Below are 236,393 nucleotides of genomic sequence, written 5' to 3'. Positions count from 1 at the left end.
AGGGAGGATGCAGGGGCCTGGCGGGGCTGTCCCACATGCAGTGGATGCAGCACTGCAGCACAAGGGCTACAGACAGGCTCCAGCACACAGATCCCAGCCAGTGCAGCAGCAGCAACAGCGCAAGGCAGGCTCTCTGCAGTTGGAAAAGCAAAGAGCAAGAGCTCACAGGTCAGCCCCAGCTGAGGCTTCAGCCTGTCCATGCCCGGAGCATGGCAGGGAGCAGGGCTGGCATCTGCCCGGTGTGGAATGCGCTGCCTGGCCCCGCTCCATCCTTCCCGAGTGGCGCCAGGGAGACAAACACGCTGCTGCCGTTGGACACGGTACTGGTGGTTTCTGCAGAGAGGCCAAATATGTCCCTAAAGCCGGTGTTCAGGAAGAGGCAAAGACATGGAGCAGCCGCAGGACTGCAGCTACCCACAGGAGCGCTCCGCAGAGGGCTGGGGATGAAGCTAGGAGGTTGCCCTGGCTCACAGCTCTCCTCTTCCCCAAGGAAAGGCTGTCAGGGTGCTTGGGAGGGCTCCAAAGAGCAGCCTCCGGAGGAAGCACCCCCAAGTGGGGGCCTGGCCCCAGGGCTTTGTCTTGAGGGCAGAGCAGGGCTGTTGTCTTTCCCATTGCAGCTAAACAGCTGGAAATGCTTCACCGGGGAGTGAACTATGGGGACCGTGTGCCAGGGAAGAGTTGCTGCCGTGCTCGCCAGCAGCTGGGATCCTCTTCATGCCAGTATCCCAATCCCACAGATGGGAGCTCTCCCAGCTGCTGCTCCAGGGTCCGCCAGCCCCCACCAGGCACTTGCCCTTGTGCCGCTGCAATCTCAGCCCCATCATTGAGGATGGGGAAACGTGTCCTGTCTCTTCCCCTGCAGAAAGGCATTTCGATCCATGTAGACCCCAGCACAGAGCTCTGGGAATGGGATTCAGCCCATCCCCTTGGCTGCCATGTGAAGAGCAGCCGGCAGCTCCAGGAGCAGGATGGGAGATGAAGCAAAGCCCCAGGAACAGCATCTGGTCTCGCGGTGGTTTTGCCTGCGCCGGATGCTGCAGAGTGAACGCAGCACGTGTGGGACACTCTGCAGCCTACCTGGCATGTCCTCAGGGCATTAGCTGGGCTGAACCATCACACCGAGGCTCAAGGGATCGGCTGCCGGTGCGACGTGGCAGCTCCTACCTCCAAAGCGGGAAGAGGACCGGGATACAGGAGCATCCTGCAGCCGCGACACCAGCAGAGCCAGGACATCGACGCCGTCAGCCTGCCTGCAAAAGCAAGCAGCACGTACAGATTTACACACCCACACAACATTCCCAGCAAGCAGGGAAAGAGGGAAAACAGTGTTTTGATCAGAGTGTTTAACAACATCAATACACGCGGCCAAAAGCTGATGCAGAGGACGGACCTTAACCAGTGCTGGGACACTTTAACCAGTGCTCCTCATCCCTTCCCTCGCTGCGGGGCGGATAGCAGAGGAAAACAATGCACCCCCAAACAAGAAACTGCTGTGTTTGCACAGCACTTGTGGGTCACAGAGAGGGATCAATACCCAAAAACACAGCCCTGCCATCAGGGATGCAGCACCCACCGAATTCCCCATCCAGGGCTGCTCCACGTCCCCGCACAAGTGTTCATCGGATGCGGCACGAAGAACCCCATCCCCGCCAAACAGGCTCAGGAAGTTTCTGTCCTCGGCTGCAACCCCTTTGGTGTGGGAGAGCCTGGAACTCATTACAAATCGCTTAAGTAACTTTGGCTCGCTTGAGCTAATTAAATTGGTTTCCCCAGCTCTTCTAGAGCCTTGAAAGCACCACTCAGCTCCCAGGCTCGCTGTGCAAAATTCATTACAGCAAAGGAGAACTTGGCAAGGACAGAAACAGAAAGTCTCTGTAGTAAGGAGTAAACCCAGCACGGGGGGTGCTCGCTGAAGCACGTGTCTCTGTGTGTGCTCCGAGGTGTTAGAGACACCCTCGCACGGGGATGGAGCTGAGCTCACGCAGAACGCTGTGCTCAGGCTTCAATGCTTTGCCAAATCTGGGCATAAAAATAAACTTGGAAGTTCAGTGCAGAAGCGTGGAGTCAAGGCAGGGAGCTCTCGGTTTCCATAGGAAGCAGAATTAATAGCTTGGCAGAAGGGGGGTGTTTCCATTTTTACACAAGAATTTCCTCCTCCTCCTCCTCCAGGCTTGTAAGGAGGATGAATTGGGGCAGTTCTGCAGAACCTGGCAGCAGGACATCCCATGAGGCAGAACTTCCAGGTTTCCAACAAAAACCGAGTGGACCAGCACACCATTCCTCGAAAGCGCTGCGGATGCTCGGGGCCTTCCTGCTCCATGGGCACAACATCCTGGGCAGCACCTTCCTCCCGGACCAAAGCCACCGCGCTTTGTGGTGTCCCCACATCCTCACCTTGAACTCGCTGTAAGGGGATGGGAGGTTTCAGCACGTGCCTTGCATCAAGCTGCAAGTGGATGCCGCAATAGGACAGAGGCTGTACTGAGCTTTTCACCCCCATCCCCAGCTCTACCCGAAAGCAGAACCTCGACTGGCTGCAGTTTACATCCATCTGCAACAGCACATTAAGGAGGGAGAGAAAGGTTGGCAGCTGACCACAAACCTGCTCCCCGGAGAGGCCCTTACCTGACTCCAACCAGATGCTGTTTATCAACTAGAGCATATACTACATGCCCGATGTGACGGAGACAGAAAAAATACAAGAAATGCTTGTTATGCTCAGGGCTTCGGGGGGTTTTCATCCTCAGGCCGGATATACAAGTTCCAGGAGAGGAATATGCATCCCTGGAGTCCCGGCTTGGATCTGGAATTCATATACTCTGTAAATGCACTCTATTTAATACAGGAATCAAGAAAGGGGTTGGAATTATTGCACTGGAGAGCTTGATTGCGCAGTTACAGCGTGGAATTACGGAATCACTGCAGGTCTGTAACACAACACGTCAGCCCCATGGAAAGGGCAGGACGGCGCATTTTGGCTGCAGTTCTGTCTCTCTTCTCCAACTGCTGCCCTGAAGCACATTGAAGCCCAAGGCAAGACTCCAGCAAGCCTGGCCCAGCCCTGCCTGTATCCCAGCAGATCCAGATCACCCTTTGGATTAAGCCACTAACATCCTCATTAAGCTGGAAAACCAGGAACTGGCTTTGCACCCATGTGAAGATGAAGGAGGAGCTGCCCATCCAGGGATGTGTTTCCATGCCCCTGGCACATCGTGGCACAGGGAGGCAGGTCCAAGCCCTCACAAAGCCAGAGGAAGCTGCGCTAGAGCCAGGGCTGGGATGAGAGAGGACGTGCTGCTAACATCAGGGCAGGAGCAGCGTGGAACATGGTAGTGATCCAGCCCAAGCAGAGACAGATGTCTTTGCTGTGAAAGCAATGGTAGGGCTCTACCAGATACACACACAGGCACATCTCTGTATGTTTATATGAAGATATATAAAGGTTCATGTGCCTTTTACATATTCCCACTTGGTTTTTAAGTGCCTATCCCACAGGCTGGCAACACAGGGCCTCCGGGCACGGCGTGGGGCTCTGCTGCAGACAGCTTGGCTGCTTTGGAAAGCATCCCAGCTCCTCTGGCTGGAGATATTTAGGCAGAGGCCGCTGGAAAAAGTGATGTGCTCTGCACACATACGTGCCACCAGCAGCATTCATCACCGTGTCAGGGTGCCAACAGTTACACAGAGCCAAGGGAACATCGTGCTGTAGCTCCTGGGTGTGCAGGGGAGCATCAAACCAGCTCCTGAAGGGTTCCTGCCACTGTGTACAGCAAAAACACATCCAGTTTTGTTCACTACCTGCTGGGAAACCATCGCCAACAACCTGCAGGTTGCCCTTTGCTGGCATAAGGCACAGAGGAAGCCACAAGCTGCTTCTGCTGCCACCACCATGGAGGATGCATGAGCATACACACACCTTAGTGTGCCTTATAGAGGTGGTCACACCTAACACACACCTTACACCCATGTTTCAGAGCACCAACAGCACTCACAGCCCCCCAGTTCCTCCATTCCCACATTGTCACATCCACACTCCAGGACATGCAGCTCCTTCTGCTCCCGAGCATCCTACATGAAAGGGAGCAGAACCTTTCCCCGGCAGCTACCGGAGCCATCACCAATCACTCACATCTCTACGTCTCCTCCTGGGGCTGCTTCCTCCTAACTCCACCGTTGGGAGCTGGCTCTGCTCTCCAGGAAGAAATATCATGTCTTGCCTGCAGCCAGCATCCCTTAAATACACTATGGCAACATTCCTCCTTGCTACTCACTTGTCTGCTTGCAGCTGGGATCACATTAAGCCCTTATAGTCCCTCTTTGCCTTCCCATTTCCCCAACAGAGCAGAGAGAAAGGCAAAGAGGAGAAGGGAAACAGCCACACAAAGCACCATTTCCACCTCTCAAAGCCTTCTAGCTGGGTTTGTATGTTCACTGAGGGCTTTTATAGCCGGGAGGTACCTGATTGCTAATTAACTCTGAGCAATTAGCACCACTGCAGAAGCTAATGTTGTCACTCCTTAAACATGTGTTCCTACCTATGAGGTTGATTTTGCCCTGTGATGGGGCCTAAGGAGAACTGCTGACACCGTTCTGGGGTTGACATCTGGAGTATCCCAGCAGCATCCCAGCTCCTCTCCTCCTCTTGCCCTGCAAATCCTGGGTGTTAGACTTTCCCTGGGGAAGCATTGAGGGGATGGAGGCACCTCTGCTCCCCCTTCATCACTTCTCCCTATATATGTAATGCTACCTGTAATGGGTACATCACCTCAGCTTTAGGTCCTGCTGGCAGAAGGTGAAGTGCTCTCCACACTCCAGCCACCACAAGGGTATTAATCAGGCTGAAAGGATAAAAACAACATGAAAACCACCATCTATGGGGTGCAGAGCGTTGGCCACTCGCACTGGGAGCTGGGCCAAGTGCTCCTATCTTGACTCTCATAAATACACCACCAGGAAAATGCATTATCTCTGCAGTGCTTTAAGACCACTTAGATTTCAGAGCAAAGCAGTCCAAGGCACCTGCTGCATCTTAATGACTCTTCTGCATCACCTATAGGGAGGCTGAGCTTTAAATAGCTGCCCTGCAGTCGCCCTGACCTTCCCACCACGGCTCTGGGGACAGAAGGGCTTTTAACTGGAGACCATCATCACTGATGGGTTGTGCAGAGGGTGAAATCCTGCTCCCCAGGACCCTCTGCTCCATCCTGCCCGGCTGGGGCTGTGCACCAGGGCAGCACCATTCCCTGGGATCTGCCATAGAGGACAAGGGAGCAGGGGCTGACCTGGGGTGAATGGATGCTCCCTGGTAAAAGGTACGAAGACATAGTCATGCTGGAGCCCAAAGAGCAGGCTTGATGAAGAAAACATGCCCTTTGCATTGCTATTCCCTCCCCATAAAGCTATAAACTCCTTTCAAATGCTTCATCTCCCTTAACTTTTGGATGTCATTAAACTCTCTATTAATTTACTCCAAATGTCTCTGCTCATATTCCAACACAGCTAACCCCATCAAAAGGATAAGAGCACAGTGCTTAGACAGCACTTCTTCTCTTCAAAGCCTGTTACTGAGATTAATTGCTTCTCTCAAGTCCTCTGTGAAGGAGGTACATGGGGTAATTGGTATTAGTGCTGGGTGTGAGGTAAGAAGCAGGGTCCAAGGTAAAAGCAGGGACCTGAGCTGCTGCAGCACCGGTGGGAGAGGGTGGGCTTGTGTGGATGTGGGTGCAGGAGGACAAGGAGCTGCAGGGACCACGCTGGGCTCCATCTCCAATGGGTATTCCACAGGGAGAGGCAAAGCCCCTGGCACCCTCCACCTCCGAGCATCCTCCCTTGGATGAGAACTGAGCTTGTCTCCTCACTGCTCTTCCCTAATCTCCACTGCCTGCCAAAAGCCTCGTGTGCAGGCAGAAGTCCCTCCTCCTTCCCCATTTATCCCATGATGTCACCAATCCCGGTCCTTCCTGACATCATCCGTGACATCACGAGTCCTTCCCTGTGTCCCCAGTGGGGCTGGGCAGGGGGGGACACCGTGGGACACTGCTCTATCCCACTGCTCTATCCCACCATCCTTCTCTCCATGGCATTAAGGAGTGGTTGGCAAACAGGGAGCACCAGTCCCCCAGAACCCTCCCGGCGCTCCTGCTGGTGCCCATGGGATGTAGGATCCCATGGGAAGCGCCACGAGCCCGGCTGGGCTGCGCTGAAGGAATACCAGCCCTTAGCTGCGGCGGTGCCAAGCGCCTTGGGGCCAGATGTGCGCGTTGCTGAGGCTGACACGGCACATCTGGTGCGGGTTTTGGTTTCCATTGCGGAGCTCACCACATCCCCCCGGCCGGCTGGAAGGAGGAGGAGCACATCTGGAAGCAATCACAGCTGTCACGCTTCAAGGAGATACGGCACCACAGAGAGAGGAGAACCCAAAACTCACCCCGCAGCCTCCGCCAGCCCCAGCACATGGAGCTCCAGCATCCCCCTGCCACCAGCCGCATCCGGATGGGTGCAGAGCCCATCCCAGGAAGGGCAGCATGTGATGCTGGCTCCTCTTTGGGAAGAGGGACGGGGCTGAGCGCTGTGGTGGGGGATTTGACTCAGCCTCTGACAACCAGCAGCTCGATGCTGGAGCAGGAGGGATGGGGCAACCCCAGAGGGACACATTGAATCACAGGATGGTTTGCGTTGGAAAGGACCTTAAGATCATACAGTTCCAACCCCCTGCCATGGGCAGGGACACCTCACACTAGACCATGTCGCCCAAGGCTCTGTCCAGCCTGGCCTTGAACACTGCCAGGGATGGGGCAGCCACAGCTTCTCTGGGCACCCTGTGCCAGCGCCTCAGCACCCTCACAGCGAACAACTTCTGCCTTATCTCCAACCTGAACTTCCCCTGTTTCAGTTTGAACCCATCCCCCCTTGTCCTATCACTCCAGTCCCTGATGAAGAGTCCCTCTCCAGCATCGTTGTAGCCCCCTTCAGACACTGGAAGCTGCTCTGAGGTCTCCACGCAGCTTCTCTTCTCCAGGCTGAACAGCCCCAATGTTCTCAGCCTGGCTCCATACGGGAGCTGCTCCAGCCCTGATCATCCTCGTGGCCTCCTCTGGACTTGCTCCAACAGCTCCATGTCCTTCTGATGTTGAGGACATCAGCACTGTGCTGCAAGTGGGGTCTTCTCCAAGAGGTTTCCAGGAGCTGAACCCGGCGCACACCCTCATGGGGTTGGTTTTTAAACACTCTGCCAACCCAAAGCCCCACACTCCCCAGAACCGTTCCCACTGGGAGTGGGATGCCTTTCCATTTAATTAACTGCCCTGTGTTTCCTATAGCTCGCCAGGTCTCGGGAGCGCAGTCACCACGGAGCGTTTCTGGCAGGGAAGGAACACTTGTTTCTTTATGCTATGGAATAGTTTCAGCATTAGTTATTTCTCCATCACTGCTTTACGAGCAACCTGACAATTTGGCAGAGGCAGCAGGCCTGGGGCTGCACCAGGCAATAATAAACCTTGAGAAGAGCTGGAAACCCAGTGCTGGCAGCAGGATGCGGTGGGAAAGGGGGGTTATCAGTGGGCACCTCCACTCCTGCTGCCTCTGGAGCAACAGCAGCCGCATTGGAAGCATCTCTGCAGAGGGGAAAAGCATCCCAGCCCATCCTCTTGCAGCAGCGAGCTCTATCTCCTCATTCCCTATCACCTCAAGCATCTCTGGGTACCACTTGAGGTCAAGCAGGGGCTGGCTCCTCACCTTGCAGGGAGCTGGGAAGCAGCAGAGAAGGGGAGATAAATGGACATGGTACCCAGAAATAACACGTGCTTTGTGGAAACCATGGAGAAATGATGGATTAAAATAGAATATCTATTTCTGGAAGGCCTGGCACAGGATCTGGCCCCAAAAGGCACCTGAAAACCCAACCAGCTCTGCTCCGAGGATTGAGGCATCCCAGCTCCACTGCAGGCAACGCACTTGGAGGGGCCAGGAATCTGCCTTGGATCCCAAGGCGCTCCCAGGGAGAGCAAAGGCAGCTTGGGAAGGCTGGAGGGGTACGAGGGCTGCAGGAACAGGCGCGTTTCTGTTTGCTGGATCCAGTTACAGGCCAGGTCAATAAAAGAACTGATTTTAGACTTTTATGGCTGAAATAATTGCCACTTGCATGCCAAGGGCTTGTTAGCAGGTGATGCTGGGGCTGGGGCTCCCGTCGCTTCCTGCTGCTTCACTCCCCCCTGTATTTCCAGTGCCACGGAGGGAGTCAATGGCACAAATATGGGTGACCTGTGCAAGCCATGGTCACCGGTCCCTCGCCCATGCAGCAGCCAGCCTTCCTTCTGCTTCTCCTCCCTGCTTTGCTCCTGAAAACCCATCTTTGCCATGGAGCTGGAAGGCTGGATCCAGGCAGGTCCCCTTGGCATGGACCCTTAGTGATGTGTTTGGGTACCAGGAGCTTGGTGTGGTGGGGAGCAGCTTGTGTCCTGCTCCTGCACGGCTGCCTGTGCCAGACCCATCACCGTGAGCCTGTTCAGCCGGTCACATATGGAACGGGTTATGTTTTTATAATCATCTTGATGCAAGCCTTGCCTTTTTTTCTCTGCTCGCTCCCAATATTCCATGTAATTCCTCCCCTCTCCCCCGCAAAGGTCTATGGGAGCCTGTGCAAAACCTCTCCAACACCGTCCTCTCCTAGAGGGGAGGCCCGTATCTGGCCCTTCCACCCCTTGCAAGGTCCCTCCCTTTTGCTGACTGCAGCAAATCGCTTCCACAAGGTCTATTTCCAGCAGGAAAGCAGGAGCCAGGAGCTGGAGCAGAGCCCTGAGCTCCCAGGAGCGGGCAGGGCAAAGGCAGAGAGCGTGTTCTCGCTGTATATATAAAATGAGATGATTAATTAAAGTGCGAGCCTGCTGCCAAAAGGAGGAATGGGGCTCAGGTGGCTGATTAAACTGGCTGCAAATCCAGCCAGAGCCTTTCTGCCTTATGGCCGTTCACACATCATCTGCTCCATTAAGATTGCAAGAGATAAAGGCAGGGAGAGGTGTAAGAATGTAGGAATTCCAGGAGAGTCCCCACAGCTGCAGGGACCCATCAGTCAAGGGATGCACAAGGCACAGCCTGAGCTCTTCGGGACATGGGCATCCCTGGATGGGAACACCGTGATGCACCCCCATAACCTCACCCAGGTTAAAGGGGGACTTTGCTCCCACCCTGCATTGAGGTCAGACTAAAACACCACCAGTGCTGGGCACAGCCCCTTCCACCTCTTGTATGGGATGGGAAGGGATGGAGTAGCACCAGCAAGGTCACTTCAGGGCTGGATTCCCCCTTCTCCTTCCCCAAAACGTCTGTGCAGATGTTAACAGGCATGGCAAGGCTCGGTTTTCGACACGAAAGGCGAAGGGTTAGAGTTGAGCTCTTGGGTAAGCGACACCAACAAAGGCAAAGTTTAATCGGCATTCCTGCCCGGATGAAAGCCCGGAGCTGGCGCAGGCTGAGCGGGGCCATTGGTCACGGGCCATAAAGGCCACACACAGGAGGCGTTGGGGCAGGTCTGGTGGGTGGCTTGGCTGTAGCGTTGCCTCCATGGCACCGGGAGCATCCCTGCATCCCTGCATCACCCCAGGGCCTTTCTGGTAGAGAAGATTGAGATGAGCTATTAGGCAGGGGGTTAGAACTGGGTGAGCTTTAAGGTCTCTTCCAACACCCTCACAGGTAGATGAGCTCAGGACCTGGCAGCAAACACTGCTATAACCAGCACCGGCTCCCCAGCACCGAGCAGGAGGGCAGGACAGGGAGCACACAGTGGGTCAGATCAGCGCTGCCTCCATCCTCGTCCTCACTTCCTCCATGGGGCTGGGTCCCTCTGCAAACTGGGCAGCCCATATCCACTGGACACCCTGAAGCCCCTTTCTGGGGCAATCCCAGCTTGCAAAGAGACCAGAGGGTTCAGGCATCACATCAGATACAGCCACAGGCACCTGCAGTGTTGGATGGAGGAGGTGATGCACGTGAGTTACAATGAGGGGCATTTGCCAGACATCCTAAACTGCCTCCCAACAGTTATTACATGAAATGCAAGGCCTGGCAGATGCAAGTCAATAACTTGACTTCTGATGTGACTTGTTCACAGCGCCGATGTGGCGGGGAGGGAGCTCTCTCGATGGTTCCCATTAGCACGGGAGCTCCTCGCCTTCCTGCAAGCCCTTCCCACTTTAAAAGCTCCACTGGGAGAATGGAGCCACTAGACCCAGCGATGGCCTCCATCCCTTTTAACTCCTGCCTTGCAGGGGAGCAGCAGGCCCCAGGGGAGCTGGTTTGGGCTCCTCAGAGAAATCCAAGCAAACAGAGAAATATCTTTCCTATTAAATCAGTAGAGAAGCGCAGGGGGAGCACCCAGATAAGACCCGGGGCAAATTCCACTTGTTTTTCCCACTCATCCAAGGCTGCTGCAGAGGTTGGGGCTCAGGGATGAGAAACGAGCCAGGATCGGGCATCACAGAGTAGAGGGATCATCCCACACCATTCCCAGGCCATGGAAACTCACCCACCCCGCTGAGAGGCTGCATCAACACCAGAATGAGAATGGGCACCTCAGTAACACCCCATAGCACACGGTGATGAACGGGCTGCACCCTCACCCCAGCTTTCCAGCAACACAAGCTGCAGGCACTGGCATAGCTTTGGGTGCTGCTCCGGCCCAAACACCCCATAGCACATGGGCTTGCCAGCGATCCCTAAGGAATCTCAGGGACTGGAGTCAATTGTGCTCGGATGGATGATATTATCAGTAGTTTTCATCGTAATTCAGAACGGCTGCAGTGAAACGCAGCTGAGCTTTGCTTGTCATAGGGTCATAGAATGGTTTGGGTTGGAAAGGAGCTTAAGATCACCCAGTTCCAACCCCCTGCCATGGGCAGGGACACCTCACACTAGAGCAGGTTGCTCCAAGCCCCTGTGTCCAACCTGGCCTTGAACACTGCCAGGGATGGGGCAGCCACAGCTTCTCTGGGCACCCTGTGCCAGCGCCTCAGCACCCTCACAGGGAAGAACTTCTTCCTTGTATCCAACCTGAACTTCCCCTGTTTCAGTTTGAACCCATCACCCCTTGTCCTGTCCCTATAGTCCCTGATGAAATGTCTCTCTCCAACATCTTCATCATATCTGCCATAATAATTGACCCTGATCCCCATTAGCCAGAGGCTGCTGTGTGCTGTGCACCAGGATGCTCCTCACTAGTTAGCTTTCCACAGGTCCTTGGGAAGCCCCTTGAGAATCCTGCTGGGAAGGGGGTGCTGGGTGGGGAAGGACAGGCTGGATGGGTGATGGGGACTGGCCCTGCAAGGAGATGCTGTGGTCCACACCGGTGGATGAGTTACACAACATGGGTTTTATCTCTGACAGCAATGCGCTAAAAATCGGTAAAACCTCCTAAAAAACTCCAGCTTTTTGTACAGTGGGTCCCCCCTTTCTCCCACATTCCCTCCTGCTCCATCCCATGCGTTCCCAAAGGATCACTCAGATCTCCATGGTGGATACAGCTCCATCGGCAGCCCTGCCAGGATGCAGCCCCCTGCCCGTGCTCCCTCTCCCTTCCTTCCCCTCTCCTTCCCTGCCCGAGACCATGGCAACGCCGTGACGTCTCCCACACCTCGACAGTGATTTGATTACGTGGGCAGCGCAGGAGAACATTCCTGATGGAGCAGAAATGGATCTAATTATTGACGCTAATGGTGGCGCAGGCTCGGCACAGGATGGTGGGTGCATGGGCAGGACTGTGCTTGGTGGTGTCCAACAGCTCTGCTCCGAGCACAAGGGCAAGGACAGAGCTGAGGCTGCTGGGCCTGAGCTCAAGAGAGGACCAGACACCAAATCTCTTCTCTTCCCACTCCCTGATGCTCTCCAGGAGGAGCCAGAGCCTTGTTCTAATTGAGAAACAGGGATGCTGCGAGCATTCTGACAGGGATGCTGTGCCCATTCTGACAGGGATGCAGTGCCCATCCCAGTGGATGCTGTACCCATTCTGACAGGGATGCTGTGCCCATTCTAACAGGGATGCAGTGCCCATCCCAGTGGGATGCTGCACCCACACTGAGCATGTCACTGCTCCCACTGCTGCAGGCTTGTGGGGAGGCCGGTGCCCTCAACCCATGGCTCTTTCTTTTCCAACCCAATGTAAGCAACGAGCTCCCCCCCCCAAAATTTGCCCTGCTAATGCGATTCCAGCGTGCGGCATGTTGCCTGATAGGATTCCTATTAAAATGCGATTTCCTCCAGCTTATAATTGCATTATGTGAGGGATTTGTGTAGAACATCGACCACAGGTAATATATGGCTGGGGAGCTAAATCAGGGAGCGTGCACATCTTATAATGGAGGGTTGCAAGCAGACATGAAATAATCAGGGCTGGATACAACTGCCATCATTTACTGGTGCCTGACGTGGTGCAATTCTTCAACGGGGGGTTATTGCCATTTAACACATCTTTCACTTCTTCCATCTTCCCTGAATAAAGTGCCCATCCATCCCATCCATCTCCAGGCGGGATCTGTCAGCGCTGGGATGCTGATGTGTGCTGCAGTCACCGTGCCTGCAGGAAGCATATTTCTCTGGTATTTATCAGCACTCGAGGTGTTCCCTATAAATCCAAAGACAGGGCGAGGAGGAAACAGCCTCGTTCATGCCATACCCTGCATCTCCTTGGGGCTGGGGGTGCCTGGTTGGGGGTAGAGGATGCTCAGCCCAGCGCTGCCATTAGCATTCCCTCCACGTCTGAGGAATAAACACCCCTTTGTTTTAAGCCCTCTCACTGCACAGGCCAGAAGCACTCAGAGGCTTTCATAAGCTCATCTGCATAATAATGCTGGAGAATTCTTACCTTGAGTGATCAGTGTCAAAACCCACAATCCAGCATTAAATGATGGGGAGGAAGCGCCGCAACGGCACTGCTGGAGAGAGCGGGGCTGATTTGGGAGCTGCTCGCCTGGCTTTAAGCAAATAGCTTAACATTTATTAATGTTAATTAGTATTAACAATATCTGTGGGGAGCAAGGAGGAAATCTGGGGTGCCTGGGGGGTGCATGCAGCTTCTGGAGCTTCATCCCCTGGATCAGGAGCAAATCCATGTGTGCTGGGGGATGCAAGAGATGCTCATGGATCCCTCTTGGGAAGCAGAGCTGGGATGGGACCACGGTGCTGTCTGTGCACTGACACTCACCAGGGCCGGGGGGCTCGGGACCACCATCCCATGGGAATCGGGGCCACAGAGCAGATGGGTGATCACCGGGGAGATTCTGATTTATGAGCAGCAAAACCTGGGAACGCCGTCACCCTCCGGTGTGGGAGACGTGTTTCCTCTGGCGTGCTGCAGGAATAGGGGCTCTTTGAGCTGGAAGACTTCCCGAGCTCCCAGCCCGCTGGGTGTGAGAGCAGGGAGGTGATAACTTATGCAAACACACACCATTTCGCTGCCAGCTGAGTTGAGCATGAACCAAGAACTCTGGCTTTGCAAGAAAAACAAAGGCGGTGGAATGAGGCCGGGCAAATGGAACAAAAGCCCTTTCCTAACTGAGATAATCACACAGACAGGGAGGCAGCAGCATGACACAGGCAGAAACACTGCGGAAGATGGGGCTGGCCACCCCACAGCCCATCCCCATCAGTGGGCTGCTGGGAAGAGGGAGATAGAATCAGCGGGGTTGGAACTGGGTGATCTGAAGGGTCTTTCCAACCCAAACCATTCTGTGGTTCTATAGATGGCTTTGCTCAGCCTCCTCCATCTCCTGCTGCACTGGGCAGCCTCTTGTGGGGAGAGTTTGGGAAGAAGCATGCTGCCAGCACCCTTAGAGGATGCTCCCTGAGCCTGCAGAGGGGAACTGCTGCCCAGACACTGTAAAACTCTCCCCAGAGCCACAGGAGGCTGAGAAGGGGCTTGTGTAAAAGAGGAATGAGCCTCAGCAAGGTGCATAATTCATCTGTGAGCTCAGAAGGTGCTTGTGTAAAAGAGGAACGAGCCTCAGCAAGGTGCATAATTCATCTGTGAGCTCAGAAGGTGCTGAGAGTGATGGATGCGGGTGGCAGCGAGCGTGTTGCTTTGCAGGTGAGTGATGGTTTTAGCAGGGGGAAAGAGTAGGAAGGAGGAGGGAATCACACACAGCTTCTGCTGCTGCCAAGGCGACAAAGCCAGAGTTCATCATATAGAATGGTTTGGGTTGGAAAGGACCTTAAGATCATCCAGTTCCAACCCCCTGCTATAGGCAGGGACCCGCAGACAGAGCTCACCCCTCCTGCAGTAACACCAGGGTGCCCTGGACCAAGCTGCTCACTTGGCCATGAATGCAGCCAGCATCGGTGATGCCCATAGTACAAACCCTCCCCCTGGGGCCCTGATCACAGGAGCTTTGCTGTGTGCATGGGGCTGTCATGGTGCTGGGGGTGAGCTGGGACATAGCATGGACTGAAATCACTGAGGGGCTGGGAGCTGAGCTGGCGCATTGCTTATCCTGCAAGCTGTCCCAAAGTTCCTGCTGCAAGGTCCTGCTGGAGCACATCAGGATGCTCCAGCCAGGGAGAGCCGACACCGCAGCACTGGGAAGTCCTTTGCTGCTCGGAGCTCCAAACGAAACCATGTGTATCCCATTCCCAGCTCCTGGAAACTTCCCATTCCTTCCATAATGCAAGGAAAACACAGACGGACATGAAAGGAAAAGGGATGCTGACACCAGCAGATCTGGGACTGCTGGTGTGAGCTGAGCAGAGGCTCTGGCTGCCCTAAATGGTCCCGTTCCAAGGAAGATGCTTGGGGTGTATAGCCCGATAAAACATGATCTTTTTTCCTGCCAAGTTACAAGGCATTTCCAAGATGGGGAAAAAAAATCAGGAATTATTGTGGATGTGCATTAATTTCAGCCCCATGCATGAAAAATATTGCTGGGGAGCAGGCTGGGGCCCTGCCTGGCTGTGCCGAAGGGCAGGAGGATGCAATTCCTTGCAGGATTCAAGGCCAGGTTACACAGGGCTTGGAGCAACCTGCTCTAGTGGAAGGTGTCCTTGCCTGTAGAAGGGAGTTGGAATTGGATGAGCTTTAAGGTCCCTTCCAACCCAAACTATTCCATGATTCTCTATGCCAGTGTGGCACTCGCAGCCCTCCCAGCAGAGCAACAGGCACCTTTTGTCGCCTTCCCACCCTACTACATATTTATCAGGCTGATTTGCATGGCCCTTTGCATAAGCTGCTGGCCGGGTGCTGTGAAGTGTCTCTCTTGAAGCCAATCTGAGGTTTCCATCTCAATCATTCTGCCGGCATTTGGACTTCCCAGGACACAGCCTTTGTTTTATGCTATTGCCAGCAAATTCCTGGTCAGCCGGGCTCAGGTTTCCAGCACCATCAGCACACAGCCGTTCCCATTGAGAGCTCGGGAGAATTTCCCCCTTTCCTTCCCACTCCAAACAGCAGCAGCCAGGATTGTGTCGGGAAACCTGCTTCTTATTTAGATGTCCAAACATAAGTGAGATGAAAACCTTGTTGAAAAACAAGGTTCCGAAGGCTCCGCAGCAGCGTTCCTGCCCACATTCCTCACCCAGGCAGTTTAACCAGGAAGCTCCTTTCCTACTTCTTGCAGCTCCACTGAGTGAGAGGAAATAGGGTCGTTCTGCTTTTGATTTCAGACCCTAATTAGGCCTCAGGAAGGGAAATAGTGCTACTGAGGTAATGTGCTCCGTGCTCACCGAAGGGTCCCAGCTCTGCTCTGAGCAGGGTTCAGCCCTGTACAGGGAACAGGGATGCAGGAAAGAACCACATCAATGCAGCTTGGGACATGGGTAGAATAGACACCAGCTCAGCTATTCTATCCTATTCTATTCTCTATTCTATTCTCTATTCTATTCTCTATTTTATTTTATTCTCTATTCCATTTTCTATTCTCTAATCTATTCTATTGCAGCTTATTTAACATCCACATGAAGACTTGGGGGTTTAAATAAAAAGCACATTTAAAGATGTCCACATTGAAAGGTATATGAGAATGTGCCCACGTAAATATGCATGGGGGTGATGTGGAGCATCTCTATGGGGGGCTCTGGAGCATCTCCGCAGGGTGCTGCACGCAGCCTGATGAGCCCCAGCATCCCTGGTCCCCACTGACTTGCAGAGAGCAGCTAATCAAAAGGAGACGAAGCAGCAACTTGATTGCAGTGACTAAGTACCTCTGTGGGCAGAAAATGCCAAGTGCTGGAGAGCTCTTCAATCAAAGCAGGCAGGAGATGATGGCACAGCGAGAGGCAGCAGCAGCCAGGAGCACTCAGGTTTGCCTGGGGACCAATGCGTGCTTGTCAGCGTGAGGATGATGAGGGAATGATAATGGGAAGCAGTCCCATGTCCAGCCCATGGTGCTGGGGTGCACAGGAGACGCATCAGCCAGGCTCAGGCACACCGTACTCATGTCTTCAGATCTGTGAATCCATGGACTTTAAGTCATTCCAATGAATTTCCTGTATTTAAAGAGAGATGTTCTTAAGTGCTTCCCTGGATGAGGGCCAGAGCGCTGAGTGCCTGCAGGATGGGGACTGCACGGCCACACGCCTGCTCCTGGGAGGGGAATACGCCCATGGATGCTCCTTTTCCCAAGGACGAGTTCCCAGCTCCTGCCTGCAAAGCCCTCAGCGCTGGTGTGTGTGATTCCTGATGCAGAGGAGAGCTTCTTGCATCTACTGCATCCTCTGGATGGTTTCCCAGTGCAAGGTAGCTCCCATCCAGGGTGATGCTGGCTGCTTGGGACTTTTACCCCCACTTTCCCTTGCTGTTTCCTTTGGGCTTTCCAAGAAATAGGCTCTTCTTGATCCCACAGCCTGAACCCCCCCAGCGCAATGATGGGAAGGGAGCAGAGGTGTGAGCAACAGCTTCCCTTGTGTCTTGTAAATAATGCATTACTTGGCTCGATGCATCCCATCCTATCGAGGCTCCACAGGGCTGTGGGGTACCATGGGACACCCCAGGCAGCTCCATGGGATGGAAGCTCTCCTGGGTGCCCATGTCAGCCCTTCCACAGGAGCAAGATGCTGTGCAAAGCAAGGGAAACGCAGCATTTGGGTCGTGCTTGGGGAAAACAAGAGTGTTTTCAGCTGTCTGCTGACAAGGGAGAAAGAAGAGAAGGGAAAACAGGTTCTGCTGTTGGAAACGGCGACCTTCCAGCACAGGGATCAGCACAGGGCAGCTCATCAGCACCCACCTGACAGACTCTGCCTGTACTGGAGCTGTCAGGGAGCGGAACTGCTAAATAATTCATCAGAAAAGGCCAAACAAAGTAAGAGCAGCCCAATGGAGTCAATACGCAGAGCCCAGAGAGACGGGGCTGCAGCATCGTGTCCACTTTGAGGTCTCCGTGGGCACGAGCTGCTTGGAAACCTCTGGGTGGCTTCGCTTCCAATAACACGCCTGTTGATTCTCCCTCCAGCAACTTTTGTGACATCATTTTCCCTTTTTATCCCTCTTTCATGGTCCTATTTTGGACCGGGATGAGGAAGGAGAGCAGCAGGACCTCCCCCTGGAGCATCCCGCGAGAGGCTGAGCCAGCCCTGCCTGCAGCCCCACTGCCATGGGGCTCCTCCAGAGCCAGATGGGTTGTCCTTGGTACCCACTTCGTACCCATTTGGTACCCATTTGGTACCCCATGCTTGCTCAGCATTTGGTAGAGCCAGACACCCCAATGTCCAGGGCTGCATCCCAAGGCAGCGGCTCCTCTCCGCAGCCAAGTGAAGCTGTGTCCAGACATTGCTGGCAGGTTCCTGGCACCCATCCTGCAGGTTAAATCTGTCCCTGGCCACAAATTAGATGTGTGTGTTGAGTTCATCTTAAATTACAGCGCAGAGCAGGGCTTGTAATGAGGAGCTTTGCCCTGAAAGCACATCCCTGCAATGAGCACCCTGAGCACGCTTCTTCCTCCAGTGTAAATCAAGGCAGAGGGGCCCCATCCTGGCCATGGAACCACACGGAGGAGGGCACCAGCCCTGGGCACCTTGTGCTGGATTTCTGCCCAGTGCAGCCCCATTTCCAGCTCTACAAGGCTGGGACACAGGAGCGGCCAAACTGGGTTTTATATCCCAAAACCCAGGCCTAAACCCTCAGCTCCTCGCTCCATGACAGGATTCCCTGGTGGAGCTACGGCAGGGATACCCTTGCCATGCAGCACAGCCCATTAGCAGCCATGCAGCACATGCAGCACATGCAGGACATGCAGCACATATAGCCATGCCAAAGATGGGTTTGCTGCCGGCTTCCCATTCCCAGAGCAGTCAGGATCCAGAGCCAAGTGGCTGCTTCCAGGCTTGTCATGCCAGATGTGAGCTCATGTCGTTGTCCCTTTAGGATATTTGTCACCTAAAAATACCACCCGTGTTTTCCTGCACATGGGTGTAGTGTGTAATTGGTGCATATAAATATATACACATATACCCACAGGAGCAGGTTGCTATTTAAAGCCCCGGGAAGAAGGAGGACCAGTGCCAAGCCCAGTTTTAGGAATGGGGCTGAGGTGCCGGCTGAGGACACGGACCCAGGGCCAGGGATCCATCGCCTGGCAAAAGCAGGAGCCTGCATTGGAATTGGAAGAGGTTTAAACCAACACTGGAGGTGGGATAAGGGCAGAGCTGCCCAGGCTCCATCTCTGCTCCCCGCTGCATCCTTTGGGATCAGCAAACAACAGCAACAGCAGCCCCGGCGCTGCCAAAGCCAACAGCCTCTGTGGGAAGAGCCTCCGCTCGAGCCGCAGCACAAACCACCTCCTGCCAGCGCGGATGCCGTGGCTTTGGGGTTTCTGCTTCCTCCCAGCACCGCCTGAGTCAGCCCTTTCAGCAAAGCCTCCGCAAGCCACCGCGTTCCCCTTCGGTCCCACCCCGAGTGACCCTCGGCGCTGCAGCTGCTGTGCCTGCCCCAGGCGCTCGTGGAGTCATGGAATCGGGGAATCAGACAGGTTGGAAAAGAGCTTTAAGGTCATTGAGTCCAATTGTTAACCCAGCGCTGCCAAGGCCACCACTAACCCATGGCACTGAGGGTGTTGTCTACAAGGTTTGGGAACACTCGCAGGGATGGTGGCTCCAGCACTGCCCTGGGCAGCCTGTTCCAATGCCTGAGCACCCTTTGGGGGAGGAATTGTTCCTCAGCTCCATCTAAACCTCCCCTGGGGCAGCTTGAGGCCGTTTCCTTTTGTCCCATCCCTTCGGAGCAGAGACCAGCCCCCTCCTGGCTCCATCCTCCTGTCAGGCAGTTGCAGAGAGCGATAAGGTCCCCCCTGAGCCTTCTCTTCTCCAGACTAAACCCCTCCAGGTCCCCCAGCCACCAGCAGGACCCATCTCAAACGGGGCCCCAAGGCAGCAACAGGGAGACAGGAACCCACATCTCAAACGAGGAGTGATGCTAGCAAGTGTCCCAGGCTGGGTCCTGTGTGTTGGAGCTGCAGGAGAGGGCAGGATGGGACCAGTGCTGGGCTGCAGGGATGGACTCATGCTCCTTCTGGGGCCTGGAAACCGAGGAGCATTGTGTTCACTGCCTGCTCTGAGCTTCACACCATCACTGACTGCACAAGGGAGGAGCCAGCCTCATCCTTGCAGCCAGGGAATCAACCACATGGGGTGTGGATGCAACAGGCGGACCAGACCTCAGGCTCCGGACACCCCTGTCCCCCCGAGCTCACCAGTTGCAGTGTGGATATATATATATATGTTTATATGCACCAAATCCACACTACAACAATGCTGCAGCTGATATTCCCCAACCAGTGCTCCCAGTGCCTGTGTGGATGTACCTGCCGTGGGCTCAGCCCCTCTCCATCCCATCAGGGCCAGCTGGGAGGTGACGGCGCTGGGGCTTTGTCTCTGCCCTATGATGTTGCCCGTGATTTATAGGTCATTTTACAGCAGCTGTAAAGAGGCTGTAAATTATAGGAGGGGCATAAATTAGCCACGGACCCCTTTACTGGCCATAAAGATCTAAGGCCCACCACAGCTGCCTTCGGCGCTGGCACCCCGGGAGCATTCCCGAGGACAGGCAAGGGTGTCTTCAGCCTCAAATAAATGGGCCCTTTTATTCCAGTGGGGCCAGCGGGTGACAGGTGGGGAAGGGACGGGGTAATGTGGGGCTGGCAGCTCCCTGCGAGTCCAGACCCTTCCCCTTGGTGTATTGAGGGGGAACAAGGCACTCGGTCCCCCCCAAGGAGCCCCCAGCACAGCCCCAGGAGGGGTTGGTGGTCCAGCCCAGCAGCATCACAGCATCCCAGACTGGTTTGTGTTGGAAAGGACCTTAAAGCTCCTCCAGTTCCAACCCCTGCCATGGGCAGGGACACCTTCCACTAGAGCAGGTTGCTCCAAGCCCCTGTGTCCAACCTGGCCTTGAACACTGCCAGGGATGGGGCAGCCACAGCTTCTCTGGGCACCCTGTGCCAGCGCCTCAGCACCCTCACAGGGAAGAACTGCCTTATATCCAACCTGAACTTCCCCTGTTTAAGTTTAAAGCCATCATCCCTTGTCCTGTCACACAGAGGGGCTCTATGGGGCAGCCCACATCCTCTCTTACTGCTCATGGGGTCAGCTTCTCATTTAGCTCCTGCTGCCATGGCCATGTGCCCTCCACATGGAAGCTCCATGGGCACTGAGTCTCCTAGATCCTTGTTGGTGCCCTGTTGCTCCCCGACGTGACCCTGGAGCACCAGCAGCTCCACAGCTCCTCACCATCCCGTTAACTACATTATGTCTAATGAGAGGGATCAGGCGGAAGGGATTAAACTTGGAATCTCTTCTGTGGTCCCGGCAGAGAAAAGCAGCTTTATCCATTCAAACCTGGAGTCCTTCCTCATGGGAGCTCCTATCCAAGCACTGACGTCCTCAGTTTCCCCAGCCCATGCCCAGCTCCGCACACAGGCAGGCCCCAGCCTGTCCTTATCCAGCTTTGTAGCTGATGGACAGTGATGGAGGGGATGAGCTGTGATGGGGCAGGGGACTTCGCAAGCCCTCTCAGAGGGGCTTTGGACAAGGGCCTGTAGGGACAGGACAAGGGGAATGGCTTTAACCTGCCAGAGGGGAGACTGAGATGAGCTCTGAGGCAGAAGCTCTTCCCTGTGAGGGTGCTGAGGCGCTGGCACAGGGTGCCCAGAGAAGCTGTGGCTGCCCCATCCCTGGCAGTGTTCAAGGCCAGGTTGGACACAGGGGCTTGGAGCAACCTGCTCTAGTGGAAGGTGTCCCTGCCCGTGGCAGGGGGTTGGAGCTGGATGGGCTTTAAGGTCCCTTCCAACACAAACCAGGCTGGGATTCTATGAAAGCTTGGGCAGAGGAGAAAACACCAGCTCTGTGCTGGGCTGTCTGTGGGAGAAGCAGGAGATGCTGCAGCCTCTCAGCATGCAAACACCCTCATCGCAGCAGCCTGAGTGACGTGAGGGGCAGCCCCGTTGCTGACCCGCTGTGGCCTTGTCTCCACAGCTCTGTGGCTCAGCAGAACCAGTGACCCCAGCTCTGTCCTGCTCAGTGACAAAGCAAATCCATGCAAATCACTACCAGGAGCACGGAAGGATGCCCCTGCTCTGCTTGGCACAACAATCCCTACCCTCTATCTGTGCCAGTGCCTCGCCACCCTCACAGGGAAGAATTGGGACAGGTATTTCCCTGCACCACGACTGCTCCATCCTCACAGTGTGCTGGGGAATGGGGTGCTTCAGGCTGGGCAGAGCCACAGTGGAGGGAGGGTTTGCTGGGGGTAAGGGCATCTTGTAAATCTCAGTTTCACACTCCAGCTGAGCTTTCCCAGCGTGGAGCCCTGCACTAATCCCCTGGTGAATAAGGGAAAGCGCATCTCGAGCTCTCAGTGCTGTTTGTGTTCTATCTGACGGGAGCAGACAGACACCCCCAGGCAAAGGGCCCCCCTCATCCAACCCTGCAACTGCCTGACCTTGGGGTCTCTAAGGAACAACAGGGAAAAACCTCTGCCCCCGGCACGGGGCTCGGCTCACACAGAGGCACCCTTGTGCTCCATGGCCATGCCTGGATGCAGTGGCTGCTGTGGCCACACTCCCAGTGCGGTGGGGACACGGCTGTCAAGGGGACAGAAGGGTCCATGGAGCCATCCCCAGCACTGGGAGCACTGGGCGCAGCCGCATCCAGCGCTCGCTGCGAGGCAGCAGCAGTAAATCTGGGCTCGTTGCTGCAGCCCCCAAGGAGAGCATCTGCAGCTGGTTTCCAGCATGAACTCCTGTAAAAAGGGCACCGTGCCTATAAATCCATCACGGGAAAGCTTCCTGGAAACCCGGTTCGGCTTCTGTTCCTCTAATTCCCCATGGACTGAGCCCCTGCCGCTGCCAGCACAGAGGCAGGGCAGACCGAAGGGGATTTGCACATCACTTGGCTGCATCCCCTCTGTTCCCTTCCTCAGGGCTCGGTAGCAGTGACAGGAGCACCCACCCTTTGGGCACCAGCCCCTCTGCAACATCTCCCTGGGATCCAGCCAGGAACCTCGTCAGAGCCAGGCTGTGCTCCGTGTCCTTTAGTACCACTTCACACAGGCTTTGAAGCCTTCTTGGAAATCACAGCCTGTCAGCAAGGAGAAGGTAAATGCTTTAAAGCCAAATATTGATGGGTGGCGTGCCAGAGGATGCCTCCTACCCCTGCAGGGTAAGGAACTAATCAATAAGAATCTAATTTAAGATGCTTTTATGCACCTGTGTGGCTCCTGCTCTCTCTATATATACCCCTTACTTCCTCTTGGTTGTAAGATGCTGGTTGGGGTGGGGAGAATGGATGCCTACCCCTCCTCTGCCTGCAGGTACTGTACTAAGCAGGTCCATCCCTGAGGTGAGTCCCTTTCCCTGCCCACCCAGGGATGCTGCAGGCAGCGGCAGGGATGCAGGAGCAGGCTGCATCTTCATCTGCTCCTCCCAGAGGGTTAACCCTGAGCTCTGAGTTTACATTCCTACGTGATGGGAAATGTGATCCAGCAGCCCTGGCCTTGCTGCTGCCAGCAGGAATCCAGCCAGGGCTGCAGCCATGGATGGAGCAGTGGGTCCAGGGGTAGCCAGGGCTCATCCCTCACTGCAGGAGAGGTGGCAGGGTCTGAGTGACCCCTCTCAGGGCTTCCTTCCCCTCGGCTGGGAGCAAACCTTGGTCCATGGACCTGTGCTGCAGCTCTGCCCCACGGCTCTGGGGCTGGACAGGTCTCTGAGGACCTGCAGAAGGTGGTGATGAGGATGGGGATGCTCAGGGCAGGGTGAGGAAGGGTGTTGAAAGCAATAAGCTGGAAAAACATCAGCATAATCAGACGAGGCTTCTTCCAGCTTAAAGCTCTTCAGTGAGCAGCGACAGGGTGAAGACACCCTTGGGAACACTGGCTCTTCTTTGGGAGTGGTGCTTCCCAAAGGGAAGGATGGAGCAACTTGGCTGTTTGCAGGAGCAGGGAAAGGGCAGGAGGAGCCGTTTGCGCTCTGGAGGGAGTTAAAGAGTTCAGGGTCTGCCTGTGGTTTGCTTTGCCTTCCTCCTCCTCCTCCTCCTGTTTCCAGCATGTGGGAGGCATCTTCGTCCGGCCTCAGCATCGGGCTCATGTGGGTTTGGCAGCGCAGGCGGGCACGGCTCTGCCCTGCTCTATAAATACAGCAGCTTCTCCAGGCCTGTCTAGACAGGAAGCAGGCTGTGAACTGGGAGAAAACTCCCTGTTAAAGGGCACCAGCAGCTCTAGGGAGTGGATCCACTGGATCCACCACTCATCAGAGCCTGGGGAATGACACAGGGACCCAACTGCTTGGCTCCATCCTTCTTCCCAGGCTCTGAACCTGTTAGAGTTCGCTTTGCATCGCTTTCATGTTATACCCTCTGCAGGGGAAAGTTCTCACCCGGGTTGTTTTGTTCTGTGGCTTTTTCTCACTATAAATATCCAAGTATTGCTTGAAAGAAGAAAACAGCTCTAGGTAATGGGGGGGGGAATCCGAGCCCGTGGGTAATGACACATAATTACAGCCTTTGTCCTGATGAAAGGAGCTGCCACTGGGATCCTCAATGACAGTGTGTGGAAAACGCTATTAGCAGCTTATCCAAGTGGCAGAACCTTTGCAGCAACGAGAAGCAAGATGCTTCCAGCCCCGGGGGGGGGAAGAACAGCCAGCACCATCCTTGGCCCTAGTCCACATGGAGCTGCCCTGATCCCACCAGTGCCAGGGACCTGTCCCCGTGTCCCCAAGTCCCAGCAAGGAGAGGGTCCCATGGGTGCTGCTGCAGGGGGTGATAAGTGAACGTGTCCTCCAGGGCTGGGAGATCTGCCCAAGTGATCTGACCTGTGTTACTATCAATACTGTAAATTACAGGCAGTCGTTATCTGGAGCTTCCTCCTCCTCCTAAGGCAAGATAACAGCCAGAGGAGGATGCTCTGATCGACTTCAGCATCTTTATCTACACGTGGGGATCTTTTTGGCTTGACACAAAGATAGGAGGAGATGTTCTCAGGGTGGAGAACCAACAGTGCCTTGTCCCTGCCCTGCTCTTGAGATAGCAGCAGCCAGCAGGACATCCTGATTTCATGTCGCCAGGGCAGCTTAGCAGCCACTGCCCACTGGAAAGCCTTCTCCCCATCGCAGGGAGTGAATGTGGGGATGGATTCTGCTTCATCCCTGGGTGTGCAGGCGCTTCCCTCGAGCTGGAGCAGCCTCGGGATGAGTGGAGCATCAGTGCAGCTAGTGGGAAGCGCTGGATGTCCCCTGGGACAGCTTATTAAACATCCCAGCCCTGCTCGAGCCCTGGAGCAGTGTGACATTCATCCACCAGCTTCAGTGTGAGAGGGGCAATGTCAAACAAACATCATCAATTTCCCTCTGCAAATCACTCGGGGGCAGAAGCCAAGCCCAGAGATACAGCAGATAGACTCAGTGAATGATCTTCCCTGAGGATGGGTGATCCATGCCCTGCTTCTGAGGGCAAATTAGAGAGCATCCCCTTGGGATGAAGGCTGCGGGTCCTCTGCTGTGGGTTATATCTGCTGCAGTGAGTGATGGTGGTGACAGAGCCCAGGCTCTGGGGACCAACCCCAGCAGGTCTTTCTGCAGCAACAGATTTATCACATGGATGGGTTGGTTCTGCTCTGGCCGAGCTTGCTGGATACAGCTCCTGAATGGGTGCCCTGAGCACTTCCTTGGGGAAGCTGGTGCTTTGGGAGCTCCCTGCAGGGTCCTGCCCTTGAGAGAGGCTCCACTTGGGAGCTGATGGAGGCAAACAGCATCCGCGCATCGCACCACTGGCCTTGGGACAGGGACTGAGCCGTGACTCAGATGTTCCAGCTGCCGGGAAGCGCTTTGCCAAGGTCGGACAAAGCACCTGGAAGTGTCTCCTGAGCGCTGAGCAAACCCGATGGGGAAAGGACACGGTGGTGCTGTGAGGGTGGGCATGGGAACAGCCTCGGCGCTGGCTCCCAAATGGGGATGGACATTCCCATTCACTAGTGCACACTTGTGCAAGCCCAGTGCTACTGCACACGTGTGCTCTCGCACGGGCTCCGAGCCACAATCCCAGCAGCTGCCTGCAAGGAGCCTGCACCCTGATGGGCCCTTTCAGGGAGAGATGGAGCTGACACAGTCTTTGTCAGTGGGATCTGTCAGGGAAAGCTCTTTGTTCTTCAGCATTTGCTCCTGCCTCCCCCTCTCCAAACCTCAACGAGATGCATCTGCTTTTGTTTTCTAAATGCAGAATTAAGGGACTGAAAAGAGCCGCTTTGTAGTGGGGAGGAGGGGAGAGCTGCGGATCTTTAACTGGGAAGGCAAGGTCAGGGGGGAGCCGCTCTATTGTGCTGGGACCCTCCTCCTCCAGCTCAGCCCTTTCTGTGCCCTCTCTTTACACTCTGGTTCCCGTTCCAACCACTCTGAAGATGGGGGGGAAAACCTGCCCGGATGGGCCGTGCTGGTGCCATCAGTGTCACCAATGCTGCTCCCATGCCAGACCATGGGGATGGGGCAGATTGGCCCCATGGTGGCTCTTGCTGGGAGCTGGTGGGCAGCACAACATCACCAAGCAAGCTACAGACGTGTGCACATGTACATGTGGGCCTGTGCAGGGCTGCAGATGGGACAGTGCGTGTCCCTGTGGCATCCCTCCACCCTGCCCCATGTTCAGGACACAGACGGGAGAAGCTGCCCCAACCCTGCTGCCCACAGGGTTTGAGATAGGATTTGCTGCAGTTATCTTGGTCCTGTTGTTGATTAACTGCAGCTAAACTGAAACGAGCCCAGACTGATGTGAAATCAGCATCTGCATCACCTCAAAACGGCCCCACCAGTACAAATGTGTGTGTGGGAGAGCCCAGCACACCACCTCCTGGTCCAGAGGAAGGGCCATAGCTGCTGCCTGTACATCCCCCAGCCCTCTGCCCATCCCTGCAGGTACAGGCAGGCAGCTCCAGCTCCATCCACAGCCCTGGGCAGTCCCCCATCTGCTCTTGGGGAGCACGGGGCTCCCATTCCACCCTGGAGGACCTGCTCATGCTCCGCTTTATGCCACCAGATGGTGACAGCTTGTGGTCACTCCTGCACTGAGCCCCGACGCGATGCTGAGGGCAGGGATGCAGCCGAATCCTTGAACCTCCCAGGATGGTTTTCCCCATTTTCAGCCATTTACAACCACTTTGACTTATAAAGGCCTCAGAACTTGTGTTCTGCTGATGCAGCCAAGCAGAAAACCATCCGCAAGGAGCAGCAGCAGCGGTGCGACCCGTCCCCTTTCCATCACAAAGGGTTATGGTTGGTTTTGCTGTCATGGAAGCACTCCCTGCACTTGGCTTGCTGGAAGAGCAGCATCCCAGCAGGTGTGTTACCTTCCCCCCTTCTCCCTATCCATACATCTGTCATCCAGGGAATAAAATACCCCGTGGGTCTTGGCATGGGGAGCTGAACAGTTGCCTGAACCAGCAAGAGGCTGCTCCTGAAGATGGATGCCCAGCATTTGCTTCAAATATAGCTCTGGTGATTGACAAGGCTAATTCAAGCTGTCCTCTTCCCTCTTATAACTTAATCACTTGCACATTGCCTCGCGCAGGTCTCTCGCTGCCAGCTGGAGATGTCTTCATCCCGGGATGCCCTGACTTGGAGCCTGATTCCCGAGTGCTTGAGCTCCCTGCATGGAGGCTGAGCCCTGGAGGTGATCCAGAGCCAGCCTGGCTTTGGGGGAGCTCCTGGGGGAGCCCATGGGCTGGGGCTCCCATCTTGGAATACAGAAGCACCGCTGGGGCAATACCCCACTTTGCCCTCTGGCTTGGGGATCCAGTGTGGTCCTGGCTGAGCCTGAGGTTCATGCGCACATAGGGAGCTTTTGGGGTGCTCTGTGTTAGAGCTGCCGTGTTCCTGCTCCAAGCCCCGGTGAATATTGCCTGATGTGCATGGCTGGGAAGGGGCTGGTGATTCCCAAGCGGCTCCTGGGGAGGATTTGGGTCTGGCAACCCACAGAAAGTGGGTGCCCTGAGGCCTTGCATTGCAGAAGGGCCAGACTGGGGGCTCCGGGCTGCCTCTGTGCCGGGTGGGGGGCACAGTGGGGTGCAGGCGATGCCTTCATCCCTGCCTGTGCCCGAGGCATCCCCGCTGCCACCGACCGAGATCAACAGGGCGGGAGGATGCAGGCGAGCATCCTCTGCGGCAGGGCGAGCGCCCGGGGCTGCTTTCGGGGAGACAATAGCCCTCAACGTCCGACGAGGACGCCCGGAACCCCGTTACCGAGAGGCTCAGCCCCGGGGCTCGGCGGGGAGGGCGGCGCAGCGGCGACTACAAGCCCCATCAGGCCGCTGAGGAAGAGGAGGAGGAGGGTGCGAGGCAGCGGGGGAGGAGCCGGGGGCAGGCGGCGGGGCGGTGCGGGAGCGGCTCAGTGCGGCGGCGGCGGGCGCTCGGCGGGGACGCGGCGGCGCGGGCAGCGGCAACGGGGGCTCGTCGGGGCGGCCGCGGCTCCGGGAGCGCCTCCGGCCGCCACCTCGGGGCTCGGCCCCATCATGGGGCGGCCGCTGTGAGCGCGGCGGCGGCGGGGCTGAGCCGATCGCCCCGGACGGGGCTCCCCTCCATTGTTCCCGGGAGCGGCGGGACCGCGCCGCCGCGGGGCTCCGGTGAGTACGGCCAAAACGCTCCGGACGGGGCTGGTCCGCACCGGGACCGGCACCATGGGGCTGGCGGCGGGGTCCGGATCCGGGGGCTGCTCCCGGACCCCCCCCCCCTTCTTGGCCCCCGGGTGCTCCCATCGGCCGTGGCGGGGCGGCTCGACGGCGGGCGCGCACCGAGGGGGTGGGCTCCGGTTTGCGGGCGGCTGCGGTTCGCGCAGCCCCGGGCGGTCGGTGTGAGTGTGTCGGGGCCCCGGTTGCAGCCTCGCCGCGGCCGGAGCCGCTCGGTGGGCGGCCGGTTTGAACGGAGCGGGTCCGAGCTCGTCCTTCGTTCGAGCCGGGGCTGGAAACCGAGCCCCGAGCCCCGGCCCCCGAGCCCGCAGGGCCCCGAGAGCCCCCCGGGCCGCGGGGGAGCCCGGCCGGTGGCTGGGATCTGCTCGCCAATTGCTGCCTGGTCCCTTATTCCCCAAAAGTTCCTGAGCGGGAAGCTCGCGGCTTCCAGAAAAAGATGGAAAAGGAGCTGGGTTTGGTTTTGCTCCAGATTTCGGATCCTGGAGCGTTCCGGTGGAGGAGCTCGGGATAACGCGGTCCTGGAGTTAGTGTTTCCCTTTGTGTTTGCAGACTGCCTGCGGGAGGTGGGGGCTGCCAGAGCCGCCCTTATCCCGAATCTTTTCGTTGTTATCCCGACTCCGTGCGGGTCTCTGGGAATGGCTCTGATTTGTGCCTGCGGAGCGCGGTGTGGCTGCCGGGAATGCGTGTGCCATTCCTGGTCATTGCTGGGTCGAGGCGCAGCCCTTGGCACCGGGATGGGCTTCGTGGGGTGATTTGGGTTGTGGTGGTGGTTGGTTTTTCCATGGGAGCCGTGAGCTTGGGGCGAGGACGGAGCGGGTCTGTGTTGGGGATACACCGGGAGCAGTGGGGCTGAGGGGTCGCTGCCCCATGGCTCCGGTGTCACGGGTGGCTGGTGCAGCTTCCTCCCCATCAATGTTTAAACCTTAACGGCCCGCGGTAATAAAGGCGGGCTCGGCGGCTGCCAGGGTCCCACCAGAGCAAAGGGGGGTCTGTGAGCAGGCAGAGGAGGGGCAGTAGTGATGGTGGTGTTGGGGTGCTCAGGATGGGGGTCTCGGGCACAGAGGCCGAGCCCGGGGGGACGCTGCAGCCCCTGCTCTGGCCAGCAGCCATTTTCCCCACACAGGAGCACTTCCTCCCCTAATCCCGGCGGTGCCCGGCATGCACGGTTGCCTTTGCCTTGTGTTGCTCGGAGGGGATTAGGATAAATAGTCCCAGCCCTGGCGGGGTGACGGCAGGAGCAGAGGCAGCCCGTGAGCGCATCCAGCAGCTCCGGGCACGGGGAGCCTGCCCCCGTCCTGCTGGGAAGGAGCTTGGGCTGTTTCGGATGTGAACTACAGCTCCGTATGGATTTATCCACCTACAAACTCAACCAGGAGCTGTGTTGCCCCCAGTCCCAGCTGGTTTTGGATGCTCTGGCCCCCAAGCCCTGGCTGCTGGAAGGGGCTGGATCACGGATGCTCGTCCCATCCCAGTGATGCAGCTTTGTCCCCTCTTTGGGACCTTCTGCTTCTGGGCATGAAGGTGAACCATTTGGGGATGTGTTTGTTGTTTTGCCCGTCCCCTCCCAGCAGCTTTCCCTGGAGGAGCTGAATGGAGTGAAACCCCCATCCAGTCCTTCCCAGGCTGGAAAACAGCCTCTGCATCTGTGCCCCAGTGCTTGTGTCCCAGTGTCCCTGTCCTCAACCCAGAGCACCACCCCAGCGGAGATTTTCGGGTACCGATGGATGCTCTAAGTCTGAAAATGAAGCCCTCGGGTAGAGATCCCTGAATTTTAGGATGCTTCTGGAAACAAACTGGTTTTACTGGGATCCAGGGAGAGGCTGGACCTTTCCCCATCCTTCCTGCCCCATGTGCCAGGCTCCCACCGCAGTGAGCTGGGTGCAGGCTGCAGCCCGGCCGGGAAGGGTTAAGGCAGGATGTATGCTGCACAGTTGGATATTTATTTTTCCAAGCATGCGTCTGCTTTAAGCATTATAGTTTCTCCCTATAGTTACATTTGCAGTTGTGTTTGCTTTTGATTTCAGCAAATACTTGGTTCCTGACCTGAGCTCGTGGCTGGGGCAGGGGCACAGCTTTTCTCCCTGTCACCGACCAGCTTTGCCTTTGGAATGCCCTCCTTGGAATGCCTGGAGACTGCTGGTGTGGAGCCTCAGAGAGAAACTGAGTCTCCTGCTGTACCAGAGGGCATCAGTGCCAGGCAGGTCTGGACCATGGGCTCCTCCAGACCAGGGTCTGAGCTTGTGCTCTTCTCCCTGTTGAATTTGGCCTTGCCCTGGTGTTTTTCTGCCTCCTGTGTTACTGGTGCCTTTGGGTTGCTCTGATGTGGTGGGTGCTGCCAGCAGAGCCCCCCAGCCCCATCAATCTGACCACCAGCACCTCCCCTATCACAGACACAGCATCAGGGGAAGCCCCATCCTGAGCCTGGGCTCTGACCCTGGGGTGCCCCAACTCAACACCCTGCTCCAGCACCGGCTTTTGGCACCGGGGATGCATTCCCAGGGATGAGCCATGGGATGGGAAGGGGCTTCCCCACTACACTCAGCTCCGAAACCTTCAGCCCAAGCTCCTGCCGAGTGTGGAAGGTCCTGGAAAGGTCCCGTTTTGTGCCACATCCCTGGGACAGCTCAGCCCCATGACTCACAGCACGGGAGATGCCAAAGTGCAGCCTCGGGTCCCCAAGGATACAGGACACAGGTTGCATGGGGCTGCTCCCCAATGCATAGGAGAGCATCTTCCCCAACAGGAGGCTGTGAGGGTGCAGGTGAGCTCAGGGGTGTCCGTCACCGCTCCGGAATAGCTCTGTGGGTGTAATTGCTGCCTGGGATGCAGGGCATCTTTTAGCTCCTGGCTCCTCTCTTGCTGCTTCCATTTTTAGTTGTTTGAATCCACCCCGGAGCAGTAAATTGCAGTGTGCCGGGGCCACGGGCAGCGGGGATGGAGCTGGAGATCCACCCTGAGCCAGCTGCCATCCGTCCTCCCGAGGACATGGTTTCCTGTCGGGGTCTATATAAAGGTTGTACGAGCATGGAGCAGAGCCGTGCTGTTGTTGGCGCAGGTAGGAGCGCTCTCCCTGCTTGCCATGGGAAAAGGAGGCTCCCTTGTCCCCCCGGGAAAGAGGGAAAGGTCTGTGCTGCCCCTTCCCTTCAGCATCTGGGATGTCGCTCTGAATGTGGGATGTTCAGATGTTGGGATGTCCAGGCCAGGTTGGATGGAGTCTTGGGTGACATGGTCTAGTGTGAGGTGTCCCTGCCCATCCAGGAACTGGATGATCTTAAGGTCCTTTCCAACCCAAACTATGATTCTATGTCCCAGGGTGCTTGGTGTGCAGGATGCGTCCCTGTCTGCCTGCTAGCAAAGCCATAGCCGCCTCCTTTCTGTCCTGGGAAGCTGAGCACCGGTCAAGCGCTGGCTCTTGGCTCGCATCCTTCCCTCCCTCCCAGTGACTCTCCCAGACATGGGGCAGCTCGTTGCTGCCAGCGATCCATACGCCATGGAAATATGCTGCTGTCGAGCCCCTGAATCAGCTGGAAGGCACCCGCTCCGAGGTGGATCTGGAGAAGGGCTTTGCTGTGCGCCGAGCCAGCACTGACTCATTGGTCAGGAACTGCTGCTTCTGGAGGCGCTGGGCTCCTTCCCTCCATCCCTCCATCCCTCCCTCCCTCCATCCCTCCATCCCTCCCCTCGGAGGCCCACGCAGACGCTCCGCATTAGGGCATGTTCCGGGGAGCATGTGCTGTCGATAAACACAACCACTTAGAGACAGAACATAATTGCCACAAATACCAAAGCCTGGTTCTTTTTCTTTTTATATCCACCCCCCCCCCCCGCCCCTTGAAGAATTCCACCTCCCTCTTCCAAACCCTGATAAACTGGTCACATTCAATAACTCCTCCAGTGCGCTGGCACTTGGAGATAACGCTGGGGTTTGCTGGGTGCTGCTTTCCCTGTCTCATTGCTTGTGTCATTATTTCCCAGCCAGAGTGTTTGGGGCAGGGAAGAGGTGGCCAGAGCCCCCAAACCTGCCCCCCGAATGGGTTTTCTGCGGCTGAAGGGAGTCCTGAGCTCCCTGGGCAGCATCTGATCTTAAATGGGAGCCCAAGAGAAGGCTCCAGCGAGACCATAGAGCAGCTCCAGTGCCTAAAGGGGCTGCAGAAAACCTGGAGAGGGGCTTTGGACAAGGGCCTGTAGGGGCAGGCCAAGGGGAATGGCTTTAACCTGCCAGAGGGGAGACTGAGATGAGCTCTGAGGCAGAAGCTCTTCCCTGTGAGGGTGCTGAGGCGCTGGCACAGGGTGCCCAGAGAAGCTGTGGCTGCCCCATCCCTGGCAGTGTTCAAGGCCAGGTTGGACACAGGGGCTTGGAGCAACCTGCTCTAGTGGAAGGTGTCCCTGCCCATGGCAGGGGTTGGAACTGGACGAGCTTTAAGGTCCCTTCCAATGTCCCTGTGATCCCCAGGGAAAAGCCAGTGCTCTGAGCAAGGGGAGCGCAGGGTCTCGCTGGAGCAGGAGAGGCGGTTGCCGCAGCTCTGTGCGTGGGGAGGATGAGTAGCGGCTTATTACTCACTACCATTGTTACTCACTGTTTGAACAGTCCGTGCTTGCGACGGCCAGAGGAAGCGCTTGTTCCCACGGCAGGTTGGGAACAGCTCTGGGAGCACGAGGGACAGGGACCGGGTGAGCTTGGGATGCTCGGATCGGGCTGCGGGGGTACGGCTGCACCCCAGGGATGCGCTCTGGTCACTGGAGAGGGGTTTTGGGATAGTATCATCCCATCCACACCCTGGATGTTGTGTTCTCCTGGAGCATCCACCACCAGCAGCACCCCAGCTTTGGGTTGTGCAATGAGCTGGGCAGGGATCTCGCCGGCAAAGCCCAGCGGGAGCAGGAGCACCGGGATCTCCATCCCAGGCTCCTGCAGCCGCAGATGTGTTGGGGGTGGAACACGGCTCCGCGCTGCTGGGAGCAGTTGGCCGGGGCCGGCTGGGCTCCGGCATCAGCTTTGGCTCCCCCTCGAACGTGTTCTGGCAGAGCTCCATGCTCCTGGCGTGGTGGGAAGGAGGGATAAAGGCTATGGAGGGCATGTTCCTATAGCCAGGATTGGGCTCCGCTGGGGCTCCCTGTGCCTGATCCTGGCTCTGATGCCTCCATGCCCGGAGCAGGGGACGGGGTCCGAGGGGATGGGTGGGTTGGAGAGCCCGGCATGAGAGCTGGCAGGGATGAGAGCGAGTTGCAGCGCTGGCCCTGGAAGCCGGGATTTCTCCCCAAACACTGGGAACACAGCTGTCGGTGGAAGGAGATCTGCGTGCGGAGGCGAGCGCTGGTAACCCCTTCAGCTCCGGGAAGTGCTTCCATAGGGAATGCCCTAGAGATCCTATGGGGGTTGGCAGCGGGATCTGTGTCCATCTGTGGCATGGACACGGTCAGGTTTTGGTGTGGATATGCAGGATTTGCTGCAGTGAAGCCTTGGGTTGGAGCGTGGTGCTGCTGGTCCTGGGTCATTTGGGGCAGAAGATGCTGTGGAAGCAAGGGGCAGAGGCCAGAGGTCTGCTTGCGCAGGGGAGAAGCGGCCTTTCAGAGCCCCATAGGAACGTTTCTCCTGTCCAAAACCTGTTGAGATTTGAAGCTCATTTTCCATCTGAGCATGATTAGAGAAAACTAAAGACGTTTCTGGGAGCTGCCACGATGAGCTGGCTTGGGTCAAAGACTTGGAGTCATTTTGATCAATGTGGGAATTCCTTTTCTTGGCACGAACAAGTGCAGGAATTGGGGAGCAGAAATCTCCTTTTCTTCAACAGGAAAATGTCTCCCACTATTCTGGGAAGTTCCCCTGCACCCAATTGTGCTTCACCAGCGCTTTTATTCTCAATGTATATCAGTGCTTTTATGCAGGAGAACATGACCCTGCCAGGCAGCACCGCAGGGTCTGGGATGCTCCGTGGCACATCCCGCTGGCTGGGATGGATGCTCCAGGAGCATCACCGGCAATGGGGAGCACGGAGGGGCTGGGCGGTGGGATGCGGGGCTGTGTCTCACCCTGCCCTCACTCTGCTCTCCTCATTCACAGCTCGGAGGGGCTGACGGCCCGGCGGAGACCCCCCCGCGCCCGCCCGGGGCCAGCCCGGGGTCCCCATGGAGTGGGAGTTGCGGAGCCCAGTCGCCGAGCAGTAGCCGCAGCAGTGGGATGTTTACCTGGAGGTGCCTCATCCTTTGGGCTGTGCTGGTCACAGCCGCGCTCTCAGCTGCCAGGCCGGCCCCGACCCTGCCCGACCAAGGTAAGATGGGCAAACCAACCCACCATGGGCATCCAACACACCTCATCCAACTAGCCCACCATGGGCATCCAACCCACCTCATCCAACCAACCCACCACAGGCATCCAACCCACCTCATCCAACCAACCCACCTCATTCAACCAACCCACCATGGGCATCCAACCCATCGCGTCCAACCAACCCACCTCATCCAACCAACCCACCTCATCCAATCAACCCACCATGGGCATCCAACCCACCTCATCCAACCAACCCACCTCATCCGAGCAACCCACCATGGGCATCCCACCCACTGTGGGCATCCAACCCACCTCATCCAACCAACCCACCTCATCCAACCAACCCCCTGTGGGCATCCAACCCACCATGGGCATCTAACCCATCGCGTCCAACCAACCCACCATGGGCAACCGTGGGCAACCATGTCCAACCAACCCGCGCTTCCAACCAACCCATCATGTCCAACCAACCCACCTCATCCAACCAACCCACCTCATCCAACCACCCCACCATGGCCATGCCAGCCGGGAGCATCCAACTTTCTTGTCCCTTGCGTTTCTCCCTTGGCAATAAGACAGCCAGTGTCCCATGTGGAAGAGGCAGAGGCTGGTGTGAGGTGCCACCACGGGGCTACAGCAGGGCCATGGGCACAGCACGGTGCCACGTGGCTGCCCAGGAGCTGCCAGCGGGGACATGGTGCATGTTGTCCAATTTGCTTGGGCACAAGGAGTGTGTGCACGGTTCCAGTGTTCCCTGTGGATGTTCTAAACCTGGAGAGAAATAGTGGCAAAACCTGGTGGTGTTGGTTTGGAGAAGGATGTGAAGCCCTGGGGGCTGTGTCACAACGCTGCGACCTGTGTGAAACCTTGTACTTGATGATCCTGAGCTCAGGAGGTGGGGATGAGGATTTGGGAGCAGGGTACCGGCGCTGGCAGCGCATGGGATGAACGCATCCCATGGAGACCCTCGGGATTGCTCCCACCTTTCTCCTGGCTGGAGAATGAATTCCCATGGGGCTGCGTTTAAAGCTGGGGCTGGTGCAGGTGGTTCCTGCAGCCTCTGTGCTGCAGCAGAGCATCACTGGGCTGGAGATGAAGAGCACATCCCCAGGCGAGGGCATCCCTCTCGCTTCTCATCGAGGGGCAGTGGATGGGCTCAGGGGGTCTCCTGCCCTCTCCAAAAACACAGCTCCAGCAGTTAAAAGCCTTTGGTTCTTCCCCTTGGTGAGGCAGAGAATAAGCAGAGCCGGCAGCGCCGCGCAGGGCTTCTGACTCGCTGCCTTTTGGTTTTAATTACCCAAGAATGTCTGGTCTGTGGGCACTGCTTTGCTTCCTAAGGCTCACTCCCTCTTGTCCCCCACCAAACCCCAGGAGGCTGGTTGCTGGTGAACAGTTCCTTCACGGATCACGGCTTGGAATGGGGCAGGAGCCGGCGTGGGTGAGCAAAACCCTCACGGCATCAGTGGTGTGATCCCGGCTGGAACGGGGCCACGATGCTGTGGCTGGGTCGGTGGCTCTGGGCTGAGCAGCAGGTCCTTTGGTCACGGATCCATCCGGAGCCGTGCTCCCTGGGGAGCTGCGGAGCAGAGGCTGGGCAGCGCATCCCTGCTCCCGGGGACCATCTCCAAGACTTTTCCATTGGCATGCTCGCTCCCCGCTTGTGTCAACAACGCGGTTGACAGCGGTAAACATGTTTTTCTCGGGAGATTGCTCTTCCTGGAAGAGGTTTCCTGGTGGTGTTTGTGGTGAGGCACTGGCAGCCTCGACCGTGGCATTGGGAATGCTGGCGGGGTGGTCGAACCCAGGGCTAACTTGAGCAGAGGTGGGTTTTGGGGTGCTCCCGGAGGGCTTTGGAAGCAGCGTGAGGAGGTTGGAGAGGAGGGAGCTGGTTCCTCGCCAGCCTCATGCCAGGGCTAACAATAACCTCTGGAAACGATTCCCGACACGGTTCCCAGCAGGGCGGCCCAATTAGTGCCACAGCAGGAGCCCGGCTGGGGCAGAGTCCGTCCCTTGGCTCTGGGGCCGGCTGCTGGGAACACAATGTTCCCAGCAGGACATGCGGGATGGGAAGAGCTGCTCTGGAGCCAGGATCCACAGCCAACGCTGCCGGCACCTTGCAGCTCACCTGCCGGGGGGCTCCAGATCCTGTCCCACAGGAGATTGGGGTCCCATGGGGTGTGTGTGGGGCATCGTGTCCATCATCACTGGTCCATGAGCATCCGCGCTCTGGTGGCAGCAGCTTTCCCGGACTTTGTCCTGGATGTTTATGGGTTCTGATGCCACTAAACTTCCATCTCCTGGAGCCAGGAATCCCGGATTCTCCGTCCTGGCCCCCCTCTCCTCTCCTGATGGAATTTGGGGGTTTGGGGAGCTGTGCGAAACCTTGCAGCAAATAACCCATTAACGGGCACTCGCTGCGTTTTACAGTCACCTAAATTTGGAGGTGGTAAAAAACCCCGGATAAGGGGAAAAGCCAAGAAATTTCCATGAGCAGCCTCCCGCGCCCTCCTCACAAAGCCCGTCTTTGTCTCCAGGTTAAATAGAAACCTGCACAAAATTGCCGAGGGGATTTTTTTCCTCTCTCCCTGTCTGCTATTGTCCTCACTGCTGCTGCTGCTCAGGCATTTCCATGCTCAGGGGCTGCCTCATCCCTGCCTGCGGGTGCAAAGCAGGTTTCTATGGGGAGCTGCAGGGGGGACACTGTAACCTGCACTCCAGCCTCAAAGACGTTTGAGGCTCTTTGGTCCAAAGCCTGGGACACGTTATCCCCAGCCACAGCATCCCTGGAGGTGACACAGCGAGCGGCTTGTCTTGTCCCTGGGTGGGTTTTGTTCTCCTGCTCCCTGTTTCCTTGCTGTCCATCCCCCTTCCCTTGTCTTGCAGCTCTTGGTGTCTCCCCATGGATTCCCAAGGGATCAGGTTTGGAGCCCATCACACAGCCCGGAGATGGCCAAGCCATGAAGCCACTTGATGGCAGCAGCCCAGGGTTGTTATTGGAGCTTGGGGGGACCCCACCAGCGCCTCCAAGCCCCCCCCATGCCCCAGACCCCAATGGCAGGGGCATCGCTGCGTCCTCTGGGCCATGGCGCTGCTGCCCTTCCCCTCCCAGCCTGTCGAGCGGGCATTGTTCCCACCTCCCGCCTTTCCACTCGGATGCTGCTGCTCCGGCCCTTAATTGAGGAGGAAAAAAGGGAAATATGAGTCTTTGGGATAAGCGGCAGCGCTCCGGAGCCTGGGCTATGGAGCTGCCCCAAGAGCAGGACATCCCCATTGCAGGAGGGGTGTCTGTGGGGCTGGGGGCTGCCTGTTGAGCCCCCCATGTGTGGGGCACCGCAATGAGGCAGAAAGCCATTGGCATGTGTATGAATGGGGGTGTTCACTGTGCCCCCTGGGATGGGCAGGACCCCCTTGGGGTATCCGAGGCCTGAGGGGAGCCGATGGGTGAGTGCTTGTGCCCCGAGGTGCTGCCCCGGGTGCTTTGGGTGATGCAGAGCATTGAACGTGGCTGCCCCAGGGGGAAAGGGGTGGGTTTGTTCTGACAGCTTTGCAAATGACCAACACGGCTGTTAATTAAGTGCTGCTTCGTTTGACACAGCCTGGGAAGAGCGGGATGCTTGGAGCACTGCATCAATCCCCATCTCCCGGCATCCGGGGACCAGAGGGTGGGAGAAGCTGCTTGAACACCCCAACATAGCTTCATTAGGAAGAGCTGGTGGTGCTTCAACCGCCCTCAAGGGTGCTTTGGGTCCCCTGGAAAGAGCTGTGGGTGCTTTGAGCCCCTTATGGGGCTCCCCCATCCTATGGAAGGGAAGCCAGGAGAGTGCATCACCCCGGGATGCAGGGATGCTGCTGGGGGCATAGCCCCTGATGCTTGCATCTGCGTCTCCCCCATCCTAGGGAAGGGGAGCCAGGGATGCGCATCACCCCGGGATGCAGGGATGCTGCTGGGGGCATCCCCCTCTGTTGCAGCCTGGGCTGGGGGGGGGGGGTGAAGACCTTTTTAAATAAGAAAGAAGCCAATCCCCACATCCCGGTAAAGCGCTTCCTGTTGGGATTAGCGGGGCTGCCGGGCATGTGTGTGCTTTCTCCTCAGGAAATACCTTCGGAAAGCCCCGCTGGGGTCTCCAGGGCAACCGGCGGCCCCTCGCCCCCCGCCCGCATTGTCCCCGCGCCGCTTTGTTGGCCGCTTTATTGCCATCCCCATCGGCATTGGCATCGCCGGCTGCGGCTGGGCTGTGTGTGCACAGGGATGGGGGGCACCGGGAATAGGGGGGGAAGGTGAATCAGCGCCCTGCTTTCCCCAGGGCTGTCCCTATGTGCTGTTATCCCCACCGGGGACCAGGCGGTGACAGTTATACGTGCTCGGTGACACTCTCCATCTGGCCGGTGCTCGCCAGGCTCGGCTCCGCTCTCGGTTCCATTTCAAAGCTGGGATAAGGTCGTAAAACCACCACGGGCTGCTCTGACCGGTGCTTTTTTGGGCTGTAAACTGCACTGGAATGGGATGGGATCCTGTGAGATCCAGACTAAGAAGCTGGTGCTATCCCCCATCCCAAAGAGTTAAACAAACAGCAGATAGTTCAGTTCTAACGTGTGTTTTGCTGCTTCCTTTGGGGCAGGCACTGTGGGTATGTTGTTTGCTCTCCTCCCTGTTGCCCTGGTTGCTCTCGGGAGGCTGTGGCTGGGCCGTGGTTTGGGTTACAGAGCAGCAGAACATGAGGAAGAGATAACAATAGAATCATGGTTTGGGTTGGAAAAGACCTTAAGATCATCCAGTTCTAACCCCCTGCCATGGGCAGGGACACCTCACACCAGACCATGTCACCCAAGGCTCTGTCCAAGCTGGCCTCGATGTTTCAAGCTGATGGAGCCCAGTGATCCCATGGGCTCACCCTAACGAAAGTGCCTGGAGCAGCCCGGGACCACGCTGCTCCGGGTGCTGCGATCCTTGGACTGCGATTCCAATGGGATGTGTGTGCCAGCCCAGCCGCCCCAGTGCCAGGGCCACGTCCAAGCCTGTGCTGGCCGGGTGAGTTAACCTGGACACGCTCATTAGCCTGTGAATTCCTTCTGGGGCCGTTCCCACCATGCCGCGTTTTCCGCCTCATCCCGCAGTGCCAGAGATGTGCCGTGGGTTACCAAAGGGCAGGATCCTGCCCTGCCCTCTGCCTCCCCTCTCCCGTCCATCACGCTCCACACAGCCCCGGTCATGCTGTTAATGCAAAACAGCCCCTGATGCGGCTGGGGGAAGGGGCTGCTGCCTTTGAAAGGGGATCTGGCCACACGCCGGCAGGGTTTGGTGGCATGAAGCAGTGGTGGCACTTGCACGGGGTCCTGTGTGATGCTGTGCCCATGGGAAGGGACCTGTCCGAGCTGGGGCGCTGCCTCCCTGGCATTGAGCTGGGGTGGGTTGAAGTTTTCCCTCCCTCCAAAGACCTTTCTACCCGCAGGCCACCTCCAGGACACCAGTTTAAAGGTGTTTCTGGAGCATGGGCAGGTTTTCCTGCAGACCTTTTGGTAGGAGCCCATGGTGGTCCTGAAGGCAGCTCGGTCAGGATCCCAGCTCTTGGATCCCAGCAGTGTTTTGGGATCAAACTGATCTTGGCGTGGTGTGAGTTCAGTTGGTGGTGGTGGGACCGTGCAGCTCCAGCAGCACGCACCATGGTGATGGGACCCTGGATCTGTGCATGGCTCCTCGTGTGCTGGTGGCGGGGGACAAGCAACAGGAGTATTTGTGCCTAGGGATGGTCCTCAGCAGCTCCAGTTGCCTTCTGCAGGTTATTCTGTTCCATAAGGAATGTGCCGGTGTGTGGGAAGGGCAGCGCTGAGCGCAGAGGGAATGGAGGGAGCGCGATAAGGGCAGATAAGGCTGTGTCTGCGGCTCCACGTTTCGTGTTGGTTTGGGTTCTCGTGGCTGTTTATCACTCAGTGACCTTGCTCTGGTGGAGAAGGGGATGGGGACGGGCAGGAGGACGTCGTGTTACCGGGTCCCGTGGTGCTCAGACCGGCGGCGACGGGACATTGTGTGTGCTGGAGGAAGCCTGTGACTAATCACTTGAAACACAAATCAGAGCTACTACAAGTGCCCGGCCCGCGAGAGACAACAGGGGAAAACAGCATCGCAAAGCCAGACCCTTCCCCCTCCACCTAAGGGACTCCCACCAGGCTTCATCTTCCATGTTGAAACGCTTCCTGATGGATCTGGAGCCCTGTTTTGGTCTCGTAGCAGCGGAGCAAAGCGAATCCTTCCTTGAAGTGCTAAACAAGAGAAAAAGGAGAAACTCTGGAGCCGCTTGTGGATGTTTTCCCCATGAAGCTTCTCATCAGTACAAGGAAGCAAGAAGTGGCCAGAAAGCGAAGTGCAGGTCACGATGGAGAGCTCAGCTTTTGGGTTTGGCAGCAGGGAGCTGCTGGTGGGTCCTGGGGGGAGCAGAGCACTCCCTGCCTGCACTCCCTGCCTGCACTCCCTGCCTGCGCTGCTTCAGCTCCGGGGATGTTGGACCAGGATGTTTAGTGCAGGATGAGCTGCCCCATGGCTGATCAGGGGTGCATCAGAGAGGAGAAGAGGTTGTGCTTGTCTGGCTCGGTGGGCACCGAGGGGTGAGGGTGATGCCATGTGTTAGTTCTGCATCCAGACGGTATGCACCGGGATGCTGGTTCCCAAGGGAAAGCTGTGGCTTTGCCCTTTCCCCCGTGGCTGCAGCATGGTTCCTGCAGGCTGTGGGCCCACTGAACACCTTGGTCCTTGGTGGGGACACCCCTCGAGCTGAAGTTTGAACCTTTCCAAGCTGTTTCCAAGGATTAGTTGGAATTTTCCAGCCCCTACTCTGGACCGGTTGAGATGTGGAGAGCTTCAGCTATGTCCCTGCGTTCCGACTGGCCAGCTATTCCCAAGCCACCATCCCGGAGGTGCAGCATTTGGGACCTGGAGCCACGCACTTCATCCCGGGATGATGCTCACACTGCATCCACACCATCACATGGAGCCACTGCGCCTGCGGAGCTGCAACAGCCTGAACCCTTCCTCAGGCCGTGGAATTGGAGGAGATGGTTGGAAACCTGGACCAAGGCCAGGATGGGGAGAGCTCCTTAGGCACCACCATGGAGGGTGGAAGGGCAGCGCTTGAGGACGGAGCCAACGTCTGCACAACCAGGGTCAGGAGACAAGATGAGGCAGCAGCGGGATGGAGAGAAAGGACCTTTGTGCTGCTCACACGTGTCACGTCGGGAGCAGCTGCAGCTCTCCCTGCCTTGGGAACGCCGTGGCCGGCATCTGTTTCACCGCAGCTCCCTGGGCTGACCCTTCCCATGCCGCTGCTCTCGCAGCCCCGCTCCCTGCCCGCTGTCCTGCCGCAGCCCCTCGGCATTCCCTGCCCTTCCTGCCCCAATGCGCTCTAATAACCACAGCGAGGGTCCCGGTGGTGACATGGGGACCCTGGCCCGCTTCGCTGCTGCCCCACTCATGGTGCTGGGGGTCCCGGGGTCTCTGCACTGTGGCAGAGCCAAGCAGGGATTTGGGATGCTCCTGGGAGAGGCTGGTCCTGCCCAAGCAGCTGGCGCTGCCTGAGGTGTCTCCGGCTGCCCCCATCTCAGCCCCTTGCCATGGCGCGCTCAGCTTATGTGCTTATAAGAGACCCAGGGGTGTGTGGGTGCTTTAGAACTGCCCAGCACCCAAGTGGGTCCTATGTGGGGTGAAGCACTCGGTGCTCACAGCCGCTGCCTTCCCATCCCCTCCGCTCTGCAGCCGCTGCCATCAGCTCCCGTCCTCGGGGGCAGCACAGGAGCATCCCAGCAGCGCATGTTGCCTCATTAACAGCAGCATGTTTTCCTTTGGTCTCTATTTCTTTTCTCCTTTTCTCTTCTCTCCTTTCTCTCTCCTAACGCCTCCAGTTCTGCCCAAAGCCAAAATCGAAGTGGAATCCTACTCTGCTCACCCCGGCGACCTCCTCCAGCTGCGCTGCCGGCTGAGGGATGACGTTCAGAGCATCAACTGGGTGCGCGACGGCATCCAGCTCACCGAGAACAACCGGACCCGCATCACCGGGGAGGAGGTAGAGGTCAGGGATGCGGTGCCCGAGGACTCGGGGCTCTATGCCTGCATGACCAACAGCCCCTCGGGGAGCGAGACCACCTACTTCTCCGTCAACGTCTCAGGTTCGTAGCGGCCCCGGGTGCGCAGGGAAGGGGCAGCCCCGGGGCCGGAGCAAGGAGCGGGCTGCATCCGCACGTCCTTTGCATGCACCGGCCACCGTGGATCTGCGCAGTGAGTTGGGGCGGATTTGGGGTGCCAAAGGAGACACTGGTGACCCCCCCCCATCTGCTGCAGCACAGGGAGAAGCACTGGAGGTTGTGGAGCGTTGTTCTGCATGGGGCTGAGGTCTGTGTTGGTGTTGATGGAGCACGGGAGGTGTGCGCCGAGGCTTGGGGTGTTCTGTGCACTGCTGCTGTCCCCAAGGGGATGGTGGCACGGGGCGAGGAGCTGTGCTTGGGCACACTGTGGAGCTCTGAAATCACCTCCGGGGGCAAACAGCTTGTGGGGCTGTGAGCATGGGACAGCAGCACTGTGGGTGCTGGTGACATGCACAGTGTGATCCCTGCACTCCCTGCTGAGCACCACCAACCCACCATGCTGTGGCCACGCTCAGAAGGGGTCCATGCACGGGAGCTCAACCGGGCATCTCTCCTCTTGCAGACGCGCTCCCCTCGGCAGAGGATGATGATGATGAAGATGATTCCTCTTCGGAGGAGAAGGAGGCGGATAACACCAAGCCGAACCGTACGTATGAGATGGGTTTGTCCCTGGAGCTGTGCTGGCCGTTGGTGGGGGGCAAGGGGAAGCTGGGCACGCTTGAAAGCATCACCTAGGGATGGAGGATGCAGTGGGGAGGGCAGCGGCTGCTGCTGCAGCCCAGGGCACCCAGCGGTGGTGAGGTCCTGGTGTGGGGAAAGCAGCCTGGTCAGAGCAAGGGGATGCGCAGACAGGGCTATGGCATTGCTGCTGCTGCAGCCATGCATGCTGAGCATGCACCTCACAGAGAAAGAGCCCTGTGATAACACCCCATGTTGGGGAGCTCCCCTTGCTGCACCTCTCCAGGTCCTCAGCTCAGCGCTGCCCTGGGCAGCATTAAACCAGGAGCAAAACCCCGGAGCTCCCTATGGGTGTCAATGGGTGCTGAGCCCCCCGCTCTGCTCCCCAGAGGCCATCGCTCCCTACTGGACCTATCCCGAGAAGATGGAGAAGAAGCTCCACGCCGTCCCCGCTGCCAAGACAGTGAAGTTCAAGTGTCCATCGAGCGGGACGCCCAACCCCACACTGCGCTGGCTGAAGAACGGCAAAGAGTTCAAACCCGACCACCGCATCGGCGGGTACAAGGTACCAGGGAGGGCAGCAGCACCCTATGGATGGGGCTTGGAGCAAGTGTGAGGCGTCCCTGCCCATGGCAGGGGGTTGGAACTGGGTGATATTAAGGTCCTTTTCAACTTAAACCATTCTATGATCCTATGGCTCCAGTCCTGCAGTGGGGCTGCTGCGGAAGGGAGCAGCGTGCAGACCCCCAAGCATATCCCCTGCCCAAAGCAGTGCATGGACCACGCTCCTCCAGCACCCAGGGTTGCAGCTCCAGCCCAGACACCCCCCTGGTGACCCCGCAAAGGGAGCACCGTCCCCTTTCTCCCTCTCAGTTTCCTGCCCAGGGCTCCCATGCCAGGGACACGCAGCAGGAATGTGGCCACGTCACAGCTCCCGGCTCCGTGCAGCACAGCCTGGGGAGGGCCATGGGCTCGCAGCGGGGCTGCTGGCAGCACCACGGCTCCCTGTATGGTGACAGCGCCGTGCCCTGGATAGCTAATGGGGCTGAAATGCAGGACTGTGGAAACAACCAGATTCCAGCGGGGAGCGAAGAATGCAGCCAAAGGGAGAGGGAAAACTGCCCCTGTGCCCATGGCCAGAGGGACCTTGGGGCACCCACAGCCCAACAGAGCCGCCGGGATCCATCCCAAAGGGAATGTGCCTGGTCACGGTGGCCATCCCGGGGCTGGCGATGGGGAGTGGCGCGGATCCCAGCCCGCAGCCAGCCGGGAAGCGCAGTGGGAACAAACAATGCTGGTCTGTTCCAAAGGGATGTCCCTGTGCCCATCGCGCTCCGATCCCAACATCTGCTCCCTGTGCAGTTGGCTCCATGGCCAGGCTGTCCCGGGACAGCTGGGAGCGATTACGGTCCCTCTGTAGGAAAAGGGAAAGGTGACCTCAAAGGGAGATTTATGTCCTGCCCATGCGGAGGGGCTGAGGCAGCTCTGCCATGGATGGGGATGAGGATTCATGTGCTGCAGTTTTGGATGTGACCTGTGGCCATCCCCGTGTCCCCAGGTCCGCTACGCGACCTGGAGCATCATCATGGACTCGGTGGTGCCGTCCGATAAGGGCAACTACACGTGCATCGTGGAGAACAAATACGGGAGCATCAACCACACGTACCAGCTGGATGTCGTGGGTGAGGAGCGTGGGTCCCCTCTATCCCACCGTTCCCAGCGGATGCGGGTGCTGCAGGGATGGGGATGGGGATGGAGAGGTTCGATCTGGGGGTTTTTAATTGTGGTGGAAATAATTTCATAGACCAGACAGAAACTTGTTCTAATCGCCTTATTAGCCATAATTCCCAGCTGGGAAGGCTGGTCTGAGCAGTTCCACATGTGGAGCTGCTCTAAATGCCAGTAAATGAACCATTAAAAATGTGATTTAATTTGATTACACTGAGCAAACTGAAGGGAACAGCCAGCGAGGTGAACAAAGGGGTTTGTTAATGCTGACTCACCACAGTGGCAGCCGCTTTGTTAACAGCCGGGGCCCTCCTTAGGTTTGTTTCACCTCTCACCCCCCTAAAATAGGTACAAACGTCTTGTCCCCGCACCAGGATTTCACCTATCCCATAGCTGGGGTTCCTCATTGCATGGTGGGGTGGCCGAGCATCCCGAGCCCCATCATGAGGTGCCCCGCGCTCCTGCATCCCGCAGAGCGGTCCCCGCACCGGCCCATCCTGCAGGCAGGGCTGCCTGCCAACAAGACAGTGGCCCTGGGCAGCAACGTGGAGTTTGTCTGCAAGGTCTACAGCGACCCCCAGCCCCACATCCAGTGGCTGAAGCACATCGAGGTCAACGGCAGCAAGATCGGCCCCGACAACCTGCCCTATGTCCAGATCCTGAAGGTAAAGCCGCACGCCGGGATGCTCCATCCCGCATCCCTGCAGGCTCGATGCTTGGGGACCACCGTTGGGCATCTGGGTGGCCTCGGGGCAGCAGGAGCCCCAGAGCCACCACCAGGCTCCGTGCCGGGGTCCCACAGAAGCACACGCCATGGGGCTGGGTGGGCGACCCTGGGCAACGCATGGGGCTGGATGCAGGGAGCTGAGCCCCTGCTCCATCCCAATGAGAGCAGCTCCCTCTGCACCGCAGCAGCGCTGCTCACAGCGTGCGCACCGGCCCCTGCAGCATCCCCAGATGTGGAGCAGGATGGTCACAGCCCCATGTCTACTCCTGCATCCCGTGTTCATCCCCATCCCTTCCCGCCCGGCAGTGGGTGCGGGCGCTGCCGGTGCTCACGGCCTCAATGTGATTCCATGTTGTTGGTCTGTTCCAGCACTCGGGGATTAATAGCTCTGATGCGGAGGTGCTGACCCTGTATAATGTGACAGAGGCGGAGAGCGGGGAGTATGTTTGTAAGGTTTCCAATTATATTGGCGAGGCCAACCAGTCTGCGTGGCTCACGGTCACCAGGCCTCGGGCACAAGGTAATCGGGAGAACACCCGCCGGGGTGTTTCCTCGGACCATCAGTCCCCGGCGGTGGAGAACAGACCTCTGGGCTCTCTTGTTTCTGCTGTTCCTGGTGCCACAAGCCATGGAAAAATCCTCAGCGGGGCCGGCTGGGGTTGTGCTCTCTGTGTGTGTCCTCATGTCTCTCCTGTTTGCTTCCCATCCCCGGTGTGTTGTGGATCCGGCACCACTGAACAGTGGTCCTTGTGGGTGCTGCTATGGGGCCAGCCTGCACCCAGCCCTGGCACCCGTCTGCATGTGGATGGGGACAACGTGGTGCTGTGTGCTCCATCTGTGGTGTTCTCTTGTCTCCATCTTCCTGTCTCCATCCTCCTTGTCTCCATCCTCCTGTCTCCATCTCCATCCTCCTGTCTCCATCCTCCTTGTCTCCATCTTCCTGTCTCCATCCTCCTTGTCTCCATCTTCCTGTCTCCATCCTTCTTGTCTCCATCCTCCTGTCTCCATCTCCATCCTCCTGTCTCCATCCTCCTGTCTCCATCTCCATCCTCCTGTCTCCATCCTCCTTATCTCCATCCTCCTGTCTCCATCCTCCTGTCTCCATCTCCATCCTCCTGCCTCTGTCTCCATCCTACTTATCTCCATCTCCATCCCCGTCTCCATCCTCCTTATCTCCATCCTCCTTGTCTCCATCCTCCTGTCTCCATCTCCATCCTCCTGCCTCTGTCTCCATCCTCCTGTCTCCATCCTTCCATCTCTGTTCTTCCATCTCCATCCTCCTGTCTTCACCCTTGTTGTCTCCACCCTTGTTATCTCCATCCTCCTTGTCTCCATCCTCCTGTCTCCATCTCCATCCTTCTGTCTCCATCCTCCTATCTCTGTACTCCTTCTCTCCATCCTCCTGTTTCCACCCTCGTTGCCTCCACCCTTGTTGTCTCCATCCTTCTGTCTCCATCCTCTTGTCTCCATCCTCCTTCTCTCCATCTCCATCCTCCCGTCTCCATCCTCGTGCCTCCCCGTGTCGTGCAAGTCACCCGGCCGGCTCTGCCTGGGGTTCATTTCTCCATGCAGCCCATTGCCAGCATGTTCAGATGGGCAGGACACTCAGTTTGGTGAAGGGTTTTTAACCAGCATCTCCTTAGGTCCGCCTGGATGAGTGGTCATCCTGAGGGTCTCTCTAGCAGGTCTGCAGTTGGTCTCTGTCTGCTCCCCGGGGGTCTGGCAAATGAGACTGGGCTCTCCCTCCTCTCTGGCCTCCTTCCCACAGGATCTCATGTCGTTTGCTTCTCCGTTTTTTGCTTCCATTTTTCCCTCTAGACGGCTGGCGTTAACACGACAGACAAAGAAATGGAAGTCCTTCACTTAAGGAATGTCTCATTTGAGGATGCTGGGGAGTATACATGTTTGGCGGGTAATTCTATTGGGATCTCCCATCACTCTGCATGGTTGACAGTTCTCGAAGGTATATACTCCTCTTCCTTTCCTCCCTCCTTTCCAATGTATGCATCGCGGTCCGGGAGAGACGCACATCCCGGCATCCCCCTGTGCACTGAGCTGCGGGAATGCTGCGGGAATGCTGCGTGCAGCCGGAGCGGGATGGGATGCGCATCCCCCCACTGTGTGTCCCCACTTGGGGTCTGCCCCCTGCTCTCTCCCTGGCCCAGTTGATGCATACCCGGGAGCTTAACCAGGGGCTGCTCCACTGGAGCAGGAGGGTCCCATGCCCAGGGCAAGGCCAGTGCTGCCCATGCAGGGATTTGGGGTGCTGCCTGCCTTGCCCTGCAGCACAGGACCCATGCTGGGCTGTGTGTGTCGCTTCTGCTGGGGACAGGCTGCCCCTGTGTCCCCATTGATGCTGCTCCTCAGGCATCAATGCACGGACCAAAGCCTGATAACAGCAGCCGGGAAAGTTTTTGGGGTGCCGCGTGGTTGGTGCTTCCCAGCCAAAAACTTTCCCCGTTATCAGGCGCTGCTTTGCCAGCCGGGTGTGTGTGCTGGAGGTGGGACAGGAATCTTCACTCCCTCTTACACCTCTCTCTGAGTCTCTGTTCTTGGGGGGGGTCAGGCTGGGGGATGCAGATTCATCACTGTTTATGGCCATGCTGGACCGTGCCATGTGGCTGCAGCCCTTTGGAGGCTGTGCATGGCTCTGATGTGTCCCAGCAAAGCAGGGTCTGCCCCATGGATGGGTCCCACCACAGGTCGCTGCCACTTGGAGGTGCTTCTGGCTGCTTTGCCCCGAGTCATTCCCCATCACACCGTGCTCAGGGTAACCCCAGGACTTGAGCTCTGAGTGGATGCTGAGCGTAGCACTGGGAAAGGGGCCCATTCCCGGGATGCTGCGTTGCCCCATCCCTCCGGGATGCACACACCGGGGTGGGTGGCACCCCCTGGTCCCTGCGACACGCTGCACCGAGGCTTCCAGCAATGCAGAGCGTGCCCCCAGCGAGCTCAGCCCTGGGGGGCTCACGGGTGCTAACACCCTGTTCACACCGACCCAGCTATTGAAGACACCCCGGCCATGATGACGTCCCCCCTTTACCTGGAGATCATCATTTACTGCACCGGGGCCTTCCTCATCTCCTGCATGGTGGTGACCATCATCATCTACAAGATGAAGAGCACCACCAAGAAGACGGACTTTAACAGCCAGCTGGCCGTGCACAAGCTGGCCAAGAGCATCCCTCTGCGCAGACAGGTAACAGAAAGTAGAGAGGGGGTTTGTTTGCACCTACTGCCCCTCCTGGGGACACCCAGCACTGTGTGACCTATGCCACCCTCTCAGCTTTGTGCCCATCGTGGGGCAGGATGGGGGGGACATCCATGGGCTGTGCCCCAGCACAGCGAGCAGGGGGGATGCACGGGTGACCCATTGGCACGGCTCAGCGAGGGTGAGGAGAGGAGCAGAAGGATTTACAGCAGCTTAATGTTATAGAATCATGGAATGGTTTGGGTTGGAAAGGAGCTTAAGATCATCCAGTTCCAACCCCCTGCCACGGGCAGGGACACCTTCCACTGGAGCACGTTGCTCCAAGCCCCTGTGTCCAACCTGGCCTTGAACACTGCCAGGGATGGGGCAGCCACAGCTTCTCTGGGCACCCTGTGCCAGCGCCTCAGCACCCTCACAGGGAACAACTTCTGCCTTAGATCTAACCTGAACTTCCCCTGTTTCAGTTTGAACCCATCACCCCTTGTCCCATCACTCTAGTCCCTGATGAAGGTCCCTCTCCAGCATCCTTGTAGCCCCCTTCAGACACTGGAGGTGCTCTGAGGTCTCCACGCAGCTTCTCTTCTCCAGGCTGAGCATCCCCAATGGTCTCAGCCTGTCCCATACGAGAGCTGCTCCAGCCCCTGAGCATCCTTGTTTTACACCCTGGGGACACAGGAGGACTCCCAGCCTGTGTGTTTTGTGGTATCAGTAGCTGGAAATGAATTACAACCAACTTAGTGTGGATCCAGCTTGGCAGCAGCACGTGCCTGCGGGCAGGGGGCTGCGGGCAGGGTTTGGGGTGTGAAGGCTCCTGGTTCAGCATCCCCCTGGCATGGGGGCAGCAGGCGCAGCGTGAAGGTAACCCACGGTCCCACCGCAGGTCTCGGCCGACTCCAGCTCCTCCATGAACTCGGGCGTGATGCTGGTCCGGCCTTCGCGCCTCTCCTCCAGCGGCACCCCCATGCTGGCCGGCGTCTCCGAGTACGAGCTCCCCGAGGACCCGCGCTGGGAGCTGCCAAGGGATAGGTGAGGTCCCATCCGTGCCCTGGGATGAGCCGCCGGAGCAGCCGGGCTGCGAGCTGGGTGCTGGTGGCACCGGGGATGCGCTTTGCCATGTGCCCACGTTGGGGTCTCTCCTCCTGCCAGGCTGATCCTGGGCAAGCCGCTGGGAGAAGGATGCTTCGGGCAGGTCGTGCTGGCAGAAGCCATTGGCCTTGACAAGGACAAACCAAACCGTGTGACCAAGGTGGCCGTGAAGATGCTCAAGTGTAAGTGGTGGTGAGAAAGGGGGAGTCCAGGCACGATGGTGCAATGTGGGGGAACCCAGCCTGATCCCCCCCCAACAACCAACCTCTGCCTTCTCCATCGCTTTAGCCGATGCCACGGAGAAGGACTTGTCTGACCTCATCTCCGAGATGGAGATGATGAAGATGATCGGCAAGCACAAGAACATCATCAACCTGCTGGGAGCCTGCACGCAGGACGGTGAGGCTGGGAAAGGGCTCACCCTGCACCCGCGGGGCCCGGAGCTCCTGCTCCATGGTCCAACCTCTCATCCCCCCATAGGACCCCTCTATGTGATCGTGGAGTACGCCAGCAAGGGCAACCTGCGGGAGTACCTGCAAGCACGGCGGCCCCCGGGCATGGAGTACTGCTACAACCCCACACGTGTCCCCGAGGAGCAGCTCTCCTTCAAGGACCTGGTCTCCTGTGCCTACCAAGTGGCCCGGGGCATGGAGTACCTGGCCTCCAAGAAGGTGAGGAGCATCCCAATGGGATGGGGGGCTCGGAGCGGGGAGATGCAGCGTTCCCTCCGAGCCTATTTCATGGTGGGGACCATCCTTGGGGACCTGCTGATGTCCCCGCGCTCGGTCAGTGCATCCACAGGGACCTGGCGGCCAGGAACGTCCTGGTGACCGAGGACAACGTGATGAAGATCGCTGACTTCGGCCTGGCCCGTGACATCCACCACATCGATTACTATAAGAAGACCACGAATGTGAGTGTTGGGCGAGGGGCTGCGCCAGGGTGGGTGAATCCAAAGGTGCTCTGTATGCCAGGGATGCCCCATCCCATAATGGTGATGCCATGGGCAGGCAGGGCTGCATCCCTGTCACAATCCCTGGCAGCACAGAGCTGATGTGGAGCTTTCCTTTGCCCCAGGGTCGCCTGCCAGTGAAGTGGATGGCCCCAGAGGCTCTGTTTGACCGAATATACACTCACCAGAGTGATGTGTGAGTAGCAACATGGGACATGGGATGGGGTGGGGGGTCCCAAAGCCAGTGGTGCAGGGGGAAGCCCCTTCAAGCAGATGAACTTGTAACCATACCCAAAGTGGGGATGCCAGCCCCATGGATGCATCTCTTGTGCTTGCCCTGGGTAGGTGGTCCTTCGGTGTGCTCCTGTGGGAGATCTTCACATTGGGTGGCTCACCCTACCCCGGTGTGCCCGTCGAGGAGCTCTTCAAGCTGCTGAAGGAAGGGCACAGGATGGACAAGCCCAGCAACTGCACCAACGAGCTGTGAGTGCGGAGTGGGGCAGGGAATGGGGCTGCAGCGGCCCCGGGGCACGGGCACGGGGGGACAGGGTGATGTTCAGATGCTTTCCCAACAGTTCCCAGCCCTGCAGAACATAAGTTCAATCTGTTTGTGATAATCATAGAATAGGTTTGGGATAAAGGGAGCTTAAAGCTCGTCCAGTTCCAACCCCCTGCCACGGGCAGGGACACCTTCCACTAGAGCAGGTTGCTCCAAGCCCCTGTGTCCAACCTGGCCTTGAACACTGTCAGGGATGGGGCAGCCACAGCTTCTCTGGGCACCCTGTGCCAGCGCCTCAGCACCCTCACAGGGAAGAGCTTCTGCCTCAGAGCTCATCTCAATCTCCCCTCGGGCAGGTTAAAGCCATTCCCCTTGTCCTGTCCCTCCATCCCTTGTCCAAAGCCCCTCTTCAGGGTTTCTGCAGCCCCTTTAGGCACTGGAGCTGCTCCAAGGTCTCCCCTTCAGGAGCTTTCTCTTCAACCAACAACTCCCTCTGTTGCTTCTCACAGGAGTGGATCTCAGGATTACCCCGGAGCAGGGACTAGCCCAGCTCCCTGAGCATCCTCCTCCCAAAGCATCCCTGCAGCCGGGAGGTCCGTTCCTTCCATGCAGGGTATTAGCCCTGTATCCCTGGAATAACCCCTTTCCTGGCCATGGGCTCCCAGCCTGAGTGCCGGTAGCCATTCCTGGGTGCTGTCCTGCTCCCATAGCGGGGTCCCCAGGCTCAGCCCTCGCCTCCCCTCTGCCCGCAGGTACATGATGATGCGGGATTGCTGGCACGCCATCCCATCCCAGAGACCCACCTTCAAGCAGTTGGTGGAAGACCTGGACAGGATCGTGGCCATGACCTCCAACCAGGTAGGAGAGAAGCACCATGGTGCCGGGGCTGGGTGCTCCGCATGGGATGCTCTATCCCATCCTGAGCCCATCCTCGGGGTTCGTCCCTCTCAGGAGTACCTGGACCTCTCCATGCCGCTGGATCAGTATTCTCCCGGCTTCCCGGACACCCGCAGCTCCACATGCTCCTCGGGAGAGGACTCGGTGTTCTCCCACGACCCTCTTCCAGACGAGCCGTGCCTTCCCAAGCTCCCCCCTCAGCACACCAACGGCGGACTGAAGCGACACTGAGGGGTGGCACTGCCACCAGGGACTGCCACACCGTGCCACGGGCTGCCCGCTCCTGCTTGAGCTATTGCAGAAGGGGTTCAGAGACACAACCGGAGCATCTCACATAACCAAAACCATCCACGTCTTGTGCCGGGAGCTCCCTGCAGCCCAAAGGTTTCCTTCTGCTGTTCCTTTTCTCTTTCCAAACCTCTGCCATCCAGCCTGTGCTTGGATATTTCCACTTGGTTAAGCCGGAATCCTCTCCTGTGGGCAGTGCCCGGCCAGGGAGCCAACCACCCATCCCGGGATGGGCTCGGAAAGCCGGGATTATCCATGACTTGGAGCTAAGCCGGGCCCAGCGCCGGCTTCCTGTGGCTGTGCAAGGGGCTGATCCTGCAGCTCAGCAGCGTGAGCACCGATGGGATTTGCTCTCCAAACCCCCGGCACGTCGGGATCGGGAGCTGCAGCGGGTGCATTGCTCAGAGGCAGCCGAAACCCCCCCCCCCAGTGCTAAAGACGAAACTCCTGTGTACATAACGACAAATATGTATAAATATGAATATATATTTACATGTCTTTTTAAAAGGGTTGTTACCAGAGATATACCAGGCGGGTAGGAAGGTACTAGTGGCTGGTAGGGATCAGTTGCTATAAAAACAACATAAAAGAAAAAAAAAGTCCATATATTTTGCTACTTTTGCTGTTTTTATTTTTTTAAATTATGTTCTAAACCTATTTCAGTTTAGGTCCCTCGGTATGAATTGCTGCTGCTGCTTCAGTTTTATATGGGGTTGTATTAAACAGTAATAATAACGTCGATGCCTTTTGGGAATACGTTGTCATGATGTGCCTGCCCCTTCCCTGGCCCTCCTGCACCCCGTGGCACCGGCGCCCATGGCACCATATTGGTGCGTGGTGTGGTTGTGCCGCAGGGGTTTGGCAGTGCCAGCGAGGGGTTGGGATGGTGCCGGGGATGGGGCTGCACCCCCTGCCCCAGCCATTGGCTCCCATGGGAAGGAGCAGGGGGCTGGGATCATGCCGGACCCCAAGGCATTGGTCCAGCCCGCCCCGGGCGATGCCCACCAGTGCCTTACCGGGAGCATCCGCATCCTGCCCGAGCTCTGCTCCATGGAGCTGGTGCTGGGGAGGACACGCTGGGGTGTTTCCCTGGTCAGGGAAGGGGACTCGTCTCTCCCCTTCCCTCCCTCCCTGTCACCGGCGTTGAGACTCCGGAGCCAGGCCGCTATTACTTGAAAAGTTTATTTTGCCTTTGTATGGAGAAATATTATTTGTTGTAAACTCTTCTGTAATGAATCTGGAATTCTTGTAATTATTAAAGACTTTAACCCAGACCCCATCAGCCGCTGCCCTGTCCCTGTGCAATCCAGGTGCTTAAAGCTCATCCAAGCGACTGCTTTGGGAAAGGACATTGAGGGAGTAGCGAGGAATGGTGCCTGGTCTTGTGGGAGCTGTTTGTAACAGCTCAAACATCCTCCCATTCAACAACTACCCCTTTGCTACCAAAACCAAGTGGGGTGATGGTGACAGCGCCAGAAAGTGTCACTTGGTGGGTCCCTTCCTTGGGGACAACCAAGCACCGAGCACTGAAATGGCTGAGATGAACCAGCTGCAGCATCATCGGCCTCACTGGTCCTTTTAAAAGCATCTGCTTGTTGTTGCTGTTTCCCTGCACAGATTAAATCGATCAGCGGCGTCTGCCTCCCCCCCTTCCCCTCCTCCTAAATTAAGTAGAGCTTTTAATCAAGTGATTTATGTTGAATTCACAGCCTGGGATGAAACCAGGCGCAGGGAGCGGGGCTGGGGGTCTCCATCAATCACCGCTCCCCTGGGACACACTTGGCAGGGCAGGGAGAGATGGAGCTCGTGTTCACAGCACCAGAAACTGCCGCAGCCACCATCTCCTGCTCGTTTCCTGGGGTTACCAGGAGGGCGGTTAAATAGGATCACAAGCAGAGCAACTGCAGCGATGCTGCTCATGGGGATGGGGTGGGCAGTGGGTGCATCCCTGCATCCCTCCAGGACCTCCTGCAGCACCCTGGGGATGCTGTGCTGCTCTCAGCCAGCACAAGCCCTGCAGGGATGGATTCAGGGATGGATGCAGGGAGATGGGGATCCTCGCTGCTCTCCCAGGTACAGCGTCATCATGATGGGGGCAACTCCACAAGATGGAGATACCCCAAAGTTGGAGTCAGCACCCATCGCATGGGTGGCCCCACATGGAGCTGGACCCCGAGCATCAGCCTTAAGAGTGGCAGCAACCCCAGGACAAGGCTGCAGGAGCAAAACCCGCTCAGGACCTGCAGGACCAAAGCCATCCCCATCGCCCAGCACTGCTGGGTCCTTGCCCAGAGGGGTCCTGCGGCTACAAGTGAACTTAGGTGAGTGAGATGGGGTCCCTTGGGAAATGACCCCAAAACAAGGAGGGATTGGAGTGGCTGCCTGCAGGACCCCCCCTTAGCGTTGGCAGGGCATTGGTGACCGCTGAGCGCTCGGCCCCTGATGGCATGTTTGGCTCTCGCAGCATCCTTTGTCTCTTCCACTCCTCGCCTTCCTCTTTCTCTCCTTTTAAAGCCCTCTGGCTCCGCAGGACCGAGACAATCTCTTGGCCACGGCCCAGGCTCTGAGCTGGGCTTTGTCCTTTTGCCAGCCATGGAACTGTCTCTGCATCTCCACCTTGATACAGGGTCCCACAGCCCCCGGGGTACATGGGGAGCGAACCCCTTGCTCCACACATCCCACCCAGCAGTGGGGTGCCCAGCAGGACCCAGGGGTCCGGCTCCATCCCCAAAGTAGAGCCACATCCAGATGTGCGCAGCTGCAGTGGGGAGCCTGAGAGGGGCACGTGGCTCAGGTTGGATATAAGGAAGAAGCTCTTCCCTGTGAGGGTGCTGAGGCGCTGGCACAGGGTGCCCAGAGAAGCTGTGGCTGCCCCATCCCTGGCAGTGTTCAAGGCCAGGTTGGACACAGGGGCTTGGAGCAACCTGCTCTAGTGGAAGGTGTCCAACATTCCCTTGGGGCTCCATCTAGAGCAGAGATGGACCCATCCCTGGATGCTGCTGCCTGTGCCCCCCAACACCCCAAGCAAGGTCTGGGTGTCGAGCCTTTGCTCCCTGTTACTTTAGGCTGGTTTTAGGCTCTGTCTCCTTTGTTCCAGATTTATACCAGAGACAGCAAGCCTGCTCGGAATGCAGCTCGGATACAGGAGGCTGTAAATCTCAGCCTTTGTTGTGCTTGGGCCTCACTAAATCAGTGCTTTTCCCCCTGAATATTAATCTCCTATAAAGTGCTGAGCGGTGCATCTTTGTAGGGAAGAGGCTGACGCAAGGGCCGGGGCTCGCTGTGCCACAGGAGACATTTCCAACCAGCATCCAGCAGAAATCCCACCGTGTCCAGGGCAAAGCCTCTGCCCTGGCACAGCCTCCCCCAGCGGGACGGCAGCAGGAATGGGTGCCACAAAGCCCGGGAGCAGGGATAACACCGGGATGCCCCAAGGGAAGGATAAAGCAGCAAGGAGCTGGCTCTGGAAGCCGAGGGGAGGGCTGGAAGGTGTTTGGCACCGGCGCGGCTGGAAAAGGTCTCCCCACGCCAAAGCACACACACGGCCTTGGATCTGTGCAGCGGTTCGTGTGCCCGGTGCTGCAGAGCAGAATCCAGTCACTTATGGGCCACCAGTCACCGGGGTCATGCAGCAAAACCCTCCCTTCCATAGGGTTGGGGGTCCCAGGAAGTCCCTGGGGTCTCCGAGAAGAGCCAGGGCTGGGGCTGCAGCACCCACAGGTGCCCAGTGATGGGCTGGTGGGACCAGGGGTGCCCTCTGCAGCCTTATAGCACAAATCCATGCGGGAAGGACGTGTCTTTCCCAGCCCAGGGCTGGCTGTGTGCTGGGGGGAGCAGGTTGAGCCCCATCCCTATAGAAAGCCAACAACCCACCAGGGCTTGCAGGGGGTTTTGGTCTGGAAATGGGCTTGTTCAGGGATGTGGAAGTGGCTGCTGTGGGTTCATGCAGTGCCCGGTTCCCCACTGGTGCTTGCTTGCAGGCTCAGCACCGAAGCTGGCAACTGAGCCGTGCGGCGCAGGACAACCAGGGAACGGCATTCCCTGGCTTCCAGATCCTTCTAAATGGGAAACACAGGAGGAAAACAGACACGAAGCGACTCCTTGCGCACGCGCCAGCATGGATGGGGCTCATGGAGCACCATAGCTCACCCTGAGATCACCCCTTCATCCCACCGGGACACCCGCCAGCATCCTCCTCCTTTGAGCCTGTCACAGCCCTGGGAGGGGGCTTTTGGTGCTGACACAGCTTGTTCTTCCCTGGCTTTGATGAATCCCTATGGATTTAAGCCAGGATCCTGCCTCTGGATGTAAATCCTGACTCCCACCCATATGGGACACCCCCAGAAAGGAGCATCCCTGCTCCCCTGCAAGGGGTTTTCTCTTGTGCTCCTGTTGGCAGCAAAAGGGCTTCTCTGGAGCTGCTGCTGTTCACTCGTGTTCCTGCTGTGGAGGAACTCAGTGCATGGCCCTTGCAAACAGGCCAGTGTTGGTTCTGCAGCTCCAGGAGCAATCCCTGTGCCCCTGTCCTGTGCTCCTGTCCCCCCATATGGGCTGACGCTGCCTGGGTGCTGCTGCAGTGATTGTTCCCTGCTGTACCCAATGGGCTCAAACCTCCCCTGGTTTGCAGAGAGGGTTTGTCCCATTCAAAACCAGCTTTCCCAAGCCTGTCCCTGATTGTTTACCCTGGGAAGCTGATGGTCTGATCCTGCTCAGCTGCTGCCACAACCAGCCTGTGGTATTAAAGCAGAGGAAGATGAGCCCATTGATGCTGTCCAGCGGGTCCCCGTCATCACTCAATGCATCAGGTAGGCTCATCCTGCTGCAAGCACAGTGGTGATGGGCTTGGTGAGCTGCTGGAGCAGAGGAAATGGGTCTGTGTGCTGGTGGTGCCTGCACAGGGGCTTGTGTGGGGGGCTTGGGGCAGGACAGGGCTCTGATGCTTCCCTTGGGCAGGCTGCAGGAGCAGCAATGGGGCAGCAATGGTGCTCATGGATGTGTGGGCACCTTGGGAATGTTTCTGTGCCCCACTGACCACTCATTAGGGGCTGGGGCAGGAGCAGCATCTCCTGCTGCAGAGCACGGGGCCGGTGGGTTGGTTTTGCTGCTGTTTGTAGCAGGTCTGGATGCAAGACCAGTGTCTGAGCTTTGAAGCTCGGCCGCTGCAGGCACGGAGAGAAGCTTTGAAGTGTGGTTGGTGCTGAGAACACTTCATTACACAGCACTAATGAATGGCTGATTCCGGGAACTCGGAATTCCTCAGCTGTGATGGGTGCCGGGAGCTGGGAGGGAACAGGGAACGCTCCCTCCTGCGGCTCCCAACTGCCCCTGGAAATCAAAACAAGCTCTCAGCCCCGCTTGAGGCAGATGCTGGGGTGTTGCGTGTGAGGACCAGGCTCTCCATATGCTGCTCTGTTGTTCCAGGGCTTGCAGCCAGCTCTTTAACTGAGTGAGGGTTCCCAACACACCTCCTACATGTGTTGCTGGAGGGATGCTGCGCATGGGCACCGGGAGCAGTGAGACCTGGGTGCAATTAGGAGAACGACTCATCTTTACAAGCTCTGGGTGGGTTTAATGCTGGCCTTTGGGTGTCACTTGGACCTGGAAGCAGGGTCCTGGCTTAAATCTCAAGGGCTACATGGACACGTGGGATGTGCAAGGTTTTGCAGGTATTTATAGGGGCTTTTGCAGGTGTTTGGTCGGCCCCGGCTGCCCCTTGTTGGGAGCTCCCCAACGAGGTGGATTCACTCCATTTTGGGGCTTGTCAGTGCAAGAACTGGATGATGCTGCGATCTACTGGTGAGAAGCGGCACTGGCGTAACTGCGGTTACTCCGAGCTTGCTCACCCGATGGACAGGACTGACATCCCTCCCGTCTTGCTCGGACACGGTGCCAGCCCGGTTAGTGCTTTACAACAGGCAGACCTTCCCCTGGCTTTTGAGCTCAGCAGTTCCATCTCCCCCTTCACACGCTTTAGCCATGATATGGCTGTTACCCACATCCTTCTGCACACCCATCTCAGTGCTCAACCCCAGGGGGACCTTGTACCGAGCAAGGGTTGTACTTGGCTCTTTAGGGGGTGAAATGCTTTCCCAGATGAAGCAGGCTCTGTAGATGGCAGGTCACAGCTCTGTTCTGACAGCAACCATCAGTTATGGAGGAGATAAGACTTGGGTTAACCATGAGTAGCCACCAGCATCGCCTCACCCACACCACGCAGAGGCAGGAGTGACACTTGAGGAATGGGGTTAGTTTATTGAAGTAACATTAGTTCTTATTTACTATCCCCCAGTTACACACCAATACTCCGTGCTGCATCCCTGAGCTGTGCCAAGGCAGGGTGTGCAGGGACAGAACGGAGAACACGGCATTCCTATGAGTAGGAACCTGGAGGAGGAGCCTGGAGTCGTGTGTTTGAAGTGCTGATAGCACTTCATCAACCTTGAGATGCCAGGCTTTTGTTGAGTTGGATTGTTCTAAGGGCTGTCTGACCTCTACAAGAGACATTTCATTCTGCTTAGCACCAGTTTTACGTTGACAATGAGTATAAATACACGTTTCAAACCCATCATGTGAGTCATTTTGGAAGATTGACATAGGACAAAGTAAAAAATACTTAACAAATGCTAAACCCAGCTTCTCAGCATCCTCCTACAGAGGCTTCCAGAATCAGTCAACATCAGAGTGTGTGAAGCATCACTTTGTGCAGCACAGGAAGTCTGAGCACACTGATGTGCAGTGCTGAGCCTGATAGGGTTTAATTGGCTTGATGAAGGTTACATCAGGCTTGCTCCTGCAATGGAAGTTGTCCTCTTCACAGCCCTGCTCTTGTCCAGCAAGTCCTTAGGTCTTCCTGAAGAGTTAAATTCAGCACTGAGGAGCGTGCTGGCCTCCCTCTGCTGCAGTTATTCACCTTGGTACACGTGGGACAGTGAAACACAACAGTTACACGGGCCACTCTGTGCACTAGTTACTGGTTAATCCATGCTAACTAGGATCAAGAGCTTGGAAAGCTGCAGCAGCAGGACAAGCTGCAGGCCCTGGGGATGGGGGGATGCTCCTGCAGAGGGTCTCAAACTGTACAACAGGCTTTAGTGGAGCTCCAGAACAGCTCATTTTGGGCTTTAATGCAATGAAGAGTTGCCTTTCCTGAGGTTTAAGAGCACAAACACCCCCCCCTGCAGTAATAGCACGGACAGTGCACCACTATTAACATTTATACCATAAGTTAAACTGGGAGAAGGGGAGTGGGATCCATCACAACAGAGGAGCCAGTGCCATCCAGGTAGCGTTAACATGGCCAAGTGCTAGTAAGCTTGGAGCAGACAGGGAGGCTCCCGAGGGCTGCTGCCACCTTTTTGGGTGTGTATCCTCTGGGAAAATCCCTCTTTCCTTCTGAAGAAGGGCTGAGGTGACAGTTCTTCTCTCCCAGTGTCACACAGTCCTCACTGGCTCCAGGTTATGCTCCATTGGCGCCGGCTTTGCTGCTCCGAGATGCTTCCATTTTAGTCTGGATGCAAGAGAAAGATGCAGAGTTGAGGCAGTATCAGTACAAATGCTTCTTGAAATGCAAGGACTTTTTTGGAAAAGGGTATTTTCCCTATGGGAAGCTGCTCTGGAGAGTAACTGCTGACTAAGAACCAAGTTACTGCAGGAAAGGAGCATACTCCTGTTCATAAATGCCAGTCTGGACTCAAACCTGCCTTCAGTGGGCAGCCTAGATGTCTGCATAATAAACTGACAGCAGGTATTTACAGCAAGAAAATGGGCAAAAGTCACTGTAGAAATAACTTTACAGATACAAAATGACATGTAACCCTGTGGTGGTTTTATCCTGGTGGTCCACAGCAGGATATTAAGGAAGAGCACAAGGAAAGACACACTGCTAATTCCCCACAGTGCTCTGCTCCCTTCTGCAGTCTGCCACGTGTGGTGTTTCTGGATTTAGCAGCCCTCAATGCAGTTCTCATCCCCAGTTTCTCCAGTTGCTCCTTGAACTCAACATTCACAACACCTTGTAGCATCCGTTTCCAGTTTGGGAGTTGCAGAAAGAACAGTCTCCTTTGGGAAGTCTAAGGTTGGAAAAGCTTACCTCTCGTGGGGGAGGCTTCACTGGCACTTCTGAGCCTGGCAATTCCTCCGTTGGCTGGGATACAAACTCTTCATTCTTTAAGGAAAAAGCAGCTTTAAGTCACAGAAGCCTCAGAAAACAAAGCTCTACCTCATACAGCCCCTTCTCCTTTCCCAGTAAGGCTGTTCCCTGCAGTGCATGTTTGTGAGGGCTCTATGTCAGCATTTCCAATTGTTAGTGCTATTTGGAAACACTTCGAGCAGTTGACACAAGATTTTCCTTTAATTCTGTTGCTGCTTTTATCAGCTTGGACTAATCCAAGGAATTCTCTTCAGCCTTATGCTGAGAACCATCTGCTCTGGCTTTCTTACTCTAGGTATTTTGCCTCTCAAACTCCCAAGTTCACAAGGAGAGCTGAAACCAAATCACAAGTCACCTTTAACTGGCTGCTTTTGGCTTCTCTGAGCTAATTGTACCTGGATTGAGGTCTCTGTATGTGAATAAAGCAACTTAGCAGCTTGCGAGGGCTCCTCTGCTGGAAGCCAGTAACGTGGTACTGAACAACCAGCTGCTTCCAGCACCAGGGTAAGATGTGCCACAGGTCTCTGTACCCTTTCTCTGTCTAAAGTCAGAGTATGCAACCATGAGGCTCTCTAGAACAAACACAATGCAAGAACATGCACTGTTTGTGTGCTCTGGACAATGGTGTTGAACACGGGGTGTTGTCCAGTTCTGGAAAGGTTTGTCCACATGCTCTTCCCAAAGACTGCAGCAGGACACGCTCATTTTCCTACTCATAGATGGCTATTTTCTAACCTTTCTTCCCTGTACAACAGGGGCAGGATCCACCAGGGTCTCTTGGCCTTCAAGAGTGGGTGTCATGATTTGAGCAGTTTCACCTCTCTGCAGAAGAACATTGAGTTCAGCACAGTTATAACTTCAGTACACTTGGAGGATCAAAGAACAAGATTCATGTCGCAGGGCTTCATTTTTATAACGGGTAATGGTTGAACTATTAACCTGAAATTTCTATTCAAGCAACTCACCTGATTTTGTGGAACTGGAACAGGTTGTGGCTTTGTATCTATCAAGTACAAGGCACGGGAAAGTAGGAGCAGGGAAGGTGGAACGTTCTCTTTCAAATGCAGATCCAGCCACTATTAGAGGAAAACAGAAGGAAAAGTTATTGCATATTAGCTTTTTACACAGCATCCTTTGTCCTTAAGGATCTTAAAGGTATCTGGAGTTTGACTAACACAGATTTAAGTCACTGCAATGAGAAGGAATAGTTTGGAAGAGTTAATACCGAATGGAATACACACTAGAAATGACGTTTCCAGCTGCTCATGAGGTGCAAACATCACTACTCAGAAACAGCCACCAGTGAAAGCAAAGTACTTTGAGTTTCCTGCATCTTACACAAACACTACACAAGCACCTACAGCACTATCCATAACCTGTTTCAATGCTTACAGAAGACTGGTGTTGGCTCTGCTACAAGTCTTGGCTACTTTAGAAGCTTAAATCATATACCACACATCCCCCCTTCACCTTGCTTCTAGCTGGCCCTGATGCTACTTGGTTTTCTCTTTAGTCCAAGCCATAATCTGGGTACTTCATGCCTTTAATCTCAGTTTTGTCAGGTGAGGATCCATCCGGAATGGATGAATTCCTAGTGAAACTGTGCCTGCTCTGCCTGAACACTGCTCCTCACTGTGTCCTGGGTAGGCAGGACCACACCAGAGTGTACTTGCCTGTCTGAGCTGTTCCTTTAGTTGCTCCTCTGAGAGACCCAATGACCGCATCCCTCTGGCTCTGCACGCGCTCTGCAGCTCAGACACACTCAGGCCATTGACTCCTTCCTTGGCAATCAGCTGAAATGAAAAGGGATGTTCCCATCTAGGCACAGAGTAAGCCAAACCCCTGAGGTACTTGATGGGCTTGAGCCCAAAGAAAGGTCTGTTTAGGTAAACGTGCATGAAGTCATACCAACACAAAGATGAGACAGAACCTTTGTGGATTATTCCTTCTGTCCTTGGAAGCTGACAGCTTCCAGCTACAGAGGATGAAAAACTTGCATCCTAATTATTTTGGGTTTCCCCCAGGCACTGGGAATTTCACTGTTACGTGTGATGCTACAGGTCTGAAGAGTTCGTTCACACACTCAATTGCAGGATTTAAAGCTGGACCTGGGGTTAGTCGCATGTGCCTTTCAGAACTTCTCACCTCTTACTAGCAGTAAGTTTCCTGGTCTTTTCTTCTGTGTCCTAACAGGATTCTTAACACCATTTCAAATCACACTTCCTACACAAGCCTAAAATGTAGGCTGGATGGGACTTCTGGAGGTCCCCAGTCCAACCTCCTGTTCCATAGAGGGTTAACTTATAGGTTTCTTTACATTGCTCAGCCTTTTCCATTTATCCCTAGGGATGGGGATTTCACAGCCTCTGGACAACCTGTTCCACTGTTTACCCACTCACTGAGTTTGATTTTGGTTTCTTATCAAGATGGAATTTCCCTTGCTGCAACGTATGACCTTTAGCTGTTCTTCTCCTGGGCACCTCCAAGTCTGGTTCCATTTTCTAAACAACCCCATTAGGCAGATTCTCCCTTGGCTTTCTCCAGGCTAAAGAAATGCAGCCACTTTATGAACTAATATAAACTCAGCCTGAATTCACTTGCTTAAAATCTGGTGTTTCCATGCAATATCCATTCCAGAATTGGAACCTTCCTTTTGCACAAGTTAATCTGACTCCAAGGGTGTTTGAGCAGTGACAGTACCTGCAGTGCCGCACTCAGGAGGGTTCACCAAAGGCAGTAAAGATGCAGGAAGATGAACTCTTGTTCTGCTCTTTCTGGCATCTCTCATGAGGAGAACCTGACTCCCATCAATACTAATCCTTGCAGCTGAGGATGGAGTGTGGACAGTGCCACGTGCCTTATGCAAAGCAGCAGCGACTCAGAGGGCAGAGCCTCACATTGTGTTCCACCAAAGCAGGGACATCTGAGCTACTTCAAACTTACCTCATCGTCTGCTTTGATGGTTCTGAGCCTGAGCAGCAGCTGAAAGCGGAGCAGGTTGTTGGTGCCAATGGGCTGCAGCTCAAGCAATTTGCAAAGAGCCACCAACTGAGGCCGTTCCAAGTGCTCCAGGGTCAGCTCGTCCTCAAAGAGCTTGGAGAAGCGCACGATGTCCTGGGTGCTGGGCTGGTGGCCGCTGCGACGGATCTGGACAAAGCAAGAGGCATCAGGGCCCAGAGCCAAACCCAAATAGAACCACGGCTTGTGAAGGATCCTCTTCCCTCTCTAAGGAGGAAGCCTTTCCTGTTTCTCACACTGGGTTTTAAGTCTCTGGGTGGAAACCAAACGCTATAGTTAAAAGACCAAAGTGAAACAGCATTGAGCGGCCGCTTAAAGGCTTTCACCCCTTTGCTCCAGGATTGGAATGCTTATCCATGCAGATAGCTCTGACTGGTGGGGTCAAGAGCTAGTGCCAACAGGGCATCAGCTGCAAGAGGGTACCCAGCTAATGGTAACCCCTGACAGCCAGCTCTGTGCTGTCCAACCTCTCTGCAATCTTTGTACAAATCCCACATTCTCTGCCCAAAACAGCAGCACTAAAGCTGGGGCAAGGACTGTTGCTGCCACACACACCCCTCTCCCCAGCCGATTTTACCTGGTGCACATAAGAGGAGAATTGTTTTCCTTGCTCTGATTCCACTTTGTTCCTTTTGGCCATTTCTGCAATGGTCTCCTGCAGGAACTTGGCTAACTCCAGCTTGGCGTTTAACTTCTTTTTCTGCTTCTCTTCCTCCATTTAGGAAATAAAACAGAAATTAGAAATTCCACTTGAAAATCAGGAGGGGATTCTGGGAAAGAGCTGGAATATGACTTCAGGGCTGAAAGCAAACAGGCTTTTGGTTAATGTAGATAACTAACTTGCTGTGTGCTTTCCTGCTGATCACTATTTACAGTACAACCACCAAATTCTGGTGCCCTGTATAGGAACAAGCTGGGACCTCGACTTGTGCCCGAGCCTGATCCTCACCTACAGCAACTGCAGGAAAGAAGAGCTCTTTTGTGCAGCCGTACAGATGCTCTAATGAGCTGGAGAACACCCTCAGAATGGACACAAACCTTCTTTGACTCCGTCTCAAACGTCGAGGGCAGCATTTCAGGAAAGAGCTTCAAGAATACAGGTAACAGGAACTCCATGAAGGGGACAATGACAAACACCAGGAAGGGAACGAGCCGGAAGAGATCTGCACAAGTTCTCATCAACTGTAGAGAAGACACAGTAGAAATTATTACTCAACCGGATGCAAAAATATGTTTCAAAGAAGTGTGGAAACTGAGCAGTTCAGCTTCTTTCATAGAATCATAGAGATTGGGTTGGAAAGGACCTTAAGATCATCCAGTTCCAACCCCCTGCCATGGGCAGGGACACCTCACACTAGACCATGTCGCCCAACTTGGCCTCGAACACTGCGAGGGATGGAGCATTTACCACTTCTCTGGGCACCCTGTGCCAGCGCCTCAGCACCCTCACAGAGAAGAACTTCTTCCTTATATCTAACCTGAACTTCCCTGTTTCAGTTTAAACCCGTCACCCCTTGTCCTATCACTCCAGTCCCTGATGAAGAGTCTTTCTCCGTGACAGCAAGCCTCTTACTGCATCATTTCAGCAGGGTGGCACTTACCCTTCTTCTCTCCCTCCTAGTGAGGACCTGGCCGTGTAACAGCCTCCACACCATCCTGGCAGCCACCTTCGTGTCGATCCAGAGCAAGTGGAATCCATCGTAATAGTGTTTCAGTTCCTCCACAACTCTTTGGCGTAAAGACCTTGTCCCCTTGGGCCTCTCTGTGGCTGGTGCTGCTGGAGCCTTGTCGGGCTGAGCCTCGTGGGTCACGTCGCTGCGGGATGTGGGTTCCTCCTGGCATGAGCGGGTGGAGGTGTGGAGTGTCCGCAGGGATGCAGCCAGTGGATGAGGCAGGATGGTGCCCACGGGAGCACGGCACAGATGGTTCTCAGAGTCTCTTTCACAGGTCCAGCTTAAACCAGGATCCACTGCTTGGGCAAAAGCAACTGCTGGGGAGTGCGGAGAACCGGAGTGTGTGAGGAGATGGGAGCCTCTGAAACTGGAAACGTGTTTAAGCAAGTCATAGAAACATGGAATGGTTTGGGTTGGGAAGGGCCTTAAGATCATCTAGTTCCAACCCCCAGTGTGGCCATGGTACCCAGGGTTTACACACACATTAATGGCCTTAGTGTCAAATTCATAGAACCACAGACTGGTTTGGGTTGAAGGGAGCTTAAAGCTCATCCAGTGCCATGGGCAAGGACACCTTCCACTAGAGCACGTTGTTCCAAGCCCCTGTGTCCAACCTGGCCTTTTGTGAAGCTGATCCTGTGGGTGCCCCTATAGCTGAGATTCTGATCCTTCACTGATGGATAAAATATTGAGAACTGTGAAATACTGACAGCAAAGTATCGAGAATCACAGCAGTGTTCTACAATTCATCCCATGCTGACACCTTTTCTCTTGGGGGAGGTTGTTTTCAGGACTTCAGAGTAAAGGAAAGCCCTTCTACCAACCGCACTGCTCCAAATTTGACAGTTTTAAACCCAAAGCCCCTTCTCCCTTCACCATGCATCCAGAACAGAGTTTTCCACATCTCCTGCCCCAGCAGCATCACCTGGACAACATGGGCCAGCAGTTAGACAGCTCCATCTCTTTTATCAACGAGAGGAGACCTCACCCGCTGCTGTGGGATTGATACCCGCTGGAATCCCTGTGTTTTAGGTAAATCAAACCCCACACTTCCCATCTTTAGCCCAGGAACGGTTTGTAACGCACCTCTGCAGCGTATTAACGCACTGATGTTACGCACAGCGCCACTCACCGCGAGTAAATGGCTAAAGCAAAGCGGTGCGGTGCCCGGGACACCCCGAGGTGCGGTTACCCGCAGCCAGCCCCATCCCCGGAGCACCGAGCGCTTGGAACCCCCCCAACCGGTGCCTTACCTGTGCCTGGCGGCGGCGCGGACCACGCTCCATCCACCCGCGGCCATAGCGAACGGGCTCAGTGGCCGGGCGCGGGCACCGGAGGGACCCTCACCCCCCGCGGGGCGGGGGCTCCCGGTGCGGGGGGCTCCCAGTGCGGGTCGTCCCGCAGCGCCCCATCGCGCCCTGCCCGCACGGCGAGAGCCGCTCTATGGCTGTATCGCCATCACGCCACGGCGCGGCGGCACTGCGCGTTCGGAGGGAGCCAATCAGAAGGCAGGATTGAGGCCCTGCATCCAATAGGAGCGGGGGGTGGGCGGGGCTTGAGCCGAGGTGCCGCCACAGCCCGGTCCAGCCTGGGCTTGGGTGCCAGGGATGGGGCACCCTGTGCCAGCGCCTCAGCACCCTCACAGGGAAGAGCTTCTGCCTCAGAGCTCATCTCAGTCTCCCCTCTGGCAGGGTAAAGCCATTCCCCTTGTCCTGTTCCTACAGGCCCTTGTCCAAAGCCCCTCTCCAGGTTTCCTGGAGCCCCTTTAGGCCCTGGAGCTGCTCTAAGGTCTCCCCTTCAGGAGCCTTCTCTTCTCCAGGCTGACCCAGCCCAGCTCTCTCAGCCTGGCTCCAGAGCAGAGCTGCTCCAGCCCCCTCATCCTCATGCACTCCTGGGGACTCGCTCCCGCAGCTCCCCATCCTTATGTTGGGGACACCAGTGATATTAACATTTAATTTTATGCATTTAGTATTGACAGAAGGGAGAGGGAAGGCCTTTCCTAGGCCACCTCCATTTTTGGTGCCTTATTGCGTCGAAAGAGGAGGAGAATTGCTTTTATCCCCCTTTCACGCAGCAATTCCCCCCTCCCAGGGCCATGTCGGGGGCCATGAGGCTCCGTGTTTGGACAGCATCACTCAGTTCTTGCTCAGCAGCTCGTGTCTCCTCAGCTTCCTCTTCCGTGTTAGGTCTCGTCTCTCCTTCTACCTCATTCTTCTGGGTTTATTGCGCACGGGTGTTTTCCCTCTGGTAACGGATGTCAGCTCCACATCTTGTTTACTTCCCGCCCTCTTTTCTTGCTTCCCTTTCCTCGTCTCGCACCGTAATGTTTTTGCCGCAGGGCACATTCACTCTGCGCTCTTCGCTTGTGTTTTCCGAGGCTAAATAAAGACCCGTGGAGGAGGGGAATTAACTACGAGCATCCCGATGCCTCGTTTTCCACCTAGAACAGGGTCAGAAACTACAGCGAGCGGCGGCGCTTCCCTCCCCGCTCCTAACCCAGAGCCCCTTCGTCGGGGGGGGTCGGTGTTTCCCAGGCCTCACCGGAGCTTTGCGGGGCGGGAACGCCTCGACATGCCCGTTGGGATGCGGGACGCGAACGCTCGGTCCCGCAGGCTCCTTGATGTAGTCCCCGCCGGACTACAACCGGACTACAACCCCCATAGTGCCTTGCGGCCGGCGCCGCGCGGGGAGCCAATTGGATGCGAGGGGCGGTGGCGTCGCCTACGTACGCCTGCGCAGTGCGCAGCGGCGGCGGGGGGGGCGGAGGCGGAGGGCGCGCAAGCGGGGCCGGGACCGGGGCCGAGCGCACCGAGCGCCGCCTTCCCCCGCCGCCAGCGGTCGCCCGCGCCCGCCCGCGCCCCGCCGAGCGCCTCCCCTTGGCCGCAGCGGCCGGGAGCGGGCGGTGGGTGGGGGGGGGGCGGGCGGCCTCCCCGGGGCGGAGCTCGGCGCCAGCGGCGGGGGCGCGGAAATCGAGGCCGGGGCTCCAGCGCGGCCTAGCTGCAGCGGGAGGAGGCGGGAGGCCCGCCCGCCCGGCCGCCGCCGCTGCTCCCGCCGCCGGCCTTTGTCTCCGCTGGGCTGGGCGGACGCGGCGGGGGCAGTTAGAATGGAACACACTGAAGGTGAGGGCAGCGGGCGGCGGCGCCGGCACAACCGGGCTTAAAGGGGCCGCGGCCGCCATGTTTGCTGCCGGCGCTGCGGCGGCACCGGGGCGGGAGAGAGGGAGGGAGGGAGGGAGGGAGGGAGGGAGGCGGCGGTGATGAGCCGGGGCTGTCCCGAAGCGACCCCGCGGGGAGGGCCGGGCAGCAGCGGAACGCAGGCTCCGTGAGGCGCGGGGCCGGGGTTGCGCAGGCGGCGGCTCCTCGCCGCAGGTAACCGGGGTCCCGGGGGGGGGGAACGTCGGGCTCCCCGTCCGCGCTTCTCGGCACCGCTTCGGTTATAAGGGTTTTCTCTGTGTGCGCTTGATGGTTTTGGGGCTGTTGTATTGTGTGTGTCCCCCCTTCCCCGGCTTGCTTTGGAGTGTCAGTTTTAACGCAGGCTCAAGGTTTTCGATTTGGTGTTGAAAAGAAATGGTGCTGGTGATAGTTCAGCGCGTACAAACCAACCCGAAACCCGGTGTAAGGTGATGGTAGCTGAGGTAGAAGTTGCAGCCTGTTTTGGTGCTTGTTTCTGTGGCTTTAGGGTCGAGATGCACAGAGAAAGTTTTGCCAGTTGGAGTTAAAACCATAATCGTGAACTGCTTGGAAAGATTTGGCTCCCAAAAGCGAGTTTCGTGAAGTCGCAGAGGAGGGGATGGTGATCTAAGGCTCTGTTTTGGGTTAATGCAGCAGTGTTCTGAGGCTTTCAGTGTGGCAACTTTGCCTGAACTTAAAGGGCTTGCTGTGAGATACGTTGCAGTTATTGCACTGGTTTGAGATGTGAAAGCACATCATGGCTCTTAAAAGATTTGCTGTTATTAAAGATCTGGCTTCCGAGGCTCTAAATCCCAATGATTTAGAGCCCCCAAACAACCCCCTTTTTAATCCATAGCGTTTCCTTTGGTGTTTCTTTCCGTGTCACCACGGGAAGCTTCCTACAAGTGCCTTTATCAAACCCAGGTTTCAGCCGTGCCTGTTCCTTCTGGCATGAAACAAAAGCAAACCACCTTTAGGAAGGTGCACAGGGAAGGAGTCAGCCTCACCACACGCTTTCAGGTTTGTCAAGAGGCCTCTGATTCACCGTCAGTGGCTGCCAGAAGAGGCTGCTCAGTCCAGCTGAAGCCAGGAGAGAGCCACAGTTTCTCTGCTGAGGAAGCTTTGTGCTGTTGAAAACCATCCCAAACCCTTCTGTGAGTCCGTGAAAAGCTTGACTTAACGTGTGTAAAGCAAACTTTCCATGAATGGTTCCTTAAGGCCATCCAGGACAAAGTGGGACAGAGCAGGCTGCAAACGCTGATTGCAGGAATCAGTAAGAATCGTTGTTATTTCTGCTGTTAGGGTTGGTAAAGCAGCTCTGCAGGTGATTTTGGCCGTGACCATAGGCAAGACGAGGCTGTGCTCAGTTGTGGTTTAGGAGCCTGCAGCAGGAGCCCTCAGTGTTTCACCTGGTGCTTGGCAAGCACCAGGTTTTGAGAGCAGGAATGGAAACACGACAGGAGCTGATTGCATCACTTAAGAACCTGAGTAAGCCAGCTTTGTTCCAGCCCAGCAGCTGTCCTTGGTGAAACACCTACAGCAGTGCTGTTCAGCTCAGCTCCTCACAGTAGCTGCGTGGAGAAGATGCTTGGGGTGACCAGTACCAGCCTGGGTGAGAAACAGGGGTACAGGGGATGAAACAGCGTGGAAAGAGGCAGCGAATGGGTGCGTGGTGACTTGGGAAATGGAGGGGTGATAGGCTCAGAGCTGGGCTGGTTCAGCTGGAGAAGAGAAGGCTCCTTAAGGGGAGACCTTGGAGCAGCTCCAGTGCCTAAAGGGGCTACAGGAAACCTGGAGAGGGGATTTGGACGAGGGCCTGGAGGGACAGGACAAGGGGAATGGCTTGAACCTGCCAGAGGGGAGATTGAGATGAGCTCTGAGGCAGAAGCTCTTCCCTGTGAGGGTGCTGAGGCGCTGGCACAGACTTTTCCCAGAGAAGCTGTGGCTGCCCCATCCCTGGCAGTGTTCAAGGCCAGGTTGGACACAGGGGCTTGGAGCAACCTGCTCTAGTGGAAGGTGTCCCTGCCCGTGGCAGGGGGTTGGAGCTGGACGAGCTTTAAGGTCCTTTCCAACCCAAATTCTATGATATGCACAGATCTTTGACTCTCTCTGCTTTAGGTCTGCGTGGACAGGAGCTGGGTGGTTCTTTTTGTGTAAAGATGTCCTCGGAACTCCTGCTTTCGAGCCTGTTGATAGAAAGTCTGTTTGAGGGTGACGAGGCAGTGCCACCGTTCACTCACCACATAAGGCTGACTCAAATTCTTGCTATTTCAGCTCAGTGAGCCAGTAGGACAGTTTCTGTTCTCACAGCAGATGCGTTTTCACTGAGAGTCTTGGCTCTCACAAGTGCTAACCAACTGCTGCAGGCAGGGCTCCCCACGTGGGGGTGTCACCCGAAAAGGGTGACTTGAATTCAGAAAGGCTTTGTGGAAACTAGGCTGGAAATCCTTGCGTGCCTCACTTGACGTTGTGTCAGCTCCGGGGATCTTCTCTCCTTGTTTTGAGCTCTTCCTGACTGAGCAAGAACACGGTGGTTAGATACATGGGTGTGTATTTAGTAGGGAAGTCCTCCCCTTGTTGCTGTGGGAGCACGAAACTCCTTTTTTGGGAGGAAGAGCAGCTTCCATCAGATGGGAACTGAACTCTTTGACAGTCTGAGAGCTCCGTTGTTATTCAATGCACTGCAGCAATACTGGAGAATTGGGGGGGTTTGTTTCCTGGGAGGGAAGTTGCAAAATGCTCCTGCTAAAAAGGGCTTTAGAGAAGTTGATGGTGACAAAGGTGAGCCCAGAGGGTTCCAAACCTCTTTCCCCGTGACGACAGCTCATTGTCCTGAGCGTAACCGAGCGCTTTGAGTCACGCTCAAGTGGAGAAGCTGGGATGGGAAGTGAAGCAAACTCAGTGTGAGTTTAAGAGCGAGCTCTACCAGGTTGAACCTCCCTTTACCTGGTACTGCTTGTCTGGTGGAGTTCATTTACTTTTCCCTCGGGTACTTGGAATTGTGACTCTCCCATGGACAACCTGAATATATTTGCTCAAGCAGTGTCTGTAAACAGGCTCATTCGCTGCTCAGGCAGAAGATCCTACAGGGAAAGGACATGTGCAGGATGCGTTTTCTCTCCCTACTTTTGGAGAACAAGCTCTTTTCCCTCCTTAGGACATTCAGTTGTGGTTTGGAAGGTATTGTCCTTCCCAAATTGTTTCCCAGCTGCTCTAAAGTGTCCATTTCCCATAACCCTGAAATAGTTGGTTTCTTTAGCTGTTGCTTGACTTCCAGTGTCGTATCGGTGCCATACCTGTTGTGGATCATGTTTGGAACCTACATCCTACAGCTTGCAGGAGGCTGATCCTGTGATTTAACAGAGTAATGGCTGTTGTAATGGAAAGAATTTAGTCTGAACTATTTCCTTGCAAGATCAACATGTATTAGCTGAAAATCACGTTCAGTCGTGGGTTTAGGTGGTGTTCCCCTGCTGAGGAGGGACAGGCACGACTCTCTTGAGCCCCTTGTTGATATTCCAACAGCAGTGGGGTATTCCCTGCATGGAAGTGACTTACACAAAGTGATCCTTGCTGAGGTTTGGCTGTTGAGCTGCCTGGATGTTCAGGGATGATGGTTCTGTTCCCTTGGTAGCTCCAGGGGCTGTCCTTTCACTGGGCAGCGACTGGGGAATGACCGAGGCGATGCAGAGTTTTGGGAAGGAGCGAGGGTGGGGAGCTCTGGGTGTGAGATCCGTGCTGACAGCGGGGAAGGAAGAAGCTCCAGATGATGTAACCTCTGTGGGAGGAGAACAACACGACTGAGGTTTGAGACTCTTGAGAGTGGCAGTGAAGCAATAGCCCGGATGGGAAGGTACTGAGGTAGGTGTGAAGCACAGGCTGTGTTACTCCACAAAAGGAGTTAGTTCAATCATCCAAACTCTTTTCTTGTACCAATAACTCCTAAATCCAATGGAAAAAGAGAGTTTTGAAGGTCATTAACCCCCAACCTTTGCCAGGTAACACAAAATGAAGCGCGCTGACAACCCACTCGCTGCAGATAGACCTTGTGGGGGTGAGTGTGTTGGCAGCTTTAGGAACAGCCTCACCTGGGGACTGGCTGCCATCAGCAGAGGTGTAGCGTGGGCAGACTTTGACCCAAGGACTCTGTGGGGAGGAGATAAGAGCCACCAGGCACTGCCGTGCAGCTTTTGAGTTCTGTTAATGCCATGCCTGGAGCTCCTTAATTCCATCCAGGGATAGTTGTATCGGCAGAGAACTGCTTCTCAACACCAGCAAAACTGCTGGTTTTGCTGCTGTTCCTTATTTCAGCCCTTCTGAGGAAAAATATAGCATGAGCATTCCTTGAAGGAATAGGCATGAGCATTCCTTGAAGGAATAGGCAAGAACTGCTGCTGCTGTGTTGATTTGAATGCTGCATCTCACTGTAGACCCTTGGACGTGACTGTGACAAGGAGCCTGTGGTGTTGTCCCAGCTTAGTGCTCTAGCCTGGTGAAAGGGAGTTCTTCCCATAGGAACACAGCTGTGGCTCAGAAACGCTGTGAAATCACTCAGCAGTCTGTAGATCATCAACTTCGGAATGATGTTTATAGATGGGATTAGAATGGGGGAAGGCAAACACAGAGCACTGCAACGGGCCAGAGAAGAACTCAACCTTGGTGGCCCAGTGAGATGCGGCACAAAGGGGTTTGGTTCATATCCCCAAGTGGGGAAGCTCTTTTAAGGCAAGCGTGGAAGTGGCCAGCGTGACAGGGAAGGGTCTGCTCTTCCCTTTCGGGGGAGGAATGAGAAGTGTTCCAAGTTCTTGTCCCACATCACATGAGCATCCTCCAGCAGGACCCAAAGGCTTACGGCGTTTCCACCCTCATGCAGGAGAACATAAAGCAGCGTTATCCAAACACCGTGTGGCAGTAGCAGAGTTACTCTTAACTCTCTCTAGTTTTCTTGGCTTAGAGTTTCTCTTCCTGCAAGTTGATTTTTGCTTTTTACACAGTTCTGGTGTGGCCTCACCGAAGTTTGGGGCCTGCTGTGATGTTCTTGTTGAACATCCTGGTGCTTAATGCTGCTCGACTAAAGGGATGGTCTTACTTTCATTGTATTCGGGTAAAAGAATGTGATTTACTTACTATTAAAAGCAAACAGCAGCATCCCGAAACTGGGAAGTTGAAAGTAATTCTAAGAGCTGTTAAACTCTTCCTGCTTTGGCTCTGTCCATCAGTGGTGGATGTGTCGGGGTGACCAAAGCAGCTTCTCAAGATAAAGTTGTTGGGGGGGGTTTAAGTATTCAGAAGAGAAAGAAGATTGAACCTGGTTTCAGTGACAACAGGAGCAGCCTCGGGTGCAGTTTGTTACTCGTGTGAGAGATCTATTGTTTGCTCTTCAGATGTAAAGTACGAGTAGTTGGTGAGGAGGACGAAGAGTCCCACTTCCTCTTCCTCGAGCTGGAGGTGGTGGTTTTGTGTTTTGGCCTGGGTACACAACCCTGCTCCGTGTGCTGCTCCTCAGTGCACCCTTCCCTCGGCACCAACGCTTCTGTGGTGGGTTTGTGGTTACTACATTAGTGACTTTTGCTGTCGTGCTCTTAAGTTATTCCCTTGGTCACTTAATTCCAGCGCCAACCGTGCCTCTGTGATTGTAAAGATGAGCACAAACACCAGTGTAACCCCAGCGTGAAGCCCACAAAACACACAGCAAAAGTGTGGGGAAGTTCTTGTTATTGCCGTAACTTCAGTTTCCTTTTGCAGCCTCAGAGGAGGGAAGTGCTCTTAGTGTTTTGAAAACCATTAGGTAAGGCATTGAGACGAGGTGAGAATTGAATGTGGGCAGGGTTAGATGTAGCTTCTTATAATGAGAAGTGCCTGTGGGATGTGTTAATGTCACTTCAAACCCCGACCAGAAGGGCACAGTAACCCTCCTTCGTGCCCACACAAGGACAGAATAAATATCAGAGAGGTGTGTTTGCTTTGGAAGGGATAAACTGACCTTGTCTGGAAGCAAACCATTGGTTCTTACCTGAAGTTTAGGTCACTTGTTATTGAACAGTGGGATTATTTAGGTGACTGCAAACGCCTTTGCTGAGCCAGTAATTGAGGTTTGGAAATCTACCTTGGATTTCAGCTGATTGTCATGTTTTAATAGGCAGTGGAAAATGGCAAGTGTGTGTGTGACAGCTTTCTCAGCTGTAATCTAAATCAGTGAGTAACCTCAGGATTCGGAGATGTTTTGATGCTGAGGCTGTTTCTCTCCTTCAGAACCACGTAGTGTTCAAGCCCTGAGTGGTTAATGTGTGGTCTCCAGCCACTCTAAGGGCTGCTCATCTGGCTGCAGCTTTGGCAAGGAGATGGAGAGGAAGGGGAGAGGTTTCTCTCTTGTTTGAGTGGCCTTTCTGTGGGTTTTCTGCCTTGTCCACTTTGCAGTGACTGTGGTGGCAAGAGAACTTGGGATCTTTGGTGTGCTTGAGGGGTGAAGTCTGCTTTGTGCTTCCCTGCCCCAAACTGGAAGGGCTACAGAGAGTCTATAGCTGGAATTCTAGCGTTACTCTGGCTTTGTACCCCTTGAGCTCAGAGATTTTTAAGCACTTGGAGGTGCTTAGAACATATTTTCAGATGTCTTGGGAAAGAAGGAAGTGGTCATGTAAAAAAGCTGCTCTGCAGAAATGTGTGAAGGGGGCTACAAGGATGCTGGAGAGGGGCTCTGCATCAGGGACTGGAGCGATAGGACAAGGGGTGATAGGTTCAAACTGAAACAGGGGAAGTTCAGGTTGGATATAAGGAAGAAGTTCCTTAGTGTGAGGGTGCTGAGGTGCTGGCACAGGGTGCCCAGAGCAGTGGTGAATGCCCCATCCCTGGCAGTGTTCAAGGCCAGATAGGACAGAGCCTTGGGCGACACGGTCTAGTATGAGGCAGGAGGTTGGATCCGGATGATCTTAGATCCTTTCCACCCCAAACCATTCTGTGATTCAGTAGTACCAGTCCTCTGTGAATGCATGACAGGGTGCTGCTGAATGAAAGGGTTGGGAATTCACCTTAAATCCCAGCAATTTGCTTAATTATTATCTTTCAATTCACGCTGCCTTTCTCCTTTCCCTTTTCCCACCTGTAGGCCCTATGAGAAGAAGGGAAAGCTAAGGATGCTGGAGCAGAACAATGGATTTCTCTTTCTCTTTCATGCAAGGGATCATGGGAAACACAATTCAGCAACCACCTCAACTCATTGACTCAGCCAACATCCGCCAAGAGGACGCCTTCGATGGCAGCAGCGACATTGCTGAAGATGGGGGGCAGACGCCCTACGAGGCAGCGCTGCAGCAGGGCTTCCCCTACCCAGCCCCGGCGGCAGAGGAGCTGCCCCCCCTCACCAACGGCTACCCCCCAACCATCACCATGTATGAGCCTCAAGCCAAATACCAGCCGTACGCTCAGTACCCCAATGGTTCGGCCAACGGGTTTGGTACAGTCAGGAACTTCAGCCCCCCCGAGTATTACCAACTGGAACACTCGAGCGCACGGCCGCACGAAGCTGGGGAGAAAGCTTCTCCTCCGCAGCCACCACCTCCACCACCACCTTCAGTTCCACAAGCGGTGATTCCAAAGAAGACTGGCTCACCAGAGATCAAATTAAAAATAACCAAAACTATCCAGAACGGCAGGGAATTGTTTGAGTCCTCTCTCTGTGGGGACCTTTTAAATGAAGTACAAGCGAGTGAGTATGCTAAGGCGAAACATGAAGGGAGGAAAGAGAAAAGGAAAAAGAGTAGCAAGCATGACTCTTCCCGCTCGGAAGAGCGCAAGTCACACAAAATTCCCAAATTAGAACCAGAGGAGCAAAATGTAAGTGGAATAATAGTTTCAGCCATCTGTATACCTGGTACTGTTGATGGAGTATGCGTCTTGGGCAGTGGTTTTTCTTCTTTACTCTTGGTTGTATTACATATGTAAAGGCACGAGGCTTTATTTACTTGTCACATACTCAGCTTGCCAGAACCTGTATTTCTGGGACAACAGTTTCGGTTAAAAGGCTGTATGTGAAACGAAATCAATGTTAGAAAAGGTTATATCATGGGTTTGAAATCCTGTTTAGTGTTTTAGCATGTTTGCTGTGCTTTGGAGAGTGGGGAAGATGGAGCTTTTGGCCCAAAGCACACAGGCATGGACGTTCCTTTTGGTCATGCTGGGTTGCTCAGTGGAAGGAGCATTCAGCATTGCAGCTTTGCATGAGTTTCTGAACGATGTTCTAAATACCATGGTTATGTATGAAAGCCAAGGGCTGTGGAGCATATGTAGGAGCCAGTATAAACCAGTATAAAACAGAAATACCAGTCGACTTGGAGAGAATTCACTCTTGATGTCTGTTACGTTGTGCAGTGTGGTTGTACGGGGGGTGTTGTCTGTAAGTGGTGGTTTAACTGGTTCCAGGAAGCAAAGTCCTGGTAGTTTGGGCCATTCTTTCCCTTTCAGTTTTCTAAGCCACTTCATTACTTCTGTTTCCTTTTCTCTTGCTTCTTCCTGCCAATCTGGGGTGCTGGATTCTGTGTTTCCCAGTGGAGGGGGGTGTCAGGAATGGGGAAGTTCCATATCAGGCCAGGGCAGACATTGCCCAGCTCACAGAACTTGTAAGTTGTAGTGAAAGCCTGTAGTAGCTGCTGCTTCTGGTCGGTGTGGGAGCGCATCCTGGCCTATGGGGATCAGGGCTGTGATCTCCTACAGCAGGTTCATCCACTTGATGTGGTGGTGTTCTTTTTAATGGAATACACTCTGATTTCACACACACCCCATCATTTGCAGCCTCTTCTCCCAAGTAACAAGAGACGGGACAAGAGGAAACAGCCTCAAGCTGCTCTAGGGAAGGTTCAGACTGGATATGAGGAGAAATTCCTTCCCCAAAAGGGTTGTCAAGCACCAGAACAGGCTGCCCAGGGCAGTGGTGGAGTCACCATCCCTGGAAGGACTTAACAGACGTGTAGACGTGGCACTTGGGGACATGGTTTAGTGGTGGGTTAATGGTTGGACTTGGTGATCTTAAGGGTCTTTTCCAACCTAAATGATTCTGTGATTCTGAACTAAACCCTTGTCTCTCAAATTCCAAGTTCCTTCTCTAATGTGCCATCCAGGATTCACCAGAAGCCTTAGCCTTACTTTTGTCCCCCTTGTAGCTTCCATTTCCCTTTCAGAAGGTGATGTTGCAGTAAGATCTTTCGTGTTACTCAGCCTGGTTTCAGGCAGCAGATCACTGCCACGAGCAGGAGTTTGTGCTGGTGGTTTTCGGTGTGAGTTACCCAGCACAGCCTCACTTTCATCCTCCCACCATTTGCCTTTCCACTGCATAATTTCACCTTCATGTACGTTCATCGTGCACATTTTGGTCATGTTTAGTATTAATGAGATGAGACTTGTAACTTGTGATCATCTGAATAGGAACAAACACAGCTTCTGGGACAGCTTTGGTTGTTTTAGCCTTCTCTACTCAGCAGGGCTGTTTCCAAGTAAGGTGATCCACTGTTGTCTCCTCCTCCTGACACTAATCTCTCTGGAAACCCACTGTGTGGGGATGTTCACGCTTGAAAGGCTGATTTGAAATGAAAATGTTATGAAAACATCATTGAACTTTCAGCTCTGAATAGATGGTTTAAGAACAAGGTAACTGAGTGTGTTCTGGGGGGAGCTGAAGGTTGCAACCTGCCTGGTCAGCTTGGCTCTCCTGCAGGGGTGAAGCTTCCCCTATAGCAAGAAAGGCAGGGATCATGGCTGTGCTTCCTGCTGGACCAGGGAGGAAGGAATTCTGCCCAGGACATACTCATATGATTGCTTTTAACTGATCTCCAGACAGCTCTGAACGAGGTGCTGACCTGTGCCGGAGCTGAGCATCGTTGCTCTAGATAATGCTTATGTGTTTCCTAGTTTCTGTGAGCTGAAGCATGCTTTGACTAACCCGGGGGCTCTGTTTTGAATGGACTAGTTCTGATTTGGGTTCACAGCATTAGTAGTACCTCACTGCATGTGTCTGACTCCTCTTTTGGCTGCTCTTTGAGTCCTTTGACTATTGACAGAGCAAAAGTGTGCTCCCTGTCGCAGCAGATAGTTCACGTCCCACCTCTTATCTGCTCAGCTGTGGGTCACCACGTTCCCTATCGCTCGTGGTGATCCCTCTTTCATCCCAACCTTTTCCTGTGCGTGCTTCCAGCCCGGTTATAACACACCGGAGGGTTTATGTTGTTCACTTTGGATCCCACAAATAACGTTTAACGTGGATTTTACAAGTTTCATGCTGTATATTTCATGTGATTTGGCTACTGTGGCTTTTGCAAAGAGCTGCTGTGCTGAGAGACTCCTCACAGTGCTGGGGGTATCCTCCATCTGTTCTTCTCTGTTTCTTTGGCATTGAGTATTAATTTAGGGGGGTTTGCTGGCCCTGAGTCTGTTCTTCCATCACCTGTTACAGAGGAGCGTTGGTCTATGTAGGTGTAATGCAAATAGTGTAGGGAGAAAGGTCATTTTTGGTGGTGATGCTGCTCTGGTTTGGATTGGCCATAAGGAGCCATCACATTGCTGTTTGCTGGGTTCGTGGCTGCCTTTCTCTCTGTGAATTACTTTTTCTGCCTGGTTTCATGCTGAGCTTTATTTCGGTTTCCTGGCCCCTTACCTTGTCTGTGTTTGTTTCCCTTTTTCTCTTCATTGTTACCCATTTCCTAGAGACCAAATGAGAGGCTTAGCATGCTGGCAGAAAGACCAAGAGAAGATGCAGTGTTGGAGGAAACCCCGGTTAGTACCTCCTCTGATCACCACTTCATCACCACTTCTTCCACTTCTATTCTGGGACTAATGACATGCCTTTAATTTGTCAGATAAATCAGTTGCCATCTCTTTGAACCTCCTATTAATCATTCCTGCATCCAAACATCTCTCCTCCTGCATTTATTGCTTTATTTTATCCCCCAAAACAACTTTCTTAATCAACTTAGGAAGCTTTTGTGGGGTGGTTGCTGTGGGTGTCTTGGTTTGGCAGTGACTATCTCCTGTCAATCCTGGCTGTGTGTAACTCCTGCTTCAAAGAAATGGTTCTCTGCTGTTAGGTTATCAAACCTCAGGGATACCTGAGAGGAAAGTAAATGTTCCTGTGCTTCTTTGTGCACTAAGTTGTCTCCTGTGGCTTTAAGCTTGCATTTTCTTTGTAGGTCCAGCAGTTCTTACCTTCTCTTCCAACACAAGTCACCCATGACATCAAGTTTCAGGTTGGCGATCTGGTTTGGTCCAAGGTGGGAACATACCCGTGGTGGCCTTGCATGGTTTCATGTGATCCACAGCTTGATGTTCATACCAAAATCAATACAAGAGGTAAGGAAGGAGGGTCTTTGCCAGAGCGTAGCAGGTGTCTCTAGTTCCTTTATTAAAAACATCTTATCCTTGAGCTCCTGTGTGGGATGAATTCTGCTGTGTACATGCTAAGCAGAATATCCTTGAGATGTCTAAAGCTGGTACCTGTTGAATTACCTCTGCAGATGAGCCTGTGCAAACTAGGCTTGTGCACAGACGTTCTCATTTTTCACCAGGCAATGTATTTATGAGGAGACACTGATAAGTGTGAGAGTGTTCAGTGTGGGCAAGATACCCTTATCTTCACATCTTAAACTGTTCTAAATCTAGGCTTATCTTGCTTCTAAACTTCAGCTAGGTGCTTCCACCTGCAGGAATGAGTGATGTGGAGGAGAAAGGTGTAAGCCAACAGTTCTGGGCCCCTCACTGCAAGAGAGACATTGAGGTGCTGGAGCGGGGCCAGAGAAGGGCAATGGAGCTGGTGCAGGGCCTGGAGCACAAGTGTGATGAGGAACGGCTGAGGGACCTGGGGGGTTTAGTCTGGAGAAGAGAAGGCTCAGGGGGGACCTTCTCGCTCTCTGCAACTGCCTGACAGGAGGATGGAGCCAGGAGGGGGCTGGGCTCTGCTCCCAAGGAACAAGGGATGGGACAAGAGGAAACGGCCTCAAGCTGCACCAGGGGAGGTTTAGATGGAGCTGAGGAACAATTCCTTCCCCAGAGGGTGCTCAGGCATTGGAACAGGCTGCCCAGGGCAGGGCTGGAGTCACCGTCCCTGCAAGTGTTCACACACCGTGTAGCCGAGGCCTCAGTGCCATGGGTTAGTGGTGGCCTTGGCAGTGCTGGGGAACAGTTGGACTCAATGATCTTAAAGGTCTTTTCCAACCTGGTTGATTCTGTGATGGTGCTAAAAGTGCTGACACTCATTTCTCATTCCCAGGTGCCCGGGAATACCACGTCCAGTTCTTCAGCAACCAGCCGGAGCGGGCGTGGGTGCACGAGAAGCGGGTTCGGGAGTACAAAGGCCACAAGCAGTACGAGCAGTTACTGGCTGAGGCTGCTAAACAGGCCAGCAACCACTCCGAGAAACAGAAGGTACGGTGAGCAACCCTTGAGTAGAGGGTTACAAACAGTGTGTCTGTAAGTGAAACTCCTGTGGGGCCAGTTCTGGAGCTCTGCAGTACTTTACCCTGTGAAGGGTTGGCAGAGTTTCACTGACAGAAGTGATTTTCCCAGAGAGAACAAAAGTGTTTCCCTACTTTTATGACTTCCATGTGGAAGAGTTGAGAGCTGAGCCTCCTTTGTTGGCTCCTCACGATGGTGGTCACCCAGGGCATTGCAGATAACTTTACATCTCTATTAGAGCAGTAAATAAAAGCAGTGCCTGTGTGTTTCCTATTAACTTGTTCTTCGGGAAGGACGTTCTGCCAGCCCCTGCTGCTGGTGGAAATGTTCTTTCCCACTGTTTTATTGGAAAGGAAGTGTTAGCTGCAGGAATTACTGTGTAGATGGACTCCTTCAGTCAATATTTATGCTAAGCAGAATATTGACGTGGAAGGAAAAGGGTGTTTGTAGAAAAATACGGAGGATTTAGGAAGTAGATGAATAAGGATTGATTCTGTCTCTCATCACAGGCTTGAATACTGCCTGTTCTTGTCTTTAGTGAAGCTGTAACTTGGGGCAAGCACTTTCAATTGCGATGATCATAACGATCCAGCTCGAGTGCCTGCTTGTACTCGGAGCAGGGGATTCACTGTCTACCTTTATACCCTCTAAACGGAGAGCGAGCTTACGTCTGCTGCCTGAGAGGTGTGAAGAACCTCAGGATTGCATTTGAAGTGCTGTCTGTGGCCAAGCGTGCAGTGTAATTAGCTGCTTGTCTTTGTTCCTTAAGATTCGCAAACCAAGGCCGCAAAGGGAGCGCGCTCAGTGGGATATTGGTATTGCCCATGCTGAGAAAGCCTTGAAAATGACTCGGGAAGAAAGGATAGAACAATACACCTTCATTTATATAGACAAAGAGCCAGAGGAGGCTTTGTCCAAAGCCAAAAAGACTGCTGCTGCTAAATCAGAGACCAAGAAGAACCGGCGGCCCAAGCCAGCGCTGAGCACCCAGCCTGAACATGCCACCGGGGCAGCAGCATCGCCTTCGAGCGCTGAGGTGCGGAGGCAAAGCCAGCGGAGGCAGTCGAGTGTGGAGGAAGAGGAGGCTCCTCCAGTGAAAATCGCCTGGAAAACGGCTGCAGCCAGGAAATCCTTACCAGCTTCCATCACCATGCACAACCTGGACCTCCAAAAGTGTAACATGTCTCCAGTTGTTAAAATTGAACAGGTTTTTGCCCTTCAGAATGCTGCTGGGGATGGAAAACTCATCGATCAGTTTGTTTATTCCACTAAGGTATGTACGTCGGGTAGCGGCTCCTCTTCTGTTCGTGAATGACCCCAAGTCTGTCTCATTGTGGGGAGCTTAAACCTGTGTGTCCCCCCCCAAAGCTTTCACTATATGTGTTCCTTTCTTTGGAGGGGTTACATCTGCCACCAGATGTGACAACAGAATCTTGTAGTGCATGAACTCTTCATTCCAGTGCATCCAAACATTGCTGCCAGTAACTCTTCTGGCCACTGGCAGCTCCCTACAGGTGGTCACATCTTTGCTCGTAACACATTCAAAATATTTAAAGCTGTGGAATTCCAGCTTCCTAGTTGAAATAATCCAGAAATTCTCTGTAAACCTTCAAAACCAATGGGTTTGTGGGAACCAAATGACACAACTGTTAATAATGTACTAAAAAGCAATAACTACATCTTGTATAACTGACTTCTAAATGAGTTCTGCCTCCTGGCTTCCTTCAGGTGCACAGCAGCTTCTCACAGTCAGTGTAAGGAAAAGGTTTAGGACTATTTCTCTGCCTCCTTCTTCTGCCTCTCTCCCTGGAGGGTATTTATTTCATCCTAAGCATTATAGAGAAGGTAATGTTTAGAAAAGTCACTGGATTTCTTTGTTTTGTTCTCTTGTGTGTAAGGGGAGATTGAGGGATGGAAGTTCCGCAGGGAAGCAGCTCAGTGGTAGATACCATCACGTGTATGGGTTGAATGTTCTGAGACGTAGGAGCGGGTCAGTAATGCCTGTGAGCAACAGCGAGGCTAGAAACAGGCTAAGACAATCTTTTCTCTTCTTCTTCTTTTCAAGGGAGTTGGTAACAAACCAGAAATAAGTGTCAAGGGACAAGAGAAACTGAATTCTTCCTCGAATCAGAGAAACGAGAAGGCAGCGGTGCAGAACGCGTCCTCTCCTGAAACAACTTCTGGGTGCACAGGTAGGACTTGTCTGCACTTGAGCACTCCAAGCATGTCAAGTCAAAACGGTGACCCTGGCAAGTTCTCAGTAGTTACAAATGATTATTAACATCTTTCTGTTTCATAGTTGTGACAGGCGTGGCTGCTGCAGCACACGGGGAGCCCAGCTGATCCCACAAACACGGGATGTCTCTGGGGTGGCACTCGCTGCTTTGGGCTTTGAGCTTCTAGTGTCTGCAACTCACAGAGTCAACCCCTTTAGGGGCATGGATGCCTTGCAGAGGTGGTTTAGAAGACAACATAGTGGATGTGTGTTAGCACAAGGTCCTGATGGCTTTTGGCACCAAATGTGACATACAACAGCTGGGATCAAAGGAGGAGAGTCTGGAAGTGGCGTAGTTTGAGTAAGGACGGCTCCGAAGCGGGATGGGGACTTTGCTAGGCTTTGAGTTCCTGCCTCTGTAAAGGAGAGTGTTTTAAACTGCTGCAGCTAACTCCATCAGCAAAATGAGATGATCTTTGCCTTCTGAAGGCAGTTAGGGCACAGTATAAAGCACTAAGTCATGTCTGAGGGTGAACCACCCCTGAAGCAAATAATGGAGCTTGAGACTGAAAAGGGACCGCCTGGAACAAGCTATTTGAAGTTTAATTTGTAGTACAGTGGTGGAGAAGAATGAGAAAGATAAATGGGATGAGTGCTTTCTGGACTTGGAACAGAAAAGCAGTGTTTTTAATGTTTGATCTTGAGCAATAGCTAGTGGGAACGCTTCCAAAGGGATTGAGCTTTTCCCTACCAGCAGACATTTGTCTGCAGTGTGTCCTCTCATCATCCCCAAGAGGAGTCGGATGCCCTTTGGTGAAGGGATGGGGGTTCCTCAAAAGAGAGTGTTTTGAATCATCTTAAACCAAGAGCTTTTCAAGTTCCTCCAGTCCTTACAGTGACTTCTGTTTTCCAACCACAGATTTTGTCCAGGCCATGTGAAATCCCCATTAACTACTGCACCTTTGTTACAGGGCTTGCAATCCCGTGCTTGCTATAGTCTCAAACACACTTGGTTTTACTTTGGGTATGGAAAAGTAAATTCGAGGTTGCAGCAGAACACTGGGATTTTCTCTCATCTCACAGGATGTACAAATGCTCATGGTGTGGAAGCAGAAAAAGATGGAAAACTTATTACAATCCACGAGCTTAAAAAAACCCACAACCTTTTCTTCTTGACCTTTCCCAAGTGTCAGCTCTGCTTTATCCATTTGTTTGGTTACTTCTTCCTTCCCAAACATAAAAGAAATGAGATTCCAAGTCGAAAACCTCAATGATCAACATATGTGAGATCCCTGTCCTCTGCAAACACGCTTCAGTGGCTGTGCTTGAACAGTGTTAGGCTGGAAAGTTTAGTTACAAAGATACTCCTGAGCCATGTGCCCTCGATAAAAATGCTCATCCCATGAAGCAAGATGAATTTTCATGGGGTTTTTCCTTCAGCCCTTTTGAAAGGCTTCTTGCAGTATCTGTTTAAAGCCTATCTCTCTAGATCGTGTATCTATCTCCTAACAAGAAGGTGCAGGTTTACAACCTCTGACAGGGTATCCATCAGCACAGTGAGCTGATTCCCACAGTGAGCTGATTCCCAGCCCCAGGAGTTTGCATTTTTGCTTGGAAGGACGCAGAGTATTGTACATTCATGTCTTCTTCAGGTGAAACCCCCAAACCTGAAAGCCCAGGTAATGCTCCACAGCAGGTCACTGTAGATCTTCACATCCCAGTTTTCCATCAGTGCAGCTCTGAGCGTGTGCTTCGTTTCAGGAGCTGCGTGTGGTGTCCGTGCTGTGTCCAGGTTTCTCTGTACACCCTTTGTGGAGGTACTGTAGCATAGAAAGGTCTTCTGGTTTCACCAAGCTTAGTAGCTCCTACTCCATCTCTTGAGCTGTCACAATCACCTTCATTAATCTGAGTTTGATTCCTGTAGCAATGTTTCCAAAGACTTGGTTTGCACTTTAATGATGATCACACACCATGATCACTGCTTGTGCTGAGCTTTCCCTCACCCCCCAGTCTTTAGCTGAGCGTTCAGCTCTCATATTGACAGCACGTGTCACAACGTGGTTCTTGCTTCATGTTCTTCTGCCAGCCAGTTCTAGAAGGTTCCCCAGCAGAGCAGGGGCCCAGAGCTGACGCTGGGTTTTGCATCTTCACTTTGGAGCTTGGTTCAGTTCAAGAAGTTGGGGGTGATACCTTCCCATCAGCACCAAAGATGGACTATTTGGTTACAGATAAGCCAAAGCGAAGACTGTGCTGGAGGTGCTGTTTGTGCCCAGCTGATTCCAGCTTTTTGTTTCGCTCCGTTACTGGTGTCTGTCCTTGGAAGTTCATCTCCCTGTCTCTGGAATCAGAACGTGTTGTCTGCAGCCACAGCACCAGCTGGCGAATAGCTCGGAACTGAATGTAAAAATAAACCATTCAAAAGAGGAACAAGTCTTGGTTTCGTTACTTTCTCTGTTGGGTTGGTGTTGAAGAGCTCGCTGTGCCTGGGGAATACAAGGAATTGTGTAATGGAGCCCTTTTTCCTTCTCCAGGTTCTGTAGAAAAGAAGCAACAGAGAAGATCGATTCGAACCCGCTCAGAGTCTGAGAAATCCACTGAAGTTGTGCCAAAGAAGAAGATCAAAAAGGAGCAGGTTGGCTTCCTCCATGTAGAGAGTTAAAATATATTGTATTCATAAATGTTGTGGCTTATATTGGTGCCTTTTTATTTTTCTCCATTTTTTCCCCCATCGGGTTTCGTTTTGGACTATCCTTCATGAAATCCCCTTGTCAATACCATTGCTGTGACTCTGCTACTGGCATCTTACAGTATCAGTCAGGCTATGGAAATGGGAACTCACTGATGCAAGACTCCTAAGAACCTGCCATGTTTCCTTTGAGATTTCTGTTATGAGCAAAATGATTTTGTTTCAGTCATTTCTCTTTGATGGAATTGCCACCAGGTTCCTTCCTTTTGCTCTTGATTCAGCTGCTGGTTTGTATTGAGGTTTTGTTTTTCCAATGAAGTTAGACTGATTAATCTGACCACTTTTGAAAATGGACTTTTTAAGAATGATTTCACTTAAAGATGACTAGTCAGACTTTCATTGTTGGCAGACATCAGCAAAACACATCTTCTGGGATATACGTTCTTTTCCTTAAGTAGATCTCACGTGTACAGGGCATTCCTTTAATCTGGATGTCAGACAGACAAATGTTGTTGCTTACAAAAAAATACCATACAATTCTGCCTGGAATGAGCAGGGAAGTTCAGTGGATGGACGTTGATCTTAAACCAGAACACACGTTTTAAACAAGTCGCTCAAAGTTGTTGGTTCTTTTCCTTACGTGGTTGATCCTCCTTCTCCAAGGGCCTCTCCGCTTGCAACCTGAGAATTTGATATCAAACTGTTGGATAGCAGAACTTTTACCAGTGAGACCTTTAAAAAAGGGACAGTCAGGCTAAAGATTTCTATGGGAAGGGGAAAAATGAGCTTTATCTCTTTAATTTATTCTTTGCCCTTTGCGCTTTGTTTTGCACTTCATTCACTTCCGAGATTGAAAGTGGACCCGGTTGCCTATTTTTTTTTTCCCTCTCTTTTTTATTTCCATATGTTCTTTCGGTGCCATAGCATTTCCATCTGTGTTCAGCAGAAGAATGCTCCAACTCGAGACAGTTTCTAGCTGAAACTTGGAAGCAACTTCAACGTTGGGCATGAGACACCCAACGTAGCCCCGTGAGCCTCATAGGGGGTGCCTCGGCCTCCCTCCCATCACATTGAGTTTTGATGCGTGTAAATGTTTCTTAAGTTAACAAAGGTAGAAGAACCAACAATATGAACTTCATGGATCCCAGTTAGCTTGGCGTGGTTCTGTTCCCCAGCTAACTAAGACTATGAACATTAAAGTGCTTTTCTCAGGAAAAGTATATGACTAAAAAAGTTAAACCCAGATGCACTGTAATGCGCATAACCTTGAATGTATTAAGTTATATTAAAAAAAAAAAAGAACTATCTTACTAACTTCTTACAATTATGCAACAATATTTGTTACCCAAAGTCAAGTTTTCTTGCAACTGATTCCCAAATTAGTCTGCAACAACTTGGTATTAAAATTATAACTGGAACGAGTACAATTAATGGGAAAAACAAAATGTTCATGCTACTGTTACAGTGACTAGTGGAGAAATAAAAGTGATTGTTTAGATTTTATATTTGTATTACGAAATGTATCCTCTACAAATCCTTCTATTGTATGTTTTTACCTTTATTGTACAACAAAATAAAATATTTTTTAAAAAAATTAGAGAATAATCCTTAAATATTTACTAAATGTGTTCCTACATGCCGATGTAACCGCATTGTAAAGAAGTAACCTGTAATTCTTAACCTTAAAACCAGCATTTTAGGCAACAGCTTGCTTCTGTAGTTACTATACAGTCGCCAAATTCTCTCGTGCTCCATGTTCATTGACAGAACAGTTTGGAAAGGGGCCCTTCTGCTCTAGGCTCAGAGCTCCAAGTGCTTTGTGAGGTTGTAAACTGCGGAGCGGGCGCTGGCATTGAGCTGTATAGAGCCCTGCACAGTGCCCCGTGCCTTGGCCGGGCCTTGCAGTGCTCTATACAGGGCAGGAGCCTGCTCCAGAGCGTGCAGGCTTGCTGGAAGCCCCCCAGGATGATGCATTTCAGTGTCTCCCTAACCCAGTGAATGCCTGTTGAGGGGAACTTGTGCTCACACAGGTCTGGGGTTCTACGGAGCGTCAGGGTTTGCTGCCAACACGAACCCCGTCCCGCCCGTGGACACGGATAAAGCTTTCCTGTCATCTTCATGCCCCCAAGGAAGTGATTGGAAAGGACCTTGCTAGTGACCGTGTGGCTGCCTTGTCTCCCAGCACTCAGCGTAGACAGCTAGGATTAAAGCCAACGGGACAAGAAGGCTCCCACTGAGAAGGGGATGGCAGCCTGCGTCTGAGTTCAGAGATGCTAACCGCTTAAACTGAAATGTTTTCTTTTGAATACTAGGGAGAAAAATTCCTCTGGTTTTAACTCTGGATTTTCCTATTCAAACAGGTTGAAATGGTTCCCCTGACAGCAGTGAAGACGGGATTGCAGAAAGGTGAGTGACAGACGAAAAGAAACTGTATTTAAACATCTGGCTCGTCACGCTTGGGCAGTGGGGTTCGCTCTGAGTGAGCTGCAGAGGTGGGAATGCTTTGGGGTGATGAACTGATGGATGCTGAACTTAATTCCCTCGTGAGGGTTTGCTGGCTTGGTTGTTGTTGTTTGCGTGTTGCTAGTTGGAAGGATGGTGTTTGTTAATGTGGCGTGAGCACAGAATTCAAGTACTTCAGGAAAAAGAAGTCTTTGCTTAGCTGTGTTTGAAAGATGACCAGTGAAGAGGCAACTTCTTAAGGGTTTATCCTCTGTCATAGACCGTTTAGTTGTTGCTCTGCTGTGTCAGCATGTTCAGAGGGCTATCAAAAGGTCTTCCTAAGGAGCTTTGCAGTTATTAGCTCATCAGGGAGAACTGAATTAGTATCAAAATTAAGGCTGCAAATCAAGTCCAATTCCAGGCTCTCCTCTTCCTTTTTCCTTTATGAGTTTTAAGCAGAAGGTTGAGAACGCAGATTAAAACTAATCTCAGTGTGTTGTGTTAAGGTGCCAGCGAGATTTCAGATTCTTGCAAGCCTTTGAAGAAGAGGAGTCGTGCCTCGACTGACGTGGAACTGACCAGCTCCGCTTACAGAGACACGTCTGACTCCGACTCCAGGGGACTCAATGACTTACAGGTAAAGGCACATTGCTGCTCACAGGGATTTGCTCATTTCATCTCTCTAACAGGCTTTTTGGTTGTGTATTGTTGAAGATGTGAACGCTATTTTCTACTAATTTCATGTCTTTTATTGTCTGAAAAATAAAGCCTGGTCTTTTTCTTTCTAATCCCCTCCATTGTGTTGCTATAAAGAAAGACAGAATCTTTCTTTACAAATGTTCCTATTTCTTTGTCTGGCAAAGCATAGGGTTAGATCATTGCTTTGGCTTGCTCTTGGGAAGGTTTGGGGATTCTTTGGGGGTGCTGCTGGTCTTTGGCATAAAACTGGGGTGTCTGGGAAGAGCAAGACCAATGTCTTTATGGTTGGTTGTGTGGGTAAAAGCTGTGCCAAGAAGGCAGCGCTTCGTGGGTCATTCCCATGAAGTTTAGCAACTTTCAGGGATCTTTTGCATCTCTTGATGTCTTGAATGATCTTTTTTTAATCTGTGGTGGCTTAAATGCTATTTCACAGTGGGGTTGTCCTTTGGAAGTGTCTTGTTTGAGTGCCTGGGATGTCTCCTCTCTGTAGGGTAGTTTTGGAAAGCGTTCGGACAGCCCCTCAGCTACTGCTGATGCTGATGCCTCTGATGTGCAGTCAGTGGACTCCAGCCTGTCCAGGAGAGGGACTGGGACAAGCAAAAAGGACACCGTTTGTCAGGTAAATGATGGAACTGTAAAGAATTGATGTGCCAAAGCTCTGTCATCTGTTTCTGTTGGTTTGGGCTGACAGACTCTTCAAATGACACCACTTCGTTTTAACCACGTCTCATAATTCAACATCTCAGATAAAATATCAAGGCTTTTAGGAGTTTTCGTGAGACCTCCTTCTTGCTAGAAAGCTCAAAAGCTAGAAAGTGCTCTTGAGCCCATTCCTGCTAGCATAAGTAGAAAAAGTAGATGCTGTTTTCTGCTCTATTGGAAAATTCCAGATGGGCTTTCAGGCTGGGACAGAGTGAGACTTTTCCAGTATTTTGGAAGAAAATCCTGGAATCTCCTGGCCAGTTTCCTGGTCACTAGTAAGGGAAGAAGCTGCTCTTGCTGTTCAGGTGCTTGAGAACATGAGGAGCCCGGAGGGCTCCTGCTCTGTCCCTCCTGGCTGTGTCCATGCTCGTGCTGCTACGAGAGCAGGATGCAGCCAGTGCTGGCGTTGAGCTCAGCCCAAGACTGGCCAGGTCTGTGTGAGGTGCAATTCTCCCACCTCACCTTAGCTCAGAGGGACTTCAGCCTGTTCCTAGTCTTTGTTAAGCTCTGGTAGTCTTACATGGTACAACAGGGAGCTGCTGTTCTCTGTTGAGCTGCTTGTCTGCTTGTTCCAGATCTGTGAGAGCTCCGGCGAGGCTCTGGTGTCCTGCGAGGGCGAGTGTTGCAGCGTGTTCCACATGGAGTGTCTCGGCCTGAAGTCCATGCCTGAGGAGAAGTTCATCTGCACCGAGTGTAAAAACGGTGAGTGTGTTCCCATGTCTGGGAAGTGGGGAGGGATTTCCCTCTGCTAAGGAGCTGTTCTCAGGTCAGAGATACCAGAGGTGGTGAGTTCCAGGGGTTTGGAGGGGGTTTGGTTGGGTTATTCTGTTGGGTTCTTTACTGTGAGGGTGCTGAGGCGCTGGCACAGGTTGCCCAAAGGAGTGAATGCCCCATCCCTGGCAGTGTTCAAGGCCAGGTTGGACAGAGCCTTGGGCAACATGGTCTAGTGTGAGGTGTCCCTGCCCATGGCAGGGGGTTGGAACTGGATGATCTTAAGGTCCTTTCCAACCCAAACCATTCTATGATCCTACTTTTTCAACCTCTGAAGCCAGATTCTCATTTCCCGCTTGGCAACTACTTGGTAAGAAGAAAAGGCAGGTACCTGGTAAGAAAAAAGAACTGCTGAGAGTTTTACTCAGAATAAGGGACTTTTCTGTTAACAGCAATTGCATATTTACTGTGGGTTAGAGCAACTCCAGAGTTTGAAGGGAAGGAGCCCGTGTTGCTCAAACCACTGTAACTCTGTTCACTTCACAACGGTTTTAACATCATCTGCATCACAAAGAATTGCCCGTTAACGTTGGGATTCCTTATTCCTTCTTTTTCCCAGGAGAACACACGTGCTTTTCCTGCAAGCTCCCTGGCAAGGATGTGAAACGCTGCTCGGTCAACACGTGTGGTAAATTCTACCACGAGGCCTGTGTTCGGAAGTTCGCCACGGCTCTCTTTGAGTCCCGGGGGTTCCGCTGCCCGCAGCACTGCTGCACTGCCTGCTCCATGGATAAGGATATTCATAAAGCAAGCAAAGGTGAGAGCAGAGCTGGCTTTGAGCAGCGGGAGGAAGCTCAGACACGTCATAGTAAACATGGATATAACTTTACTCTTACTAATGCAGCGAGGAATGAGGGTTTCCTTCTTAACGTGGTCATTAACTTCACGCTGGCTGGGTGGGAAATGAGCTGCTCGAGTGGACCTGGATCTACAACCCAAGGCATCTGCTGTTGCTGGGCTTAATGGAAGTGGAGGGTCAGTAGTGCAAGGCCAAGGAATGTTGTTTGTTAGAAGATACTTGGGAGTGGCTTTTAGAACAACTGTTTGTCAAGAGAGAAAGAATCCTTGTGGAAATTAACCAAAATGCTTCGACAAAACAGGCTCTAGAATGCTTAAAACCATGTATTTTTTCTTTCCTTAACAGAGTTTTCGAGTTGAGTTAACTTTGTGAAACTTGTAAAGATGTAAATGTTTCCTTTTAATCCAGTACTCTGGGTGGAATCAAATCAGCCTTGCATCTGTCTGGTGTCTTCTGCCCTAGCCTGGCTCCAGGGTGACACGGTGCATTTCTCTATATTAAACAGGTCGCATGGTGAGATGTTTCAGATGTCCCATTGCCTATCACTCAGGAGATGGCTGTATTGCTGCAGGAAGCTTGTTTGTGTCATCCCACATTCTCATCTGTAGTAACCATTCCAAAAGGAATCACTCCTCATCAGCTGTAAATGTAGGCTTTTGTTTCGTTTGTGCAAGAGGTGAGCACACTTGTTTTTTCCCCCCTGTTTTATAGTTCTGTGGTCACTTTGTGCAGTTTAGTGATGAAAAGAATGTGTTTCCTAAAGCCCCCTTCCCATAGGATGCTCTGGGGTTCCAATGCTGCCTGTGATTGTATCTTTTTTTGGTCAACACTTCTCATGAGCCTTCACTTGCTGATATTTGCTGGTCAGAAGCAGTGGGAGGTCCTCAGGAACCTGCTTGTTTTGCCGATAGGAAAGAGTGGATGGGAAGCCCCCAGTTCCAGCCATTGCATGCTGAGGATGGATGCTGTGTGGTTACTCACTGTTTGTTGGGCAGAAGGGGATCCTTTTAGCACTCCCAAACTTAAAACTGTTGAAACTGTTAAGGTTAAAAGGTAGGGTTTCCTCATACTAGAACAAAAATCATTTCGGTTTATAACTTACCATCACATTTGAGCACTTTGAAAGGAAGACATTTGCAGCGCTGCATGAGCAGGTTTCATGCTAGAGTTTTCCATATGCCAAAGTTTCTCTTTTGTTTGCCTTTTGTTTTTTCCCTTTTTTTTTTTCCCTCTTTATTTTTTACCCACTTGTTACTTCCATGGCTCTGAAGTCACCACTTTTCTGCAGGGAGCAGGTTGAGAGCTTTTGGTGCATCAGTTGCTTTAGTCTCATCATGCAAAAGAGACAATTCTTCTCAGATGAACCAAAGTGACACCCTCAGGTGTCTGAATAACAACATGTCTCCTGTACAGTCCTGCAGGAGTTTGTTGGCTGGATTCTTCTCAGCAGCTTTGAAAGTCACTGATAAGGAAGTGAAAAGGAGCTGGATCCTGAAGATCCTGGTTATCACTTGTGTTCAGTCAGTTGGAGAGTTAGGATGGGAAAGAGTGCCTTGAATTTGCAAGATTAGGTAGTAATTGAAGATCTTTGGATAGGAAGGGAAAGCTGGTGCCAGAATAATTTCCTTTCTCCCTCTCTCCTTTCTTCCCCTTTCCTCATTTCCAAGTAATTTAGGAGCCATTATTTTAAATATATCTAAATAATCCAGAAACTAAGAGAGAAACAGGGAGTTTTAGAATGAGCTTCAGAAAAGCTCCTCTGAATGTATAAAAAAGCTGGTGACAACACAGTTCGGTGTTCCTCCTTTGTGGGCTTCTTGAAACATCTGGGGCTCAGCCCAAAGCAGGATGTGTGGGATGGGAATCACCCCAGCACTGCATAAATGTGCAGATTTGATGGTGTGTGTGTCTTTATGCCCTTTGATTTTTAGGTTTGAGGTAGCTTTCTACCTGGTGTGTGGTTAATTTTGATTGATGGTATTAGTACACCTACAAAAGCACAGGCTGAACCTCTGCCCGGAGTCAGTCTGGTGCCAGGATCAGAGAGAGGTTTATGACACAAGAGTTTCTGTGCCTGCTTTGAATATCAGCTTAGAAATGTCTCTTGGCAAGGTCCAGCAGTGCCTTTAGTTTGCCTCTGGAAGTATTAAGAGGGGGATGATGTCTTGTCCTGCTGCTCTGCTCCTACACCAGGTAGGTCGTGGGGTCTCGGCTCACGCGGGTGTCGCTGGTCTCAGTTACGAAGCTGTGTCAGTGCCAAGGTGTGAATGCAGAGCTGCTGCCACTGGGCTTAGCCTAAATAGGATGTTTTCTACCCATTTCAAAGCACTGTGAAGCTGTAATACCAAAATACATTGCATGATACTAACCAGCTAAATACATTCCTTTGAGGTTATACTTTATTACACCTGAGGCCAGCTACTGGAGACGTCAGGAGCCAACTTGAGATCCAAACACCAAAGAGGAACCCACTTAGATTATACATCTGCAGTAGTTTGTTACAGATGCATGTAAAGGGGAATCTTCTGGGGCATTTTGACTCCAAGTTTTGGCTACTTACTCTGCGACACAAAGGTGTAAAATAGATGCCTCCTGCTTCTCTTGGATAGAACCTATTGAAAAGCTTGATGGAGTACCTGCTATTTGGCCACCTTATATATGACTCAGGAATCAGACTTTAGGAGTAGAATTCCAAAGCTCAGTTACAGTGAAGGAGTCTTACACTTGCTGAAGATGCAGACCTGCATTTACTCAAAAAACTAACTCGAGTGCAGAAGAATGTTCATGCTTTTTTCTTTATTTTCTCTTTCATTTGCCATTGCTTCAGTGATTCTGTTCATATCCGAGCGTGGCTTCATCAGAGTTGAAATTACACAAGTCTCTCTTTTCTCCTGGCAATATAAGTCACCTCTGATCCGCAGCAGGTGGAATTTCCTGCCCTTTATATTCACCCAGTCTTAGTTACTAGAGCTTGAACAGTTACAAACAGCTGCTGCTGGCTGCATCCTCTGTATTTTATAGCACTATCTACTTCTTCTAGAACATTCTATGAGGTTTCTTACTACTAGGTGTAGCTGGGCTCGGGAGCCAGTGTGCTTCACCCAGGAAAGATTGTGGGAGGTTTACATTTAGCAAACCCCCTTTGTGGGTTGAGTTGAATCCTGTCTAGTCAGATGTGGTCAGCTTGAGGGACAGAAGGTGAGGGCAGGAGCTCAGAAAGACGTGGGGAATGGAATGCTTTAGAAGTACTTGGGCATCCATATGGAAGAATGGATTAGTTGAGATCTGAAGGAGATTTAAGTGTTACTGAAGTGAGAGAATGTACATGTGAGACGATCTATACAATACACAAACTTGCTTATCATGAGGTATTTAAAACATGCTGTATTTTAAGACTGCTTGATCACCTTCCTGAAATAGCCTTCGTTAAGCACATTCTAGTTCACCTGATGGCATGTGTAGGTCAGGCTTGTTTGTGACTCCTCCTATGGACATGTTCCAGGTAGGCTGATGCCATCCTCCCCTCCAGCAGTTTTTAGGCACCCCATTTCCAAAGCTTCTCTACAGCACCCAGCTCTGTGCGCGTCCCACAAGGGGAAGAACTGGTGGCTGGCTCGGTAGCTCGTCTTTCCTGCTTCTTTGGCTCTCAGTGGCTCTTCCCACAAATTACTGACCAAGTGCTTCTGGTCTGTAGCTGGGGGTTGCCCCCGGCTCTGCAGAGGGATGAGGAGAAGCTCTTCTTGGTGGAGGAAGACACAGAAATGCATCATTTGAAACCCAGGCACAGAGGAGAGGGCAGGGTCGGTGGAGCTTCACTTACAAACAGCCAGTGCAGGGCAGAACTTCATCCCTTCTTTCCCCTCTGGTGCCTTCCAGAATCACTGATTCTCCTTGTTATTTTTCTCCAACAACTGTCATAGCTAATAAGAGGTAGATTTGTCGTAGGTGAGACAGTGAGTTCTGGGATTCTTGCTTTCCCAGCTTGTAGCCCCAGGTAACAGCCTGCCCATCACCCTCAGCTCTCTCAATTAGCTTGGTTCTGTCACTTGGGAGGGAGGGTGGATCACACACCTTTACAATCAGTGCTTTTCTTGTGCTTTTCTCTGAGTGCACAAGTGAAGGGTTGACATTCCACTTAGCAGCAGCTTATTCATCCTGAGTTTGGCCAGGTCAGTCGAATTCAGTCTCTGGAACACACAAACCTCTTCCTTAGCAAGGCAACTTGCCGTCAGCCTTTTCTTTTTCTCCATTACCTCTTTTGTTCATTCCCCCATTATATGCATTAGAGGTGTTCATTTGCTTGGTTTTATTTTCTCCTTTATGGAATCATGGGTAGTTTCATTGCAACTCATCTCTTTCTGTTTGTTTCGTATAGGGCTGGTAGTGCAGGATCATTCAGACCCCCTGTTCAGTTCATATGCCTATAAGTCCCACTACCTACTGAATGAGTCAAATCGTGCTGAGTTGATGAAATTACCTATGATTCCTCCTCCTTCGTCAGCTTCCAAAAAGAAATGTGAGAAAGGTAACCAAAATAGTTTCTTTCTCTTTAATTTTCTTTTGCTTTTTCCTATTATTTCTCTCCAACTCAACCGAGGAATGTCTGCTTGTCAAGCACCACTTATTGCTTTCCAGTGACCTTCACTCATTGATTATTGTGAGCCTGTGTTCATGTCGTTGGCAATTTTTGATTTCTTTTCTTTTTATTACAAAAGGGCTTAAAATAATTGCTGTCACTAAATTCCCCTCGAAAGAGGTTCAATCCCTTTCTATCTGGCCTAGGCTGCTCCAGCTTGCAGGAAGCTATTGGCACCAAATGTGAACAGGAGGCAAATAGAGCTTGATGTTGTGGCGGTTCAGTGCTCACCAGGATGATGTGAAACAGCTTCTTAAATTGGTTTTAGGTGTGGAAGAAGAGGGGGGGATGTTCTGTTTCAGCTTGTGCAGAGCCTGAGGGAAGAAAGGGGTTTGCAGGTGGAATAAGGGTGGGAATCGTGTCTGGAGGGTGGCCCAAGGAGGAAATAGGGAGGTTTTGCCTGTGCATGTGTCCATTCACCCCTGGGCCTCACATCCCACCTCTGTTAGGCTGGGACCACCGGTGCTCCTTCCCCTCCCTCGGGATGGGTGCTTGATCCCTGAAGTGCATCATAGAATCCTGGAATGGTTTGGGTTGGAAAGGACCTTGTCCTGTCCCTACATCCCTTGTCCAAAGCCCCTCTCCAGGTTTCCTGGAGCCCCTTTAGGCCCTGGAGCTGCTCTAAGGTCTCCCCTTCAGGAGCCTTCTCTTCTCCAGGCTGCCCCAGCCCAGCTCTCTCAGCCTGGCTCCGGAGCAGAGCTGCTCCAGCCCTCGCAGCAGCTCCGGGGCCTCGCTCCAACAGCTCCACATCCCTCTTGGATGCCTCATGGAGATGCTGGGGCATCCTGGAGCACCTCTGCGGGCAGAACTCTTGTCTGGATGAAACACTCAGATGTGCTATTTTATTCCCCATAGAGGTTTGGCTCCCTGAGGGTGTTCAGAGTCCCATTACCCACGCTGCAGTTAGGTTATTTTGGACACCGCTAGATCCCTGCCTGTCTGTAGTTCCTGGAATTCCTGAAAACACAAATTATTTTGAGCCCTCTGCTTAGCTTGAGCTAATGCATCCCGAGAGCAACGTGTTGGGTTTTACTCTTGCTTAGCACCGGAAGTTTTGTGTTTGGTTTTGTTTTGGTTTTTGCATCTCTTTGGCATTTTCCCATCTCGGATATAACGTTGCAGTGGTTTCCACCAGGTCTGTATTTCCTCTGAAATAACCATGTGCAAAAGACTCTTTTAAAAGTGACAATTCTTTCCGATGGGTTTGGGAAGCTCTGGAAAAATCCCTAGGGTTGGATTTGCCTGTTCTTAGCAGAGGAAATACAGGATTGTTCATGCAACAGGTTTGTTTAAGGAATGCTTTTTGTGACATGCACCAATCGATGCGATGATACTGCTGAAAGTCTATAGGTGGCCAAGATTTTCTGCTAAACATTTGGAAGTTGCTCTTCCCACTTCTTTGGAGACTGTGATTGAAGATCCCTTGAAATCCTCTCAAGTCTCTCCCAGGTTTTCCCATCTGGAACGCAAAAACTTGTTACTTAAAATGATAATCCCTATAAAAATGTGTAGGTATATTTAATATACTTCCATATAGAAAATATCACTATATGGGTCATGTATCAAGTCTTCTTGTCTGAGCTGCTCTGTTAGTTTAGAGATGAGCTGTGGCTCTCCACATTGAATCCAGCTGCCAAAATAGAACCCAGCCAAGTCAGGGCAAACCTGGGAAGTGAATGTGAAGCGCTGCGCCTTTGTGCACCACAGGAACTTTGGGCTGGGGACCAGCTCGTGGGGTGTCTCATCCTGGCTTACGTGCTCTGCTCCTAGTGGAAAACTTCCCTTTTTGGAGGGAAATTGCCACTACAATTCTTTTGGAACATCCTTGGTACAGAAAAGCATTGATCAACCTATAGGCTGCGGGGTTTGATGCGCGCTGACCGGTCACTGGGCTTCAGTCCTAACAATGTTGATTGGAAAAGGGTTTCTCTTAACAAATTTGGGGGGGTTTCTCATTGGTTTGGCCATCGCCAAAGAAACAAAGCAAAGGTTTGGCCATCACCAAAGAAGCCAGCGGCGCTGCTCTCGGATGCAGTGCTTCCCTTGGGAATGTTGGCTTCAGAAATAGCCGCCTTTTTAGTGTATCTGTGCTGCAGGTGAGAGCCCCAACTCGCCCATCAGGCAGTCCCTGCACAGTCCTTTTTAACCAACATTGTTACTCTGGACTTGATCCCTTTCTTTTGCCATGTTTTCCTGTGGGGCACACGAGAACGTGGAGTGGATGATGCCGAATGAGTGTCGGGAGGGGGGAGCGAATCCTCACTTCTATAAACCAAGCAGGGTTTCTTTGTTTAAAGGTGGAAAGCTGTTGTGCTGTGAGTCCTGCCCAGCTTCCTTTCACCCCGAGTGTCTCAACATAGAAATGCCTGAGGGATGCTGGAATTGCAATGACTGTAAAGCTGGCAAGAAGCTACGGTACAAGCAGATCGTTTGGGTCAAGCTTGGAAATTACAGGCAAGTCATTTCTGGGGGTTTAATGCTTTGGATGGCTTTAATGTACTATAGAATTCCAGGAAAGTGACTCACATCAGCTCAATCTTTGTAAACAAGAACGAGAGTACTTCATCTACTTGGTGTTGGATATTCATGTCAGCTTGACATTAAATTCTCCCTCTTATTCCAGGCACTGATGATGGACGCTTGGTTGTGCTTATGTTTGCTCTGTAGAGTGTAATAGTGATGTGGAGAACCAGGGGCTGTCTTTAGAAGGAGGATGTCGTGGCTTGTGTTGGCTGTTAGTCACCCACAGGAACACAAGCACTTTATGGGTGATCTTAGAAATCCACCCTGATGCCAGCTTTCCCAAAGTTTGGAGTAAGAACTTGTCTCGTGTTGTGCATGGTGCTCGGAGCCTCGATTGCATGTGGCAGGAATTCCTTCCTTTAGGAAAACTGGACTTCTGTTTCTCAGCCCAGCCTCTCCGAAGCGCTTCAGAGAACTGAGGTGGTTCTTTCTCTTTGTGCTTTGCAGGTGGTGGCCAGCAGAGATCTGCAATCCCAGGTCTGTGCCTCTCAACATACAGGGCCTCAAACATGATATCGGGGACTTCCCAGTATTTTTCTTTGGTTCACATGACTACTATTGGGTACACCAGGGCAGAGTTTTCCCTTATGTTGAAGGAGATAAAAGCTTTGCTGAGGGGCAAACTAGTATTAACAAGACCTTCAAGAAAGGTAAAATCAAACAAAGTTTCTAGTGGTTTATGACAAAAATTCCACGTGTTTGTGTCTCCATCACCACTTAACCTGCATGGGAATATTCTGTGGCTAGTGTTCTGTGTTCACCTACAATGCAAGCATTCTGTAGCTCCCTTGACTGCAGATAAAACTGTTTCTTTCAGTGCCTACCCATTGTGTGTCATTGTGGGCAAGTGCAATTCTTCCCCAGGCTGGGAAATGTGTAGATGGAGCTGGGGCTCTGCTGCATGGGATCATTGTTCCGTATCTCTACTGCAAAGTACCTGATGATAGATTCATGATATACTGCAATAACTCATTCTTAGCTTGTTGTTTTTGTTTCTGGAGTTCTGTTCCTTAGCTTTTAAAGAGAGACATGAAAATACATACATGTATTGATGTGATTAACAGCTACTGGTGCTAATGGCTTTCTATTTTGAACTCCCTTGCACAGCACTTGAAGAAGCAGCAAAGCGCTTCCAGGAACTGAAAGCACAAAGAGAAAGCAAAGAGGCATTAGAAATTGAAAGGAATTCAAGGAAACCTCCACCATATAAACACATTAAAGTGAGTTGGCTTCTTTCTTTTCCTCTTTTTATTGTGTGCCTGGGTAAGCTGGGTATTTAAATCGATCTTTGTAGGTATTCAAGGCATTGAGTGCAACAATTCCAGCTTAAGGAAATTCCAAGAAATCGTTTTGCTGTTCCTTTCAAGAATCTTTTGTCCTGTCTTATAATGCCAGTGTTTGTGAAAGAGCATTTATAGCTGAAGAACAGTGTCACCTGAGGTAGGATATTGCTGGTTGTTAGCTTGTCTTGTGTACCTCCTGCCTACTGCAGTGTGCTAACCTCTGTTAACACGGACCTCAGCGCTAGCAGGAGTGCCAACTGCTCACCCTGCACCTTTGCCAGCAACTTTGGACACACAGGACTTGATGTCATTCCTTTAATGGTTTTAGTTGGAAGGAATCCCAGCGATGTACTTGATAAACTTGGCGTGCTTGGAGTTCCTCAACCAGCAGTTTCACTGGGGAGAGGCTCAGGTTGTACTGTCTGGAGTCAGGAGTTCTTCACTTAAATCGCTTACTCCTGGCTTCTCCGAACAGTGTGTGTCCCTGGTTAAGTTCATGCTTGAATGGCAGCTACTGGACAACCAGCCATTGGAGTCATCTCCCCAGGGAAGTGGTGGATTCCCCAACACTGGAGACTGTTAAGATTCAACTGAGCAGGGTGCTGGGACATCTAGTCTAGGTCATGCTTTGCCTGGAAAGCTTGGACCAGATGATCCGTCAGGTCCTTTCCAATGGAGCTGTTACATCCGTGTTCTTTGTGCGTTGCCTTCATCATTGATTCCTTTTTCCCTTTGTTCCACAGTCCAACAAGGTGATAGGGAAGGTTCAGATCCAGGTGGCTGACCTGTCGGAGATCCCTCGCTGTAACTGCAAGCCCTCAGATGAGAACCCCTGTGGCCTGGAGTCGGAGTGTCTGAACAGGATGCTGCAGTACGAGTGCCACCCCCAAGTGTGCCCTGCTGGAGAGCGGTGCCAGAACCAGTGTTTCACCAAAAGACTCTACCCTGATGCTGAAATCATCAAAACTGATCGACGTGGATGGGGCCTCAGGACAAAAAGGAGCATTAAAAAGGTAGAATTACAAAGGATAAAGGTTGGGGCAGCCGCTGGTATGGTTTTTTGTGAGAATACAGCATACCTCAGCGAATGCACACAAAGATTCAGCACTGCAAGTAGATGCTTTGTGTTACAAAGACATGAAACTTCTGTAGGGGAGGCAGTAATGGGGAGATGTGCTTTGCTGTTTGGACAGAAGCATCTTAACCTTGGCTCTCACAGGAGAAAAGCTCATTCTGGGTGGCTGAGTGTGAATTCTCTTGGCGGAGGGAAGAGCATGTGTGTGTGTTCTTGCTGCCTACTGGGCAGAGAGGGAGAGAGTGGTCTGTGAACCGGTCTGAGTGATGGCTTCCTTCCCTAAATTGAAGATGATGAAGTCCAAGAGAGCTGGAAAGTGTAGAAAAGGCAAAGAGATCCTGAACTGGTTCTTTTCCCATTAGTACCTACGTGGTACTGAGCTGTAAGCACAGGGGGCGTGTAGGATAACCCACAACACGATGTCAGGATGAAAGCTTTGTGTACAGTCATTTAAACTGTGAATTTGCTGCTTTTGTCCATTTTTACGAGGCTTTATCTCCTTGGCTTTTTAAAGTGTAGTTTACAGTCTCTAGAAATCTGAGATAGAAGAAGTATGACGCTGCTGGTTTTGTTTTAAGCAGGATTATTGCTTAGACCTGGTGCACACACTCACGTCTGTGTACTAGAGGGTGAAAGTTCAATGCTTCTTGGGATGATTGGAACATGTTTTTATAGGAAACCCTTTTGTCCTGTGCTGTTTCCCTTTAGGATGCTAGAAGGGAGATGCCAAACCCATGCTTACCTTGTTTTCCTTCCCTTCCAGGGTGAATTTGTGAACGAATACGTTGGCGAGCTGATTGACGAGGAGGAGTGCAGACTGCGCATCAAGCGCGCGCATGAGAACAGCGTGACCAACTTCTACATGTTAACTGTAACAAAGGTACACGTTACACCTTGTTCAGTATAAGCTGTTGATGGTTGAAACTAAGGGCAAAATGCTGGCAGAAGCATGATTCCATGTTTGTTGTTACCCTCCTGTCCACATCTCAGTGTTGGTAGGAGGGTAACGTCTGCGTTTCTCTTTAGTGCAGTGGGTGAGGAGGTGAAACAGAGAACCTGTATCTCAAGTTGTGCCTATTTCACCTTGTAGCACAAATATTCAGGCTCTTTCACATAAAACTAACTCTTCAGGGGAAACTTAGCACTTGGAACCAATATAAAATAAGTGTATTTTTGCTGCCTTGGCCATTAGTAATCACTTGTTGTTTCACCTTTTTGTCTGTAAGTACTTGACCATGTCTTTTGTCTTTTGATCTGAAGGACCGGATCATAGATGCTGGCCCAAAGGGGAACTACTCTCGTTTTATGAACCATAGTTGTAATCCAAACTGTGAAACACAGAAGTGGACGGTGAATGGGGACATTAGAGTTGGACTGTTTGCTCTTTGTGACATTCCTGCAGGTAAGAAGATGCACTGTTTGGCACCTAGACTTCTGTCTCGGTGGCTATAACTGGCTGTGGGGCTTTTTTCCCTCTGAAATTCCTTAACACCAGCAACGTTTATAGGAATTTGTCATTCGTTGGAGCAGAGACAAATGTTTGAGTTCTGGGGATCTTTAGTGGGAGATTTTGAAGCTAAAAGCTGCTGTTAAAGCTAACTACAGGGTTTGCTGCCAAGTACAGTGTTAACTCAGTCCTGTAAACGCTTAGCACAGTGCTGAGCTTCCATCAGGATTTGGCTGGGGTGATGTTACCTTCCCCTGTTCAGTGTTTCACCTGATCTCCCGTTGTACCTGGCTCTGTGTGATAGTGGAGTCGATGAAATCAGTGCGTTGTTTCCTTCCAAACATATTGCTGCTGGATCTCCAGGCTAAACCTGATGAAGTGCCTCCTCCCAAGCCTGTCTTTCCTCAGCAGCTGTGTGGGTGAATTGTTTTCTCTTCTTATTTTAGGAATGGAGTTAACCTTTAATTACAACTTGGATTGCCTGGGCAATGGGAGGACCGAATGTCATTGTGGAGCAGAAAACTGCAGTGGTTTCCTCGGGGTACGTCCAAAGGTACGTGGATGAAAACTGAAGCTTCTCCTCCCAAATCCAGAGATCCAGTGAGAGCAGAGCAGGGAGGTTCTTGTTTGATTGAACTCTTTGGTTCAGGTTGACAAAGAGAAGTGGTAAATGCTCCATCCCTGGCAGTGTCCAGGTGACAGAGCCTTGGGAGACATGGTCTAGTGTGAGGTGTCCCTGCCCATGGCAGGGGGTTAGAACTGGATGATCTTAAGGTCTTTTCCAACCCAAACCAGTCTGTGGTTCTAGGATTCTAATACTTTCCACCCTTCTCAGTCTCTAAAGGTTTGCAGTTAGGCACAGTAGTGCTGTTGTTCATGTACCAAACCATGTTAATTCACATACACGTGGATGAGCATATCTGGCTTTTGGAGCTTAAACTCTTATTTGGGGTGGATTTAATTTAAGCAGAGTTCATGCAAATAATAACCCCAAGTGATTAATGGTAATGCAAGGGGTTTATAAAGTGACTGTATGCTCTGATCTTTGTAATTGCCAGACAGCATTTGCAACAGCAAACGAAGAGAAGGTGAAGAATGCCAAATTAAAGCAGAAGAAGAGGAAAATAAAAACAGAGCAGAAGCAGATGCATGAAGACAACTGCTTCCAGTGTGGAGACGGGGGAGAGCTAGTCATGTGTGACAAAAAGGACTGTCCCAAAGCATACCACCTCCTATGCCTTAACCTGACTCAACCCCCTTTTGGTAAGAGCAATCCTGTGCTTTCCTGTTCAGCTTTCCTTCCTGCAGCTGAAATGCAGCGTTCATTTAGGTTAAAAGCAGCCTGTTTGCTTTTGCAGCACTGCTCGTTTTTAGACGTACATCAGGTGGCAGTGTTCTGACATGATGGGCAGAGAGGTGGTGTAATGCTTAATGTTCTCTAATGTGTTTCATTTAGCTGCTGCTAAAGGATGGCACGTACCTTCTGTTTGATTTCTCCATGTTAAGGCAGAGCTTTTTGTAGCTAGGGCTCAGGTTATTCAACAATACAACGTCTTAATCCGCTGGCAGGATTTGGTAGAAGCCTTTATCTCTTTAATCTTCCTGGTTCCAAAGACTTTGATGAAAATAATTGGAAGTCCAGATTAGTCTAGGATTAAATTATCCAAGCGGCTGCCACGAGTGAAGCTGAAGAAGCAGCAAGAAGCTTTTGATTTCCCTTTTTCCTCTGTTCAGTGCACCTCTGCAGTCTGAGAGGTGAGCATATGGTCAGAGAAAGACACATCTGAATGGTTTGAGGACCTGGGACTTTTATGCTCCAACATATTTCTACACAATTTATTCTTCTTTTAGCCATTTCTCACTTGTTTTCCAAAACGAATGCATTCAGGCTTCCACATTAGAGTGAATTACAACTTAATTTGGAGATATCTATCTGAGCATCTCAGATAGATGCTCAAAAATCAAGAGATGCTCACAAATCAAACCAGACTCCCTTTGCAAGGACGTTTGGTGTTTTGATGCCAGAGGAGGTTGAGCTCTCTTTATTTTGAGCTCGGGTTGTGCACGCAGTGATGGTTTGAGCCCAGTGAGGCCTGAAGAATGCACAATGTCTCAGAAGTGTTTCCAGTCAGGTCCTTGGAAATGAGAAGCAGAAGTGGCAACTACAGTAAGAGCTGCTTTTGCTGAACTTCCTTTGCATTCATCCGAACAGTCAGGATTAAAGGTGCTGTCCCCAAACCGCACTAATTCCAGCTTCCTGTCTGTCTCTCTTCCCTTCCCTTCCCATCCTCAGGAAAGTGGGAATGTCCGTGGCATCAGTGCGACGTCTGTAGCAACCCTGCAGTTTCCTTCTGCGAGTTCTGCCCTCACTCCTTCTGCAAAGACCACGAGAAGGGAGCGCTGGTGCCGTCGGCGCTGGATGGCCGCCCCTGCTGCTCCGCGCACGACCCCAAGTCTCCCGTGGCCCCCGAGTACTGGAGCAAGATCAAGTGCAAATTGGAAGCACAGAACCCCGTCGAAGAAGCGAAGGAGTGAATTTGGTTACAAACAGCCAAGGGAAGGGGTGAAGAGAGGGGCAGGCAGGCGATGAACTCGAAGAGACTGCTGGACACATTCAGCCTTTGTCATCGTCGTGTGTGGACTTGGGATCGGGACCATTTCCTCTGGGCGAGCAGAAGCAGGCGGTGGTGGTCGGGTTTTGTCGTTTGGTCTTTCTTTTACCCTTGAATGTGCTACAGCAGCTCTTAACTGTGGGAAACCAGAGACGTCTTGGCCTTCAAAGAAAAAACCTTTTGACAGTGAAAGGAATATTCCGTTTAAAATACGTTCTCTTGAGTGTAGAAAGCAAAACATAGCAACATATTTATTTATTTAATTTCTAAAGGGTTTTCGGAGATCTGGCTTTGCTCGGTCATCATGTCTTTAGAAACAAAACAGCAAAGCCAAGGTCACTTCTATGTCTAGTTTATGGAAAGGACAAAGCCTCCCCACTCTGTAACGCTGAGGTGCCACGCAGGCAGATGTGGGGTTCAGACCGGGTGACCCTGAAATGCCTCTATTCCAGTGCTTGCTTTTATAAAGGCATTTTGAGAAGGTAGGTTACATTCATCTTAACTTAATGAATATTGTTGTCAAGCTTTTCCAATGAGAAAGGAGGCGTGTGGCTTCTTGGAAGTGCTCATAATGCCGGATCTGGCGTTGGTTGAGGAGGGCAGGAATTGCAATTCCCTGCTGGAGCTGCAGTGGGTGTTTGCAGACAGATGGAAATGCAGAAAGAGCTTAATGACACAATGGTCATTCCTTTATCCTGCCTAATGTTGGAAAACCTAGTCAGGAGAGCCTCATCCTGCAGCACACTGGGAACTGAAGGCTTAATCCTGCTTGTGGGAGCGCTGCCATTGACTTCTGTAGGGGGAGGAGGAGAAATACCTGCTCTGTGCGTGGGTATTTGTCACCTGCCAAGTCCGTGCTTGTTTCACTGCAGTTACATTGGTGTGATTCCTTCCTGCTGCCTTCTCAGACTCCCATTAGCTTCAAATCAGAGATTTGAGCACTGAAGGAATCAGACCCACGTGCTCGTTTTGATTGAATGCTTAGGTATTATTTTTGCTGAGAGAGCTTTTGGCTTTAATCTTCATTGTTAATGGAGCTAAGAAAAATCTCAGCCCTTCTTTAATGAACAGGGTATTTTCTGCCTGGGTCACGGGCTGTGTTCACAGCAGCCAACTTTAGCCTCCTGAAACAGTTCTCTCTTGGATTTCCTCTGTTAGAGAGGCTTTTGAAGGGGCTGCTCCAGGAGGAGTAGGTTCTTTTGAGAACCTATTCTCTTCTCTTTCTTGTGCAAGGAGCCTGGAGAACTGCTTTCCCCAGGCTCAGCTTAGTCTTTGGTGAACCCTCCTCCCCTTCACCCAAGCACTGTGTGTCTCCCCTGCCCTGGTACAGTGAGAGGGCACTTCTGACGTGTGTACTGCTGCTTGAAAATAAGGTATTGAAGATCAGCCTGAACAAGAGGAATTCAGACCAAGTGTCGCTGGCATCTGGCTGAATGAAGCCTTTGGATTAAGAACTGTGTCTTTAGGAAACTTCCAGCAACGTGGTGACTTCTCAGTTAGGAAAATCAAAGGCTGAAAAAGTACATGTGAGGTGGTAGAAGGTGTCTTGCCCCTGGCTGGTGTCTTAGTCCTCACATTAGGGGCAAGGGGGGGGAATGTGTTTGTGTGCAATTGTAAATGACAGAATACACTACAGCCTCGCCAGTGCCATTAACTGACCCAGCAGTTCATCCCCTCAGCACCCATGGGTGCTTGGGGTGTCCCTGGGGGGTCAGGTATGGTACAGAGGCAACTGGGCTCTGCAAAGCACTTCATCTTGTGGTCCATACTTCAGCGAATGTCCGAAACACTAATCGTGCTTGAAAGCAGTGCTCTATTTTGGTATTTTTTACAAAACAAAAAAACCCTTTGCAAGAAGGTTTTTATTTTTTCTTCACATTTTTGGTGTGAGAAATGTCTCTTTTTAAGCTCTTACTGGGCGTGTTTGACCTGTTCAGCAATTCCAAACTGAGCTCTTGCTGCAGGAAGGCCCAATGTGTTTACTTCAGCTTATTTATTAGGCTTGGGAATGTTCGGATGAGGTTCTCTTGGGAAGCCAGAGCGGGGCTGTGGGGTGAGTGCAGTTTTCACTGTGTCCATGGTGGGGATGGTGTGAGGGCACCAGGACCCCCCTTGTGAGCACTGCATGTGGTGGGGAGCAGGGAGATGAGAGCCACGGACCGTCCTTCACCTCGCAGGACACACGAAGGTTCACAGAAGGCTTAAAACCATGTAAAATGCTGTGAATTGAGGGTTGCTGCTGCTCCTGTGCCATGCACTCGAGGTCTTGGTTCATTTTGTTCTCAAACTTCTTACAGGTGCTTCTTTTTGCCACCAAAAATAATAAGATTAAGAATAGCCAAAACCCTGGGAAAACAGGAGATTGATTTATAAAGCTGGGGAGGAAAAAGTCTGAACTGGATTTCACGCTGGTGGAGAGAAGGTGAATCTTTCACGTTCTGAGAGAAGAAAATGCCTCGTTGAAGTATCTTGTTAACTGTAGGGTTGTTCTATTTGCCAAACACAATGTTCATGCACGCTTTTTAACCACATCTCTGCAAACTGAATGGTGATAACGGCATTCCTTCGTAAGGAAGAGGTTTAAAGGATGCTCTAATTGGCATCAGCAGAGGGGGAGCTGCTGTATCCTCAAATGGGATAAGTAATGCTGGGTGATAGTTTGGCTGTTTCCTGCCGAGGTCTGGAAGAAATCCACAGGACTGCTGATGATTTTGGTTGAGAACTTGAACCCGCTGTTGAAGACTCAGTCGTTCCTTCACCGGAACGCGCCGTCACGCTTTTCCCTTGCTTTGCCTCCCATTCCCGAGGGAACACCACGCTCCATCGCCTGCGTGCTCTCCCTTGGTGCAGCCTTGGAGCTGCAGCGTGAAGTGAACAGGATTTTGTTGTTTACTGGAGCTTTTACTCACCAGTTTGCACCCTTAGCCCAGCGCAGACGTTGTGCAGACCGTGGCCAAACGCTGGTTGACTCCCTACATCCATGGTGCAAGCGTTTAGTTGTAGCTTTCAGGTCGTTCGTGTAGACTTGTCCTCTCAATAGACTCTGGAAGGCATTTGCAGCTCAGGAAAGGATCATGCTAAAGGCAATGTTGTGGGCAAATTACCTTCTCTGGTCACCACCCTGGTCTTGGAGATACCTGTTGAAACGGAGTAGTAGGGCTGGAATGTTGGATTTTGGCCTTTCTTCTGAAGAAAACCCCTTGTTGTATCTTTAATTTCAGGATAGAATGGGAAAGACACCATTCCTACACGTGATGAACAGCATACAATCTGTATATATTGAAACTTTACAGAACTCTGTGGGTTGGGTGGGGAGGAGGGCGGGAGGGGGGTGTCCAGCGCTGGTACGAAGTAGTCACTTTAACATTGAAACCTCTGCCTCATTGAATTCAGGGTTTAATGTACTTGAAGCTCTGCGGTTCCTTATACAGCTTCTTTTATTTTTTGTTGTTGTTCCTTTTATTTATACATCCTTCTTTTTGTATGCTCCATTGAAAATGTCTTTTGACTTCCCTCAAGTTCCTTCCTGCTCCCGCTGGACAGCGAATCTGTGGCACACGGAAGGGGGAGTTTGCAGGCTCGAGAGGCGGCAACGTGGGGTGATGCCGTTCAGCTTTCGGGTTTCCCTCGGCTTTCCCCTGCCATTTACCTTTGTGTAGCAAAACCCATTTGCACTTACGATGCACTCCTCCACGTTGGATGTATTCACAATGGTCTGAGTATAAAAAAGGTAAAAAAACCCTAAAAAAAGGTGTTTTCTGTTACGTTCTATTCCTGAGTGTCGAGCTCAGGTTTTATTACCCCGTGAGGGGCTGTCTCGCTGCGCTGTGGGGAGAGGGACGCGGAACCTCTGTGCTTTGCACAGCAGACTTGGTGTGGTTCATGTGAACTCCAAAAGGGAAATCATGTTGGAATTTGCCAAAGCCATCCTCTCCTTCACCGGCTCTGCTGTGGTTCTGGCTCCCGGTTACCAACCGGCGATAGGGAACCATTCCCGATCCACCACCCCGTGTATCATTCCCGCTGTCGCTTTTCCTTCTCCATCCAAGGGTCTGTCGGGCGCGGGGCTGCTGTCGGGATCCGACCCCGTTTGCACAACACAGGTACGTGCAGATCCCGTTTCCATGCCCGTGCGCTCTCGAGCGGACCGGTGAGGATGCCCCTTTGTAGAGTCGTTCTTTCTGTAGACCTCGTTTAATCTGTCCCAATCTTTGTAGATCCTGTGAAATGTTCTTTTAACGAAATCACTCGAGTCTTTAATAGCAAAAGCATCAATATTCACTGAAGTCGGTATCTTAAAAAGAGTTCTTGGGAGTCGACTAGAAGCTCTTGACACTAACGGAGTAGTGTTAACTTTCCCTGGCGATGTTCCACTGGGGCATTAACTGTATTATGACTTGATGTTGCCGCATAGACTTTGAGATATACGATATTTTGGGGGTTTTGTTGTTCGGCCTATGTTCTCCTGCATAGTGTGAAACCTGTAAAGCTTGGTTAACCCTGTACATAGGTAGCTGACTGTCAACTAGTTATAGCGTACCTAGAATTGCCTGTAATATTTTAGCTTCTTACTGAATGTGTGTGATGGTAGGAACCATATAATTTTTGTACATTATATTTACGGAGATGTTGCCTTTTTTTATTTTACAAATACTTTGGAATTCAGATGTGGTTTTTGCTTCCGTGAGGATTCATTTGGAAAGGTTTTTAAATGACATTCCACTGATCTGAACTTTTGCTTGAGGTTGACTTCAATAAATCGTTCTGAATGTTCCAACGACCAAAAAGGCTTTTCCCTCCCTCTTGTCTTTGGGTGGGGGGGAGGAACAACATGGGTTCACCCTGCTCCTGAGGGAGCCTGGCTCCCTGCTTGCTTCCTATGGGAGCCGATCCCCTCGTGGCTCCCTACTTAGTTCCTATAGGAGCCGATCCCCTCGGGGCTCCCTGCTGCATTCCTATAGGAGCTGATCCCCTTAGGGCTCTGCTTGCTTCCTATCGGAGCCAGTCCTTTCGGGGCTCCCTGCTTGCTTCCTATGGGAGCCAGTCCTTTCGGGGCTCCCTGCTTAGTTCCTATGGGAGCCGGTCCCCTCGGGGCTCCCTGCTTATTTCCTATAGGACCAGATCCCCTCGGGGCTCCCTGCTCGCTTCCTATAGGAGCTGGTCCCTTCAGGGCTCCCTGCTTGGTTCTTATGGGAACCAGTCCCCTCGGGGCTCCCTGCTCGCTTCCTATGGGAGTCGGTGCCATCGGGGCTCATCGGGGCTCCTTACTTAGTTCCTATGGGAGCCTGCCCCCTCGGGTCTCCCTGCTCGGTTCCTGTAGGAGCCGATCCCCTCGGGTCTCCCTGCTCGCTTCCTATAGGAGCCGATCCCCTCGGGTCTCCCTGCTTGGTTCCCATAGGAGCAGATCCCCTCGAGGCCCTGCTCGGTTCCTACGGGAGCCGCCCTCCCAAGGGGCACACGCGGTCTCCCCGCCTCCGCGGTGGGCAGGCCCGTGCCCGGCTCCGCCCCGGGCAGGGCGGTGCGAGGCGGGCGGTGCGGCCATGCGGCGGGCGGGCGGCGGCGCGGAGCTGGCGGCCGAGGCGGCGGTGCGGGCCGTGCTGCTGGCCGCCTTCGTGTGAGTGCGGCCGGGACACGGCTCCGGGCCCTGCCCCAGCCCCGGCCCCGCAGCCTGAGCTGTGTTTGTTCTCTTCCCTCCGCAGCATCATGGAGTTCCTGCCGCCGTTCCAGCGTGTGGTGCAGCCCGAGGAGATGTGGCTCTATAGGAACCCCTACACGGAGGCGGATCGAGTGCCCACCCTGCCCATGTTTGTGAGTTCCGCCTCTTCCTGCCTTCGCTGCGGGTTTGCTTTGGGCATCGTTATAGAACCCCAGCCTGGTTTGGGATGAAGGGAGCTTAAACTCATCCAGCTCCAACCCCCTGCCACGGGCAGGGACACCTTCCACTAGAGCAGGTTGCTCCAAGCCCCTGTGTCCAACCTGGCCTTGAACACTGCCAGGGATGGGGCAGCCACAGCTTCTCTGGGAAAAGTCTGTGCCAGCGCCTCAGCACCCTCACAGGGAAGAGCTTCTGCCTCAGAGCTCATCTCAGTCTCCCCTCTGGCAGGTTAAACTCCCCTTCTAAAGCAAAGCTACTGGCTAAAGACTTGTACTGTCAGTACCTGCAGTTCTTAATGTGTGTTTTTCAGCTATTTTCTGCAAGGTTCTGTTAGAATTTTACTGTAAAATGCTTTCCCTGGGCTGTGCTCAAAGGGTTTAATATAAAACTCTTAAGTGTTGGATTTCAGATAGGCAGAATCCCCTTAAAGGGGTTGTTGTCTCCTCTGGAGCAGGGTGTTTCAGTGGGTGCTGTGGTTCCAGGGTTGGGCGAGCAGCCACTCTCTTGGCATTGACGGGCTCCATCCCTGGCAGTGTTCAAGGCCAGGTTGTTCAGAGCCTTGGGTGACATGGTCTAGTGTGAGGTGTCCCTGCCCGTGGCAGGGGGTTGGAACTGGATGATCCTAAGGTCCTTTCCAACCAAAACCATTCTATGAGTTTCTGCAAGAGCTGGGCACTAAACATTAAAGAACAAAAGCATTTGGATTTGGCATTGTAAAGCGTGACAGAGCCAGAATTGGGGTGGTCACAGGCTCCTCGGGAGCCTGTCAGACACTATGGGCATCCCTGGGGTGAAATCCTGCAGTCACCAGGGAGATGCTGAGTGATAACTGGGTTTCTCTGCATCAGCACCTCCTGTGTTTTCCGCTGACAAGCAGCGTGGGTGCTGCTGACAAAGAGCTGGCGCTGGGTTTGTGCTCTGATAGAAGTGCAGTGTTTGGAGAGGGCAGGAGGCTGCTTGGCTTCGGGGAAGGAAAGGGTCTCCTTAGGGATTCGCTGTTGTGTTCTAGCGGGAGTGCTTCAGTCTGCTTTGCTAACAGACACTAACAACCACCTCTTTCTGTGGCAGTTCATCGCCTTTCTGTCCCCCTTGCTGCTCATCATCCTGGCAAGGCTGTTCCTGAATGCCGACCAGGAAGACACGCGGGAAGCCTGCCTTGGTGAGCTGCTCCTTATCCCAGAGAGCTGCAGTGATGGCAGCTGAGCCACGGCTCTCATACATGACTCTTGTGGGGCACAAGCACTGTGCCAGGGGTATCAAAGCCGAGCTGTGTGGCTCTGGTTTAAGTTTGAGCACTGGCTGTGCCTCAACATAGAATGGTTTGGGTTGGAAAGGAGCTTAAGATCAGCCAGTTCCAACCCCTGCCACGGGCAGGGACACCTCACACTAGAGCAGGTTGCTCCAAGCCCCTGTGTCCAACCTGGCCTTGAACACTGCCAGGGATGGAGCAGCCACAGCTTCTCTGGGCACCCTGTGCCAGCGCCTCAGCACCCTCACAGGGAAGAGCTTCTTCCTTATCTCCAACCTGAACTTGCCCTGTTTCACTTTGAACCCATCACCCCTTGTCCTATCACTTCAGTCCCTGATGAAGGTCCTCTCCAGCATCCTTGTAGCCCCCTTCAGACACTGGAAGCTGCTCTGAGGTCGTGCCTCACACTGCGGTGGATGGGGAGGGTGCTGACGTGACCTCTCTGCTCTCTCCTAGCTGCCAGTCTTGCTCTTGCCCTGAACGGGGTTTTTACAAACGCCCTGAAGCTTGTTGTGGGGAGGTGAGAAACTGGCTCATTCCTCATTGCACCCTGCGGGGAGGGAGGCAGGTCTGTGCCGTGGCAGAGAGGACGAGCAAGGGCCAGAAGCTGAAGTTGGACATACTCAGCCTGTGGAGAACGTGCTCTTTCTAGCTGGAAAGACCATTAAACATTAGAGCAAACGCTGCTGGGGATCTGCTGTTTCTGGGCATCATGTAGATGGGTTTATGCTGGGGAGGAGCACTTTGGCACACAGGGAGCGGGTGGGATGGTTTCACCTCCCCAGCACACGTGCTCAGGGTGGCTAAAAAGCGAGCCACAGCCTGAGCATCCCTGTTTGGATGTGGGTGCTTGTTGGAGGGCTCGGGGGTCTCCTCAGCACCGTGCACCCATGAGCGATGTGCTTTGCTTCTCTACCCAAGGCCACGGCCGGACTTCTTCTATCGATGCTTCCCGGATGGACAAGCAAACGTGGAGCTGGTGTGCACGGGGGACTCCAGCGTAGTGACAGAGGGACGCAAAAGCTTCCCCAGCGGACATGCTTCCTGTAAGTTTTCCATGTTCCCTACCTGCTGCAGCCCCTGACAGTGAGCCACACTGGGGAGAGCAGCTTGGGTTTGCTTTTATGCACCCTGTGGCTTTGGGTGCATTCATCGGGCTGTTTGGGGGCCTCAGCTTTGCCTCTGCAAAGCAATGGGGTGAAAAACTTCATGTGAAGCTGTCTGTAACCGCTGGGATGAGGGATGCTCACCAGTGCATCACTCCAGGCCAGTGCTTCCCATGGGCAGGATGAACACCCTCATGGCAGCAGGGCAGAGGGTGAAGGTCCAGGGCAGAGCCCTGAAGCAACACGTTTCTCTTTCAGTCGCCTTCGCTGGTCTCGCCTTCTCTGCCTTCTACATAGGGGGGAAGCTGCGCTGCTTCACGCCGGGCCGGGGAGGCAGAGCCCTGCGGCTCTGCGCCTTCCTCCTCCCGCTCTTCCTCGCCACCCTCATCGCCGTGTCCCGCACCTGCGACTACAAACACCACTGGCAAGGTGGGTCAGAGAGCCACGGAATGGGTTGGGTTGGAAAGGACCTTAAAGCTCATCCAGTTCCAGCTCCCTTCCACTGGAGCAGGTTGCTCCAAGCCCCTGTGTCCAACCTGGCCTTGAACACTGCCAGGGATGGGGCAGCCACAGCTTCTCTGGGCACCCTGTGCCAGCGCCTCAGCACCCTCACAGGGAACAACTTCTGCCTTATCTCCAGTCTGAACTTCCCCTGTTTCAGTTTGAACCCATCACCCCTTGTCCCATCACTCCAGTCCCTGATGAAGGTCCCTCTCCAGCATCCCTGTAGCCCCCTTCAGACACTGGAAGCTGCTCTGAGGTCTCCACGCAGCTTCTCTTCTCCAGGCTGAGCATCCCCAATGTTCTCAGCCTGTCTCCATACGGGAGCTGCTCCATCCCCTGCTCATCCTCGTGGCCTCCTCTGGACTTGCTCCAACAGCTCCGTGTCCTTCTTATGCTGAGGACACCAGCCCTGCACACAGTGCTGCAAGTGGGGTCTCATGAGTGTGTCAGTGTCTGCGGGCCTGCACAGGGGCACAACTGGGTACCCTCAGTGCAAGGGGAGTCCGTGGTGGGCTCTAAATCTGAGGGGTAACCAAAAAACCTTGGGTTTTGGGGGTTTGGCAGCTCTGAGCAGGCTGGAAAGCTGCCTGCTGGCGAGCTCAGGAGGCTTGTGGGGGTAAAGGGATGTTAACTCTCCTCCGGTCTTGCCCACAGACGTGTTGGTTGGCTCAGCGATCGGCTTCATGCTTGCCTACCTCTGCTACAGGCAGTATTACCCTCCCCTGATGGACTCTATGTGCCACAAACCCTTCCTGTACAAACCCACACAGCTGCCAGCACACCCAGAGAAGCCTGCAGCTTCCAGCTTCCACCTGGATATATAGTGATGGGCTCTGTCCTGCTGGTCCCTGAATGCCGGGGCAGGGGAAGGTTGGTGTTGAGAAGTGGCTCGATCAGATGAGGATGAACCTGATGCTGGTGTAGATGCTCCCTGCAGTGCTGGTGAGTTGTCCTGCCTGTGCTGCTTCATTGAACCACATTCTGTAGGCAGCCCTCTCTTCAGGAGGCCCTCGGTGCACGCCTGCAGGACAGCCTAGCTACAAAGGGTCCTGAAGCAAGAACCAGGAGAACGTGACGACCTGGTGTGCCCCATTCCATGGGTGTTCTTGTGCCCAGTCCAGAAAGCACCATCAGTCACGTCCCTTCGGTCCCATCCCTCCCCATGGGAAGTGTATCCCTAAGGGCAGTGCGGGACCTGCTGCTGGTGGCTTTTCAATCCCAGCTGAGCCCATAGGCAGGGATGAGCATGAGGTTCCAGTCTCTTTAACCATGGGTTGAGTGGAGGAAGGTGAATCTAGCATGTGTTACGTGTGTTATTGTGCTAGCCCTGACCTTTTCTAATGTGCCAAATAAAGGAGGTTTAATTTTTCACAGGAGCTGTGGTACTAAAAACTTCAAGGACTGGGTTTATTGCTGCGTCCCCAGGGGGGGTTCTAAGTGTTTGTTTTCTATCTCTTCCCTTGCAGCTTTACTATGGTTATAAAGAGGTGAGAGGCAGCAGAGAATGCAGAGGTGTCTGAAAGCAGCCCCTGCACGGGTGTCCCTGCTCCGTGGGTTGTTTGCTCAGGCAGTGGAAGGGTAGAGAGTGCTGCAGAGACCCCACAGCACAGGACTGGTGTAAGCAATGATTTCTCACTGGTCTCCATAGATACATGTGGCTTTGATCAAAAGCAAAGATGGGGCTGCAGCACATGAGGCTCAGGATGTGAGTGATGGAAATGCCACCCCATAATCTTCAGTCTGTGGCCCTGCAATTTCAACAGAGCTTACAGAAACAGCTTGACTTCCCCCTAAATCCTGCACATATGAATTCTCCAACCCCTTCCTTCTCCCCCCGGACATGCGCACACCACAGTCAGCTACTTATTTATTTTGGCTTTTACTGGAAAAAAGACATTAAATAACATTTAAAATGTATTTAACTTTTCTTTTAACAAAGTGCATAACTTAAAAAGCTGATCGTTAGTGTCCCATGTAAGACTCTTCCTCCTCTCGTAGGAGACTGCTTTAGCAACCAGTAGTTCAGGCGCCGACTGAGCAGCTTGTCTGCCTCTGCAGTCAGGTAAAGAACAGCTTCTGTTCCTTTGGGAGGGGAGGAGGGCTGGAGGCTGCAAACAAAACCTTTCAGATAGTGCAAATAACGTGGTACAGCGGAGGACGAACAACAAACAGGCGGCAGATAAAGGCTCCGTAGCCCATGCAGGGCAAACACCAGCGGGAAGGGAAGTGGTTTGGTTCTTCCAAAGGCTGCCACAGCAACGTCCTGACATGTCACTGCAGCGGCTTCAGGCTCAGCCCAGGGATCCAGAGGTGATGTGGTCACGGGGGGGATCACCAGAGGCTCCCTGTCCCCCTCGGAGCAGAGCCAGCGCCCCATAGACTGCGCTGGCACACAGACCCTGCGGGTGCACAGACCATGCAGCAGCAGTTCAAGGCGATGCCCGTGGCTGGGGAACACGTTCCTGGCAGCTTCCTGAACCTGGGCTTCACCTCCCAAAGACCACCCCGGTCCTCACGCCTGCTGCTGTGTGTCGGGGCAGGGAGAAGTCAGCGATCGGCGCTCGACAAGGCTGCTGTAGTGCTCTCCACGCTGCGCAGTGTTAAGGCTTTTAATCCTCGAGGTCATAAGCTATGAGTTTCCTCACTAAGCCAGAGCAGAGTCAGGCCCTCGATGTTAGTTCCTAGCCCTGACAGCAACTCTGCTTTGGTGCTGGGGGAGCTAGTGTGGTAACTTAGGAGGTGGAGGGGTAAAAGTACATGTTGCCACAGGGAGCCACAGTTCAAGTGCTGCGTGTGTGAGAGCAGAAGTGTTTTCCCTTGATGGTTCTTCCCCCTCTGCCCTTACCCTACGTGGAGGAAAATCATCCTTATCTCCAGGTAGCAGCAAGTACTTGGGAAGCAGCATGCGGGACACAGCAGCAGAGGAGAGAGGAAGGCAGAGAAGAAATCTGGACTTTCCTGGTGAGTGCTCGGTTGAATGGGATCTAAGAAGGCAAAAGGAGAACAGAGGAATAGCTGCACTAAGGCAGGCCAAAATGCACCCAGCAACCACCAGCTGGAGGGGAAGAGAACATAGAAAAGCCCTGCAAGAGCTTCAGGCTCCGCGCTCTGGTCACTGCCCATCTATAAGACACAGCACGGGAGGTGTGGAGCACAGGCCACTGTGTTCAATCCACAGGTCGTTCCCTCATGGATTGAACCCATGGGATCTGTGTGCAGTCGCTGCTGCCCTTATCTTCAGCAGCAGCAGGTTTATTGGGTCTCCTTATGTCTGATAGTGCTTGTGTGCAGGGGAGGAGGAGCCAAACATGCTGACAGGCCAAAGGGAAAACCTGACACAAACCCCGGCCTGTAAATAAGGAACATCATTCCCTCGAACACCAATGTCCTCTGAGGTTTTCCTACGAAATTCCAGAGTGCAGGTGAGGTGACTTACATCAAGTGGCCACAACAGCACAGGGTGGTCACTGGCTCCCTGGCAAAGGTTGATCCAGTGTAATGCCTTGTGTCTGGTAGATCTCCTTCAGGACCAGCAGAACGGTGTCTTCTGACTCCCTGAAGGAAGAGGAGGACATGGGAATTAGAAGGGGGATGCTTCCCTTCACTGTCAGGGTGGCTGTGGTGGTTATGGGGTAGTTGCAGCCCTCAGCACATGCAAGGACTGGGCAAGGAGAACTGCACTGATCTTCCTCTGCCCCTACCACCCTCTATGTCTGCATTAGAGGCAGGAGTGTATCTGGATGACTCAGTTAAAGCTCTTCTTACAATGTTGGCTTTAAAATCTTCCATCAGGCAGGAATTCAAAGCTTTGACCGTTACTCAGAGTCTTACCAATAGCAGAGGTGCCCTTGTAGTGCAAACAGATACTCATTGAAGCTCTCTATTGGCTTCTCCTGCAGCACGTAATCGATGCGATTCCCCCCGTTCAGCCTCCCCACGTTAATGGGGGAGGCCTCTTCCTTCACTGCTGGGGGGGGCTCCTCTGCCTTCGTGTCTGAAGGAAACGAAGAGCAACGTGGTTCAACCAGCAGCCTGTTGGAGCTGCTCCATGGGCAGGTCACAACGGGCATCCCCAGCACCCACCTGGCTGCTTGTCCGCGCTGGTCTCTGCCTCTCCTTCCCCCTCGGTACTCGCTGCCTCCAAGGCTGGCAGTGGGGCACGGGTGAAGGACTGCCAGGCCACCCGCAGGGACCCCAGCAAGTTGTTCTTGAGGTCCACGCTCATACGAGTCAGCCCTTCCTTCAGCTCTGAAAGGCAGGAGGGGATGGGGTCGGGCTGTGGCTGCTGCCAGGGCAGGGGGAGAGGGGCTGCCCTTCATCATACCTAGGTGCATCCTCTTCCTGCCCTTGTGGTGAGGCAGCAGCATGGGCTCAAACTCCACATCTGGGACGATCATGGGCTCAATCCTGTACGCCACCGGGTCGAACTGTGCGAGGAGGAGGGGGACAGTGAGTTGTGCTCCACGTGGCTCACACAGGGAAGCTCTGCTTCTTATACCTACAGGGTGGAAGATGTTGAAGAAGCCTTTGCAGGTGGGCAGGCTGTAGTTTGGGTTGATCCGCTTCACTCCTCGCACCGTGAGAAACATCCCGATGGGTGACCCAAAAGCAAAGAAGATGGTGGGTTTGTAGTTCAGCTGAGGGTAGTTTGCTGACACCTAAGGAAAGATGGAGATTTCGGGGGTGTTTCACGAGACAAACTCCGTGGTGGTGTTATAAGCACCTCGTTGCAGTTAGAACACGGTGCTGAGTTACCTGTCCTAAGCCAATGTCCCGGTATTGGCAATTCCTGCCATCATCTGTGTTGTCTGGGTTGTGCTGTGATGGGGACCCGCACTCCTTGTGCTGGGGAGCTGCTGTGCTCTGGTCCTGCAGCAAGACAAATGAGAAACCCACTAGTGCAGCTCCTGCAGTGAGCCCATGGGCAGGAACACGAGGCAGTGAACCAGCCAGCATCCCAGGGCAGTCCTGGCAGCATCCTGCTCCTGCTTCATCCTCTCCCACCGTTAACAAGTCCCCCTGCTCTGTTATCACCCTTACAGGCCACGGGATAAAGTGATCCTGCAGCAGGGTAACACCAGTGTAACCCACGGGAGCAGCAAGCAGCAATGTCACCACAGCCAAACATGAGCCCATGAGAGCAAGGGTGGCCAGGGATGGGGAAGTTGGGGTGCTTGGACCTGGATGAACACAAGCCATGCAGAAAACAAACCTGCATCTCCCTCTTGGAGCTGATGTAATGAAGTATCTTCATTCTTGGTCCTAAGGGAATTCCCATTTCTTTCAGGTTTGCCTCTGTGCACAAGAACTGGAAAACAAGGAACCCAGAGATGAGTACAGGAGCAGGGTGGTGTGTGCTGTGGGGAATGTCTGTTCCTCCTGCGCTCTATGTGTGAGGGACTTGGTACCAGGAAGATGTGCAATGGGGGAGAGGAGTGGAAAGAAAAGCAAAGAAGAAACACAAGAGACATCAGAAGAGGAAAGCTCCTTACCAGTGCTTGCCTGTCCATCTTCTCCCTCTCAAAAACCTCACAATATTCAGACAGCTCCAGCTCCTTCAGGATTTCTTTTACCTCCTCCACACGCCTGTTGCTTGCTGTTGTCCTGGCCCCCTGTGAACAGAGCCAGCAGAGATCATGCTTGTTGCTCATTTACCTTCTCCTCTGTGTTTTGGATTGTCTCCTCTTCCCCAAGCAGCAGCAGGAGGTTGGTTGGGTGATGCTGCACTGCGGACCTCGTACCTCTTCACTGTGCTCATCCTCCTCAGGAGCAGCCTTCTGGTTCGTCAGGAGATCAAACAGAATGAGGGACCCTGGAAACCAGGCACGGGCAGGCAGAGCATCAGCATCTGGGCAGGGAAAAGCTCCCATCCACCTCCTTTCTGCCAGGGAAGAGCAGTTCCCCCGGGTGAACCCCCTTACCCAAGCTGTGCCCCGCAATGGAGACCCCCCCTTTGAAGAGCGGGTTCCTCTGCAGGAAGAGCTGGTACAGACGGTTCATTTCTGATGCCACCGTGTCCACGATGGTCTGGCAATAGGTGGAGCTGTTGTAGAAGAAAACGTCCAGGATGGTGTCGTTGATGAAGTGACGCAGGCGATTGATGCTCGGCAGAGTGATTCGCTCCAGGTCGCTGTGGGGAGGAAGAGGGAGTCGCAGTCAGAGGTGCCAGTGAGGCCCATCATGCTCCTAAAGCAAAGTGTAAGCTCAGGAAAGGATTGTCACCATCTCAAAGGGCATGGTCTGGAGCACAAGTGTGATGAGGAACAGCTGAGGGACCTGGGGGGGTTTAGTCTGGAGAAGAGAAGGCTCAGGGGGGACCTTATTGCTCTCTGCAACTGCCTGACAGGAGGATGGAGCCAGGAGGGGGCTGGTCTCTGCTCCCAAGGAACAAGGGATGGGACAAGAGGAAACGGCCTCAAGCTGCACCAGGGGAGGTTTAGATGGAGCTGAGGAACAATTCCTTCCCCAGAGGGTGCTCAGGCATTGGAACAGGCTGCCGAGGGCAGTGCTGGAGTCACCATCCCTGCGAGTGTTCCCAAACCTTGTAGACAAAACCCTTAGTACCATGGGTTAGTGGTGGCCTTGGCACTGCTGGGTTAACAATTGGACTCAATGATCTTAAAGCTCTTTTCCAACCTGGTTGATTCCATGATTCTATGTGTTGTAATCCAGTCCTTTGGCTCATGCTGAGATTTAAGACAGAGCACGGTCTGTGCTCTTCCTCCCCAGGCAGGGGTAAGCAGCCTGGCCGTCCTTCCCCAGGAACCAACCATGCTCCTCTCCCCTTCCCAGGGCAGTGCAGAGCAGTGCTTGTGGGCAGAAACTGGGTGCTCAGTTCCCAGTGGCCTTTAGCAAGCTGTGGATGCTCACGGTCCCTCCTGACACAGCCAGGGAAAGGCAGGAAACCCTCCTCTCCGGCTGGATGCAGATCCGAGCATCCTGCTGAACGCAGCCCTGAACACTCACAGCTTCCCCTTCACCTGCAGTGACCACTGCAATAAGCCAAGGAGGAGGCTTTGCCATTCCCAGGATGCTGGAGGAGGCGCTGGGGACACTTACACGTCCACCCCTGTGGAGTGGAGGGAGCTGTGCCAGTTGACAGGCAGGAACTCCACGCGGCCGATCTGCTGCTGCTCCTGGGCTTTCTTGAAGTGCGCCTGCAGCATGCTCAGGGAAACGTTCCTGAAGTCATTCACTGGAAAAGAGCAGCAACTCTTACCAAGGGAGGCTCCGGGACAAGCCACATCCACAGGGCTTAATAAGATAGAAGAAAAGATCATTACCAAGGGAAATCCCACCAGGGTCTTTAATCTGCTACCCTAAGACCTTCAGTCTTTACCTACAAGATCAAGGGAAGGCTCCATGTCCTTCCATGTGTGTGCACCGGATTTCGCTGTCCCGTCTGTAACAAGCCTCCTTTCCACGTGGGCAAGGCTTTAGCACAGCAGCAGGATAAGGAAGGTACTTTTAGGAGTTTAAAACCAATAAATCTGTTGTGAGGATGCTTGTGTTAGAAAGGGAATCCTAAGGAGGGGGGAAATGAACTTGAAATGACTCAGCGCTGAGGGAGAAACGCTGATTTCCTTCCTTTCACCTGGTCAGGAGCCTTGCAAATGGTTTCAGGGATGAACACCCAGAAGAACAGACGGTGTTAGAGCAGAGATGTGTTTTATAGGAACTAAAGACTGAAAATCCCAGCTCCTTTGATCCTTACAAGCTAAATCACGTCAGGCTTCCAGGCAGTTTCAGTGATCACCTCTCCTGCAGGACTGAAGCACTCTAACAATGAACAGGTCAGACCAGAGTTACTTGGTTTAGCACCCAACTCCAGAGCTGAACAGCAGAGGATGCTCGGAGCAGCATGCAATCCTGGTGCTCTCCTAACCTCCAGGCATTGCCAGCTCAGGGATTCCCTGAGCCAGAAGCAGTGTCCCTGGTTTGGTCCAAACTCCAGAGGCTGCTGGGGGGGGTGTTGCCCGTTAAACTTCACCCAGCAATAAACCAAGCAGGCTACTTGGGAAACCTCATCCAATTTGGGAAACTCGCTGTTTAGAGCAGCAGCAGAACCCAGGGGTGAGAAGTGGTTGCCCAAACCTTTCCAGCGGGGAGGATTTCATGGCTCAGCGAGCTGCATTCACGCTCCCCGCTGCACTCAGCACATTCAGCTGAGTGTCAGGGTGCTGTGAATGCACCCCGAGAGCGTTCTGCTTTGTCCGCACAGATGAGGGCTCAGTGGCTGCACCCAGAGCAGCGGGATGGGACAGGCACCCGGCCAGCTCTGCACCTACCGCACTGGACGATGCTCCTGAAGCGGATGTCGCAGGCTGGCCCGATCCCGTGCACCACAAACACCAAGTGATCGATCTGCAGCGGCTCCCCTGAGGAGGAGAGAAGAGTTCAGAGCAGGAGACAGCATCTGATGGGGACTGAAACCACCAGTGCCACGAGCAGAGCTGCCCGTCACACCTCAGCCCAGGTAAAGAAGTAGTTAGTGCCTGCATTTTATGCCTAAAGGGTGGTGGGATTTCATAGAACCACAGCCTGCTTTGGGTTGGAAGGGAGCTTAAAGCTCATCCAGCTCATCTCAATCTCCCCTCTGGCAGGTTAAAGCCATTCCCCTTGTCCTGTCCCTACAGGCCCTTGTCCAAAGCCCCTCTCCATGTTTCCTGTAGCCTCTTTAGGTATTAGAACACAGTTATAAGGTCTCCCTGGAGCACGTTTTCTCACATTCCTTAACTATTTGTCCTGCTCCGTTCAGCTGCCCACCTTGGATCTGGATCAAGAGGACAGCAAGAGGAAGGCGAGGTGGCTCATCCCTTCTGTCACCATCCTCACCTCAACAGGGTCCTCGCAGCTCATTCCCACCCAGTGCAGGGCATGTCCAGCACAGGAGAGGACTGGGACCAGCCACCCTGTGCCACCCAGCCTGGCTCAGCAGCGACTCGGGTAGGCACCAGGAGGAGTTATGTCTAGTTTTCTATCTCCCACACGCTTTAGTTTGCATACATACTTCCCTGCTGGCATGCATGCATGGAAAATGAAGGGGTTAGACAGGAATAACTGCTTGTCCTCCCCTTGGGAACACATCCTGGTGCCTGAATGGGAGCTCAGGGGCAGCTGGGAGGGGACAGAGCTGACACAGCTTCCCAAGACAGGGAGAGCACGTGCTCCAGAAAGTAGGAGATAACCGCTGTGTCCCTGCCATGGAAAGAAACTCTCCTCCTTTACAAACACATTCCAAGACCTGAGGCAATTCCAGGCACTGCACTGCTTTCCAGAGCCCTGTCTCTGTGCCAGAGCTGGAAGCACATCACCTTCTCCTTGTGTGTCTGCTGCCTCTGCACATCCAGTTACGCTGCAGGCTCTAGGTGCTAGGAAGCTTCCTGAAAACCATTCCTTTCCTTTCAGCGCACAGCATCTCATTTAAAGGATGCCGGGAGCTTGTGCCAGGCTTTTTGAGTAACCAGGTTGGAAAAGAGACTCTCTAGCTTTTGGATGGGCGGGAGGGAGAAGCGAGCTCACCATTGGGGATCTCAGCAGCGATGTTTTCTACTCCTCTCTTCACAGTCCGAGGTCGACCTTGTTCTGTAGGAGTCGAGCCCCAGTCGTCGGAGGTGGCAACGGGGTGGTAGTGCACCATCAGCTTGTAAACAAGAAGAGCCTGTCATTAAGCTGCCCACGGTTGAGCAGAGGAGAAGCTCTGCCACCACAGCTGGTAGGTGACACGGGGTGGTACCAGCCTGCGCTGCTGTGACAGTGCTTTGCACACAGAGAGTGAAAGCTGTGCTGAAAAGAGACGTGATGGTGTGAAGCAGAGTCTCTACTCTGACACAGGCAGCAGAGGGGAATGATTGCACAAAACTGGTGGCTCAGCAGATGTGGTGAAAAGAAACAGCGTAAAACCAGAGCAAAAGGCCAGGTCCCCAGGAGAACCGCAGGGATGTCCTTGCTGGTCCACACCAAGATCACGATTCAAGGCCAAACTGGGGCAACCTGGTCTAGTGGAAGGTGTCCCTGCCCCTGGCAAGGTTTGGAACTGGATGAGCTTTAAGGTCCCTTCCAACCCAAACCATTCTAGGATTCTATGATCACCAGGCACCTCCTCACCTTTGGGTTGTGCAGGATAATGATTTCTCTGCTAGGGGACTCCAGTTTCTTCTTCCACTCATCCTGGGTGACGGCAGTCATGTAAGCTTCCTAAGGAAAAGAACACCCTCTGTGAGTCAGCTGAAGGTATTCCCATGAATATTCCACCACTCGGGATATTCCCCACCCATTTGGTGGTATTTCTTATCAATGCACTTTATGAAAGAGACAGAGGAATCAGCCAGGTCAGGCTGGAGGAGAAACAGGGTCACCTGAGAATCACCTGCTAGAGAGCTTCCAAGGAGCCCCCGCTTCAATGGCAGCAGCAGACTTCACCATCCACTTAGATTTGCATTTTTTGGTCCATCAGAATAGACATTATTGCAAAGATGTATGTTTTTATACCTATACATATGCAGACATATATAGCTGTATCTTTCCAAAGTCTCCAGCCATTCGCAGCCCAGGCCACTGAGATCTCCAAATCCACATTGTGATCAGTGGGTTTCTCTTTCCTGCACCCCCAACTCCCTTGGCTTGGCTGAAACTGTGAGTGCAGCGAGGATGGTTCTCCCAAGGAGGGTCAAACTGGAGTCAGGGCAGGACAACGCAGAGCAAAGCTGCTGCAGGGAGGCTGCAAGCAGGAACTGAATAGCAGGAGGATGTCTCCTGGCTGGGGAGGGCAGGGGGAAGGGGAGCAGCAGCCTGGGAGGGAGCTGGTGGCAGCATTCACAGTTCCACTAATCGGCTGCGGAAAGGCAGTGCCAAAGCCTCTTTCAAGTTCATGTCCTCAGGCGTGACTGTGGTGCCAGTCACCCCCTGTGGAGTTTGGGACATCAGGGCCAGCGCTGGGACAGCCTTCCAGTGTCTGAAGGGGGCTGCAAGGATGCTGGAGAGGGGCTCTGCATCAGGGACTGGAGCGATAGGACAAGGGGTGATGGGTTCAAACTGAAACAGGGGAAGTTCAGGTTGGATATAAGGAAGAAGTTCTTCCCTGTGAGGGTGCTGAGGCGCTGGCACAGGGTGCCCAGAGAAGCTGTGGCTGCCCCATCCCTGGCAGTGTTCAAGGCCAGGTTGGACACAGGGGCTTGGAGCAACCTGCTCTAGTGTGAGGCATCCCTGCCCATGGCAGGGGAGGTTGGAACTGGATGATCTTAAGGTCCTTCCAACCCAAACCATTCTACGATTCAATGACAGCGAGAAGCCGAGATGCTTCTCAGCAAGATGGATGCTATGAGGAAAGGCTTATTTACCTCCAGTTCTTCACTGAAGGTCTCCGAGTAGGGAATATACTTATTGTCCTTGTCTCCCTTGTAAAACCACGTGCAGCGGCGCACCTCGGACGCCTCCTCCTCCCAGTACACTGCGACGCGCTGCCGCGTCTTGAGGTGCACATCATACCTCCCGCCTGACGTTGGGACAACCACGTCTTCCTTGTCTTTCCCTGCAGGAACCAAGGCCTCACATTACTCACGGCAGGACCAGAAAGGCAGCAATCAGAAGGCTGTGTGCCTTCTGTGGCACAAAGAAGGACGAGACGGGACATCTTCTGTGGGCAGCACACACGAGCATGCATGAGCAATGGCTGTAGACACCGAGGTTCTCTGTACCCAAGCACAGAGAACACCATCAGTGTCAGACTGAGGCAGAAGGTAAGATGAAGGCATTAAGCTACAACTGTCTTCCTCTCCAGCTCAGGCACAGGCTTAGATGGTAAAACATGCAATTGTGCATGTTTTACCATCTGGGAAGTGTGTTGCTTTGCAGTGGAGATGCAGGGCTCCAGCCTCAAGCCATTCCCCTCTAAAACTCCGCCCAGATCCCAGCACAGACTCCCAATTCCATTAGTTCTGCTGCCTTTGGGACTGCCCGCGGGCCGGCTGCCGGCACAGTGCCCCGTGCCAGGCTGTGCCCGGCTCAGCCTCTAATCCAGAGCATCCCCGGGGAGGGAGGACGGGAGCAGTGGATGCAGCGCGGCGCTTCGAGCGCAGCAGTTGTGCAGGTGGGTGATGTTTGGTGGCACAAAAGGCCTCATGGCAAGTGCTGCTGCTTGGAGCAAAGCCCAGCGCCTGGGTAGAACCATCCAGGAGCGGGCAGAGCACCCATCACACAAGGGAAATCCCTATGGGAACCATCCCCCAGTGCTCTCCCATCACAGCTTGGCAGTGAGATGATATATAATTTAGAGCATATATCGAGTGAATGAGGTCAGACCATTCAGCGCAGCTACAGCGTTGTTATTCACACGTTTTCAGCAATAGGAGTAAGGCACGTTGCCAAGAAAAAAGTCCCAATTTAAAATTCCCCAAGGGAACAACGTTGCATCCCGGTTGGAAGGCATGGATGTGTGCTGGGAATATCCCTCTGCTGCTGGACACCGAGCACCCCCCCACCATTACCCCTGGGCAGGCCAGGTCCATATAATGGTTTTTAAGAGCAAGCACTCGCTGTGTAGAATCAAAGGGCAATATAAGAATAGCAGCGGTGGGAGAGCTGGAGGGGAGCCCCCGGCCGCGGATGGAGCCGTGTCCGCGGGTGTCCCCCCCCCACTTCCCGGGGCTGTCACCCCCGTACCTGCACTATGAGCCTCCTCCAGGCGCCCCGAGTCCTGGGCGCTGAACGGGATCCACCGCTCCCGCGCGTCCGTGACCTTGCAGTAGAACCAGTGCGGAGCCACCGCCTCGTACCCGCCGGCGGCGTCCGGCTCCGCGCTGCCCGACGGGGGCTGCGCCTGTTGCGGCTCCCGAGCGGACATGGCGCGGGGATGGAGGAGCGGGCTCCGTTCGCAACCCCGGCCCCCCCCACCCGGGGCTGGCCGCGGCCCCGCCGCTCCTCACCGCCCCCTGCGCACACGCGTGTCCGTGCGGCGCTGCCCGCCCCGCTCCTGCCGTTACCGAGGCGGCGGCTCCGGCGGCGCGGCCCGGCCCCGGCGCCCGCGCAGGCCCCGCTCTGGACGCGGCGACCGCCCAGCCCGGGGCGGTGCTCCCGGCTCGGCTCGGACCGCCCCGCGCGGCGCCGTCACGAGTGGGGCGGGCGGGGCAACCGGCGGGACCGTGCCCGCAACCCTGCCCGCACCCCCTGCCCGCAGCCCCTGCCCGCTGCCCGCAACCGCTGCCTGCAACCCCTGCCTGCAGTTCCCACCAGCAACCCCTGCCCTCTGCCTGCAGCCCCTGCCCGCACCCTCTTCCCGCACCCCTGCCCGCAACCGCTGCCTGCAACCCCTTCCTGCAATTTCCAATCCTGCCCGCTGCCCGCAACCTCTGCCCCCTGCCTGCAGCCTCTGCCTGCAACCCCTGCCTGCAATTCTCACCCACCACTCCTGCCCGCTGCCTGCAGCCCCTGCCCACAATCCCTGCCTGCAATTCCCACCCGCGACCCCTGCCTGCGGCCTGCAGCCCCTGCCTGCAACCCTGCCTGCAATTCCCACCCATGACCCTGCCCACAACCCTGCCTGCAATTCCCACCCATGACCCTGCCCGCAACCCTGCCTGCAATTCCCACTCACCACCCCTGCCTGCTGTCTGCAACCCCTCCCTGCAGCCCTGCCCACTGCCTGCAACCCCTGCCTGCAATTCCCACCCGCAACCCCTCCCTGCAACCCCTCCCTGCAACCCTGCCCACTGCCTGCAACCCCTGCCTGCAACCCCTGCCTGCAATTCCCACCCACAACCCCTGCCCTCTGCCCGCAACCCCTGCCTGCAGCCCCTGCCTGCAATTCCCACCCGGAACCCCTGCCCACTGCCTGCAACCCCTGCCTGGTGCCCGCAACCCCTGCCCACAACCCTGCCTGCAATTCCCACCCACAACCCCTGCCCGCAGCCCCTGCCTGCAGTCCTTTTCGCACCCCCTCCCCACGGCCCCTGCCTGCACCCCTGCCCACAGCCGCAGCTCTCGGGAGGGTTGCGCAGCCCTGGCAGCAGCCCGAGTAGGTCCATGCCCAATCACTGTCCCAGGCAGGCGATGCCAACGCTAATTAGGACTCCCTGGTCTAATTAGGACTCCCTGGCCTAAGCCTTGACTTGGTGCTGATGGTTCCACCCCTGAGCCGGATGCGGGTGGGCAGAGGAGTGCAGTGTCAGCACAGCACACGCCTGTGTGCCCATTGCCTCCTGTGCATGGTGCAGGCAAACACCGGTGCACGGGGTGCTCTGCGGCAGAAAACCATGAGACACTGATGTAACATTTGCTTTTCAATCCTTCCGTGCCCTTTTGGCCTTCCTGGGGATTGAGAAACCCTCTCCTGTGACGTTGTGCTGCTCGTAGAAGCGAGAGGCAACCCCGGAGTATGAGTTTGGTTTCTGTAGAGACGAGCCTTGTGATAAATAGAGCCAGGCTCTGGGGGTTGGTGATGGGGGTGGATGCTGTGAGATAAACCAGTTGCCAGGAATTGCCATCCCAGCGCTCATCTCTGCCACAGCCATTACTGAAGCGCCCAAACCCTCAGTTCTGCAGCTGATCCTTGCTCTCGGCTCAGCTTGGGGGGAACACACAGTCCCAACATCTACCTGCTCGAGGACCAGACCCAGCCCCGTCTCCTCATAGAGCTCTGTTGGTTGTAAAGATGTTAACTGCTATTTCAGGTTCTAGAGATGGTAACTGCTATTTCAGGTCCTAGAGATGGTAACTGCTATTTCAGGTCCTAGAGATGGTAATTGCCATTTTGGGTTATAGAGATGGTAACTGCTATTTCAGGTTCTAGAGATGGTAACTGCTATTTCAGGTTCTAGAGATGGTAACTGCTATTTCAGGTTCTAGAGATGGTAACTGCCATTTCAGCCCACTCTTCAACGTGCTTTTAACTTGAGGTTTACATAACCCTCTGCCAAATCCTTCCCACACGCAGGAACTTCAGCTCCGGAAGAGGAAATCTCTAAAGGAATATGTTACCTCGATAGGTTCAGCGCTGGAACACCAGGGAAGAAACCCACCTCCCTCCTTCCTCCTGGGTTCTGCCTTGCTGGAATGCCACGCACGTACTTCCAGCTCTCCCTGTGATAAAGGTATCGCTCTTACAACGTCTCCCCAGCAGGAAACCTTTGTCCCAGTCCACAGAGCACTGGTGATGCAGCAGCTGAGCACAGGGTTTGAAATCTCTCCTAGCTGACTGCATTGCAGGTACCACACTCCTCCTCCTGCAGCTGAACCTACCTCCTTTCCCTGGCAGCTGACAGGGGAGGGAAAGGAATATCGGAGCAAAGAGGATGCAATAAGCAATGCAGGTTTGTTCCTGATGCGATTCTTGCTCCTGAAACACACACAGGAAGGGAAGTTGCAGCCAGCTCCATGGATTCCAGGCTGGCTGAAGCTGGCTGCAGGCAATGACTTGCTGCAGCACTTCTGCACATCCTCTACAAAGCTGCAGGACTCTCCTGGATTTTGCTTTCCCTGCTGAAATAGGACTTACACCACCTCTTGCGACAACACATTCCAGACTTTGGCTGATCCTGCCCAAAGGGAATCCAAAACCTTGATTTCAACAGCTATGCCAACCAAATAAAAACCCACATGTGGTAACGGGGAGGGGGAAAGAGCTCTTTGGTAATTCCCCAGAGCACGAATGCTCCATCCCTACCACACAAAACAAACCCAAAGCACAGATTAATTCCTGCTGACGCTGCTGACAGAGAAAGAACAGTGGCATTCCCTGGGGCTGGACCACTGCATTCCATGTGCTCTGCTCACCAGTACAGTGATTTGCATCTCCAGTATAGCCACCAACCCTCAGAAGTCCTATTCCAAGCGTGGGCAGCTCTCTGCCTGACGAGAGGATGGAATCAAACAGCACTTACACATCCCAGGACACTCTTCCTTGGCTCACCTCATCCCTGCAGGCTGACAACCACATGTGATCACAGACGCATCCAACGAGCTGCAAAGGTCAGTCCCGTGCACACAGCCCTGTCTGGGAATGACGTGGGATCTACCAGGGTGCCTTGAGGACACATTGGCCGTCAGCCTGCAGGGCACACAATCAGGATGCTCCCAGCCTCAGGCACGCCAAGACCCCTTCAAACCCCTTCCAAAACACAGCCACCAGCCCTAGAGCCATGGGTGATGGCTCCGGGAGCATCTGTGGTGCTTGGGAGGCAGCGGGGACCCCAAACCAGGCACTCTCAGAGGTAACCTGGCCACAGAGACAGCCTGGCTGGTGCTTGGTCTGAGTTACACAACCTTCCCACAGGTTCTTCGTAAAGGAAAGAGACTTTGGAGACATCTTAATTACAAAATAACATTCAAAAGTTGTCAGGGTTTATTATCTCGTCACACAGAGCAATGATTCACTTCACGTGTGGCGTCACCAGAAGGGGAACAGGAGGCTGAGCTGTCCCCTTCCCCTCTGCGCTGTACGGTGCCACAAGTGGGATACTTGCAGTAGGTGGGAGGACGGTACCATTAAAAAGTGACCTGGAAAACATTTCCAAGCATCCCACCGCTTCCGGATGCCCTTCTCCAACACCATTCCTCTGCTCACACCTTCCCAGTGGCAGAACTGTCCCCGGGGGACACCACGGACTGGCTCATCACGACAGAGGAGGCACAGCACGACGTGACATCTACTTGCAGCGATGAGCTGCCAGCCTGGTCCCTTTCTGCAGCACTTCAGCGCTGCTGCTTGAGTGCACTAAAGGCAAACGAAACCCCACGACGACACACAAGGTGAGGAAGCTGAAGCTGAAGGTACACACAGTGACTGACAAGCCTCGGGTTGTGGCTGCACGTTGCAGTGTGGTTGGTACCACATCTCACAAGCGTTTTGGCTCTCTGAGGAAGGGCTGTGGCTGCAGGAGGTACCTACAGTTGGGGAACTCTGTACAGTGATGTTCTTGCTGCTGATGAAGAGGATGCAGAGCCCTCTGGGTCTCCCCGTGGAGACCTTTACACCGTAAGGACCTCGGTGGTTCTGCTTTTCCAACTCAATCTGTGGCTCCAAACCTCTTTGTCTTTGTCCATTGCCAAGTTATCAGCTGGGGCTGAGCTTCTGGGGTTGAGTTTTGGTGGTTCTGTTTCGTTTTGAGCTCGGGGCTTATTGCTATTCCATTGTCAATAGTGCGTAGCAGAAAGAGCTGAGATTTAACAGAACTAGAACTCTTTGGAACCTCAACAACAGGCTGTGTGTTGTGGCTGATGTGCTTTCACAATCCCTTTCTTTCCAGTTTTTCCAGTATGGCCTGAATTCTGTGGACGGACTCTTTCCTGGCCTGTCGAACACTGTCCTGGCCACCAGTCTCCACGGAATCCAGTTCCAGCAGCAGCTTGGTCAACATCTCCTCCAGAAGCCGGTAGGATTTATCCGTCTTTTTCCCTACAAATTCATCCACCTCGTCCTCCAGCTGCTCGGCTTCCCCCATAACGTGCAGGATCCTCTGAATCTCTGGCTGGATGGCTGCAGAATTCATTGCAGGTTGGTGCTCACCAGGTTTAAAGCCAACCTCCCTGTTCCCAACCAAAGGCTTCCGAGGCGCGCTGTCGTAGAGCTGGGGCTGTGCACTGTACTGCACCTTGGGGTGCGGGGGGGCTGGTTTGTGGTCATTCACTGTCCCACAGTGCTGGTGATTGCCGTCAGGGTAGTAGTTGTGATGGTTTGTACCGTGCTCAGGTTTGTCGTAAGCAACGTCCTAAGTCAGGAGGAGAAAAACCCTTTTTAAGTGCATTTGCCTAAAAGCCAAGGGTTTATCTCTTATCTGGCAGGACTGAGGGGACACTTGCTTTGAGCTGTGCATGCCTGGCAGGACAGGGCAGTGATCTGCGCAGCATCTTCTAGACTGTCACACACCGTGATGCTGTAACACACTATGACTCAAGCCCTGCCAAGAGGTCCCAGAGAGGGACATGGGACCCACACCACACTAAAGAGCAGATCCCAGCAAGAGGAACGTGGCTGGAAACAGCGTGAGCTGCTGAACACTCATGAAGAGGGGAGATGCCAAACAGGTTTCAGCAGGGTCCTGTTTGGGTAACCCAGAGAAGACACTTCTCTGCGGGTAGCTGTTCCCAAGTGATAGCAGCTCCCACCCCCAAATCCCTGCTCAGGGCTGCTGCAGAGTCATTTACCTCCCGATCAAACCCAGAGATGAACAGATCACACCAAATGCATCATTTCCTCCTGGTTTTGGCTTAAAACATTCCTCAGTAAGGGACGAGTGTGCCCAAAACAAGCGCTTGCAGAGGAATACCAGAGGCTGCACTGGCCCTCAGGGAGTCCCATGCTCTATGCTGGAGGATTTCTGACTGTTCACTGCTTGAGAGAGGTGTTGGACAAGCGAGACAAGGTCTGACCCATTTCCCTGCACTGGGATGCTTGATGTCTCCAGTGCCTTTCTGGAGCTACAGCCCTGGCTTTTGGTCTCGTGTATGCAAAGAGGTGGTTTTGCTGCAGTACTCTGGCTACCCACTGCTTTGTTTCTACCTAAACTAACTGTGCTCGGAGAAAGGGGCATTCCCAGGAGACAGAGGCAGGTTTTGAGGAGCTTTGAGCGCAGCCAGGACCCAGCACGACCATGTGCTGCAGCAGCATCAACACTACCTTTGAGTCCCACGTGGTGGGGTGGGAAGTTGCTCCACTGCTGGTCCAGGATGAGTGTGAATCGGCCACGAACGGGTGCCCATGCACTGAAGTGGAGGTCCACGGGTAACGTGCCTGCACCCCATAGACAGTGTGAGGAGCCCACGTGTCCTCCGGGGCTCTGGGCTGCGGCGGAGGGGTGACCCCTGGGCTGCTGTCTCCATAGGGATACTGCGGGATGGGCATTCCCGGCGTCTGCAAGAAGAGGGGAGGAACAGGAGTTACCCCTGGGGTCACTGCAAGCATTGCTCCCTCCAGACAGCCCCACCAACAGCCGCAGCATCAGGCTTGCTGCCTGGTTCCTGCTTTCCTTGCCCTCAACCTTGGACTCTCTGGAGAACAAGGTGACCACTGGGTTTTGTAAGACTAAAACCAGGCAGGGCAAAGCATCCGAGGCACAAGAGCCAGGAGGACCTGCAGCTTCCCCTCTGCTGCAGCCCTGGAAAACAGCTTCTTTATAGAATCATAGAATAGGGTTGGAAAGGACCTTAAGATCATCCAGTTCCAAGCCCCTGCCAAGGGCAGGGACACCTCACACTAGAGCAGGTTGCCCAAGGCTCCGTCCAACCTGGCCTTGAACACTGCCAGGGATGGAGCATTCACCACTTTGGGCACCCTGTGCCAGCGCCTCAGCACCCTCACAGGGAAGAGCTTCTTCCTTATATCCAACCTGAACCTCCCCTGTTTCAGTTTAAACCCATCCCCCCTTGTCCTATCACTCCAGTCCCTTATGAAGGTCCCTCTCCAGCATCCTTGTAGCCTCCTTCAGACACTGGAAGCTGCTCTGAGGTCTCCACGCAGCTTCTCTTCTCCAGGCTGAGCATCCCCAATGTTCTCAGCCTGTCTCCATACAGGAGGTGCTCCAGCCCCTGATCATCCCATTGGGCTCCTCTGGACTTGCTCCAATGTCATTACGTTGAGGACAGTGCACACAGAGCTGCAAGTGGGGTCTCGGAGCAGAGGGGCAGGATCCCCTCCATGACCTCCTGCTCCCGCTCAAGCACAGGAGCTGCAGCAACACCCAGTGATGAGAATTGGGGCGCTTACCTGTGGCAGGGAGTAGCTGGGAACCTGCTGCCTCCGTAGAGAGGAGCCCTCGGTGGGACCATCCGTGTAGCTCCAGGAGGGAGCTGGTGATGGGCACCGGTACACGCCGGTGGGCTCGGTGGGGTAGGGGGCCCGCGGGGGCCCGGAGCAGTAGTACTCCCATGTCTGCGGCAGCCCCGTGTAATGCGGGACAGCCGCAGGAGGGTACGGGGGGCTGTAGGCTCCGTTGGTATAGGGAGAATCCATCGCCTGGGGAGGAGGGAAGAGCAGAGGAGAGGTGATGGGCTGTGGACACGGGGCAGAGGGGCCCTTCCTGCAGCGTTTAACTTTGTCCCCAAGCTGGTTTTCATGCTCTAACGTTGGCCACCGTCAATAAACACCCATTTGCCTCATGCTTTGGTCACAGCACCAGGAGACAGGAGTGTTGGGGACATTGCAGCAGGTAGATGTGCCCGGAGGGCAGGAAGAGAAGGGGTAGGCTACGCTTAATCGCTCAGCTAAGCCTTGCTCAGAAATGCACCTCCAGTTCCTCACAGCAAACAGCTCTGAGGAGCTTCAACCACGTCACTGGTGGATGAAACCTGCTCCAGGAAAGTTTGTTTCCCCTTTCAGTCTGCAAAGAGAAATGAGGCAAGAGGACGAGATCCACCAGTTCTGGGGCCTGAGGGCGTTCACATCCCCTGAGCTGCAGGAGCACGAGAACTTAGAACCATGGAATGGTTTGGGTTGGAGGGAGCTTAAAGCTCATCCAGCTCCAACCCCCTGCCATGGGCAGGGACACCTTCCACTAGAGCAGGTTGCTCCAAGCCCTGTCTAAATCTCAGTCTCCCTTCTATCAGGTTAAAGCCATTCCTCTTGTCCTGTCCCTCCAGGCCCGTGTCAAAGGGTGGAACTCTCGGTGCCTCCCCATAGCTTTGGGCACAGCAGTTTTTCCCCATGAGCTGTTTGATGGAGGAGAGATCGTATCATCCCCGTGCCGCGCGTAGGATCAAACCTACTCATCCCATGGGATTAGAACAAACCCCGCTTGTGTCCGGACAGCAGGAGCAAGACGAGCAAAGCCTTTCTCTTCACACAGTGTGCAACAGCCCGTAAAAACCGCTATTGCTGCAATAAACCCAGCGAACGACGGGCCTCCAAAGAGCACGGTGGCAGGACCGGAGCACAACGGGAATGGGGATGCTTTATCCCTGCTGTGCCATGAGCCGCAGCTCCATCCCACCGAGCCTCGGGTGTGGGAGCGCACCGCAGAGACCCGCGGGAAGAGCCGGTGCTGCCGGTCCCGGGCCGGTTGGATGCGCGGCTCTCACCGCTCATTACGGCTCCGACCACCCGCATCTCCCCCGTGCGCTCCCCGCGATGTCACCTTGGACGGGAGCGGGGACAAAGCTCCGCGGCGCCCGTTTAAACGCGTTTATCCCCGCTACCCTCCCGAGCCCCGCGGGACGGGGCGTTCTTAACGCAAACCGTTTGGGAACTAGCCTACGAGAGAGAAACCAACGCACCGGGCTCCGCCGCCGCCCGTTACCGGCGCGCCGGGACCTGCCCTGCCCCGCGGGATCCCTCCCGGCCAAGGCCCCAGCGCCCCGCGGCTGCCCCGGGGCACGGAGCCCGCGGCTGCCCCGCCGGGAGGGGCGGGATCGCGGCCGCCGCCTCCCTCCCCACCGCCGGTCCGGTCCCCGCAGCCCCGCCGTTACCTGCGCGGCCGGCGGCGGGCGGGAGGACCCGGGGGGCCACGTCGGGCCCGGCTCAGCGGCGCGATCGCAGCGCTCCATGGCCGCCGTGCCACCGCCCCGCCTAACAGCCAATCAGCGGCCGGGTCCATGGCCGCCGTGCCACCGCCCCGCCTAACAGCCAATCAGCGGCCGGGTCCCCGGTGGTGTTGACCAATCAGGGGCAGCTCTGCGTGCACCGCTGGCGAGGCTTAAAGGGGCAGCGCCGTACCGGGCTCCTCCCGGCTGCGGGGCGGGTTCCGGGGCGGCAGCGGCGGCACCGGCGCATGGCGGCGCTTCCGCTGGGGGCGGCGGCACCATGAACTACATGCCCGGCACGGCCAGCCTCATCCAGGACATCGACAGTGAGTGCACCGCGCACGGGCTTCCCCCACCCCGGGCCCCGACGGCACCATCCTCCGTGGGGCGCCGGGTCCCCTCCGCTGCCGTCGGTGCTGCACCGCGGACCCCCCGTTCTCTATGGGTGCTGTCCCCCTCGTCGTGGGGCTGCTGGACCCTCCTCTTCCCATAGGGAAGCCGCCCCCCGTGGGCCCCGCTCCGGTGTGGGGCTGCTGCGGGATGCTCCTCGCTCCCATCGCGGTGCTGGGGCACGTTGTTGGACATCGCTGGGTCCCCCGCGCTGTGTGTTGGGGGGTCGGGGGTGTTCATCCCCACGCGTGGTCCTTGTCTGATATCCCCCCCCCCCCGTTTCCTCTTCGTGTCCCGCAGAGAAGCACCTGGTCCTGCTGCGGGACGGGCGGACGCTCATCGGGTACCTGCGCAGCATCGACCAGTTCGGTACGTGCGCACCCGGGGGGGATGTGGGGGGCATAGGATGTGCTCCGGTGCCAGCCGTGTGCTGGGGCTGGCAGGGAGGAAGAGGAGGAGGAGGAAGAGGAGAGCCCCCGTGGTGCCCGTTTGTATGAGCTGGGTGATGCTCCCGCGCTCACTGCAGCAGCTTCCTTCCCAAACAGCGGCTTAACAATAAAGAGGGAGCTTGGATTTAAGGGGAGTTCCTCATTTCGGGGTCCCCGCTTAGTGCGGTGGCTGTGATAACTCCTCTATGTGCTGGTTCTGAGCAGGAACGTGCTTTTCCTTGGCTTAAAACCACATGAGTTTTAAAAGAAATCAGTTTAGTGGTGAGTGGAGTGATGTGATTGCAGGTTTAGATGTGTTTGTGCTGTGGGTTAAACACCCACCTGTGTTTAATCCCCCTGGACCTGGTGCTTTTCCCCTCCTCCCAATTGCATCCAGCACTGATGCTCCAGCATCCCTTTTTGGGCACAAATAGCTTGGGACACACGTGGGTCCTTGTCTGGACCATGGACCCATAATGCTCAAGCCCTGTGGTCTGTCCTGCCTGCATGGAGGTCCGTGCTGCATCCATGGGAGATGGTTGGTGCCTTCAATGATAGGACTCAGGGGACCTGCCACCACCGCTGCCTGGGGCAAGATGCTCTTTACAGCTACAAAACACGTTGAAATCTGGGTTCTTCTCCCTCTGCAGCAAACCTGGTGTTGCACCAAACCGTGGAGCGCATCCACGTGGGCAAGAAGTATGGGGACATCCCTCGAGGCATCTTTGTTGTGAGAGGAGAGAACGTTGTTCTGCTGGGGGAAATAGTAAGTAAGGGGCTCTGCTCCCTGCCTGCTCCCCACAGCAGCCTGGGGCCAAGCTGGGGGGGTTTGTGGTGACATGAGTGTGGTGTCTGTCTGTGGTCACTGTCCTGTTGTGGGGGCTGATGTTTGAGCCCCATCCTGAGGCTGGTTCAGGCTGAACCGCCATGAGGATGCTGCTGTGTTTGGGCTCAGCTCTCCCATGGACACTGTGCTGGGGGTCCCTGGCTGTGTCCCCCCACATCGGGGTGACTCCAGCACTGCTGTTTGCATCGCCTTCACCTTCTGATGGGCACAAACTGTGTGTCTTGCACTTGCAAACCTATGACCATGATCCAGGGTGAACCCAAGCGCTTACAGCACCAGGTCCCTGGGCTGCCTGTGAGCCAGCTCCTGCTCACCCGAGGAGCCATCCTGCCCCATTAACTTCGGGAAGAGCAACGGAGTGTGCTGTCCATGGCACCGCTCTCCCCAAGATGCTCTTGTCATGGGCAGCATCAGCCCAGCCCCGAGAGCCTGGAGCATCCCATGGGCAGAGCTGCCCATCCCGGGGTGCTGAACGGGCTGTTTCTTTGGCAGGACCTGGAGAAGGAGAGCGACACTCCTCTGCAGCAGGTCTCCATCGAGGAGATCCTGGAGGAGCAGCGCGTGGAGCAGCAGGCAAAGCAGGAATCAGAGAAGCTGAAGGTGCAGGCGCTGAAGGAGCGGGGCCTCTGCGTCCCGCGGGCAGACACCCTGGATGAGTACTAACCCCTCACAGCGAGGGGAGCCCCGGGAGCTGCAGCGCTCTTGGTGTTTCCATGTTGGGTTTGCTGTGGCACAGAGAACTGTACAGAGAAGGAAATGATGCTTTTGGCTCCCCTCCTTGCAGAGAAGGAGGAGGAGAAGGGAATGCAGCCGCCTGCCCCGTGCACTGGGGAGCACAAGTGTTTGTGTTCAGGAGGAAAATCACTCGGGTCCTTTTTTTGGGGTTGGTTTTGCTATATTTTTTTTTCCTCCTCACATGACTCTGGGTGAGAGTTTTTCCCTTGACCTGTAAATAAATCCTCAATCTCCACAGAAATGGGTCTGCTTGTGTTCCCCCCCCCACCCTCATCCCAGCTCTGTGGCTGCACAGTGGGGCTGCGGGACCCTCAGCCCTGCCGTGGGGTGGGCTCTCGCTTCAGGATGTGGCCAGATCCCTCCCTCTGGAGCAGGGTGTGGGATGTGGGTGCCCCAAGGAGGGCAGTGGCTCCCCCCACAGCTGAGCCCACTAATTACCTAATTACTGCTAATGAAGAGCTGCTGCCCCTGGGGCACCTGCAGCATCTCCTCCCCTCAGTGCTTTGGAGGGGCAGCAGCAGGTAGGAGAGTCCTTTGTGTTGAGCTTGTCCCCATCCCGTTTGGAGCCAGCAGGAATGGTTGGATTGGGATTGGTTTGGGGCAGGAAAGAGCAAATCTAGGTGGTGAGTGGAGGGTTCTCCCTGTGCAGCCCCAATCAGCTCATTCCCTGTGCTGGAGAGTCCCCATGAGGGGGTTTTCCTCTTCCCAAGCACCTTGGTTTTGGCAGGATGAGCCCAGCTCACACTGAGTAAATGGGTGAAGCCCCATAGCCAGGGCTGGGCTCCCCCCTGCCCCACAGCTCCCTTGTGGTGGTGGGGAAGCCCATCTTCCCCATGGGCTTTGCCTGGGTGGGACATGGTGAGTTCAGGGGGAGAAAAGGCAAAACAAGGAAATGCCATTTGTGCTTCAGCAATGATAGAGTAAAAGGGGGGTTGGAGCTGGTGGGGAACCCAAATCTCCCAGGAGGATGCAGCTGATTTTGGGGTGAGGAGGGTCCTGTCCCTGGGGTGAGGGTGGGATGGGGTTGCCATCCATTGGGGCTGCGGGAGGAGGATGATGGGGAGGAGGAGGAGGATGAAGGCTGCAGCGCCGGTGTCCTCGCCGGGAGAGAGAGGTTTGGCATTAACACCGATGCTTCTTGCTCCTATCCCATGGGATGCACAACCCATATGGGCTGGAGCCTTGTCCGAGCTGGATAAAGGGGTTTTGGCCTCGGGATGAGGTTAATGTCAGTGTATGATGCTACAAGAGATGCTGGAATCTGGGAAGCGGAGCAGGATGAGGGCTGGGTCCTGGCTGCTGCTTCCCTCCATGGCAGCATGGGCAGGATTGGAGCCACCTTCACTAAGGCCTGTACTGGGAGACCCAAGGATTGTGTATATTCCCTTATCCCCCTTTACTTTGAGGTCCCCACCCCAGGGCTCAGCCAGGGAGATGTGTTGGGATGCAGGAGACGAGCGTTAATGCATCGATATCACTACAACAAACAGGTTAAAATCCAAGAGGATCGTTGTGTCCCGGTGCCTACGGAGCCTGTTGGAGAGGCAGGGAGGGAATTGTGTAGGGAACGTGCCCCTGAGCCTGACCACGAAGCCTCTGAGCATCGCTGCGAGGGATGCCCATAGTTGATGGATGGAGGGTCCTTGCCTTGGTATTGCTGAGGTGGGTGGTAAGGCTGGTGGTAACCAGCTGAGGGTGCTGTTAACTGGCTCAGACGGGACATGAAAGGTGTTTGGTTCCATATCCTACGAAGAAAACACAACAAGAACGTTCACAAACCTCCTCGTAAGGACCTGAAATACTTGTTCCATCAGTTAAGGGACATTTAAGACGCTTCCAAACCAACCTGGAAGCGTCAGAGTTGCTCTTTCCTCTGAGGAACCCAGCGCGGAGCCTGTTGATGCTGCAGGGACCTGGTTTAGCTGCGTTTGAGCCCGTTTATCTCATCGCTGTGTGACCTCTGGTTTATCTGTGCTCTGCAAAGGCAGCCTTGGATGGGGTAAAACACATCCCTGCTCCCCCCCGGCCCTGCAGGAGGAATGGGGTCACCCCACAGAGCCCCCCCATTCGCTCTGCAATGGGAGATGTGCTCAGTATAGGGATGCACAAGGGGCAGCGCTGGGGGTGCCCAGGACCCCCTTGGTTCCGGGTCCTGGTGCTTCTCTGCCCTCAGCACCTTTGGATCCCATTCACCCCAGTTCTGTGTCTGTGTGTGGCAGTGGTTGGAGATGGAGCATCCGATGGGTGTTTTGAGGCTGAAAGCTGCAGATGGAGCCATGTGGTGGCTTCGGGGGGGATATGGGGGGTGTTTTGTGGGGCTGTTTCACCTCCTCGAGCATTTTCTCCCTCCTCCTGCCCCACAGACATGGGTTGGAGGGCGCTGCACCCATCCCGCAGTGGGGCTGTGCTGTATCCCCTTGCTGCCACACAGGATGTGGCTCCCTGTGTCACCAGCGGTGGGTCCAGGCAGGTCCAAGCTGTCACAGGGGCCTCATCCTGCCCGATGCAGGTGGGTGATGCTGGATGGGCTCCATCGGCTGGACCATCCTGCACAGGCGCCATCCCAGAGCCTGAGGTAGGTGCTGGGACCCGCATCCCATCCCTGATGCCTGTGGTACCCTGGGTGCTGCTGCTCCCTGGCACCCCAATGTGTGTTGCGCTGTTGTCCCTTCCCTTGCAGGCCCATTGGGTGCACAACAGCAGCGTGGGACCCCTGAGGGGTGTGTGAGGAGGTGCTGAGCTCCCATCAGGAGCTGGTGAGTGTCCTGGGGGTGTCCCAGTTAACCCAGTCCTTGCTATGGGGGTTCTGGGTGGCTTTGGGCACAGCTTCCTCCGGGCATTGGGGCTGTGGGGCCACGCACCATGTTGGGGGTCCCCCTGCTCTCCACAGCCCCATTGGGGTGTATTTGGAACTCCCTGCTCTCCACAGCCCCATTGGGGTATATTTGGAACCCCAGAATCACCCCTATGTGGGGCTGCAGCACTGTGGGATGTCCCTATAAACACTCGGGAAGGGGATGGTGCAGCTCATGTGGCTTCCCCTTGATCCCACCAGCACTTCCATGGAGTTGTGATGGGAACACAAGGTCCTGATGGAGAACAATGGAAAGGAGCTGTCAATGGAAGCAGTGGGATCATTCCCGGATGGCAGGTAGGACCCAAACCATCCCTTAGGGAACAGAGGGGAGCAGGGGGAGGCCATGGGGCTCCGGCGCTGCTGGTGCAGCCGATGGGTGACCTCCCCTTGGCCAGGTTGTGCAATAGCAGGAGGAAGGTCGGGTCCCGCAGGAGGGAGCCGGGGTTGACGTCAAGGGAAGCAGCTGGTGATGGGAGCGGGGCCATAACTCATCCCGGGAATGGCGTTTCATCCTTGACTCTTATCACTGCTCTGCCATTGCCCACCGCTCCCAGCCCCGGGGCAGATAAACCAGCCTCAGGGGGAGGTTCAGAGCTGCCCCTCGCTCCCAGCCCCATAACCTGCCTCATGTTCAGCTGTATATGGGCTGACAAAGGGGCTGTGTTGGTGTGGGGCTGTGTGGGGTGCAGGGGAGAGCTGCGTGTCCTCCAGCACACTCGTGTCCATGCAATGTGCATGAAGCATCCCAGTGTTCCTGCATCCCGGGTACCACTGATCCCAGTGGTGCTGGATGTCCTGTTCTGTTGGGTTTGGGGCTATGTGTTGGGGGTCTAACGTGCTGCCACAGCAGTGGGGTCTGCTCCCCAAGGAGGGGACAGGGAATCCTGGTCTGTTGTTAGCTGAGGATGGCTCTGGTTATTCCGGCCTGGCTGCGCTGTGAGATGATATTGTCCATCATTATCCGTTGTTATCATATTATCCATTGTTATCTGTTCTTAGCCGTTGTTACCTGTCAGGATCAATTGTTATCCATTGTTATCCACGGCTGATGATCCATGCAGCGCAGCCACGCACGGACCACAGGCCCACGTGCAGCAGGATGTCCCCCCCGGCACAGGCATCACCCTGTGCCTCCCTCTGCCCTCTCCTTGCTGCAGGAGCCGGACCCCAGGATCCGGATGGGCTCCGTTGTGCCATCACACGCATGAACACGCATCCACCCATGTGCAGCGAGGCAGATGCGCAAGGAGCCGGCTCTGGCCTTGGCCCCGCGGGTCCTGCCGTAAGTGATGGCTCTTATCTCCCTGCTGACAAGCCAACATCCTTCAGCGGCCGTACTTAAGGCCGAGCACCCGCAGGGCTGGGACAGAGCAGCTCCTACCACCGAGAGGGAGACAAGAGACCCCGACACAGGCAACGGCTCCATCCGCACGGGGAGATGCTGCCGGCGACGTTCAAGCTCTGCGCTGCCATCTCCTACCAGCACTTGCGCAACATGACGGGTGAGGGTCCCAATGGAGGGCAGGGGGAGGCTGGAGGCCACGGGGATGGTCTCCCCATCCCACCCTGGGTTTGTGTTTTACTGTCTCTAACACGTCTTTTTGCTGTTCTGGGGTCCAAGGGGGATGCTGATGATGATGCTGAATGTGGAGGGTAGCGACGGGCAACTGGGTGCAAGGATTTTGTGTTCTTTTAAACCGTTTTTACACCATCCCTGGGTACCCGTGGGATTCCCCCTCAATGTTTTCATGCTGGAATCTGCTCCCCATGGAGCAGAGCCTGGGTTTGCTCAGGACACCTCCTGTCCCAGAGCCTCTCCCTGTGCCTGTGGGGCCAAGGCAGAATCAGAGTTCAATGTCCTGTGTTTGAACTGGGGGGAAAGCCCCGCAGTGAGCGCCCCCCGGTGCTGTGGGTGACACTGCTCTGCTCCCAGGTCTCAGAAGACAAGCTGCTGTCACCATCGGCCAGGAGCTGAGCAAGCTCATCTGCCGCAGCCCCGGCCCCGGCCCCTGGATCAGCCACGTTCGCAGGAGGAGCTCCTTGCTCAGTAAGTGACCTGCAGCGGGGTCTGTCCCTTTCCAGCCCCCTTTCTTTCGTATCCCCCTTCTTTCGTATCCCCCTTCTTTCGTATCCCCCTTCTTTCGTATCCCCCTTCTTTCGTATCCCCCTTCTTTCGTATCCCCCTTCTTTCCTATCCCCCTTCTTTCCTATCCCCCTTCTTTCCTATCCCCCTTCTTTCCTATCCCCCTTCTTTCCTATCCCCCTTCTTTCCTATCCCCCTTCTTTCCTATCCCCCTTCTTTCCTATCCCCCTTCTTTCCTATCCCCCTTCTTTCCTATCCCCCTTCTTTCCTATCCCATCCCCCTTTCCTGGCAGGTGGTGACTGTCACCATTAGGGCTCCAGGGAGCTGTTGGGGAAAACCTGCTCGTGGACAGCCTGTGCTTGTGAAGTGCAGGGATTGAGCTGACATCTCCAGGTCTGGAGCAGCGGATTTGATGTAGATGAAGCTTATCTAGTGGTGTTAGTATGTGAGTGCTCTTACACTGCTGTTGTCTGTCTCGGTGCAGGCTCAAGGTTGGAGGAGAAGCCCTTCAGCGAGATGGAAATGTCTTACATCAAACAAGGTGAAGAAGCGCTCCAGAAATCCCTGAGCATCCTCGGGGACCAGGATGGCTGGAAGATGGAGACGGAGGTGGTAGGTGCCGTGCCCTGCTGCGGGCTGACCCGCTCCTGCTGTCGATGTGTGTGATGGGAATCCCGCCTTCCCTTCTCCAGGAGAATGGAGACAAAGTGCTGAGCAAGGTGCTCCCGGACGTGGGGAAGGTGTTCCGGCTGGAGGTGGTGGTGGATCAGCCCCTGGATGCGGTGTACAGTGAGCTGGTGGACAACATGGAGCAGATGGGAGACTGGAACCCCAACGTCAAAGAAGTCAAGGTGGGAATGTTGCCCGAGGCAGGGATTCACACACAATGTGCTGCTCTGAGTGGTGTTGGAAAGGCCAAAGTGTCCCTTTGCCCATCGCAAAGGATTTCTCCAGCCTTTCTTTGGGAATGGGGAGGGCGGAATTCATCCTGTCCACTTCCTACTTGTGGGCATGGAGCTTGTCCTGCTGCAATCACATCGCTGCAGCAGAAGTGAGCCTGTATCAGCCTGTCTGCTACTTACTCTGCATGAAATGCACTTGGGCTTCACTGCAGGGAAGCAGGACAGGGCTGGTGGTAGAGGAGAAACAGCAGCAGAGAGCCCCGAGGCGCAGGGAGCAGCACTTTGCTGCCCCAAACAGCTCTTTGCTATTGGAATAAGAGAAGCATTAAGAGAAACCCCTTCCCTTTGCAGTGCTTCGAGCACTGCAGAGTTAACCCTTGAATCCTGAACTTCCCAGATCCTGCAGAAGATCGGCAAGGACACGGTGATCACCCACGAGAAGGCGGCTGCTCCCCCCGGGAACATCGTTGGACCCCGGGACTTTGTGAGCGTGCGGTGCTCCAAGAGACGCGGCTCCACTTGTGTCCTGGCTGGAATGGCCACGCAGTACGGAGCCGTGCCGGAGCAGGAGGGCTTCGTAAGGTAACTCCGGTTTATGGTCACTTACAAAGGTGTGTAAGGAAAGTCAGAGCCACACGTGAGCTTTTAGTAGGGGCTCGGAGCAATTGGGTTTGTCTTGATAGTGGGAGCTGCTGAGGACATCCCAATTCACAGCATCATTCCGGTGGGAAGGGACCTCGGGAGATCATCCAGTCCAACCCAGAGCACGTTACACAGGAATTTGGAATTGGAATGTCTCTCTAGAGACATTCACCATGTTGAGGTTGAAACCATTTGTGGTTTAGTTTTATGGCCACTGCCCCTCATCCTGGTGCTGGGACCACTGAAAAGAGGCTGGCATCATCCTCCTGGCACCCACATCCTCCTGGCACCCACATCTCCCCAGGGATGCTTTCTGCCACTGCAAGGACACCAGGCAGAAGGACACCAAGGGGGACACTAGATGTGTGTCCCTGTGCACTGGGAGCATCAGTGAGGCTGAGGGGGGTCCCCAAGGGCTGCCCCTGCTCGGGGTGACAGAAGCCCCCAGCAGCAATTTGGGCTGTACCTCCCCTCTCCCCTGCACACAGTCTTATTCACACCATGCGGTGGCATAGCTGTAACCTTTGAGGCTGCAAGTTGGTCCCTAAGGTGCACCCTTGTCCATTGCAGAGCAGAGAATGGCCCCACGTGCATGCTGCTGCGCCCGCTGGCCGGCCAGCCCTCACAAACCAAGCTCACTTGGCTCCTCAGCATCGACCTCAAGGTGAGTTTTGCTTCGGAGCAGCAGCAGGAGCTGGGGTTTGGGGCAGGTTCCACTCACGGGCTTCTTGTTTGCTCCTCTCCAGGGTTGGCTGCCCAAGACCATCATCAACCAGGTCCTGGCTCAGACCCAGGTCGACTTCGCCAACCACCTCCGGCAGCGCCTGGCGCGGACGGTGGCTGCGCGGTGCTGACCATGTGGCCTCAGGCTTCGGCCGGGGGGGAAGGAGGGAAGCTTGTAGTGGCCAGACCATGTAATCAGAGCCTGTGCTCATTAACCGAGGCCTTTAATAGTAGACACTACTAATTAATAGGTAGTTGCAGTAAAGAAATGAATAAAAGCTTTATTTATTGAAACTAATGAGTTCGGAGGGGCCTGAGCGTAAACTTTTGCTAACTTTTAAGTTCTGCATTTGCTCCACTGGCCCCATCAACCTAATTAATGAATATTAATAAACAAATAAAGCCCTAATGAGGGGTATTTACTATTAAAGGCCTTGGTTACTTAGTTATTAGGGAGGTCCCAGTCACCTGAGTGGGAAGGTAGAAGGACCAGCACATGGACTTGCTTCCAACCCTCAACTTATCCTCCCCTCCTTCCCCAAAACCCCAGCCCTCTCCGAGTTCTATTCCCTTCTCCCTGAGTGAAGCAGCTCTAATTTATTGTTCCTGTACAGACACACACCAAGTGTCAAATTATTTATTCAGTTAAAGCTCTGTAATGATGATCACTGGCAGGAGGCCTTGTAACTTGGCAATGCAGGGAGGAGGAGGAGACCTTCAGCTTGAGAGATCTCCAGAATGCGGCTGCTTTGAGTTGAAATCTCATTTTTAACAAGACAGAAGGAAAAAAAAAAATCCTTTTATTTTTAAACTAGTTTCCAGTTTGTGGGAGGGGAAAAATATACAGGTTGGCCAGAAGCCCAGATTTCAGCCCTACATGCAGTAGTCTTGTGGCCAGGAGCTGGTGTTCACTGCTCTCACTGCACAAAGGACTGCTCCAACCTGGGCACAGCACAGGAGCCGTTACCTGGACATGATACTTGCTTCTTTAGCTACACTGTGAAGTTACTGAAGACTCCAAGAGATGCCCACAAACAGCACGATACCTACTAGAACTCACTGAGCCTCCAGCCCAGGGGCAGAGCACGAACCTCTTGCAGGTAACAAATATACACAACGCCTGCCCCCACCCCAGAGCTGTGTTGGCTTCAGCTTGTTTGCTCTGAGTGATGCACGAATAAAACCCACTTGCTGGAGCCCCACGGTGTGGTTGTTGTCAGCACTGTGCTGCCTGCTTGGGTTATGGCTCCCAGGGTGGGCTCCGTCTCCCATCCACTTCTGTCTCCACGTGATAGAGCACATCCGCCAGCGTGTGCTCCACAACGGCACCCCAGCCCATGTCACTCATCTGCAAAGGGAAGGAAAGAGAGGCTCAGGATAAGGAGGGACTAATCCTGTCACGCAGCAGCATTCCAGGGCTGTTTCCCTCCTGAAACAGTAGTGGGGGGGGGAAACATCCAAGTGTTGCCTCAACCAAGAATCCCCTTACTGATAAAAGCAGCTAACACAGGCATGAACAGGGGGCTTTATCATCTGTCAAGAGGAACAAAGACAGCTAAACCTTAACTAAATAGCCTAATAAATCACTCAGCATCTACTATCTATCTGGCCTTAAATATTTATAAACACAATCCTTTTGGCTCTCCTAGCCAAGTACAAAGACTGAAGAGGACAGATACGGGCTTGGTATAAATCAACTCCCACCACCCCAACACTCTCACCCACCTTGTGCTTAAATAGTGTGACAAAGGCTGTGACAGAGGGGGAGGTTAAAAAGCTTCACTTAGTACTTACTGGCCGGTACGTGATATCTCTGGGTGGATACTTGAAATATGGCCCAAAGTTTATAGAAACCTGGGGAAGACACATTTGGCATTAGAGCAACAGGCAAATTGCTTTAGTCTTCAGTCTTCATCCCCTCCTACTCCTGCAAGACCATGGGAACAAGCCCCCCTGGCGCAGAAAGTCAGCACTTTGATGAAGTCCCATCATACAACTGAACAGCAACGTTATTCCAGAGCTGCCTCACTAAAAGAATTCCCATATTTCCTCTTTACACGCTTGCCCTGCTCCCAGAGTGCCCACACTCCGTGCATTACTAAACCCATGCTGGGAATCACCTTTCGATGATATGCTACTTACTGTGCAGCCTTTGTACAAAGAAATAGCAGGAAAATAAACTCCTTCAAAGATGTCTTTAAAGGCAATTCCTTGGCTGGCACCATTCTTGAAGAAGATTATCTGAAGAGAAAGATTAAGAGGGTTATTCTTCCACTGACGCCAACTTCATGAGCTACAAAGCAAGCCTCAAGAGGCAGCTTAACCTACCCTCCCCTTTACCTGAAGCCAATCACCTCAGTGCCAGCAGTAGCATTACAAGCAAAGGGTGCAGTTGGTTTGCTAAATTCACCTTTCTTCTTGCTTTAATAAAAGCATTCTTGGTTTTGATGAAGACCCAATGCTCAGCCTCCCTTTGTGCTCATTAAATACAAGCAATTAACACACACACTAAGCCCCTCTTAGCAAGTTCTCCACTCTTCCTGAAGTTCTGCATCCTGTAACTGACCTGGCTTCCAGGTGCTTGCTTTAGGCTCTTCTCTGCTTTGTCCACAAAGTCCTTCTCTTCAAAGTACAAGTAGCTTTTGAATTTGATCAGGGCCTGAAAAGAGCAGAAAACAACCACTTCAGAAGTAAACCAGAACAACTCTTACCTTTAGTGACATATTAAAGACCTACAGGAGCCCTGCTCTGGGCCAGGCGTGCGGGTGGTGTCACACAGAGTGATTCACACATCCCAACTATCTGAGAGGCAGGAGGGGAAGAGAAGCTCAAACAAGATGTGGACAACCTCATGCAGCAGCCCACAGAGAGTCCTCCTTGACTTCTCTGCCACAAACCATGGTGGCACCCAGAGGTAGCATGGAAAGGACTCAGAGGGGACAAAAGCGAGGCCAGAGCAACCTGGTTTCCACTTGGCCACCCAGCCAACATGTAATCCCATCTTAAACTCCACACCTCACCTTGTCTTTGTAAGTGTCAGGCAGTGATTTGGCAGTCTCGGTATCTTCTGGAAGACTGATGTAAAATCCCAGTATATCCCCCTGTCCGTAGCCAGAGGAATAGTGTTTCCCTATGGACTGGTGAAACTTTGTTCCCTTTTTGCTGCGCCAGGAGTAACTGAACTTGTCATATCCCAGAGGTGCCTGGAGGTTCCCTGTGGAAACCAACATGAACATGCACTGTGTAGCAGGAGCACCTCTGCGGATCCCAATCCAAGTTTTGGGGCAGCAGTTACATCCAGTTAACAAATACAGCTCCCATTAGCACAAACACATTGACTACAGCAGACAGTGTAAATGATCCACCTGTACTGCAGCTCTGCACCATTTAGATCACCTGCAGAAGGAGTTTCCCCTTAAGAAAAGCAGTGAAGAAGCAGCCAAGCTGCTGCCTGACCCTCCTTAGGTCTAAATTACTGGGGAAAGACATACAGGAACCAGTTGACAAGAAATAGTTGGTAAAACTCTTTACCTAAGGGCTGTGACCAGCCTAATCGGGCAGCAGTGTCCGGAGGCATCTCATCCATGGATATTTCAAAGTACCAGGCTCCTTTCCTCACCCCATGTGAGGCTCGTACCATGGAATAGCCCTTCTCCCCGATGACAGTCAGTCTGTCATCAGAGATCTTTAACTGAGGAGCTGTGGTAGAGCAGAAAAGAGCTGATTTGTGATTTCTGATGTGCATATGAAGGCAAATGAACAGCAGAAGTGGATTTAATGTTCGCACGTCAAAGCAATGATGTCTCAAACATGAATAAGCACTAAAGTGAGGTTACAGAAGATGCCCCCCCCCCCAACAAGGACCAGCTATACAACCTGCACATGACCAGCAAGCCTTGTACCTCGGTCGTGCAGCGCCAGGAGCACCCGTTCATAGAGGCAGGCTCTGTAGAGGTCCCCAGGAATTGGCTTTCCTGCCCAACAGTCCAGCTCCAGCTTTTCCGGGTCAGGAGCATGGGGATCAGGCTCAGCCAGGATGTACCGATAGCCATCCTTATTGAAGGGGTGTTCCAAAGGGTAACCGTGGGGTGGCAGGCGCTGGGCGGAGAACAGCGGGTCACTGCGGAACACAAAGGCTCAGGTTGGCATCTCAGGGTGGCTCCAGTTCAGTCACAAGACAAATCCAACCATTACCCCAGCACTGCCAAGGCCACCACTAACCCATGGCACTGAGGGCCTGTTCCTGTGCCTGACCATCCTTTCAGGGAATAGACTTCTAATCTCCATCTAAACCTCCCCTGGCGCAGCTTGAGGCCGCTTCCTCTTGTCCCATCCCTTGTTCCTTGGGAGAAGAGACCCCATCTCACTCCATCCTCCTGTCAGGGAGGCGTAGAGAGCGATATGGTCCCCCCTGAGCCTTCCCTTCTCCAGACTAAACCCCCCTCCAGGTCCTTCAGCCACTCCTCATAATGCTTATTCTCCTTCACCAGCTTTGCTGCCCTTCTCTGGGCCCAAAACAGCAACTTAAGGCATCAAAAGCAAAGCTGTGCCTCCGACCAGCACCGAGAGGCCACTCAGTGTCGTGCCACAGCATCATCTTCCCTCTTACCTCCTGGTTTTCTTGGCTGTTCCCGTGGTCCCTCCATCCTGCTGCTTGCGCTTCGCTCCCCGTCCCTTCCCGCTGCCTCCCGCGGCGATTCCCCCTTGGCACAACAAAGGGCAGCAGGTCAGGGGAGATGTGCTGGGACAGAGCCCGCGAGCACGGAATCTCCACTAACACAAAGGGGCAGAAGCAGCCCAATTACAAGCAGTTCAGGAGCTCGAGAGCCTTCTTCCACAGTTACACGGGACACAGACTTTACTAAAAGTGAGCAAAATCCAGCACTTTTACGGAGCTTCCAGTCAACTTCTGAAATGGCCAAATGCAGAGTGGAAGCTGAGTGAGATTTGTCAAGAGCTCAAGCTTTTAAGGTGAGAATTAAGAACCTTTTCTGTGTGGGATCCACTTCCCAAGCATTATTATTTGCTTTCATGGAGATTCCAGTCACAGTTTGAATTTCATTGCTGTGAAAGCAGCAGAAACCCAACCTACAGCACACACTGTCTGATCCGAAACAAAGTCATCACCCCCCTGACACACTGTGCTGCAGAAACACTCTGACACCAATAAGCAAGAAGCACTTCACATTAAGATTCCCATCTATAAAACAAAATACACTTAAGTTGAGGGAAAATGAAAAGTAGGAGGTGTTTCTCTTCAGTAGGACCAAAGTCAGTGCTGTGACTGACATGCGAATTCTCTTCTACTCCAGTTGTGTTTATGAGGAAAGATTGAGTGCTGTAATTCACACTGATATATGTTCAAATTTCATCAAACTAGGGTCAGTTTAATGTATGAATAGGCTAAAGTGTGTATGCATTTTATCATCACACTACTTCAAAAGAGATCACTACTGATTTGCAACGGAACAGAATCATAGAATCGTAGTTAGGGTTGGAAAGGACCTTAAGATCTGTGTGTGTACTGCAGAAAAACACCTTTACAAACCACATACTGTGTTGGAACTACAAATACACTCAGCTCTTAGGTTATCATCAGCATTCCCTTTATGGTGGAAGGGATTCAAATCATTAAGGGAATACCATATTCTGCACAAACGTGACATGATCTCAGTGGCACCGGCTGGTTTGAATGCAGAGAAATATTGAGGCTCTGCAGTTCGTCATCATTTCTTTGCCTAAACAATCACAGAATCATCCCAGCTCCTGGATGCAGATCACTTATTGCGGCATTAGGATTTAAAACTACAATACCAGGTCAAATCATGCAAAGGAAAAAAAATAGATAAGTGAAAATAAAGCTTTAAATCAGCCAAGTGGGGCAGAATATGGTAATTCAAAGCTTCTAACTGCTAAAGACTACCAGGGGGAATTGTTGGGTTGTACTAAAGGATCACTGCAATCACATCAGGGCACGCTTTGGATTTGTAATTGACTTTAGCTTCTAAAAGAATTGAGCAAAAAAGCTTTGCAAACAATAATACTTAAGTTTTAGAAGCTGAAAGGTAAATATTCACCTCCCAAAGAGGCTCCACCTGCAAGAACAGAAGTGGCACCACACGTTTGTCAATCTTCCAGATATTAGACCAAAACCAACCAGAGACAAGGCAGCCTTAGATATCTATAACTCTGTTTTATATCTATAACTCTGTTTTAAAAAGCCCAGAACACCTCCTGTGAGGTAACACCTGAATATAGATGAACACAGGTTTAACACAGAACAGTGCAGTCTTGTGCATGAGGAAATCTCAGCAGCAGTTAACATCACTACAGTAAGACTACCCCAAGTAAGATGCAAGCAGTGGTTAAAAGGAATAACATGTACTTCCCCCAACTACTTTCAAATCTCAGGGTGAGGGAATCTGAACAACACAAGTAGGTGAATTAAAATCATTATGGAAGAAAACCGACAGGCTTGGCTTTCTCCACGTCTCTTGAGTTAGCTGGCCACCAGGAAGGAAGAAGTTGAGCCTTCTCAAGGAGGTAACATTAATCTATCTCTGTGGAAAGGCACAGTGAGACTGGCTCAATGCTTGGAATGCAATAAGCATAACCTCAGTTCACAGGACAGGTTTAACTGCAGCATCTCAAGCATCACCCAGCTAAAGGACTGGGCAAACACACCTTAGGCCCAAGGATTCAAAAGCCTGATTAAGCAACTTGCCATTTAAGCTTCCACTTGTGGATACAGCGTTGTTCTGTTTCTGGTTATCATATGCAGGACCAATATTGGCAAGATCCTGAAAGAGAGAAAAGAAATCCAAAGTATGGACTCAGTCAAACTTACCACTCAAAACCCACTTGCAGGTGCTGGAGTACCCCAACACAGGCTCACAGTGTGACTTGGGCAGGTTTTACTCATTAGATGAAAGCAAAAAGAGTCCCCACACCTTCCTCCCACCTCCCCCCTGCACACTTTCCTTCCATCACCAACCACATACTTGGTCTAGAAGGCCAAATTTGGGGTAATCTTCTTCTGGGTCTTTACTCCCTGGGTCTGGATGCTCTTTCACCAAGAATACATCTCTTTCTTTACACTATAAGAGACAAGAAGTTTAAGTTACACAGAGTAAGATCACACCAAGTTCATTAATAAGTGTTTAAATCATAGTATTTATTAGTTTGTGTATCAACTATTGATGAAGCATCAGGATCTTCACCCTTTAGCTCCAAGTGCAGACCTCAGCAAACACAAACATCAGACACCAGTCACGCAGATTCACCTCCAAACACTTACCATAGTTTTGACAATATTATTAGGCCAAGTCATCTTCCCAGGTCTCTGGCGTGTTGTCATACACTCCCAATATTTATCAATAAATGGGATAATATCCTGGAAAACATCCAACCAAATGGACTCTTTAACAGTGGGTGCGGAAGTCTCGCAGCATTTGAACTTCACTGAAACCAGAGCTCATGTCAATCTGTGCTGGTTTTTGGAACAGCCTCACCTTATCTTTCGAGAACATGGTTTTTGGGTGCTCATCCTGTGTCCTTGACTGCCACGTCAAGTTGGCCAGAGCACTAAGGCACATTTCCTTGAGATCTGCAAAACAAAAGCACACCAGAGCTAAAACTGGGCTTCAAAGAGAAGAGCAAACACCCACCCGTGTACCCAGTGACCACCACACAGCTACTGACTGACAGCAAAACCCTCCCAAGCTCTGTCCTAACACAGCAGCCCCCAATAACCAGATTTTCACCATCATTAGTTGGTAACAAAGCATTTTTAGAAGCAGCCACACATCCTTATGGGGTTTTTTTGGTCATTTTTGGACAGTCTCAGCAGAACCCTCCCCTGAGTTCAGCTCAAACAGAGCCTCCAGGGTTATCTTGCACTAAATTCACACTTACTTGCTTGTTTTCTTAAGAAGTAGGTGTTCCCACTGTGATGACAAACGTTGCAATGGAAGCTGTAGTTGGTCATGAAAGGCAGGCAGGAGCTGGAAAAGAGCAGAGGTAAGCGCTGGTGTGCACCCTCCTTACTACATCAGCTTCACATATTCCTTATTCTTTACTACATAGGTTTACAAAACCAATTATTCCACGTTAACAAATTAATTCTTCTCTCCAGGTCTAGAAACATCTCACAGCTTTAAGCAGAAAGCTTCTTAAGAGCATCAAGAAAAGCCACAAAGCTCTTGAGGATCACTCAAGCTGAGTCTCACCTTCTTGGTTTAGAGAAGGCCTGAAAGTCATTCACCAAAACAAGAGGCAACAGAGGCAGCTCTGCACAAACAGCATCATCTGAGCCCATTAACTGCAGTTGGAAGCCCAGAGAAGTTTTTAGGGGCAAAATGTGCTCCAAAAAGTGAAGTTTTTACTAAGTCTCAGGTCACCCCATGTGGGTTAAGGAAAGAAAGTTGAATTTACTGCTCACTTACAGGAAGATTTGGGGGGCTTTTTGCTCACACCCATTGAAAACAGTTGTCAAAGCCCTCCTTGATGTTAAAACAACATCCACAGGCCCCTAAAGCACCAAGTCCTGGGATCCCTGAGGTGTGAAGGGGTTTACAAAGCTGCACTGTACAAACGCTCCCTGCAGCGCTGTGTCCTCCTAAAACTGCTGGTATTTACAACAAACCACAGCCGTTTCCCTGCGTCCTTGGGACTGGAGCAAGGACCTTGGGAACTTACACTCGAAACCCTCCCCCTTGAGCTCAGCAGAGCCCAGCTTACGTACGTGGTGTCAATGCCAAACGTGTCCGCAGTGAACCACTTGGTGCAGATCCCACATTGCAGCTCGATCTCCCCCAGCTGCCGCCCATTCTCTTCATCCACGGAGCCTGCTTGAGCATCCAGCACCTCGGAGCTGTCGCCACCAGCCTCCTGCAAGCAAAGAGCAGCAAACCTGGTTTGGCTTAAACACTGCATCACACAGGAAAGGAGTTTTGGGCAGTAAGGCCAAGAATTGAGAGGAAATAAGCTTGTTTTCCATATACTCAGCCCTGCTGTGTATTAGTTTGGAGAGTCAATTTGAACCAGTGAGATGGGTGAGGGTTTTATTTGCGACGTAAAACTGGAAGCGGAGCTGGCAGGATGGAAAATACTTCTGGAACACGTTTAGGTTTTGGGTTTTGGTAACTTCCTACATCTTCACCTTACCCCTGGGTCAGTGATGTTAGGAAACTGAGGATGCTGATGAGCCCAAACACATCATTGATATATCTATTTAATCAATGCTTTCTCTTTTGATATTTTCTTGCTCTTTTTGTTCAACCCTCGGTTGTACAAAACCATTGGTTTTGTGGTGATTTGTGCCTTTATATCTTCCCCTTTCCTTTACACCTTCCCCCTTCTTTTATACCTTCCCCCTGGTCCCTGCAGCCACCAAATCGCTCCCAAACAAGGAAAACCACGCTGGTGCTAAAGGAGAAACAAACCCCAGAGCGGTAGAAGGCAGAGGAGCCGAGTAACCCCCAACCTCAGCCTACAAGGAGCCGCATAAGGGCTATTCCCAAGCCCTGGCTCCCCCACGGGCTCCAGCGGAGACGCAGGGACCCAGCAGCGCCCTCCCGTCCGCCGCCTCGGACCTACCAGCGGGTCCTTCCCGTTGGCGGACTCGGTCTCCAGCGCCGCGCTCACATCGACCAGGGCGGCTTCCGCGCTACGAGGGCACAAACAGGGGTTTAGGAAGGAGGGGACGGGGCAAGAGGGACCCCCGGGTCCGCACCGCGCCCCGAGGGAGGGATGGAGGGAAGGGGGGGGGGTGTCGCGCACCCGCTGTCGGCGCCGGCGCTGCCCGGCTCCGGCGGGGCCGGGGGCTCCGCGGAGGGAGGCGCCGGCTCCGGGCCCGGCTCCGCTGCCTCGGCCGCGGTGACCGCGGGCACAGCGCTGCCCGCCGGCGCTGCCGCCATCCTGGCCCGCCGACACGGCTCTCGCGAGAGGGAGCGGCGTTCTCGCGAGATCCGCCCCTTCAAAGGGCAATGCCTCCTTGACTCAGGAACGGTGGGGCCCACCGCAGGAGGAGGAGGAGGAGGAGGAGCAGCGCCACCTGCCAGGCACAGCGAGGCTTGGTTTTGGGGGGATCAGACCCGGGCAGCACATCCCCCCCCCTCCGGAGCAGGTCCCCTCGGTACCCAAATAGAGGGGGGGACCCAATAGTAGCGCCCGTGGGTTCCTCTGACAGGAGATGGGGGCCCCAGACCCCGTTCTTACTCCCCCCCCGCCCGATCCTGCCCCAGACGGCGCTGGGAGAGGGGGAGAGCAAGAGCGGGGCAGAGACCCCCCCTGGATCGGGCTGTGCGCACCGGTACCCCTCGTCCCGGTCCCTGCAGGGCGCTGGGGACAGCAGTGTCCCTGCACAGCGATGGAGTGGCCGCCCCCCCCCCCCCGGCAGGACAGGGCTGGGAATGCTGAGCTGGTGATGGGGACCAAAGGAAGGGATGGATGGATGGATGGATGGATGGATGGATGGATGGATGGATGGATGGATGGATGGAGGGAGGGATGGAGGGAGGGAGGGAGAGAGAGGGATAGGGAGAATAAGTGATGGGGATATGGAGGGATGAGGCAGCGCTGGAGGCAGGGAGGGAAGGATGGAGAGAAAGAAGAAGGGACAGGGAGGAACAGGGGAGATGGAAATGAGGAGGGACGGCATGGGACAGCTGGAGGGGTGGAGGGGCGGGAGGATGGAGATAGGGACGGAGGGATGGGGAAAGGAGGGGAGGGGGCTGCCGGGGCGGCGCTCGGGGCCGCGGTACATATAGTGCTGCTGCGGGTGTCCCCTGCAGCCATGCGGGTCCCGCTGCGCTCCGCACCCGCGCTGGTGCTCTGCGCCCTCGCCCTGCTCCGCCCGGGCTGCGCCCACACCCGCGCAGCGACCGGGTCACCCATCGGGGCACCGACCCGGGCATCCGCCCGCGTCCCGCCGCGCTGCCCCGCGCTGATGCTGCAGCTCCTCCGCGCCCCTCCCGCCCCGCTCCGCGCCGCCGCCGCCGCTGCCCTCAGCCTCTCCCCGCACGGTGAGTGGGGCCGCGGCCCCTCACATCCCTATCTCGGCAACGGCACCATCCCCGAGCATCCCTGTCCCGGGACCGGCACCGTCCCGAGCATCCCTGTCACGGGACGGGCACTGTCCCCGAGCATCCCTATCCCTGTCCCGGGATCCGCACCGTCCCTGAGCATCCCTGTTCCCAGGACCTGCACGGTCCCCGGGATCCGCACCACCCCTGTGCATCCCTGTCCCGGAATCCGCACCGGCCCTGAGCATCCCTGTTCCCAAGACCGGCACCGTCCCCAGCATCCCTGTCCTGGGACCGTGACTGTCCCCAGGACCGGCGTTATCCCCGAGCATCCCTGTTCCAAGGGCCGGCACCATTCCGGGTATCCTGGTCCATGCACTCACACGGTGCCAGGGCATCCCTGTCTCTCCCCGGCGCCGGCGCTTTCGGGGTGCATCCCGGGGTCCCCTCATCGTGCCTCTTGGCTTCCAGGCTCGGTGCAGAACGGCTCCCGCTGGGCGCTCTCCTTCGACATGTCCTCGCTGTCCAGCAGCCAGGAGGTGAGTCTCGCCGAGCTCCGCATCCGCCTGCCCCGGCATTCCCCAGCCCGCAACGTCTCCCTGGACATCTACCACAGCCGGCGGTGCCGGGGCGCCGGGTCCTGCGCACCCCAGCTCCTCCTGGGCTCCGTGGCTGGCAGCCCCTCTTCCATCCAGGCCCCTTGGAAAGTGTTTGAGGTCACCACACTGCTCCGCTCCTGGCTGCACCAAGGCACAGCCCCTGGGCACCACATGGAGCAGTGGGATGCGAGTGTTTCGGCCACCACCGCGATGCACTTGCCCACCTTGAGCGATGCCGGCCACAGGGATGCGATGGACAGAGTCCTGCTGCTCGTGTTCTCCAAGGACAAGTCACCAGGAGACCACAGCCTCATCAGGACAGCGGAGACCTCCAAGCACGTCATGCGTGAGAGCAGCTCCCAGGGGATGCGCCGACACCGCCGCAACAAGAAGGAGAAGCAAAGGATCAAAGCAAGTGATGCTGGTGCTGCCGGCCCGGCCGAGGAGGGCAGGTCCCTGTGCAGGAGGGTGGACATGGTGGTGGACTTCGAGCAGACCGGTTGGGGCAGCTGGATCGTCTACCCCAAGAAGTACAACGCGTACCGGTGCGAAGGGCAGTGCCCGTCGCCTGTGGATGAGACCTTCAAGCCCACCAACCACGCTTACATACAGGTAAGAGGGGTTGGATCCTGCTCCCGCCCTGCACCTCAGCCCCATTGCCCGGGGCAGGGGGTGATGCTTTGCCTTTGCCGTGTCTCCCCACAGAGTTTGCTGCAGCTCTACAAGCCCAACCATGTGCCCTGCCCAGTGTGCTCCCCGGTCAGGATGAGTCCCCTCTCCATGCTCTACTATGAGAAGGGGGAAATTGTTGTCCGCCACCATGAGGACATGATCATCGAGGAGTGTGGCTGCAACTGAGGCTCATCCCCTCTGCAAGGGGCACATCTCTGCCTGGGAAGCATCCCCAAGGACCAACACATGGACCAGGGTGTCTATGGAGTGGGTTGGGGAAGCTCTGGCTGTGCCAGAGGAGGAGCGGGGCATGCGGGTGGCCACGCTACATGGATGGACCCAGGCTCCCCATGGAAAGGGCCATCAGACACCTCCCTGCAGCACCAGGGTGCTGGGTGCCCTATGCTGTGTTATACATGTGCCAGGGCTGGTGCTGCTCCGCAGGCGCAGGGATGGACCCATGGAACGTTGTTCCCCATCACAGGAATGCTCCTTCTGCCACAACAGGAATCACGGTGGTGGGACACTGCACACACCATCATACACCCATCATACACAACCATATGCCAGCATACACCCATCATACACCATCATACACACATCATACACCATCATACACCATCATACACCCATCATACACCACCATACACCACCATACACCATCGTACACCCATCATACACCATCATACACAAATCATACACCATCGTACACCCATCATACACCATCATACACACATCATACACCATCATACACCCATCATACACCATCATACACCCATCATACACCACCATACACCACCATACACCATCGTACACCCATCAGACACCATCATACACACATCATACATCACCATACACCATCATACACCATTGTACACCCTCCTGGGACCATGCAGAGAGTGATGCTAAAGATGGACCTGGGGTTCCTGCATCCCTCTCCAGAGCATCATCCATTCACCAGGAGCCAGAGAGGGGTTTGCACAGGCAAAGGAGGTGGGTCTGAACCCCCCCCCCCCAGCATCACAGCTCACACACTGCTTTCCTCTCTCAATGTGTGCTTAACCCTGATCCACCACTCGCTGGAAGGGGCGGTACTGAAAGGGTTGGATAATTCATCAATAAATTATATCTATTAAAATCGCCTGCTGGTAAGTGATGTAAAACGGTGCGAAAGATGCTCGGCAGGAAACTTCACGTGAGATAACAAAGATGTTCTCACCCTGGTGTGGAGCTGCTCGAGATCAAGCGGGGAAGCACCTGCAGGGGCTGAAGAGGGGGGATAAAGGGATTTTCCACCTTTATTTACCCCTTGGAGATAAGGGAAGGGGCATATTCTCTGACAGCCATGCAGGCAGCTCTCCTTTGGGTGATGGGGCCGGGAGCTAGAGCAGGAGAGCTCCAGCCCCACATGATGCTCATTGCCCCTTGTATGCCAGCCCTGGGGGGCAGCGAGGGTCGGCCCCCAGATTTGGCCGAGCTCACCCCATTGCATCCCTGGCCGTGGGTCTGGGCTCCCCCAGGCTCCCCCAGCCATGGATGGGGACATGGCACACGCATGGGGTCCCAGTGCCATGGGGACCCAGTGCCCTGGCTGCAGCCAGCACAGCAGAGGGGACAGCGGGAGCACAAGGGCTGGGGCAGGACAGGGCCATCCCCATCCCTCCCCTCCCTGGCCCAGCAGCTCCATTCCACATCCCAACCCCAGCCTGATTATCCCCAATCCACATCCCAGCCGGCGGATAAACAAAGCGTGTCTGGTCCCTCCAGCCCCAGCAGACCCTCCCCTGGGCCGCTTACATATTCCAACAGCGCTTCACACTGGGACCATCCCGTCATTAGAGGGTCATTTGCAGGAGCTGTCAAGCGATGTGTGGGGCTAACCCCTGGCAGGAGGCAGATGCACCCAGAAACCTGGAAATCTGGGTTCCTGAGGGAATAAAATCGAGTTATTTTGCCTTTTCCTCTATGGGTTTGCTGCTTCCCCTTGAAAACTGGAGGTTTCACCCGCAGCCCTTCGCCCTCCCCAGTGCTCCAGCTCTATCTTTGCAATCTCTGCCCCTCCATCAAGCCTGTTTGAAACCCAGCAGCGGGTTCAAATGTTGTTGTAGGGCAGGGAGAGGCCGTTCCCAGTGGAAAAATAAAGGCTGAGATTCCAGGGCTGTAAGGAAAACATCAAAGCGCGGATGTTGGTGACAATAAAGCCGTGCACGCTGTGCTTAGGCAGGCTATCTGCTGGTGAGCCCGGCTTTGCAAGGCTGGCTGGGAGCATGGATCTAATCTCGGAGCAGAGAGATGCTGCCCAGCCCTTCTCCTGCCCCAATACACATTGAGAGCGTGGCTGGGAAAACAGGGGCTCAGCTCCAGCCTGGAGCTGGCTCCCAGTGCCTAAAGGGGCTACAAGAAACCTGGAGTGGGCTTTGGACAAGGGCCTGTAGGGACAGGGCAAGGGGAATGGCTTTAACCTGCCAGAGGGGAGATTGAGATGAGCTCTTGGGCAGAAGCTCTTCCCTGGGAGGGTGCTGAGACGCTGGCACAGGGTGCCCAGAGAAGCTGTGGCTGCCCCATCCCTGGCAGTGTTCAAGGCCAGGTTGGACACAGGGGCTTGGAGCAACCTGCTCTAGTGGAAGGTGTCCCTGCCCATGGCAGGGGTTGGAGCGGGGGGAGCTTTAAGCTCCCTTCCAATTCCATCCATTCCATGACTGTTTCTGGCACTCCAAGCTTGGCTAAACCACACCAGGAGCAGCTCAGTGTTTCCAGGGCAGGAACAAACCCCTGTTTGTTCCTCTCCCATCACTCTAAGAGCTGCTTTTGCCATGGGCTCAGCCCCAGGAGGGGATGCAGCCGTGTGTGGCTGCTGTGCACAGCTGGGATGCTCCGGGGAGGTCTGAGGGACAAGTGTTGGCTTTGTCATTGCATTTCCCATCCCTGCCCCTTTTTGTCTCGTGCAGGGCGCCCGCATCCTGCTCCGCATCCCGGTCATGGGATGAACAATACCTGACCCTGTACACCATTTGTACACATGTCACCACGGCCCTTTGGTAAGCCCTTGGGTCTGTTTGTTCATGCTCTTATGTGTCCAGAGCAAACTGTGCCTATGTTCCACCCTGACCATGTGCTGCTGCTCCTCCCGAGGTGCAGGATGCAGTGTGGCTACAGGCAAGGATCCATCCTTCCCATGCCAGCACATAGGGATGCTGAAGCCAAGCCAGCCTTTTCCCCAGCACCTCCAGGAGGGCAACGAGATGCTCCCCTACCCAAGGGCTTGCAGCAGCAAAACCCCATTGAGAAACTGGTGCAAAACCTAGAAACAGACTCATCATAGAACGGTTTGGGTCCAAACCCACCCAGGATGGAGGGTAACGAACCGGAGCAGGGGATGCTGAGACCACACGACCCCACACCATGAGAACTTCAAGGCACTGACTTGGGGACAAATTGCACCCAAGTGCCACATCACCGTGTCACACATTCACAGTCTCTCTGCCCCCATCATTGCAGCCCCAGGGCCCTGCTGGGCCCCCCCGGCCGGTGCTTCGCAGGGTGCTCGTCCTCCCTTGGAATTATCGGCTCTGAATTGCTGTCGGAGGCACCTGGTGCTTTGATGCTCCCCCAGATCTACATAAGCCGCAGATACCGATGCAAAGGCACGGGCAAAATACTTCACACTTCCAGCACTTGTTATCCCTAGCGCGGGGTGGGAGGGAATGGGATCTGAAAGCATTACTTGCAATAGCTGACGCTCCAAACAAGCCAGGCAGATGCTTTGGTACCCGATACAAGGCTCCCGACCATGCCCTGGCCATTGCGGGTCAGAAACTCATAGCAAAAAGCAGCAGCGAGGCTGAAACCAGCTTGTTTCAGCCCAGGATGTGCAGCCCTTCGCCAGGCTGGCACCACTGCGGTGGCACTGGGACACCCGTGGGTACCAGCACCGTATCCCCATCCAAACTTCACCACTGGGTACCACAGCAGGACCCTGCCCAGTAAAGGGAGCGGGTACCAGGTCTCAGGGCATCCCATGGTAAGGACAAGCAGCAAGCTGCACCTTAACCCTTCTCAGTACCATAGAAGTAGGTAAAGCGGGTGTTGCAGTTGTGGAAGGGTATTTCAGGAGAGTAAGAAGAGCAAAAGCCCATCCTTTCCCAATGCAACCCATTCACCCAGGATTACATCGGCACAACTCTCCCATGCTCGAGCAACCATCACATTTTGATTAGGACAGAGCAGGAAAACAAGCCCCATCACTGAAAACAGACTTAAATCATTGCAAACATTCCATAAGTCTGCCATATATGTCTTCCCAAAACTGACTGGCTTTGGATGAATTCGTATCAATACAGTTTAAACCCAAATCTGCTGCCTCTCAAGGAATGGAAGCTGGAGGTTGCAGTGATGGGCAGGACACACGGCTCTGCACAACATCAGCCCCACAGCAATCTATAGTGCCATTTCTATCCCCAAACATGAATGCAACAGGGAGGAGCAGCCCCAATAGTGATCACAGCTCCTCTCTCCTCATACCAAACCCCAGCTGCTGGGTTGGAGTTGCAAGACTGATAACACAGCACCTGAGGGCAACAGATTTGAATCGGTTCCCATTAAGGTTTCAGAGAAACACTTCATCTTATCTGCAAGAAAGGCAAGTTTATCTGCAGCAATTGCTTTGCCTCGGCTTCTTCTGTTACTCATTAGTAAAGGCTTGTGTGTCATAATGTCACAATTGAGCTTAATTAGCAGATATTTAAATGCTATCTGCCAAGAGGGAGCTGGACAGACACTCATTGTCCTTTAGGAAGCCTGAAGTTCAAGCCCTGGCTTAATATGCAATTCTCCTCCTCAGATGCCTCCGCCACCATCAGATACCACCAGCAGCACCACTCTAACACAGCCATGCAGCACTGTTAGAGACTGCTTCAAACACAGTTATTAAACCACGCAGAGACCAGAAGTACCTGCTCTGGACACCCAAATCGAACAGTCCCACAGTAAAATCACTGTCTCAGATGAGAATTCCCCTCTCCGAACCAAGTAGGTTTATTCCCAACCTCCCAGTTAAACCCTGTCTTCCCCCAAAGCCTTGACCCTGCTAAAAGGAGGAGAAACAAGTGCAAACGAGCATTAAAGATCCAACATGGATCAAAATCCCAGCAGAAAAACCATAGTGAAGCACATACCCATAAGCTGGAAGAGCTCCAGTGTTCTGGGAAGCAGGAATTGCAGCACAGGACCTAGAGGCCCAGTTTTTGCCCTGGGAGGGCAAGAGAAGGCAGTTCAGAGGCAGGGACCCTCTGTGCAGTGCTTAGCTCCAACTGAACTGATTTCGAGTGCTTCCACCTGCACCCTGAGCCCTGTCCCTCATCAGGAAGGGTGAGAAAAGCAGCATCTGGATGGGTTTTGCTGAGTATTTCTGGAGGCAGACTCAGGGCACACAAATCCCCTGCATTGACCATGTACTTATTACACGTGGGACACACACAGATGCTTTGCCAAGAGACTTTGAGGCATCTCAGCCTCTGACTTGCAGGGGAAAGCAATAGCACAGTGTTAGCTGAAGCTGTACTGATGGCTTTTCCCACAACAGGTTGGCAGTTTGGTGCTGGAAGGAATAAAGGACAAGGAAACCATGTTTATTGCATTCATCTCCATACCAGGAGACTCCAAGTGATTTTTATTTCTCCCTTGTATTGCATTTCTGTATCTTTTACAGTATTAAAATGATTAACAAAGGCATGAAACTGGAAACAAAAACAATCATTGAGAGTGTCTCCTCTGGCACTCTAAGGCCCATCATCAGCTGGGGCTGTGCTTGTGTATTCGCACCCATAGGGAGGCTGAGGCTCCGTCCTTGTAACACACATTCCAAGGGAATAAACTGCCTTTCCCGGGAAGCAGGAAGGCACTCAAGGCATGGGCTACTGTTAAGCCTGGCTGGTGGGAATCCTCAAGACAAGGTCCTGGTGCTTCACTGGATAAGCACTCTCAGGGCACGTGCTTTAGATGTCCATGTCAAACTGCTCTTCCTCACCTGCTGAGAGGAAGAAAAACCACCAATGAGTCCTCAAAGTTTCACATTAAATACCACAATACGATTGAAGAAACAGCTCTGTTTCAGGAATGGGGCAGTTTGGTCTTAAAATTACCATTCAGCCATCAAGTTTGATATGAAAACCACTGCGTACAAGCAAAATGGAAGCTCTGTCTGTAGAGGGGATCTTATATACAGAGGCAGCAAAGATGCCCTTAAAATAGTTCATTTCTACCCCTGGATCTCCTTGTAGAAAGTAAAGAATAACAATCACTGGTACAAACATCTGTGACCAAGACACAAAAGCACATTTCACACCTGCTATCCAGAAGCTGTTACCCAGGTTGGACAGGATGCCAACGTGAGCAGCAATGATCTATTCCCTACCCATGGCAGGGGGTTGGATCTGGATGAGCTTAAGGTCCTTTCCAACCCAATCCACTCTATGATTGTTCATGAGCAATACTCACCTCTGTTGCTACTATAGAGCCTTAAGTGCACAAAGTGGCCAACAAACTGTTCTCCTGCAGACTAACCTCCACCTTGCTCTCATCCACACCTGCAAGCTTCTGCTGAACCCACTAAAGCCAGCAATGGATACTGGATCAAACAGCTCCAAAGCAGGTATTAGAGCCTGGCTACATAAATGGAGCGACCTCATACACCTTGGTGTCAAAACCAGGCAGCAGCAATTAACAGCTCAGGCTGATATTAAAAGCCCCGAGCAAATCCTACTCGGAATTGTAATCTAATCTTACTCAAAACTGCAAAGCAGCTGCAAAACAGTCCAGGATAGAGAGAGGCAGCAGCAGCTGCACCCATTGTCCCACCACTGATCCAGCAGCAGTTCCCTAAATGCTACATGAATGGGAATTAAGTGATTACAGCAAATAACATCTGAAAGAAGACACAATCCTGGGACCACAGCAGAACCTAATCCTTGAGAACCCCATCACCTGGTAACACCAAGCACATGGATTTGACCAGAGGTTCTCAGGGTACCGACCACAACTCATAGGGATTCCTGGCTCCATTCCCTGTGTGAGCTCTGGAACCAGCACTGCACCTCAGCGGTGTTTTTGCACACACTGACCTGCATTTGCTTTCTCATCACAGTTTTGGACATGGTTGTTCTCGATCTTCAACTCCTCCACGTTTGGGCTTGTAACGCCTGGAATGTCGGGAAGGTCGGAGGGAGGCGTTTTGGCAACTGGGGAATTGCGGCATTCCATCAGGAACTTGCGGTCATAAATCATCCTGGTACCTGGGGGGAGACAAGAACACTGTCAGCTGCTGGTGTTCTGCACAGAGTACAGCTGGGGGTGTAAAGCAACAGCAGGAGGCACATTTAAAGTTATTTAGCACTTACTCTGTTCATTTTATGCTACCTTAGAGCAAGCCACATGCCATTAACACTGTGTTTGCTAAGAAAAAGTGTGAATCAGGTACCTGAGTAATAGCTCATGCTGCAGAGAGCACACAGCTCCAAACCCCAGGCTGCACACAATAAATCCAGCCCCTTCTATCTCAAGGTCACAGCACTCCCCAAAGGAAACGGGAGTAAAGTGAATTCAGCTTCTGCTCATCAACATAACAGGCATTTCTGAGTTGTCAGGGGCTGGGAATTGCAGGCAGAAGCACGCAGGATGTGGCAGTGCCTCCCCATGTCACTCTGATCACTGTCCAGGAGTTTGGTTTTGGGTACCAGGCATTGGCTGTCCCAGTGGTCATGGATCTCTTCCACAAGGCTCCAACACAGGCAGTTGTTACTGTCTGTTTTCATGGGTAACCAGCCCACTCTCCCTTCCCTGTGTAGAACAAGCCAGTGCATTACTTTGAGCCTCCACATGGATTTCTAGGAACACCGCTGGACTGAACAGCCTGTTCCTTATAAAGGAATTGCATTGGAAGACACTCAAAAGCCACACACAGAAAAGGGAGCCCTCCAAACCAACCACAGCCTTAACCCACGAAGTCCTGGAAAGCAATTTGTTCTTCCCCAGGAAGAAGCTTGCAAACCCATTCCCTGGATCAAGCCCGTACTGCTCTGCTCCTGTTCCAGCCAGAGGGAAAAGCAGCTTCTCCTTGGGCACTCCCTGAAAAGCATTAACTAAAAGTACACAAGCACAGGCAAACAACCTCCCCTTAACATCCGTCCTGGAACATTAAACTCACTGGATTTTGAAGCATGCCTATAAAATAACATAACTGGGTACCAGAAATGAGTTCCCAAAACGCTGAAACCCTTTTTCACTACATGAGTTTTGAGTTGCTTCCTTAGATCCAAAGGCAGGTCTAACCCAGCACGGACCTGTGCTGCAGCAATGAGGTGCATTGGAGAAGGCAGGCAGCCAGGCTGTGAGCTGTGTGACATTCCTGGGAGGCTCGTGGAAGAGAACAGGGCTTCCCAGAACTGCAGCTCATGTACAGAGGATCAGGAACACGGTTCAAGGGCTTCCACGCCTGGTTCATGTTCCTGACAGTCACATGCCAGAGTGAAGGAAGCAAACAGCCTGCAGACCGGAGCAGGATACAGGGCCATACATGGGCTCCTTCCATCCTAAAGCTGAGCTGATAGCAGCTCTCCTCCTGTTGTATGGGACCTCAGTGAGGATTTCCCAAGCTGATCTACACACGTGCTCCCCTGCTCTTCCCAAGTCAATGAACTTGGCTGATAGATGCACGTAACTCAGCATCCAGCCGCTGCAGAGTATCACCTTTTCAATAGCCTCCAGTCACCCAGCACTGGCCCCAAGCCCTTTTTCCATCACTCACATCCCCTAGTGCTGCCTACAGCCAAAGGGATGACTCCAGGGATCACAATCCTCAGTTCTCCTCTGAAAGCAGTCAGAGGGTTTGCACAACAAACTTGGTTTGCTTCTTTCTTCTGATTCTTCAGATTTAACCTTCTGCTTTGCACGAAGTTAGGACTTTCAGTGGGCTGCAGACATTGAATGTTTGGAAGAGGACCTAAACCGAGCACTTCTGAAACAGGAGATGATTTTTACATGCAAAGGAGTAACGCAAAGTATTCAGTGAGCAGAAAACAGATGAAGAGAGGAAATGAGAAGCTCTCAAGTCCAAGCTGGCTCCAGCACGCTTGAAAGTGACACTTTAGAGCCTTAATCTGGGGAGTTTGGTGTGAAATGTATTGGTAAGGTTTTCATGAGGGCTCTTCCAGACTACACAAGATAAGGAGGTTTAAACCATCCCTCCTCCTGGCACCCAAACCCGGCACCTGAAGGCAAACAGGCAGCACCAGCAGCACACGCTGTCCCCAAACAGCTTGAGCTGGGGCCAAGCTCAAGCACCACAGTCACGGGAGTGCTGGGGACGTGCCAGCTACGCACACCCGGACGACAAACAGGGCTTGTGCTTCTCCTCCTGCTCTAGACGTTCATTAACTCCCCAGAGACAGAGAGATGATATAACCCGGGAAGGCTCATTACGCTGCACACTGTTAATTGCTCATTTCTGCTCTGTTACTCAATGAATAGAGCTGAGGAAGTCATTCTCCATCTTCCACTGTAATTACTGCAAGCGCTATTGAAGTGCTTCAGCCACTTGCTGCTTGCAGAGAGAGAACACATGGCAAAACCAACACAAGGACTTCAGTTGCTTCTCTCCACGAACCCCAAGTGAGTCAGAAACACCACTTCCCCCTTCGCTCTGGATGTTAACCCCTGAAACACTGTTTGTTGGACACCAGAAGGTCTAAGGGGCGAAGAAAACATCCTTCACCACCTCCCATTCAGTTTGTTCTTCTGGCTGAGGTTCAAGCACAGTTTCATCATTCCTGCTGCTCACACTGATCACAGAGGGAAGGGGGGGAATTCTTAAAGGTATGGAAAAGATTAGCTCAAAGCAGCACTCAGTGGGAGCACGGGCAGCTGGAAACACACACAACTGACCCAGAGCCATCAGCTGGATGTGTCCTGGAAGCCAAACACTCAAAATCAACACTCGAGCAAAGGGGACACAAAAGCTTTTAGATGGAGGAGCCTGTCGGGCTCCACTGCAGCACGTGGAGACACATGAGGTGCAGCAAGATAACTGCTAATCATACACGCTGCACATTGCAGCCCCCCTTTGCTGCCTCCACTCCCACAGGAGGTTTGTTCTGCTTAGTTGAAGATCAAATCCCTACAAGATCGCACTCCTGGCAGTGACACACGCAGCTGCCGGGGCTGCAAAACACTTGTACCGAGGACAGAGGGAAGGGACACGATGTTTTCCTGCAGCAGCGCACTTCCAGAAGGGAGATAAAGGAATAAACCAAGGAATAAAAAGGCCCCAGGGTTTGCGTATCCCAGAGGAAACGGCAAATATTAGACATTAGAATTAATACATAACCTGGATAAGAGGATGGATTTGCTCCCAGGAGCAGCACCCGCAGCCTCGTTTCTCAGCACAGACACCCAGGGGATGCTGTCCCACCACAACAGAAGGTGGGAGCCACCCCGGGCTCCCTTGGTCCTATTCACAGCACAGACCCAGCACCCAGGGAAAAGCCAGACCCCGGCCCGGGGAGCAGCAAAATGAACACCCCCAGCACCAAGTGAGCCCTGCAAGGAGAGCACCCACAGTGCTGCTGCCTGGACAGGCTGCCCCCCATAGCATCCCCAACCTCTATACCCCCCCCCAAGGGCGAACCGCAGTCAAAGGGGGAGCCAACCCCATACCCCCTTTGAGGAAGAGCCCCCCAAACCTCACACAAAGCAAGGGACACCCTCCCCATGCAGGTCCCGCTAATGGAAGTGAGACCCCCCCAAAACACATAAGGGCTTCCCCGTCCCAAACAAGGGCCCGTCGGTTCCTTATGCCCCGTCCCACCGCTCACCGCCCGGCGTGGTCCCGAAGACGGTGCCCCCCGGCGTGGTGCTGTAGTCGCCGGGCGGCAGCGGGGCACCGTCGGGCAGGGCCAGACACTTGCCGGGGGCCGGGATATCGCGACTCGGCGTCTGGCCCTGGCAGCAGCGGCCCGACATGACGTCGGCACCAGGACCTAGACGTGCCGGTGCCGCTGGTGCCGCTACCGCCGCCCTGCCCTCCCCGCCGCCGCCGCCGCCGCCACCACCACTACCGCCCCTTCCGGCTCACGACATACCCCTTCCGCCATGGGGCGCGATGGGAAATCGCGATAAAGGCGTGACAGTGGGCGTCGTCTATTGGGGAGGAGCACGGCGGGTGTTAGTGCCCCCCTGGTCGCCCGTCGGTTCCTCCAGCGCTTGTGCCCCCCCAACCCGTTCCTTCAGGGGGTGCGTTGCCCCCCGACCCATATCGTGCACCCAGCGCCATGTAGTGACCCCGCAGGGGGATGCTGACAGCGCTGCCCCGGTCTCCTCCCGACGGAGGTCACTGTTTCCCCCCCCCCCACACACACCCGGTTAGCGACACCCCGCCTGCCCCATGCAGCTCGGGTGGCCGCTGTGGTGGGTCCCGGTGGTCCCCGTGGGAATCCTGCGGGACAGATGTCAGCCCGCCCGGGGGGCAGACCCCCATCCCAAATGGTTCTGCCACCTCCGGGAGGGCAGGCAGCAAACGGGGACCGGGGGACACACGGCGCCTGCACATGTGTCCCGCACCCCCCACATCGCCCCCCCGATGGGGCGGTGAGAAATAATGGTGTTTTTCTTTAAATTGTATTAAATAAAGCGTTTAAAGAGGCGCTGCCGTGCGGAGGGAGAGCGGCGAGGACGGGGGGGGGGGGTGCGCTCCCCAGGCTGGGCAAGGGGAGCACCGGGGTGCACAGGGGTGATGAGCCCTGACACAAAGCCTCTGAGAGCATCCTTGGGCAGCGCAGAGACCCCTCAGCACCACCACGCTGCTCACAAGTGTGATGAGTGCCAGCAGCTCAGCCCTGCCTGCGGATGGAGGGAGAAGGGGTCATTGTGGGATAGCCGGGAAGCGGGGAGCCAGCTCGGGTGCCAGCAGCGTTTCGGCACCGTTTGGGCTGTGCCGGTGAAGGCCGGGGCTGTGGCAACGGCTGTCACTGTCAAAGGGGTTTGGAGCTGCCAGGAGGTGGTGGGATGCAGGGTCCTTCCCAAACTTCACCATCATCCCGGCTCCAACAGATGGAGCTCGGCCGCCGCACGCTGCACCGGACCCTGAACCAGGAGCAGGACACGGTGTCCTCCATCCTCCCCTTCCTGCTTCGACCCACGAGTGACTGCCCCATCCCTGGGGATGAAACCTCATCCCTGTGGAGCCGTGCTGCAGCCCTGGGGTGCTGGGGCGGACCTGAGCCCGTTCTCCAGGATGGCATCTGTATGGAGAGGGACACTTGGAGGGCTCTGCTCCCCAAAGACCCCCGGGATTACGGGCAGGCTGCAGTGCCCACAAGATCTCCAGGGGCCCTGTGGTGCCAGGCGGGCAGCACTCACCCTGTGCCGGCTGCTGAATCGATCACCGGGAGCTGGGGCAGGAAAAGAACATATCCTGCCCTGTGGAATGACATCAGCCATGACCCCCAACCCAGCGAGGCGGCCACGGCCGTTTCCTCCTCCTCCTCCTTCCAGAGAATGGACCATTACGAGGCCAAGGAGCCATAGGGAGGTCAGGGATCAAGGGCACATCCTGGCTTCATCAGGGAATCTGCCCTCGGTGCCTTGGGGACCCCCGGGTGTTGGCAGGGACTGGCTGCAATAATGGGGGGAAACCCATTTGAAATCCCACACAATGCCCTTTCTGGAGGTGCCACTTCAGGGACCAGGCCCTTTCTGTCCCGCAGGGATGCTTCTCCATGCTGTGACCGGCAGGCATGTCCCCATTGGTGTGTGTGTGGGGTCCCATGCAGCGCTTGGGGTGCCCAGGAGACCCCAAAAGGCTGCAGCAGAGCTGGGCGGTGTGAGATGGACAGTCCCTAGCCTGGACCAGGGATACGGATGCTCAGTTCTCGCTGCCTTTGCCAAGCTCTGTAAAGGCAAATCTCCAGCTTATGGCGGAGAACTTGTTGGAAGCCACAATGTCCTTCCTGGACTCCACTGATACCATCTCCCTATGGAGATACCTCCCCAGAAAGCAGTTGGCACCGAGCAAGCGGATCCGGGATGCACATCCCAAAGCCCTAACAATGGCCTTTCCTCCTCCTCTGTCTCTGCCTCCCATTTCCCACATGCTCTGGTGATTAGAAATCAAGATGCCAAGAAGAAGGAAAGGGAAAACCTCCTGAATGCAGGGAAAACCAGCTCCGGGCAATGGATCAGTGATGTCCAAGGGAGGCAGGACCCCTGTGCCGCCTTTCCCTGGGCAGGAAAGCCCTTCATCATCGTCATGGGATACAAGGTTATCACCTTATTGCCTTCTAAAAGGGGAGCTTCTTGGAGATATCCATCTCTTCACTCTCTCACCAGCAATTGCAGCATCTTTGCTACTCTCCTGGTTTAAATCTCAGGTTAAATCCGGGTTTAGATCCCAGGGAGGGGAATCTGACTTTATAGGCCATGAAACACTGAGTTTTGCATTGGACTGTTGCAGTTGCTGATTGCAGAGGGGTTTGCTGCAGGCAGGAAGAAGCTAAACCAAGGGGAGGATAAACCTCTGCATGATGGGCAGCGGGATGGGTGCTTCCATCTCCCCCATCCATCATCTCCCTGTCTGCATGGGAAGGCTCCATCTCCAGCTCAACCCCATCTCTCCCATGGCTGGAAACCCCATTCCAGCCCCACAAAGGATGGGGTGATGGTGGGTCCCCCGGGTGCTGCTGCTGCCCATCGCAGTGACCCCGCTGTTGAGGATGTCCCTGTGCTGTGGCATTTCCACCCCATCCGTGTTTACATTCCCCACGGATTGCCTGCGGAGATAAGGACAATCCCACATCCACTTTGCCCGCCCAAGGGCTGTTTGTGCAGATAAAAGTTGCCCCATAAACAAGCCCATCCTGCCTGTGGGAAGTGCTCCTCTGCCCTGCCCTCACAGGAAAACCCTCTTCAGGGCTTATAGTGTCCCCAGTGTCCCATTCCCTGGGCTCAGGGGCACAGAAACAGAGCAAGGGGAGCAAATGGCACCGAGTCAGACCTCCAGGAGCTGGGATGAGTCTCTGGATCAGGAGGGAAGCCTTTGCTCATCAGCCACATCATGCCCTTCACATGGCACCCTGCATCCCTCTGCTGCATGGCATCCAGCTCCAGCCTGCTCCATAGATGGGGCTGGAGATGGGAAGTATTCCTGAGCAATCCATATGGATCCCCAGGGCAGAAGCAGGCAGGTTCCCTGCTGCCCTTCCTCCATGCTGTAGGAATATGGGCCCAAGGAGAGGTTTCCATCCACTGCCTGCACTGAGAGCATCCTGCCCTCAGCATCCTGCTGTGCTGGGTCCCTCTGAACTGAGATGCTCAGGCTGGGCTGGGGCTGAGCTGCTGGTTTGGAAACAGGCCTTGAGTTTCTGCCTCCTCCTCCTCCTGCTTCCATCACATCCCCCATCACATCCCTCCTCATCCATCCTCTGGTCTCTCCCCAAATAAAGCAGTTGGGAATCACCCAACAACAAGCTCCGGGTGGGATGTGAACTATGGCTCCATGGAAACACCCGCTTGTGCTCTATGCCAGGAGAAACGGATGGGCTGGAGGCACTGAGGGTGCCTGGAGCTGTGTGGAATCCTGCTCAGCTCCCACTCCAAGGGACCTGGAGCCATTCTCCATCCCGGTGGCCGCTTCTCCCATGAACTCCGGGATGCAGCCAGTGGGGAGGAACCTTTTCCCCATTTGCTTCCCTCAAGAAGGAGGTTTCTGGGAAACCTAGAGAGGGAAATCAAGAGGAATACACAGGTTAAAAATAGCCACCATGGCATGGGAGCCACCTCGGATCCAAGGGGAAGCGCTTGACCTCCTCCTCCTCTCCTTGTTGTTGTTTTCCACCCTGCAAACACCATGGGCTGGAAGCAAACACATCCTGAGGGCTGAGCCCTCACATAGAACCATAGAATGGTTTGGGTTGGAAAGGACCTTAAGCTCATCCTGTTCCAACCCCCTGCCATGGAACACCTCACATTAGACCATGTCACCCAAGGGCACATGGGCAATGGACCAGGAGGGGACCGGGATGCTGGGAAGCAGGGATGCTGCTAGGGATAACTGTGAGCTTGAGAGGATGGTGCTGGGGCAGAGGGGATGGGGATGCTCCATAGAGGCAGCACCGAGGTAGCTCCATGGAGCCATGGGTCCGCTTGGGATGCTGACACTGGAAGCCACATCCCTGCCTGGCTTCACCCAAAACAGCTCTTTTCACCCCAGATTAGGGCCAGACCCTCACCCTCCTGCATCGAGGAGGAAAACTACCCTTGGGATGCTCCTTGTTTCCTTGGGAAGCTCTGCCTCTCCGAGCTTTCCTCTCCGGTGTTGTTTTTGCTGCTGACGTGTTTTTCAGGGCAGTTTCCACACTCTTTATGAAATCCCTGCTGATGTTATTGCCAACCTCTCCCTCCTTCCCCCCCAACCCCATTCTGCTTTAGCAATCTCTGCAGGGCAAACAGAAACCATGGAGAAGGTTGTGGAAATGTCTCAAAGCTCCTCGCATCCCGGCACGAGGACTCGCGCTTCCCTGCGGCTGGAGGGAGATGGGAAAGGTTGGAAACAAACCCCTGTGTTCCGAATGCCAGAAATTGGGAATAACCTCCCTGCTGCCGCCGCTGGCTTTCCCCACAGCATCAAAACCAGCTTTGTTATGGGTTTGACTGGTTTATGATCTGAAAACAGAGTTGCACAGGGATCTGGGGGGCAGGAGAAGGACCTGAGGTTGCTTTAGCGTAGCCTTTGACACTGGCTGGATTTCAGCATCTCGATGCCCCTTTCCCTAATTCTCACAATTCTGCTGTAGCCTCGGGAAGAGCTGCAGCCCTGGGATAGCTGAATAGCACAGGATCAGCCCCAGAGATCCAATGCCTCCATCTCCAATCCGGTGGGAAGCGATGCTACCCACCACCAGAGAGTGAACAAGCTGCGTTCACTGTTTCCCACCCCTCCAGCCCTCCCAAAACCACTGCGGGGTGCTCCAGGAGACAGGATCCCACCATCCCTGCCCATTCCCATCCTTGGCACCCTGAAGCCATGTGTCCATAGGGTGAAACAGTGTGGGAACGGGCTAATAAACAAGGAATGGCGTGACCTCAGCCCTGCCTGCGCAGGCAGCCAGAGCGGGCTCTGACCTTCTCGGTACCCAGGGTACACGCTGCCTCTTTCATCATTATCCATGCATTTACTCCCAGGAGCTTCGCTTGGAAAACAGGATGTGAGCGTGTGAGATGGCCACTTGCCCTCTCAAGGAGCTCAGAGCCTGCCGGGATGCTCCCTTTGCCCTGAGCTGGGATGGACACTGGGATAACCCCTCTCAATGCCTCTGGGGCAGAGGAGCTGCTGGTGTGTGATGGGTTAGAAGCTGCCCCAGATGTAAAGCGCAAACCCGGCTTAAAGCCCTGGAAAAGCAGGATGAATGCTGTTGAAATGCATTGCTGGGATATATGGAACATGTTTCCCTTCGCAGTACAGTGGGATATGGAGCATGCTTTGACTAACCCACACCCTAAACCCATCAGCGTGCATGAAAGCCAGCGAAACAGCACAGTTTTAATGTGTTTTATTGTTCTGACACAGGATTTTTCCCTTCCTGCTGTTGTCCTGAGCCCCGGCTGATGCTCTCAGAGCTCTCCTTGCATTTACCAGGGAAAGAGTTTCTATAGAGTTGGGAGTTTATGCACAGCTTCCTCCAGCCTTCCCGGGACAGGCAGTACCCAGCGGGTTAAAGCTCCATCACAGCGTGTTTATGTGCTGACAAGGAAACATGATGACAGATCATCCCAAACAACTTCAAAGCGAGATTTGTGGACCTGATATGGAAACTATTCCTAAAGTCTCAGTGCTGAGAGCATTAAAGGCAGCCTCAAGCCCAGCCTGGCCCCATGAACATAGGGCTCCCTCCAAGGGGATTTGGGGCTAAACGATGCTCCTTGAGCATCTCTTGCTTAGGCAGAGGGTAGAGCATCACCTCACTCACATCCTGCGCTGTCCCCATGGCTCTGGGTGGGTTCCCTGCACCCAGGGCAGCCCCATCTCACCATGGGGCTATTCCAGCCCCAATAGCAAGAGGGGCTGGGATGCGGCTCCATCCACCTGGGAAGCATTTAGGGATCAGGGAGGGATGGGGAGGTGCTGGGACCCTGGTGGCAGCCAACACTATGCGGGCAGCCCTTGTTCTGGTGCAGGTAGTGGTGTGGCGAGGGCCCTGAGCCCATGTGGGTTTGCTGCAGAGGGGGTGTCTCACCAGCCCTGTGTAGCGTTTTAGGGTGATGTGGGTCCATGGGGTCTCTGTGCAGGGCTTGGCGCCCTTGTGCTGGTGAGGCTGTTGGGGTGCAGTGCCCATCCCAGCGGTGCTGGTGCTCGCTGTGCTGGTGAACCTCCTCTGCTGCCCTTTGCTCTGGGCTGGGACTTGCTCCAGTGCAGCTCCGGCTCTGGATTCCATGGATGGGCAGCGCTTTGCGACACCAGCCTGGTCCCAAAGGGGCTCTGGCCCTGAGTGTTACTGGTGCAAAGTAACTGCATCTCTCCAGCCTCTCCCCTGCTCCGCTCCCTGCACCCATGGGTGGACAGAACCCCCTCCAGTGCTCTGTTGGCAGGTTCAGTGCAGTCGCTTGTCCTGTGTTTGCTTCCTGACCCTCTCCTGCAATGGGGAAGCTGAGAAGTGCTTCCCTGAAGGTGAAAAGGGAGATCCCATGTCCCTGCCATTGCTGTGATGCTGCGGTGATTCCTGCTGTGTGCTGGGTTTTATCACTTGCTCTGGAACGGCGGCTCTGCAGCCGGAATGCCAGGGCACAGAGCAAGATTCCCAGCTATAAAAAGCTTTTCTTTCATCCTAGTGTGGCATCAGCCTTGGCAGAGGCTGAATGTGCTGCATTTAATGCTGCCGGGAGGCAAAGCTGGTGCCTGCCTGCCCTCCAGCCAGCTTTGGTGAGCTCAGAGATGCAATTATGCATTGAACATGAGGGATGGAGGATTAAACCGTCCTTAATACCTGAGGTGGCAGGGCATGGGAGCTTGGGCAGGGGCTCTGATAGCAGCAAAGCCCCTTGCCCAGGCTCCCCTCTATCTGCTGAGTGCCAGGCACTGATTTATCTGCTTTACCTGTCTGGGATCAGCCCTTGGTGTGGGGGATTAGAGTTAGAACTGTATGTGTGAACCTGAAACGCTCCATGAGTGTGGCTGTGTGCTTGCAGCCTGCCTGGGGTGGATAAGGCTATGGGACAGGGATTAAACAGTGCAGGGACTTTACATCCACTTAGGCAGGAGTGGCAGCGTGTGAAAGCTTTGTGTGGGATCAGGAAGGTGATTTACACCTCACACAGGCTCACCCTTTAGCTGCTATTCAAAGCCACGTTGGATGGGGCTTGGAGCTACCTGATCTACTGGAAAGTGTCTCTGCCCGTGGCTTAAGGATGAGCTTTAAGGCCCCTTCTAACCCAAACCAGGCTGGGATTCTGTGATGCTTGAGCTGTCTCACCCCTCTACCATGTCCAGGCAGACCTTGTGTCCCCTCTGATGTGCCTGGGACCACCTCAGGAACCCATTCCCTTTCTCCAAACGGCACGAGGATCTCCATGTGCTTCCCTGCACCGCGTGTTCCCTGCATCCTCTCTCTTCCTAAGAAGCAGGGATCTTCCCTAATCCATCCTGACTCTCTCTCTACATATAAAGAAGTATTTTTAAATACCCATTGTTTATCCTGCAGCAACAGCCAAAGGAGCTGCTCTGATCTGGGGTATAAGCATAGTTTCCCAGCGATTTCTAAACAACCACTTGACCTGTTGGCCAGCACTTCCCCACGAGGGCTCTCTGGCCTGGATCTGCCTCCCCATTCCATGGCAGGTATCAGGAATCAGCAGTTCTGGCCCATGGCAGGGTTGGGCAAGGGATGAGGATGCTCTCCCTGGTGACAGCCCTGGGCTGGAGGGTGCAGATGGGGTCTCCAGCACCATGGGGGCTTGGGTCAAGCCTCTGTAGCAGCAGGGATGGGGCTCAGGGCTGTGCTTCAGCTTTTCCAGCTGTAAAAGTGGGACAAAGATACCGACCATGTTATTTCCCCTGCCCTGATGGAAGGCCTGGGACTCTCCCTTCCTTTCCTTGGGAAGGGGGAGGGCGCCGGGCTCTGCTGTCTGGGAGCAGGAGGAAAAGTCTCATGTAAGAGCCAGGAGAAGGCAGCAGAAGTGGTGCTTGGATGCCTGCTTCGGCTGTGTCTGCTCCTCGCTTTGACTGCAGCGGGATATCCCTTCCCTCCAGTGCACGGTGGGGTGGGAATGGGCTGAGAGCACCGTGAATACACTGTGGGAGAGTACACTGGGTCCTGCAGCCCCTTCAGTGCCCAGGAGCCATGAACAGCCTGGCTCTGCCTGGTGGGCATGCATCGGGTGGCCAGGGAAGTGGAGGTGAGGATGGGAAGCAGAGATGAGGATGGGAAGCAGAGGTGAGGATGGGAAGCAGAGATGAGGATGGGAAGTGGAGATGAGGATGGGAAGTGGAGATGAGGATGGGAAGCAGAGGTGAGGATGGGAAGCAGAGGTGAGGATGGGAAGCAGAGGTGAGGAATGGAAGTGAAGATGAGGATGGGAAGCGGAGATGAGGATGGGAAGCAGAGGTGAGGATGGGAAGCAGAGGTGAGGATGGGAAGCAGAGGTGAGGAATGGAAGTGAAGATGAGGATGGGAAGCAGAGGTGAGGATGGGAAGCAGAGGTGAGGATGGGAAGCAGAGGTGAGGAATGGAAGTGAAGATGAGGATGGGAAGCAGAGGTGAGGATGGGAAGCAGAGGTGAGGATGGGAAGCAGAGGTGAGGAATGGAAGTGAAGATGAGGATGGGAAGCGGACATGAGGATGGGAAGTGAAGGTGAGGATGGGAAGTGAAGATGAGGATGGGAAGCGGAGATGAGGATGGGAAGCGGAGTTGAGGATGGGAAGCAAAGGTGAGGAGGGGCAGCCACCAGCAGGGTGATGGCAGAGCTGGGCATCCTGCCCTGGTGCCTGGCCTGTGCCTGCTCCACAGATCCCGGCCCAACGCCCTCATTATCCCTGGACATTCCCAGCGATGCTCTTTACACCTCGGACACAGAACCCAGCCGTGCCCCCGTGTGATGCTGGTGCTGGGGTTACATGTGCGGCCACACCGAAACGACGCCAGTTTTCCTGCTCACATCTTCTTTGTGCTGTTCCACTTGAGGGACAAATAGCCCCTAAATAGCAAGGCCAGGGCTTGACCCAAGCCAGCAGTTGATGCCAGGGCTGGGAGCTAAACCGGGTTGCATCAAACCCTCGTCTGAGTGCTTTGATGAACCAAAACAGTCTTGTAAAGCTCCAGCTTGTAAACCCGGGGCTCTGTTCTGCTCACTCATGAATGGGAAGAAATGCCAAGTGGATAATTTTTTACACATCCTTTTTTTTTTTCCCCTCTTTGTCAACATTCCCCCATTTGGCTGAAGCTTCAAACTCCCATATTTGGAGAGCGCCTGTCTTAGAACTTCCAGTATTTGTATAAATAGCTGATAGTGAAAATATGACCCGCTCCTGCCCAGGGGCCCGCAGGAGGAGCGGAGCTGGGCACCGCAATGGGGCTGGAGCAGCCCAGTGCCTCCCAGTTTGAGGTGGCTTCCCAGTGGGAGAAAGGAAGAAGTGTGGGGGTCCCCAGAACACTCGCACCCACCCAAAGGTCTGCCCATTCCCCTCCATCAGCCAGGAGGAGGTTTGGGCAGTGGGGAAGTGAAATAGTGACTGAGATGTGCTGCATGGTGTGTGTTGGAGTGGGGCTGGCATCTCACCATCCCTTTGCTGATGTCGGGGGGACCGAGGTGTCATTGTCCCCTCCAGTGACAGCCTGCGGAGAGCCTGAGCATGGCGAGGAGTGCATGGGTTTGCTCCAGTAAAGTCCTGGGCACAGTGAGGGGCTGGAGCTCATGGTGAGGGGCTGGAGCACACAGTGAGGGGCTGCAGCTCACAGTGAGGGTTGGAGCTCATGGTGAGGGACTGGAATGCACAGTGAGGGGTTGGAGCTCATGGTGAGGGGTTGGAGCTCATGGTGATGGGCTGGAGCACACGGTGAGGGGCTGGAGCTCATGGTCAGGGACTGGAATGCACAGTGGGGGGTTGGACCTCATGGAGAGGGGTTGGAGCTCATGGAGAGGGGTTGGAGCTCATGGTGAGGGGTTGGAGCTCCTGGTGATGGGCTGGAGCCCACGGTGAGGGTCTGGAGCACACAGTGAGGGGTTGGAGCTCATGGTGAGGGGCTGGAGCACACGGTGAGGGGCTGGAGCTCATGGTGAGGGGCTGGAGCTCATGGTGATGGGCTGGAGCTGATGGTGAGGGGTTGGAGCCCATGGAGAGGGGTTGGAGCTCATGGAGAGGGGTTGGAGCACACAGTGAGGGGCTGGAGCGCACGGTGGCGGGCGCACGTCGGGGCTGCCGGAGCGGAGCGGGGCGGGCCGGGGGTTGCCAGTGGCGGGGGGAGGCGGTGCCGCAGCCCGCTCCTCTTTCATTGATCTCCGGAGCGGGGCCGCCCGGAGCCTTTAAAGGCTCCTCCTCCAGCAGCGTCCCGGGGAGCGGCGTGGAGGGGAGCCCGGCCCCGCCGGTCCGCCCCGAGGGCTGCTGCGGGCTGCGGCGGCCGCGGGGTGCGCACGTCGGGGCGCAGCGGCCGAGCCCCCCGCCTCGGTCCGGCGGAGATGAGCCCCCTGCCCGCGGGCAACGGCAGCGCCTGGGGGACGGCGGCGCTGGGCAGCGGCGGCAACTGCAGCGGGGCCGCCAGCCTGAGCCGGCAGTGGGTGCTGGGGGCTGCCCTGAGCCTCACCGTGCTCGTCATCGTGGCCGGTAACTTGCTGGTGATTGTGGCCATCGCCAAGACGCCGCGGCTGCAGACCATGACCAACGTGTTCGTCACGTCGCTGGCTTGCGCCGACCTCATCATGGGCTTGCTGGTGGTGCCACCGGGGGCCACCATCCTGCTGAGCGGGCACTGGCCCTACGGCACGGTGGTGTGTGAGCTGTGGACCTCGCTGGACGTGCTGTGTGTCACGGCCAGCATCGAGACGCTGTGCGCCATCGCCGTGGATCGCTACCTCGCCATCATGTCCCCGCTGCAGTACGAGGCGCTGGTGACCAAAGGCAGGGCATGGGCTGTGGTGTGCCTGGTGTGGGCCATCTCTGCCTTCATCTCCTTCCTGCCCATCATGAACCACTGGTGGCGGGACGGGGCGGACGAGCAGGCGATGCGCTGCTACGATGACCCGCGCTGCTGTGACTTTGTCACCAACATGACCTACGCCATCATCTCCTCCACCATCTCCTTCTACGTGCCCCTGCTCGTCATGATCTTTGTCTATGTCCGCGTCTTCGCCGTGGCTACGCGCCACATCCAGCTCATTGGCAAGGACAAGGTGAGGTTCCTGCAGGAGCCCCCCAACCCCAAATCCAGGAGCAGCCGGCGCAGGCGTCCCTCCCGTCTGCTGGCCATCAAGGAGCACAAGGCGCTCAAGACCCTGGGCATCATCATGGGCACCTTCACGCTGTGCTGGCTGCCCTTCTTCGTGGCCAACATCATCAAGGTGTTCTGCCGGCCAATGGTGCCCGATCAGCTCTTCCTCTTCCTCAACTGGCTGGGCTACATCAACTCGGGCTTCAACCCCATCATCTACTGCCGCAGCCCTGACTTCAGGAGCGCCTTCCGCAAGCTGCTGTGCTGCCCGCGCCGCGCCGACCGCCGGCTCCACGCCGTGTCCCAGGACCTGCAGCGCTGCCCCTGTGCCTTCAGCCCCCGGGGGGGCCCTTTGGGGGTCAGCAAAGCGGCAGCCCCCGGGGAGGATGGCAGCGGGACGGAGGAGACCAGCCTGTCCCAGGGCAGTGGCCATCGGCTGCAGGGCGCCCAGACCACGCTGTGCTCACAGCTTGATGAGTAGGTACCGGTGGGTACTCGACTGGGAGGCTTCAGGGGAGCAGCCTTTTGGGGTGCAACAGAAGGGCTGTTGATGGCAGGGGCACGGTCTGATGGTGCAATGAGGAGCTGGAGGGCAGGCAGACCGTGGGGTGCATGGGAATCGTTGCCCTCTGCCTTTAGGTTGCCCCAAAGCCCCAGTCCTTTCTCTGGGCTGCAAAACTGGGGTTCTGCTCCTGCCTTGTCTCTTCCCAAGGCTGCCAGGATGGGGTCTGCTGATCCAGGGTAAAGAAAACACGCTGGTGGTGAATAGGGAAGCAAACCAGCTGAATGAGTCCCAAAGCTTGACATTCCTCCCCTCCCTTCTCCCTCTTTTTGCTGTTAAAGAAGGAAAACATGGGAAATCCCTTTGCAGTGACGCAGCTGGGGCTGCTATTCCTGTTGTCATGGGTTGCTTTGCCCTCTGACAGAGTGAAAATCTGGGAAGGGAATCTATTTTATCACTCTCTGTCGGCCCCGCGGGTGGGAGATGGGCTTCCCATAGCCGCAGTCAGGGCAGAGCAGGCAGGGATGCGCCTGTGCTGTGGCTCTGCACCCTCACATGGACTTCCACACCCTCTGCAAACTACAGGGAGGGTTTCCCCCTCCTCTGGGTTTTGAATTGTTCTGATTCCTGTGGGTTTAAAGCAGCTTTCTCTGGTCTAAAGCCCTTCCTGATGCCCGAGGGCAGGAGAGGTTCCTGCCAGCACGCACGGGCAGAGCTGCTGCTGGCAGAGAAGTGCAGGTATTCCAAGGAAGGATTCGCCCGCACTGGGAACATGGGGTGCTCAATCATGGGAAGGGGCTGGGCTCCTCACACACTATGCTCTCCTGTTCAAGGTTTGCTGGCAGAGAGACACCAGAGGGTCCTTCCATCTGACTGGGAGCAGCCGAAAGCCAGGAAGAGCGTGAGTGCAGTGTGTGCTCCCAGTGCAGTGTGTGCTCCCAGTGCATGTGTGCTTCCAGAGGGATGCAGGGAGCACTTCTCCATCCCTGTTGCTGTGTTCAGCTCACGCCATCGTCCCTCGCAGCATCTCCTCTGCCCGCTTTGGCTGCTGCCCTCCCTGGGGAGCAGCCCTTGGCCAGCCTCAGGCCGCTGCCTGCCCTGGGCACATGAGCCTGGCGTCAGCATTGCTGACACCTCCTGCTTTAACCCCGGGTGCTTTAACCCTCCTCAGCTTCCTTGGCTTGTGTACATCCCCATCCATACCCGCTGCTCCCCTTCCTCCCGGGGCTTTGTGTCGCTGTCCGCAGGGTGATGCAGCCTCATTGAGCCCCATGGGTGATGCTCCATCACCTCCCACCCTCTTCCTGCAGGGCCGGGCGTTGCGGAGGGGATGGAGGAGCAGCGCTGGGGGTGACGGCGCTGGAAGGATCCTCCGGTGCATGGGGAGCAGAGGGATTCTCCCCCGGGAGCGCTCGCGGTCACAGCAGCGACCAGGGAGCTGGCTCCTCTGTGCTGTTGGTGCTGGAGAGCTGGAGCCAGTTGGGAAAAGGCTCCTGAGCTGCTCTCCAAGGGGCAGCGCAGCCTTGGGGACGTGCCTGTGCTCGCTGTGAGGACAGGGACTGGCTCCCATCTGAGGTGTTTCCAGGCTGGAAGCAGGACGTGGTGGATCTGCTCTCTGGAAGGACAAAGAACCCCGATCATCCCAGGCTCAGGAAGCCCATCAGGAAGAGGAGAAGAGCCTCTTGCAGGCACAAGCCCATTCCAGGGTCTCCATCGCTGCATTCCCAGGGCTGGGTGCCTTTAGCAAAGGAGAAGCACCGGAGAGCAAGGGGAGCTCCGAGCATGGGGAACTGGGCAAAACCTGTGGTTATGCTCCTGTCACATCTCCTCCTGTTTCCACCTCTCTGTTGGGGGCAGATATCCCTGGTTTTGTGCTGTTCAGGGATGGGTGGATGAAGCTGGAGGAGCAGCGTTGGAGGAGGATGGTTTCCTTCCCAAAGCCTGGATCTGGGTACAAGGGGCAGCAGGACAAGGGCTTTTACACGGAGGTTGAGCTTCAAACCTCCTTGTGCTGCCAGGGCAATGGGGGACCACAGCAGGGCCAGCGCATCCCTGGGATGCTGCGGTGGGAGCAGAGCTCAGGTCCATGCACAGACGGGCTGTGCCCACACCGGTGGCTTTGGGGATAATGTTCATTGTAAATATGTCACAGTGACTGTCAAGTTTCCCTCCTGTTTTGTCTCCCCCCACCCTCTGTGTGAAATAAACCTTTGGAATTCTGCGATGCCTTCGGATCCATGCCAAGCACAGGGATGCTTTTTGCCATATGCCGTTCCCAAGGTTCTGGGGTGCATCCCGGGGCTGTAGCAGGGAAAAGCCATGCTCCAGCCATGCCCCAGCTCTGCCACATCTCCCTGCACCCCAATAGGACATGCACAGCACCTGCCAGCCTGGGAATGCACCAGGACATCGGCACCAGCATCCCACCATGATTCCAGAGGGTTTTGTCCTCTTGACTGGGAGAGGCAGAGAGCCCCGTGCTGGTGATGCCTGGAGCAATGGGACACCCCATGCACCCGCAGCACCCTGAGCTATGTGCCCTGTGCCATCACCCGGCACCAGGGAAGCCCCAGCTCCCACATGGAGCCTGTGGGATCCAGCTGCATCCCCAAGGACTACAGTGTGTCCCCGCTGGGATCCCCCCTTGGCATGTTTTGCTTTTCATACCCAGCAAGGATGAAATCACCAAATAAAGAGAAAAACGAAGCTTTTGGTGACTGTTTCCATTTCAGAGCCACCAGTTTGGTGGCTCTGATGGTTCTTGTGGGCTGGTCCCTTATCCTTGAGCACAAGTAGGTCCTGTGTGTCCCCATCCTCCCTGAGGTCCTCTCAGTGACCTGCTGAGGGGACACAGCCCAACACCAACCCAGGACCTGCTCATTAGCCACTGTGTTAATGAGAAACCCCCCAAACCACAGGCAATACCCAGGGCAGGGGGTGAAGGGGGGGTTATCCCAAGGAATGGAGGTCCCCAGGTCTCTCTGCATGTCCTGGCAGGGCTCATGTCCTCTCCATCAAGCCCAGATTGCTCAGGTGGGTTTACTTGTTTGCTGCAGGTGCTTCTGGGTGCAGTGATGGGGAGGTGAGTCCATTGGTCCCCAAAAGCACCTGAGCTGCATTCCCAAACCACACCTCCATTGGCACCCCCCCAGATCTATATTAGCAGCAGGAACTGGGTTCAGGTACTTGGTGCTGCTCTTTTTGGCTAGGTATGTGCAAGGATGGGCGCTGTGGTCTATATGGGGCTCCCTCCAGCACCCCATCCCTGTGCTGGGTTGTGCTGCTGGATGAACCACCCATGCAGGCTTGATGCTTATGTGGCATTTAGGGCCTTTCAAGAGCTCTCTCAATGCTAAATGCTTCCCTGAGGCTTTAGCTGCTCTGTTTAGTGCTGGGAGGGTGCATGGAGCGTCCTGAGCTACCTCTGCTTATGGTGCTCCGCTGCTGCAGGGAGGCTGCTCATCCTCTTAGAGCTCATTCTGTGTGTAAATGCATTTACCTGGCTTTTCTTTTCCCCAGGGGATGCATTAGTGGCTGGGAGGTTTTATTCTTCACTTAGCAATGTTATCCTGCCTGCGTGCTGCTGCCCTGGCTCCGGGCTTTTGGGAGTGCTGCAGAGTGCTCCAAAGTCATGTTTCTTCCTTGTGTTTCTGCTCCAGAGCAGCCCAGCACCGTTTCCTCTGCTGTTTGTTCCTCTGGAGCTGGTTCCTGCTGATCCTGGTGCTGGATCCACTGTGGAAGATGGGCAAATCTTCTTACTTATCCATGTCGCTGTCAGACGACAGACAAGTTGTTGCCTTGTGGGGTACGGAGCCGCATGTTCCAGGCTGCTTTGATGGGACCTGGAGGCAGGAGTGACCACGGGGATGGTGTCTGTGCTCTTCAGGCAGCAGGGCTGGGTGTGCACAGTGGGATTCCCTCTTTCCCATTGAGTGTGAACCTGGGAAAGCCTCTCTGGAAGCTTGCACATAAATGATGCTGTGTCCCTGCAGGCTGCCATCGGGGCCCGGACATCAAGACCTGCGTGTTGGAGGACGATGACTTCTTGGAGCACTTGATCCTACTGTGAATGGTGAGATCTGAGGCTTGCCAAGGAGCCCATGGCCCACGATGGGGCTGGCTGATGGCTGGGTCTCTACTTGGCTCTGCAGATCTGCCTGGAGGCTGATGCCAAGGATAAGATGCACATGGTGGCCGCTGAGTCTGAAAACACCTATAGAGACCTGATGCCGGTGCCTATAGCGGCGCTGCAGCCCTCGGTGCTCCCCATGGTAAGGGCAGCCCCTGCCCCATAATTGCGCTGGGGTTGGGGGGTCTCTGAGCTCTGGCTCTTTGCAGATCAACCTCCAAGGCCTGGAGCTGGTCCCTCCCATCATCTTCATGCTCCAGCATGGATCTGGGCCTGTTTATCTCTGCGGGGAGCGCATCACCCGTGAGTGCTGTGGGGCTGCAGTGGGGATGCTCCTGGGTACCATGATGGCTTCAGTGGCAGCTCCTACCCTCAAAAGGGCTGCTTTGCCCTGGGATGGAGGGATTGCTGGTCTGTGGGGTGGGTTAAGGGCTTGTTTGTGTTCATTGCCTCAACACAGTGGTCTGTGCTGGCTCCCTGCTCCATCTCTGCAGCTGTGGGGTCTCTATGGGTTGTTTCAGGTCTCCATGGGGCACTTGTGGGTCCCTATGGGACAGTTGGACATCTCTATGGGGCACTCACGTGTCTTTATGGCTGATTTCAGGTCCCTATGGGACATTCAGGGGCCCCTTATGGGCACTTGGGGGCTCTTGTGGGCCACTTGGGTGTTTGTATGGGTGATTTGGGGTCCCTATAGGTCAATCTGGGGTCTTCATGGGACACTAGGTGATTTCTATGGGCTATTTGGGGTTCCTATGGGGAACTTGCCCTTCCCTATGGTGTGGGGTAGGATTGCTGGCTGTGTTTGAGCCCAGGAGGTTTCACCTCTGCTCCTGCTCTATCTCCTCTCCCCAATGGAAGATGATGCTGGCTCCGAAGCCCATGAGGAAGACGCAGGCAATGAGGATGATGATGGAGCATCACAGAAGAGCTGCATCTTGGAGAAGGCCGGGAGTGGATGGTGGGACTGTGGGGACACCCTGTGCCAGGAGCTGCAAGTGCCTCATTCCGAATGGGACAGATCCTTGCAGAGGGTCACAACCTGCCTGAACTTTGAGTGTCACCTCTTGTCTCCTCTCCTTGCCCCCTCCATTCCCACCATATTCCCAGAAATGCTCTTTTTTACCCGCTTTTATTGCACTAACAATTGGAAAGCGCAAGCACCTTGGGGTTGGTCTGAATTCCTGCCCCAGCTCTGTCCCTCTCTGCATCCTCTTGGGAAAACCTATTCCATATATGCAATCCCTGCAGTGCTGTGGGTCATGCTGCTGACCCATGGGTCTGGGGGGCCAGAGGTCCCAGTGGGGAGCTGCAGCTGATGCCTGATGCCAGCACAAGGGGGTTCAGAGGGTCTCCCATCCCCAATGTATATAGATGAGGTTTGTTTCCCCGCCACCTCCTCAGGGGGAGGACACGATGCTCTGCACAGCCCCGGCACCAATTATCCTGCGAGTTCCCATCTAATGGTCCTTTTGTTCCCATCTGGCCATCGCCTGTTGGGATCAACAGGGCAAAGTTGTGTTGCTGCTTTGGTGGCATCCAGGGAAACGCAGGCAATAGCTGCCCCTGATGAGCAGCCACTGCAGTAATGTGATTAAAACTCCTAATGGAGAAAATTGCCCCAATCCATTATAATTCCGCTGTTAGCTGGCAGCGGGGTTGGCTTGTAAGGAGATTGACTTCACATCGGTGGGCTGGGAAGAGGGAGCACACGGGGCTGTCTTTATTCTCCCCACTTATACCAGAGAAAGCTGCGGGGCTGAGCTGAGTGCTGCGGGGGGAAGGATGCTCTCGTCATGTAATGGCTTGGGAGAGGCTGGAGATGGGCCTGGGTGACACCAGCTCCAGCACGCATGGGCTGCAGCACATCAGCCGCTGTGCCTGGGCACACAAGGGGGCAGGATCATAGAGCCATCGGATACAGGCTTCGCCTCCTGCAAGGCAAGTGTGTGCCCTGAGCCCCTTTCCCTGTGTGCGGGTTTGGGATGTGCCCTGGGATAGGGAGTGGGAAGCGGCTGCTGTGCACAGCGCTGAGCTCTAGAATGGGAGAGGGAGGGGAGGGAAACTATATGGGAGAGCAAAGCAATGGCTTAAAGCTGCCAGAGGGGAGGTTGAGATGAGCTCTTAGGCAGAAGCTCTTCCCTGGCACAGGGTGCCCAGAGAAGCTGTGGCTGCCCCATCCCTGGCAGTGTTCAAGGCCAGGTTGGACACAGGGGCTTGGAGCAACCTGCTCTAGTGGAAGGTGTCCCTGCCCGTGGCAGGGGGTTGGAGCTGGATGAGCTTTAAGGTTCCTTCAACCCAAACCATTTGATGATTCTGTATTGAGCAGCTTTTCCCTGCCCTCGCCTCACTCCCAGCACTCAAGACTGAGTGTGCTCCTTGTAGAGGGAGGATCAGAGCCAAAACCATCACCTATTTCTCTGGAACAAGTGATTCCTGCTTATTTTCCCCACCAGCATCACCTCTGGGACCTGTCATTGCTCAGACCCCATCACTGTGACAGCCCAGGGGGTGAGGGCTCTCCCTTGCACCCTGCTGCTTGTGTTGAATGTGTCTTGGGGGGGCTGGAGCATCCAGCCCAGGGGTGTTCTGCAGATCCTGGTAATGGGAGAGCAGGGATAAAGGCTGATGAATTCATTACTCCTAATGCAACACGCTGTTAAGTGGAAAGCTGCCAAATTCATTAAGACATCTCACCCTTGGGAGCCTTGTAAACGCATGGGGTGAGGCAGGCAGGGTGCATGGGAATTCATCTAGGACCTCAGTTAATGCCAATGTGGGCTGTGGAGCTTTTTGGGGGCTGCTGAGACACATTACAGACTGGGTGCAGCTCCCCAGTGGGTTTTGGTCTCACTAGATGAGGTACGTGAGGGTTTAAGGGTGAAATAGCATCTGGCACAGAGATAAATAAACAGGGCAGCAAGCCCTGTGCCGGGAAAAAGCAGGAGATAACACATGGAAATAGCCCAGGAAATGAAAGCTGGTCTGGGGTGGGTGATGAGGATTCAGTGGCAGGAGGGATGCGGGAGCAGGGATGGGATCCGGAGTGAGCGCTGTGTATAGGGATGGGAATGGTGCTGCCTGCACTCCTGAGAAGCATCCTGGGAAAACAGGGACCTGCCTTCCAGGAATGATCTAAGTTTTGCCCCCAAGTTTCCTCCTTACCCCCCATCCCCTTCCCTTCACAGCTGATTATGTGCATACCTGGTGTTGCATTTGGCAGGACGGTGCTGGGGTCTGTGACAGCGCCTCGCTGAGCCCCTGGGCTGCTGCTTGAGGAGAGCCTGGATAACGTGGTTATGGGGATGGATGAGCGGGATGCGGGCGCTTTGGGGCGGTGCAGATGTGGCCGAGCCTCTTCATTTCCTCATCCGTGAATGTCCTTTTGCATTTCCAGAAGCATCAGGAGCTATTTTCCTGCTCAGCTGCCGCTTCCCTTTCCCTGCTGCCGGAGCTGCTTCTCGCACTGGCTGCGTTGGGCAGAGCTGCAAGCGCTTCCTTGAAAGAGCTGTTGATGAGACCACATCTCGGTAAGTGCCATCCCATGGTCAGCCCTGATGCTTTTCTCCTTCTCTTCTTCCTCCCTGCTAAGCCATAGCTGCTGTTGAGCCACGGTCTATCCCTCCCTCCCCATCAGCATCACCCCTTTCCTGAGCCTGATTTTCTTTCCCCTCCATAGGAGCCTGCAGGACAAAGCCGTCATCCCAAGGAGCCTTTCCGGGTGTGGGGAAGCGGGGGGCAGCCCTACAAAGCCACGATGAGGAGCAAGATGTGCCCCATGGATACCTGAAACCCCTCACTGGTGTATTTTGGGGTGCTGAGGCTGGTCGAGACGGGGTTTTCTCACTTGCCTGCACATCCACAGCCATGGAGGGGGACGGGGCCAACACCACCATCTATGAGCTCGCCCTGCAGAACTGCTCCAACACCAGTGCCCAGTTCACCGGGGTGCAGCTCATCCAGGCCTTCAAGCCCCTCATCATCCCTTGCTATGCCCTGGTCGTCCTCATCGGCATCTTCGGGAACTACCTGCTGCTCTACGTCATCTGCAGGACCAAGAAGATGCACAACATCACCAACTTCTTCATTGGGAACCTGGCGTTCTCCGACATGCTGATGTGCGCCACGTGTGTGCCCTTCACCCTGGCCTATGCCTTCAACCCCCAGGGATGGGTTTTTGGGAGGTTCCTGTGCTACTTCGTCTTCCTGATGCAGCCCATGACTGTCTATGTCTCTGTCTTTACGCTCACAGCCATCGCGGTGGATAGGTAAGTGTTGGTGGGGTTGGTTTTGGGGGTCCAGGAACCTGCTGCTCGCTCAGGTTGGGGTTTAAAGTGCCAAAAGGGAGAAGAAAACAACCCAGGGGATCTTTGCAGTGTCTCTGCAGCCTTTTCTTTAGCATCTGGACTTGGCCTCGGGTGGAGGAAGCACGGTGGGGATGCTTGGCTGGTTGCTGCTGTGCCCTGGGCAATGATGTGCAGTTTGATGCCTGCATGAAGCTGTTTCTCTATCAAAATCCCATCGCCCGCAGCTGGGTCTGTGCTCCCGGCTCTCACACAAGGTTTTGTTGGAGTTTGTGCCTGGTTCTTCACTCTTCGCTGGGTAAATCTGCACTGAAATCCTGCTGTGTCCTGGCCCCTGGGTGGAGGAGAGCACTTGTGCCTCCCTGAGCGGGTCTGACGGCGGCTGATTTAGAACACCACGTTTCCATAGAGACCTCCTCTTGGAAGAGATGCTCCAACCCTGCATTGGGCAGCGCTGAGATGGCTTCTTGTGCCTCTCGTCTTCCTTTGCGCATGGGGGAGAGTGGGGCAGGACCACAATTGGAAGGGCAAAAGAGAAAAGAGATGTGAGTGGAATAGCTGGGAATGCCTGGATTGGTGCTGGAGCCATGCAGCCCTCACCGGGGGCTTGGAATGTCCCCCAGTGTGGTGGCGTGCTGCTTTTGCTCCTCAACAAAGCTCTTTTTTTGGGGAGGTGAAAGCAATTTGCTCAGTTCTCCTGCCAAAGAGGCAGCCCCCGAGTCACACCATAAAGCATCATTGGGGCTTATTGCAAATGGATCATCTTAGTCCAAATCCTCCAGCTCTGATGTGGCTGCACCGGGGCTCTGCTGGTCTCCAGCCTGCGGGAGGGATGCTCCATGCCCGGCCCCGCTTCCCAAACCAGCAGAAGTGCCCTGGTGGCAATGGGATGCTGCTGTCCCCATCTGCTCCCGGGATGCTGTAGGGCTCAGGCTCCCCATTTCTCTCCCCATAGGTACTATGCTACCGTGCACCCCCTGAAGAAGCGCATCTCGGTCACCGGCTGCATCTCAGTGGTGGGGGGCATCTGGCTGCTGTCCTGCGGGCTGGTGGCCCCCGCCATTGCCCACACGTACCACGTGGAGTTCCGGCAGGAGGGCTTTGTCATCTGCGAGGAGTTCTGGATGGAGGAGGAGACGCAGCGCCTGGCCTATGCCTACGGCACCCTCATCGTCACCTACATCCTGCCCCTCTCCGCCGTGTCCCTCTCCTACATCTGCATCTCGGTGAAGCTGAGGAACCGGGTGGTACCCGGCCACCCCACGCAGAGCCAGGCCCAGTTCGACCGCCTGAGGAAGAGGAAGATCTTCCGCCTCATCGTGCTGGTGGTGGTGGCTTTTGGGCTCTGCTGGCTCCCCATCCACGTCTTCAACATCATCCGCGACATCGACATCAACCTCATCAACAAGCACTACTTCCTCCTCATCCAGCTGCTCTGCCACTGGTTTGCCATGAGCTCCTCCTGCTGCAACCCCTTCCTCTATGCTTGGCTCCACGACCGCTTCTGTGGGGAGCTCCGGAAGATGTTCACCTGCAAGAGGAAGATCATCCCTGCCAAGAGCTGTGGGACTGCTGATGGTGTGCTCTGAGGCCGGGCTCCCATTCCCAGACTCTCCATGTGCTTTGTCCCACATATGGCACAGCTTTCCTTGCTGCCGAGGGGTTGGGGATGCTCATCCTGCCCATGGGACTGAAACCAAACAGAGTCCTTCATCCTGTCCAGGGGTTTGCAGCACTCACTACAGCATCCTTCCCTACACTTGCCCTGACTTTGGGTGCTCAGCTCCGCTCCCACATTCCCCAAGCTCCCTTTGCCTCCAGACCACAAAAATGCATTTCCTGCAGCTTCCCCCCGCAAAATCACCCCAGCCACCCATGGCTGCACCCCCATGGTCCCATCTCTCCTATGAGGGTCCCAAAGGTGCACCCACTGGGGCTCCCAGCACCCAAGATGCTGCAGTCCAAAGGGCTGGTGGACACTTGTGCTGATGCTGATGGGCTTCAGAGGAGGCGAGGGGGGGACCAGAGCATCGCTGCATCCCTGGGAGCAGGGCATGGGATGGGATGGGATGGGATGAGGGAGTGATGATTTGCTTTGCTCAAAACTGTGTGGGGAAGGGGTGGGTGGGTTTCCTTGGAGTCCAGCTGGAAGTAGCTGCTCCTTTGATGGCAAAGAGCCCATTTCCCATTAAATCAATGTCAGGGTTTGGGAAATGGCATCTTCCCTGGAGATTGGTGCTGGAGAAGCGCTGGTGCCTCAGAGCTCCCGAATGTGCTGCCCCGTGTGGACACAAACCACACACATCCCTGTGAACCATGCCCATTGCCTCACCTCTGTCACATACATACACCCTATATGCACACCTGCACATGTACATGCCTGTGCATCCATCTGCACACACCTGTACATGCACACCCCATACATAGTCCTGTGCATACACCTGTACACACCTATACATGCCACATGCGCATGCATACACCTGTACATGTACATACCTGTGCATACATCTGTACATATACCTATACATGCACATACCTGTGCACACACCTGTACATGCCCATACCTGTACATGCACCTGTACATGCACATACCTGTGCATGTACCTGTACATGCACATACCTGTACGTGCACATACCTGTACAGGCACACACCTGCACACACACCTGTACATGCACATACCTGTACACATACCTGTATGTACACCTGCATGCACACCTGTACATGCACGCACACCTGTACATACACCTGTACATGCACACACACCTGTACATGCACATACCTGTACATACACCTGTACATGCACATACCTGTGCATACACCTGTACATACACCTGTACATGCACACACACCTGTACATGCACACACCTGCACACACACCGGTACCACCCACCCCTCCAGGCCCCGCCCACCCCTTCCAGGCCCCGCCCCTTGCTCTCGCGAGAGGGGCGGAGCGAGGGGGCGGGAGCGCGGCGTTCCCTGCTGTTCCCATTCCCGTTCCTGCTCCCATTCCCGCTCCGCTCCCGCCTCGCTCCCGCCACCATGTCGGGCGCGGGCCTGGCGCCGGGCTGGGTGCCCACCCATGTGCAGGTGACGGTGCTGCGGGCGCGGGGGCTGCGGTCCAAGGCGGCGGCGGGCGGCAGCGACGCGTACACGGTGATGGCGCTGGGACGGGACAAGTTCTCCACGTCGGTGGCGGAGCGGTGCCAGGGGCAGCCGCTGTGGCGGGAGGAGGCCACGTTCGAGCTGCCGCCGCGGCCCGCCGCGCTGCGCCTCACCGTGCTGCACCGCGCCCTCGTCGGCATCGACAAGTTCCTCGGGCGAGCCGAAGTCGACCTGGTCGCGTTGAGGAACGACGGAGGACGCCGGCACACACGGTGGGAACGGGGCTGCGGAGGGGGCCTCCGGGCACGTCGGGGCTCCGTGGGGGTGAGGGGGGAGCTCTGAGCCCCGTGGGGAACGGGACAGGGATGGGGGGGCTCTGGGTGCCATAGGGACTTGGGAGAGGGATGAGGAAGGAGCTCGGAGCTCCATGGGGAATTGGGAGAGGGATGGGGGGCTCTGGGTGCCATAGGGATTTGGGAGAGGGATGAGGAAGGAGCTCGGAGCTCCATGGGGAATTGGGAGAGGGATGGGGGGGCTCTGGGTGCCATAGGGACTTGGGAGAGGGATTGGAGGGGAGCTCTGAGCCCCGTGGGGAAGGGGAGAAGGATGGGGGGGCTCCAGATGCCATAGGGATTTGGGAGAGGGATGAGGAAGGAGCTTGGAGCTCCATGGGGAATTGGGAGAGGGATGGGGGGATCTCCAGGTGCCATAGGGGCTTGGGAGAGGGAGGAAGGAGCTCGGAGCTCCATGGGGAATTGGGAGAGGGATGGGGGGGCTCTGGGTGCCATAGGGACTTGGGAGAGGGATTGGAGGGGAGCTCTGAGCCCCGTGGGGAAGGGGAGAGGGATGGGGGGGCTCCAGATGCCATAGGGATTTGGGAGAGGGATGAGGAAGGAGCTTGGAGCTCCATGGGGAATTGGGAGAGGGATGGGGGGATCTCCAGGTGCCATAGGGGCTTGGGAGAGGGAGGAAGGAGCTCGGAGCTCCATGGGGAATTGGGAGAGGGATGGGGGGCTCTGGGTGCCATAGGGATTTGGGAGAGGGATGAGGAAGGAGCTCGGAGCTCCATGGGGAACAGGAGAGGGATGGGGGGGCTCCAGATGCCATAGGGATTTGGGGAGAGGGATGGGGGGGGGGGAGCTCTGAGCCCCATGGGGAATGGGAGAGGGATGGGAAGGCTCCAGATGCCATAGGGACTTGGGGAGAGGGATGCCGGGGCTCTAGGTGCCATAGCGACTTGGGAAGAGGGATTGGGGGGGAGCTCTGAGCCCCATGGGGAAGGGGAGAGGGATGGGAGGGTTCCAGGCACCATAAGGACTTAGGGAAAAGGATGAGGGGGGGATTCTGAGCCCCACAGGGGCCAGGAAGAGGGACTGGGGGGCCTCTGGGTCCTGTGGGGCACTGGAATAGGGATGGAGGGGCCTCTGGGGCCCACAGGAGTCAGAGAGAAGGATGGAGGGGATTGTCTGGGCACCACGAGGGTTGGGGGCAGAGATGGGAGGGCCTCTGGCTCTGTTGTGAGACCCTAGTTCCCCATGGAATGTCCCTGTGCCCCATGGGGACCCCTGTGCCCCACAGGTACGTGGGGCTCTGGTGAGCCGCCCCCTGTGCCCCACGGGGGTGAGGGATCTGGTGTGGGGCAGCCCCCTATAGCTCCGAGGTGCCTGCTCCATGGAAGAGGCCGGAGCCCTGGCACATGCAGTTGGGGCTGTTTCAGCCCATCCTGCCTCCTGCTTGGTTTGGGTTTTAAGCATCTCTGTGTGATCGCTGACAGGGAACACTGGGAACAGCCAGAGTGACCCAGGAAACCGGGAATGAGCACAGGCTACAGCCAGCTGTTGATCCCTGTCTCTTAATAAACCCTCAGCAGAGCCTACGTGCATGGAAGAGCAGCTAATGCAGTGTTAGATGGGCTGCCTTCGCTGGTGTCAGCAGGACACTGGAGCTGGGAAGACTTTTCCTTTACCACAAGCGCCAGCTCTTTGTCATACTTGCTCCTTTGAACATAAAAACACTGCCCTGGAATCCCAGGGGTGGTTCCAGGGAGGGTTTAACTGGGAGTCAGCAGCCTTGTAATGTGGCTTGAGGTGGCCCCTGAGTCACCTTCCTCTTCTCACTCACCTGAGCAGAGCCAGGTATTAACACCGGGGCTGGTGTTTCTCGACAAAGCCATCGGTGCTGGTGAAGCCTTCATTAGGACGTGGCTGTCCTAATGAAGGTTGTACCTAATTAAGATTGTACCAAGCACTAATGTGTTTACACTGCGGAGCTCAGCAGAGTTCAGGGAGTTGTTTCCTTGTGTCTGAGCCAGAGGAAAACTGAGGGGGGGGGAAAAGGGAAAACAGAGCTTTGGAACTCCTGATGTTTCCATCAGTTGTTCGAGGGGTCCCCCCCAGCGCTCCGGTTTCTCTTTGAAGCCTGTTTCTTTTGTCATTGTTTGGCTGCTGTGGTGATATAAAGCCATAAAGGGCTGAGGTTTAGTTTAACGCAATAAATCATGAAGAATTCATATTTGATAGTTTTGAGGGGCAGATTTGTCCCTACATTCTATCCTTTCAGCCCCTCAATTGAAGCAGACGTAGCGGCGTTCCTGTTCTGGTCAGTGCTAACTAAGCTGTTCATTGAACCCATAGTTTGTTTTGGATGTGTTTGGAACAGGACCTGCTCTTCCCCCCAGGGCACAGAGCCTGCAGAATGGATTGTGGCACCGAAACCAGCAGGATGCTCCTAGAAATCACGGGGTTTAGAACAAAAGTGCCCAGTGCTGGCTTGTGTTAAAGGCAAAGCTTGTGCTGCCCTCGCTGCTGCGGGACCGCAGCGTTAGGGACCTGACAAAGCCCAGCATCTCCTTGTAAAATCCTTTCCCTGGTGCTGGTGTCTTGTAACTTCAGGTCTGGACATCTATCTAACTGTAGTGTGGTGCTTGAACATTCATTTCCCTCCAGAGTGTTTCTCTGGAGCACGTTTCTACATTCATCTCCTGCAGTTAATGCTCATTAATTTTGATGTTCTCTCAAGCAAATTGCCTTTTCCTCTTCTCCTTCACTGCTTCCAGTGCACCTTCAAAGGACTGCAGTGCAAATCTGATGCCTGCTCTGTTTGCTTCCTTTATTTTCCCTGTACCAGCCGGGGAGGAGTTTTCCAGCTTTCCCTATCAGTTCTGTGGAGTCGGGAAGGCTGCAGCTCCAGCAATCGGCAAGAATTGGTGTGAGCTGCTGCTAACTTTCTTTGCCAGCCCTAGTGTGGTTTGAAAGTCTTTGAGTGGTAACTGAGGACGTGCGATAGCAGCATGCAGATGGTGTTTCTGCAGTTTAGGATACCTTGAGCACTTAATATGCAGTGCTCAACGTACCCGGAGTTGCGTTGCACAAAGGGATAAGGTTCTGTCTGTAAGGAATGTCCTTCCTGGTGTGCTCCAGTCACGAGCAGGAGGCGAGTGGAAATCTCCAGACAGTCTGCAAGGCTCTCCTTTGTGTTGATTAGGGGTTTCTGAGCTTGACGGGCATTAAGATAGCAACTGGAAAGGAGCTGGAATGAAAGGTATGAGGGTGTGGGACGCTCTCTGGTACCAGTGTCAGGCTCTCGGAGGCTGCTTCTTCCCGCACCCACTTCAAAGTACATTTGGGGAAGCCAGATTGAAGGGCAGAAGAGAGTGGCTGAGCTGAAATGCAGGAATTCCATGTTGTCTGTCTCTTTAACCCTTCCTGATCTGGGTTTTGAAACAGTTTTTACTGATAACTTTATGCCAAGACATGTTTTCCTTAGTCACCATGTGACTGTGACATTGTTGTAGGATTAAAGGCTTTTCTTCTTTTGCCCTTGCACTGTAGGCTTACTTGATTTTTAAACCACAAACACCCTCTGTTGTTCTGAATCAGCTGTGCCTCCAGAACTGGGTTGTAAAAGAAATCTCCTCCTTGCTGCAGGTGGTACAAGCTTCGCTCCAAACCAGGGAAAAAGGAGAAGGAGAGAGGGGAGATCGAAGTGGATATCCAGTTCATGAGGAGCAACATGACAGCCAGCATGTTTGATCTGTCCATGAAAGACAAGCCTCGCTCTCCCTTTGGCAAGCTCAAAGACAAGCTCAAGGGGAAGAGGAGCAGTGGTCTCTCCGACACATCCTCGGCCATCATTCCCAGTACATCTCACTCCCCTGCTGACAGTGAGGATGAGGCGGTTGAGAAGGAAAAGAAGAAATCCAAGTTCAAAACGCTGTTTTCCAAGCCTGGCCTGCAGAAGACCTCCCTCTCCCAGTCCATGTCAGTCCTACCAACACAGCAGCCCGTCACCCAGAGGGTTCGGCTTCGGCCCAGTGACTTCCAGTCGCAATGGGATGATGAGGAGCCTGAGACCTCTCCAACCTCAGAAAGTGAGTACAGCACTGATGAAGCACAAAGCCTTTCTCCCGAGGTTTTATTGCATTTTCACACTTTTTAGGGTACTAGTGAAGCTCTTCTCACTGAATGAATCCATAGAACGTCACTTCTGGCCATGGTGGCGGGTTTGTTTGCACATAGGACGTTGACACAGCTAAGCTTGCCTTGGGCTAGCATAGAAACTGTGGGGCTGCACAAGCAATACCTGCATGTGTTGGTGGAGCAGCTTCACAGTAAGTGATCACTTCAGTGATCAGGTTTTAGGTCATTGAACGGTGTGATCCGGGCTGCTGAAGGGACCCAGGAGGTTTGGAAGTGGCTGGTGTAGTCACACCTGTGATGTTTCTGTTGTTGCAAGTGTGACTAGACCTCATAGTTGATGACTGTGAAGCACTGAGGTTGTCAGTAGTGAGTGTCAGAGCAAGGGGGGTTCTTGCATCTTGAATTTCTCCCTGTTCCTGCTTTTTTCCAGAGTCCTTTGGAAATGCCCTGGAAGAGAAGTCCTCTCCTTCTCCTGTATTTAAGTCTCGTAAAACAGCAATTCTGGACAGCAGGCAACTAACCCAAGGTACCACGGCCCACCCCAAGAAAGAAGGGCTCTCTTTATTCAGTGGCCTTAAATCCAAAAGCGATCCCGTTTCCAAGTCTAGTCTGTGTATCAATGGCAGTCATGTTTATATGGAAGAGAGCAGCATGAAGGACAACACTCCAGCCTCTTCCCCCTCTCCTCACAACTTCAGGAGGAAGCAGCTCTTTGCTTCAGAAGAGAACCTGTCTTCCAGACCTACTAAAGGACCTGAAGAGATGGGAAGAACATCTCCTAATCATGCTTTCTCTGGGTCGACGTCCTTGGAGACCTTTAAGTCTATGACTTTGCCATCATACAAACTGCTTAGCAGTGAAGAACACCTGGAAACCAGCATTCCCCCGAGTGTTGAGGTTATTAAAGAGACCAAAAAACCAGAGCACAAAAAGTCTGCCTTGCTCTCTCTGGTCACTGGGAAGAAGGAAGCGGTGAAGACTGGGGATGCTGAGAATATTCCTGACAGGACCCTGCAGGATGAGGAAAACACAATTCCAGAAGAGAAGAGTGAACAAGAGGCCAAATGTCTTGAACCTCCAGCAGATTCGGGCAGAGGGAATCCTGCACAAGACTGTCACCATGCAGAAGACATGTCTGCCAACAAGCAGCCTCTCAACCCTTTTGAGGAAGAACAGAAACCTGAGAAAGCTGCTGCCCCATCCAAGACCAAAGCTGTGAAGCCCAGGTCAGTCCTTTCTGCTTCAGAGACCACAGGAATAGCAGTGGGTCGTGGTGGCAGCAGGCTTTAGCTGGGCTGCTTCCTGCCCCAGAGCAGTGCCTCTTGGCCTGGCACCCTGCATGCAGCAGAAGTGTGTTGCTCTGCAGGGTCCCTGATGGTTTGAAGGTGGCCATGGGGTGCTTTGATAACAACTAGTAACTCTGGAGTTCTTCCTTGGTATGAAAAAGAGATGGATATAAGGATGTTCCTTATAACTGATGCTGAAATAGTGGTTCTCTGAGTGCAGGCATCTTTGTAGGGGTGATTTTTCCTGCTGGATCTCTTGCCAAACCTAACTTCTATCTGAGCTGTGCCACTTGGAACGGACCCAGGGTCTGGAACACCAGTTCTAACATCCCCACTTTCCTGGTTTTGGCTGTGGTCTTCCAAAGTGTTAACCTTGGAGCCCTGCTGCTTCTGGCATTGCTGACAGCAACGTGAAGGACGTTTGTGTGTAGTAGTACACAAGGCTTTTTCGGAAATTCTGCTCCTTTATCCTTCATATATATATAAAAATTGGGTGTGTTGGTGTTTTTATATATATATAGGTGTCCCCTACTAACAAGGCTGTGGTTTGTGCCTGTCTCTCCTTCTTTTCAGTGCTTCTCCTGTTTAAACATCTTGCATATGAAGTGCCTTACTAAGAAAACAGCTTGGGGTGCAGTAGATAGTGCTTAAAACCTGTGCAAGCTCTACAGCAGAAGTGCTCTGCCATAAACTGAGGGCTTTGTAAAGACATATTTAAGGATGTAAAGTCGATCAGATTGGCTCTGAGGTCTCTTGCAAGTGTAATTCATCTCCAGGGTCAGGAGTTGATGGAGTCTGGTGCTAAAGCTTGTCTGTTCCAGCCTCGTGTTGCATCCGCAAGTGACATGCGAGTGTTTTGTCCCTTTTTGCAGAGTGCCTTCAGAGGAGGAAACCAAAGCCACGCTTCCCACTCTTGCACCTCATTCCCTTCCTGCTTTTCTCTCTGTACACTGTGCCAGGAGTGACAATAATCCTTTTATTTCCAAAAAGGGACAAAAAGGCCAAGTGCCAGACTCTGAAGACGTTACTAGTTCTCCTGCATCTCTTACTGCTCCTCCTTTTGCTGCAGAGCTTTTGAATGGCAAGAACCCCTTTACTCCTGAGTGGGGCAGAGCACCCTCAGCCCTGGATCCCGAAGGCATTGCCCGTTTCCCTTCATCCCATCATCTTGCAGCCTCTGTTCCCAAAGCGCCTCCTCCTGGGCAGGTCTCTGGTAGTGGTAATAATCCTTTTGCTTCTGACTGGAGGCAGAGCTCATGGGGTCAGGGTGCTGAGGGCTCTGATATGTGGCCTTCCCGGGGTCTGTCTCAGCCGCCTGCATCTTCTCTCCCCTCTGATTGTCATTTCAATGGCAATAACCCCTTTGTGTCCAAGCTGGGGTGGGAAGCAGATGCACCAAGTTCTGAAGCTGTTGCTAGTTCTTCCCCTCTCTGCCTTCCTTGTGATGAAGGCTGCTCCTCAGCACAGCACCCTGCTGAGCTGAAACACTCTGCTCTTGGTGCTGCAGGGAGCTCTTCAGCTGAGGCTTTAACTGGTCATGTCAAAGCTGGATCAAACCCTCTCAGCACTGACAAGCCTGGTCTGGCTCCAGAGGAGCAGTGCAGTCCTTCTCAGCTTCAGGCTGAGACTTCTTTGCAAAGAAGTAAGCTAGGCAATGGGAAATCAGTGTCCTTTCTCCTTGGTGTTACATCAGGAGGTGAGGATTTGGGTGGGCAGGAATGTGGAAAGCAGCGCTCTGATTTCAGTGGGATGATACTTATGGGTTCAGGTGCAACAGGGGAGGGAGCAGGGTGCTGCCCATCCTCAACACTCTCTAGTGACAACCCAGGTCCCATCCCAAACAGGGAGACCACTGTTCGGGGTGGTGTGGGAGCAGGCAGTGTCAGTACTGAACCCTGCACAAAGGACAGCAAAGGCTTTGCATCTCTCTCCAAGTATAGTAATAAGCTCTTGCCAGAGATTGGTGCTGAGCAGCCAGTTTCCCCCATGAGTGAGCTGAAAGAGAAGCAGGAGATCTTAGGTGAAAAGGGATGGGAAGAGCCCCAAGTGACTCCACTTGATAAAAGTGGCTCATTTTCTCAAGCCAAACCAGCCTCAGGAGCTTGCCCCCTGTCCCCTCAGGTAGGGAGGGCTGGCAGTGAGGTGCTCATCACACCAAAACCAGCACCACGGCTGTCTTTAGGGCTGAAGAAGTGGCCCCTGGTTTCTCATGAGGAGCTCAGTGGGGATGTGCCACGTTTGGGTGATGGTGCAAAATCCGTGCTGGGGCTCCCACTCCCTAATGAGAAAGCCTCAGATGCTCGTGGGTGCCTCCCCCAGAGTGGTTCATTAGAGCCTGTCCCTCCCCCAGGCACACTCAGAGGTGAAAGCAGTAACAGGCATTTAAAAAATGAAGCTGACCACGATTTATTTGACTCTCTTGCAAATCTCAAGTGTGTCCTTCCAGCTCCTGCAGACCGTGGCTTGAAACTGGCCAGTCTTCCAGTTATTCCAGAGGGAGGCTCCGATGATGAGCTGCTGGGTGACTGTCAGGAGGACCTGGGTGTTGCTGCAGGGGGTAAAAACAGTTCAGAGAGTGGAAAGCAGTGCCTAGGCTTAATGCCTCTGCATGAGGAACTGAAAGAGCACTCTGATAGTTCTGCTGCTCCTGGTGCTTGTGAGCCGAGCAACCAACCCGTGCTGCCTGCGAGGATGGATGTGCACAGTGTAGCTGCTTCAGGCTTAGGTGTGACATCTCATTCCAGGGAGGATAACACTCATTTTGAGACACAAGAGCTGAAAATCAGTGTAGGTGTTGCAGAGTGGGACTTCTCTGAGCCTTCTGTTTCCTCTTCCTCTCTGTCCAGTCCTTCCCAGCCTTCCTCTTCCTCTCATTCCCTTCTCTCTGACACCCCAAATCATAGAGCAGAGTCTCCGAAAAAGCCAACAGCCGAGGGCTCCGCAGCTAAAGCAGGAAATTGTGGCAAGAAGAAGCTTCTTCAGGCCTGGGTTTCCCCCTCTGAGCCATCCCCTAACCAAACCCAGCAGGGTGGTGAAACCGTGTCTGCTAAGCACAGGTGAGAGAACATGGGAAATACACCAAATGTGCTGATCTGAGCCTTGCTTTTCCTTCCTGTGAGCACACATCAGCAGGAATTGGCTGCTCTCTGCAGTGGTGTGGCATCATACAGCCTGAACTTCCTCCAGCCCGTGGATATGTCAGGGTCTTGGTCCTGTGTAGGATCATTTCTGGCACCAGATGAATCCATATGGCTACTAAGGATGTGCAGAGCACTCGAGGGGACCTGTCGTTCATCACAGTGCCAGCTCTTAGGAAAACCATTAGGGAAACTTGGTGGCAGCTTCAGAAATAGGGTCATGTCATCAAACTGGGGAAATGGACTGGAATGGATCTATTTTTCAGGAATGGGAGAATGGAAGCCTGCTAAACTGGGATGCTTTGTTACCTGGCCAAACTGGGCTTCTGATCCTCGAATCACAGCAAGTGATGCAGCTAAAGCCTCTCTTCCAGAGCTGATGTCCATAGAGCAGTGCCAGGGACCTCCCAGCCCTCAGCACCTCATCTGCAGAGCTGCCTCTAGGGGCTGGCACGCTTCTGGGCCAGTGTTTGCTGAGATACAAGGAAACTTTTCTTCCTCCATTAAAACTGGCAACATAAATCCTGCTCAAGCAACTCAAGAGAGCACTTTTTTGCCAGCTTATGGTGTAAGTTCAGATTGGAAAAGACGTCATACATGCTTGTCCCAGGGTAGTAGAAGTATTTGACATGTTGCAAGAACCACAAGTATGTTCTCGTTAGGGAAGTTGGGCTCAAATACTAGTGCATGACAGCTCAGAGTAACTGCCACTGTGTAGACCAGCCTGGCTTTGCTTTTGTGGCTTACCACTCAGGTGTATTTCCTTGTTACTGCTTCTCTATGTCCAATGCATTAAGTCAATAACGATAGTAGAGAACTGGAGTGTACTTACAAAAAGCCTACAGTTTAGACAGGAATACCTTGTCTTCCCAAAGCTGAATCTCTTATCCCTCTGGGCATAGAGAAGGGGAGGAATTTCTTCCCAATTTCTTGCTGTATTTGTTTTTGGTCTGAAGATGTGTGTAGTGCTGGTGTTCAGTTTACTGCCTGCATAACAGAAACCTCTCTTAACATTGCAGACTCCATCCTGTGAAGCCAATGAATGCCACAGCAAACAAGTCTCAAAGTAAAACCCTGAATGTCATCAGCACTATGAATGAGAAGCTGCTCGAGACCAATGTGAAGGTATGAGGGGAAAGTGGAGCTTTAACCCAAAGCTTAAGAAGTAGATTGAACAGGGTTCATGTATTTGAGATAGTTTGCTTAGCTTCTTATATCCTGAGCAGAACAAGAACAGTGGTTATTAGACTGGGGGGGCATGAACTCAGATTTAAAGGAGCTTTTTGCTTAGTCTTGGCCTCAGAAGAGGCCTCCAGGCTTGAGGCACGTGGATCAGAAGGGCTGGAAGCAGGGAAAACCCCTGGCTACCGTTATTGTCTCTAAGGGATTTTAGGGGGGAAATGAAAAGTTGGTACCAAAATCCTTGCAGTGCTTCCTTCTGGTGTGAGTGGGAAAGAGGAAAATACCAGTTCCGTGATTCCAACTTGACTCGTTGCTATGTTGAATGAGTTGAAAACTTGTAATTAGGATGTCAAGGTTACTTAAGGGTTAGAAGCAGAAGGGTTAAAGGAGAAGCTGTGTTGTGTTGTCACAGGGGTGACTGCAATAGGAGGAGAGTGCCAAAGGCCTCAGTGGGTGTTTCTTGCTGTTTAACCCGAGGTTGGCTTTCCTGGTCTTTGGCATGTTTCAAACACCTGGTCTGTGAACAATGGCATTTGATGATGCATGGCTGTGACTTCCCTGCATCTCACTGAGCTGGCTGGGCTCAGCATGACATTCCTTCAGTGTAAATGGCACCAGAGTTGAGTTACAGCCCTGTAGCTGCAAAGATTTGATGCTCAAACCAATGGCCTGGTTACTGTCCATAGCAGCTCACTCACTCCAAGCCCGCCTTCTGCTCTGGAGAAGGCTGCTTAAGCTCCATAAACCATGTCCCTGTGCTGTGAGCAGCACACGCTGAGGCAGTTGCTCCTTTTTCCTCCAAATACCTCCAAAAAGCTGTTCTGTAGGCAGTGTTCTGTACGAGTTTTCCCGGGCTAAGCTTGCTAATAGCCTAAAAGATGCTTTGTAGCAGGAATTGTCATTGTCAGTGCCTTGGCCACGGCACAGCGTGCCTTGAGCAGCCTGTTCTTGATCCTACAGCGCTGATGGCTCATGTTCCAAAATGTCATTTGGATGGAACTTTGAGCTCCCACCTATCATTGTGCTGCTGTTTTGCAATGCCCCTATGTGTGTACTGACCCTGTCTTTCTCCTCTCTCTCAGAAATACCACCCTTCAGATCCTGCCTATGCTTACGCTCAGCTAACACATGATGAGCTGATCCAGCTCGTCTTGAAACAGAAGGATGCAATCACCAAGAAGGATCTCCAGGTGCGTGAGCTTGAAGACTACATCGACAACTTGCTTGTCAGGGTCATGGAAGAAACCCCCAACATCCTTCGTGTTGCAACATCTGGAACCAAAAAGGCTGGAAAGATGTAAAAGCTGCTGGGATGCTGGTTGAACAAAGGGCTGGATTCCCACCCGTGGAATTTGATGAATAAGGAAGTGATGTGAAGCAAGTGGTACTGGTTGTGCTGCCACGGAAAATGACCTCTTTCCTGTTTCTGCCTTAAGCAACTCTCAGTTTGATTAGTAGTTCCATCAGGTATCTGGAGCCCAGGAGTGGAGTCACTTTATCATATTTATTTGTTGCTTTCTTTCCATTATTTGGGAAGATTTGTTCAGGCATCTCATCCAAAGTGAAGGAGTTTGAAGTGCTTTGCTTGCCAGCAAGGCGCTGATGATCCTTTTATGAAGATTTTGTTTTGAATGGTTTTATTTTGTAGCAGCTTTGATAGATGAATTACTCTTCTTTCTATATCTTAACTTGTAGTGCAATATAAAACCTTGTAGAGCTTAAGGATTGGATTGATTTAAACCAAAATATAACTACACTGGCCAAGCCCAAAGATGTGTGCTTCAGACCAGGGCTGTGTTGTAAAAGTAATCAATGCCCTGAAAGCTGAATGCAAGTTAAAGCTTAGATTGGAAAGGAAGAAGCAAAGCGTAGTTCATCTCATCGAGGACATGTTGATTCAAAGCAGCTCTGCAAGGGGAAGGTTTGCAGGTCTTTTGGTCCAGGAGGCACTGAGATGTCGTGGTACGTTTGTCTACCATAGGAATGGTAGTAATGAACTTGGGCCAAAGGTGGCTTTTCAATCAGAAGCTGTTCTCTGATAGACTTCTCATTCCTGATTTGAAGGCCCTTCAAATGAGAGAGGCAGATGTATGCCTGGCTTCTGTGTTTTAGTCTGCAATAGGTGTGGATCTCCTGGCACGCCTGCATGGCCCGTGTCTGATGCTGCATGGGAGTTCTGTGGTGATTCTTCTTTTATGCCATTGCAGTTCATTTAAACACCTTGGATTTTGGAGCTGGGGCTTGGAGCAACCTGCAAAGGTGATGAGTCTTCCTAGGGGCATTCCTTATAGAGCCAAGAGAGGAGGCAAATCGCCCTCCCCTGGGATAGGAGCAGTCACAGTGCCCACGTTCTGGTGTGATCTGAGTTTCTTTGTGACTTGCTGCTCAGAATGGAATGAATTTTAGGTAGCTGAGGGAGTGTTTTGGGAGGCAGTTGATGCCTTTCAGTCTGCTTCCTTATTGTGTGGCTGGATAGACAGAGGTATGTGTCTATTCTCCTCCCTGTCTCACCATCAGCAATACAGCATAACACTATCGAGCAGCACCACAGGCTCTCTCTACTGGAAAACCAAATGTAGCCTCTGTTTTTTGGTGAGCTTTTAAAGATCAAAACAATCAGATGCCTCTTTCCACCTCTGGGATTTCTTAGGGTTGTGAGAGTCCATCAAAGGCTTAGAAGGAAAGCTGAAATACCAAAGGGGGGGGGTAGCAGAGGACCAAAGCAAACTCCTGCCTTCAGGAGCTGGAAGGGTCTGTTGGGTCACTCCTGGCTTGGCTTGGAAGGGGCAAGCTTCTAACTCAGTTTTTCTACAGGAAAGCACTTTATTAGGGCCTGGAGCAGCTGGATCAACTATCAACCTGTTAGCAGGCTGCTTGCTGTTGTCCTCAACCACTGAGAACTACCGGAGACTCCTCAAATACTGTATTTTTGTAGTGAAGAGTAGTTAATATATTTGCCTAGAGGTGTGCACATTTACTGGGAAAATCCAAACCTGCTGTTAATTCCATTTTTATTCCTGTCAACTGGCTAACTACCCAAATCTGGAGCTTTTCTTCATGGGATGCTGGAGTTGAAACAAGCCTTGAAGTGTTAAGAGCCTTCTAAAGACTTTCAGGTACTTGTTTCTAGTTGAGCAGATGTCTTCAGTGAGGGGTTCTTTCTGTTCTGCTGTACGTTCTGTGGATGGAGGGTGTGAAACAGAAGGTTTTGTGCCCTTCAGCTCTTGGCTGGTGGTTTTAGCTTTGAGTGGTACTGGTTGCCTTACTTATTGCTGCTGCTTCTCGTGCCTTGGAGTAGTGAGGAAGATGAAGGATTACTTGGACCTCTGGAAAGAAACACTTGCCTGGACCTCACTAGAACTTGTCTTTTAGACTTTATTCCACAGCTTTCTGATGTTGGAGGTCAGAGAGCCAGGAAAACCCAGTTGTGCCTTTGCACGGAGACTGACCGCTTCAGAAACCTGGGATGGTGTTATCCGTGATCCCAACCGGACACTGGGAAGCAGGGCTGGCTTCTTGCTTTTTCCTGGCCTCATTTTAAAGCAGGATGGGTACTGCTGACAGCACCGTGGGGTGTGTGTGCGATGCTTTTGGAGCGGGGCTTGTGTGAAGCTTGGATCGCTGTTGGTGAGAACGTGCATCTTGAAGTTAGAGGCACAGAAACAACGCGGGAAAACACTCTCTTAGCAGGCTCCTTGGAGATTGAAGCCTTAAAACCTGTCCTATCCTCTCCTGGAAGCCTTTTGTGCCAGTTACAGCCATGTCCCTTGAGGGGGACCCCAGGTTGTGGCTGGCTCTTGCCCCAGGGTTGTTCTCTCTGGTCCTTTGACTTCCACAATCACAAAAGCATCGCACAAACCTTGTACCTCAGTCTTGGACTGGCAATACCAGTTAAAACCTTTCTTTGGCATAAGGGGACTGGCATTTTATGTCCAGCAAGGTGCTTCACCTTGACTTTAAGGGCCTTAAGAATCAAATGTATTGTTTTATTATTGAAGGATCTGAATGTGGTTTTATTTTTTTTCCTGTTTGTACTGTCTGCTTTTAGCCTGGGACCCTGTTTGTTTTTAAATGCCTTCTGGTTTCATGGAACACTAAAATAAAAATACCTTAAATCACTTTGTCTTGGTATTATCTGAAAGGGCAGTTTCTAAAGGGCCTCATCCCCTCCTTATGACCGGCCCTACTGCCGCAAACTCCTCATCCTCAAGGTATTTTTGGGCTAGTTCCATCCCTGCAAGGTAAACACCTCACAGGGCGGGGAAACCTGATGGACGAGCTCATCCACATCATGAGAGCAGAGAGTTTCTGTAAAGCAGAGAGTTTCATAAAACACATGTGAAAGGTTCTTGGCCACTTCAATCACCCCAGTCACAGCGCTGGGCCGCTGGCTCCCTAATTATAATGACCCTCAATTGCAGCAGTAGAGGATGAAGAGAGGAAATCAGCCTCCCGCTGGCTTGGAGCTATTTAGCTCCAACCCTGCCCGTGCTGCGGGAGCCTGTGCTGTTATCATGATGATATAAGGTGTATGGGGGGCACCCAGACCCCGGGCGCTGCAGGATGGACACAGCCCTAAAGCGAGCAGGGACGTTGATGCTCCCGGGAGGAGCGGAGCGAGGGACCGCGTTGTCCCGGCTCTGCCCGGCCGCGATGGGACCGAGCCCGGCGGAACTCTTATCCCCCGGAACGCACGGCCCGGGCCAGGGCGGACCGCGGGCGGTGCTGCAGCGGGGATAGCGGCGGGGATGGCGGCGCCGAGCCGCTGCCCCGGGTGCGGGTCGGGGCCGCTGGTGCAGGACGCGCACTACGCGCAGCAGCAGCTCGTGTGCGCCGCCTGCGGCTGCGTCCTGGCCGAGGGGCTGCTCACCACCACCTACAGCGAGGAGCAGCACCAGCGAGGTGCGCGCACCGCGGCCCGGGCTCCGCTGCCGCGCACCGCGCTGCGGGGGTGCGGGGCCGGGAAGGGCTCAGTGCTGAGGCGGGGCGGGGCTGGCGGGGTGGTCCGGCCGCTTTACCCTTCCTCCCTTCCTTCCCTCCCCTCCCCTTCCTTTCCCTTCCTTTCGCTTCCTTTTCCTTCCTTTCCCTTCCTCCCCTTCCTTTCCCTTCTATCACTTCTTTCCCTTCTTTCCTTCCCTTCCCTTCTTTCCCCTCTTTCCTTCGCTGCTTTCATTTCCCTTCGTTCCCTTCCTTCCCTTCTTTCCTTCCCTTCGTTCCCTTTGTTCCCTTCTTTCTCATCTTTCCCTTCCTTCCCTTCTTTCCCTTCATTCCTTTCCTTCCCTTCGTTCCCTTCGTTCTCTTCTTTCCCTTCATTCCTTTCCTTCCCTTCTTTCCCTTCTTTCCTTTCCTTCCCTTTTTTCCCTTCTTTCCTTTCCTTCCCTTCTTTCCCTTCCTTCCCTTCTTTTTCGTCTTTCCCTTCCTTCCCTTCTTTCCCTTCCTTCCTTTCTTTCCCTTCGTTCCCTTCTTTCCATTCTTTCCTTTCCTTCCTTTCCTTCCCTTTCTTCCCTTCTTTCCCTTCTTTCCATTCTTTCCTTCCCTTCTTTCCCTTCTTTCTCTTCTTTCCATTCTTTCCTTTCCTTCCCTTCCTTCCCTTCTTTCCCTTCTTTCCTTTCCTTCTTTCCCTTCTTTCCCTTCTTTCCATTCTTTCCTTTCCTTCCCTTCCTTCCCTTCTTTCCCTTCTTTCCTTTCCTTCTTTCCCTTCTTTCCCTTCTTTCCTTTCCTTCTTTCCCTGCCTTCTCTGCCTTCCCTTCCTTCCCTTCTTTCTCATCTTTCCCTTCTTTGCCTTCCTGCCTTCCCTTCTTTCCCTTCCCTCCCTCCCTTCCTTTTCTTCCCTTCTTTCTCCTTCCTTTCCCTTCCTTCCCCTTGCTCCCTCCCTAAGCAGACAGCCAGCATGGTTTTCCATTATAAGGCAAACCAACAGCACCTCCCTGCCAGATTCTATCCAGTGCAGTGGAGAAGCCCTGAGGCCGTTCACTGGTTCCGTTTGGATAGAAGCGATGGCTCAGAGGGGATCCTGCACCTCTCCCACACGCAGCCTGTGCTGCCAGCACTGCTTCAGCGGGCTCAATTCTGCTCACTGAACTCCAGCACCGTGCCCCAGATGATGCTGACACTCTCCCCAGGGTCTCTGTGGGGTGGGCTGGCCTAACACTGCCTGTTTTCCAGAGGTGGCATATTCCCAGAGCACTGGCCAGAAGGAGCAGCTGAGCCGCTGCCTGCAGCGAGGTAAGAGCAGCTCCTCCAGTTGCCTTCTCACACCACATCTGCTCTAGTTTAATGCATTCCTATTGCTGCTGCTCTAGTTTAATGTGTTCCTAATGCTCTCTGAATGGTAAAACCCTTCAGAGCTGGCAGCAGAGCATGCAGAAGGCAGTTCAGCATCCCTCACCTGCACTAAGGGGGATACTTTCATGCTGGCTGCAGGAGCTGTGCTGCTTGTGCCTTCTCCTGGGGCTGGGTGAATGCTACTGGTGACGCGTGTATCAGAAGCTGCTTGAGCTGATCTTTATGGGCTCTGTCTTCTCCCAGGCATCAGGCGGGTGCAGGATCTCTGTAAGGTCCTGCAGCTCCCGGCGCTGTTTGAGGAGACAGCAGTGTCCTACATGCAGAGAGCTCTGCAGCACCCCTGCTTCCATCTGCTCAGCCTGGAGAAGAAGGAGCTCCTGGGGGGCTGCTGCGTCTTCGTGACCTGTCGCCAGCACAACTGGCCCCTGACGATGGGCACCATCTGCTCGCTGCTGTACGCGAAGCAGGAGCTGTTTGCCAGCGTCTTCCTGAGCCTTCAGAAGGAGCTGGAGCTCTCTGTGCCTGCCCTGAGCCTGGCAGATCTGGTGAAGAGCCACCTGAACAGGTAACGGGGCCCCTTTCGGCCACTCCAGGGTCCTGTGTGTGATGCTGGTGGGTGGAAAAGCTTCTGCCCAGGGCAGAGTCCACAAGCAGAGACAGGGAGACCTGTGCTGTTACACGGGTATGTCAGAGTATCGTAGAGTCATGGAAAGGTTTGGGTTGGAAGGAACCTTAAAGTTCATCCATAAAGCCACAGGCAGGGACACCTTCCACTAGAGCAGGTTGCTCCAAGCCCCTGTGTCCAACCTGGCCTTGAACACTGCCAGGAATGGGTCAGCCACAGCTTCTCTGGGCACCCTGTGCCAGCGCCTCAGCACCCTCACAGGGAAGAGCTTCTGCCTAAGAGCTCATCTCAGTCTCCCTTCTGGCAGGTTAAAGCCATGTTATGTCCTAAAGCATCCGAGTAAGACTGTTAATAAGCAAATAGTTACTACCCTGTTTTGCCAGTGCTGAGCCCAGCCTGCTCTGTCTTGGGTCCTGAGGCACAACAAATACTTCAGTGCAGAACTAAACCCCAGCTCTGATTACAGCCATAGCACTGAGGAAATTACTCTCTTTCTGTAGCAGGTTATGCGTGATGTTCTGGTATGAAGTTACTGCACTGTAGCTGTGTTGTTGATTTCACCAAATGACAAACTTCATGGTGGTTTTGGTCAACCATGGTGCAACAGAGCAGCCCAGAGGTGGACCTTGGCAGGACAGGGGTTTGCATATGTTTGTCCCACATGTGTGCTGGGCTTTTTACATGCTGTGATGGCTTCTTCGCCTCCCCTGGCACAGTCTGGGCTGTGATTCTTCTCTTCCTGCCCCTTTCTCCCCGCTTTGGAGAGGGTAACGTGGCACTTGGCTAGCTGACACAAGCAGAAACAAGGTGGTGCAGCTCCCCCATGTGCTCATGCTAAACACGGGCTCTTTGCTCTTTCAGCTTTCAGCTCTTCCAGCCCACAGCCAACATCCCTGCCCCGTTTATGGAGGACAAGGAGAAGGTGGTGGCCAGAACACTGCAGATAGTGGAGCTGGCCAGTGAGACGTGGCTGGTGACAGGCCGGCATCCCGTGCCCATTGTCACAGCCGCGGCATTCCTGGCCTGGCAGTCCCTGCAGCCCCCTGCCCGCCTCTCCTGCACCCTCGCCCGCTTCTGCAGGCTGGCAGGGGTTGATCTGCCACCACCAGCACACCTGAGGCTGAAGGAGCTCCTGGAGATCCTCCTGAGAATGGCCTCGCAGCTCACTTGGCTGAGGATGTTTAACCTGGACAAGAAAACCGTGGTCAAGTACATCGGGGATCTGCTGCAGCACCGGATTGTCCTGCTCAAGAAAGCCTTCTGCCTGCAGGACGGGGAGGAACAGCAGCCCACGGCCACGGGCGAGGGGTCCCCTGGCTCTCCTGCAGCAGCAGAGGCTGGGGACTGTCCCGTGGAAGGGCAGCAGAAGCGTGAGGGCAGCCCAAGGCCTTTGCTGCCTCCCTGCCTCCTCAATCCAAGGAAGAGGCTGCGGACGGCAGCCCCGAGTGCTTCCGACTCTGCCATCACCGGCAACGAGCCCATCTCTGACAGCGAGATCGAGCAGTACCTGCGGGGCCCAGAGGAGGTCCAGGCCTTCAGGAAGGCCAAAGTTTGGATGTGAAGGTGCTTGTCTCCAGCAGGATCCAGAGGATGGTGCTGCTGGAGGTGCAGGGACTGTGGGACCAACCCACTGGAGAGTGGGTGCTGCAGGGACAGTCACCCAAAGGAGAGGGTTGGGATGGGGTGGGTGATGTCCTTCTCCATGTTCTGGACCAAAATGAGGCTTTTTATGAAGTGTCTGCTTTGGGTTGTTGTATTTCTGTTAGAAATAAATAAAAAGCAGGTGCCTGGACTGGTTTCTGGATTCCTTCTCACTGGTAAAAGGTGTTTTGGTTCATCCCGATCCTGTGGGGCAGCAGAACGTGGTGAGCCCATGGACTTAGAGCCGGGTGATGCCCAGGGGAAGGTCTCAGCTTCACAGATTCACTCCTACTGGTTTTCCATAGCATTGCTCCGGCTTTCCTGGGGCCATCTCACCTTCTTGTGCTTCGCCTCCCTTGGCAGGGTGGGTTTGTGAGGATCAAGGAGACACCTTCTCTTGCTGAGAGGTTAGATGAGGGGTGGGAAACTGGGAATCATGGCACAGGCACAGCTTTGGGCTGTGTGTGTGCAGTGCTGCTGCTGCTCAGTGCCCTCCCCATGCCTGGCAGCCTGTTGTCCTTGTGAAAAACACCCATAGATCTTGGCAGACGGGCAAATCTTTAATATATTAAACAGAACATAATCTGCTAGAAACATTCTATTCATAGAAAAAGGCAAACCAGACCCCTTTAAAGTCATTTCTTTGGCATACTTTCCCCTCCCTCCCCCAGGTATATTGCAGGAAGCTCTCCGTTGATATGTCATTTGCTCGTAAATGTAAACAGACCAACAAAAAACATAGTGTAATTAATAATACAAAGCTTTTCATATAATACTGTCACAGTGCAGCAAGCATATATAACAACTCAGCATCAGCACGACCGGGGAGGCTGCGGCAGCGACAAGACGCTGTATTCAATACCAGGCTGTGGTTTAAGCCATCACTTGGGCAGAGATGAGGCAGAACCACGTGAGGGGTCCCCCAGGGCTGCTGAAGGTGAGAGAAATCCATCACTAAGTGCTTTTTCCTCCACTGGTTTGTGGTTCCCCCTCCCCACGACCCCTCGGGAGGTAGCTGAATACTGAAACTCATTTGTACATGGGAGAAACTGAGGCAGGGAAGGGGCAGAGGCAGGAGAAACAGCCCTGGTCCAGCATGGGCAGGGGCAGGATGTGCTGTCTTGTGCTGGGATGAGGTTGGGATGAGCTTTGCCATCCCAACCTCGGCTTGTTTTAGGAAACCAAGACCTGGCAGCCTGGCTTTTTTAAGCTAGAAAAAAAAAAGGGGGGGGACTTGTTTTTAAATGGGAAAAATACAAAATAAGTGCTTATCCAAGTTCCAGCCCTTTAAATGTGTTGTGTCCAAGGAATAACTTAGACATCATTTTCCCACTTGCCCAGGAACAGCCCCTGCTCCCCGGCACCTTCCTCTCATCTTATACCAGTAGCCAGGGGGTTTCTCTGCCTTCCTAAGAGCAAACCGAAGTGTTCTCTGAGCCTGCACCCCTGGGTTAAGGACCAGGACCTGCTTTGAGGCTCAGCTCTTTGGTGCTTTGGTGGAGAGGGTCGGTCTCGGCTCTGCCAGCATCACGGCTCCGCCAGCCCACCCCATTGCATAGCTTATGCCTCTGAGGGCTTGAGAGCCTTTCTGGCCGTGATTTTAGTGTCTGGCATTAACACAGTGCAGACAATTGCCTCACCTTGGAGCTGAGGCTCCTCTTTCTTACCTTGTGCTTTGCAATATGGCTTTAACTTTGGCGTAACCCACGGGGCTTTGCATGTAAAACCATTTCAGACAGAGAAGTTGCTCCCTGACCCGCTCCAGAGCAGCTTGCTCAGGCTGGGGTCGCACAAGCATCGTGTCTGTACATAAAGGGCACTTGGTGTGGTCCCATCAGCGGGAATATTGCAGTCGTGGCACGAGCAGGCTGTGGCCATGCCCGCTCCCGGAGAATACTGGTTGGTATCGAGGCACTTGCATCACTCACTGACCTGTCTGTACATATATACATTCAATAATATAGCTTTGAAAAATAGACCTTTTTCTTTCTTCCTCTGTATAATAAAATAGCCTTTAGGATCAGTCTTAAGTGACACGCAGGAGTGATTGATGTACGGCTGCAGTTCGGGCTGCTGCAGAGCAGGGATTGCCTTTCGCCTTGTGCCCCTGTACCCCCCATGGGAAGCTTTGAGCCTCCTCCAGGGGGGATGTGGGGGTCCCAGCATCACCCCATAGCCAGGGTGAGCTGGATCCCCCAGCCATCCCCATAGTGCTTGGGGCAATTCCCGCAGCATCGCTCCCGGAGGAAAACGCTGCATCCATCCTGTCCTTCCCCACCTTTACACCGTGGTTTCGCTCTTCCAGAGGCCGGTTTTCATCCCAGCACCGCTGTCAGCACTGGCCAGGTTGATGTCGTACTTGCTGCCCTTGAGGCCGCCGTTGTGGCTGGCCACGTTGAGCGGGTAGGACCGGCGCTTCGCCTCCTTCTCGGCAGCGCTGGCTTGACGCAGGTTATCCCTGCTGGCGCTCCTCCGGCGAGCCTCAACGAAGTCAGGCACCCTCCTTCCCCCATCGCTGCCTTCCGAGTGGCTGGGACCCACGTCCCCATCCTGCGGTACCCGCGGTGCTGTGCGGGCGCTGCTCACGGGGCTGTTCCTGCCGCTGGGGTAGCTCTCGGACTGGCTGTTGTGGATGCTCCCGCTCTCGCTCGAGGGATGCTCCGAGGGGCCCCGCAGCACTTTCAAGCGATGGTGCTTCCCATCCCGGCACTGCTTAGTTCTGCCCCGGTGGTTCCTGCGCCCGTGGAGGTTGCTGGTGTGTCTGATGGTGGGTTTCCCATCACTGGGATCCGGCTCCGGGCGAGCATCCACCTGGCTCTGGGCTACCTGCAGGTTGGTGAGCTTGCAGCGGCCCCCGGCCGAGCCAGCGCTGCTGGGTGAGGAGGAGGAGGATGCCCTGGAGCGAGCTGCCTCGGGGTCGCAGCCGATGAAGACCTGCGAGCCGTCCTCCGGCACCAGCCCGGGGTGGACGTACGCCTGCATGGGCAGCGCGTTCCTATAGGAAGGGCAGCAGGAGAACCAGGAGTTGAGGACATCCCGGCGCCGGACACAGTGGTGGATGAAGATGAAGAGTCCCAGCGCCACAGCGGTGACACCGTAGAGGCAGCTGAAGACGATGTTCAAGTACCAGCGCTGGGACACGGCCATGGCACCGAATGTCCATAGGGCAACGTACAAGGCATGGGTGATCACCAGCGCCCAGAACTGCACCTCCAAGGAGTAGACACCGTCCCCTTCAGGGCAAGGGGGCCCCGAGTTCAATGTGACCGAGATGGACCCAGAGTCCGTCAGGAGGTCGCTGGTACCCCCCAGTCGTGGCGGTGGCTCCAGTGGCTCCGGGATGTCTTTCCGATGTGAGGGTCGGCACTGGAGGCTGAGCCCGGCACAGAGGAAGTAAATCCAGGTGATGAGGAGGATGAAGGCCACTGGGACATAGAAAGCCCCCAGGCTGGGCCGCCACACCAGCCAGCAGCTATACAGGAGGAAAGAGGCTTTGGTGAGCAGACCCATAGTGCTGTGATGCTCAGCATCCAAATGGCATTGGCTTTATGTGATTTTTTCCCAATATATGGATAATTCATGGGAAAAATCTCCCCTACCTTTCCCAAGCTTTCCCAAGCGGCAGTGGGAGGCCACCCGTTTGGGGAGGAAGGCAATGGTGGAGCAGGGACACTTACTAGGGGTTGTTGTCGTGGTAGTTGTGGATGTTGACGGCTGCTGTGATGCCGCAGATGATGAGGGGGATCCCACCAGCGATCAGATAGAACCTGCATGATGGGGACGGTGTCACCATGCACCCATTGGGAGAGCACGGCACAGCAGGATGGAGCCAGTCCCGCCTCAGCTGCTGGGTTTGGGGCAGGGAATCTCCCCATGGGGCCAGGGAGAGGGGAAAAGGGGGTTCATACCGCAGCATGGGTCTGGGGGCTGGTTGGGACACATCCCCATCCGGCTGCCGTGGCACCTTCCAGGTCACCTCCTTGTAGAGCACCCTGGCTTTCACCGCCATCCACAGCAGGGTGGAGAGGGAAGAGTAGTGCAAGATGATGCCAACCTGCGGGAGAGAGGACAGGGTTGGGAATGGGGATGCTGCAGGAATGTCTGTGGGTCCATGGGGTCCTCATCCAGTGAGGCAGGACCTCGCTGTGCTCTGCACCTACCGCTTGGCAGACAATCAGGTACCCAGTGAGGGTGATGCCTCCTGCGAAGACAGCGGCCGTCATGGCGATGTGGAAGCAGAGATTAAGCAGCATGTGCCAGCCCTTCCGTGGGATGAGGATGGTGCTGGAAAATAGACATAGTGGGACAGGTATTTGCAGCACGAGAGGCACAGCATAAAGCCTGCTCTGGAGGGATGCTCTGGCAATGGAACATAGGGATAAAGCAGCTTCGCACACAGAGCTGGAGGTATGGGATGAGCTTGTAGTGCTTCCTGGCCTGGCAGGGCAGCAGTCGTGTTTCCATCATGAGATGGACCCCATCCCTCAGCCCCAGCTCCTCACTATTGCTGACCCAGTGGGAGGAATTCACAACACCCTCAACATTCCACCTCACCCCTTCCATGCCTCTCATTGCAGGACAAGACACAGCCAAGCAGCCCAAGGCACCCATTGCCATGAAGGCAGGACATGTCCAGCCATAGAATCATCGAATCATAGAATGGGTTGGGTTGGAAAGGACCTTAAGATCATCCAGTTCCAACCCCCTGCCATGGGCAGGGACACCTCACCCCAGACCATTTCACCCAAGGCCCTATCCAACCACCCCACATTTCTGGAGGGCGGTCTCCTGTAAGCCTATGTCCTAAAGCACCATGTCCTATAGGGCCATCTCCTGGAGGGCCACCTCCTACAGACCTTCCTCCCTGCCATTGGCAGCACTTGGGTTTCTCCTCCAGCTGCCCAGAGCCATCAACCCAAGCACCACCACCACCAGCACCGCGGCGCAGGCGCTCACCCACCCGTGGTTGACGATGTAGGTGATGATGGTGGTGAAGAGGCAGAGCAGCAGCACGGCCGTGCAGGTGTACATGGCCGGGTGCAGCACCTCCACAGCTCCTTGTGCCTCGCTGGGGAAACCGCTCAGCTCCTGCACAGCACAACAGAGCCCGTCAGACCCGTCCCCATCCCTCCGTTCCACCCGCAGCCCCCCCATTGCACACCCCACACCTACCATGAGCACAGCCACATTGCTGAGGTGCCGGCAGTGCAGGGAGGTGACATTGGGCTCCTGTGATGCCAACTGGCATCCCTCGGCGCTCCAGCCCCCCATGCCCCCCAGCACCTCGAAGTTCCAGTATGCGGCCACCGGGTCTGCGCCCTCCCCGGGGTGCCGCAGGGACACGGCCACCGGCTCCGACAGGTTTCCCACTCCACAACCATCTGCAGCAACAGAGGAACAGGTCAGTAGTGATTGTAGTGATTATAGGAGATTGTAGTGATAGGACAAGGGGTGATGGGTTCAAACTGAAACAAGGCAAGTTCAGGTTGGATACAAGGAAGAAGTTCTTCCCTGTGAGGGTGCTGAGGTGCTGGCACAGGGTGCCCAGAGAAGTGGTGAATGCTCCATCCCTGGCAGTGTTCAAGGCCAGGCTGGGTGACATGGTCTAGTGTGAGGTGTCCCTGCCCATGGCAGGGGGTTGCAACTGAATGACCTTAAGGTCCTTTCCAACCTAAACCATTCTATGATTCTATAAGAACCACCCTTGCACCCCCAAATGGGGCTGGACACGGCGGGGAGGATCCCTACCACATCCCCATGAAGACCCCAAGGGATGGCTCTGTGCTGCAGGAACACCCCAAGGAGCTCCATAGGGGTCCAAACCCCAAGAAACAGGGCACCCCAAGCCCCCCTCCACCATCAGCCCTTACAGGTCCCGGCGTAGATGACCGGCGTGGCCACGCTGCGGCGCTTGCCATCGTCGGCCAGGCGGGAGGAGTTGCCGGTGCTGCAGAAGAGTTTCCCATTGCGGAACACCAGCAGTTGGAGCTTGCAGTCAGCCGGTGGGGCAGCCGCAATGGGGCTGGCGAATAGGCTGGGGGGCAGCTGGATGGAGGCCAGGGCGATGCTGTTCTGCGGGTGCATGGTCAATGGTGAGCAGGGACCGATCCCCCCCCCCCCATGCATCCCCCTTTATCCCCTGGTTTACCTTGATGTGGAAGCTGGTGAGGGACACGTTGGGGCGCCCCGTGGTGCAGCGCAGCCTCAGCTGCTGGTCGGGCAGCGGCTCGGGGCCCCGCTCGGCCGCAGCCCCATCCCGCCGCTGGAAAGCCACACAGCTCAGTCCCACGTAGCGCTCGGGCTTCACCACGTACGCCTCAAAGGCGATGTTGCGTGAGTTCTGTCATGGGTAGCAACGGGGGGTGGTCAACGGCATGGCATGGGCAGAGACCCCCCCGCAGCGTGGGCAGAGAGACCCCAGAATGGGCAGAGAGACCCAGCATTGGATAGAGAGACCCCCAGCACAGGCAGAGACACCCCAACACAGGCAGAGACACCCAACATTGGATAGAGAGTCCTCCAGCATGAGCAGTGAACCCCCAGCATTGCCAGGGACCCCCCAGCATCGGCAGAGACACCCCTGGCATGGGCAGAGACACCCAACATTGGATAGAGAGATCCCCAGCATGGGCAAAGACCTCCAGCTCAAGCAGTGACACGCAGCATTGGATAGAGAGACCCCCAGCACGGGCAGTGAATCCCCAGCATAGGCAGAGAGACCCCCAGTTGGGCAGAGACTCCCCAGCACAGGCAGAGACACCCAACACTGGATAGAGAGACCCCCAACATGGGCAGTGATGCCCCAACACAGGCAGAGACCACCCAGCACAGGCAGAGACCTCCCAACACAGGTAGAGACCCCCCTACACAGGCAGTGACGTCCCAACACAGGCAGAGACCCCCCAACACAGGCAGAGACACCCGACATTGGATAGAGAGACCCCCAGCATGGGCAGTGATCCCCTGGCATGGGCAGTGAACCCCCAGCACGGGCAGAGACCCCCCCAATATGGCCAGAGACCCCCCCAGCACAGGCAGAGACACCCACCATTGGATAGAGAGGCCCCCAGCATGGGCAGTGAACCCCCAACACAGGCAGAGACCCTCTGACTCAGGCAGAGACACCCAACATTGGATAGAGAGACCTCTAACATGGGCAGAGACCCCCCAGCATGGGCAGAGACCCCCCGCTCACCACCGCCATGTGCTGGGAGTTGGTGCTGAGCGTGTGGGCCGCGATCCTCTCCAGGGAGCGGACGATGCTGGTGCAAGCCTTCTCCTCCTTCTGCGACATCCACAGGATGTGGTCGTCCACCAGCATGATGTTGCTGGCCATCTCCACGATCACGTCCGTCAGCTGCGGGCACAGCAACGGCTCCGCAAAGAGCTACTGCTGTCCCCAGCAGCAAACAACCCCGATTTGTGCTTTTCCACCCCAAAAACACCCAACATCAAGGCTGGGCCATGCAGGGGGCAGCAGCAGCACTCGTTACCTGCTTGATCTGGTCCACGTAGCCAATAAACTTCTCTATCATCTGCGCCACGTAGAGGACATCAACCATATCTGAGAAGTTGGCTGCTTCGGCCGTGTAGACGCGGAGCTGATGAGCCAGGGTCAGGGCATTGGAGGCGTTGATGGGCATCTGCAAGAGCAGCACGATGGGGTGATGCTCAGCATCTGTACCAGTGACACAGTGCCCCCAAAGCCCTGGGCAGCACCAGCTCACCAGCACGAAGGTGTAGAGGACACGGGTGATGTCATTGGTGTAGAGGCAATGGGAGTAGTCGCCGTGGTCCCAGCGCCCGGCGCGGTCGCAGCGCCGCCATGCCTGCTTCTCCACCGCCGAGCCCGCGCCCACCGGCCCCGCGCCGAATGGGTGCTGCAGGCAGGGCTGGTAGGCAGTGATCCCTGCCAGGGTGCGGGGCCATCTGCGGGCATGGGCACATGATGACCACAGGCCACCAGCCCCTTCCCGCTGCACATGAGCATCCTCATCCTCAACCTGCTTCCCTCTTCAGACCCTCCCCATCATCACATTCCCTCCCTTCCAATCCCAGATCCCTCAGCACAACGCAGAGGGAAGCAGAGCGGGGCGATGAGGATGGGGATGGCGGGGGGGGGCGCTGTTAATTTAAGCCATATTTGACTGTACGAGTAATTTATATTCCATAACAGCCCCACCGGGGTTACAGCGGGCGCCTGGAGCCTTTCGTCTCATGCCAAAGAAATTCCAACACCTCTGCTGCTGGAGCCGGGCTGCGCCGCCGGCACGGGAAGCCTTTCAAAAGGACCCACGCTCCCTGCGGCTGCTAATCACTACCAGACACACAGTCACCTGCAGCAAGCCCCTGGCACACACAGCTCACACACCGCATCCATCCCACATCCATCCCACATCCCGCATCCCGCAGGGCCCTACCTGAAGTCCCCGCGGTTGTTGGTGACCCGCTCAGCGGGGCAGTAGGATGCGGAGGTTTCCAGTACCACGATCTCCACCTTCTTGCTGACGTTGCCCTGGGAGGTGGAGACGGCGCATTCCCACTCGCCATTGGCGGAGACATGGATGTTGGAGAGGATGAGCTCGCTGCGGGCACAGGGGGTGGGTGGCACGGTGGGTCTGCCCCACAGTGAACCCGCAGCAGTGGGCCCCTGAGCTTGGGGGCATGGGGACACGCGCACCATGAAGCACAGGAGGTGCCCACACTTGGCATCCCACCCATGGCACTTGGTACACGCAAACCAGCAAGCCCTGCGGCCACGAGTGTTTGTGTCCGCTCCCATCCCCATGTTGTCTCCATTGCCATCCCCATCCCATCTTCATTCCTGTCTTATCTCTATCACTGTCCCCATCTCCATCCCCGTCTCCATCCCCATCTCACCTCCATCCTCTTCTCCATGTCATCTCAATCCCCATTCCTGTTCCTATCTCCATCTCCATCCCATCTCCACCCCCAACCCCAATCCACTTCCCACGTCCACCCCAATCCCCTTCCCATCTCCATCCCCATCCCATCTCCGTCCCTGTCCCCTTCCCATCTCCATTCCCATCTCCATCCCTGTCCTCTTCCCATCCTCATCCCCATCGCTGTCTCCTCCCCATCTTCATTCCCATCTCCATCCCTGTCCTCTTCCCATCCTCATCGCCATTTCCACCCCTGCCCCCTTCCCATCCTCATCCCCATCCCTATCCTCTTCCCGTCTCCATCCCTGTCTCCTTTCCCCTTCCCATCCTTATCCCTGTCCTCTTCCCATCCCCATCTCCATCTTCTTCCCATCCCCATCCCTGTCCTTTTCCCATCTCCATCCCCATCTCCATCCCTGTCCGCATCCCATCCCCATCCCCATCCCTGACCTGGTGATGAAGGTGCAGTCATGGATGAGGCTCTCCTCCACGATGACACCCGTCCGCTCATCCTCTTCCACGGGCTCCCTGTTGTGGTACCACCGGATCTGGGTGCTGTTATCCAGGTAGGTCGCGGTGCACTGGAAAGGCAGCCGGTCTCCCTGGAAAACCACCTGGCGCAGCGACGGGATGAGGTGGTGTGTGTGCAGCTCCGGGGCGCCCGCTGCGAGGGGGACACAGAGCGGGGTTGAGCCCGCGGCCCCTGCCCGCTGCCATCACCCCGGCCCCGGCCCCGGCTCACCGCAGCGGAGCTGAGCCTCGTGTGCGCCGCGCAGGGGCAGTGCCAGCAGCTGCCGCGGGTACACACAGACCGTGCGCTCCGAGATGTGCGCTGCGCGGCCCCGGGCCCACGCCAGCACCCACCGCAGGTTGCAGTCACACGTCAGGTACTCGGTGGCAAAGTCCCTGCAAGGACACAGCGTCATGGGGTGCCCGTGGGGCTGGGGTATGACGCCAGCGCAGAGACTCCCCCCCAACAGGGACCCTGGGGTGCAAACTCACACGACTTTCAAGGAGGGGAGCTCGTCGAAGACGCCGGGTGGGAGGCTGGAGAAGATGTTCCCAGACATGTTCCTGCAGGAGAGGGGAGAAAGGAGGCATGGAGGGGACCTGGGGCTTAGCATCATAGAATGGTTTGGGTTGGAAAAGACCTTAAGATCATCCAGTTCCAATCCCCTGCCATGGGCAGGGACACCACACCCTAGACAATGTCATCCAAGGCTCTGTCCAACCTGGCCTTGAACACTGCCAGAGATGGAGCATTCACCACTGCTCTGGGCACGCTGTGCCAGCGCCTCATATATATATATACTCTCTTCCTTATATTTAACCTGACTTGCAGGAGAGGGAAAACCTCACTGTGCCCACACATCCCACCACAGCACCCGATGAGGGTACAGCCGATGAGCTGTACCTACCAGTGACTGGTAGGAACCAGCACTGGGCTATGGCACAGGGAGAGCCCGGGATGCCAAACTGCCGGCAATGGCACAGGACAGCCCCAGGGCTGGCCAGGGCATCCCCAGGGAGCTACTTACAGCCTGAGGAGGTTGGAGAGCCCCTGGAAGACGCTGGCGCTCAGGCAGCCGATGCGGTTGTTGGACAGGTCTCTGCAAGGCAAGTGAAGGAGCTGTTGGGATGGCGACACCCCAATGTCCCCGTGGCCAGCCCGGGGGGTCCCCGGGGGGGCTGCAGCAGCACTTACAGACGCTTCAGCTCGGGGAGGCCAAGGAAGGCGCCCGGCTGGACCGTGCTGATGAGGTTGTTCTTCAGGTCCCTGCGGGGAGATGGACACAGACCTCAGGGTGTGCAGCAGGGACCCATCCACAGGAGACACAACACAGCGGGGCTGAGGGCACATCACACCCCCCAGCCCCATCTCCCACACTCAGGTTCCTCAGCACTGCAAAACCCCCTGCAAGAGCCTCATTAGCAGCTTTCCATCCCATTTCCCTCTCGTTATCTCTCCAAAGGGTGCGGGGAAGGCGTCAGGCTCCCCAGTGCTCATAGGGGGGATGCCAGCCCCTTGGCATGCTCCAGGCTCACACATTGTTTCCGGAGCAGCCGTATCCTGGCGGGTTATCTCCTGCATGTGGGATAAGAACACACCACAACTGCCAGCACAGCCCCAGAAGGGCTCTGCAGCCCTCAGGAAGCTCATTGGGGTTATTGGCCTGATTGCAGGCTCGTATCTAATCAGGGCCTCGCCAGGCGTGTGCCGGTGTGGGGAGCCAGGGACCACCGGTGGCATCACCCATTGGATGTCCCTAGGACCAGCAAGGAGGATCCTGCTGAGCAGCAGTGCTGGCTGGGAGAGGAAATGGGATCCATATGGCAGCGCCGTGTTTATATATAGCAATAGGGCTCATCGCTGGGTCACCCGTGGCTCTTGGGACACCCCCTGAGCCACAGCGCCCATCTCAAAGCCACAACCTGGTGCCTGGGATGGGGGGAGTGGTACAAACCCTTCCCACAGAGCTGGGGTGCAGGAAGGTTGGGGGGTCCCACCAGCGAGACGTGAGGGGCCACACAGGGAGAGGGAACATGGCGATGCTGCCTGCATCCATAAACACATGGATGTGCTTTGCTTCCAGGCTAAAACTCACCCAAGTGGCTTCTGCAGGTCCCCCAAATGAGCAGGGTATGCTGGTGGGGGGGGACACAGCGCTATGGTGGACCCCACAGGGAAGGGAAATGTTCTGTGACACCTTCCTGGCCAGCATCATCCCGATCCTGCTTGGCTGATGCAACAGCTCTGCCTGCACCAGCCTTCCCCAATGGGCAAAAGCGTGTCCTGGCAGCTCCGATGGCGGGGTCTGCAGGCAGGTGTGCAGGCAGATGTGCAGGCAGATGTGCAGGCAGGGACCAGGTGAGTGCCGGTGCTGAAGGAACAGCTCCACTCACCTGCACCGCCACCAGCGCCAACACCCGCTGTGCCAACACCCATCCTGCCAACACCCACCCTGCCAACACGCACCCATGCACACCAAGGGGGACCATCCACACCAGTCCCAGTCCCTGCTATAGGTCCCCCACACTGCAGACCCCCAGCCAGCACCCACCACCAGCACATCCCACATCAGTCGCGGATGCAGCAGCCAAATCATGCCCAGTGCCAAAACCCAGCTCGGTTCCGCTGGGCTGGGGGCTGCAGGGATGGGACACGCTGGGACCCTGCTGGGCCCCCGGGGCTTGCGGCCAGCCCCGCAGGAGCCTTCCTCGCTCAGACACTTCCTCCCCACTGGCCGGGGGCCCGGGGCTGCTGCTGCTGATTTATGACAAGGCTCCTCTCCCCGCACTGTGCTTGTTTGCCTTCGTGCTTCCGCCGGTCCCGAGCCCCCTCCTGTTCCCCCCACCCCGGCACGGTGACACGCTGCAGGCACGAGAGCACGGTGCCACGTGTGCACGGGACCCCCATCGCCACATCTACAGGGGGACCCCCATTGCCACGTGTGCACAAGGACCCCCACTGCCACGTGTGCATGGGGACCCCATTGCCATGTCTACATGGGGACCCTCATCACCATGTGTGCACAGGGACCCCCATTGCCATGTCTACATGGGGACCCTCATCATCCTGTGTTCACAGGGACCCCCATTGCCATGTCTGCATGGGAACCCCCATGGCCATGTGTGCACAGGGACCCCATTGCCATGTCTACATGGGGACTCCCACAGCCATGTGTGCATGGGGACCCCTATTGCCATGTCTACATGGGGACCCCCACTGCCACGTGTGCATGGGGACCCCCATCGCCATGTGTGCACAGGGACTCCTATTGCCATGTCTACATGGGCACCCCCATCACCATGTCTACATAGGGACCCCCACTGCCATATCGACATGGGGACCCCCATTGCCATGTCTACATGTGGACCCCCATCGCCACGTATGCACAGGGACCCCCATTGCCACATGTACATGGGGACCCCCCTTGCTACCACACATGCACGGGGACCCTGCAAAGCAACTGCCTCGATGCTCCCAGCAAACCCTGGCACAAAGGGCCTCATCCAGCCCAGTGCAGCCACAAGCGCCCCAGGGCTGAGCCAGCAGCCACACAAGCAGCTCCCTGAGCACAGCCCGGTGTGGACAGACAGATGGACACACTCCATCCCATCACTGCCATCACCCGGCTGAGCCCCCCTCGCAGCCCGAAGCCAACAGGGGGAAGCGCTGGCCCCACAGAGGGCAGGAGCAGGACATTCCCAAGCGGAGCTGTGCTAATGAGTGCATGGCTGCCCCGGCCGCATTCCGGCCCCGCTCACACTCATTAATCTCATTACGCTGCTACAAATCACTGGAGATGCCAAACTGTGAGCCCGGAGATGGGGTGATCCATGGAGGGACCCTGCACCCCCCTGAGACCCCGTCCCCACATCATGCTGGGACACCGAAGCGCCCAGGGTGGGCAGAGGGTGCACAAGCCCCAGCATGAGAAGTGAGAAGCCCTCAAGCCCCCACTTTGTCCCCATCACAGTCCCTCCATGGGGCTCATCTGTGCCACGGCCCCAAACCAACCCGATGAAAGCAATTAGAGCTCCTGTCAAGAGCAATCAGGAGCAGCGTGATGCCGGCTGGGATGGGGAGCGCAGCCCATGGCCCCCCCGGACACGCTGGGGCTCCCCATCTGACCCATACGGGGTTCCAGCACGGCACAGGGGACATGGGGCAGCTGCTCTCTCAGGGCATGGAGGCTCTCAGGGGGACCCCAGGGGATCTGGAGGGATGGTCCCTCCGGGATGCAGCTCCCAGCTCTGCAATGGCCATTCCCATTGAGCGCAGCACCCATTAATCCTCCTATTAATGAGCTCGGTGCCAGGAGCAGGAGCTGGGAAGGACTCAACCACATGGGACTGCAGGGCCACAGGGTCCCCACGGTGACTGCTTCACGCTCACCCCAAAACCAGTCCCGTGGGGATTTCCATGGCTTTAAAAGCCAAACCAGCCCCAGAGCTGTGCCCACATCTGCATGGGGACCCCTGCTCCACATCCTGGTGCTGTGCATCCTGACTGCAGTGCCATGCACCAGGCACTGCGCACCCCACACACAGCACCATGCACTGAGTGAGTGCTGCCCATGGTCTAGAACCCACCGGAGGACTCCCAAAGCCACCACTAACCCATGGCACTGAGGCCTCGGCTACACGATTTGGGATCACTTGCAGGGACGGTAACTCCAGCCCTGCCCTGGGCAGCCTGTTCCAATGCCTGAGCACCCTCTGGGGAAGGAATTGTTCCTCATCTCCATCTAACCCTCCCCTGGTGCAGCTTGAGGCCGTTTCCTCTTGTCCCATCCCTTGTTCCTTGGGAGCAGAGACCAGCCCCCTCCTGGCTCCATCCTCCTGTCAGGCAGTTGCAGAGAGCGATAAGGTCCCCCCTGAGCCTTCTCTTCTCCAGACTAAACCCCCCCAGGTCCCTCAGCCGTTCCTCATCACACTTGTGCTCCAGGCCCTGCACCAGCTCCATTGCCCTTCTCTGGACCCAAAATGCTTCCTTGTTCGGGCTAATGAATCACAGACACTGTGGGTCCTGCTGCCCCTGGGGCTGTGCCAAACCCTCACCAGGGCTGTCACCATCCCCAGACCAGGGCAGAGGTGGGTTTTGGTGCACGATGCCCATGGACAGTGGCAGAGGGTGAGTGTCCCATGGCGGGAGCCCATCCAGCCCCACGGTGGTGCAGGAATGTGTGAGACCCTCGCGGGGCCACAGCGGGGAACAAAACACCCTCAGTGCGCCGGTCCCCACTCCTGCATACCTACAGATCAAACCCATATGGGGGCCATAAATCTCCCCTTATTACAGCTCCCTCCATAGAGATGCCTTTCATGGAGAGATAAGAAAGTTGACTTTGTTCGGGGGGACAATGTCGCTTTTCATACCGACCCTCACGGAGCGCGGCCCCCCCGGTGCCTCCCGCCCTCGGGGTCCTTTGGGTGCCAATGGCAAACCCAGTGCCCCGGTGCAGCACCCGGGAGCGATGCTGGGAGCAGGACCCGTGTGGCAGTGTCGGCAGCCACCCCATGGAATTCCTGCCTGCATCCCGCTGCCCATCCCGACCCCCAGCCGGGCACTCACAGCTTCTCCAGCACCCGCAGCCCGAAGAAGGAGCCGTTCTCCAGCACCGTGATCTTGTTGTTACTCAGCAGCCTGTGGGAAGAGCAGAGGGAGAGAGGCAGCCCCGTTACTCCCTTGGGATAGGGATAAGGATGGAGGTGGGGATGGGAAGAGGACAGGGATGGAGATGGGAAGACTCAGGGGCAGGCTTGCATGGTCATGGGATGCAATGGCCGTGTTGGGATGCAGTGCTGTAGTCCACACGCATGGCAGCACCGGCTGGAAGCGCCCAGGGCATCACTCCAGCACCTGGGCATGGGTGCAAGGAGCTGCATAATGTGGGTGATGAGATCCCCATCCCAGCATCCACACCAAGAGGGCACCTCGAGTACCCATAACCAGGAGGGGACCCCGCAGCCCCTGCCCTGCCATCGAGGCCATTCCAGTGCTGAGATTTTATCCCAAAATAAACAGTTTTGCTGGCCAAAGGGGCCCTTGCGGGTGACCGGGGAGGGAAGGAGGGCACCAGCACCCGGCCATTCAGCCTCATTAAAGCGTGTCAGTGGCAATTAGCAGAGCCAGACCATGGCCTGGGGACAGGAGCCGGCTCTCGAGGAGCTTCCCTGGAGCTCCCGGGTGGCTGGATCGGCACCAGCAACGCTCTGCATCCAAAACTGATCCAAAAACAGAGCAGGGGCCGGGAGGGCACCGGGAGCCCCGGCCAGGGGAGAGGCTCGGGATAAAAAGGGCTCATTGAGGGCCGGAGCCGGGGCTGTTTACACACGGGCAGGCTCTGCAGCAGGGCTGAATGGTGGCTGTGTGCTGCAGAGCTCCATCCCCTGCGAGCACCCAGCCTGTGGCCGCGCTCCTGCGCCGGGCTGGGAGCTGCCAACCCGCCGAAGGCTGATGGAAGGGAAGGGCTGGGGTCCAGCAGCGCATCCCCCCCCGCCCTCAGCCGCATCCTGTGCTAATGAGGAGCTGCCACCGGGAGCTGCTGTGTCCGCAGGGATCTGCGACCCGGCCGGCGGGGAGCGGAAGCGGCCGGCAGCCCCGGCAGCACGCAAATTGCTTCCACACGCCGACGGCCGGAGCTGCCATGGCCAGGGCCACGTCTTTGCCCTTTCCTCCCTGCAGGAACACCGCTCAGATCATCCAGCACAGCAGCAAACACCGGCAGCAAGCTCAGCCCCGGCACCCTGCCCGCAGCAGGGATGGGTCCGGAGCAGCATCATTCCCGGAGCAGCCCCAGCTCTGGGTCACACAGCCCCGATTCCCATCACGGTATCCGCAGGGGCTGTTGCTCAAGGCTCCAGCAGCTCCAGAAGGTTTTAATTCCAGCGGCAGCAGATTTCACAACCCAGCAAAGGCTGCGCACGCATGGGGGGACCTCGGGGGCTCCCTGCTGAAGCTATAGATAGGGCAAGCAGAACCCCCAGGCTCGGAGATGCACAATGGATCCTGCTGGAACAGCCCCTGGAGCTGCATGAGCTGCAAACACAGAAAACATGAGTGCACCAGACACCGGGCTCAGACCTCCTGCGCCCCAGCCCGGGGAGGCACGGGGGGGTCCCCATTGCGCAGGGAGGAGCTACGGGAATGCCGAAGCCTTCCAGGGCATGGGCTGTGCAGAGGGTCACATCCAGGGATGAGCAGGGAGCAGCAGCCTGCACCGGGCTGTGCCCGGCTCGGAGGCAGCCCCCGGCGGCAGGGATGCTCGCTTTGTTCCCGGACCCCTGGGACCATCTGCGCCTCTGCCATGAAAACACAACTCCCCGCCTTAAAAGGCAACGCTCCCGATGGGATCGGCCTTCCCTGTGATCCGCAGCCAGCAACCGCCCGCCGACAGCCGGGAAAGCAGCCGCGGGACCCCCGGCCCGGGGGGCAGCTCGGCCGAGGGTGAAGCCACCCCTTGGAGCCACCAGCGCAGGGACCCCGGCTGCGCGGCGCCTGCTCTGCTCTGCCTTCAGGAGGAGAGCTCCTCGACCACAGCTTGGCACACAGAAACCCGCCCTGACAGCAAACGGCTCGGCTTGGAAGTTTTCTCCCTGATAAAGCTTTTTGTGGGGAGCAATCCTGGCTCCGCTGTTCCCCATCCTGTACAAACCAGCTGGGTCACGCTCCCCCGTTACAACCCACATCCTCATACAGGGTTTTGTTTTGTTTCCTCTACTTTTATGGATGTTCTGTTCCAAAATGTTTTCTGGGTTGGTTTTTTTTGTGTGTGTGTGCGTGTGTGTCAGGAAGTTCTCATCAAGCTCCATGGGACTTTCCGTTCCCGCACAGTAGCAGAACCATTGCGGGTCCTCAGCACCATCCCCTTGCAAGAGATGAACTGAAACACCCCAAAATACACCAGAATAAGTGTGCCCATGAGGCCACCCCGACCCAGCACATGGGGTCATGGGCGAGCAGTCCCTGAGCCACACTGGAACAGCAGGACCCCACATTGGGATGGGGCTGGCCTCAAACCTCTCAGCTGGATTTCAAACCCCAAGAGCTGCTTCTGCTCTCACGCCTGGCCAGGAGGAAGGAAAGAGGGGGCAAAGGGGGTGGAGGGCTGCAAGCAAACCCCGCTGCACCCCAATCCTTTTGGCTTGCCATGGCCAAGGTGGTTGCCACCAGTGTGCAGGGATTACAGCAGCTCTATGGATGCTCACCGAGGTCCATGTGGCGCCAGGGGTGCAGAGGGGACGTGATGTCCCCATGTCCCAGCCATCTACGGGCTTGGCAAGCCATGAAAGCACAGCTCTGCTCCTCCAAAGCCTTAGCTCCAGCCCAGGATGGGACTCCTCACCTTGGTAAACTCTCGACATCCAACCACCCTCGAGCTGCTCCAGCACCATCCCACCCAAAACCCCATCCCATCTCCAGCCCATGCAGCCTCCCCAGTGCTCCCAGGACAGCCCCGACACCGGGACAGTCATCGGCTGGAAAAGTCTTTCCAGACACATCCCACATCAGGGCTTTTAGGGCTCAAACCCCAGGAGGCTGCAGGCAGGGAGATAGAGAGATCCCTTCTTCTTCTTCTTCTTTGTTTTTTCATCTCAAAAAGAGGAGCCAAAAGCGAAAAAAAAAAACCCTAGGATTGTTTTTTCAAGCGTGCTGGAATCCACTTGGATAAATAACGGCTCCAGAAACTGGGCTGCTGAAACAATAAACTTCCTCTGGACCCAACCAAAAAAGGACGCGGGGAGACGGTGGCTCCCCCAGCCCGGGCAGGCAGGGGGAAGGCAGCGAGTGGAGGTTAATGGGGGGGCCGCGGAGGGAACGGCGCTGCTCTGCTCTCCAAGTGCATTAATTCAAAGCATCTGCTCGCAGCAGATAGGGCTGCGCCCCGAGCAGAGCTCGCTGCTTTGCACAGGGAAGGGGTTAGGAGGAGAAAAGAGGAGCCTTGGGAATGGCGAGAGGTGCTGAGGGCAGCGGGAAGGGCTCAGCATCGCGGCTGGAGCTCCATGGAGCTGGTGGGGACCCCTCTGTCCGTGCTTTGTTTGGGATCTCGGGGCGTTGCCTCCAGCCTCGCGTCACGCCGGGCTATTTTGGATGGCAAAAATTATTGTTCCAAGCCTCAGCTTTTGTTAGCACCGGAAAAACAAGCCCTGGAGGGAGGGTGAAACCTCGGCAGGACCGGGATGCTCCGACCCACAGGGAAAGCCAAACCTGCCCAAGCTACAGCTCAATATATAACATAGAAAGGTTTGAGAAAGAAACCATCTGCAGGGCCCAGGATAAATCGGGCTCGGAGAGGGGAGTTCAAGTAGAACTGGAAATTGGTCATAAGTCAAAGCCCTCTATTCCCTGCAGACAATCTGTAATTTCAGTGCAATCAAGCTGTGCACATAAATGAGGCCTGTGCTGGGATTCCACATCTGGAAGAGGTTTGGGCTCCCGCCCGTGTGACAGCGGGGCTGGCCGCGCGCGCTCTGCCTCTCGTTAGGGCTACAGTGCTTTTTCCATTAGGCGATTAGCACAGGGGTCAGTGGAGGGGGAGGGAGTTAAAGCCTTGTTCAGACACGTCTGCAGGGCCCCGGCACCTCGAGGGATGTCCCCAAGAGGTGCCAAATCCCCTGGCCCCAAAACATGGGCACACTGCAGTGCTTGGAGGCTGGACCTAAGCCCCATCCCTGGCACTGTTCAAGGCCAGGTTGGACACAGGGGCTTGGAGCAACCTGCTCGAGTTGGAACTGGATGAGCTTTAAGGTCCTTTCCGACACAAACCATTCCATGATTCTATGAGCACTGCATTGGTACAAGCTGCTCCCAGCCAGCCACAGCCAGGCAAGCTCTGCAGGGCTATGAGCCAAAACGGGGTGACAACCCAATGTGTTAAGGCTGGCACCCCTCTTTCCTCCTGGCAATGAGCTGGGGGCAAGAATTAACCTCTAGGTATAAAATGGGGTGTCAGAGAGCACACAGCTCATAATGTCTGCTGTGTCCCTGTGAGCATCACCCTGCAGATGTTCCTGTGACTGCTCCATGAGGAAGGCAGCGCTTCTGCCTGCACTAGTCCCAGCAGGTCTCCCCATGGCATGAACAGGACCAAAGACTGGCAGGACACAGCCGGGATGGTTGTGGATATTAAGGCAAGAACCGAAACACCCCATCTCCCTAACCCACCTCCATCACACAGCTTGAAGGGCTCCAACACCGCAGCCCTGGGTGTTGCACCCAGCATCAGGATGGAGCAGGACCACCGATTCCCAGCACCCCCATCCACGGTTCCTTGCACCATGGCTTCCCCACATGGAGCTAATTTCTGCTGCTCCACATCTGCGGGCGCTGCTTCGGCTCTGGTTTGCTCTTTCCCCAAGCAGCGATCCCTGCGAGGGGCCGAGGGAAGAGGAAAGGAGCTGAAGGAAGAGGAAAGGAGCTGAAGGAAGAGGAAAGGAGCAGGGGGAAGAGGAAAGGAGCCGCAGCTCCACTCAGTACATGGCCCCCCATGAGGAACTGCCGCATGCCCTGGGACATGGGGCATCCCTCATCCCCTGCTCTGCCCATCGCTGCGGTGCCAGCGAGCGCTTCTCAGGCGCGGGGGGTAAATCAGCAGCAGCTGCTGTGGAGGCAGCTTTGGATTCCTCAGCACAGGCCTAATAATGAAAGATAAATAAAGAAGTAAACCCAGAGTGTGGGAAAAGCCAGACGAGAGCCGGGGTGAGGGACCCGCAGGGCACAGACCGGCTCCAGCCGTCCCTGTGTCCCGGTAAAGGAGCCCTCCCCTCTGTGCACAGCACCAATGCTGCTCCTCAGTGCTAACACATGCCTGCTTCCAGGCCAGACTGGATGGAGACTGGAACAGGGCTCTGCTTATAAGAGTTACTCTGCACAGAACACGCACAGGGATTCCGAGCATCCCTGGGAGCATATCTGGGAGCATCCCTGGGAGCACAGGCGGGATCTGAGCACCCCTGGGGGCACAGATTGGACCTGAGCATCCCTCAGGGCATGGATAGGAGCCCATGGGGCTCAAAACCTGCCTGTCCCCAGTGGGATGTCCCCTGAGGCACACGCAGCCCTTGCCACGTGCCCGGGCCCCCTCCGCACCCCAAGCAGCTCCAGGAGATCTTCCTGAAGCCAGAGCCTCTGGTTTTGATTGTTCCATCTGGAAAGGGTTTGGAATAAATCATGTTTACTGCGCGAGAGCAGAGCTCAGGGTCACCACATATTTGTAGGTTTCTGCCTACGCCTGTAGGTTTCATGTCACGTTTTAGTGGGATCGTGTAATGCCCTAAATGCTTCTGCACGGTCATCCCGGCCCCTCTGAGGGAGCCGGCCTCGCCACAGACAGCTCCAAACCCCACATCCCACCAGCATGGGGCTCCACTCCTGATCCGAGCTGTGGTTACACCGCTTCTGCTGCAGAAGGCACCAGAACAGGGATGCTTTCCCCAAATATCAACTGATTAAGGACTCCAAGGTCCTCCCCTGGTATTTGCCGGGGCTGATGTGTAGGAAAGGGCTGTAAGAGGAAAGAAATGAAGAGCAAAGACAGCCAAGGAGAGTGGGAGCAGCTCCACCTGCCCTGCAGCCTGCATCACCCACCAAGGGACACCCAGGACACACACCGGTGCTGTTGCTCCAGTGATTTACACCTTTAATACAACCATCACGCTTCAGATCCTGCTCATGGCACTCACAGACATGCTTCAGGGGCACCCACCACATGAGGGCTGGTGGCATCAGCTGGGTCTCCTTTGCAGCCACCCCATTGTCACAAAGCACACAACATCACGCCAAAACGAAGCCACTCTCATCACAAAGCAGACAACATCACCCCAAAACGAAGCCACTCTCAGTGAGCAGCACAGACGTGGGGAAGCAAGAGATGCTCAGAAATCACGGCAATGAAACGAAGCAGGTTCAAGCACATGAGGTTCAAGCAAGATGGGACCAGGAGCCCCAATCCTCCGCAGCACCCAGCAAACCCCACCAAGGAGCAGAAGGTGGAGAGCTGAGGCCATGGGCACCCTCAGGGTGAAAGCAGCAGCACCAGCACTGCGGCCCTGCCCTCCAAACCAGGTTCTAATTCAAACATCTCCTCCGCCAGGAGCCCAAAACCCCGACCCTCTGGCACCAAGGGCATGAGGAAGCTTTTGGGAAGCAGCTTTAGACCCTTTGCACAACCCCGAACCCCACTGACTGCTCCTCATCTCTTCCCAGCGAGTATTCCAGTGAGAACAGCCGCTTTCAAACAAAAACATCCTCTCCCAGCGCTCAGCCACAAACGCTGAGGAGGGAAGCGTGGAGAAGGAGCCTGTTTCCTGGATTTCCAGCTCCCGTCCCCACATTAAACCCTTGCGCCGTGGGGAGAGCGGGGTCCCTCCGGCGCTCCGCGGCCGCAACACCCCGCTTTGCTGGAGTTTAAAGGTTGTTAACACAGAACCGAGCAGCGCTGCTCTCGGTGCGGGATCACTTAAGGAGCGAGAACAACCCCTCGGCCGGGGCATCGCCCCCCGGTCCCCGTGTCCCCACCAGCCGTGAGAGCGCGGCCCCGGTACCCGCCAGCGTGGAACGATGCGGGGGGGTCCCGCTGCTTCATCCCCGCTTCGGGGCCGTCGAGCAGCACGGAGCGGGCTCGGCGCGACTCTTTCGGGGCCGATATCCGGGATCGGGGGGCGATGCCGGGGCCGGGGGGTGATGCCGGGGTCGGGGGGCGATGCCCTGAGCCGATGCCCGGGGCCGGGGGGATGCCGGGGCAGGGGAGCGGTGCCCGGTGCGCGGTACTCACAGCGTGGCGGTGCCTTCGGGCAGGAGGCGCGGCTCGGGCGGCGCCGGGAGCCCCCCGCCGCTGCAGACCACCCGCCGCCGGGGCGCGGCGGAGCCACCGGGCGCTTTGGGCCGTTCGGCCCCGCACTTACAGCCCAGGCTCTGTGCGGGGCAGCCCCGCGCCGCGGCTCCTCCGCTCAGCGCCGCCGCCAGCAGCACCAGCGCCGCCGCCCGCCGCATGGCCCCGGCCGCGGGCCACGGGCTCCGGGCTCCGGCTCTGCGACCGCCGCCGCCGCCCCGCTCCCCGGGGCGGCTCCGGCGGCGCCGCCTCCCCCCTGCTTGCCCCGCTCCGCCGCCGGCCCTGGCGCCTCCCCCGGCCCGCCCCGGCCCGCCCCCCCCGGCCCCGCCGGGGGCATCGGCTCCGCTCCCCGCCCGGGCGGTCCCGCAGGACGCGGAGCTGCAGCCCCCGAGGGCTGCGGATGGAGCTCCGCTGGGTCCCGCAGAACCCAGAGCTGCAGCCCCGGAGCTACGGGTCTGCGCCGTCCCGGAGGGCGAGAAGCTCCAGGTCCCATCCCGGTTCCAAGGTGGAGCCCTGGACATCAGCGGGGGGGCTGGAGCCCTGCGTGGTCCAGAGCGCATGTGGTCCATAGGGGCCCGATGTGATGCCCCCCTGTGCATGTGGTCCATAGAGTCCCAATTTGATGCCCCCCTGTGCATGTGGTCCATAGAGTCCCAATTTGATACCCCCCTGTGCATGTGGTCCATAGGGTCCAATGCAATGCCTCACTGTGGCACAGGGTGCTGTGCCCAGGGTGGTGGCACACACAGGGTCCCATCAGCCCCCCCTATATGTGGGGGCTCTGAGGGGGCTCCTATCGCCTTCCAGGACCCCGCACCACGGAGGAAGCCCCTGCCCAAACTCACACAGTTCACTGCATGGTCACGCTGCTCCATCCCCTCCTGGCCTCCGCCCCGCAGTTAACGCTCTTCCCTTCTTGCCTTCCCTGTTTGCCTCAGCGGTTTCCACACTAAGTTCAATATTTAGCTTCCCCTTTCTCCCTCCCACGTCCCCTCTCCCCTCTCTGGGCTCAGCTTCTCTGAGGCCACGGCTCACTGCAGCTTCAAATCAAAAGGGATCAAAAGCAGGCAATGAAGTCTCCAGGACCCCGTGCCAGCGAGTGGAGGAAGAGGGTCATGGAAGGACGACAAGAGGCCACTCTGGGAATGTGGTTTCTCTCCAGGACCAATAGTTCCTGGAGGGCAAAAGAAATTTACTCCTTTCTCCAAACAAATACAACTTGCTGTGGCGGTGGGTGTTGGGAAGAGGAGATACTCAGCAGAGATACTCATCAGCACAAGCTCCCAAGCTGTTTCCACATGTGCTTTTGTGGATCTGGAGGACTCCAGAGCCCTGGAGAGTGGCATCATCTTAGTAAAGAGCCAAAAATCAACAGCAAACTCCCATTTTCCCCTCTGGTTATTCCCCCCCTCCCTGTTTTTCCATTGCAGGAATTACCCTCCCGTGCCCTGTGCTGCAGGATGCTGGTCCCAGATCCTGCAGCTGAAGCTGGAAGAGCAACAGGAAACCGCTTGTGTCCAGCATCCGCTCCGAGATCCTGCGAGCATCTGCTCCATACGAAACCCCTCCCCAAACCCATCCCTCCTCCTCTGCAGGCTCCCCACTAAGGGGAGAAGAGACCCCTTGGCTGATGCTGGATTTAGGCATTCCCAGCACATCCAGCCCAGCAGCAAGCAGGAACATCCCAAAACGCTGCAGTGCAAAGGGCTTCTTTCACTGGATCAAACCCTGAATTCAGGAATCCTTGTCTCCAAGGAAAGAGCCTGTATTCAGCACAAGAGCTGGGAGCAGGACACAGGATTTCAGCAGGGGAATGGCCCAGTGTCGTGATACCGAGTGCCTGCAGGGAATTCAAGTGGATTTGGGCTCATATCCTGCCATGGGCAGCCGTGCTGCTCACTCTGGGTTCTTCTGTATTGCCTTAATAGCCTATTCAGTTTCTCCTCCTCAGGGAGAGCTGGGGAACTGCTCCTGTTCCTACCAAAGGCAGGTCTGATGCTGCCCCAAACCACAGTTGCTGCCTCTCTGCTTCCCCTGCCCCAGAGCAGGGCTAGAAGGAGCCCTGAGAAACCTCAGCATTAAGCCATGTGTGGACAGGAACGGGGCTTGGCGCGGCTCTCGGGGGGCCCTGGAGGATGTTGGTCAGTGCTGGCAGCATCTAAGGGCTGCCTCCAGACCACATTGAAGCAATCAAGCCACTGTACGTGGTCTTCAGAATTTCAACCTCCTATAACACTACCTCCAAGAACAGTCAAAACCTTGTCCAAAACGAGGAACAAATGTGAAATACCCGGCCCCAGCCCTGCGATGAGGAGAGGAGCTCAAGCAACACTTCCCACATGCTTTGAGCCCAACGGAGTTCAGGTTCTTTCAAGTACTTCCAAGCCCCTCTCTCTGTGCTTTTCCAGCCTTGACCCCTCCTGATGCCTCCAGCCTGGGAGACAACAAGGCAACCTGTTTGAAACTCCATCACCATGGAGGTGCCGGATGCCAAATCCCTGTGCCCCTCGCTCCCATTCAAAGGTAAAAATGCTCCTTAACCGCTGCAGGCATAGGGAGAAGGAGGGGGGGGAAAGACAACAAGCACAGGACTCTCTAAATTCCTTTCACTAGGATCCAATAAAAACCTTGGCAGTTGTCGGCCTTCCTGCCGGAAACCTGATATCCCAGAAATAAACACACTTCCCACTTTGAAGGCCTGCAGCAATGGGCTCTGCTCCGGGTGAGCTGCTCTGGCCATGGCCATGCTCTCACCTGCCCCAGGCAGAGCAGGGAATGGCCCAAATCCCTGGGTTTTCCCATGCCAAGCAGGCGGCTCAGCTCCAGACCCTTTGGAACACAAAGGATATGATCTGATAAAGAACTAAATCAAAGCTGGCTTTGTAAGCGATGCCTGGACCCTCACCTAACGGGAACCGGAGCCTGCGGAGCTCGGCAGCTTCAGAGTGCCTCTACCAGGAGAGGCTGCTTCCCTGAGGATGATGATGGCCACAGGCAGCCACCCCATCACCCCAGCCTAGTTTTATTCCTTTCAGATGCTCCCGGGATGAGTTTTTCTCCACTCCATCCATGTGCCAACACGGCTTTGGGGAGGGATCAGCTTGGGCAGACTCCTCCAAGGGATATTGTGACACAAGAGTCAGTGCAGGGAGTGCTGTGGGACATGGGGCTGTACCTTTACCCCAGGAGGTGACAGCCAAGCCAAGGGCTGCAAGTCATGAGGGAAGAGGAGGAGGAGGAGTCCCTCTGGGCCTTCATCTGCTGGACACATTCCTCCAAGGCAAACACTGACAGTGCCCGAGGAGCGAGCGCTGCTGCTGCAGTAATCCCGCCAAGTGCTTCCAATGGGGAATAAACTTGTGATGCAGAGGCCGAGGTGTTGGAGCAGGGAGAGGGGTTCATTCCGAGGCCGTGGAGTCTTTCATCTCCAGCTTGTTGGCTCCACGCCGGTGACCAGCACTTCCCATCTGCTGGGTGATGCTGTGGAAGGAGCAGGTGGTCCATGGACACGTGTCTGGCAGCATCAGGGCTCCGACCATCCCGGCTTGATGGGTGCCCAAAGGAGGAGCAGAAGGTGCTGGTCAGGGCTTCAGGGAGGCCTGGCCATGGGAGAAGCATGGGGAAGCTCTGGGGCAAGATGCACTGGAGGGAAGGGATGAGATCCATAGGGATCTGGACACACTGGAGAGGTGGGGCCGTGCAAACCTCATCCAAGTGCAAGGTCCTGCCCCTGGGGCAGGGCAATCCCAAATACAACTACAGGCTGGGTGGAGAATGGATGGAGCAGCCCTGAGAAGGACCTGGGGATGTGCTGGGCTGGCTCTGCAAGCTCAGGGAGCAGACCACGTCCATTCCCTGCGTGCTGCTTCTGCATAAGAGAAGGAGCAAAGACACAGGACAGCAGCAGACTCTGAGCACGTTGGAATCGAGCTCAGACAGAGCCAAGCCCTGACTTTGTGCTGTAAAACAAGCCAAAGGCTTCTCACGTTGTGAAATTCACACACACGAGGATCTGCGCTCAGATCTTCTGGGGAGAGAGAGGGGGAAGAGGAAGGGATTCACTTCAACCATCAG

At 54.7% G+C, this 236,393-nt stretch overlaps 16 protein-coding genes, 3 long non-coding RNA genes and 1 pseudogene across 31 annotated transcripts; 13 read left to right on the top strand and 7 right to left on the bottom strand.

Annotated features, from left to right (window-relative positions):
* Positions 1-27,809: 27,809 nt before the first annotated feature.
* FGFR1 (fibroblast growth factor receptor 1) lies at positions 27,810-53,869 on the top strand. 4 transcript variants are annotated; one of them, XM_030509945.1, is made up of 18 exons: positions 27,810-28,063; positions 34,188-34,395; positions 42,285-42,548; positions 43,087-43,170; positions 43,592-43,767; positions 44,761-44,884; positions 45,405-45,595; positions 47,476-47,620; positions 48,660-48,856; positions 49,749-49,894; positions 50,015-50,136; positions 50,243-50,353; positions 50,435-50,625; positions 50,745-50,867; positions 51,032-51,102; positions 51,252-51,389; positions 52,158-52,263; positions 52,357-53,869. In XM_030509945.1, the coding sequence occupies exons 2-18, from the start codon at positions 34,305-34,307 to the stop codon at positions 52,531-52,533; spliced, it is 2,457 nt and encodes an 818-aa protein (XP_030365805.1). In that variant the 5' UTR covers positions 27,810-28,063; positions 34,188-34,304; the 3' UTR covers positions 52,534-53,869. The 4 variants fall into 4 exon arrangements, with proteins under 4 accessions (XP_030365805.1, XP_030365804.1, XP_030365807.1 ...); XM_030509944.1 differs by having other exon boundaries at positions 48,660-48,862; XM_030509947.1 differs by lacking the exon at positions 42,285-42,548.
* A 4,947-nt stretch (positions 53,870-58,816) lies between these two features.
* LETM2 (leucine zipper and EF-hand containing transmembrane protein 2) lies at positions 58,817-66,911 on the bottom strand. Of its 2 annotated transcripts, none has more exons than XM_030509954.1 (10): positions 66,684-66,911; positions 65,359-65,797; positions 64,796-64,939; positions 64,335-64,469; positions 63,683-63,886; positions 62,413-62,532; positions 61,705-61,815; positions 61,475-61,561; positions 60,680-60,754; positions 58,817-60,097 (listed from the first exon to the last, which is right to left on the bottom strand). In XM_030509954.1, the coding sequence occupies exons 1-10, from the start codon at positions 66,728-66,730 to the stop codon at positions 60,047-60,049; spliced, it is 1,413 nt and encodes a 470-aa protein (XP_030365814.1). In that variant the 5' UTR covers positions 66,731-66,911; the 3' UTR covers positions 58,817-60,046. The 2 variants fall into 2 exon arrangements, with proteins under 2 accessions (XP_030365814.1, XP_030365815.1); XM_030509955.1 differs by having other exon boundaries at positions 65,359-65,747; positions 66,684-66,868.
* Positions 66,912-67,369: 458 nt separating this feature from the next.
* On the bottom strand, positions 67,370-68,066 carry LOC115618431. The gene is made up of 2 exons (XR_003994800.1): positions 67,972-68,066; positions 67,370-67,888 (listed from the first exon to the last, which is right to left on the bottom strand). It is a non-coding gene; the product is annotated as an uncharacterized LOC115618431 (long non-coding RNA).
* Positions 68,067-68,172: 106 nt separating this feature from the next.
* On the top strand, positions 68,173-109,696 carry NSD3 (nuclear receptor binding SET domain protein 3). 6 transcript variants are annotated; one of them, XM_030509935.1, is made up of 24 exons: positions 68,173-68,549; positions 75,703-76,430; positions 79,290-79,358; positions 79,772-79,931; positions 80,848-81,002; positions 81,802-82,305; positions 83,098-83,224; positions 85,779-85,879; positions 88,294-88,339; positions 88,882-89,012; positions 89,565-89,693; positions 90,352-90,478; positions 91,107-91,304; positions 91,852-92,022; positions 95,722-95,871; positions 98,280-98,436; positions 98,953-99,155; positions 99,613-99,725; positions 100,532-100,801; positions 101,627-101,743; positions 102,124-102,265; positions 102,757-102,863; positions 103,369-103,573; positions 104,604-109,696. In XM_030509935.1, exons 2-24 carry the CDS (start codon positions 75,747-75,749, stop codon positions 104,843-104,845), a joined length of 4,308 nt encoding a protein of 1,435 aa, XP_030365795.1. In that variant the 5' UTR covers positions 68,173-68,549; positions 75,703-75,746; the 3' UTR covers positions 104,846-109,696. The 6 variants fall into 6 exon arrangements, with proteins under 6 accessions (XP_030365795.1, XP_030365796.1, XP_030365797.1 ...); XM_030509936.1 differs by lacking the exon at positions 79,290-79,358; XM_030509937.1 differs by lacking the exon at positions 95,722-95,871.
* Positions 105,311-115,516, top strand: PLPP5 (phospholipid phosphatase 5). 3 transcript variants are annotated; one of them, XR_003994799.1, is made up of 8 exons: positions 110,463-110,536; positions 110,622-110,730; positions 111,866-111,956; positions 112,503-112,566; positions 112,968-113,092; positions 113,411-113,581; positions 114,311-114,598; positions 115,305-115,516. XR_003994799.1 is itself a non-coding variant. In XM_030509974.1 (7 exons), exons 1-7 carry the CDS (start codon positions 105,331-105,333, stop codon positions 114,478-114,480), a joined length of 804 nt encoding a protein of 267 aa, XP_030365834.1. In that variant the 5' UTR covers positions 105,311-105,330; the 3' UTR covers positions 114,481-115,032. The 3 variants fall into 3 exon arrangements, 2 of the variants coding, with proteins under 2 accessions (XP_030365834.1, XP_030365833.1); XM_030509974.1 differs by lacking the exons at positions 110,463-110,536; positions 115,305-115,516 and adding an exon at positions 105,311-105,404 and having other exon boundaries at positions 114,311-115,032; XM_030509973.1 differs by lacking the exon at positions 115,305-115,516 and having other exon boundaries at positions 110,422-110,536; positions 114,311-115,032.
* A 3-nt stretch (positions 115,517-115,519) lies between these two features.
* DDHD2 (DDHD domain containing 2) lies at positions 115,520-126,702 on the bottom strand. The gene is made up of 17 exons (XM_030509949.2): positions 126,317-126,702; positions 124,996-125,186; positions 123,764-123,853; positions 123,179-123,299; positions 121,945-122,034; positions 120,716-120,851; positions 119,578-119,786; positions 119,398-119,468; positions 119,149-119,268; positions 118,869-118,964; positions 118,412-118,525; positions 118,159-118,314; positions 117,981-118,083; positions 117,740-117,904; positions 117,488-117,650; positions 117,093-117,211; positions 115,520-116,640 (listed from the first exon to the last, which is right to left on the bottom strand). Exons 1-16 carry the CDS (start codon positions 126,495-126,497, stop codon positions 117,121-117,123), a joined length of 2,097 nt encoding a protein of 698 aa, XP_030365809.1. The 5' UTR covers positions 126,498-126,702; the 3' UTR covers positions 115,520-116,640; positions 117,093-117,120.
* Positions 122,418-125,385, top strand: LOC115618433. The gene is made up of 3 exons (XR_003994802.1): positions 122,418-122,602; positions 123,224-123,371; positions 125,193-125,385. It is a non-coding gene; the product is annotated as an uncharacterized LOC115618433 (long non-coding RNA).
* A 3,255-nt stretch (positions 126,703-129,957) lies between the features above and the next one.
* On the bottom strand, positions 129,958-135,159 carry BAG4 (BAG cochaperone 4). The gene is made up of 4 exons (XM_030509965.1): positions 135,050-135,159; positions 133,353-133,601; positions 132,267-132,500; positions 129,958-131,358 (listed from the first exon to the last, which is right to left on the bottom strand). Exons 1-4 carry the CDS (start codon positions 135,125-135,127, stop codon positions 130,876-130,878), a joined length of 1,044 nt encoding a protein of 347 aa, XP_030365825.1. The 5' UTR covers positions 135,128-135,159; the 3' UTR covers positions 129,958-130,875.
* On the top strand, positions 130,313-132,432 carry LOC115618432. Its single transcript, XR_003994801.1, has 3 exons — positions 130,313-130,399; positions 130,897-131,144; positions 131,432-132,432. It is a non-coding gene; the product is annotated as an uncharacterized LOC115618432 (long non-coding RNA).
* A 132-nt stretch (positions 135,160-135,291) lies between the features above and the next one.
* Positions 135,292-137,740, top strand: LSM1 (LSM1 homolog, mRNA degradation associated). The gene is made up of 4 exons (XM_030509987.2): positions 135,292-135,429; positions 135,794-135,862; positions 136,572-136,687; positions 137,261-137,740. The coding sequence occupies exons 1-4, from the start codon at positions 135,384-135,386 to the stop codon at positions 137,429-137,431; spliced, it is 402 nt and encodes a 133-aa protein (XP_030365847.1). The 5' UTR covers positions 135,292-135,383; the 3' UTR covers positions 137,432-137,740.
* A 4,058-nt stretch (positions 137,741-141,798) lies between these two features.
* On the top strand, positions 141,799-144,925 carry STAR (steroidogenic acute regulatory protein). The gene is made up of 7 exons (XM_030509975.1): positions 141,799-141,862; positions 142,294-142,407; positions 142,929-143,056; positions 143,137-143,295; positions 143,744-143,928; positions 144,559-144,652; positions 144,735-144,925. Exons 1-7 carry the CDS (start codon positions 141,799-141,801, stop codon positions 144,840-144,842), a joined length of 852 nt encoding a protein of 283 aa, XP_030365835.1. The 3' UTR covers positions 144,843-144,925.
* A 565-nt stretch (positions 144,926-145,490) lies between these two features.
* Positions 145,491-154,645, bottom strand: ASH2L (ASH2 like, histone lysine methyltransferase complex subunit). Its single transcript, XM_030509951.1, has 16 exons — positions 154,492-154,645; positions 154,309-154,378; positions 153,455-153,600; positions 152,626-152,714; positions 152,223-152,317; positions 152,009-152,104; positions 151,713-151,808; positions 151,436-151,511; positions 149,321-149,414; positions 148,614-148,831; positions 148,243-148,410; positions 147,732-147,925; positions 147,278-147,370; positions 146,854-146,952; positions 146,506-146,565; positions 145,491-146,059 (listed from the first exon to the last, which is right to left on the bottom strand). The coding sequence occupies exons 1-16, from the start codon at positions 154,626-154,628 to the stop codon at positions 145,952-145,954; spliced, it is 1,839 nt and encodes a 612-aa protein (XP_030365811.1). The 5' UTR covers positions 154,629-154,645; the 3' UTR covers positions 145,491-145,951.
* Positions 154,646-155,499: 854 nt separating this feature from the next.
* On the top strand, positions 155,500-157,638 carry NODAL (nodal growth differentiation factor). The gene is made up of 3 exons (XM_030509962.1): positions 155,500-155,735; positions 156,207-156,946; positions 157,040-157,638. Exons 1-3 carry the CDS (start codon positions 155,507-155,509, stop codon positions 157,190-157,192), a joined length of 1,122 nt encoding a protein of 373 aa, XP_030365822.1. The 5' UTR covers positions 155,500-155,506; the 3' UTR covers positions 157,193-157,638.
* A 4,994-nt stretch (positions 157,639-162,632) lies between these two features.
* On the bottom strand, positions 162,633-168,139 carry EIF4EBP1 (eukaryotic translation initiation factor 4E binding protein 1). Of its 2 annotated transcripts, none has more exons than XM_030509989.1 (3): positions 167,872-168,139; positions 164,125-164,295; positions 162,633-163,031 (listed from the first exon to the last, which is right to left on the bottom strand). In XM_030509989.1, exons 1-3 carry the CDS (start codon positions 168,017-168,019, stop codon positions 163,000-163,002), a joined length of 351 nt encoding a protein of 116 aa, XP_030365849.1. In that variant the 5' UTR covers positions 168,020-168,139; the 3' UTR covers positions 162,633-162,999. The 2 variants fall into 2 exon arrangements, with proteins under 2 accessions (XP_030365849.1, XP_030365848.1); XM_030509988.1 differs by having other exon boundaries at positions 162,633-163,034; positions 167,872-168,119.
* Positions 168,140-178,718: 10,579 nt separating this feature from the next.
* On the top strand, positions 178,719-179,948 carry ADRB3 (adrenoceptor beta 3). Its single transcript, XM_030510284.1, has one exon. The coding sequence runs from the start codon at positions 178,719-178,721 to the stop codon at positions 179,946-179,948; it is 1,230 nt and encodes a 409-aa protein (XP_030366144.1).
* A 3,762-nt stretch (positions 179,949-183,710) lies between these two features.
* On the top strand, positions 183,711-187,859 carry LOC115618573 (annotated as a pseudogene).
* A 104-nt stretch (positions 187,860-187,963) lies between these two features.
* LOC115618417 (prolactin-releasing peptide receptor-like) lies at positions 187,964-189,992 on the top strand. Its single transcript, XM_030509966.1, has 2 exons — positions 187,964-188,366; positions 189,358-189,992. The coding sequence occupies exons 1-2, from the start codon at positions 187,966-187,968 to the stop codon at positions 189,989-189,991; spliced, it is 1,035 nt and encodes a 344-aa protein (XP_030365826.1). The 5' UTR covers positions 187,964-187,965; the 3' UTR covers position 189,992.
* Positions 189,993-191,406: 1,414 nt separating this feature from the next.
* Positions 191,407-205,646, top strand: RAB11FIP1 (RAB11 family interacting protein 1). Its single transcript, XM_030509950.1, has 5 exons — positions 191,407-191,777; positions 195,432-195,874; positions 196,354-197,149; positions 201,366-201,471; positions 202,611-205,646. The coding sequence occupies exons 1-5, from the start codon at positions 191,443-191,445 to the stop codon at positions 202,827-202,829; spliced, it is 1,899 nt and encodes a 632-aa protein (XP_030365810.1). The 5' UTR covers positions 191,407-191,442; the 3' UTR covers positions 202,830-205,646.
* A 609-nt stretch (positions 205,647-206,255) lies between these two features.
* On the top strand, positions 206,256-210,230 carry BRF2 (BRF2 RNA polymerase III transcription initiation factor subunit). Its single transcript, XM_030509960.1, has 4 exons — positions 206,256-206,430; positions 207,694-207,753; positions 208,057-208,378; positions 209,300-210,230. The coding sequence occupies exons 1-4, from the start codon at positions 206,277-206,279 to the stop codon at positions 209,997-209,999; spliced, it is 1,236 nt and encodes a 411-aa protein (XP_030365820.1). The 5' UTR covers positions 206,256-206,276; the 3' UTR covers positions 210,000-210,230.
* A 388-nt stretch (positions 210,231-210,618) lies between these two features.
* On the bottom strand, positions 210,619-232,480 carry ADGRA2 (adhesion G protein-coupled receptor A2). Its single transcript, XM_030509941.1, has 19 exons — positions 232,263-232,480; positions 225,062-225,133; positions 220,688-220,759; positions 220,521-220,592; positions 219,985-220,056; positions 219,725-219,888; positions 219,433-219,646; positions 218,500-218,664; positions 217,807-218,008; positions 217,573-217,722; positions 217,275-217,436; positions 216,228-216,419; positions 215,950-216,151; positions 215,252-215,460; positions 215,040-215,167; positions 214,240-214,363; positions 213,988-214,133; positions 213,757-213,846; positions 210,619-213,551 (listed from the first exon to the last, which is right to left on the bottom strand). The coding sequence occupies exons 1-19, from the start codon at positions 232,478-232,480 to the stop codon at positions 212,360-212,362; spliced, it is 3,846 nt and encodes a 1,281-aa protein (XP_030365801.1). The 3' UTR covers positions 210,619-212,359.
* Between the last annotated feature and the right edge of the window lie 3,913 nt (positions 232,481-236,393).

The sequence above is a fragment of the Strigops habroptila genome, chromosome 21 (assembly GCF_004027225.2).
Source record: "Strigops habroptila isolate Jane chromosome 21, bStrHab1.2.pri, whole genome shotgun sequence".
NCBI lineage: Eukaryota > Metazoa > Chordata > Aves > Psittaciformes > Psittacidae > Strigops > Strigops habroptila.
Note: the sequence above shows the minus strand (reverse complement) of the source record. Positions and strands in the feature narration are given on the sequence as shown.

Bases quoted from the DNA above. Each gene is read 5' to 3' on its own strand.
- EIF4EBP1 (XM_030509988.1), bottom strand. From the start codon at position 168,019: ATGTCGGGCCGCTGCTGCCAGGGCCAGACGCCGAGTCGCGATATCCCG. The intron at 164,296-167,871 runs GTGAGCGGTGGG...GTCTCCCCCCAG, and splicing joins CTTCGGGACCACGCCGGGCG to GTACCAGGATGATTTATGAC. The intron at 163,035-164,124 runs GTCAGTGTGTGC...TCTTCCTCTCAG, and splicing joins TGATGAGAAAGCAAATGCAG to CAGGTGAGGAAGAGCAGTTT.
- LSM1 (XM_030509987.2), top strand. From the start codon at position 135,384: ATGAACTACATGCCCGGCACGGCCAGCCTCATCCAGGACATCGACA. The intron at 135,863-136,571 runs GTACGTGCGCAC...CTCCCTCTGCAG, and splicing joins GCGCAGCATCGACCAGTTCG to CAAACCTGGTGTTGCACCAA. The intron at 136,688-137,260 runs GTAAGTAAGGGG...TTTCTTTGGCAG, and splicing joins TTGTTCTGCTGGGGGAAATA to GACCTGGAGAAGGAGAGCGA.
- NODAL (XM_030509962.1), top strand. From the start codon at position 155,507: ATGCGGGTCCCGCTGCGCTCCGCACCCGCGCTGGTGCTCTGCGCCCTC. The intron at 155,736-156,206 runs GTGAGTGGGGCC...CTTGGCTTCCAG, and splicing joins CCTCAGCCTCTCCCCGCACG to GCTCGGTGCAGAACGGCTCC. The intron at 156,947-157,039 runs GTAAGAGGGGTT...GTCTCCCCACAG, and splicing joins CCAACCACGCTTACATACAG to AGTTTGCTGCAGCTCTACAA.
- DDHD2 (XM_030509949.2), bottom strand. From the start codon at position 126,497: ATGTCCGCTCGGGAGCCGCAACAGGCGCAGCCCCCGTCGGGCAGCGCG. The intron at 122,035-123,178 runs GTGAGCTCGCTT...TCTCCTCCTCAG, and splicing joins CGCTGCTGAGATCCCCAATG to GGGAGCCGCTGCAGATCGAT. The intron at 119,269-119,397 runs GTACGAGGTCCG...CTCTGTTCACAG, and splicing joins AGGATGAGCACAGTGAAGAG to GGGGCCAGGACAACAGCAAG.
- FGFR1 (XM_030509944.1), top strand. From the start codon at position 34,305: ATGTTTACCTGGAGGTGCCTCATCCTTTGGGCTGTGCTGGTCACAGCC. The intron at 43,768-44,760 runs GTACCAGGGAGG...CCGTGTCCCCAG, and splicing joins ACCGCATCGGCGGGTACAAG to GTCCGCTACGCGACCTGGAG. The intron at 50,626-50,744 runs GTGAGGAGCATC...GCGCTCGGTCAG, and splicing joins AGTACCTGGCCTCCAAGAAG to TGCATCCACAGGGACCTGGC.
- NSD3 (XM_030509935.1), top strand. From the start codon at position 75,747: ATGGATTTCTCTTTCTCTTTCATGCAAGGGATCATGGGAAACACAATT. The intron at 81,003-81,801 runs GTACGGTGAGCA...TTGTTCCTTAAG, and splicing joins ACCACTCCGAGAAACAGAAG to ATTCGCAAACCAAGGCCGCA. The intron at 99,726-100,531 runs GTGAGTTGGCTT...TTTGTTCCACAG, and splicing joins CACCATATAAACACATTAAA to TCCAACAAGGTGATAGGGAA.
- ADGRA2 (XM_030509941.1), bottom strand. From the start codon at position 232,480: ATGCGGCGGGCGGCGGCGCTGGTGCTGCTGGCGGCGGCGCTGAGCGGA. The intron at 219,647-219,724 runs GTGAGCCGGGGC...TCCCCCTCGCAG, and splicing joins CGAGGCTCAGCTCCGCTGCG to CGGGCGCCCCGGAGCTGCAC. The intron at 217,723-217,806 runs GTGAGCTGGTGC...CTGCTCTTGCAG, and splicing joins TCCTCTACACCTTCGTGCTG to ATGCCCATCAACGCCTCCAA.
- LOC115618417 (XM_030509966.1), top strand. From the start codon at position 187,966: ATGGAGGGGGACGGGGCCAACACCACCATCTATGAGCTCGCCCTGCAG. The intron at 188,367-189,357 runs GTAAGTGTTGGT...CTCTCCCCATAG, and splicing joins ACAGCCATCGCGGTGGATAG to GTACTATGCTACCGTGCACC.
- PLPP5 (XM_030509974.1), top strand. From the start codon at position 105,331: ATGTGGGGTTCAGACCGGGTGACCCTGAAATGCCTCTATTCCAGTGCT. The intron at 110,731-111,865 runs GTGAGTTCCGCC...TTTCTGTGGCAG, and splicing joins TGCCCACCCTGCCCATGTTT to TTCATCGCCTTTCTGTCCCC. The intron at 113,582-114,310 runs GTGGGTCAGAGA...TCTTGCCCACAG, and splicing joins CTACAAACACCACTGGCAAG to ACGTGTTGGTTGGCTCAGCG.
- ASH2L (XM_030509951.1), bottom strand. From the start codon at position 154,628: ATGGCGGCAGCGCCGGCGGGCAGCGCTGTGCCCGCGGTCACCGCGGCC. The intron at 148,411-148,613 runs GTACAAGGCTTG...GCTCTACCACAG, and splicing joins CCTGGCGCTGCACGACCGAG to CTCCTCAGTTAAAGATCTCT. The intron at 147,371-147,731 runs GTGAGGTGTGGA...TGCTCTTTTCAG, and splicing joins CTGACACTTACAAAGACAAG to GCCCTGATCAAATTCAAAAG.
- ADRB3 (XM_030510284.1), top strand. From the start codon at position 178,719: ATGAGCCCCCTGCCCGCGGGCAACGGCAGCGCCTGGGGGACGGCGGCG.
- LETM2 (XM_030509954.1), bottom strand. From the start codon at position 66,730: ATGGCCGCGGGTGGATGGAGCGTGGTCCGCGCCGCCGCCAGGCACAG. The intron at 65,798-66,683 runs GTAAGGCACCGG...ACACGTTTCCAG, and splicing joins CGCGCCGCCGCCAGGCACAG to TTTCAGAGGCTCCCATCTCC. The intron at 62,533-63,682 runs GTAAGTTTGAAG...TTTTCATTTCAG, and splicing joins CCATCAAAGCAGACGATGAG to CTGATTGCCAAGGAAGGAGT.
- STAR (XM_030509975.1), top strand. From the start codon at position 141,799: ATGCTGCCGGCGACGTTCAAGCTCTGCGCTGCCATCTCCTACCAGCAC. The intron at 143,057-143,136 runs GTAGGTGCCGTG...TCCCTTCTCCAG, and splicing joins GGAAGATGGAGACGGAGGTG to GAGAATGGAGACAAAGTGCT. The intron at 143,929-144,558 runs GTAACTCCGGTT...TGTCCATTGCAG, and splicing joins GAGCAGGAGGGCTTCGTAAG to AGCAGAGAATGGCCCCACGT.
- RAB11FIP1 (XM_030509950.1), top strand. From the start codon at position 191,443: ATGTCGGGCGCGGGCCTGGCGCCGGGCTGGGTGCCCACCCATGTGCAG. The intron at 191,778-195,431 runs GTGGGAACGGGG...TCCTTGCTGCAG, and splicing joins GGAGGACGCCGGCACACACG to GTGGTACAAGCTTCGCTCCA. The intron at 197,150-201,365 runs GTCAGTCCTTTC...TTAACATTGCAG, and splicing joins ACCAAAGCTGTGAAGCCCAG to ACTCCATCCTGTGAAGCCAA.
- BRF2 (XM_030509960.1), top strand. From the start codon at position 206,277: ATGGCGGCGCCGAGCCGCTGCCCCGGGTGCGGGTCGGGGCCGCTGGTG. The intron at 206,431-207,693 runs GTGCGCGCACCG...CCTGTTTTCCAG, and splicing joins CGAGGAGCAGCACCAGCGAG to AGGTGGCATATTCCCAGAGC. The intron at 208,379-209,299 runs GTAACGGGGCCC...TTGCTCTTTCAG, and splicing joins GTGAAGAGCCACCTGAACAG to CTTTCAGCTCTTCCAGCCCA.
- BAG4 (XM_030509965.1), bottom strand. From the start codon at position 135,127: ATGGAGCGCTGCGATCGCGCCGCTGAGCCGGGCCCGACGTGGCCCCCC. The intron at 133,602-135,049 runs GTAACGGCGGGG...CCTCCTCCCCAG, and splicing joins GCCCGCCGCCGGCCGCGCAG to GCGATGGATTCTCCCTATAC. The intron at 131,359-132,266 runs GTAGTGTTGATG...CTCCTGACTTAG, and splicing joins CCACCACGTGGGACTCAAAG to GACGTTGCTTACGACAAACC.